Source organism: Lepisosteus oculatus, chromosome 25, assembly GCF_040954835.1.
Source record: "Lepisosteus oculatus isolate fLepOcu1 chromosome 25, fLepOcu1.hap2, whole genome shotgun sequence".
Lineage (NCBI taxonomy): Eukaryota > Metazoa > Chordata > Actinopteri > Semionotiformes > Lepisosteidae > Lepisosteus > Lepisosteus oculatus.
In genome coordinates, this window is record NC_090720.1 from 6,120,444 (window position 1) to 6,356,639 (window position 236,196).

General features: G+C 44.1%; 10 protein-coding genes and 1 long non-coding RNA gene across 29 annotated transcripts; 5 read left to right on the plus strand and 6 right to left on the minus strand.

Annotated features, from left to right (window-relative positions):
• Window positions 1-477: 477 nt before the first annotated feature.
• On the minus strand, window positions 478-40,186 carry LOC107075592 (tumor necrosis factor receptor superfamily member 21). Of its 3 annotated transcripts, none has more exons than XM_069183700.1 (10): window positions 40,102-40,186; window positions 15,495-15,579; window positions 10,566-10,691; window positions 9,690-9,842; window positions 8,772-8,865; window positions 6,637-6,992; window positions 5,092-5,292; window positions 4,309-4,328; window positions 3,410-3,638; window positions 478-2,154 (listed from the first exon to the last, which is right to left on the minus strand). In XM_069183700.1, the coding sequence occupies exons 1-10, from the start codon at window positions 40,111-40,113 to the stop codon at window positions 1,898-1,900; spliced, it is 1,533 nt and encodes a 510-aa protein (XP_069039801.1). In that variant the 5' UTR covers window positions 40,114-40,186; the 3' UTR covers window positions 478-1,897. The 3 variants fall into 3 exon arrangements, with proteins under 3 accessions (XP_069039801.1, XP_015192792.2, XP_015192793.2); XM_015337306.2 differs by lacking the exon at window positions 40,102-40,186 and adding an exon at window positions 26,157-27,034; XM_015337307.2 differs by lacking the exon at window positions 40,102-40,186 and adding an exon at window positions 17,098-17,561.
• miip (migration and invasion inhibitory protein) lies at window positions 31,648-57,794 on the minus strand. 4 transcript variants are annotated; one of them, XM_015337312.2, is made up of 11 exons: window positions 57,746-57,794; window positions 56,106-56,404; window positions 54,487-54,718; window positions 53,766-53,995; window positions 51,104-51,206; window positions 49,635-49,746; window positions 48,347-48,420; window positions 46,854-46,980; window positions 43,443-43,539; window positions 42,698-42,823; window positions 31,648-40,338 (listed from the first exon to the last, which is right to left on the minus strand). In XM_015337312.2, exons 2-11 carry the CDS (start codon window positions 56,382-56,384, stop codon window positions 40,189-40,191), a joined length of 1,530 nt encoding a protein of 509 aa, XP_015192798.2. In that variant the 5' UTR covers window positions 56,385-56,404; window positions 57,746-57,794; the 3' UTR covers window positions 31,648-40,188. The 4 variants fall into 4 exon arrangements, with proteins under 4 accessions (XP_015192798.2, XP_015192797.2, XP_015192796.2 ...); XM_015337311.2 differs by having other exon boundaries at window positions 57,597-57,784; XM_015337310.2 differs by lacking the exon at window positions 57,746-57,794 and adding an exon at window positions 57,479-57,542.
• Window positions 57,795-61,983: 4,189 nt separating this feature from the next.
• Window positions 61,984-76,295, plus strand: ttc34 (tetratricopeptide repeat domain 34). Its single transcript, XM_015336919.2, has 7 exons — window positions 61,984-63,832; window positions 64,473-64,695; window positions 66,118-66,310; window positions 68,279-68,445; window positions 70,449-70,722; window positions 71,037-71,251; window positions 73,412-76,295. Exons 1-7 carry the CDS (start codon window positions 62,079-62,081, stop codon window positions 73,946-73,948), a joined length of 3,363 nt encoding a protein of 1,120 aa, XP_015192405.2. The 5' UTR covers window positions 61,984-62,078; the 3' UTR covers window positions 73,949-76,295.
• A 6,497-nt stretch (window positions 76,296-82,792) lies between these two features.
• mmel1 (membrane metallo-endopeptidase-like 1) lies at window positions 82,793-125,569 on the plus strand. Of its 7 annotated transcripts, none has more exons than XM_015337114.2 (23): window positions 82,793-83,097; window positions 94,818-94,984; window positions 100,516-100,575; window positions 101,397-101,558; window positions 101,769-101,849; window positions 101,987-102,082; window positions 102,907-103,025; window positions 103,620-103,685; window positions 104,575-104,709; window positions 105,317-105,406; window positions 105,976-106,112; window positions 106,667-106,760; window positions 107,623-107,751; window positions 108,021-108,119; window positions 108,347-108,430; window positions 108,715-108,818; window positions 109,985-110,043; window positions 110,956-111,075; window positions 111,776-111,909; window positions 112,551-112,616; window positions 112,810-112,905; window positions 116,634-116,710; window positions 117,643-125,569. In XM_015337114.2, exons 2-23 carry the CDS (start codon window positions 94,828-94,830, stop codon window positions 117,740-117,742), a joined length of 2,265 nt encoding a protein of 754 aa, XP_015192600.1. In that variant the 5' UTR covers window positions 82,793-83,097; window positions 94,818-94,827; the 3' UTR covers window positions 117,743-125,569. The 7 variants fall into 7 exon arrangements, with proteins under 7 accessions (XP_015192600.1, XP_015192602.1, XP_015192603.1 ...); XM_015337116.2 differs by lacking the exon at window positions 82,793-83,097 and adding an exon at window positions 93,374-93,546; XM_015337117.2 differs by lacking the exon at window positions 82,793-83,097 and adding an exon at window positions 93,599-93,689.
• A 960-nt stretch (window positions 125,570-126,529) lies between these two features.
• prxl2b (peroxiredoxin like 2B) lies at window positions 126,530-139,193 on the minus strand. The gene is made up of 7 exons (XM_006641944.3): window positions 139,019-139,193; window positions 137,888-138,092; window positions 135,839-135,890; window positions 135,014-135,077; window positions 134,076-134,151; window positions 132,482-132,600; window positions 126,530-127,434 (listed from the first exon to the last, which is right to left on the minus strand). The coding sequence occupies exons 1-7, from the start codon at window positions 139,079-139,081 to the stop codon at window positions 127,408-127,410; spliced, it is 606 nt and encodes a 201-aa protein (XP_006642007.1). The 5' UTR covers window positions 139,082-139,193; the 3' UTR covers window positions 126,530-127,407.
• A 2,061-nt stretch (window positions 139,194-141,254) lies between these two features.
• slc45a1 (solute carrier family 45 member 1) lies at window positions 141,255-150,915 on the plus strand. 5 transcript variants are annotated; one of them, XM_069183705.1, is made up of 9 exons: window positions 141,255-141,364; window positions 143,031-143,432; window positions 143,802-143,894; window positions 144,701-144,925; window positions 145,698-146,464; window positions 147,355-147,508; window positions 147,598-147,774; window positions 149,219-149,424; window positions 150,245-150,915. In XM_069183705.1, the coding sequence occupies exons 2-9, from the start codon at window positions 143,033-143,035 to the stop codon at window positions 150,515-150,517; spliced, it is 2,295 nt and encodes a 764-aa protein (XP_069039806.1). In that variant the 5' UTR covers window positions 141,255-141,364; window positions 143,031-143,032; the 3' UTR covers window positions 150,518-150,915. The 5 variants fall into 5 exon arrangements, with proteins under 5 accessions (XP_069039806.1, XP_069039805.1, XP_069039808.1 ...); XM_069183704.1 differs by lacking the exon at window positions 141,255-141,364 and adding an exon at window positions 141,378-141,608; XM_069183706.1 differs by lacking the exon at window positions 141,255-141,364 and adding an exon at window positions 141,760-142,474 and having other exon boundaries at window positions 147,598-147,735.
• Window positions 150,916-155,345: 4,430 nt separating this feature from the next.
• LOC102682611 (prothymosin alpha) lies at window positions 155,346-159,200 on the minus strand. The gene is made up of 5 exons (XM_006641943.3): window positions 159,008-159,200; window positions 157,334-157,420; window positions 156,855-156,918; window positions 156,484-156,575; window positions 155,346-156,370 (listed from the first exon to the last, which is right to left on the minus strand). Exons 1-5 carry the CDS (start codon window positions 159,056-159,058, stop codon window positions 156,302-156,304), a joined length of 363 nt encoding a protein of 120 aa, XP_006642006.1. The 5' UTR covers window positions 159,059-159,200; the 3' UTR covers window positions 155,346-156,301.
• Window positions 159,201-164,545: 5,345 nt separating this feature from the next.
• On the plus strand, window positions 164,546-190,111 carry LOC102682744 (oxidoreductase P35). Of its 3 annotated transcripts, none has more exons than XM_069183708.1 (14): window positions 164,546-164,922; window positions 167,904-168,105; window positions 169,915-169,999; window positions 170,740-170,813; window positions 171,382-171,441; window positions 172,273-172,380; window positions 176,660-176,716; window positions 176,974-177,104; window positions 177,575-177,686; window positions 177,895-177,987; window positions 179,335-179,469; window positions 180,088-180,189; window positions 187,737-187,901; window positions 188,251-190,111. In XM_069183708.1, exons 2-14 carry the CDS (start codon window positions 168,013-168,015, stop codon window positions 188,374-188,376), a joined length of 1,341 nt encoding a protein of 446 aa, XP_069039809.1. In that variant the 5' UTR covers window positions 164,546-164,922; window positions 167,904-168,012; the 3' UTR covers window positions 188,377-190,111. The 3 variants fall into 3 exon arrangements, with proteins under 3 accessions (XP_069039809.1, XP_069039810.1, XP_069039811.1); XM_069183709.1 differs by having other exon boundaries at window positions 167,913-168,105; XM_069183710.1 differs by having other exon boundaries at window positions 164,550-164,922; window positions 177,575-177,629.
• Window positions 189,677-200,016, minus strand: odad1 (outer dynein arm docking complex subunit 1). Of its 2 annotated transcripts, none has more exons than XM_015337014.2 (15): window positions 199,868-200,016; window positions 197,773-197,857; window positions 197,247-197,343; window positions 196,385-196,574; window positions 195,751-195,876; window positions 195,293-195,406; window positions 194,698-194,765; window positions 194,218-194,405; window positions 193,834-193,965; window positions 193,563-193,645; window positions 192,608-192,776; window positions 192,149-192,312; window positions 191,522-191,625; window positions 191,172-191,262; window positions 189,677-191,001 (listed from the first exon to the last, which is right to left on the minus strand). In XM_015337014.2, exons 2-15 carry the CDS (start codon window positions 197,837-197,839, stop codon window positions 190,897-190,899), a joined length of 1,698 nt encoding a protein of 565 aa, XP_015192500.2. In that variant the 5' UTR covers window positions 197,840-197,857; window positions 199,868-200,016; the 3' UTR covers window positions 189,677-190,896. The 2 variants fall into 2 exon arrangements, with proteins under 2 accessions (XP_015192500.2, XP_015192499.2); XM_015337013.2 differs by having other exon boundaries at window positions 197,247-197,346.
• On the plus strand, window positions 194,328-204,415 carry LOC107075557 (uncharacterized). The gene is made up of 4 exons (XR_001477064.2): window positions 194,328-194,416; window positions 195,260-195,398; window positions 195,772-195,910; window positions 203,868-204,415. It is a non-coding gene; the product is annotated as an uncharacterized lncRNA (long non-coding RNA).
• tas1r3 (taste receptor, type 1, member 3) lies at window positions 200,833-208,237 on the minus strand. Its single transcript, XM_006642030.3, has 8 exons — window positions 207,968-208,237; window positions 207,331-207,631; window positions 206,645-207,001; window positions 205,723-206,160; window positions 204,409-204,612; window positions 202,981-203,101; window positions 201,856-202,226; window positions 200,833-201,481 (listed from the first exon to the last, which is right to left on the minus strand). Exons 1-8 carry the CDS (start codon window positions 208,168-208,170, stop codon window positions 200,912-200,914), a joined length of 2,565 nt encoding a protein of 854 aa, XP_006642093.2. The 5' UTR covers window positions 208,171-208,237; the 3' UTR covers window positions 200,833-200,911.
• Between the last annotated feature and the right edge of the window lie 27,959 nt (window positions 208,238-236,196).

Genomic DNA, 236,196 nt, shown 5'->3' on the forward strand with positions numbered 1-236,196 from the left:
ATACAGACCTGGTCTTGTACTAACAACACGATTACTCATAAGTAAAATAGTATCACCCTCGATATAAGGTGAGGACTCAGGACTTATAGAGGTAAATAGTAATGGCATTCAGTCCAGTCTTCTGAGGTTTTTGATCTAGGATGAGAGCCCCAACATTATTCAGAGCATCAACCACAAAACCAGAGAAAGGCTCATGCATCGAAAGGTGTTATATTCCTATTAGCAAACACTTTAAGCCATCAAAGCATCAAGGCACCAAATACTGTAGATATCTCTGTCCTCCATCAGACATTTCCTAGCTTAATGAGCTTTTTAATTCACCTGCAGAATATTAATAGAGCTGAGATCATAGCTTTGATACTGCCTGTGTTAACTTCATGAGCTTTTCCAGTCCAAATTTGATCATGGCAGGCAGCAAATGATAGCTTGTCCAAAACATGACAGCTCAAACCCCAAACTACAGAACAGTGCTGTACATAGAGAACAGATATGACTTTAATTTGGACAACAGCTGGTGGATTCATGGTCTTGTTTTCCTTTTGTCTGGTCACAGAATTGCTACATTTGGGCAAAGAGTCCTTGTGCATCCTGCTCCCAGTTAGTCAACATCTTCTGCTCCCTGTACTGCAGCCTGTTCTGCTCATGTGTCATCCAGAGTGCTATATCCTCCTTATGTTTCTCTAGTATCAAAAACAGTTGTTGTCCTGTCACACATAGCGTAATCCACCGGGATATACTGAAGCGGTCCTATGGCTGTCTTTCATTTTTCTCATTCAGGCAATCAGACAGGAGCCTAAATGAAAACAAGCAGAGAGTCTTTGATGTAAGAGTCAAACAGACGTCCCTGTCCGTACTTCCATTTGAGTTGATGTATTCATGCATCACATCTTCCCATTTTAATGTTTTGAGTACTGTCATTACTGGAGATGGACTTATGGGGCTAATATATCACATAGACGCACTTCAATGAGTTCAATTTTGACACAGCTCTTATATGTATTAGATGTACATTTTGTCTCATATTTTTGGAGGTAACTCAGATCTAAAACATGCTTTTTCATTGTGGTTTAATGAATTACCTCTGCTTACTAGAGGCCTCTCAGAATTACCAGTAATATAGACAGAAGTCCTTAAATTGTTATTATAGCCGTATTACAGTTCAGATGGAGCTCATCCCAGTAATCAGTATGTAGACAGAGATCTCATACTTGAATACAGTGTTGGAAACTTTTTAGCCCAATCCTGTCTCCACTTTCAAGGGAACCTTATAATTCTACAAGAGTTGAGACACAGAAGATGTCATGAAGTCCTTAATAACCATTTAAGAGGATCAAACAAGTTCCTAATGAGAAAAATATCATTTACTCCATCAAAGCTTATTGTCTCCTCCAAATCCATGTCACACAAGCACAGCTTGGGCAGGAGAAAAGCCCGTCCAATCCACGTAATCTACGACGAGATGTTCTCTTTGTTCCCCTTTGCGCCTTAGCTAAGAACAGTAATCCATGTTCACCTGCTGCTTCTGCAACGATCCCGTCCAGAGAGTGCAGTCTAGCAAAAGAGAAATCCAGCCGGACTTTCTTCAGCTCATCTCCTCATGGAAGATTCCAGCGGGCACTAGCAGTGTGTGCCCTGCTATAGGATTTGAGATGGAGGGGGAGAGGGGGATATAGAGGGGAAGGATTTGTTTCATTCTGTTTTCACATTTTTCCTTTTTACGGTGCCTCTCTCATCCTTACTGTTTCTTTCTCTTTGAATATAAAGCGGAGTGCCTTGTTCAGTGGCGCCATCTCCTTCTGATTCCTCTGTACCTTGATCGAGGTTCCTCCATCCATTCACTCCATTTCCCTGTCCCTTCGCCCCTCCACCCACCAGGCTCTCTGCCTGTCTGTCTCCCTCACTTGCTGGTAGCTGGAACAGGGAAGCACAGGTCCTTGGGCTCCTCTTCTTGCACGCACACCCTGGAACTGACGGGGTCTCTGGCCCGGATCGCCTCGTTCTCGGGGTTCTTTATGGATTCCTGCTGGGGGAAGCTGATAAGGGCTTCTCCAGCTGCCGGCTCTCCGACTTCCGTCCTCTTCTCCTCTATCTCATCCCTCCATTCTGTCTTTGCTCCCAGAATCACTGTTCCTGGAGAGATGATGTAGATTGATCCTGGCGGGTACACACAGAACATAGTTAGACACACAAGCATTTTAGTAATACTAAAACAAACATGCACAACCAAGGTCCTACAACAGATCTCTCATGCACAATTCTGTGTTAAATCGGGATCTCCGATTTCTGTTTTGGTACTTCTTAGAAACTCATCAATATGCTGTACAAGTATGGATAAAATATATTGAGAAAATATGTGGAATGCAAAGATCTATACCACAATATACTGTAGATGGTCCTGAGAGATTTAGAATGCTGAATTCAATAACTTGGTCACACATAATTATGTTCTTAGTTTCCTTTCATCAGGATCCCCTATCTGTTGGGGTTGGAAGAGTTAACCGCCTTTCCTCAGGTGGGCACAGAGTTGTAGTCCCAGAACTTGCTGAGCACCTAAGAGTTCACAGCATTGCAAAAAGTGATGTATCCCTTCCCTTGCAGGAGTACTAAGCAGTGGGCGGTCACTCTTCCCACAATAAAGTGCAACGACCTGGCACTTAGTATTCCTGCAGGGAAGAGCGACTGCCTGACCCCTAGTCCTCTCTCACTGAGGAGTGACCACCTGACCCCTAGTCCTCTCTCACTGAGGAGCGACTGCCTGACCCCTAGTCCTCTCTCACTGAGGAGTGACCACCTGACCCCTAGTCCTCTCTCACTGAGGAGTGACCACCTGACCCCTAGTCCTCTCCTACTGAGGAGCGACTGCCCAATGCTTAGACCTGCCATAGATAAGAGCAACAACATGACATTTAACCTTCACACAAAGAAGAGCAATTGCCCGAAACTTAATCTTCCCACAGAGAAGAGCGTTCGCCTGATGTTTAGCCCTCCCGCAGTGATAAGTGAGTATCTGACACTTAGCCCTCCCACAGGGGGCTTTGATTCTTAGCCTGCAACTCCAAAAGGGACAGCTTTCTGCCCTCAGACCCCACCTGGAGGTCACTGTAAACTCTCTGGAAACCTGGCAACTCTACAGTGACTGCAACCTGGCTGAGAGACCATGCATAAACCAGAATTCTCCCCAAGACGTCCTCTGAAACAGGAAAGGTTTTATCACAATCTCCAAATTGGAATTTCACCTGATTATCAAAAGAATACAGTTGGAGTTCTGTTGACATCGCTGAACATTGACGAACATTCAGAGTTGTAGTCTATAAATCATTGGCAAGCAGATTTTTTTAAAGTTCCTCCCCGTCTAAGTCTCCATCACTGCACAAAAGTGCCTTGAGTTCATTTCCAAGCTTGTACCCACCTACGGCATTGTTCACGCTGTCTCCTCCCCTGTTGCGGTCGACGATAACTTGCTGGGTGCCGCCGGAGCCTCCCTCCCCCAGCTCTGCCAAGGGGCAGCCCCCTGGCCTCTCGCTGGTCACGGGCCTCTCTGCTTCCACACGTGGGCCTCTCTCTGGGGGCAGCTGATGGTGCGGCCCCAGAATCGGATGCTTCTCCCCTCTCTCCACCTCCTGGTCTCGATGTGCGCCCTGCATAGCAGACCAACCAAAAGTTCCTAAGACTCCTGGACCAATCGCCAAACCTTCAACATGCTCTCAGATCTCAGAGGATTTTGAAATGGAAGCCCCTTCCTACTTCTCACTGATGGAAGATTCTGTGTATCCCAGTGGCACTGAAATCCATGTGCAGGATTGCAATAAAGAAAAATGAAAAAACACGTTGAACACCCTTGCTTGCTTTAAGTGTTTTGAGAGTCTATAAATGTACTGTATATAAAGGTACTGTATGAAATCCCTACAGTCCATCCACTCTTGACAATCTCAAACAAGTACAACTTTATCACAGTTGTTTTTTGAGGTGACAAGTAACACTGTTTGTCGCGGCAGACTGAGGACACCTTGGTCTACTCAAACCTTCCTAACACCTGCAGGTGTGTGCTCAGTTGTGTACAAATGTTTGGTGGAATGAAGTCAGGTAGTGACAGTCCAGTGTCTGAATTATAGGACATACTGGACTAAGAAGCCTTCTCACTGGATGTATTATTCCGTTGTGGATAAACTGATTTATGTTTTATTGTGTTCGTTTTGCCTACACGTGTTACTCACTTTCATTTCAAGTTTCATTTTAGTTGTCTCATGCAACACATAGTATCATCAGTTTACTTCTGTTTTTTAATTTAAAGGGAGGGAAGGTACTTACATAGCTGATAAACTGCAGTCCTATAAGAAAAAACAGAATAAAAAAACAGTTACATTGTTCACATTTGTACTGAACATAACTAAAGCAACATGGATTGATACTAAATGGCCCAGGCTCTACATAACTGACATATATCATATATAGCATATATAGCATACGTATACTGTATATGTTACTAAAGTGTTATTCTTTGTAGTGTGCTGTTTTTTTATTTTATTTTCTGTTTTGTTTAAATTGCATGCAATTCTGATTAATACTTCAGCTAGAAATTTGACTGTGATCCTTTGTGTCCATTCAGCAGAGAAACCAATCTTTAGATCTCATGGCCTACGTATGTCTGAGTCTCTGTGTATGTGAGATTATTTATGTCAATCTGTGCACCTCTGTCTCAGCTCCTCTAGTAATTCTTCGTGGCATCAGCACAGGAAACACTGTCCTGTACCTGGACATACTTGTACATATCTTGTTGTAGGAGGTAAGCGGAAGGTTATAATTGGAAACAATCCAATTAAGTATTAAGTACAATCAGAAATGGCCATTGCCATTAATGCCTCTGTGAGGGAATCTACATTCCTGACTGCTCTGTATTGCTGAGATGTCCCCTGGGACATTTGACGGTGTGGCTACCCTTGATTCACCTGAGCCAAAATGGCTGCCTTCTGAGGAAGGCTCCTAGGGACATCTCAGCCGTACAGCCCAGTTAGACATGCAGAATCCCTGACATGTTTATTAGTCAAATGCTTTGTGTCTGGCATTCTGACTGTCCACCGCTTGTAGACTCACCTGTCCGCCACTTGAGTAGGCTCTTCAGGGATCGTCTCCTGTTACACACGACACAAAGTAGGATGGCAAGAACAAGCAGCAGGGCCAGGAACACCAGCGATATCAGACCCAGGAACTGGGCCCCTTGCTGGGACTTGGCAGGAGTGGAAGACACTAGGGAAGGTGCAGACAGCCGAGGGAGAGACACGGGGCTCTTGGGAACTGAGGGACAGTGGGGACAGGGAGGGGTGGTTGAACAAGAGTGGGGAGAGAGCAGGGAGAGGAGGTTTTTTGGAAGGATGAAAGACGAAACCAAATGGTGAAGGAGAGGTAAGACAGAAAGAAGCAGGGGATGGGAGAGAAAGTGATAAACAAGAGGGTTGGAGAGAAAACAAAAAAAACAAACATGAAAAACAGCACAAGATTCCTGTAAATCTTTTGAATGAGAAGACATCATTTGGTTAGAAATAGATAGATAATACTTTATTAATCCCGTAGGGAAATTGATATGTGGTTATTATTTGGTTACTAATAGCTAAGTTATCCCAAAAACCCATACAGTTCTACCTTGAAGGATACTGAAGTCTTGGTGTCGGTAGCCTCTCTGGCTGGATTTGTTTCAGTCAGCCATGACTTTTAATTTTAAAATCTTATTTTCATCCCTAAATGCAGCTTCTGTTTCTCTTTTGTTTGTGCTACGCCCCCGTTCGGATAATTAGCTTGTTGAAGCTGACAATGCAGCCCCTCAGATGGATCGATTTGATTTACCTGTTTTGTGAGATTTTCAAAAACCCTGGTAATCATCCTTATTTCAGCGTTAAAGAGATTCAGTGCATTTTTACCCATCTGTTTCTGACTTTCTTTTGAGACCAGAACTTCTTTAGTCAGGAGGTTAACTATCCGGCCCTATTTGATTTTCTGGTGACCTCTAGTGCACGAAAGTGGTATTGCATGCTGGATTTGTTTTCTAAAGAAAAGTACCTGCAATAACAAGGACAGGAGCACTTTCGCCCAGAGAGAGCACAACAGGGACATGGGTAGTCTCTCTCACTTATGCTTTGCATTTCCACCTGAGCTCAAAAGACTAAACAGGGCCAGTACTTTGGGTAATTAGCAGAGGCAAACATATTTTAGTGGCCTGTAGGAATTTTAAAAATATTTTAAGTGGCTGAGCTTCCTTAGGCTTTAACCATTTAAATAGAAATGAAGCCTCTGAGAAACAAGTTCTTTTTACAGGCTTTTATGAAGTATTCCTTTCTGTGCATACCAGGCAGAACCAGCCCCTTTCTCTCACAATACTTTCCTAAACTGCAGCTACACAACCTTCCTCTCACTCCAGAAAACATCCACCAAAGACCAGCCCCCAACACACTAATGAAAATACTAGCCCATTTAACTTTTAAAACGGACTCTCTACCAAGTTTAGCAAGTTGCCAAGTTTTAGTTGAGCTCTACATATTAAAAAGAGAACTCCAAGCACATCTACAGTATCAATCGCACTAGACCCTGTTAGCCTGCATAACAGTCTATTATTTGTGGAAATTGCTGCATTTCGGCAAAACATACCTGTGCTGGAGAGCTGTAATTTGGTTTGCACAGTTGATTCAGTATCAATATCCTCGGATTTTGTAGGTACAGTGGATTCCGCAGGTTCAGTGGGGTGTGGGTGTATTCCTACAGTGTAAGGAGTAAAGCTGTGGTCTTCTGGGATCTCTTGACGCCCGATCCTTAAAGTTATCGCGAGTCTCCTGGCAGCCGCGGTGACAACACGCGAGTGCTGTGTCGTGGGGGCTCCTCTGCCTCTTGAGAGGAATGACTTGGTGCCCCCCCCTGGGGTGGCAGCGGAGGAGAGGCGGGGGGTGCAGACCGAGTCGTGAGTCTTGTTGCCCTCTTGCAAAACCGCCCTTCCGAGACTGGAACAACTGCAACAGGTACAAGGACAGTAACAGCGACGTTTCTCAAAAGACCACGCGGCATCTCTGCGGACTCGACTAATCAAGAAACCAAAGTAAGTCCATCTGATTATTCCAATTTCCTTGTCCCTGGCGGGGGTGTAGGGAAAACATTCTTCCCTGGATTAGGGATGTCATACAGTTCCTTTGCTGGGGGAAAGCAGAGCAAACAGCTGGGATGGATTAGAGCAGGTCAATAAGTGGTACCCTGAGAGTCAAGAAGTCGTTCTTTCTTCGTGCTTGGTGTGCACATTGGCCGAGAGATTTCATTTTAATGTTGCACTTAAGTCTGGGCTGGAGATTCAGTGGATACTGCAGGCACTGGTCCGTTTGCATAAAAAGCAGGAACGAGACCTTCCCTTCCCCACAAGCAGTGCTGATGACGAGATATTCTTATTGAAGGAGTTCTTTTGAACTCTGCTTCAAGATGAAAGGAATTGTCGCAGAATTACGCTGCTGGAGCAGCACTGAGACCTACACTACTTCGCATGCTACATGTAAAGTGCTGCTTTTGTAAGTGAATTTCATAAATAGAAAGCTACAATTTTTGATGGTCTAAAGTATTCCATGTTACAAATGATTAACCTTTGTTTTGTAATAGAATGATTATTTGGAAAGTGTGTGTACAGATAGGTGTTATAGTACAATTAAATTAACAACTGCTCAAATACATATACATATAAATCATTTAAAGAGGACTAAATGGTTCTCCTGCTTATGTGTAAGTACCTTGCTTTGAGATCAGCTGCGTCAGTCCTTATTCTCTGGACTCCCTGGACTAAGGTCCAGGCTCCACACACATACTGTACGCTGATAGAGTGTTCCTGTGTGCAGCTCTGCTGTGGAGCTCTCTGCCCAAGTCCTTAAGAGGCTGACCTTTCAACATTTTAAAACTCTCTTAAAGACCTGCTTTTCCTCTATAGCTCTTAAGGCATTATTTACTTTTACTCTTGTTTTTTACTGGGTACATTTACTGGAATAATTGTGTTGTTTGAAAAATGCTTAAAAACCCTTGTTGTCACTTTTAACCCTCTGCTGCCACCTGAAGTTGATGTTAGGAATGTCAGAAGGATGTCTACGTGCGTTTGTTACGGTAATCTATTTTATTTCTAACTTCCATCAAGGAACTGATTTCAATACCATCTTCCAAAACAGTAACATAAGAAACTTTGCAAAGCTGATGCTGAGAACCTTTGAGCATAAGAGTATTGTCACACTTAAAGTAAAGCAGGTAGCTGCATCAGCATGAGTAGGGTGCAAAGAAACAAGAAAATAGAAGAAAAGAAACAACATTTCGGCCGTAGAGCCTTCTTCACGCCTGCAGAAGGCTCCACAGCTGAAACCTTGTGTTTTTCTTCTTGTTTCAGCTTGGATTAAACCTTTACTTGTCCCTTTGTCACACTCTAGCATAAGAAAGCTCTGTTATGTCCATATTTATTCATTTCCACACTGCTGGTTTGCCAACAAGGAGAGAAGTTGTCTCTCGTTAACAAATCTTTGCATTTCATCTAATGTTGCCCAACTGTGTGGGATCTTCTGAGACATTAATATTGCACAATGTGTCTGTAATCACTGAAAAAGCTAAATCGAACCTGCGAAATGTCATTGTTCTTCATTATGCTCCTCAATACTGATTGCTGTGCTCTTGTTGGAATGTCTCCTAAAAGCTCCATCCTCATTAATCATCCATTACTAACAACAGTCAACGCAACAAAAGCATCGTGATCTGCAGGGTACGGCTGTACTCACTTAGTGTGCTGTAGACAGCGCTGCTCTGCAGACAGGATGTTAGAATATGTGCCAGCTGGACAGGGCATGCACTCTGTGTCGATCGTGGCACCTCCTGAAAGACAGAGGCCAGCCTCGCCGTAATTTCCCAGCATTAAACTTTAAACCGACCTGGTGTAGCAGGATCGCAGAGCGGGAGGGAGAAGGTCAGTTAGCTTTTTGGCTGTTTTCTGGCGGCGTGTCCAGTGCAAATTGCTTCTGGGCCAGGGGTCAAGAGAGGGAAGAATCCAAGCACGGTATCTGAGAGCTTTCTGGAAGAGGGCGTTATTCTTGCTTTCCAGTGCAGGGCTCAAGGTGGTAGTGTAAACTGCTGTTTATGGTTGGGCACTGAGATGTACTGTGGGGCAGGAGGAGTTCAATGACACCACAGCACCAAGCCCAGAGGTGATCTAGGGGGCATTGGAGAGGTAAGGGGTTTGTGCTGCTGGACACTCACCACCAGCAAGCAATGGGATGACAAACATCCCGTCCATCTATTTTCTTACCACTTCACCCCATTCAGGGCCACGGGGGAGCCAGGGAACTATCCCAGCAAGCACTGGGCGCAAGGCGACACACCCTGGATGGGATGCCAGTCCATCGCAGGGCACAGTCAGACACAGACCCACATACACTCACACTCACACCAATATTCCCAGAAGCCAAGTGACCTACCAGCATGGCATTGGACTGTGGGAGAATACCACAGGGACAACATCCAACATACAAACGCCATGCAGACAGCACCCCAGGCGTTGAACCCAGGGCCCCAGTGCTGCCCAGAATGACAAACAAATCTTACAAAATACCGTTTCAAAACTGGGTTGAGAGTGAGGAGTAGGATATACGAAATGGAAACAAAAATGGAACCAGGGAAGGACAAAGATGGGTAATTCTTACCTTCTTGACTAACACCCTCGCCGGGAGGGCATTTCGAGTGCTGTTGGCACTTCCTGCAGGTATCCTGAGCTGTCACCTTGCAGAAATAGCCCTTCTTACACTTGCACACGCGGTTTGTTAGCATGGCACACTCCTGCACCTGCACCTGGTCAGCTGCATGCAGACAAACAAGCTCATTACAGCCACAGCCCTGCAACAGCACTGCCGGCCTCCTCTGGCAGACATCCAGATGGGACAAAATACGATCTGGCTCACTTGCAGGGAAAATACAAATATTATGTCTACAAATGGCTACTAGGACATTTATGGGATTGGGATTTCTCGTGGGCAAAAATGAGCAGTACGTTTTTGCATTCCATCCAACTATTAACCGTAACTGCCTTATTGCGTTTAAATGTGTCATTTCGGGTTACATTTTATATCAACAAAAGATAGTTGCTAAATCAAAAAGCACAGCATTGAATAACGTTGCTCATCTACCCCGCAGAGAAATTATTCTTACAGTGTATACAACTATTATTCTATATCATGGTTCTTATTTATGTTGTTGCTATTTGTAGGTAGTTATAAAACATGACTGTTTAGTTTTTGTTAATATAAAACTCACCCTAAAAAGCCTGAAAGGGTTTTCAGCGAAGTAATAACACTGTTCAGCTGTTCACACAGTCTGATCATGGGCAGGGATAGCAGACAGCCGGGCAGTGTTAGAAATGTACAGTACTGCTCGCTAGTCGATCACCAGTTTTCACCTCAGCAAAGGCATCGTACTGAATTGATACACTGATTCCTTTCAGATCCTGCAGCTCTGAAATCCCATCCTGTCGGTCCCCTTCCTCTCAAGCCAGAGCTTGACATGGTTTCAGGGCCGGTTCTCACCTTGGCAAGGACTGTTGCACGTCGAGCATGTGGGCACCCCACGCTTGGTCATCCAGTATGTGTTGGCAGGACAGGGAGCGCAGTCTTGGGCCCTCCTGGCACAGTAGTTATTCCTGGGGGTGAGGCCTGGGCACAGCGAAGAGGGGAGTTAGGAAAGGAGGGCGACTCACCCAGAGGAAGACGGTGTCTCCCGGGGTATCAGCTGCTGTGATCCATCCTAGAGGTACCCCACATGTTTTCACAGAGGCAAAAGCCAGTCGGAGCTTTAGAGGGAGCCCCACACCAGCTGGTGTTCCCTCTTTCCGAGCCTGAACTGGAGCCTTTGCGAGCTTGTTTTCTAGTCAAAAGCTGGTGATCTCGAGGCACTGGTGAAATCCAGTAGTGAAAGGCAGACCTCTGACGTGGTTAGGAGCTGGAAATTAACAGTTCAAGCGTATCCTGTTATTGAAGTGAAGGAAGGCGCTGCTCGTGAAACTGGGACTCAGCTGGAACAAACCGCTGCAGGTGCTGGGGACCCCTCGTGTAGGAGACCGAGCTGCCATGCTAATGGCCGAGCTTTGTCAGGAATCCAATAATCAGCTCTTTTGTATCATGTTTCATACTAGTTTTTTCTATTATAATAAAGAGTTAACATGTGATTTGTATGTTTCTCCAGCCACCTACTCATACTGTATGTATTTTTAGAATTCTTTTGTGTAGTAGTGATAAACTGGCTTTGCACGTCTAGTTTAAAATAGCATTAGGAAATACAGAAGTGCTTCAGCAGCTGCGTTTTGTGTTGACTGCACGCTTGAATGGCTTTCTGTTTTGCATGGGCACTTTCCCATGAGATCTCCCCCGCTAGCGTTTTGCCCTCCTCAGATTGACAAAACTAAAACACATCTCTCTGTGAATACAACCGCGATCTACAATTCCCCTCTGGTTATAACACTCGTGGGAATCTCCAGATCCAGATCAGTTTCCTCTTTGGAACAGGGCTCAGCTTCAGCGTTGTCATTCCAGGATTGGGCACCAGGTGGCAGCACACAGCGACTCACTGTTCACCACATGAACTCCATTCAAAAGGTCAGCCAAAAACTACTTCTGTTTCTTTGGGGCTTTAATTATGTAACTTCTACTGTGTGTTTCTAAGAATGAATCTGTCCCTGCCAAGTAAGAACACTTACAGCTATAATAAGATGTATTATCCTTATATACATCTTCTAAGAACTGTATTTCAGTTCTGTTTCAGAGTACAAGCCTTAGTACTTGGCTTTTGAAGACAACAAAAATTTCCAGCACTGACAAACAGATGTTTGCATTTACATATGTAGCTGGCTGAAAATGGTAGTTACAACAAAATGAATGTTTGTCCTTGAGTCAATAGCTACCAGCATCTTTTGAAATGTCTTTAACCATGGGTTCAGCCCATTTGTTTATTTTGCAGAGTGTGGTTTGGGGTGTGACTCAGCTTCAAACTTAGGAAAACCTGACACACTGACTCCCCATGACTTCTGAGGAATTCTGTACAGTGGGAGAGGGGCACGAAGCCTTGACATCTGGAGACACATGGAGAAGACTAATAATACTGTAAGTGGCGTCAAGAAAGTTAGCATCAATGACTCAGTACTCCTTAGTCCTGGGCTCAGTTCTTCCTTGAGGTATCACTAGCATTGGAATCTGCATCGCTCCCATGTATGTTTTCTCCCACCAAGGCAATCGTCTGGGTGAAGTTTTGAGCTCTATGGTCCTGGGTTCGAGCCTCCTTCGGGTTACTAGCCGACTGTGACTAGCGTTCCCCAAGCAGCAGTGTGTAATTGGCCAGGCGCCAGAGAATGTGGGGTGGCGTCAGCCAGCCAGGATTCTGAGTGCCAGTGACTCCTGTGGCCTCCTGGGAATTTGTTGCTGTCGGTGAGGGACGCGCCTCTCCTTCTGTCACCACTGAGCCTCCGGTGTAGGGCTGTGTTACCTGTGATTTGGTAGCAAGAGGCAATAGGAGGAGTCTGTCTGCACTTTCTCAATCTTCCATGTGTGCAGTCATGGGTTAGTAGCAGCAAGCCAAAATGAGAAAAACTCAATTGCTGATTCCTATTCAAATAGACTATTGTAATAAGTAGGGTGGCTTGGTGGTGCAGTCATTAGCACTGCTCTCTCAACTCCCTGAGTTCAATTCAGGATCTGGGGTGCTATCTGTGTTGAGTGTGTATGTTCTCCTCGTGTTCGTTTAGTCCACTTCCACGTGCTGCATTTTCCTCCAAGCTAAACCACTTGGCTTTTGAAAACAACAGCAATTTCCAGTACTGGGAATTAACCTCCCACAGTCCAAAGACATACTGGCAGGTTAATAGGCTTTTGGGTGTGAGTGTGCACGGGTTTGCGTCTGTGTATCCCATCCAGGGTGTATCCTGTGTATCCCATCCTTTGCTTGCTGAGATAGGCTCCTGCAACCTTAAATTGGATGAAGAGGTTAGAAAATGGATGGATGGATTATATTTTTCAATTATAACAATGCTCGATTCAAAATGATATCTTACCACAGGGTTTGGTGGTGTGTTTGTGTGTAGGGGCTTCTCATCGGTATAACCAGTCCTTGTTATGTTACTACTGAGAAATAGAACCAAACAAACGCAATGGTTCTCCAGTTATCATTGGCTTTTCTGGTATTGTGTTGCTGGAGGAGAGTCACAGATCGCCCTCGAGCTGGTTGCAAACAAAGAACCAGTGTTTTGTGAAGGTGTAGCTCCCTATTGCTCACAGTTTACTAGTGGACTCAAGACTCATGAGTAATTCATCATAGCTCAAAACATGGAGAAACCCTTAGTTAAAAGTCCAGTGTGCCTTTTCTGCTTTTGTGGGTATTTTAATACATCCTTTTAAAACATACACCCTTTCCCTGGTTCTCCTTAGATGAATAGAAGTGGTAAGTACCTTTTTTGATCGCAAACGAGGACGTGGTATAGAAATCTGAAAAAATAAAGGAGAGGGAGCAAGAGAGGGAAGTAACGGAGGAGACTCGTGAGTGAGCATGACAGCTACATCAGAAAATACCCATCAATCCCCGTGTATGAGTCGCTTATCAGCTGCATAGGTCAGGTCACAGGATTAATATGGTGTTAAAAGTCAATAGAGCAGGGAATGAGAATGACAAACAGTTTAAAAGAGACTGACACTCGAATGGTATGCGACTGCAAACACCACCGGGTTTTTCCAGAAGCACTCGGATTTACAGGGGAACAGATCGTGTCTACAGGAGGTACCCACAGTTTCCTGTCGTAGGCACACACCTTATGGCTGATAATGAGAGGTTTTTTTTTCTGTGTTTAAGATCTACCAACTCCCTCTTTTTGTTCCAAAACAGATTTTTTTTTTTTCGATTGTCAGTTACAGTTTTTTTGTTGTTTTTTTTCTGGGTCTCAGGTTCAGGCTGTGTCTGCCTTCAATAAGGATGCATCAGTTCAGTTGCATGGACTCTGTATGGACTAAGATGCAAAACCGAAACAAACATGCTTTTTCAGACTGCCAGCAACAATGACACTTTCACAGATTAGAAAAGGATGCGAATAATACCTATCTATAATATCTTAGTGATCTTATAATGTTTAAGCCTACATATGACTTATACTTTTCTATAGAATTGAATGCCCTCATTAACCTCTTTTATATGCACAACTTGGAAAGCAATCTGTTTCACTGTTTGCAAATCTTTGTATTCAGCCTTGTACCTATTTACAAAGTTTAACTTCAAAAGCAAGAGACGAATCCCCTCTTCAATTCTATAACCCATTCCTATTGTAAGTTTTTTAATTGGTAAAAGCAAGAAAGTTTATTAGTTATAGCAGAGGCAGCATAATGCTGTTTAATTTTGTTAAAACCTATTGTAACATGGTCCGCGTGCTTTCAGTTCATAAGCTGGACATGTGACTGGGAGGTTGTGGATTCAAATGTCAGGTAGGACATTGCTGCTTTATCCTTCAGCAAAAGCACTGTACTCGGATTGGAACAGCAAATCCCGCCGCATAAACAGGTCACAAAATGTAGAGTGTGTATGTCAAAAGAAAAACAGGGAATTGTACCCCTGAAAGTGACTTTGTATCAGTCAAACAAGTTCATAAAACAATTTGGACTCACCTGAAAATCCACAATTCTTCAAAAAAACTACTGCTACCATGCGCAAATTTAAAGAAACAAAGAATGCATGAATTTAGGCCCTGGAGTGTTGTGCATGGGATCTCACAGTCTGGAGAACTTATCCTGCCATGTTAAAGAGGACAACGTTTGCAGCCCAAACTGGGTACCTTTGTCTTACTTAGCGGAGAGCGTTCTGCGGTTTTTCTGTTACAAGCATTTGCATCTCAGGAGCAGACCTGAAACGCTGGAGGTATTTTTTTGTCAGTATTTTTCGACTTTGGCAAATGGAACATTTCCCTTGGGGCCTATCTGGGGAATGCCCCTCCTTTCGTTATGCTTCATGCACCTGAGGGTTTGTAGGTCAGACAGAACCTGGGCCCCAGGCTGCACAGATCGCATCCTCTGTGCACCGAGATCTCTGTCTTCTGTCCTTATCTCCATTCGCCATCTCCCTCTGTCATGACTGCATCGATGGTGGATGTTAAAAAGAAGATTAAATTCTAAGCATTTGACTTGTTCGTCCTTCCCTTGGATGCAGGCACAGTCTAGGAGATTTTATCTTACATTAAATCAGCCCAGTGCAGATCCTTGAAATTCACGTTATTTTGGAAAGGGGTACCGTTACATTTTCTGAGCTGTTTCTTATTTCCTGTGTAATCCACTCTGAAGCACAGTTGGCGATGGGCTTTCGTTGTGCTGTTTTGTGACTCAACAAGCCCTTTGGCACTAGAATCACTGCGACAGTGGTTACTGCAAAAGAATTGAGAGAGGCTTTACAACAATGAAAGACCATGAAAAGAATAAATGGGTGAAGGAACTTACCCCTCTCACACATCAAGCAGCAAGCTTTCCCCTGGTTGTCGTAGTAGTGAGTCGAATTGTTACAGGCTGAAGTCCCTGAATTGATCTGCGAGCAGAGAGAGGGGGTGGGTGGATCGTGAGAGAAGAGATCAGACAGGGGGGAGGTCGCAAAAGGCACGGATAGGAGAAAAGAAGGAGAGAGAGAGACACGTAAAATTAATACAGAATTGTTTTTTTTATGACCATTCTCCTTTTTATCCCTGTGGGAAGAATGGATGTTAAAGACAAATGTCTATGGACTACCTGACAGCATGGACAAACTTTGGTTAGCCGAATTAATTAAATGACAGATGTCCGATCATCAATAAGTCCCTTAGGTGGATTGGAAGGGGCCGTTCTCTGCAGAAAAAGCACAGGACATGGATCAATAGCCTGGCTGTCAGCGTCTATCGTTTTTAAAGTCAAGCGACAAACAAATGTTTAGAAGAACTGCAATGCTACACGATCTGGACCGAGTTAAACGCTAGGACTTCCCTTCTGCAGAAAGAAATCACCACCTGTGATGCAGAGGACAGAGAAGGTTAAGTAATTGTTGAAAAGCTTAGGTTATGAATTTAACTCTACATTAGAAAAACATTATGTTCGAAGGATAGTGCATTTTTAAAAACAAACAGAAAAATAAACTTCTTCCTGCTCCACACTGCACTGTACACTGTACCACCTGTGTGGTTCAGAAGGAGGGAAGCGCTTTTCTGTGTAAAGGCTGAGGAAATATGGACATGACTGCTGTCAGTGAAAGCAGGAGAAAGGATTTAGTGAGATGGGGCAGACACAGAAGAGCCACTTGGCAAACAGCTGGTCTCATTAAATATGGGTATGAATGAGTAATTGTTTAGTAGGGTTGCATTTAATTGTAAAAAAAAACATTTTCAGTCTTTAGTCATCCCACATTGATAAGACCTTCGTTAGAATTTTGCGTGTGAAGGTTAAAATGTTCTGAGAACCCTTTCATTACAAAAACACCAGCCAGAGTTCTGAGAACTGATGTAACAGAAGAGTCAGTTGGGGCAGTTTGACCAAGTCAGGAGATCACAAGTTTGACTTATCTTTCTTATCAAATGAGAACATTGGGTCACAGCAGGACTTATTTAGCTGGCCCCTGTGACACATATCTTTGACAGAGGTTGCACCCAACATCCCTGATGTCACTCCATGAAATGAAGCACACACCAACTCCACCCCTCAGCCTCCACCCTTCCTTGAGCCCTGGAAGCTCTGAACAACGAATTCGACATCTTTCGCCCTCTGATCAGATTCTGCATTGTGAGCACGCACATCCCCATTGAGCTGATAACAGTTGGGAAATTCTTCTCCTAGTCAGTTCATGTGTTTTTTTTCAGTTAACTGTGGGAAGAGGTGTGAATAAAGACTGTGAGGCTTTCACGCTTTAATGGTGCAAATGCACTTGTTAACTTGTTCATTTCTCATTCCTGCATCTGCATTATTTGCATGCATGCAACCTCCCTTTAGCATCAGGCCTCAGTCTCGTTTTCCAGTACAGTATCATTTGTCCTGATATAGGTGCTCTCTTTCCATTTCGGTATGCAAATGTGAACTACTTAACACTTTCCACTCTCGCAGAGGTCGGCTGAGATGGCACGTAGCTGTCCCTGGCTTCGGATCAGACTGAGTTCCCTGCCCTGACAGAGCCCACTGAGGGCTTCGACAAGAACTTCAGAGGGGGAGGGAGTTGAAATTCTGCATGGGAACCCAAAAAAAACCCACTTAAGGCACTGTAGACGGAAAGATAAATCGATGTTTACTTGTTGCAGAACATTTCACGCTTCGTTGCATGTGCTGTTCATTCGGGTCAAATTCATTCCTGCTGTACTGGCACATTCTGTACTGCCTGTGAGCTCACGACTGCAGAGCTGCGCGCTTGTGAGCAAACTTTCTGAAAGCTGAATGAGAACGGCGGCCAGTGGAGAAGCAGCCAAGTTTGATCCGGTCCCTCACAGACCGGCTGCACAGGGAAATCTCTGAAGGCACACCTCAGCTCCTTGAAAAGCATGAGCAATCCAAGGCAGGGTACAGAAAGAACAGCCAGGAATGCCTGCACGCCTGTCTTTTTCTTCTTCTGAACGAAGGCAAGGATGAATAAATGAAGACACAATGGAGTGAGGAAGACAGAATTGCATTCAAATGTTAAGTTGAAGTGCACCGAAATAAAGACTTTGAATGAAACGTGCTGATGTGGGTTGACTGCTGCTTTGCAATCAATGTTTTACTAGACAACCACAAGTGAGGGCTAACCTTCCCCCCCTCGAACACACTACTGTATTCTTTTCATGTGTGAAGAAACGGAAGCTCTTGGCCAGAGGTGGGATTCTTCTGCTGCCCTGCAGCATATCTGAGACTGTCAGCAAGGGGAGGCACCCTTCCTGTCTGAAACTACCACGATTACTACTTCTGATCTCAAACCAAACACTCATTAATGATTCAGAGGCACCTCTTGCACAACACTGTTGCTTCTGTTCAAGAAAAGGCGAGCACGCGTGTCAAGAAAAACCTGTATTCATTTATGGAAAAAAAAAACCCACAGTGATATTTGCGTAAGCCATTATAAATACTAATAGCATGTTACACCCTAGAAGCCTGTATATGAAGTCTTCTCGGAAGAAGAGGGCTGAGGGCTGGTACAGTAGAGAAGCAGCGACACTTGTGAAACGCCTATTTTACCTTCACTTCTGGACTCACAGCAATGCCCCCTGTACCTGCATGGGGAGAAAGGATGTACACCAGTGGTCCAGCAATGGCAAGCCATTCAGCCATTCAGCATTTGACAGGCAACAGGCTCCACAGAGATGTAGACAATGTTCAGCACCAATGAGAGCAGAGCAGTTTCGCTTGACGGCATCTGCAGGGGTTGCTGTTGAACTGGGAGGCAGGAGACTCCTGCTAGACTAATCCCATCCCTTCACCCAGGGATTCGGATGGAGCTACTTGAGGAATCCTGGTCACAGCCAGCTAGTGATGTGACCCAGGTTCAAACCCGCAACATCTAGATAATAGAGCCCAGACTGCACACAGGGTGTGTCTTCACCGGTTGATCTTCCTGGTTACTTGGTCACAAAAGATTGCATGGGATCCCTGGTGTTCTGGTTCTCTATATTTCCCACTGAAATCAATCGGACACTTAAAATGACTTTATCTGCTGTTTAGTATCTGCAAAAGGAAACTAAGAATTGTTTTCATTTAGATTTTCATTTTAATTAATTACTAATCTTACAGAGAAAAGGTCTCATTCATCACTCATTGAATCAACCCTGCTAGTACTGGCAAGAGGAAATTCCTCAGAACATAGTGATTCCAAAGGAGTGTGTGACAATTACTGTAAGGGATTTCCCTGTAAATACAGGCACGTTCTTACAGTACACAGTTCTTATCAGGAGTCCATTTTGTAGGGTCTGTTCCTGATTTTTGTCAATTTGCTAGGACTGCACTGAAGATGTGGGAAACTTCATGTGACACCGCTTGTCTTTTTCCCTAGGGTCATACACTGTACCTCATTGGAAAAAAAGCTCGTTCAGCCACCTCTGTAAGCAATCATGAAATTATTTTCAGTTCAGAGAAACAGAAGGATAAACAGCCTGTAATGGATCAGCTCGTTTCTCACTTTAATAAGTAGAAAGTGAAATGAGTTGGTAAGCAGTTTCCCCCTGACAGAACAATGCTGTGTTATGAAGAAAATAGAAATGAACAGTAAATCCAAACCCATCTATTGTAAGCTGTGACTGCAGTTTATTTTCTCCTCTCACACACACAAAAGGAAGCCTATTATTAATGATAGCAGCTGGGCAAAACGAGCTTCCTGTTTGTTTGTTTATCTGTGGTTTAGCTCTTGGGTATGTCAGATAATTAGATTGGGCTCCTTGTAAACAGAAACTAGATGATGATATATGCCAGTAAAAGCAGCAGGACTTTACTGGAACAGCAGTGCTGTCTCACACCCTGTGCCACAGAGCAGTGAGTGCATCTAACACTGGAGAGCACTGGAGAGCACAGACAATACGTTTATCAAAAAAGACAATAGACAATTAATGATCAAAAACAGACTGCAAATTTATGAGACTTGCTGTATAATTACAGTATTACGGTATATACTACACCACCTGTACCTGTTTTAACAGTATGTGTACAGTGTCTTGTTTCAACTAATGAAACACCCTTCTACTCTTTGTCCTCTTTGTCCTAGAGAAAGAAGGGTCTATTAAGAATAGTGTCTTTACAGTTCTCTTTAGCAGGATGGTAGTTGAGATGCAGATTCCTAATGCTTGAATCTGTTTCAAAGCATGATTTCAGGGACTTTTTTACATGTGCACTGCCTTGACAACCTGGATTAGGAGCCAAGACCCCCCTTTCCCAGCCCATACAAAACCTTTTAATGGCTTTCTGAGAATACATTTGCACCAGGATGTTTTGACAGCCTCGGTCAACTTACTATATTATATATACATGAGGTTTACATTTACTTGGTGGTGTTGCGTTGGTTGTCGACTCATATCCCTTTCTCAACATTTGCCACGCCTCATGTAGTCTACAGGGGAACCTCCAGTTAAAACAAATATTTTAAACATCCACACACAGGAATGGTGGCCTTGAGTGAAGATCGGTGCAAAGAACATTGATTCGGTTATGAGATAAACAGGGCTTGAAAACGCCTCCTTAGTCCAGCAATTCCAAGTCTCCTGCTCAAGTATTAGCTAGCGCTATCTCTGCAAAGCGTCGGAAATCACATAAGATAGTGCACATTAAAGATGAGGAGATGTCTAGCTCAGGTGTGCTGTTCTATAACAGATAAGGATATAGAGGCTTACAGTGGAGGATGAAGCTTTTGAGATGAGATAGTTATCTTAAGTGTATTGGCAAACTGTCTGGCTTCAGCAATATACATTACAGTTGTATTTCTAGATACTTCTGCCAGAGAAAGACAAATTCTCTGATTGATCAGCATGGCTAATAGTGTACAGTATTGCTGATCACTAGGTATCAAAGTATGCAGTCTCAGGCAGGGCGGGCAGCTTGTTTCCTTGTTGAGGTTCCATTTGATCTTAAGTTACCTAAAACATACTGAAATAATGATAACCAGAGAACACAAGTGGAAATTTCATGGAAGTGTATTTAAAACTGAGAACAGGAGACACTTCTTTGAATATACTGTGTATAGGGAATAATATAAGGGAATAAACAGGAAACAAACACCCAGCCATGTTGCTGAAGTTTCTTTCAAGAGATAAATGGATGAGTTTCTCTGATGAATTAGCAAATGGCTTCTTCTCATTTGTAATCATTCGTATGTTTTCCTGATCATCTGATGGTCAAACCCACAAGCTGGGTGTAGCCATCGTCTGGCAGAAAATGGGCATACAAAGTGGCTAGTGAATACATTCTACAAACCTTGACATCCTGATATCAATAATTAGCATGGGAGACTGTGTAACCTGCTCCTTTTCTTGAAATTCACACACCAAGAGTCATTGATTTTGCACCAGTTTCTATTTTTTCTTCATCCATTATGTAAAGTCTATTGCTATATCTGATTTGTACATATTTTTTAAAATATAAAAAAAATAACTATCACAAGATACAATACCTTTTTTCTAGAGAGATGTACACATCCATTGACCTTTTGTTATCTCCTGCATGAATTCTACATGCTCAGCTTTGTATGTCTGCTTTAGGTTGCTCAAGAGGCACACCATGAATTTATATGAGAAATATTTAATCTGCGTACTTTGGCATTAGTACTAAGTAACATGCTTAGTACTGCCATTCTAAATAGAGAAAGCATGAAAAGCTCTTTTGTACGTAGGCTACCTTGGTTTAACTCAATCCTCACCTAAGATTTAAATCAAGCCCTTCGCTCATGTAATTAATTTCCTTTGAAGTGGCATATTTATGTAGGAATGTAAATAGTAATAATTTCTTTATTTATTATGCAGTTAATCGCTTTTCAAAGTGGACATTCACAAAATTCTTCACTTAACATGCCTTGCCAATTATACAAAATGAAAGAGCAAGCCAAGCATAATTTATTTGTGTCTTAAACTGTTTATATTCATAAAGATATTCCACATAAATACACAAATCCTACATTCTAATGCACACACATAGGTAGTATGGAGAGTCATTAATTGAAGAGTGATCTAAGTTTGCCCATATGCGAATGTACTCAAGGGGTACAGTATAGCCTAAACCAACCAGGAGCAGTCCCAGAAGGAAGTGGAGATCTCTCTGTTTGAGAGTTGCACATGGAAAACAAACACAGTACTGTATTTGTATCAGATTATACATTCGTAATAGAGATAGGACTTAAAATAAAGTTATGAAAAACTGCTTATTGAAAGATTGTCTTTAGAGTTTTGTGAGTTTCCAGTTCTCCCATGAATTTATAAGTTCAAAGGCCTGGATCCAGTGGGCCTGACTCAGTACATTTTCTCAGAAAAAAATGAGTTGCTATAAATTGTATTAAAAAAAAACTAAGCAGAAATGACTTTTTTTATCTCAAGTCAAATTTCCTGGCAAAGGAAAAATATTATGCAAAATAAATACCTAAAGCTCAAAATATAACGATGCTGACATTTATTCCAAGAACAGCTTTCTTCCCATCTGAGCAACACCAATCCCCAAAGTCAGGCACTAAATTCCCAAATCTAGCATTTAATGCCAGGAAATCAATCTAACTCAATAAAGCTCTTTTTCTTCCATAGTTATTAGATTTGTTTTTAATTTTAAACCCTGGAAGGACTGGGCCTCAACAACCCACAACAGCAAAAGAAAAGACTATTTCAAAGATCTTCCACACCTTTGGGTACCACAAATAGCCCACAAATATCCTCTACAAAGCAATATTGAATGACTGCCAAAAATCACTAGTGCAGTGCAGCACAGTGTGAAACAAGCATTCTAGACTTTTTCAGCAGGACTACTTTGGAATGAAACATCTAATACTGCCATAAAATAGGGAGAAACATATACTGGAAATCTGGAAAGAGACAAGACTGTGCATGAACATATTTAAAGAAGAGACCGCAGCCTTATAATCAACAGGTGTGCCTTCTCATTTGTTTAAACTGAGTTTAAAACTACCTGTGGAAAAAGAAAGCAATGTAAGACAACTACTAAACTCCATCTGATTTACAAAAAGCTTACTTGACAGTGTTACAAACATCTGATTCTTAAAACCTACATCCTGGACAAATTCCTCCATAAAAAAAGTATTTACCAAATACCTTAACTGTAGGCTGCAAGGTTTTTCTCATCACAATTACTGTTCATTTACAGCCAAGACATGTTTGAGCCAACACCTGGCACTACAGCTAGGAACAAAACTGAGAGAGAGATGACAAAAGCAAGCTAATAAAATAGTTTCCGAACTATAGACTGCTTAATTTCACTTGGACACTTGGATACCCTTGATGACAAACACAAGAAGTTGGGACTTCAGTCCTGGACGTTTTATAAACTACCCACAATCCATCATTATTCATGGGCCACAGACAGTTTATCTTGAAGGAGGGCAGCTGTTGGCCCTGGGACCCCTAGAGAGTTCTTATCTCTCCCTGGGTTTTCCTCTGGTCATATTTTTTTTTACTGCTAGAGAAATCTGTAAAGGGCTGAGGAGGAAAATATTGCAAAGAGTGTGATACCAAATAAAATGACCACTCATCTTCAAATACTATAATTAGACAGCAGAACAAGATGCTCTGACCATCTAAAGATAAGATTGCTTTGGACTGGTGTTCTATTACACATGGTGTGGATTGACTCAGACCTTTCTGTAACTATTGTATGTGGCTGGCCATAATGGAATCACCCTATAACAGATAAAGCCAGTGGACTCTCTTCTGAGTGGCTAAAAAGGCAATGTTGATGAGGAGCAAAAGGACATCTAGAGTAAAATTGCATGAGTCCACTCGATGTGCTTGAGCACTTGTGAATTTCTCTTTCTTGTCTTGCCACTCATCTCAGTATTTCGACCTCCTACAGAGTTTCACAACACAGTTTTAATCAGATTTATTGTTTTCTGCTTTTATTTTGCAGGGAGGGGGAAGTACAAGACAACATTTATGGTACACATGTTGTAAAAAATAATATGAAAATTGCGCCTTCTTCATTTTCATTTTCTTGTTCTTTTCCCTTCTGGTCTTAGCAGTGAATGTGCCCTGGAGGTTCTCTGTTCAATTATGAAATTACTTTTGAGGTGTTTTCTTTTGCTGCCTTTAGGTTGGGAAGACTGGCAATTCTTCTCTGTGAAAAGGAGTGTGCATTTTGTTTCTTTAATATGTATCCATCTGTACAGGCTTATCTAGGTGATTAATATGCAAGAATCAGAGAATGTCTGCCAAAATAAAAAAATATGAATACTTTGAATTAAACTGGCTTGTGGAACACACGGATCGCCTGTAGCACTTACTGTTGCTAATGGAGCGTTATTGGAATCTGTCCTATGCACAGATTACCACTGGATCCTACAGAAAAAAGTCATTCTGGAGCATCTCATTGTATCAGGTAGAAGCTGTGGTTCCTTAAAGCCTCATTAAGTGACATTAAGTGGCTGAAATCGCATCCCCCCTCCACTGAGACTTGGGACATATTTTGTTGTAGCTTGTAAATCATTCCAACAAACGCGAACGTGAGAACCAGGACTCGTGAACGACCGGCTTTTAGCTGCAAGGAATATGTGTCCGCGCCTGCAGCGCACTTAGGAGTTCCTGGTTTGTGAAATCACACTGTGACGTCTGATAGTTCCCATAGTCCCCTTGCTCCCACTCCGCCTCATTCTGCGCCAGCTGTCAGGGTGGGGGGCTTTGTTGGCTTTGAATGTCCAGAAAGTACATGAATTGTGGTGCCGTGACTCACTGTGAGCTGGAATACCTCCCTGCTGACACTAGCCATGCAGATCTTCAACTGGATTTAATAGGCAGTGTCCTGCTACACAAATATGCCATCTTTTACTATGCATCAAGAACCACCTGTGGTGCAGAGGTTAGCATTGCTTCCTCACAGTGCTGGGGCCCTAGGGTGCCATCTTGCCTGGAGTTTGTACTGTATGTTCCCCCTGCGTTCAGGTAGGTTTCCTCCGGGTGCTCCAGTTTCCTCCCACAGTCCAAAGACATGCTGGTGGGTTAACTGACTTCTGGGAGAACTGGCCCTGGTGTGAGTGTGTCTCCGTGTCTATATGTGCCCTGTGATGGACAAGCGTCCCATCCAGGGTGTGTCCTGGCTTGCACCTGTTGCTTTGTGGGATAGGCTGCCCTGCAACCCTGAACTGGATGAAGCAGTTTGAAAAGGAATGAATGGATGAATGAACCTCCTGACAGGCTCAGGCGTGAACTGTCCTATACCTTCTTACAGCGTGCAATAATGTGAATTTCAAGAACAAGGTCAAATTGGGGCTGTATGGAAACTTAACTTTAATCCTCTGTGTGATTTTGAAAAAAAAATCAGTTTACCAATACTCTAATTACATAATTCCTCTCAATGAAGAAGCACATCTTGACTCAGAGCGCTCCTCATTGATTTCCCACAGTCTATAACTTAATCCGTTAAGTTAACGGTATGAATCCGGATGGTCATGATGCAAAGTAATAGCGACCTTGTTTATTATAACCGACGGCTTGTTTACGGGACCATAATGACTCAAGAGGTAAGGAAAAAGATAAAAACAGAGATAGGGTCAATTCTGATTTCTGTCATGGAGTGGCAGGGAAAAATACTTAGCATTCGAGCATATTTTAAACTAAAATACCGTCGGTATATTTTCACAGTCATTAATTCCCTACCTCAGGCGACCAGCTTGTCACTGCCAGTCGATCTGCTTAGGGGAAATTTGCAAAAAAAACCACCACTATCACCAGAATGCATACACATATGTATCCTGATAAAGGTAATAACGTTTTTGTCATGAAAGGAAGTCATAACGAAAAGACGCACAAAACTTCCTTAAGTGCTGCTAAAATTAGAATTAAAAAAACTTCCAAAGCTCTTACGATTTGAACACCTTACTAACAGCTACAAGACTCCGACCAGACTCATGTTGCACTACAACGAAATGCACTGACATCGTTTCACAGGATAGTGTTGTGTTCAGCCGATCACCTGTGTATAGTCCTTATGTGAATCACAGAAGCGAAACATCGCGCCAGGAACATCGCGCAGGTTTAACAGGAAATACTCCGCACACAAGCCGAAAATTTCCAGATGAATTTACCCCGTTGCCTTACAGTAATTAAAGGCTTCTGGCGTTACAATAACGCGATGCAGAACACAAACGCTGCAACAGGATGGCTAAAACAGCAAAGAATTCAGTCTCTCCGACCTGTCGCAGAATCATTTCTGAAATGTCAATCTGCACACCGAGGTAACAGAAACGAATTGCAAACTTTTTTTTAATTGAAAGTTAACAGACCCGAAGCTGCTGTCCACCTCTAAATCACAACGGAGTCATGCAATTCACGCTCGTCCCAAATCAACATTGTTTTCAGACGAAACTCATTTGCTTTTCAAATTGAAACTGCAACACATCGTTAACGCTCAAGGAGAGCAGGTGTGCCATTCATTGATAACTCGTTCAAGGCAGGTCGGCGCAAGCTACGCGCCAGGTCAAACACAGTGACTTACCACGCTGAGCAGACTGGAGAACGGCAGGACGATTATCAGAGGTAGTGGGAAAGAGCGGCGGGAGCCCATGGCGATCTAGACAAATCAGAAATCAGTCCAAACAGGCGCGTAATATGCTTTCATTAGCATATATCCAGACGGATTATTTTTCCTTAAAATGAAATATTTTCATTTATTTAAGTGCACTTAAAATCCTTCGGCCGTAGGTTTCAGTCATATTTAATAGTATGCAAAAGCCCTAATTACATCTACAAAAAGTTCTCAAGTGTGGTCCTCAGCGAGTCAGGCGAGCTGTCTGTTAAACATCCCGGCCATAGAGCTTATTTGTATTGTGCCGCGTGGGCGGTACAAGATGACTGATCAATGAAAGATGGGGACCAGTATTAAGCCCTGCTCAGGAAAAAGTCACATCGGCAAAACTTTTCAGGTATCACGGGGACTTCGGGGAACTTTGGACATCGCTACGGGGAGAGAAGGAGATGGAGAGTACGGTGTCTTACGCGCTTTTGAGATAGTGTACCTGGTCCTTTTGTGCGTTAATGGACATGTGCAACTGACGAAATTCTGAAACCATCGATCGATACCGAAGCAAAAAAAAAATCGTCATTCTCGGCATCATCTGATGCACAATCACTAATAATGGAAAAAATGAAACTTACATTCCATAATTATGGAACATCTTTAAACCATGCATTAAGTTTTGCGGCGCAGAGAGCACCCGGAGATAACATTAGCGAACACGTAGGAGAGAACATGCAAACTTCACACAGACAGAATCAGTCAGTGACAGCGCTACATAGTTAGGAAAAAGAAAAGGTTAGTTAATAGAGAGATGTAGTTTTAGATATAAATACGTAAAAGAAGTAGAAGCATCAAGGCCTGTTACTTTTTTTACGTGGACATAGGGATCGAAACCCTTTTATCGAAAACTTAAAGCAGTGGACATACACAGAATCCTTTATTTAGCCCGATAATTCAATTAAGAAATCGCATGTACAGTGACGAACAGGAAAGCTCAGCAATTTATACAACAGAGCATGTACCTATTGATCTAGAAAAAGAGCATTTATCAATAGTGATTTCTACCTCGTACCGTCCCGACAGCGATTTAAACTCTAGACCCGAAAGTTCAAAACCACAACCTTTGCCAAAAAGCGTAGAGGTTTCAGCAAACTGTTAAGTACAGAGCGTAGCAGAGCTCTGGTCACTGGAGAATCGGGTGCGTGCATGTGACAGCTAACTTTCACACGAATAACAGCACTACTGTGCGGTCGCAGGTCTGTAATGAAAAGTACCATACAGCCTCTCATCCTTAAACTATATCTTACATTCCGTAAGCGATCCTGACGTCCCAAATTTGAGCTGGTCGCAAGAGGCGGATTACTAATGATGGATGGAAATTCCGTCAATAAAACGGATCACTGCGAGTCAGCCCGTGCATATAAAGTACTTATTTTTGGTATGTTCTGGCGCAAAATTATTTTCAAAGTACCTTTCAAAGAAAATAATTCACGAAGCGTTTTACATGCCCCTTCCTCCATCAGAAGAGAAAATAAGTCAGAGACGGTATAAAGTGAAGCTAATTTAAGAATTCCTATGCGAGCGTGAGATGTCATTTTTGCAGGTTCGTTTATCTTGAGTTGCGCAGCTGTGACACATTACAAGTACCACCAGATGCATCGATATTGATAAACTACACCTCCCAGCATGTACTGCTGGGAATTTTACATTCTTTTGAGCACTCTGGGAAACGTATTTTTCATGCGCATCATACAACGCTTTCAGCAAATGTATCTGCAGGTGAAGTCGAACTTACGGCCGCAGTATGAGGCTGGGAGCATGTGGGCGTTATAGTCGTACTTTTATTCAGAAAGAGGTTACGATTTTTGTCAGAGACCAGGAGGAATTTCCCGGAGTCTGGTGTATTATTATTATTAAAGCGAAGTAATTTCGATCGACTGTTGTTAGTGCATCGTGTTTTGTTTTCAGTGTTCAGTCTCACATTCATACTTGAAAAAGCTATATGTATATCATAAAATGAATATGAAAGTCACGCTTTGCTTAAAGAATGATAGTTCAAAAATCACAATGCGAGTTTATTAATTTAAGGAGTTTCTTAACATTCTTGTAATAGGCGTATTTTTAGTTTTCTCCTACTTACTGTACAGCTAAAAAATGCTAAACAACGAAAGCGTGTTAAAGCCTTTGTTTATATACCTTTTGAAATAAAAGTTCGGTTTAAAATAACACCGCCGCGGCGACGACGACAGCTAATAATGATCGTGATAATTTTGAAGGAAAACGTGTTCTTTTGAATGTTATGGTGAGGTCGATAAAACTTTAGAATTCCCCGTAAGTCTATATGTCAACTCGCCCACGCTCCCCGGCACTGAGTCTGAAAGCGCATCCTGCAGAAGAGCAGGTAAGGTGTGTACAGAAGGCAAGTCGTTAAGTGAGTAGTGAGTGACGGAAGTCTGAAGACAGGCAGCCCATGGATAGAGAAGTACTGAAGCCAGGCATGCGAATCTATCCTGGCCATTTGCGCACGACTCGAACTGTCTTGTGCTGTGATGCAACACGGTAAAAATGAGGCACAAATGAAAGCAAGCGGAATAAAAGTAACACTTTGTAATGCCTTCGGTGTTATCTGTTGCTTAAAGTCATCGCTCCGTACAAAATGGAACTAGAAGTATATAATGGACAACATACTGTAACGCAACGGGGGCTCAGGCGGGCGCCCTTGCCGCATTAGGTCGGCCCCCCCACCGTCGGGGGCTCGAACCCGGGACTCCCGCGTCACTCAGCAGCGACCCAGCCCGGTGAACCAAAGAGAGATCTCTGCACAGCCCAGTAGCTGTAGTCCTGCTATCACAGGGAAGGGCGGTGACGTCACCTGCTCTGGTACGCCTGCTCTTACACAGTGCCTGTCGGCCGTAAGCGTTACAATACCATTAAATAATCTGCTTTTTCATGGATGTTCAGCAACCATTTTTCTGCTATCTCTGACAGACAGGAGTTTATGCAGAGGAATCTTCAATATTATCAATCTTGGACTTTTATAGTAAAATTATCATTAGCAAAGCTGGTCTAGATTTTAAAATGAGGATACAACCTGCTGTTGTTTTAACTGGATTGTAACAACTGGACAGAAACTTTGAAGACGGGCGGAAGGTATAACTTTGATTACCTGCTTTTCAGATAAATCTGACTGAGAAAAAAAAACATTCTGCACCCAGAAAACATCAAACACCTCGCTGAAATGTTGGCCTTGCTCAGGCACACAAATGGAGAAGTGAAAAGACTATCAAACAGCAAACACAATATCATTCATTCACACGTTACTGTGTTCCAAGATGCAAAACCACAAGTTCAAAAAAAGTTTATATTTTTTAGCCCAAAGCAAAAAAACGAATCAGTCAAGATTCCAGGAATTATGTCGGTATAGAAGCAGGGACCACCCCTCTTGATGGTGTTCACATGTGTTAATGACCTATGGGCAGAAACAAAATCCCTTGAGGTTTTAATATTGACCACAACACATGAGATCTTTCATTCAAAAGAAGTGAAAGAAATGGGGCATTCAAGTATTTGAATACATTTCAAAAGGCTTTTTACTTTAAAAATTGTTTACTTTGTTTACCAATACAAAGCTTACAGGAATGACTTGTTTACCAATACAAAGCTTACAGGAATGACTGAAGCGCACAGAATTCCACACAAGATACAGATCACTAGGAATCCCACAGAGACAAGTTAACATACAGCTTCACAGAAACCCGCAGTCTTACTGTACAAGATGCCATAGCACAAAATGTCCCCAATTACACTTTCCTTTTTTCTGTAATTAGCAAGGGGGAAAACGGCGGCTAGAATGAGAAATACTGTATTCTAAGAATCCTGCTAATATACAGGAAATACATTTTCAGGACACTTGAGTGTCTTTGACCTCGGTGCAAATCAAACCTGTCTAGGCTTGTTTACCCACCGAAGAGATTTACAGCACCAAGGAGTGAAATTAAATACAAAATTGAAACTATTTATTTTCACCATACACATTTTTGGCCAAACTGAGATGAGATCAATGTATTAATGGCATTTCATCCCAAAACTCTTTACCAAAAGGAGTGGAGGGTACCCCACAGGGTTACCCCTTTAAAATGGCACTGCACACATGGGCAGGTGCAGAAATGAAACCAGTTTAATTGATGATCGGGATGGGATAATGGGACAATTGCTGGAGGACAGACTGAGCCAACCTGTAGTGCAATTTAGCCAAGACACTAGATCCACAGGGCCTTGATATCATCCAAAGGACAGCTTTTGTCTTCCAGCACAATTTCCCTAATCACCATACCTGGCAATGGTTTGGAAATTCTGACCCAGGAGGCAGAGTTCAAACGTCTCGTACAAGAGAAACCCAATTTTCCCTTTAGCAGTATTGCCAAACTCCCGAAGGACTCCAGTGTTCTGTGGTATTCCTCCCAACTGAACTGTTAGTCTGGCTCATTGAGCTCTTACATTGATCTGTATGCTGGCATTAGAAACCAGCAAGAGGGGGTTGTACAAGCAGTTCAATTGGTAAAGGTGCTCACCTGGGCACAGGTAGGCCCTAGGATTCAGGTGTACTGGGCTGAGTGTAGGATGGAATCAGCCAGAGATGTTTTAGTCCAGTGATACCCATGTGGTGTCAGCAGGCTCAGGGGTATGTGTATCAGAGGCACTTGTCTGCACTTTCTCATTCTTCTCTTTATGACGTCGCAGAACCCATAGATGAGTCATGACAAACAGTTTTTTTGCTATATAATCAGAATTAAACGATAGACAGAGGCTGGGTGTCGGTTCTCCTCACACTTACTGTAGCTTCTTTTTTAATCCCTTGGTTGAATGTGATCTATGAGCCCATGCAGCACAGGGAATGTTTGTTTGCGTTTGACAGTATCATCCCTGCCTGTGTCGGCACATCATTAATAGACAAACATTACAAGGTGCCTAGAAAGCCAGAGGGAAACAACAATTTTAAACCACGTTGAAATGTAGTTCTGCTCAATATACCTCTAGAAAAGGAGGCACATAAAAAAATATTATTTATGAGACTAAGTCCAAGTGAAAAAAGTTGATCAATCAATGAGCTCAATCAGCATAATTGATCAAAAGCTCAGCTGGAATGCAAACCAAAGGACAAAGTAATGTGTTAAAAAGTAGTAAAATGTTGTATTTCCTATATGCAAATGCCATACTGTACACAGTACGATTTTGCCCTTTAAATTACATCAATAGCATTTCAGTCAGTGACATCTGAAATACAAAAAGTCATAAGTGAGAGAATAAAACTGTATTATCTATTGATGTGCACGTCTAATGAAAGTGAAATTTGCACCACAGCTGCTTTTTATATTAGGAGGGGAGTGGGGTGCTCGTGGGTAAACTGTGGTGAGATAAAATCTCAAATGAAGAATTAAACCCAAGCTCTTGACACTTAATGATACCATCATTTCAGTAAAAAAGAGATTTACTAGAGATTTATTGTTACACAGGACAGCCCTTGCACTTTTCAATTATGGGGTGTAATTGAGGAACGTCATGCTTGCTAAGGGGATCTCTCAGTTCTCTGAATTTGATTTGCATTGACGGTGCATATTTAACAGTGTGTACAGACAGATACAGGCACTTGTCATAAGCTCTCTGCTATTCAGCATTCATTCACCCGACAACCTTCTTGTAGCAATTGTAGGTTAGCTGTGATCGATCACTGGAAAATCTTTCCAGTAAAACTATTTCCCAGGACCCTGTTGTGCGTTTTTATGCCACAGATGCAATCCCACTGCCTGGTTCAGTGATACTGCATCACACATGTGCAGGCTTGGTATTGCCTGGCTGGAGGTGAAGAGCAGCCATCCAAAGCATACCAGGAGGCATTAAAAACAGAGAGCTGTGGGTTCTCATATTCACTCGGCGCACTGGTGATGCCTCTCAGTATATTAACCAGCCTGATAAGTTGTTATTGGCACAGACAGTCCAAGGATACAAAGGAGTTTGAGTCATGAATACGAAACGTGAGTGTGATGAAAACTTCACAGGCTGATTTATATCTTGAAAGAGAGGAAGATGCAGGTGGGAGGGAGGGGGTCTGGGAAGCAGATAAGTGAGAAATCAGATTTATTCACGTGCTGACCCATAATCTTTATAGCACGTGTATATAGGGTATACTACAGTAGAACCTAGCAGAACCTTATTCATTATAAAGTGCTTACAGACCTTGTAAAACATGAGTTTTTTTCATTTAAAATTGATGAAATTTGTGAATGGCCATTTACATGACTTGCCTTCACTGTTCAAGCAATACCAATTAATTTAAGCTGCTGTGTCCCAGCTTTAATTATAATTAATTATTTTAATACTTACCAGTGCGCCATGTGAGGAGAAGAAAGACTTCCTTGGCCATACCTTTAAAGGATGTCACAAATAAACTTGGTTGGTGGTCGGGACACTGTTGGCGGTCTTTGGTTAATGTGATAAGACAATGAAGAATCATTCATCACCGTGCATTTATCACTGGTCCTGAACTGGGACGGCATTAAACTGATCATGCCAATATGTGTTGTATGTGCAAAATACATCTCTGGACATCTCTGAAAACCCACTGAAGTTGTTTTTTGGCTTGACAATCCATTCTGTACTGCTCTTTTTGCTATTTAATGGGCCCTAAATTCAAAACTTTTACATATTTGAATCCCCACCGTTTCTACATAAGAAGTGACAATGGTTTGAATACTGTACCCAATGTGTTCAAGCTAGGAAGCTAGACAAGCTACTTTCGTGGTACATTCCAGAGTGGAATTCCCTATTTACATTTTTCACAATCAGTGAGAGTATTACTCTTTTCAGGCACATCTTCATAAAACAATACAATAATTCTACGGCATCAGATTTCTCAGAAATATGTATTACATCAAAGCAGCAATGCTTTGCATACTCAGAAACTATCAAAACATACAACCAGTATACAGTACATAAACATTATATACCAGACATCTACCCACACATACTGTTTTCACACCACTCCTACAGGAACCCATACAACTACACAAGAATGCTGTAGATGTACTCTCCCCACAATGACACCGAGCTCATATTCTGTAATTACACATTATCCCATTGTTTCTACACATAATCCACTAGTTGCACTTACCCATAAACCATTTACTATTGCAAACAACCTTTATTGTGAGCTCATTCATGTACAACACATTCATGTACAACCTAGCACTGCAATAATGGCTACAAAATAGCAGTTGTCATTGCTATGTGCAAGCATTGAGTTCTGGACTTTTCATAAAAGAGCTGTGAGCTGAGCTCCATGCATGCACAGCTGTTGCTTCTTTTAGCACACAGCCATCCTCTGGATCATCGAGGAGACCCATCAGTACTGGGTCCTTTCTGGGACTTTTAGCAAATATGAATATTAATATATCATCCCTTGTTCAAGAATTAGTGACATAAATCTAGTGTGCTGATATAGTCCATGGCACTTTCAGTTGGTTGCTTAGATAAGAGCACAAAAATGAATAGAAACAACAGGAGGCCATTTGATCCACCATGCAAGTAGGTGATTAATTACAATCAGGGTCCGTCATTTCCTGATAGATATGGGTAGGCAATTACATCCTGATACTCACCACTCCTAATGTGGTCCATTCTAAATCCTAAATGCACCGCACCCACTAACATGATTATTGTTCAAGAAAGTGCAAAGACCTGTTGATGATGCCTATTTGGCAAAACATGAGTAAGTTTTGGGGTGGATGGCTGGAGGTATAAGACATATTAAACACCATTTAATATTAGACACCATTCAGGTATTTCACAATCTTGCAAGCTGGGGCAAACAATCAGCAATTCAGAATGTATACATGTGAAAGAAAATTAACACTCCTTTTCTGCGATATCATATTCACACCAAATAGAGCCTTAAAAAAATCAAAGGTGGGTTTTCTGCATTTCCCCACTTCAAACACTTATTCTACAAAAAGAATAGCAAGAAAATGACGTCAGAAAGAGAAACCACATTGGACGAGTTGGTTAATTCACTACCAGAAATGACAAATTAGATCATGTCACTGTTCAAGAGAAGCTGTGGTCTTTGTGAAAGAATATGTGGGTACATTCCAAATTCTTTGCTTTTTAATGAAGTTGCATTAAAAAAGGCTTCTACCAACGTAACAAAAAAAATTAAAATCTTTGCCTCAGTCACTCATAGCATTAAGTCATCTAACCCATGAAACTCTCAAATCCTCTCAATCCAGATTAATGATAATGATGTCAAATTAAAAAGTACACACAAAGTGATAAAACAGAAAACACAAAGTGGAAAACCTGATTGGGGTTGATCAGTCTCATCATGCTAAGAGCTGAGGACAACTAAACTGCACACCCTCACTCAGCTACAGGATACATGCCGCATGCCTGCAAGCAGTGAATTCATATCAGTTACCTGTACTAAGCAAGACACCAAATCATTATTGTGGCTTTGTAGACCTCTTCCTTCCAACTCCATAAAGCTGCATCCAGTTATAGAGTGATCTCATGAGGCTCTCTTTAATACTCGAGATTTGAGATAACCATCAGATGCCCAGTCACTTCAGCTCTGTATTTGGATACTGGTGTAAATAACCCTAAACAAATTTTAAGTATATGAGGCTACTACTCTATATCTATGTATTAGATAAAAAGGGACAGGTAAGGGAATTTGCAGTACTACGAACCAGATCTTGGTGCATAGCGAATATAGCTTAGACGTATATGAAACATCAGAATGAGCATCGATTAGGTCTCAAATGTACAAACAGTTGATACAAAATAAAACAGCTGATAAATCTGAGACAAAAAGGTTAATGACAACTAAGCATCTTGCTCTGGCCTTGTACAGTATCTTCTCTGTTAGCATGTCTTCTGAGTAAAACTGAACACTCTGTTACGCAGTTCAGGGTACTGCACTCAGTTAAAAGATAAATTAGATACGAAGGAAATTTAACAATGTGGACAAAATAAGTAACATTTTCTCATATTCATTTCCAACCTTCCATGTAAATGTATCTATATGGTTTTTGTGTGGATAATTTTTTTCTTTATCTTGTAATGAGCAATGGCTTCTGATGAATCTACTTTACCAGTCCTTTCAACAGGTCAGCAATGACTCTAGTATATGAACTGGATATGAATGGATCACATGGCATTTGCTGTGCTATAATGGAGCAGTTGATATCATTGAGGGCTACTGTACTTCTGAACTTAAAATAAACCAATTAATTCATACACTGCCAGTCTGATGACTGTGACTATAATTGCTCACATACTCCTTGTGAGCCTGTTAAAGATCATGTTCAGTAGGTGTGACCCATCCTATTCAAATGATCTAGCATGTGGTCACGTATCCCAAGACTCCTTGTAATGCAGTTACAGACCCTTTCCTCAGTTGGCTCTCCTATAACAAAATACACCTCTGATATAAGCCAGCTCATGGGAAGCAAGACTCTGGTGCAATGCTGAAGGGACAAAAAAATACTACCAACAGCATGCACAATTCAGGCCACAAGAAGCAAATGAAAGATTACGATTCTTATGATAAGACCACTGAATAGCCCTGTATCTCAATGAGCATCTGTCAATATATTATATGCATCTAAAACATGTTAAATGTTAATGCATATCTCTTTAAAAAAAAACAAAAATACACAAGTAATGTACATAAAATTACTTGCTACAAAAAGGCCCATTTTATCAGCCACTATTACATACTTTTCTGCTTGATAGAGCAAGATGTTAAATTACCACTATCCTTCATTGCATAAACCCTTTATGTGGCTCTCCATCACAGTAGTAATGGCATCACAGCTTTTATCTTGTCAGACATCCTAGATGGCGTGGAGCAGAGCCACGTTCCTCACTTAAACCACAGGGCAAGGATGTTACAAACACGTCAGCCCAGCGCTACAATTGTACATGCCCAAACATTTTGTGTGGAACAACTAATTATAGTGGTGTAAATATTGCATCAAAAAATGTGCATTATATGGAGTAAGTCGATCAAGGGGCCGACTGCTGAGTGAATGTCATATCCTGAGTAAGTAGAAAGCCATGTAAATACACAGCTTCAGGGAATGGAGAGTTATGTTTCAAATGCAGCTACAGAGCTGTTCAGATCAAAACTGATTAAATAAATACAGAAAAATCTGCTCCCCAACCCCGAAAACAAAAGCTGTTTTTTAAAAAAAAAAACAATTGTTTCAGTCATTCTAATAGAAACACTCTTTTTTATATTTGGCAGACAAATTACTTAAGGTGTCACAGAAACCTAGCAGAGACAAAAACAAGTTCGAATCAAAACACACAAACAGAAAACACAGAATTGAAACATCAGAGATACAGTGATGTATATGCCTTGGACTTTCCCGGCAATTGTCTTGCAAGAAAAATAAAGTCTTATTTTGTCAGTAGTTTTTGTAACCTCCAGTCACTTTATGCCCTTTTTCCAAAAGATTCAGATTTACAGTTGAATACTAAAAGGTTTAACAGATTTTGGGAGGCACAAGTCCTACTGGTATGATGTAATCATTATGCGCTCTTTTGGGATTGATGAGGTCAGCCTTCTGAGACTTTGACATCACCCTGTACACCCATAAAGTCTATATAATACTCAGGCACAGTAACAGACAGGTAGGTGTTCAGAGCTCATTGGAAAATATTAAGACCACATTTTCCAAAAACGTCTTTATTATTTGCATGTAATATGCTTAGTCACTGCCTAAGGTGCAAGCCTCTCCTTATATGATCATATGACAAGTACTGAATTCCTCAGTTCCAATATCCATTATTCTATCATTCTGTCTACGATTTTGCATTGGATGTCAGTGTTTCAAAGTTCAGATGGCCATTCTGACAATACAAAACATACCACGTACACAATTGAGAGAGGAGCAATAGTCCAGTGCTCTGAGCTATGATTGATCGGTGGGTGTTCGCCTGTGTCGGTCATTCAAAAACTACAATGCTTTATGCATATGGTACAATTTAGGAGTTAAATATAAAATTTACTTGTGCACAAGTATTTGGACTTTGTGGACATTCTTTACAGAACAGAAATGTAAGCTGCAATTACAATTTTTTAAATTGATATTTTCAATCAGACTTGAAGTGCTAGAAGACATTTATATGTGAAATAATTTAAATGTCTACAAAAACTGCAAAGAAAAATTAAAATCGAAAATATGTGGATATGTGGTGTCAGCATTATGTTATGAGGCTGGAGTAAAACACAATCCAATCTTGGAGGCTGCTTCAGTCTGCTAAAGATCTAAGAGTCTAGTGGCAATTCAACTTTTAGAAAGCCATTGACTCAAAGTACAAAGTCAAATCTACACTGGAGTAGCTGAACAAGAAGTAAGTGAATGTTCTCAAGTAGCCTAATTAATGCCTGACTTGAATAGGATACACCTGTGGCAATCTGGAAAATTGCTGTCCGTTAATGATACCTAACCAACTTAACAGAACCTAAGCATGTTCGCAAAGAAGACCAGGCAAAAACTATACTATCCCATTATTTAGAGGTGGTAGAGACTTAGACACTCGCAGATGTAATTGCTGCCAAAGATGCGTGCATCAAATATTAACTTATGGTTAATGCATTTGCAACCCACATACTGTATTTTAGTTTTTTATTTTTCTATGCAGCTTTTGGTGACATTTATCTGTTGACCCATAATGGTGTTCAGTTTGAACATTTAAGTTTTGATGGAAAAATCAACTGTAGATAATGCAAATACATAATTTATAATTCAACACAATGGAACATTATTTTAAGGGAGTATCTACTTTTGCAAATACAAATGCACTGTAAATACAAATAATACTGGACTACTGGAGCTCCTTTCCTGATAAAAAAGCAAACCACTAATTAATTTGTAAATACCGCAATATAGTAGCACCAAAATAATCCTTTATGTTATGCGGCTGCTTAACTAGATTGCTTCCTGATCATTTAGAAGGTGAACAGCCTAAAAAGTGCAAAAGGGAACAGGAAGTCTGTTCTCAGGTCTGAGATAGCACTTTTACATCAGGTGGTGATAAAGCGAAGGAACTTGTCAAATTTGTATGATTGTTAGTACCATGATCAATTTTAAGCAAACAAATCAGTATTTACCATACCATAATCAAGCACTAGACAATACCTTAATCAAATGTGACTGGATTTGTTTAAGGAGAATCCCTACTGTACAGTGTAGGTGTCAAACTAAATATCATGGATGCCTGAAGAAAGATTATCTTAAGCATTTGAAAACTCTCCAGAAGACAGTTTCCCGAAAACGTACATTGTTCCAAGCATAATAATTTAATGCTTCCGAAGCTATAGCATCAGTGGCTTGACCTAAAAGGATTTCTAATCGAAACATAAAAACAAGGCCAAATCCAAAGTGCTAATTTCCTGGTAATGGTTATAACAGGCCGGCTTCAGAAATGACTTTGCTCATAGTGAAACAGCAAGGCCAGTCATTCTCAGAGCGTCAGACTGAAAGATTATCTTCATGTTAAAGAAACAGCACTGCCGTTATGACCAAGAATGCTCAAATGAGTTTGCATATTAGCTGGTGCAGTACTTCATTTATCAGAAACTCAAAAGCAGTTATGTAAAGACTAACATGCACAAGAGAGAGAGCACAGCACGCTGTGAACTTTATGATTCTCATTACCACTCCATAACTTTCCTGGTCAGAATGAATTGATAAATACCTTCTTTTCATTTATAGCCGACATGATGCATGCATATACATGATGCAGATCTTGATGCATTGTTATAAAGACTGCCTATAAAGAGCATGTCCAATACGAAACAAAAATAGGTCCTTTTAAGGTTCTTATATTCTTAGACTTTCTTTATGCTTTACACTCATTAGACAAAGACATAAAAATGTGATGTATTTCAGGTTTAATTGAAATACATCAAGAGTATCTTGCTGAATAGACTCATCATCAATGTGTAGCAGTACTAGTGTCAGCTACTTTGGATACTGAAAATGTATCCACATTTCAAATCTTTCTGAACGCAGGCTTCAGTATCCTTTATTAAATTCTCAATTAAATAATTCCTCTTAAGAAGAGATAAGGTCAATGTTTGATATACACACACAGATTTGCCCATGAGGACATCTTCTCATAACGAACAACAGGACATTTCAGAAAGCACTGACATCACTGGCAAGCACCAGAGAATTTATAGTGTGTTTGTGGGGCATAAAATCTAGTAGATACTGGCAATGGTTGTGCCTGACTAATTTCATAAATGACAATTGATTTTAAATATTTAATTTTTTTCCTGCCAGAAAAGGAAGAGATACCTGTCCAAACAATGCTCACCCTAGCCTGGCAGGCCACTGCATGGGGATTTCCTCACACCAGTAGCTCATAAGCCCCAGATTCAAACTCATTATGTCTGGATCATAAAGCTAAATTTTTCCTTCAAAGAAACAGCTTTGCTGTCTGAGCCACTCCGAAACTCCCACAAACTCCCACTGCATGGTTGTATGGAATGTTCTGCCCTGCCCTGAGGTGCTTACAGTAAGCATACGGTCATTAACTACTGCAATAAATAACTGGCAGGTAGTATACAGTCATTTAACAAAATATATTAAAAGTTCAAATTCAGTACTGATTTATTCTTCTTAATACAATAATTCTCTATGGCGTTCTCAATGTTATCATTGCAGTCCGTGTTTATTATTAAAATAACTCAGGCACAGCTTGCCACTGTAGTCTCTAGAAACACAGCGATGGACTTGGCAGATAAGAAAATTAAACAAAATTCGACTTCATCATCCACCCGTTTCCAAGAGGAGACTGAATAATATCAGGAGTAAAGAATGATAATTACATACATCTACTACTTTTTAAAAACCTGATGGGGCATGACAGCGTTTCTCCTATCTCTGAGGATATGGAAGCCATGCAGCCTGGTCAGTTGAGGTGGGTCTGTGTGATGAGGTCAGAACACAGGGTAGGAAGGACTGGGCCCTTTGCTCTGGGTGAAGGCCTGGTTCTGATTCAGACACATGAAGTGGTAACGGGCCAAGCGGGACAGATGGAGCAGCTCGTCCGAGCGCTGGCACCCAGTCACTCTTGACATCAAGAACTCCTGAAAAAACATAGACAAAGGTCAGCCTGGCCTGAAAGATGCAGTCAGTGATCACGTCACAGTGCACCTGTCTTGCACTGCATTGCACATACAATGCAAGATGGCTCATCACACAACCATGGCAGATCCAGATGAGGAGACAGAGAGAGCTGATAAGTTACTAGAAGCATGGTGATTTTGCTTTGCTATTTCAAAACAGACACTAGGATTTCCTTACAGCAAACTCCATTACCAATGAAGAAATGGTATAATTAGATTATATACAGATTGTCTTTTCCAAAGTCCCATGGGTTTTTCTCACTGAGAGGTTGAGGCACATCTGAAGAGCATACCTGCAGGCCCTTATTCTTTATGACTCAGTACAGACGTTGTTTCCATAAAGGCAGATAATTACAAATTGAGCAAATATTGAGCAGAGCAGATGTAAAACTCAGCGAATGAACGAAGACTGAACAATGCTCTCATTCTTTTGTGTTTACAAGGTAGAGGAAGATGGCACAGTGCAGAAAGAAGTCAGAGTACAGTAGGGCCCGTAAGATGCCGTCTTGGGTTTCGGTAAAAGGCCATGGAAATATCTTACATACATTTTTGTTTTGTTTTTTTTATTCTGAAACTTCGAAGCGAATTGCTTCGATGACATTTTCACCTTCCACCAATGTAACCAGACTGATACTATCTCTACTTTGCTGTCAAAAATGTCGTAAGCAGAGGAAAGGTTATGGAACACTGAAAGGCCACTGAACTCAACCATCAGCCTAGGGCTGCATTACATGCTCTACAGATGTCTGTGGACAGATGCCAATGATCGCTTTACTCATTATTTATTTATTTTTGAGTAATTCATGCTTTATCCCGCTGATTTTCCACGGATTCCTAAAAACATCTGAAAATGGAGACAGCTCACAAGAGGCTTCTCAGGAGTGCACAAAAAGTACCGTAAAATGTTTAATCAGGTTAAACTGCTAGCTGAAAAAATAACGTTATAGCGTTGTAAAATGTTTCTTGCTCCCCAGCACACAATTCCTAGTTTCATATTTCACCTCTCCACTGTGACCTACAGAAGATCTAAAATGATCACTTTTAGTTACTTTTGAAGGAGTGGAAATTGAAGAACCAGAATGGCAGACTGCCTAGTACCATTGGTTACCAGGTCATTATGGACCCCTGTAGTACAATGAGAACTGGCATGTAAATGCAAATTAATGTTCGCTAATTTACGTCAACACTACCGTTAACCGTTGTAACTGCAGTGCTTACCAACTGCACATAGCTTCGAGTTTTGCCTAATGAGAAAAAATAAACTGCAACTGCCAGCAGTACTGTGCCATGGAGATCTTAACGATATTAGCTGGAAAGAAAGTAATGTTTCTAATATTATGTCTATCTTGTTTTACACATTGATACTGTAGGTTTTTCAATCTTCAATTAGTGGGAAATTTTTTTTTGTGAATTCTCATGTTCCAGGGATCATGCCTGCCACATTTGGATTTTGCTGGTTAAAGTCCCCCCCCCCCAACATAAGTTGTTTTAGCCACATTCTGACTAAAGTTCAAGCAATACTTTGAAAAAACAAAATGGCTTGGATTGTGGATGACACAGGCCACATGCCAACTAGCCGTTTTTAATCCAGAGGATCTTGTTTTCTACCTGTGTACACTATTCTCTGAATCTGTATACGTTTCACGAGATGTTACCTGCAAACTTCAATAAACAGTGCTTGTCCAAAAGCAGTTTGAAATTTCGCAAGACGGGCATTTGTGACACAGTATTATTTTATAGTAAGGAGAGAACGAGGGGCACAAAGTGTTATGAGTTCTACTAACAGTTTCTATAGGCATATCATGTTTTTATTATACATATATCCTTCTTAAACATGCAAATCAGTAAATTTCAATAACTTAGGTGATGATTGGGAAGGATTTAAAAATATCAGTCAGGCATCACAATTGCCATCTTTCAATGGATTTCCCAAATCCTCTTTTGTGCCATTCTTGACATTTTTTCACTTTTATAAATGATGTAGTGTCCTAGCAAAACATATTATATGGAACTGCGGAAGGAATGGCACCTTGGAAGCTACCACAGGCTTTGAATGAATTCCCAAAACTATCAATTTCTAAAATAGTCTCGAGAAGGATAGTGCACCTTAAAGTATTTAGTGCTACTGTCAGTCACAAATTAGCCAACAGCAGAACAACAGACTCACAATCTAACAATGCTGCTTACTTAAGTGCACAATGGCTTAAACACCAAGTTTGTGAAAAGGGCACCTACACCCTCCTCCGATTCCTCCCATGACTTAACTTGCTTGCAATTCCAGATGCTACACAATGTTGTGCTACGTTAACAGGATACCAACCTTGACAGGGGGCTTTGTTAAAGGGTTGTCTGCAGATGCTGCTGTGTCAAGAGAGCTCCGCAGGTCCAGACCGTTCACCTTTTCAGCTGCAGGAAGCGCCGTGCTGGACCAGCCAGCTAGACAGTGCTGCAAAAAAATGAACGTGGGGACACCATCACCCAAGATGCTTTTCTGATGAGCGCAGCTCTACCCCTACTCACAGCTCAGTGGCTCATGGGCGCCTCCAACATCAGAGCCACACAATGCCTCCTCTAATAAGAGATTTCAGTGCTATCCTGGTTCCAGATGGGAGGCAGCACTTTCTGTGGCAGCCTCCTTGCCAGATGAACCCTCTAAGGTTTTCATACACTCCAAAAATGGAGGTTAAGATTATGAGAGCTTTTTGTCAGTGATTCAAAGAAACTTTACTCTCGGGTGTCAGCAGATAATTCCAGGTATTAGCCGTCGTAGCTTCAGTTACTGTAAGGAAAAGGAAATAGGTGGAGATACTCTGGAAAGAAGGAAATGAGAAAAAATATATCATGCTTTGAAAATTGCCTGATTCCCCAAGTCAACAGTTACTATTGATGAAGTTCAAAGCGTTTGAATGAAGCACTTAGGATGTGGCACAGTAATTGTGCAAATATAAGGTCAATAGTGAAACTGTGCAGCAAGGTTTACGAATGAGTTTACGGTCGGTAATGCACTTGAAAAACAAAGCCAGTGGACACAAGCTCATCCCTCCTGTTTCTTATTTTATACTCACAGAGGGAAGCCCCAGACTGTCAGAGGGGTCAAAGCTGCAGCGCCGATGAGCTTTGTACCGGTATGCTGGGAGCAGTGAGGAGCGAGGGAGGCTGACCCTACAGAGAGAGCAATTACAGAAGGTCATATGAGGACACTGAGGGGAAGAATAAAGACTCACTTAAGTTGACTCAGGAGACACATTTGATTTCAAAGTATAAGACAATAGACAATAATGAAAATGAATGAATCTCTTAAAACATGTACACGCAACCAGACACCATGTCCTGAAAATGACCCCCTTTCCTGAAACTGTCAATGCCTTCAGTAGAGGATTTAAATAAACAAGGAACCACTTACCGTCATTAGTTGATTTTCACCCACACAAAAGAGTCATTCAACAGAAAACACAACAAGCTTTTGAAATCAGCAAACTATTTTTAGCATTTCTTATGAAATCTTGCTAATTTGGGGTGGTGGAAACAGAACTGTAAATGTGCAAGAGCCAGTATTAGTGTAAATAACCTTTACCTGCAGTTTCAATCATCATGGTTGTAGGGAAAAGAGCACTAGTGTGGTGACTCCAGGAGACCATACAAATAAGACATCCACAAAAACGTACTCACCTGAATCCCAAATCCCATGTTGTCGTCACATGATTTATTGCCAGCAGAGAAGGCAGGTGGAAAAAGGAGAGGGGCCAATTAGCAAGACAAGAATCAATACTGGGACATTTCACATGAACACAAATCCCCAACCTGTGTAAATATTGATGCAGTCCATTGTAAGAACTGTAATTGTCATGTTTCTTCTGTCTCTGAAAACTTGAAACTTACTTTAAATTGACTGTACTTTTAATGTTTCACTTCTTTTAATGATTAGATTAAACAATTCCTGTCTGTTTTGCTACTTAAAATTTAAATTTCTATCATCTAATTTTAAAATCTCTTTCTAACATATTGTCTTTATTAAATGCTTTGAGCCGCTTTTAGCAACAAAGGGTGCTATATAAACAAAGTATTTTCATATTACACATTCTTATCAAGTTGGATTTGGTTTCAGTTATTTAATTGAAAAAGTGTAACACTTTTTTTTGGAGGTTGAAGTGAGAGTTTACGTCTTGGTTTTACCGAGTTTACACTAAGCTCCAAGAAACTGAAACAATGCATCTTTTTTGTGGAGAGAAAATAGTATTTGTGAAAGTGCAAGATTGTTACCATGTAACTTGTAGGAGAGAAAACATTTAAAGCTTGTTTTTGTCTCTGCTATCTTACATTGTATAATATTGTACAAATGAAGGATGTGAAGCACTTTTCTAGTATTTGGTATAGATTTAAGCAGGTTTTTCAACAATATTATGTTGATCTCAGTATAATATACATTGTGAATATTTCTCTACCTTTCAGATGCTTTAGAACTTGAGGTTCTGGGAAGCATAGTCAGAAAACAGCTAATTTATTTGCTACATAAGTTTCATAAGGTTTTTGCTCCTCCAGACACCTACTTTTATTTTTTTTAAGCATTCCTGGGAAGGAAAGGGTTACTGAAAATGTAGTCATATGATTCATGTAACCAGAACATTCTTCTCAAATGATTTTGACTTTCCCGACTTTTTTCCCCCCAAGGAAAGTCTTAAAAACTTATATTTATTCATATATAAAGTGGCTACCAAATTTAATTATGCCCCCCCAAGGAAATGTAACTAACAGCTGATCTAGCATGAAAACCCAGGTGTTCATTCAGTAGTTTCTGACAGAAATAAATCAGAAGCTCAAGGCTTTTTCTATTTATACATACAATATTGAAAGTCACACATCTGCCAAAACTGTTGTATATATTGCTAAACTCATGACATTCAATATCACCCATGCCACAGCAGTCAGTATTGATTTTTTTTGTACAGACTATAGTTTGTACTAAATCCAACTTGATATGTGTAACATGAAAATGTACTTTATTTATATACAGTATTACCTCTGTTTATAAAAGCAGTATAAACAGTTCATCCCATAAATCATCTACTAGGCACCTTGATTGATTATCACAAACTGCAGGTTCTCTTACTCTTTTGGTCATTATGTTTGATGCATACCTCTTTATTATCGTACTGTAAAGTCCATATGTGACTATGTTTAAGTTTCATGACAGAATGCTGCAGGACTTAGTAAAAATATCCAGATAAACTTTGTAATCTGTTCATCTGTTCTAACTAAGATGCCAGGATCAGAGGATACAAATGAACTCTAAAGCAGAATGGATCCTTTTCCATTCTTCACAAAATAGTTTTCAACATCATACATTTCTGTGCTCATTGTATGCCAGTTGAGAATTCCAGAAGCTCAAACTGTGATTTACCCAACCAAATTTTTGTGGACTTGGAAGTCAAATAATTGCTGCTCAGATTTAAACAGTGGTCTTGGAAACAACGTATCCTGATGATGCCAGAGTGTTTTTGTTAAATATTCTCAACTGTTGCCATTGAGTGTAAGTTGGCCTGTCAAACTACTTTTCCAACCAAACTTTAGGTAAAACTTCCATATCTCTCTTTCCTGGTGGAGAAGCCACCACCAAATTAGCCTTGACCGTCTTCATGAGAGAGCCACAGTAAAAACTGGTATGTCTTATGGATGTAGTCTGTCACTGCAGTTGTTTTAGTCACCCTTTTAGATGAGATCTTGAAACAATTCTCTGATCTCCAGAGCTTCTGTATTCAATCTCCTGTAAAACCCAGTAGCAATCAAGGTGACTTGTAGAAGATCCTATGAGCACTGTAAAACTACCAGTTAAGGATTAAATTCACAGCATTTCATTTCAATGTATTTACAAGGTAATTGAACACTCAGGAACAAATCCATAAATCTTTTAGGTTGCTTTAATTTTACAACCTGTTTTCCAAAACCAAAAAATACCCCTAGATTTAGAAATGAGGATTCTGGAAGATTTGTGTCATTTCCCCAACCTTTTTTTTTTCCGTCTTAGTCGTACCTTTGTCCAAACACATGCATACAATAATTGGAGCAATATTCAAAAATCCAGCTTTAAAACTGAAACAGCCTGGTTTGTTGTTGCATTAGTAATCATGAGCCTCTGTGTGTACACAGATAACATGTGGTTTAACAGCCATTTATTTTACAGAGGTCAACCATTAAAGACCTAAAACTAAAAGGATACATATTTTAAGTGCAGTTTTTACTTCACCCCATAATGAACTGTACTGGCTTCAGAGGAAACCATTTGTCTCTCAGCACATCTACTTAGCGAATTTTCATCTAGCTGTAGACTGTATAATACATATAGTCACATAAACATTGACCAATCTTACTGCAAATCCCAAAACCAATATTTGATGGCAACTGTGTAGAAAAAAAGAAACCGTAATCCAAGGACAGGTTTTGACATTAAACAGTTAAACTGAGAGGGAGGGTGAACATACCTGATGAAAGCTGGCTCTGGAATAGTGTGCGGGCCCTGGGATCTGGGCTTCCTGCACACTGGACAGGCAGCCTGGGGTTCCAGCGCAACAGGGAACAGGCGGCTGTTGATTCGGTAGCAGTGCACACCTGGATGAGAGAGTGAGGCACTTTAAAGCCCATCAGCGAGCCATATCACAGCTAACTTGACCATATTCAGACATGCACAATCCAACTAGCTACTTTTTTGGGAATGCTCAGCTGACGTATAGCTCCAGTTAAATAACTGAAACATTTGATGATGACATCATGCCTAGCAAAGGAAGGAGTGTGGTGATTACAAATGATGAGGTTATGACTGGGGGAGGGGGGGGGTTTAAAATGGGATGCTTTAGGTCCTCTCATTCTCCACCCTGGGTGACTTGTCACTGCTCTGTTGAGAGTTCTAGCCTCCCTGTTGGGACTTCTCTTGAACAAAAAATGCTGCAATCCATTCCCTTTGATTTTTTAAATAAAATCAAAATCGTGTTGGTACACGATTAAGTAATTAGTAATAATAAGTAAACTTATTGTTTTTTTATGAAAGACCATGTTGTATTACCTCAGAAACGTGTGAATACAGCACACAGAGAAAATCGTTTTCCCATTGTAAGTACTTTTATTTTTTTTATTTTATCATATATACTTGATGTAATGTACGCAATTTTCCCAACACAGGACTGCATTACTGTGCAGTGCTTTTCTCCCCATCCAAACTCAGATTTTTTGTTGGGCCTTTGTAAAACATTAATAATTTCACAGTGATTAATACACTTGCTCTTGGACCTGCTGACAGTCTTTTATGACATTTTCAGAAATTATATTTCCGTACTATGCTAGCACATTATGAGAACTGCAGAGTGGTTAAAGTCTCCACAAATACAGTAAGATTATGTGCATAGCAGAAATGAGGTGATGCATATCCCCATAACCAGAACGCATATAATCTCAAAAGCTCCTCAATGGAGATTTTAAACTATGTTTTGTTTTAGTGATGACGTGCAACTTTAACAAAGTTATTAGAGAAAATCCAAAAGACAATCTTTTGTTTTCAGTACTGGGAAGTATTTCTTTCTTATGCACTAGTTTTACAGAACCAAGATATCTGCTAATGTGATTGGCTACTTTCGAATGTTGTCAAGTTTCCCATGTTTCTATTGCTGCTTTAAGATTTTTCATGCTCCCACAGAAATGTTAGTTTCTGGTAAGGATAACAGGTTCACAGATACTGCTTAGTGCAACACATTGGTAATGTCAGGTGCAGAAGGATCTTGGAATTGCAATGCCCATAGCTTGGTCTTGCCCAGAAATCAGGGTTACAATGTGGTTTGCTTTCACAATAAAGCCAGGACAATCCTGCAGTGCCTTGGAAAAGTGTATGACGCATAAAACTACAATGTGGCCTGAAGTGAACTTCAGCTTTACTCGCGGATTCAACTCCCTGTGACGCACACATACACCGGCCGAGAGCTCATACACTGGTGCGTGTCCTGGGCATACTCCAGGTCCTGCTCTTGTCTGGCTGGGGAGGAAACCTCTGTGTCTTCTGTTCTGTGAACACACAATCACACAGACAGGGGTGCCATTTCAACGCATGTCACCTCAGTGGAAACTGATTCCCCCCACATGTGTCATTCTTCTCAGTTTTCACAGGACAACCCCACGGCTAAGGAATAAAATATTCCTTATAGACAGCTCACATACAGTCATAGAGAAATAGCCTTTTAAAGCTCCATACCATGCCCTTGTTTTAACAGAAATGCTTTGCTTGCTTGACTGTTAACAGAAGTAGTGCTTTTTCTTAAAATATATATATAGGGAAGAAGATAAGAAGTTCTGGTCTGAACCAATTTAAAAACACAGTTTCCCCATAACCCACTACCCACACCTTCCCCCAGCTCAACTCTTTTAAACTCTCGTTTTACATCCCCAGTAGTTACCAATTTAAAAGATCTTGGTTTTACTCAGATTCCAGACACAGGAAGTGAATCATTAGGCATCTGACATGACGAAAACTGCAAGGTATGTCAGCTAATTCCCAAGACCATGAATGTGTGATAATGCACCAATAAAATAAAACTGTAATGTGAGACTATAATACACCCAGGGTCTATATTTAAGGAATCCGCATATCAATGTACCCCTTCCTAAATCACGCCTTACCACATGTAAATTGAAGTGTGTTCTGTCAGTCAAGGCAAAGAGCTGAACGAAAATATATATAGTCTCAAAGAAAATGCTATAGCATACGCAAACACTTTCTTTGTGTTACTATACAGGTATTCTAATTGATTTTCAACTCACCATCAAATTTGTGACATTTCATATGATGCACCTAAGCCAGGTCTATTTTCCATACAGTCTCTACAGAGAGATTAAATGTATTAAATTTAATGTATTAAAACCTTTTACTTGGAAAAAGCCCCAGGCAAGAATGCTTAATGTTTTAGTAATATTTATAATTTAACTTGTAATTTTCTTCGCATAAAGTTGGGCTGATAAATATGGGAGTTGTATTTCGAGATAAATCCTAAATTCATTAGAATTCCAAATGTTGCAAGATCTTGTTCAGACAAATTTCAGAAAGACAAAACCAGAAGGTAAAACTAGGAGTTTAGCCAAGTTACCGGGCTATTGCTCAGTGGTGACTATGCTTGACGTATCCAACAGCTCAATTACTTCGAGTTTATTTGGCCTTGGCTAACAAAAAATACTAGCCTCTATTCAGTCATTTGTCAGAGAGTACAAATAAAAAGTGTTCTTACTCCATGTACAGGCTGTGAACACAATCATCCCTGTTGACCTGGCGGAAGGTCCTGAGTTCAGCAAAATACTGTTCGGAGCGCTCTGTCAGGGAACTCTCTGCATCCAGGAGACCTGGAGGACAAGAAGGTATCATGGTGTTAAGAAAGCTGTAATTAACCTATATAACCTCTCGTGCAGGGCTTCCCAGTTCTGGTGACCCCAGTGCCTGTTGGTTTCATACCAGTGTACAATCCTGTTACATAACAGACCCCTTAATAGAATAAATTGTTTCATTTATCAGTTTTCAGTTACTATATTGTTTTCAGCTCTTAAATGGCTAGAGATTTAAAGTGAACTTCAAGTGTGCATAACACAAAAGATGCACCTTTTCAGTGACTGAAAATTAGTCTAAATGCCTAAATATTTAGTTTAAGTATTAAACTGGAATAACAGCCCACAGGCACTGAAGCCAAGAAAGTAGGATCCAGAATTGGGAAATCCAGCTCTGTTGTTCTCTACCATAGCCATCACAACAGGTGTTTCAAATCACAACAAAGAAAGTTAAGGATGTACAAAGCTATCCTAGATGTATGGACCTATGTATAAATTAATCTATGCAATTAGCATAACAATCAGGCTTTTAGATAAGTTGAAAGTTTAGTTAAGGCTAGAATGTATTTTTGCAAATTATCACAATTTCCATGTGATTTCTGGTGTTTATTCCTCCCTTGGTTTTTAACATACAAGTGAACCATTTCTTTGAACGGTTATGCATGAAAAGTTTTTAAAGAGACTAGGAAAAGAAATAGTGTTTCAATGCCACACCACAAGTATGTAAAAATGGACAAAAAAAGACATGGTATTCTTCTTTCCCTGTAAAAAGAAAAGTGATTCAAATGTACTTCCCAGAATAGTGGAACATCACCACAATATTTAATTCAAGAAAGAATCCAGCTGGAATCAAACCAGCCAGCACCGAAGTCACCAGGGCAGGAATTGGAAAGCCCTGCTCTAGTGTTTTCTAGCATAGATATCAACACTGGTCTTCCAAGTTACAAAGTTACAACAAATAAATGTAATGATTTACAAAGCTATCCTAGATATATGGACCTACATAATCAGCAGAACAATCAAGCTTTGAAATACGTTCAAAAACTAGCTAATGGCATATTCTTTCAGCTACAAGTCTTTCTGCCAACAGTTCTATTTTCCTCACAATAACCCGCCTCTTTCCTTCAAGTGTTGTTTTTGACGTACCGCTTCTGACTTTTCAAAGAAGGAAGAGAAGTATATTATTTCAGTGCCACACCACAAATCTCTCACTGTAAAAATAAACATGATACAAATGTACATTTCAGAATAGTGGCACATACAGTAACACAAGTCACAAAAAATATGGAAAATGAAATTCTATGTCATTCAAATTCATAGAACACCCACTTAAAGATCTGCTAATTTACCACCTAAGCTATTAAGAAGAACTTCTTACCAGCTATCCAGTCATAACCCAGCAGTGGTTGCATGGACAAGCCTTCAGTGCTCAAAGTGTGCTCTTCATCCACTGAATGGAATGTCACATGACCGCCTTCCTTCTATAATGACAACAAAGACCACATATTGACCAGAGCAATATAGTGATTTGCGCTCTACTGTTTTGCTTTTTCCACTAGTGTGCTGTACTAGTACTTTGCGAAAGTCATAATGCCATTTCACAGAGCTTATTGGACATTTTTTTTTTAATGTCAGCGGTATTTTGTGTGTTTCAGAATTATTTGTCACTTTTGAAACACAAAATTTAACAAAAGACTGAACGTTGTGTGGCATTTTAGATCTTAAGTATTTCTTAAGGTGTTTTTTTTAGCACTACTGCATTGAACTGCTAATGTCAGATATCTTTCCATGGACACAGCAAAATTAAAGCATTACTGAAACTGACAACACAGACGTTCAGATCATTGCTGAAGTGTATTCCAGTCACACACGAAGTAGAAGAGCCAATATTGCAAGTGCAGTATTATTTTATGACTCTTTATAAAGCATGTGCAATTTGTTACTTTCATCATCGTTATATTGACCTTTTGCCGTTATTATTATTTTTTCTTAGAAATATTGTGATAATGTTTTCCACATGTTTTATGTGGAATGTGTTGAACATCACACTGCTTGCTCCTTAAATTGCCTCCTTGGGGATAAACAAAATATTCTGAATTGAACTGAGGACTTTCTTACCCAAAGTTAACAGCACTAACAGTTCTGCCTCCGGTGAAGTGTGCCTACAGTGAATATTAAAAGTCTACAATCCTTTATTGAAATTGCTGGTGTTTGTGATGTAAAGCCAGAAATCAAGATGAATCATGCCAGACATTTTTCCATCTTTAATGTGACCTTGCAACCAACAAAATTGTGTTGTAGGTTTTATTAATTTAAATTATTTTTCCTAATTATTATCTATTTGTTTTTGTCTTGAATTTCGCTAGTTGCAAGGTCATTAAAGATGGAAAAATGTCTGTCATGATTTATCTTGATTTCCAGCTTTACATCACAAAAAAACCTGTAATTTCAATAAGGGTGTGTAGACTTTTTATATCCACTGTAAGTGTTAACATGATTGTTATCTGGAACAGAATTTACATTTTTTGCTTAGAGATAAAATAAATCCAATAAAGAAATAAAATAAATGACCTTTACGTGAAATAGTATAGAACGGGATAGTCCCTTGATAACACGAACAGATAGGTTGATTTTGCGATATCCTTTCAGATAGCTGCAGTTATCTTGTTCAGAATTACTGAAAAGACACCTGTGGTCACATAAAGACGTTATGCTTCATTATCAGACGTTTAATATACATCAGGAGTTGGAATCTAGAAATCAATTAAAAAAATTTTTGAGGTTTGACTAACAAGGACCTATAAAATTGGCATTTGGTTTTTGTTTAGAAATGTGTGATAAAAAAATAACAGAAAGGTGAAGACTGCACATGCATACCCCTTTAAAGTACTAGCACATCTGCAAACCAGCAGTTATTTTTAAAATGTGTGCCAGTAACTGGGCAGCTGGATCTGGGGGGGTCAGATAAGGGGGTCAAGCCACCACAGGATACAAAAAAAGGCTGCATTTCTCACGATGACATCAGGAGACTGGCATCACCTGAGCGAAGGATTCAGTGAGTGAACACTCCTGAAGGACTGAGAGACGAGTCAGACCCTCTTTGTCAGGTGTGGTAGTGAGAACTTAAGAGAACAAACCTGGAATGGGGACAATTCCTGCAGCAATCCCAGAGAGGGACTGAGTAATGACAGCCAGTTTTGAGGGAGAGACAGAACAGGGTTGTCTGAGTGTGGTTAATTGCAAAGGCTCTAGGATAAGGTACATGGTTATAGAGAGCAGGGAAAGATCAAGCAAACTCAATTGCTGATGTGTCAGCCAGCTGGTAAACAGAAGATGGGTCGTTTTAACCTAAACGGGATTGAGAGGGTAGTATTTTCCACTGCTACACACTTTCTAACAAACGGGATGTTATGCATACACTTATACAGCCAAAAACAGGGTTTGGTACAGCAGGGTTGTTCTGCACACCACCTGACTTCTCATATAAAGGGATAGTTTTATGTGCAGGTTCCCCCTACAATGCTACCAACAAAAGGGGATCTTTATGCTTTACAAAACATTCCATTAACAGTAAGTCCGATTTGCACTGAAGTTCCAATAGATTTAATAATGCAAGACCTACTGAACCTACTGTGGGTAATACTCTAAGCGCAAAAAAGTTTATACTAAGTAAACTGGAATGTTTCTTGAATTTGTCTGCCAAGGCCTGAATCTGCTGACAATTTCTACAGTCTTCCTAACATTCTCTCACTGGTGAAATAGTGCCATCTAGCCACCCACCAACCTTAGATTCACTGACACCAGTTCCATAGTACAGTAGTCGATTAGAGCAATTTTTTGTGCTTGCAACAGATTTTCTCAAAAGACAACTATAACAATGAAAAGAAGTATTAAATGCTATGCAAACATGTTGCGTTCCATATGTATGCCCTTATGCATGTACAGCACTATATACCTCCATTACCGGTTAACCATCTCTGCTTCAGCCTCTCTCTCATCCTCCTCTGTCTATCTCTCTCTCTCCCTGCTTTTCCTCTTACCCGGGGTCTCTCCTGGTGTGGTGTAAGTAGAATGGGTTTGGGTCTCTTGGCATCCTGCTTGAGAGCTGCTCTGTGGCGGTCATTGCCCTGATCCAGCAAGTGTTTGGTATACAGCACTGGCTCCAGGTGAGATCTCTGTCCCAAGTGGGTTCCCTGTCTCCACTTGGAGACCCTCTCACAGGACGGGGTGGACGTCTTACAAAAGTTATCGGACACGGAAGCTGCCTCTTCTGTGTATTGGGTGGGAGAAGCCACAATTAATTCCCATTTCACAGTGGAAGATATCTGTAATATTATCTGTGACATACATCAACTGAAAAGACACAGTGTTTCAGAAAGTTAAAAAAAACATCCTCCCCATGAAAGTGTTCAAGTATTTAGAATCTTTCAGTGTTGTGACGTTCCATCTACACTTTACATAACATCTACATAACCTACTCAAAATGTATATTTGCTTTGAGCAAAACAAGCAACTTTTAACATGTTTCTCAACCCACCAAAGAACACCCTGCTAGTGCTTTATCATGATGATTAATTAAGTCAAACACGGTATACCTTCTTTCACATGAACGTTATCTGTTATCTTTATTGCTCAATTTCAGCCTGAGCTCCCCACTGCAGAATAAGATGGCACAGGGAGATATGTCTCTTGATAACGAATACAATTTTAAAGTTGAAAGGAAAACACCTCCAAATGAGGTGACAACCCTGAGGCTCTTACCTTGAAGGTGTGCAGTGGGCTTGGCTTGGGATTCGTCAGCTCTAACAAGGACAGCATCAGCCCTATCTGTCCCATATAGCAGCTCCCTGTTCTGAGTTCTGGGCCTGCACAGCGCTGCACGGGCTTGGCCTAGCTGGCCAGCAGTGAGGGTCACCATAGGCACAGCAGGACTTGTGTGTACTGTAGGTTTCATGGCCTGTGTCTGAGCGTCCTTTGAGGAAGCATGACCTTCCTGTAAGAAAGCACTCCGGTAAACTGCTCAAACTTTAATGCCATAAATAGCACATAATACTAGACAATACAAAGACCACAAGGAACAAATCAGAAAACACATATTTGGAATATTTATATAGTATAATAAATATTTAATGAAGGACAGCATATCCTGCTTTCATGTCATGTCTTCTCAGACATGTTTTCTGAAAGTTCCACAAGCAGACTGAAAACAAGAAACTCACTTAGGCTTTCATTAAACAATCCTAACTTATCAAAGAAGAAGGTTTTGTTTTCGTTCATCTGTACATTGGAAAACCAGTCAAAAATGTTTCACGCTGATAGGTGAAACATCTGTAATTACAAAACCCTATCAACTGGCTCACATCAATACTCTAACAAACACGCAAACGTATTGTTTTATTTAAATTAGACTAGTTTAAATACAAAACGCATGTAGAAATTAAAAACCAGCTTTATAGAAAACCTGCCTAAGGAACTACATGTACATATGAGGTGTTCCAAAGAAACGAAGTAGAGCTGAGCATTATGGGTACATCTCTGGACTCATAAGTGGTTTCATTGCGGGTTCAAGCCCCTGTTGCAGGGCTTAACTGCTCCGGTTTACCCAGCTGAATGAAAGGGAATTAGCATTTCTGGGGTAGGCACTGTGATGGACCAGTGTCCCATTCAGAGCCAGAGGTTGCTTGAGGCTTAGACAACAGGACGAGCTCTGACCCAAGGACCAGTTTGCGCTGCTTTTTTACTTGCATGGAAATGTAGTGTTTGCAAATTATGCTTATATAGTTCCATTTCAATTCCATGACAATACTGAAAATGTCACAATGGACTTTAAAATCATCCATCTATTCATCTTCTAACTTCTTTATCCAAGACAGGGCTGCAGAGGCCTGTCTCAGCAAGCAAAGGGAACAAGGCAGGATACATCCTGGATGGGATGCCAGTGCATCAGAAATCTCATTGTCCCATACAGTTTCTGGTGAATTTATCTGACTGTTTCCGTCCTTCGAAAAAATGAAGATGCCTCTTGCAATCCCCAAAGCAAGCACAAAGGTCAAGCGTGTTCTGTACCAAACTGTTACTAAATACCGAGGGAAGAAAACCCAAACTATCTCAATGCCGGCAAATGAAGAGAGAAAAAAAAATAACTTACCAACTAAATTTAATGTAATGAGTTCTGGGGGTTTTTAAAGTTGTAGTTTTGAAGGTAAAAAATATTTTTTTAAACCATACCAGGGACAGTGGTATTATATGTGAACTGTGATTTGTTTCATATTTTAAACAGAGAAAACAAAACCTCACAGTAATCTTAGGTAAAGTCACAATCCTAAAAGCAAAGTGAGCTTGGAATGAACTTCGGACAGAAAAAAAGCAAACCCTGTTACCTTCTTCAAACTGTAACCACTGTAGTCTGCTGCTGTGCTAACCAGGTTGTCTGTGCCTTCTGGTCCGGTTGAGTTCTCCAATGTTGCTATGGGAACACTCGCAGTCCTGGCTGTGGCTGGGGCCTTAACCTTGGGCCCTGACTGCGTGATCTCCGTTGCTGTGGAAACCTGAGCGTCCCTACATCTCAGCCCCTTCAGTCTCTCCCCTCTCTCCCTCAGCTTCTGCAACAGGTCTTTGTTTTGAAGCCGCAGCGCCTCCAACTGCCCAAATGAGGACATTGCACTTTTGGAGGCACGATCTGTCCGCAGAGAAAAATGGAAGAAAAAAAAACCCACAAATTAACTCGTTTCCGTTTTTATCCATTTGAAGAATTTTTGGCGCATTTATTATTGAATAAAGAGCAGTTTTGTTCAGTTGTAAGGGGCCATGCAATTTACTGCACATCTGCACCTACTGGCTGGGCTGCCAGTATAACTGTCAAGACTGTCAGACAAGAAGTGAACATAATGTAAAGAAGGATCACTATGTCATGTCTAAAAAAACCTTAGTACAGTAGATATTCGTATTTTAATGTACATAAATGCTATTAATAAATACAGGCTTTCGGATTGATTTTCGAAAGCCTGTATTCACGTTTAAAAGGAAAAAGTGACACACTGTCTATGTTTGGGGATTTTTCTCCTGCTCTGAATGCAATGGTCGTTAAGGTCCTGTGAGTCATAAAACGTCGTACGAGGCACGTGAAATGACGAATGGCCGTATTATCGTAAAACCAGGAAAGCGACATCTAGCATTTTATGGTTATTACCCATTCGGGAGGGGGGACTTTGCCTTATTGCTTAACAGAAACTAACCGGGAAGGGGGGAAAATGTGAAACTGTTTTTCATTTTTTTTAAATCGAATTGTATTCCTTTTGTAATTTGCTTCTTACTTCCTTTTTGATTTAATGCTGTCTGACCGTGATCACCGCGATGTTGACTTGACAATTCAAAAGTCCCCAATCTTTACTCATGAGGGAAAATCCATCGAAAAATGACCAAGAGGTTTATTTAACGCAGGGGAATTTTAAGAGAAATATCGGGTGACTCTGTTTACTATCATTAAACTGTACCGTTTTCGGTATCCCGGAAGCAACATTAATATTAAACTTATTTAAGAAAGTTAACGACTTCCAGAAAAAAAAACAAAATACAGGTGACAACTGTATAAAATAAACACATAAGTGCCCGAGGGGTTTCACATCATTCTTTCATACCAGGATCGATGCTAATCATGCTGTGACACCGTGCGCGGCTAATATATCAGTTTAATGGCACTTTAACTACGCTACAAAGTAACAGACTTCGATAATAATTGATGGCTGGTACTTACCATTCGTGTGAATTTGTTTTTGCAAATACATGTAACACCGCACTTAAGGTTTTGCTAGCTGTAACCATAGAAACCCTAAGCGTGAGCTTCTGTTTAATCTTGGCATTTCGGTTCTTACCTTCCAACACCCAAATTCTTCTGTAAATCCGCCAGAATAAGAGTGTATTTGCTTATCTTTTCTTGACTCGCAACACAGTCCTACGTTTCTATAGTCTCTTTAAGATTTCTCCTTTTCATATATTCGCAAACGAAGGTTTACTTTTTTACCTCCATTACAGTTTGGACACCTTCCGGCTCTGTCGATTGGTTAGCTAATCGCTACCCAGAATGCACCAACACAACCCTCCTGGCCTTCATTTAAAGGGCCACTTAAAGAAAAGTGATTCCCTGATCTGTATGTTGGTTTGCAGACATTCTCAGCAAAGGGAACGTGCCTTGTCACTAACGTTAACCAGATTAGTGTAGCAGGAACCGAGCAAGGGGTCTGTCGATTCTTCCAAAGTCAGGGACTGCTCTGTGCCTCTCAGCACTGACGAGGGCTGTCCACACCTTTTCAGAGAATGAAGATTGTCGAAACAGCCCATCAAATGTCGAACCTTCCCTGACTAAAACTTCCCCGAGGAGCTAATACAGTTTCCTTTTTAGTATAGTACAAGCCTGCCAAGTGTTCAGTCTAAGAGTTTCATGGTGTAGGGCAGAAAAAGGCCTTCAACCAACACGTCCTAATGTGGACATTGCTGTTTGAATTCTCCTGGCCCTGCAAATTGAGATTGCACAGTTCCAGTCCCATGGGGCTGAGGTTTCTGCACGTTTTCATTCCACTCTTCCACCTCTTCTCATGATGACCTAAAAGAGATGATCGTTAGCTTACGTGTCACAGGTCAAATGGGTAACAAAGAAAGGACTGAGAATGTGACAAACTAAATTTTATTTAAATAGATGTGACCTGGGCCAGCCTATTGTATATTATAACACCTGAAGAAGGCTCCACGGCCGAAACGTTGTGTTTTCTTTCTTCTCTTTTCAGCTTGGAATAAACTTATTACTTGTTCCTTTGCAGTCTACACATGCTGACGCAACTACCCACCTGAACTATTGTACATTACGGTTTTAATGTCATGAAGGAATGGTGTTGTATTAAACACAGCAAACACGTTCAATTATAGCCAGTATGCATTCTGTTTTAAGCAATGAAAATGGGTTCACACAAATTAAACGATACAGAATGATCAATTTTAACCATTAAAAACATCTTGTCAAGTATTTAGCAATACAGACATGTTACAGAAGCCATTCAGAGGGCAAAGTGCTGATATACAAGGTATGCCTTCTTAAGCTTCAGCAATTAACTTTCTTAACCTCCAAGCTGATTAATGGAATTAATTCACCGTTTCTGTGCAGCAGAGGACTAAAGGCTAATTCCGCAAGGCTGTAGTACTAGCCTACTAAGAAGTAGAATAATCACAAGTATGATAACTAACCATTGACACAGGGAGCAGACCCTTCTCACACCAATACAAACAAATCTTAATTAACATCAAAGGATAGGACAACACTGCAAAACCTACTTAACTGGTGTCTCAAGTATAGCCAAATGTTCACAGTACAGCCGTTCAGCAGGAAGGCCCATGCTGGGAGCACATTTAGCTGCTGTATATTCAAAACAGTTAAAAATAATTAATTGTTCTGCCTATAAGCTATGGAAATGTGTCACAGGGTGTTTCATTGACACAGTGTGCCTACAGTATCTTTCTAACCACCATTGCCCTTGTTAGGGTGTGGAAAGCTGTGAAAGCCCTACAGTGGAGTTAGAAATATGTTTCTAGATACTGCTGATGTGTCAAAATGTAAATTAACCTTCAGTAAAATAGCCAGGCCCTGGAACATGTATGATGCATGAATGAATACATGGTTATATTGCTCATGATGGCAATTACAGGCCCAGAAACTCATTATAAATACAAGATCAGTATCAGGACTATTACGTATTTTTGATAAATTGCCTTTTTTGGACCATTTTTGTTTTTAATAATGGATCTATCCAGTAGGTTAGCCCTCTGGTACACTCAACTGCTGCTGAAGTTTAGCATCACCACAGAATGTATTAATTTTATCTTTTTTATCCATTAAAATGAATGAAGCTGAGTTAATGAGAACATGAGAACAATGGGATTTATTATGAAGGAGCTAAAAATCACACTTTCCTTAGAATAATGTTGTTTTGGTGTGTGGGAGAGGTATAAGGTAATGTAAATAAATTATAGTTGAACTTGTTTAATTTAAGGGACAGCTAAGCACATTTAAAGAGGGCTTTCCAATCCTTGTCCCAAAGTGTTTATTGTTGCTCCGGCAACCCGGCACATGTAGTTACAGTGAAGCTGATCCGCCTCTTTCCTCTTTTAAAGAGATCAAGTTAAAATGAAACGTGTAGTTCATGTGTCTTTCTCGGAATGTTCAAATCTTGAGAGTCTTTTCGATGTCTACATGCAAAACGCCGGCATGAAATAAAAGAAGAAGAGAAAACTAAGCGTCTTATGATTGCTTCTCTTTGGAAAAAAAGGTAAATTTTGAATTTTAAACATTTGTTTCGCGGTGCTTGTACTATGCAGTCTTAAATTACTGCAACAATGGAAACGCTGTATTAAGTTACGACGTACAGTGTAAGTGTGGACAATTCTGATGACAAGTTAAATAAGAAAAGGGCACAAGCTATTCGAAAACAATTGCTGTAACTGTAACAAGAAAGACTAGTAAGAAAATGCGGGTGCATACGATACATTAAAACACATTAAACTGCATTAATATTAATTTTGTAGTTGCATTATTAATTATTTTATTAATAATTAATTTGCAATTCAACAAGGTACAGTAAGGATTAATAAAAATCCGCTCCACACACCATGAACTATAGCTATTAAGAATGCAAAGTGAAATCCGCTTTCAGACAGGACAAATAATTTTCCTTTTCTCTTCAGATTTCTCAGAATTGTACCGATGCTCCTTAGAAGCGATTTATTTTTGGAAAGTTCCTAGTGCGCTGGCAGCTGCCATTTTTCCTCTTTCCCTCGTCTTTCAAATCAGCTTTCAGCTTTTGGACGTCTTGCGTGTTTTTACATTGCTCGTTAACAAAAAATCAAATGGAATTCCCCCCCAAAGACCTATGTATGAATTTTCAACAATTCTGAAATGTGTCTCAATTCGGCTACCATTATTATTATGTTTTTAAAAAGCCCCCTGTAATATGCGACTGTGCACGGCTACAGGTGAGAAGTGAACTAGGTGACCTGCGGATTTAAGGCGGCTGTCACCTCGATGACTGTGTTGTCACAGGCTATATTTCCATAGACTGCGTTTAAATATTGCTGCAGCCAAATCCCAGACGCCACTAGACAACAAAACCAAAACCAATAATTGGGTGTAAAAGCGCTTTCTTTGTTAATGTAGTTTGTGTCACGACTGACGCAACTAAACCTTGAGCCGTCTTGGAAAACGAGATAAAATTTCAAGAACTAAGAAAACAGTTACTCAGCTATGGAAAAGTGTATTTGGAATAGTTCTGAAACGACACAGAAAATCCAAGATATAGATTTGTATGGTGTTTTACGATTTCTGGTGTGTATTGTAGGAGTCAGAATTATAGTAGTCGGCTTTATTTATATCAGTTTGTGTATCTCCTAGTCACTAATAACAACTAACATTTCATTGGCAGAACGGGACACCCGACCCCCACCAGTTCAATCTAGACTGCGTCCTTTACGGTAATTTGTCTTGATACCTCTCAGTGCAAAAAAAAGACTTACAAAAGCGTCGTTCAGCGTGCCAGCTCACATTCATTTTTTACTCTCAGGAATGAGCCTAGCTCGAGGTGGTCGGATGCGATAATTTTTATCTCCGAGCCGAGCAGTACGGAGAAAGTCAGACGCGCACTGTGCGCGATTACCATGCTGCAAGCCAGGCACCTCTAATTTGCATTGACTCAGCGCTTGTCCGGCTTGATTAGTTTAACCAGTTTTCACTGGTTTGTTGTATTAGATGTCAGTGTATGATGGTACAATGCAATTGTGTTTGTGCTGTCCACATAGCGCTCAAATCGTCACGTTCCTGGGAGCTAGATACGCAAGGAGCTAGATGTTGGACATTTTCAGATCCATTCAAAGGATCTTAAGAGCGTAGCAGATCCCATCAAGGGTGGAAAACGTAGTAAGTAAGGTAAAGGTTTATTCCGTGCTGAAAAGAAAAGAGACACAATGTTTGGGCTGCAGAGCCTTCTTGGGGTCAGTAGTATCAGAAAGAGGAGAGTAAGTCATCAGTCAGGGTCTGTCAGACAAACAGGTCCTTTTTGTTTTGGATGTACTATTCCAATTCAGCGATACAAACATTGTGACTGTCATAGTTTAAACAGCTTTTTAAGCATATTACAGTTTGAAGCGAGATATGGAATTATGGAGGTAAAAAATATCCTTGTGATGGACGTTCTCGTGTTTTTGGTCCACTCTCAGGGCCTTTGAGAGCTGTGTGAGCCCCCCGTCCTGCATTCTGACCAGCGGGCCCCTCCCTGGTGTGTGAGCTGCGCCCAGGACAGAAGACGCCCGAGCCCAATATGGCCACCGCCCCCAGGGAGGCGGCGGACGGCGCTGCAGAGCTGTGCAAGGAAGGGGATAAGCTCCTAGGAGAGGGAGAGCTTAGGAGGGCCACTGCTCTGTACACGTCAGCGTTCGGCTGCCACGCCGGGACCACCGTCTCCCACGTGCGTGGCCTGGGGGGGGCCACGTTGGCGGGGGTCGTTTCCACTTTGGAAGCCCGGCTGGAAGAACCGGGAGAAGCTCAGCACCCCGGGGAGAGCCCTGGCCCCAACAAAGGCCTGGCGGCTGTGTTCCTGTCCACGCTGGTCCCCAACAACCTCGCCGCTAGCCTCTACAAGATGGAGTCGCTCCTGCTGGCCGCCGGCCGGGGCGCCGACGAAGTGGCGGCGCGCTGCTCGGCCCTGCTGGAGGGGAAACAAGACCCCTGTCCGCTGGGTTCCGCGCGCCTGGCCCTGGAGCTGACGCGCGCCCTGGCCAGCCTCCTCTCGGAGCCTCGCGGGGCCCGTGGGCCGAAGCTCTACCTGCAGGCTTTCCACGCAAACGAGGCCGAGGCCGCCAGGCTCATCAGGAGCAGGCAGGCCCAGCTCCTGCCCAGAATTGTCGATGCCTTCCTGGAGAGACTATCTCTACAGACACTGGGGGACGAGACAGAGGCTGAACAGGAAGGGGGAACCGAAGCTCTCCACCCAGAAGAAGCTTCCAAATACCTCCACTTCTTATCAGCCATCGCCCCCGGCGACACACGTGTGCAGGAGCTCCAGGCCGTGGCCCTGCTCCAAGCTGGCAGCTTCGATGAGAGTGCACAGGCTTACTCCCTGGCTCTGGGGGAGACAGACTTGCAGGCAGAGGCCCGCGCCGGCACGGAAAAGACAGCTGCGCACTGGCTGCTGCCTGAAAGAAGAGCCTGTCTCCTGGTGGGCCGAGCAGCCGCCCTCTTTTCTGCGGGAGGCCGGGCAGCGGAGATGTGCTGGGACCTCAGCGAGGCCTTTGGGACTCACCCTGCCACTGCCAGGCTGCAATTCCAGCAGCTGTTCTCGGACCGTGGGGCGGAGGCTTCTGCCTGCTCTCAGCTCAGGCAGCAGGCAGAGAGGGGGCTTTGTGAGTACAGGGAGGCCGTATTAGGGCGGCCTGATCTGCGCTCCTCCAAAGGGGTGGAGTTGCTGGATCCTGTCATCGCAGGGCTGCAGGCCCTGTGCCACCTGGAGCCAGGAGGGGGCAGCAGAGAGCTGCGCGTGAGGCTGGCAGACTGCCTCCTCCTCCGAGGGCAGTTCCGGGAGGCCCTGTCCATCTGCAGCCAGCTTGCGGCAGTCGCCCCAGCCCAGCAGAGCTACCAAAACACAGTACAGGTGCTGCAAGGGTTTGCGCGCTTTCTGTCAGGCGACCAGCAGGGTGCGCTGGAGGACTTCCAGGCGGTGATTGAGCACAGCGCCCCACACCCCTCCAGCTGTGTGCGGGCACTCTGTGGCCGGGGGCTGCTGCGCATGCTGGCCGACTCCCACTACTTGGCGGCCCTGGACTACATGACAGCAAGCCGGCTGCACCCTCAAGAGACGGCCCTGACTGTGCGCTGCCTCATCCCTTGGAACCTGCGGGGGCTGCTGTTCACCGTGCTGCTGGAGCAGGGGAGGGCCATGCTGGAGGGAGCTGGCAGGGGCAGCAGCCAGGGCGGACGGAGCCCCTCGCCCATCCCCGAGCAGCAGCAGCAGCAGCAAAGAGATCAGTCCCCGTCTAGACTGCCTGAGCGGGATTGCTGCTCCTCACACAAGGAAGGGTACGCCCCTCACTGCCCTCGCTCTTTGGATTCTAATGCTGCGCTTCTATGTTCTCCCTGTGAGAGGACTTGTGCCGGCTGTGAGCTCTAGGTTTTGGGAAGACAGCTGTTGCGTGTCTGCTTGGCTGCTGCATGTCTCTGTGGGTCTGGATGTGTATGCACAGCCATCCCAAGAGCCTGTATTTTGTGTGCGTACACCAGGATCACTTAAAGCAGCGGTTCCCAATCCTGGATCTGGTGCCCCCCGTACCTGCTGGTTTTCATTCCAGCCCACCTTCATGAGATCAGTGAAGCCTTACTGGAACATTTGCGTTTTGTTTCCAGTCCCAAGCTTGGGATTTTATTTCACTTTCAAAATACAGTGATTAATGCTCCAACATGTTGGAGCTGGGAACAAACACTTCCAATTCATCTTCTTCTTTCTCTTCCACTTCTCTTTTCATTCCTTTTTCCTTCTCGTCAATGGAGGGTTTGATTGTGGGCCTGAGCAGCAGCTGTGTGCCTCACCAGGACCAGGACTGGGAACTGCTGCTCCACAGCCTTGATCTGTGAAGGTGTTTGGGCCTGTCTGCCGTCTTACCTGTGCGACGCCCCCACCCCCACCCCGCTCCTGGATCTCACGGGCTTCTGTGTTGCTCAGGACCCCCGCGGGGGTGCAGGCGCTGGCAGCCCTGCTGATGGAGCTGGAGCCGGGCAGCGCCGCGCCGCGGATCCTGGCAGCCGACGCCCTCTACAGGCTGGGGCGGGCGGAGGAGGCCTACCGCTTGCTCCTGTCCCTCGGCCACCCGTCTCCCCGCTCGCCCGTTCTCGCCCGCCTCGCCCTGCTCCAGCTGCACCGGGGCTTCCTGTACGATGCCAACCAGGTACGGGAGCACCTCACCCAGAATGGCAGCGGCTGGCAGGTCACGGGTGGAAGCCCGGCTGCTTTTGTTGGCTGTTGACTGGCGACTAAATGCAATCCAGCACCTCGGTTTGCCTACTGCACTGCTGCAATGCAAGCAGGTGCGAGCCCAGGGTTGGTGTTAAACCTGTGCTGTTAAACTGGTTTGGATTTCTCCCAGGACCAATGAGGAAAATATTGGTAGTTCACAGTTGCAGATCTACTCCCACCCATGATGAGATATGGCCATCCCTTGCAAGATTGCGGTAAAACTATAGAAATGGCGGTCGTGCTAGGGGTTGTTGTGATAAAGAGAAGGGTTTACCAATCTGATTGAAAGAGAATGTCAGGAAATGTTCCCTATACACAGAGCAAGCAGAGTCTCTGTTAGTCTGCCTCCCCTGGAAGGGGTATGAATAAAACTAGCTTGATCAGGGATCTGTGGAAACTGCTGGATTTTAAAAAAGGAGGTGGATTTCCCTCTAGAGAACGCAAAACAAAGTGGATGAACTGTCATCTATACAATCACCAGCTGGGGGCAATATTTGCCAAGATTTTACATATTTAACTGGGTGGCTTAGCTTTTTAGCTTTTCTCCCAATAGCCCACACCTACAGCAGTACTGAGACTGCAAATTATGGCTAAAACCATCCAGGTAGTGTAGATTGCCAACAATTTTAGTTGTTTTTGTGAGCTGACAGTTAAGTTTCTACTGTAAATAGAGTTGATCGCTCTGTGTTGAACTAGCAATGGAACATTTCAGTGGTTTGACTGGTCTGATGCTTGTGCTGAATGTCACATGGATGGTTTTAGGGATCTGCTGCACATTGTAATACAATCAGTCAGACACACGAAATTTTGTATGAAAGGGGGGAAATTAACATAGAAAAAGAGAGAAGAAGATACAGACACTGTCGCAGAGGAGATAGAGAATGAGACTGAGAGAGACAGGACATGGCCTGACCTGAGTACTGTCTTAGATTACAGTCACTGTTTGATTAATGTTCTCTACTGTCGGCTTTATCTGTTGTTGTGAAAGAGCTAATTGCTTTCAATTGCAAAGTGGATTTAATGAGCTACTAATGGGCTTCTTGCCACATCTTGTCAGAGAGAAAATAAATGAAAATTAGATAACCTCAGGGCAGCTTCTTAAATAACCACTTGAATGCTGAAATGAGCAAGGCCATGCTCTTCCGTAGTGAGTCAAATCACTGACACTGACTCCTGCACTGGATCGAGCTTTTATTTTATCAGCAGAGCTGTATCGGGATGGACTCTTATCCTTCAGTGGAGAGAGTTTCCCCATTGAGCTCGATTAAAGTTCTGTATGGGGCTTGACGTCTCTGCAGGTCTGCTCCACTGTACCTTCCCTCTCTGTCTGCTCCTATCATTTCCCTCTGCCCAGCTGCTGAAGAAGCTGACCCAATGTGGTGACACCAGCTGCTTACTCCCCCTGCTGGCAGTGGCAGGAACAGCAGACCGGGCACTGTTACAGGAGCAATGCCACACTGCTGCCATGCGCATCCTGGAGGGCCCCAAAGCAGACCTCAGCATCCGGGAGGCAGTGTCCTACCTCACCATCTCCATCATCGCCTCCGGTAGGCACAGTCACAGCACCCTGAGCTGAAGGAACAGACTCTCGAACCTGAAACACGCACTGGTGCTTTCAAACATGAGCAAGGGGTTTGTGGTGCATGCACAGATAACCAGTAAGACACATGCAGCCCACTTTCCAGTAAGGCTCTCTGGAGCTCACAGCATGCCCAATGACAAATGTCAGGCATGTCAGAGGAGAACACACACAGAGCGAATAGTGATTCTCAACTGAGGAGGTATTACATTTGAAACATAATTGGCAATATTGAATTTTATATAGATATTATTATTGTTGCTAGACGCTGTTAATCAAATATTCGTAATTCCTGTCACCAGCGTGAGTCCTGATCCACCTGATGTGCATTATCCAATCAAGTTTCTTCTTTTTTCTCCCCTTTGAAGCTTGAAGCTTCAATTCCACCTCAAGGCATCGTTAAAATAGTAGTGCTAGAGGGGTTAGAGACCTAGTGGAATTGATGTGAATCGTATGACCAAACCACAGAGCCCAATTCAAACACTTAGTGGACGACCACAGACATCCTGCTGACACTGCCTAAGTTGAGGTCTGGCGCAGACCCCAGAACATCTGTGTTAAAGCAAAAGATAGGAGGCCGCTACAATGGAGGGACTGTGACTTCCTCTACTGAGAGACACAAAATAGGGAAATCAATCTAAATTCAATACATTGCAAACAGAATTAGAACCATCTGTGGTACTTTGATAGTGAACTACTTGTCAAGCTGCCTAAACAGTTAACATACTGTAACTGTCCAGAGAACCTTACCACAGTGTAAATTGATGTTTTAAATGTTTTATTTTGGCCTCCCTTGTACAGTATATGCTAGAATTCCCCACTGTTTTTTTCTTTGGAAAAGGAAGTATCCATAGTTACTTCTCTTTTTGTTTTTCTGAACTGTCTTTTTACTGGGATGAGTGAGTGTCTTATGATTGACTGCCTAAAGTTAAGGTTGTTTATTTGGATCTTGAGTAACACGAGGAAGTGTGAAGAGAATTGAAGACAAATCTCCTTTCACAGTCTTTCCAAAAACCTTTTTTTTTCCACAGCGCATTTATTTATCCAGAAAGTAAATCAGCTCAAATTGCTTTACAGTTCCTGGAATTTCTGTTCTCATTATTTCTTTTTTTTTAATTGAAAAACGGAGCAGAATATATATATATATGTGCAGAACAGCTAAAAGCTCAGGAATAAATCAGTGCTTAATGTTTGCTTAGACAATTACACAAAACGCCCTGTCTCTGTAATGCTGGAGTAATAAACATGTTCTGTGGGAGTGTTTTTTAACCTAGCTCAGTGTGCATTATCCATTGCTATCAGAGTAGAATACGTGCCTATTGCTATTTTTGTTTTGAATGCATGAGGATCTGGAAGTAAATGTTAGGGGTTTGACTGCTATGGAGTGATATGTATACGTGTGCTACTAGGGCAAGAGTTTGAGAAAAAGTGAACTCGTATTGAGCTCTGAAGTTCTGCTCTTTCTGTTACTCAGTGTATGACCTGACCTCCTAACCATGAATGGACAGGCATTCATAGAGAACATTGTGCTCAGAGCCTGAGGTTTTCTTGGTAGCACTCTTGAGGTTACAAGTGATAACACATGACTCAGGAGCAGCACTGTCAAATGTGCCCAACTGTACACAAGCTTCTGTCAGACTTTTCCACCCTCAGGCCTGTTTCCCCACCTGCAAGTCAACGTTTTGATGCTGCCAGCACTTCTTTCAAAGTCATCAATGCATTGCATTATACATAAAGCTTAACCATCTTCTAGATTTCTAATATATATAATATTTAAGCAAGCAGTGTATGAGAGTTTATATGAGCATAGATTGCAAAACTAAATGACTTAATGTTTGTTGGATGAAGACCCTGGTATGTTAATATTGACAAACCCTGCACTAAGACCTGTTGTCATTCCTCTTATGTTTTTGGCGTTATTGCTCACTGAGGGCAGGCGGTGTGGCTGAGGACTCCCTCTTGGCACGGGCACGATGCTATGCCCTCCTGGGTCAGCGCAAGACTGCCATCTTTGACTTCAACGCCATCCTCAAGGAGCGGTCTGAGCATGTGCAGGCCCTGTGTGGGCGGGGCTTCACCTACCTCACCCTGAACCAGCAGAAGGTGACACACCTCCTCCCAAAAACACCGGAACTGGAAACCACAGGGAAACATGATTAATGGGGCTCTAATAGACAAAGAGATTAGTTGAAGCCAGTGCTGAAAAAGGCACTGGAGCGGCAGGGTGGACAGAGAGAGAGAGAGAGAGTCGAATGGGAGAATATTATTGAAAGGGAGTGTCAGCACTGATAAAGTGCCTCTGTGGTTCCATTCTCCTTCCCGCTGTGCTGATAGTACAGGGATGTCATTAAGATAAGGCAGATTAGGGTCTGTTCTCCAGCACAGGCTCAATACACGCATGGGGATACAGTAGAGTGCTGACACCTGCTGAATGTTCACTTCAGAGGACCAGGATAGGGACTGAGGGAGTGGGGGAGAGGGGCAGAGGTGTGTGTATCTGGCATGCCAGGGGATGCTGCACACAATACACATTGCTCTTTACACTATAGAGGCATACAGCCCTTTCTGTCTGAGAATGGACCAGAGGTGATGACAGAAGCTACAAAAAGAAGTGTATTGACACAGGAGGGCTGGGTGAATTAGACAAAAGACATACAGAGTAAAAGAGAGGTACATAAATGCAGACAAAGATGGAAAAAGAGAGTGTTTGGTGTACGGAGCAGTGGTTAGGCTCTGGGCTCCTGACCAGAGGGATTGTGAGTTTGAGTTACCTCTACAGGTACCCATTGCCCTGTGTAAACTGCCTCACCAGGGATCAGAGTGATCTGAAGGCCAAGCCTGTGATAGACTGGGATCAAATCCAGGGACTTAACGTCTCTTTCATGCTATGGAAAGCAGGAAAAGCTGTGGCCTGATGGGCTACACCAGCACACAAAGACATGCAGAGACAATGACAGATACCTTGTTTCCACAAATTACACTTCCATACTGACTCCGCACTAGTGTGCCTGTACAGTCCTGTATTTATTGGGCATGGTGTATGATATACAAGATGACACCCTAAAATAGAGTATAAATACAGTGTGGAGGAGTGGTTAAGGCTGTGGGCTGACTGCTGTTGTCATCTTATCTTTAGCTAAGTACATTTCCAAATTGCAGCACTAAAATACACTAACAGCATGAATGGGTCTGCTTTGGATAAAAAGGGCATCCAAATAAAGTAATAATAATGCAATACCTATAACTATTATAATAACAGAGTCTCAGGAGCTCTCAAGATGGAGACGCCAGGAACCGTAATTAATTATTTTCAATTTAATTCACCCAGTTTTAAGAGCAATTGTAAATCAGGTGCTTCATATGTGTGTGTTTTGTGCTTCAAAAAGAAAGGAACTTGCTAAATACAGGACCCTCCATCCTCTTCTTCCTGCACATAGCTGTGCTGACAGCAGTAATTACAGGGTAGGGAGAATCACAGCGAAAACAAGCTAACAGCTTGAGGGAAGAGCAGGCAGGACAATAAGGGATAATGAACTTTTAAATGACGCGGCCTGGTACTCAAAACTGCGACACCTGACCAATTGCCATCTAAATAACACACCAGCACATCACCACTGCCTATTTTTAACATGATTGCTATTGTTTGAATGTTTGTGCTCTGTTTTCTCTTGCATGAAAAAGGGAGCTAAGCAGACAGGGCTTTGCTGATCTGTCTATAGAGTCCTCTATCTCTCCAGAAAATGCATTGCTGGGATGTGTGTTTTGAGCTAGGCAACTAAGCCATAGTTAGAGATTTAGGGTGGAGAAGCCAGCCGGAACACCAGCTTGATCAGCTTGGTGCCAAAATGAATAGCAACACTTACCTGTGCCCTGTCTGGCCAAGCATTTATCACCCACATGAGGTTCCTGTGCTCCTAGTTCCACAGCACACCAACAACAGTTCTCAGAGATGATTGGGATAGATGGAGAGATCAGGGGACATTCACCAGTTTTCAGGATGCCCTGTACCTGTACTAAGAGACAGAAGATTATTAAGGTAGAAAATGAATATGGTGGAAATTAATAAAGAGAGCATTCATTTTAGGGGACCCTTCTGTTTGTTCCAGGAGTGCACTCAGGACATACTTGCAGCACTCCAAGTGGACGCTGCAGCTGTCACGCAAGACATCCTGTCTCTGAAAGAGAAGGCCAGTAAGCTCATCTGTGATTGGCTGCACCAGCACTGTAGGACGGGGCTCTCCGAAATCACAGCAGCCAATGCGGTTCCCTGCAGGGAGGAGCTTCTGAAAGAGGCGTTTCTGATTGGAGGAGCCCTGATGAAGATCGACTGCCGAGACCCCAGGTGGCACCTGCTCTATATCGATACTCTACTGGCCAGAGGTGAGAGGAGGGGAGCAACTGGCCCTTGAGCTTGTCTGAGCAGCCCCGTTCCTGCTCTGTGCTGTGGAAGCAGAGAGCAGGTCTTTCTCTTCCCCTGATGGTTACATTTTCTGAGCTGTTGCTCCAGAAGCTGCTTTCAGATTCTCTCTTTGGTGCAACAGGGTAGTATTGGGTCTTTTCAGCCTACTAAGGTGTACCTGCAGCAGTTTCTCTCTCTAGGCTTCAGATGTCATTGTGGTTTTAAATCCTCAAGTCCAGTACAGCAGTACTGGCTGTCCCCTCCGCAGTAATGGTACATGACTTCTCTCTCTCAGGCGCCTTGGAAGCAGCAGGCACGCACCTGCGCCAGATTTTTGGGCAGGAGCCGCGGGAGGCGGTGGCCCAGGCTCGATGGGGGGTGGTAGAGGCGTGGCAGAGGAACGCCATGGGGGCGGCGAGGGGCCTGAGCGAAATCGCGGAGAGAGAGGCCTCGACCCTGAGCTTCCTGCTCACCCTCCTGAGTGCGCAGCACCGGAAACACCTGGCGCAGGTACTGACACAGCCCCGCTCACAGACACCCCGCTTGCTGATGTAGCGGAGCTCGTGTGGTGACGTCAGCGCCCTCACTGCGCATAGCAGGGACCTCAGCTGCCTGGGCTGGGGGAGGTCTCCTTTAGCTCATGCGGTTGGTGCCCTGTTGCGCCCCAGGTGTGGGGGACGGAACGGGTGGCGGGGGGCACGACCCCCCCGTGTGGAACCGCGATGATCACACTTACAGACACAAAACCACACCCACGGGTGCCACAGGCAGAACAGTCAGAGGATTGGACACTGGCAGGTGAACAGCCAAAATTCAGGCATTAGACCAGCAGGATTTTGAGAAAGCACAATAATCTATTACAGGGGACAACATCGGGATTATCAGCCCATAGCTGGATGATCATCATTTTGGCCCTGAGAGTCTGTATGTAGCAAACACAAAGTTACTGTTGTTTCAGTATTCCTAGTTGGAGCCTGTGTGTGGTAATGGGACTGACAGACAGATGCTAAGTATGAGACTGCCTGCAGGTGAGGCACAGTGATGTTTACAGTGGCTGAGCCACAGTAATAATAATAATTATAATTATAATTGCTTACACTTATATAGCGCTTTTCTGGACACTCCACTCAAAGCGCTTTACAGGTAATGGGGACTCCCCTCCACCACCACCAATGTGCAGCATCCACCTGGATGATGTGACGGCAGCCATAGTGCGCCAGAACGCTCCCCACACATCAGATATCAGTGGGGAGGAGAGCAGAGGCTCTGCACAGAGCTCTGTTAAGTAGCACTGTGAAAAAATCCAAACATAACAAAAGCTCCCTGGACAAAGGCTCACCACATGTTTTGGGTTTTCAGATTTCCCTTTTAACTGCTGAAAAGACTGTGGCTTTTTAGGACACGTGAAAAGTGAATTATCATCAACATTTTGACTGGTGGTCTTTGATACACTGCAAAAACATTCCATCGACTTGATGAAAGGATCTCTTTTCTGTGAGACTTTGTGGTCCTGTCATGCTCATTCAAAATCAATTGAATGTTTTTGTGCAGCCCCCCCCCACCACTCCCACCACCCAGAACCACAACAGACACAAAAGACAAACATATGGCAGTTGAAAAGTAAATGGGAATGTGATCTCTGCTGGTTTGGTGAATATCTGTCATCATAAAGATTCAGAAATGAAGGACGTTAGAAATTACTGTTAAAAGGAATTCTGGTGCTTGTGAATTACTCAACTGGCCCACTAGGTTTATCTTAATGGAAAGTTGTGATCTGGATGAAACCATACACTTACAGCTTCATGGGCATCTGCAGTGTTGCAGTGACATCAGTGAGAGATGCACCACTCCTCCTGTCAGTGCTAACTCTCCTGTGGGGCACTGTGGCACTGTGGAGTGGCAATGCCACATAGGGTGGCATAAAATGAGAAATACAAACAATCAAAGAGTTAATGCTGGCTGCAGCTCCACACTCACCACAAGTTGCTCAGTTGCTCCTGGGCATCTGCAAGGCTAGATGGATGAACTGGCCCACCAATATCAAATCCTAATGGTAAAAAGTAACTGTAGGAGAAAATGATCCGAGTGAGTGTGTCTGAGCTGGATTCGCGCACACACAGGACAAGCAGATGAATTAGGCTCAGCCACTTTCGCCTGCTTGCTCCACGATCAGAGGGAGAGAGTGCGAGGTCTGAGCAGTGGTTTGCCCAGCTCCTGCCCTGGTGTGTCCCATTACCCAGAGCTCCATTAGCCTTCACCACTCACTGCCCTCCAGAAGGCTCCTGCTTTCTCTAATTGCTGCCACTCTGTGGTTTCTCCTTTAATAACGTATTATTAAGGCAATTATCCCTGGACATTTAATAGGGATTACACGATGTTATAAGCAGTTTCAGCCTGGAAGAGGAGGGCAGTTTTGACAAAGAGACAGACCACTGATTCTCTGCAGCGTGAGACAGCCTGCTCGGAAATAATGACCACAATATGCATTTTTAGTTGTTTAATTTGTCTTCCTCAGTTTCCATGTCTCGTAGTCATTTGATGCAACAGCAATTTGAAGTTATGGCTTATTTCCACAGTGTAGGTCTCCACACAGCTGATTCCTGTCAGTGCTGTTGTCGCAGTGTTGGCCATGCTGGTACAGAGGTCACTGGGGTTTTCTCTCACTGGCAGGCTGCAGCGGAAGAGGCAGGCTGCGCGTCCGAGCGCGGCCAGTGGGAGCAGGCGCTGGCCCTGCTGACGGTGGCGGTGCGAGCCGGAGGCGAGGCGGCGAACCCCCCCCACCTGCGGCAGCGCGCGGCCTGCCTGGCGCGGCTCGGCCTCCACGAGCGGGCCGTGTCCGACCTCCAGCTGGTCCTGCGGAGCCACGCGGGCCCGGGGCAGGACCCAAGGGCGTGGGCCGGGGATCTGTGCCGACGGGGCCACAGCCTGGCGCTGTCTTCCCGCGAGGAGTCCGCTTTGGAGGACTTTGCCCGGGCTCTGGATCTGCACCGGTCCCAGGCTTTGGCCTGCATCGAGGCCGGGCTGGGCAGGGCTCGGCTGGCTGAAAGCTTCCAGCGGGCTGCGCTGCGACACTTCGGGCAGCAGCGGCTGAGCGAGGCCTGGCGCCTCGTGGACTACGGCCTCAGGGTGGATGAGAGCCACGCCGAGCTGCGCAGGCTGAAGGCCAGGATCAAAAGAGAGGCGGCTGGCTCGTGCATCGTCAACTAGAGACCCTGAGAACGAGGTCAGAAAGTACTGGAATGGGACAGGATATCCAGTTACTGTGCCGTCAAGCAGGACCACCAATAGAGCTTCTGTATTGTGAGCAAGGAAAGGGTGTCCTACACAAATTACTTGATGAAGAATAACCAATTATTACCAAGTGCAATACTCATTCTATCCGTATCAATAGCTGCAAGAGTGCCCACACTGGCGTTGCTTTTTTGCTTTAGTGCATTTTGAAAATATTCCAGTTCGCCAATTCATTTTGCATGAGACAATCCCCACTTTGGGGCCGCCAATTGTTCATCAGCTTGGTTCGTCTCCTTGGACGTGGTATGGGGGGACGACGGCAGTGGCCATTCGTCATACTGTCGTGCATTTTAGAGGCCATTGCAATCTGTCACGCTGCGGGGTCCAGAGGACAGTGCAGGAGGTGCACAGTGATGAAGAGGGGGCTTTGTGGCTCTCACAGACAGCACTGCAAGCCCACTGCTGCTCTTGGGGGCTGTTGCTGACTGTTGAGGATTACCTGCTACAGCAGAGTGAGAAGTGGAACTGGGTATCCCAGCAGTTGGGGTGTTTGTTTTGCAAAATGTGCTGGCTGCCAGGAAAACAACTGAAAAAAAATGTTATAGACATTGGAGATCAGATACAGGTGATGACGACATTTTAGTGGAAAACGCAAAGGAGCACTTGCCCCCTTCCTCCACCATTCAGAAATAAAGAATGGCCTCAGCACCGTCGTGTCGCTCTGCAAATCTGAGCAGCATGGAAGTAAGCACACTTACGGGTGGCCCCCTGGGCAAATGCAGTGTTGTGGACAGACTCTACAAAGTCAGCTTAGAATAAGCAAACTGGGCTTCCTCTAAAACTTTCATGTGGAAAACAGGTTTGTTTTAGTTGAAGAACAGAAATCCATAGGGTTTTCTGGCTGTGTGGATTCTGTCTCTCCAACATGAAGTTTTAAGATGCTGGTTGACCTTAAAGAATACATTTAAAGCAGAATTGCATGGTGTAGTAATCAGGGCAGAGGGAGACGGTATTCTTGTATTTCAAAGGCTGTAACGTCAGTGTGAACACGCTTCTTCAGCATCGTATTTGAAAAGGGTTCAAGCTAAAACTTTTATGTTTTTTTTTTAATTCCCCCCAATTTCCTGATTTGCTGAAAAGCCAGTCAGTGTCCTGAAATGGACAGTTTTCTTGAGGCTCAAACACGGGTTGCAAAGAGAATCCTCATGGTGGTGTGGCGATGGAATCAAAAAATAAAGTGACCCACACAAACTGTTGGGGAAGAAGAACATCCAATGAATATTTATATTGCAGTTTTCATTTCTCTTAGTCTTTGCCCTGACTGGGAGGAAAACCAAAATGATCCAAAAGTTCATTTGTTTTGTATTCATCATCAGTATTTGTAGACGGGGGCAAGAACTAGTGGGAACACACCGTTACAGAATGTATTGTATATTACCTTACACTGCGTTTTTATTACCATCAGAATTTTTCCCTTTGGAATGCAGATCTAATTCATTGGTTTACTTCTAGGTCTCCTGAAAACGCAGTCTCCTGCAAATTAACACTGGTCCAGGAAAGTCTTGCTGAAGCTGTGCCTGGATCATGCTGTGCCTGGACTGTAAGGTCTGGGTCATCTCCTGGAGGGGAGCATGCAAGGCTGGGCGTGTCTTAAAGGGACAGGAAATATTCTGAGTGGAGAGAGGTTGTAAATCGGAAAGACGAGATGGGAGGATGGATGAGGGACGATCACGGGATGGTGACACCTGCACCAGAAAAAGCCAATCATTGTATGACAAAACGCCTTCTCTGGGCTTTCTTAGACTAGAAAGGCATTGTGGGCGATTGTGAACAAGTCGGTCTGTGTTGCTGTCTCACTGCCTATCTGGAAGACTGCCCTTCTTAGACAGATAAAGAGCAGTGGTAGCTAATGGGCAGGGAATGGTAATGCCCATTGGGAATCACTGGGATTAGTTCCCCTGGATAATCTTTCCCTTGGAGAAAATTGAATCTGTAATTGAAGAAACCCTCAATTCACATTAGGTGCTGTGGATATCAACAATGTTGTATAGCCAAGATGGGCATATGAAAGGATGATAAGACGGGAGAAATGGAAGCTTTATGTATTTTTAAATGTTTGGCAGAGTATGGCATGCTGCAGTGATTCAAGAGTTGTTCCCTCAATGTCAGAACAAAGACAGGCTGCAGTGCTGACCCCTCGCCCTCTGTCTCACACACAACACACACACACACCTACCTCTCCAGATGAAAGAAGATTCTAGGGCAAGCTTTTAGCAGGTCTTTGCTAACTCATCTCTCAAAGACAACCTGTTTTCCCCCCAAAACAGACATCTAATGAAAAAGCTTTCAGCTTGTTTTTCATTTGCTAATCAGAAGCACTGAAGCATTCCCTGCCTGGGCAGCCACAATTGCACAGCAATATACCTTGCTCAACTAATAAATCTCTAATTGCTAAATTAGTTCTCCCTGTGCTGGTACACAATTAGCAGAGGTGCTCTCAGAAAACAAACCCCAGGCTTGATCTCTTTCCTTGGCAGAAAGTATGCTACTTGCATCAGACCCAGACAAGAGACAACAAACAGCACAAATTAACTGTTAAGATTAGAGAGCAAGGAAAGGTGAACTGCACGAGGAGTGTGTTCCAATCCTTCACGTCTTCACCAAAGATTTGTTTCTGGAAGACATTGCTGTTCTTTTACTGAAATGACATTCTGGGTCCAGACATAGAACAAAAATTGCTCCTTCTGCACAGCTAAACAGCTAACAGCAGAAATGGACAACTTTAAAAAATAAGAAAAAATAAGAAAAAAGTTCAACTTTGATCCCTTTTGGCAAAACCCCTGAAGAGATATTTGTCTTTGAGGTCGGCCCCTAAACTAACTCTAAAATAAATTGTTGACACCCATCTTTAAGGGTTACAAGAATATAAAAATCAGTGAGGTCAGGTATTCTCAAGAACATGAGCAGTGCTAGCTTAATGCCCTTGCTTCAATGCATTGATTTCTTATGGAGAAAGCCTATTCCAAAAGCACAGGATGCAAGGCAGGACTCTATCTTGGACAGCACACCAGTCCATCGCAGGGCAGTCACACACACAAGCATGCCGGGAATATTCAGAGACACCAACTAACCTGGCCAGCTTGTTCTTGGGAGATATGAGGAAACCAGAGATAACCAAGACAGTGATGGGGAGAGCATACTAAATCCACCCAGGATATACCCTAGTCTGGAATCAAACCCATAATGCAAGAGCAGTGAAGTAAATAAACAGTAAACAGTTCCTCCATCAGAATCTAACTGTTCAGACCAGAACTGAAGAAAAGCCTGTTCAAAACGATGCACTGGTCAGCTCATTCACATTCTCTCCAGCTGTTTGAATTGGTATTCACTCATTGTCTAAGAAGAGACGGCAAAAGTTTGGGAAATGAATTGGAACAGGAATTGCACAATGCAACGTAAAAACAATGAGGAGCTGGTGATAAGCTCAGAGGAACTGATAAGAGGGTGCTGGATGAACGGAGAATTACAAGAAGGGGAAAAGTAGCTGATGTAAGATTGAAAAGATGGTCTCTGTAAAAGTAGAGCATTATCTCCACAAGATGAAATTGATGTTTTCATGAATCAAAATGAATGCAATGCTGTAAAATGCCGCATACATCCCAGTGCAGACAACAGGACAGAGATAGAGGGAGAGATGGGACCGAGTATTGTAGAGCTGATTTTTGGGTTTCTGAAACAATACTAAAATCAAAACTTTCTCCAGAGACCTTGGATAGCTCTGTAATTTTTCTTAGCTTTTGTCCATATGTATTCTAAATGTCCTAAATGACTTTTTTTGTTTAATTATTTGAATGTTGCTCCATAATGTCTTCATAATCCTTTCAAAACTACTATGCAGGATATTATAATCGTGTGCTTATGGGGAAATGCAAATAATGAAATAATGTGTGCACAGGAGGTCCCAGCATTTGCTGTAACATCATTCATAGCACTTGGTACAACACGTGTGACGTTCACTCTATGTCATGTGACAAACAGCTGTATGCATGTTATGTCATTTTGGCATGTGCCGGTGAAGCATTTCAGTATGCATGAGATTAGAATGTCCTGTGTAGCAGTTACAAATGGATTATGAAGACATTACATAGTACCATTGCTGAATGTGAGTTCAGGGCAGTGGAAAGGACTGGAGTCACAGAGAGCCTTGACATACATGTACAGTACAGCTTGAGTCCTGAGCTGTATCCACAAGTGAAGCCAAGCCCTTCCTCCACCTGCAGTTACCTTGTAATCAGAATGACTGGAAACAGTAGCAGAATTGCATAAACTGTGATCCACTAAACCACAATGAGGCAGTGCTAAAGCTGCAACTGTAAAACTTGGACAAAGAAACAACGATTGTCACCATCGGTGTTAGCGTCCGTACATTCGATGACTATGTTCTTGATTTTGATTCAAAATGTCAGTCAGAATGCCATCACAGGTGCAGTGGATTTTCTGGCTGACAGACTGCTTTTCTCTGCCAGTTTTACAGATTATTTTCCCTCTTTGCACCTCGAAGGGCCAGTACATCCCTCTTTGCATTAACTGCTCAGATCCCGTTGAGTTTCGTACCTTTCACAGACATCAGCCCGGAACAGTGCTTTCAGTTTTGTAAGCTCACTGATGGCAGCTTGTGATGCATCACACTGTCTGACTGAAGAACTATTGTGTGCTGTATTTTTTCCTATGAACACATGGATTTTATGATGGTACATTAAGAAGACAGTAAAGGTTTAGTCACACTCAGAGACTAGTCTATCTACTAATAAATTTGGCTGATGTACATCTGTACAGCTGGGTATTCTGCTGGAGTTTCAGTGCTCATGGATATAATAGCAGTGTCTCACCTGGGACTTGAAAAGACAACCTTCCAGTTACAAGTTCAGATCCCTAACTACTGCTGCGCACTACTGCTTTAGTCACACATCAGTCACACTCAGTGTGCTCAAACATTTTTGAGTGTCAGTTGGGACCAGCTACTGTAAGTCAAGTGTTGGTCCAGAATTCCTGCTGTTGACAGAGTAGCATTACTATCATGTAGTCGGATATCAAGAGATCTCAGAAGCTAAGCAGCTTCTGGACTTGGTCTCTCCTGAGATGGAAGACCTGTGAAAAATCGCAGGTTGTGGGTGTAAGTGGTGTTGGTTGACAACCAGATGACCCACTGGACCTGAATTTTCAATAGTACCCCATTACAACAAAAAACAGACACCATGCTGTAGGAGGCACCATCCTTCAGATGAGACATTAAACTGAAATCCTTGCCTACCTCGTTATTAAATATCCCCGGGCACTGTTACTGAAAGTAGAACTGTTAACCCTAGTGATATGACTCAATTCTATTCTGGATGCATGCAATGTGACCTCCCTAAAACGTCTCCTGTAACTCAATTTATACATCAGTTTCTTACTTCTCTCCCAGATCTGCTGTGCAGTGGGTCACCCAGATGGGTGCTGCACCTTAGTGGTGGACGAAGTGGGGTTTCTCGTATATGTAAAATATTTTGGGACACTCTGGAATAAAAATTTCTATATACAGCAATAATCTATTATTAAGAGGAGCATTTACATTCACATGATGTAACTGCAAATGAAATGGCAATCAGTGTACACAGTCGCTCACATTAAATATTTTCTCCCTTGAATGAGAGAAATACACTCACAGTCTGTGAAATCCAGAAAGGCACCAATTGGTTTTATCTACCAGCTGACATAGCAACATGTAAAACAGCCCAAAACACACATACTCCCACATGTTTTAATTCACAAGCCACATCTGATTGAAATAAGATGTACGTAAGTCTCACTTCTTTGCTGGAAATCAGATACGAGCAACAGGGATGAAATATGCAGTTTACCAATCCTCTGAAGTCCAAATTCACGCTTCTCATATGCTGTTTATTGATTTAATTGCGCAATTGGCACTTTGAATGTGAAAAATGTCAAAATGAACAAATGCTGGTGCTTAAATTAGGGGTGGAAATGCACAGCTGTTTCCCATCTCGACAATCCATCGATGATGTTTGGGAGTTCAAGTACTTTCCTTACAGATTGCGACAGGCGAATGAAACAACACCTGATCCTGGGTGCAATACTAACAGACTGGATTTGAAAAATAACCTGAGGCTGTTTTTCAATTTCCCAAAGAAAAATGCACTAACAGCCAGAGATGGGTGAACACACAGTACCAGACACACAGAGGGCATATGATAAGGTGTATTTGGATTTTCAAAAGGCTTTTGATAAAGTTTCTCATTAAAGACTGGCTCTCAAATTAAAGATGGTAAGCATTCAGGAAGATGCATTCGCATTTGGATTGAGCATTTGCTAAGAAATGAAGACATTAAATTGGTTTCTGTAAAACTCACCCTGATGTGAGTGTGTCCTGTCTAGTGTGTATCCTGTTTTGTGCCCATTGCTTGCCCATGACCCTGAATTGGAAGAAGTGGTTAGGAAAATGAACGGATGGATGAAGACATTAAACACAGAACACAGATAAGGGGAAAATGCTCAAGCTGGGTGATGTATTTAGTGGAATACCTCAGGGTTGTGTACTAGGACCACAGCTCTTCCTTATTTATATCAATAATCAAGATATTTGTTACAGTAAGTAAACCTAAGTTAAGTAGACTTAACTAAATTCAATACGATTTAGATAAAATTCAAGACTTGGCAAACACCTTACAGGAGAAATTTAATATAGACAAGTGTTTATTTAGAGCTTTGCATGGAGTTAGCAAAAACATAAGCTATGAAAACTGAGCTGAAACGCTACTTATGAAAACAACTTAGGTGTTAATGTTGACACATCATTAACATCTTCTAGACAACATAGAGAAGCAATTAAAAAGGGACACAAAACTTAAGGATGCATAGTTAAAAGCATAGAATTTAAATCAAGGGATGTTATGCTCAAACAGTATAATACACTAGTAAGGCCTCATATAGAATATCATGTACGATTGTGGTAACCACATTCTAGAAAATAAATTTTGCTGCTTTGGAATCAGTCCAGAGATGAGCAACTAGTTACATTCCAGGGCTTAAGGGAATGTCCTGGAAGACTATTTTAGTCTTGAGCAGTGAAGATAACAAGGGGGCTTAATAAAAGCTTCTGAGGTCCTCAGAGTCACTGACTGTCAACCCAGTGAGCTTCTTTAGAATCAACAATGAAACCCCAAACAGAAGACACAAGTGGAAACTCCATGGCAGTGCATTTAAAATCGCTGATTCCGATACCCTGGTTTCCTTCAAGAAACAGTGGGATGAGACCATACATCAATTAGCTATTAACTACAAATCAGGCTAGATGGCTGAGCTGCCTTCTCTCATTTGTAACCATTCGTATGTTCTTATGGCTGGAGACAGGCCTGACTCATGCTCTCGGCCTGCCACACAAAATCAAGAAACCCCTGGGACTTGATGGTGGGAATCACCCCGCACCCATCTCTCCTGCAGGCTGTGAAGGAGCCTCCAGCAGGAAAAACACGGAACAGCTGCAAAAAGCCCTCACTTTGGCGGGGGGCTTGTCTCTGTGCTGCTCCTTTCCGCTGACACGAGAGTTGCACGGGCTCCTGCCGAACTACAGATCGGGAGGGCTTGAACAGGAAAAAATGTAATTCCTTCCTTTAAAAATAGACCTAGTCAAAGACCAATTAACTTTCACTGGAATGTGATTCCCCCCCTGGGTGTGTGGTCAAACACATTGGCTTCAGTCTCGCTGGAAAAGCCTGCTCTGTGACCAGCACATTCCTTTTGCTATCCCTCTCCAGCTTAATTTCCCCAAACTAGCACACCACACCAAGACAGGGAAATCTGGGAAACAGGAGCTCTATGAAGAGAACAGACGCAGTGCCATTAGAGAGCAGCTTTCACTCATACTCCCCCCTCACACACACACACACACACACACACACACACACACACACACACACAGCCCCCCCAAGACACTAACGATGTTAACGAGCAGCCAGCTCCGGCAGCTCCTCTGCTCTCTAAGAGCTAATTACAGTGGCTAATAAACCTCTTAATGAGCTGTAATACTGCGGCAGAGCAAGGAACAGGCACTGTGCCATCTCAATCTCACACCTGGCTGAGGTTAATGTCTGAGCCAGTCAGCCTGGGTGCTGGCAATTATAAGCGGGCATCGCTTCACTGGGCCGGAGAGAGAGGACAGGGTGGGGGATTTGCAGGGGAGGGTGTGTTGAGGTCTCAAACTACCGTTTACATCTTCAATTACAATGATGGGAATCCGTTCGCTCGTGGCCTCATTATCCTGAGCTTCCAAGTGCTCTTGCTGTTCTCTCACTGTCTCGGTTGCATCTCCTGCGCGTCTCTGTTTCTTAACCCCCTTTGCATTCCCAGTTTCTTTTTGTTCTAACTTCCTCTGGGTTTCCAACCTCATCCCCCTCTTTTTCGTGCCCTCATCAGAAATCGTCCTCTGCCCCCCCCACGCTTTTTGGCTACTCTATCCAAGCTTTTTGCACGGATCCCTCCGTTTTTGTGTGTGTGAGTGCGTGAGGGTGTTTATTCCAGAGCGAGACAGGGGAGGGAAGGGAGAACAAGAAGGAAAGAGGAATCCCAGGGTGGCAGGGATGGCAAACACAGCTTCATTGAACTGCATATCTCCCCCACCCTTCCAACAATCTCCCTCATCCTCCCTACCCTGCCTCAGCACAGCCCTCACTCTCTCAAACAGCAGGCTGCTCGAGACTGCTTATTATCGCACCGGATCTCAGAGCGTGAAAAAAAGATTCAATCTCTTTCTCCTCCTCTCTCTCGGGCTCTCGTCTCCTCTCTCTTCCTCTCTCGCACTCCGTCACTCACGCTACATGCCAGAGCGCAGACGGACACAGTGTTCCCAGTCCCCGCACACAGACACACACGCGCGTGCTCATACACACACAGTCACTTTCAGCCACCACCACCACAACCCCTACCAATGAAAAAATGTAATGGAGGACAGAAGGTGGAGGAACTCCAAGCCAGCAAACCTCAGAGGTGCGTGCTCCTGTACTGAGCTGCACTGACTTGGTGCCTCGGAGAGTCTGGTCTCGGAGAGGACTTCAGCACACAGTAGGCAGGTAAGAGGACTTTGCATTCACTCCAGTAGCTTTCTGGTGCTCCTCCAATGCTTTGTGCATTAAAATGGCAAAGAAAAGCAGATGGCATCTTTGATGGTGCATTCATCTTTCACCTCTCAGACCCATGCAGTTTTCATCTCTCTGTGGATCCCTTTTGCTTTCACGAAGACTGATGACTGATGTTGAATGTTAAAGCGTATCTTCCAAGCATGTGGTGAACTCTGTGAATTCATGTCATGATACTGACGTGTCCTGTTAAAGCAACCCCAGGATATCTTGTTTCTTTTTGTTTTAAACAATATGTCTTTGACAGGCAGTCAAAACTCCGACAAATCATATTTTTAATCGAATTTCGGGATCTGTCAGTCCTGGTCTAGAGTTTCCATGCTGCTCAGTGTTTGTATTTGAAGAAAGAAGTGGTATACATGCCAAGCACAAATCTAGTTGTAACAGGATCTGCAGCACCTACTTTTTAACGTCTGCTCCACAGATCTTATCTGAGTTGGGTCTAAACAGACTTTCTGGATGACAGTGATGTTTGTAAGTTCAAATGAAGGCTTTCTATAAACATACTGTACAACAATGACTCATGTTCTTTATAACAATAACAGTGAACCAATACTTAATCAACTTTGCATGAGCAATAATGATCTTGTCAGAGAATCTATGCTGCCTTCCCTCAGGTTAATGTGTGTCTGCATCAGCTCTCTATTCAGCTTCCTACTTTATTCTGGTTTGTGGAAAAACAAATCTTTGAAAGTCAATTTCTGGTCAATACCAACCTTGCAAAAGTAGAATTCCTGTAAGAGAAAATTCAATTTAAACATTTGGAGAGTAGGTGGTATGGATTGTGTTTTAATGGTAAATTGAGCAATAACCATAGGTTCATGCATTTAGACAACACATAGAGCAAAGAACAACTGTATTTTTAATAGTTTCCAGTGCTGTCGAATACAGTCCTGACTAGTAAAAGTAATACAGTTGTAATAATATATTTAAGTGTAATATGTTTTTTAAAGGACACCTATCTGTGGCATTTGAAACAACAGACATACACTTCTTAGAAAGTGCAGAAAATGTTTAACAGTAGAGCTTTAAATATGTTTTTACCCCCACAGAAATAAGTGCCCAGGGTTCCAATTCTTCGGTACATAAATAGAGGTTAATGAACTCATCTTCAATTCTAGCAGTTTACATTTTGAAAGTCTAGAGGAATCCTTGTGAAACCAGAATGCGGTAGCTAGAATGTAGCTACACAGTTTTTTATTTCAGGCACCTGTGGGTGTTTATAAAGAAGTGATGCCAATGTTTAATAATACAATCAATGATTTCCCTTTCATTTTATCTGTACCCTTGGGGTATGGTTACTTTAGGTAAGAAATACAGTAGTCCATTGCATTGTTTTATCAATAATGTTTTGGATTTTTAATACCTGTATCAACTGCTCTCCTCTGCGCAAGACTAAAACGCTTCTGTCTAGTAGGATGTTCATTTTACACCAAGGGGAATTCTCTTTTTTTCTTCCTGATCTGCTTTGAGGGAAACAATATCCCTTTAATTAATATGGTAACCAGATTTTTGAGTATTATTCAAAATTAGGTCTAAACAGTTTAATTTTGAACATTACTTCCTTAAATTTAATTTCTACAGTTTTTCAATACATACTCCAGCATTTCACATGACCTCTCTATCGCTTTCCCACACAGCCCTGTGGTGGACAAAGATGAATCGATACAAAATCCTAAATCTCTTTCACAGATTGCATTTGATGAAACTTATCTTGTGCTTCTAATGTATGTACAAAGTTTTACATTCTTGAGCAAAAATCATCTTGAGCATTTGGCATCTGTTCTAAATAGATCCACAGGCCAGTCTTTCCATTGCTGATATGCTGCTCTGGTGAAGGAACATAAAGATTTGTCTTCTATATCCGGTTGAAGGCTATTTTTGCAACAGCTGTTATTTTACATTTTGGATCCTTCTGACTGGGAATCTACAATTATTTATCAATTTGTCTCACTGCTACCCATCAGCACAGGAAAACAAAGACTGTGAATGTGCTCCACCATTTAATGAGCTCCACACTGCCTTACAGGAGAGTGAGCCCCAGCTGGAGTGAGAGTGATGTGTCTCACACTGACGGCACTGCACGTCTACAAGCACCCAGTGAGTCCCAGGTGTCACAACGATGCCCAGCCAATTGTGTGCCAACTCTCAACAATTCCCAGGCTTAGACTGCATTGTCTACACTATAGTGCTGAATCAGTACTCCTAGTGAGAGTCTTAAGTGGTTGAGTCATTCAGGAGCCCCAGTAAAGGGACAGATTTTAAACAATTTTACCAACTACATCTAGCTTGTATACATTGTATTCCTGGAAGGAAATGCTCATTTTATATTTAAGGAGAGTGTCCAAGACTTCTTTTAACCCCATGTTCAGCCTTTGAATTTTCAATTCCCCACTCGCTTCTTCCTAGTGAGTTAAAGGAGAAAGATGCTCTCTGTTTTCAGTGCATGATCAGATCTCATATGAGCCTAGACTGTGAACTGTAGCATTTTCTTGGCAAGCTGAGTACAGACCAGCCTTTCACCAAAAGCAGGGCATAGATTCATATTTCGAACCCAGTCAATCAAGGTCACTTCGCACCCAGGAAAGCAGACCTTGGCTCAGGTGACCTGTGCTTGGGTCCTCCTTTGACCTGCTCAGCTGATGGCAGGTCCAGGCCAGGCGTTCCCACACGATCGTCACTTTCCAAATCCAAATGAAGCGCTGAGACCAGTGTAACCCTTCCCAGTGGTCTTGAGTCAAGCATGACAACGAGAATCTGGCACTTCTTGTGGGCCTGAGTTTCTGCTTTGGGCAAGCTGCCCATTTAATTAATTTACAACAAACCTGGCAGTTTTCCGACAGTGAAGAACAGGAAGAGCTGAAGTTCAGGCTTGGAGAAGATAGGTACTGAGATCCTATTTCTGCATCCTGACCACGGCGCCCAGCGCCTTCCACAGTTTACATCTCCCCAATCTAATTAAGATGGTTAAATTATTTTTTAATGAATTATTTCACTATTTTTGTTGTTCTGTGTTTTGTCTTCCAGCGGCCCCTGAAAAAGGTCTATAGTTATTAAGTAAACACAAACTGGGTTAGTCTTGCAAATCAATGTCCCAGCAGAGTAAATATCAATGTTTCTTTTTAGCGTTCTGACATTACTGACACTGATGTAATCCCATGGCCTGTCTGTCTGCACTGACATGATAAGCCATCAATGCTATTGACTCGTCAAACGATAAGATCGTTAAATATAGTTAAGCCACTCTTGGCTTGTACAATCTGTGCAATCTGTGCAATACGGGTGAGAGCTCCACTTCAGGGGTGAATGTAGCAAGCCCTTTCACATATGCTTTGGGATCCTTTGGGGATAAAAAGTGTTAAATAAATGCAAAAGCATTTTCCCTAAGCTATACTCCCTGGGTGGTCCATACATTTGCTACATGTAGAGCAGAATATCTTGGGCTTACCTGTAGAGGAATGGCTGGAAGTGTAGAGGGGTCATAGGGGTCTGTCTGCGTGTGGGTAGATAGGACATTGCTCTTGGCCAAGACACCACTAACCATTCCCAACTGGGTGGAGATGGACAATAAAAAAGTAAATGATGATTCAGATTTTTAAAAATAAGAGAAAACAATTCAAAATAAACAGCCTTGCTAAAGTCATAACTATGCAAAGGCTGAGACATCCACAGTTCCCCTGTGCCATTAAAACTAGCCATCTCTCGGGACTTTGCAGAAGAACAGGGATTTGTACCTCAATGTAATGAACAACCAGCAAGTGAGAAATGACATATCTGTAGTTCCTGAGCACTGCAAAGGAGATACTTGCTGTGTTCAGTGAGGTGTTAGTACATGCTTAGCATTTAATCAGTTGTACAGTGAAATGCTGCTTTCATTTTGTACTATTTGGATCTGCTTCAAAACTACATTATATATGATTTAGAGTTTTGCTATTGCAATATGCTCTCAGATTTGGAAATCCTTTATCCCATACATTCCAGTCCATTGCTGGGGTGTCTCTGGGAGTAGGGAGGACTATGCAATAGTGGGTCTCCACTGCTCTCTGGCCAAGCCATCATTGTGTTTAATGCACTGATCCCAGAGTTCATATTTGCTGCGTAGAAACCATCTGCCCTGAAATTGCTCCTTTCAAAGGGCATGGAGTGAGGCCCAACGAGGCAGATCAGTTCCACAATGTCTGTCCCAGGACTGGGGTGGATTTCTGCTTACATCGGGAGTGCAGCCCAGATTATCACCTCCTCCAGGCTTTTAAACCTCCTGGGTCTGAGGATTAACCTAACGATGACTAAATGTGCAAACTCCCAGCAATGCTTCATGTTTAAACATGCCATGGGGTCTTTATATTTAATGTAGTTTCTGTGCCTTTTCTATCAAATCTGTATTTGAGATGTCAGCCCCTCTCCGCTCAGGCGCCACCTGTTCCCAAGCGTTGTCCCCCCTGTTCACTCACTCCAGCTACTTTGGAGAGAAATAAACAAGCCAGACACCAAATGTGAGCTCCGTGCTGTTGGCTCTAATGGCATTCTCATTAGCCCTACCTGATGAATGTGCGCAGACACACATCTGCTGGCGGTGTGATGGATGCGTCTCGCCTGACTGCTGCTGCTGGAAGGGAGTGATTTGCTCCGACTGATCCTGTAAAGTCGCTGCGGCACATCCATAAAAAGTCCCCCAGTTTTCTCAGGCACGTTCAGTATCAGACTACTGTCACCTCCGCATACATCAGCTCCATCGCGGCTTTGCAAGGCTGCTAGCTTTTCTACAGCTTTTCACGGCTATGGCCAGCGACACTCCTTGCAAAGCCGGAATCAATGCAGTCAAACTCATCACAGCAATGTAAGAGCTTTTTTTAAATGGAGTATCCTGAAATCAGTAGATGTATGATGTCAGGATGTCAGCATGATAAGTACAGGAGAGAGCTCACATGAGTTTGATTCCCTTATCCTCCTTTTCAGACTCTAATTTCAATTTAACTGAGTTTCAATAACCACAGTTTTAAGCACAGCAGACTGGAGACAGGTGAATGTTTTCTTTTCAAATGGCCATCGTTTCTGCATCAAAATCCTGGGCAGTAACCAGAATTATCAAATGATCAAAATACTGACTTTCACTGAGTATTTAACTGAATATTATTGTTTAGTTATTGGAAACTGCTTGGTTTTACTTTGTAATGAAAACATGTTCCAATTGGAATAATGACTCATTTCTGTAGAACAACATTAATTTCTTATTTAATTCCTTACACTTGTAACTGCTTTTCTGGACACTCCCCTTCATCACCACCTGGATGATGCACCACACATCAGCTCTCAGTGGGGGGGAGAACAGAGTAATTAAAGCAATTCACAGATGGGGATTATTAGGAGGTCATGATTAGTAAAGGCCATCCCAGGGCACCAGGACAACACTTCTACTCTTTCCAAAGAATGCCCCTGACCATGGAAGATAAGGACCTTGGTTTTAGCTCTCTTCTGAAAGACCTCACTTTTTTACACAATAGTGTCCCTGTCATTATATTGGAGCATTAGGACCCACAGGTGAGCACTCCCTACCAGCCCCACTAACACCTCTCCCAGCATCAACGCTAGCTTTCCCAGGAGTCTCCCGTCCAGGTACTGGCCAGGCTCACACCTGCTTAGCCTCAGTGCGTTGCCAGTTGTGAGTTGCAGGTTGATATAGCTGCTGCCTACAGCTTTATCACAGCTACAACAGAATGCAAGACTGAAAACCTAACTTTTCGTTACCAGGCTGGTGGAAGAGAACCATTGCAAAACGATATTAATTCAGAAGTTATCCTGAATAAATACAGTAACAACACCCACAATTCACAGTTTCAAGTCTGTTCGGCGAGAGATTAGCCTTCTGCCTCCCAGATCTGAGAGACCTTCCTGGTGATTTGAACACGCTGACAGAATAATCAAAAACCGAAGTCAGCTAATCTAATCTAATACAGTTTAGAAGAAGGCATATGATTGTGCTAATGCATTTTTTCCTCCGGTAATATGATTTCAAATGATCAAAATATCCTTTCTCATTTAAATGCTGTGGAAATTCTAACTTCCCAAATTAGGAATTACTACAGGATAAAATGTAAAATATGTATGGAAATGTATATGATTGTGTATGCTGCTGTCTCCAATCAACTCTAACAGTATTCCTGCAGTTCATCACAGACATGTTATAGAGAAGTAGCATGGGACAGGATGGATATGGAATCAGGGGAGACTACAATGGGACCTAATTCAAATATTCAGTATCCAGAAAAGCCAATGACATTCTTCAGAACTGAGAGTAAAATATAAACCCCAAGGCATAAGTGGAAACTGCTAGGCAGAGAAACAGCAAAACTGAGTGAGAATAGAAGTCACTTTACACAAAGGGATGTGGAAGTATGATGCAAACTGGTTTCTTTGAATAAATGATTATACAAACTACGATCAGCTAGGTACTAAAAACTCGACAGGCGAGATGAGCATATGCATATTTTTCAACACTAATATGAAAATCAGCATTCCCATTTCTTCCTTCTCTTGTCAGTCTTAAAGGAATCTAAACTGAAAAAAGGGTATTTTGTTTTAAATGTATCAGCTTCTTTATTAGAAATATTGTTTCTGGGAGAGTATATAACAGTTATCCTATGAACATTGATCTCTGTGTCAATCTTATACCAGTTGCATTAATTACCTTTAGATGTATGAGTTTTAAAGCACTAGATTATTTACTAATGATCATAAACGTGAGTGCACGACATACATTCTTCCGTTTATGGCACTCAAGCTTCAGTAATCAACACCTTCACATTGGCATTTAAAACTGGGAGCACCTCCCTCTACCGGTGACACTGTGTTATAGCAACTTTATATGAATTTGGGACATTATAATAGCACCCGTAGAAGTCACGTATCCAGTTAGAAACAGTATATATTGTTACTGATTGGAAGGCTTTCATTGTAGTGGTCACTGTACGGGGGGGATCACTGTTGTATAGTCAATGGGTCACTACATCCTGTTCAAACTCGATTTTGTACCTTTTGCGTCACGCGAAAAAAGTTTATATTTCCTGTCGAATGAATTTACTATTGTTTGTTTTTATTATGAGGCGCTATAACTGGTTATTTGCGTTTTTGGTATTATAAAAATATATCAGGCATACTACTTACGAATGTTTTATGCATGCATATAATTTAAAGGTTGAAGCAGTCAGCAGTGCTTGAAAGTGCCGATCGTACCTCTCCCTGACACTGAGATGTTGAACGGATCTATCTACCCATTTTTTATCCGCTTCTTCCAATTCTTCCAAACCAGTACGTCTTTGGACTGTGGAAGCAGACTGCAGCATCCGTATTTTTATTATATCGAAGTTAATACACTTGTGTGAACGTGTGTGTAGGCTGAAACCTACTGTATTTCCTACTTCTCTTCAAAAGCTATTATATATCTATTTCAAATATCTCGTCTAATATAATAGGGATAAGGAAGTGGGTGGAGCAGTGGTTGGCACTGCTGGTTTGATTCACTGTCAGGTGCTAGTCTGTGGGGAGTTTGCATGTTCTTCTTGTGTTGTGGACACTGGTTTGTGCTGACTAGGCTACATTGGCTAATCTGAGCTGGGCATTTCTCCGTGGCCCTGTGACAGACTGGTGTCCTGTCCAGAGATGGGGTGGCAGTGAACGAGCCCTCTGTCCCATCTTGCACCCTACACTTCAAAGGCACACCATATCCCTGCCGTTTATATCTATCTGTCTTCATTGTTATGTTGAGCTCTTGTCACAAATGATGGCCTTGCCGAACTGCACAAAGGTGAGAACAGAAAACAAGGGTGGTGCAAAAATGAAGTCAAATTAGAAAAAGTAAAAAACAATGACACCATTCCCATAAGATAATTGTGCAAATCAAAACTATACATAAGCAAGAGCAGCGCCTATTGCTAACAGTGTACAATACAAGACTGCTCATTTATAAGAGATATACTCACAGTTTTCTAAAAGCAGAACTGTAAAGAGGTGATTTTAATCTTCCTTTAAAAATTCATAAAGATTCCTTTCACAAGAGGGTGGCATCATTCCACAGTCTAGGGGCTTAAAACTGAGGGTCTGTCCACCCCTGTCACCTGTGTCTTTCCTCTGCACCTGTGGGACGCTGAGCAGGCTGGTGTTCTGCGAGACGGACTGGGGACATATGGGCTCAGATTAACAGGGCGTTAATGCTGTGGCAGGAGCAGGGCTCTTAGATTCAGATTTCTCGTGTCTTGTTAAAATTCGGGCAGCCGTCTGGCGCATCAGTATTTGTCTTGAAACAGTACAATGAGAGGTATCAGGGGAAAGAGCAGCACAATACTCAAGCCATGATCTTAAGCGTGCATTAATCTCTCACAGTTTCAGGCACGGAAAACATGTGTTGGATTTTCACAGGCTTTCTCAGATGTCAAAAGACGCTTTAGAGACATTTTTAATATGTTGATCAAAGCTCCTTACTGATAATGGAATGGCTGGATATTTTGGATATTCAGTTAAAAAATATTTTGACAAACTGTTCACATTTTGGCTTCCCTGGTGTGGGTGTGTCGTGTCTGTTTGTGTCCTGTGATGGACTGGCCCAGGAAATACCCTGCCTTGCCTTCTCTGCTTGCTGGGACAGGCTCAGACTCCCATGTGACCCATGCCTGTATTGGCTAAAACTGTTAGAAAGTAGAGGAAGGGCTAGTCTTATTTCTATCCTTATCTACTTCAGTCCTGTATTCTCTCATTCTTGCACCAGATTGATAGATTGTTCTTACTCCTAAACCACACTCAGTGTCCAGTGTGGTCCAGTTTAACGCAGGCACATCCCTCGTTTCTGAAGCCGGCCCCTGTCTCTGAAGCCGAGGGCACGAGCTGGGGCTACAAGCAGACCGGCAAGACGCCAGCCCCATTTCAGGACACAAACACAGAGGTCAGAGTTCAGAGGTCCAGCCAGCATTTCGAGGGGTGAGAGGAAACCTGCGCGCCCCGAGAAAACCCACGCGAACAGGAGCAGAACATACAAACTCCACACAGAAGGCACCCTAGACCAGAACCCAAGAGCTGTGAGCCTACTAACCACCAGCACAGGGCAGGAATAATGGGGGCTATTCCATCTGTTAAACAGGGGAGAGCACACAGTCAGAGCCGGATTTTGGTGTTTGTAGGCCCTATAGGCACTTTCACTGAATGACATCAATTGACATGATGCACTTTAAACGATTCTAATGCTAAACCACGTGATTGATGGAGCGAGTCCAGCGGCCATCACTTCGATACTTCTGGTTTCTAGAACAGCCGCTAGATAGGGCGCATGAATAGGAATCAAATTATTGATTTGGAGCACCGACAGTCGATCGCAAGCATGCCGTTTCAGCTAGGTTTCCGTTAGTCACTCCTGTTTCCCTCCTTCGTAGGCCCCCAAAATTTCGTAGGCCCTAGGCACCGTGCCTGCAGTGGCTAATGGGAAATCCGGCCCTGCACAAAGCAACAGGATGAGAAGGCGATGCGGATTCCCTGCCGGTAGATTGGACTCCCGCAAGGCTACAGTCGAGCTGTGGGCAGGCTGGGACGCAGGAATTAACGCAGCTGGGCGATCGAACTGCTGGATTGTCTGTCTCCTGCAGTTTCTCCTGGCATCTAACTGTGGTGTATTAATGCACCGTTATCGGCAGTTGCTTATATTCAAATATAGTAATTAAACAAACTGCAGATTGTTTTGGTAAAATAAAGGAAGGCTTCATGTTTTAAACTTCCACGGTTCCAGCACGTGACTGCGCAGGAAATTCTAAAAAAAAAACCTGTTTTCCAAAACTCACCCCCCCACTGCGAACAGTTAAAAACTGCTGAAAAGTTGAAAACAAATCACTGAGATGTGAAATCCTCCAGCCCTCACCTTATCATTAATATTCGGAATAAAACGGAAAATGCAATCTTATTACATAATAGCAATTATTCTATCTTATTCCTCCTTGCAGTGGCATTTTAAGACGACGGGGTATGTAGTTACCATTCGTTTACCCTATATAAAGAACACCGGTATTTCATAAAATATTAAACGGAACAAGATCAAATCTCCTTTATTATAACAACATTCTGATTGACCTGCGCAAAAATGACCGTCGGTTAATGATCTTGACATTTAGATAGACGATTCTACATTCCACGCTGCCAAGAGAAGCCTTTTCTACTTTACATGCATATTAAAAACTAAGAAGGCGGCACGCAATCCCATGTTGCCAATTACAGATCTGAAGGGGTTTTGTAGCCTATTTCCAGCGATTTCTAAAAAACACGCAGACCGGGGAAATACCGTGAACTTGGCAGCCTGCCCTCCTTTCGCTGATTGAACATACCTTAAGCCTGGAACAACGAGCGGCAGAGGTAAGAACTGAACGCCAAACTATTGTTAACACGGAAAAGCGCACGGGCAGTCTGCATCTACCCCTGTACATCTGCAGTCCTCGGCCACACCGCGCGTGAAAGCAGCGGTGTTGCTGTGACTACGGCGCGCGTGGCTTATCCAGGTAGCAACCGCAGCATCTGCTCAGCCGTCCCGAGAGCCTCGGATCCGCGTTGCGCCGCGATTAGAGCCGGTTTTAAGTTCCTGCCGGCAGCCTGTCAAATCGGCAAAGCTTGGGGTGGTTTCGGGGTGTGTGTGTTTTTTTCTACGTAGTCAACGGGGTCTTGTTTCGCCTATGGAATTCAGACTTGAAGGCAACGAATGTGATCATCCCCAAAGCCTTCGCAGAGCTGAACTTTGGTCTCATCCCTGTTCCCCCCCTTAATTCACGCGGTTTCCCCGAATTGCCATGAAACGCGGATACTGTTTTTCGGTGGGAAGGGGCTGTAGTACGCAGCAGTCGTTCTGTGTAAGGAACTGAAGTTAAGTGCGAATGAGATCGCCCTGCATTTTGCGTTTTGCGCACGATAGAACAGGACAAGCTGCCGCAAGAGAGAGGCGAGGAGAGCTCTCGTTGCGCCTTGATATCTCATCACCGATCAGGGGACCAGGGAGCCTTGCTCTGACCTCTTATTTATTCCCAATGCATTTATTGAGTTGAATGGAAATGGTGGAGGGGGACGCACTTTAGCAATTGGGAGGCAACCCGTTGGCAGCGGGTAAGCCCCGGAGGTACGGATCCCGTGGCGATGTGTTTGAGGAGCCGAGCACCCCACCGCTGCCCGGCGCCCAGCCCAGACACGCACTCCTGTCACGCCGCGCTCAGTGGGACAAACTAGGTGACACTGCAGCCACAAGTGCCCCTCGCCGGAGATGACAGAGGAACCGACTGCTAACACGCCCACGGGAGTGGAGCAAGCAGATAAATATGTGTAATCATTTTTTCAGCCCTGTCTTTAAAATCAATTAAGTTGTCGGTGTGTCTCCTTCGCAGTTGCTTGCCTGTTTCTCTTCTCAGACTGGTTTGAGCTATTTAGTTATGCTAATAAGATCCCTTTACCAGCGTCTGCGCGTTGCTGTGCTTCTTAAAACCAGCTGTTTACCTCGCGAAAACCAGCACGCCGGCTAGTTCGTCGTACCTGTGCGGTATTCTCTCGCTCTCCTTTCCGACTTGTAAAACTCTCTCTCTCACACACACACACACTCGCTCCGTCCTTCACCCCCAACGATTCTTCTCTTTTATTTTTCTTAGAGTGACAATAATGGGTAAATCGGAAAGCCAGATGGACATTGTAGAAAAATCGAGCAAAGCGGGCAAGCGGCGCTGGAGCGTGGCGGAGATCGGACTGACGGTGCTGCTGTTGCTGGTCAGTTGCGCGCTGGCCGGCCTGGCGGTGCTCTACACCTCGGCCATGAAAGGTAAGTTTGGGGGGGCACCCCACCCTCTTGCCCGCGCACCCCTAAAAACCCCTCTCTCGGAGGTCAGTTCAAGAAGACGCGAATCCTACTGCTCTGCGTTAGGCTGGGATAAGGGAAATAATGGCTGGAGTAGACTACCAGCCGAACTGTTCATATTATAAATAATTATTACTGAAATTAGAATATTTTAAATTATTTCGTTTAGCTATATAACCACTTATTCTCATTGTTGACAACAAAAATAGTTTTTTTTACGTTTTTTTCGTAGCCTAACAGCTTGCCTTAAAGTTTCTAAGATCGGAGTTTAGCCAATATACAGCGAAGAAGCATTTAGGCTAATATTGATATCGACGAATTAAGAAATCGTATGTCTCGGTTGATGGTTTCGAATGGAGGTTTCCTTTTGGTTTTACTGCAGAATATTAGTGGACGCAGAGATCTGTTAACATACCGTATATAGATCTGAATATAATATATGAAAACGTTATGTTCTACCACTTAAATAATTCATTATTTTCAAAGGAACAGCTGCCGGGAGCTGTCAACGTTCATTACAGATAAAAAGAAAAAGACTATTATTTTTACAGTAAAAGTAGTATAAGGTTATTTTCCAATGTTGCAGATTTCAAGGTGGGCTATATGCAGGATGAATGCAGGTGTTTGACCCTCTGTAAAAACACTCATTTACACAGAATTACGCATATAACCTTTATACCCGCCGAGGCCTAGTCTGCAGTTATTTACACCGGAATTAGAAAAGTTTATTTCTCCCATAGCTACATCATAAATAAGTCAAGGAGCGGGCGCAACGACTGACAACATGTTTGACGGTTATAATGCAACATGACATTGTTGGAATGCATTTTTACATTTTAATTCAGAATTCAATATAGTCATCTAAAACACAAGGTATTTTTCCACACAAAAAAGTAGAGACACGCAGGGAGCTATTGGTAAGCAAGCTGTGGACATTTTTTATGACTTGTATTTTGAATAACATTTTTTAGAATCCGAAATCTGTGATACCAAAGATGCATCTGTAGGGCCTTTTTCAACCAATATAGAGTGACTTTGCACAGATAAGAGCTTCGCTGAACGTTAGAAAGGGATCATTAGTTTTCTAATGATGGAAAAAGAACGGAAAAGAATTTAAAGCAATCACAATTGTTGCTGTTGGTAATCCAGATTGCAGACGAATTTTTTGGATAAAGCAAAAACCGTTTCGCACAGAAACGCCTCCCTTTTTGTATGTGTAAAATAACCTCAAGTCCTCTAAATTGTGAGTCTGGCTTCACTGACTTCGCTGAAAGCTGAAAAGTAGTGGGACACGAGTCCCTGGGTAAAGCGCTCACCTCTCTCACCCCTGAGGTCGCTGTTAACCGCACAGCACTGATCCACCAGCACTCGGCACAAACGATAAATGAGCGACTCTTCTTGCGCACCCACGCATCCTGACTGCCAAGTTACGGAAAAAGCTTAGATACATCAAGACTATGTTTTTTCTAAGCTCATTTTTTTCCCCAAATTTCTTGTATCAATTGTTCAACTGACTGTCCCAAAGAGCAAGCGGTTTTAACTAGCATAGATACGTTACCTATTCATGCTCACAAGATTATGCCTTCATACAGCTGTAGACGAGACGTAGTGTAAAAAAACAAGAAAGTGGCAGCTTGGCATATGGCTACGACAGGCGACCGAATTCCCTTTCCTGGAAAGACTTGCTGTTTCTCCCGACCTCCTATCAAAGATAATCTTTTTTTTATCTTTTTTTGTTACCACTCTGCACACAAACCGTTCACAGCCGTGACCGTAGAAGTGAATTGACGCAATCTGGAGTGGATACTACCGATGGCGGGTATCCTCTTGGGTGCTTATCTGCTCGGTGTTAAATATACTGTGCTCGAAGGAGCTGGGATTGGAGTTAAGGGAGTGTTAGCTTTGGAAAAGTTAACCAAATTTTCGTTCCTGGGTTATGTCGGCGTTCGGTTGTCAAAATATACGCACCCAGCAATTCAACTGAATTCAAAGACTTCATTGGTATATGACGGTCCCTATAGTTAAGGGCCACCAAGAATCCTGCTAGTATCTGTGTGAAGTGACTTGTAGTATTCCTTGTATTATGCATTCTCTTCGTAGCCAACTCTTCTACCTCTGCCTACTAGGGGAAAAAAAGAAATTGCAAGAACAGCGAGATTCCAAACCCAGAAAACTGATAACTTTTAAAAATAAAATGCTACGCTGAATCAAATTAGGTCTTGCGGATAGCCCACGACTTGATCTACGTTGGTTGATGTCGTTCCAGGTTCATTTTGTATTTCGTCTTTACACTCTGTTTAGTTCTATCAAAGTCAGGATTTGTGTGCGGCACACGCAATTAAAAATGATTACACGGACAAACGATTGGACGCTGGCCAGGTGCGGTCAGGTTTTCCGTGGAAAGTCGAGGTCCAGATCTTGGAGTTGTTCAGAAGGATTCAGTTTAGATCAAAGAGTAGGGATCTGCAGTTTTAATTTGGGGGGAAACCGAAGTGAAAAAGATGCAGCAAGACTGGGATGTCAGAGGCTGTTAAAAGTAAGCAGCTAGGATAATTTATTCCCGTGTTTTAAATCCTGCTGTTAAAAGGTCCATTCGTAAATCCTATTGGACAAAATTGCTCATTTCTCCACCTATGCGCTGGCTCGGCAGGGGAGGAGAGTGGAAGAGTGAGTGCGGGAGAATGGCGAGGTTTAACAGCCGATTCTCACCGCAATCCCCGCCGAGCGCCTAATCCCGTCCCGCGGCGCGCCTCAGTGCGCCCCTGGCCGCTGGAAGGAGGTTTGTTAAATTGTCAAGCGGTCAGACGTGAAATTAACAGCCGATGACAGGCCGTTTCAACCGGCAGGGGGGCTGTTTCTTAGTGAAAGACATTTTGTAAGGGGGTTTCTGGTTTGTTTCACCGTCACATTATTTTTAACACCTCTAATAAGAGTTTGAAGTCAGAACACTTTTCTTAGGCGCGTTTTAGGGGAATGGAAAAATTATGTGAGACTATTCAACACTCGCTGTCCTTTCCAAATATAACTTTCCGTTTTCTTTATAGGGAAAAGGCTATTATTATTAAACTAACTATTCGAGTAAGCCATTGGTTTCCTGCTTCTCACAGGAAAGGTGTATTTTGTTATTTTGTGTCTTAACGTGTTTCCATTGTTTGCTGTACAATATGGGGGCACATTTTGCACTGAAAGGGTAAACAAAAGTTGTGGAATTGGTCAGCCTGTGGGGCGACAGCTACAGGTCCATCAGTATTTCTAAATTAGAGATGATTAAATAATATTTTCCCAGCCCAAACACACACTGCTTCACCTCCGACCACTGTCTCGTTCGCTCACTCCTTATCGCTGAAACGAACTCCACCCGTTTCGTGCTCCATATTATGGGAAGTTACCGTAAGACTCGAAAGAAAAGATAACAGACAGCATTGTTTGTTATGCTTTTTATCCCAGCTTTTTCTGACCGTAATTAAAGCAAGAAAATGTACATATTTATTTAGCCTGACAGCGAAATGATCGACAGGGATTTTTTTTTCGTGACTTTTTGGGTTCGGGTTGTTGGGAGTATTCCCTGCCTTGAGTAAGAGCTCACCTCTCCCTTCTGCCCCATTCAGACAGATCACATTTAAAAAAGAAACTACTGCTTTTCGGGGTGGCTTTTTGGGGGGCGTAGCAAAGTGATCTCCACAAACATTGCATTGAGAAACCAAAACGTGTTTCACAGGAAAGAAGACCCACCAGAAGCTAAATGAGAGAAGATTAGCTGGTCCCCCGGGCAGGCTGGGTGTGGCCACTCTGCTGCTGATCACGGGTCAGCTCCATCAATCCATTTTCTAACCACTTCATCCAGTCCAGGGTCCCGGGGGAGTCGAAGCCTATCTAGGCAAGCAATGGGCACAGGGCAGGATACACCCCTGGGAAGGATGCCAGTCCATCACAAGGCACACAGCCACACACACGTTACGCCGCGGCGCAGAGCTGAAAAGACTCACGGCTGTAGGGCAAGCTGAGGAGTCTACAAGCTTGCTACACGGAGGCGAGATCTGGGGGAGGGGCTGAGCAAACAGACAGACAGACAGACAGAAGGCGGACGACACAGGGACCGTGCCCTGCAGAAGAGAACAGGGACGACGCAGTGCAGCTGAGCAGAGGGGACTGGAGACCCAGGACTGGTTGGTTGCTGTGAGGGCATAGGGAAAAGGGGACAGACCTGGGATCTGGTGGCTGTGATCTCGGGGTTGAGTCGATAGCCTGAATTGGCTAGGATACCTCTGATGCTGACAGGCTGGTTCGTGCTAAGAGCACTTCCCCACCCAGTAGGAAACTCAATGACAGAGCACCGAACCATGGGCGGAGCAGTAACCTGGAGCTGATAAGATAATTATTACCTTAATTACCTGTTAAGTGGGGGCAGATGGCATGAGCAGCTGCTCCGAATGAGTTTTCAGGGCACCAGGCGTTTTACTCCAAGTGCGGACACAGTCCGTTGCCGTGGAGACCAAGGGCTGGGAGCTGAACAGCACACGCTCCCACCAGGGCCAATTTTCCCAGAAGCCAATGAACCTACCAGTCTGTCTTTGGACTGTGGGAAGACACCGGAGCACCTGGAGGCTATCCAAGCAAACACACACAGCACCGCCGGTCGAGTAATTGAACCCAGGACCCTAGTGCTGTAATACTGCCCTAGGCAGTACTGCTTACCACTGTGCCAACCTGGGTCAGCTCCATTTCTTTCAAATTCCTGATTTCAACTGCTGCTTCATCATCACCACAACTATCAACTGTACTGCAAAGCCCTGACACGGAGCTGACACAACCAATTCAAACTAAGTGCACATAAAGTAAGTCTTTCTCAACACAGTGCAAAAAAGGATCATGGCTGCCTGTGATTTAGAGGCAGTACTGACTGAGTTAGCACCCTAGGCTAGTTTCTAATATCTCCGGCTGTGTTTTCAATTAGGTTACACTAGTTTGCCAAATGAAAGCAAGATTTTCAGGCCTTGAAATCTTTTCCTTTTGGTCAAAGCCATCCGATCCGTTTTAAGTGACAACTGCAGGCTGTGTGTGTTTCGCCGGTCATCTGTGACTGTGACTGTGCTGACTGGCACAAGCTTGAGGGAGAAAACTCAGTTTGGTAACAGAAGAATCGCAATACCAGTAAAGCACCGCGATTTGCTTTGACTCTTGTTTATAAATACAGGCTGTCAGATGAGAATGATCAACCATGTCCTCACGCAAGGAACAATCACATGTACTAATGTTTCGCAAATCTGTTCATCTTATAAACAGCAAATTGTTGCAATCCCAAAAGGGGAGCAACAACATTCCAGAGGAACTCTAAATGAGAAGCAGGGACACAGACGACAGTTACTATAATTGTGAGTTTTTCTTACTCTTTGGAATCATGTGGTTTTTGCCTCTTCAGAACTGTGCATTTTCTGCCCCTTTAGAACGGTGTGGTATGTGTCTCTTCAAGATTGTGCATGTTTTTGTCCCTTCAGAGCCCGCCTACCGAGCCAGTGTCAACAATGTGTGCACCACGCCAGGCTGTGTCACTGCAGGTAGGTGCCCGTCTCACCAATAGAAGAGCTCAGCCTTTGTAGTCTAATCACCTGGCCTCCAGGTATGCACAGATATACTTCATGCAGACAGATGGGTAGAAATAAAAACATTCTACCTACAGAGATCCTCTTCAGTGTTCCTGCAAAGTGTTTTGCGTCTCTGTTGGTTTCTGTTACTGGGAAGAAATGTCTACACGACCACCCTTAGAAAACCACAGTCCTGACTGTTGTTCCATTCTTCCTTCTTTTCTGAATTGCCTGACCAGCCCAAACAGTGCCCTTTTCTCCTCTGGCGTGTTCCCACTGCTTCTCTGTACTTCCTCCCTAGATGGGATGCCAGTCCTTCACAGGGCAGGCACAACAGGACCAATTTTCCCAGAAGTCAAATAACCTACCCGAATGTTTTCTGACTGTGGGAGGAAACTGGAGCCCCATAGGAATCCCACGCAAAAATGGGGGCAACATAGAAGCACCACACACATAGCACCCCAGGAATTGAACACAGGGCCCCAGCATTACAAGGCACAATCATTGTACCACCATGTTGCCCACTTTCCTGTAATTGCAGCTGGGTATTTTACGGCCTTTGCCATAAACTGCCAATACCTGCACTACGGCCTATACCTGCCCTACAGTCATTTCTGTTTTGGGGAGAGCTGCACATCTAATTATTTCAGCCTAAGTCTCTGCTCGGTCACTGTGTCACTTTTCAAAGACAGCGTAACCTGAGAGTAAGTCAACAGAAATGGGGCAACTGATGTGTCAAGGGGCTTATTCACCCCTGTATCTCTCTCACCCTCCCCTTCTTCTCTCTGTTTCAGCGGCCCGGCTCATCCAGAACATGGACCCCCGGGTGGAGCCATGCCAGAACTTTTACCAGTATGCCTGTGGGGGCTGGCTTGAGCGACATGTCATCCCAGAGACCAGCTCCCGCTACAGTGTCTTTGACATCCTGAGAGATGAGCTAGAGATCATCCTGAAGGGTGAGCACCGAGGAGGGTTTCGATTTGTGTCTTCTTCATCACTGCACACAGGAAAGGAAAACCAACCTTCCCTTTTTTCTTATTTTGTGGATTAAGTAGGTTAAGAATTTGATGTGCCTGCGATACATTATCTGTCTGTGAAGTTATATGAGGAGGCAGCATTGCTTATACAATCCAATGATTCTCGTTTGGTTTGTTTCTCCCTGACAGGTGTTCTGGAGACTGCAAATGAACAGGACAGGGAGGCCTTCCAGAAAGCCAAGACTCTGTACATCTCCTGCATGAACGAAAGTGAGTCTCTGCATAGTGGCAGCCCAATGCATGGAAACAAATACACTGGCATACTTACAGCTTACCAGTTTCTTTGCACTGCTGACAATTGGAGAACGTGGATTTGGCTGATGGCTTTCCTGTGCTGTCCCCTGCAGGTCTAATAGAGAAGAGAGACTCCCAGCCCCTGATGAAGCTCATTGATGTCATTGGAGGATGGCCTGTTGCATCAGAGGACTGGGATAGCATGATAGGTAGACACAATTTAAAAACATGTGGTTTTCTGGAAGAGGAGCACACACAGGGGACTTGATTTACTGTAGTGGGCAACATGCCCAGTCTAATTCATTTCTTTCGGAGTGGGCAGTTTGCCCACAGCAGAAAATAAAAGAAAATCCAGTGTCTGAATCTAATCAGTAAAAGCTCTACAGACTGACACTCTAAGCATCTGGTCAATATTTATCAACGACATTCAAGGACAAATTAAGCGGGGTGATTGATTTGCAGCTTGTACATCATTATCACAATTTACAGCAACTCATCGCCTTCACCCAGTTAAAGGAGCCTTGGTTGACCGAACACTCTTGGGGAAGGAGGGAGTTCTTCTGTCCAGGTCGAATGGTGCTAGTTATCTAGTTAGCTCTTGATTGCCAAATTCTGCATCCTCTGCTCCTGAATGTCAGTTGGCATGTACCCTTCATTTTAGAGATATACTGTAATTACCAGCATAGTACACACTGTTTATGAATTTAATACAGATGTCCCATCTTGATTGTGCAAGATGTGTGTGCTAAATGCCTTTTTGTGCTGGTGTGGAAGAGAAGGGAACAAGAGAACGGTTATACCGTTATATATGGCTATTATTGCCATATATATTATATATTATAATTATTATATTATTATGGCATATATATATATATGAGAGGACTCCTTTCAGTTGCCAGAAGGTTTTTGACCAAGGATCTTGTCCTGTCATGTAATGCAGGATCCCAGACTGATTCTGCAATATTAGCATCGTCAGGCATCAGTGTATCTATATTGGGTACCGGTGTATCAATCTCTCTGTCCACCCTCACAGAGGACAAGTGGAGTTTGGAGGATATCCTGGCCACCCTCAACTCCCACTTCCATAAGAAGGTGCTGGTGGACCTGTTTGTGTGGACGGATGACCGCGACTCCAGTCGTCACATAATCTATGTAAGGACGACCCTTTCAGCTTGGCCACCTGACACTGTCCCAACCGGGTTACCGTCAGGCAGCCAGTCCAGAAAGATGTTTTTCAGTGCATGAACGAATGTTCCACGAATTTTCATATTTCCATCTCTGAGCCCATCACAGGCACTCACATCACAGGTGGGCAGACCACATACAGAGCTGTACAAGAAGTAAGTCGAAGCAGCCAAAAAATTTCAGAAAATGACCTGAAGCTCCAAAAAGATATAGAAGGTGTACCTGATTCCAAGGGTTAGGAAAGACGGAGGACATCTTCCTTTTACTTCTCAGAAAACAGGCCCAGACTAGATCGTTGACTTCCAAGCACACATCCATCACAGAGTCCACCTGTGCTGACATAGGGAGTGTAGTAGCGGGGTGCAGATTTTCAATACCCCTAACCAGAAGGATGAAAAAAATCATTGGACAGAACATTATTCATATTTTTTCTAAAAGTTTGACCACCAAGTTCTTTTTTCACATCAGAATACTAAACTAAACGTATTACTTTTGAACCGAGTATGCATTACAGGTTCTCTGAAGAAGAAGCCTAACTATGTTTTTCTCCTGTATTCCCAGATCGACCAGCCTGGATTAGGAATGCCATCCCGGGACTACTACTTCAATGATGGGAACTACAAACGGGTAATTTCCTCTCGAGACAATAACAGGGAATCTTTTTTAGTTTATCTTGTAAGCTGCAATGGAAAATTTTTAAAAACAATCTTCATAAACAACTCTTTCTGACCTACATAATGTTCCTCGAGTGTACCACATTCTGTCCCATATTAACATTTCTGGGGATTTCGTGCTTTTATACCCATTGCTGTACGTCACGCATTCATGATCTGGGAGTACATTAACCTGGTTCTGCGCCTCAGACTGCCCAAATTCAACATTAAGTGTTGTTTTTTTTCCCCTGGCACTATACAGATCACTGGATCACGTGAATCATGACCTGAAAAAAGAGTAAAGTAAACACAAGAGCTCATGGTTTGGTGCGTTTCATGTGCTTTAAGTTTTATACAGTACAGTATTTACTACACATACAATAAAGAGCCTGTGCATATATGATGAAAAGGTAAAACACAAGAACACTTTGACTGTGTTGATTGCAATTGCTAAAATGTCATAAGATCCATAAAGGATATACAGGATATTGTATATGTAGATGTATCATATAACAGTGTGTTTATGGGTGGGAAAAAAAAACATAATTAATGTTATAATGGGTACTCCGCAATAACAGACTTTGACTAACCTCTCTGTTAGCCCATTAAACCAAGGATTGACTGTTCTCTGCTGTCAATGATGGAGATGGAGACTCCCCACTGCCTGAATTCTAAGTCTGTCCCATCAAAATCTCTTGTGTTAACCAGCTCGTTAGCAGTGTCAACAAGTCAAGAATGAAAAGCCTGGTTTGTGCGACAGTCTCGCAAAGGGTGGCGCCAGTGTTGCTCTTCCGGGCAGGCGAGGAAGAGGAGCGGTGAGCAGCAGCGCCAGGCCCACCTGAGCGTGCGCTCTTCTTCGGCAGGTGCGGGAGGCCTACCTGGAGTTCATGGTGTCGATCGCGCGCATGGCCCGGGAGGACAGGAACCTGACGCGGGACGAGGAGCAGGTCTGGGAGGAAATGAGGGGCGTGATGGAGCTGGAGACGGACATCGCCAACGTGAGTCCGCGCCCTCGACGCCCAGGGCGGGAAAGCTATCTCGAGCCGCGACACGCCCAGTTCAGCGCAGGCCAGCCCACAACATTGCTCATTCTGTCACTCGAGTGACTGATTCTTACTGCTACCATCCAATAAGAGGGCATAAACACATTCATGATCTCATTTAGTCCTTACCTTTTTGATTCTGGAATAGTTTTATAAAACATGTTTATATCTGGATCAAGCTACCCAGCCATGAATATCCTGGCTTCTTTAAGACACACCTGGATAAGATCCTTGCCTCATTTAACTACAAGCAATCAAAAGGAGTTAGATGGATGGAATGGCCTCATCTCATTTGTTACTTTACTTTTTATGTTTTAAACTACACGTCTAAGCCTTTTAACAATTCGTCTAGAAAAAAAAACTGAAATAAAGTGATCAAACTGAACTTTCAATCCTTCAGGAGCAAGCAAACCATTGTAGACTTTCACAAGTCCCTTTTTACCACGCTGGAGCTGTTTCTTGTGCTGAAAGCTCTTAATATAGCCAAGGTGAGGCCTGCAGACAAAATTCTGATGCTATTGGTAGTGATGTGCGGTGTCGACTGCCCTCTCTGTGCCCACAGGCCACCTCCCCTGTAGAGGAGCGGCACGATGTTACCCTGCTCTACCACAAGATGGCGCTGAGGGAGGTGCAGGAGCAGTTCGGTCTGAATGTGAGTTTGCTTCCAGCATATGGTGGGCATTGTGGTCCACCTTTGAACCTGAAACAGAGATAGAAAGCAACAGTGAAAGAGGATGTCCGGGCTGGAAATTCGATCTGACTCAATTATCATAATGAATATATTTTTTGAAACCATTGCCAATTGTGTCAGAATTAGGAGCACCTGCTTGAACTGGGAATCGTAGTGTGTAGTGCCCTCCTAGATATTTTCTAACAACAAAACAGAGCTCACAGTCCACTGCTACTACTAATATGTTTTTTTAGTACTCGTGTTACACTTGACAGGAAAAAAATACTTTGACAAACAAGAAATATAATGGAGTTCATGTTTGATTGCGACAGAATTTAATGTACTTGAATACTTTGGTTTATAGTGTATCACATACTGCTAAAACCAGCAGTGTTGAGACTGTTATTTTAAGTGGTAGATATACTTACAAAAACTAGCTAACATATTACACAATATAAATATAAACAATATTGCATCTGGCTCCTTCGGAAAGGCCACAGGGCTTCGTTCTCAGATCCTTACAGTTTCTTTCTCTGTGGTCTGCTGTGCAGGGCTTTAACTGGACAAGGTTCGTGCAGGGGGTGCTGTCCAGTGTCAATATTGAGGTGCAACCCCAGGAGGAGGTGGTGGTCTATGGCGCCCCCTACTTACAGAAACTAAAAGATGTCCTCGCCAAACACTCCACCAGGTGAGAGGAAGGAAGGGCCAGAAATTAAGATGAATCTGTTGAGCTGGGCTCAAGAGCGGATTGCAAGCCCACGCGAACATGAATGTTTGTATCGGAATGAGTTGTACTGCTCTCCAAACATAAATAGCAAGTTACCTGCAGTGAGCTTCACCAGAAAACAGGGCACTGCATGTTATACTGGGACTGTAGAGCTATACAGTTAGTTAACCTGCAAGTGTGCTGTTTTCCAGGCTTGTTTAACATAGTAGGAAATCCTATAGACTATCACCATCCTTATTTTAAATTAAACCCAAACAGCCAAGCCACAAAATTGCTTTGATTTCCTTATTTCTTTGAACAGTCCTTGCTGTCTACAGATGGTCCTTAAAGGCTTACCAAAAATCCCCCAAAATCCTTTTCAAACTAAAGGAAGTGTATGGATGCATGTTAAAAGCAAAAGCATTTGTTAGTGTCAAACAAATTCCGAAGGTTTTTGCACCCCTCTAACCTACCGTGTGAATAATAGTCAAGCATGTTTCTGTGAGGCCTCTCCCTGTGTCTGCTCTCTCCACCAGGACACTGCAGAACTACCTGACCTGGCAGCTCGTCATGGAGAGAGTCAGCAGCCTGAGTCGCCGTTTTAAGGACGCCAGAGCACACTACAGGAAGGCAAGACTGACCCCCATCCAATCAGCACGCAAGGAGCAGGGAATGGGCTTTGATACAACATGCACAGCACACACTCCAGCAGAGGCAGAGAAGGGCGTTTTGTACCCTGTCTGCTCAGGTGTACACCACAGCCAACTAAGTTAAACAAGGACCTTTAATCCATTTAGCTTAGCATGATGACGCATTTTCAGTTGGCAAATCTACTTCAGTGAATTAGAGGGGAACTGCAGTCCCAATTTCACAGAACGGTTATTCAATTTCAGTGACAAAATAAATTAATTGACCGCTATCTCAAAATTTTACAAATTCCAAATAAGCACAAAATTGTGATCTTTGTCAAAGTAATGTATAGTCTCCATCTTTATGCAAATCACTGGGCTCGTCACGAGAGTGAGAATTCACTTGACTTGCGACGTGAAGCAGCCCTTCCCGCTCACTAGTTCCTGTAATGACTAATATAATGCGATGTACTGTACAGTACGAGCGAATAACTACAGGTTGTGCAACAGACATTTCTCCGCAGAAATGTGGCAACGTGATCTGAATTAACAAGTAAGTTGTATTTGTAGCAAAACCATCTATAAATCGAGAGCAATATTTCTACTGGATTAAAAGAGATGTATTCACAAGCCTGCTTGTTTACAATGTCATAGGGCGCTTCATGCCTTCCATCGCAGAATATGGTGCTCCGCATACCTGGAAATTTAATAAATTGGAGGTTTTACAAATTACTGTGTGAATTTTACTTTCCCTGTGGTTTAGAATGCACTCATCAATGCATCACTTCTTGTGCCCAGTCGTGTGGTGCTTGCCTTGCCCACCAAGGATCGCACTCGCTCAGGGTCTGTGTCTGTGTGGCCAGGCGCTGTACGGGACCACAGTGGAGGAGGCGCGCTGGCGGGACTGTGTGCGCTACGTGCAGAGCAACATGGAGAACGCCGTGGGCGCTCTGTACGTCAGGGAGACCTTCGCCGGAGAGAGCAAACGCATGGTGAGAAGCCAGATTATCGATATCCACGTGATCCGCTGTAAACTGATCCATAAAAATGACCACTGAGCTTTCTGCATTTCTAGTGTATATTCTCAGGGCCCCCATTAAATTGCAACAGGTTACATTATAAACGAGATCACTCTTTGACCATATGTACTCTGCCATGCAGACTCATTGTGGGCCTCGGTGGGCCTGGCGGTGGAGCACATCAGCGTCGCTATTTGAAGCAGCTGTGTGTCTTTGTGTGTGTGTGTGTGTCCTGCCATCAGGTCAGGGAGCTGATCAGTAAGATCCAGGAGGCCTTTGTGGAGACACTGGAGGAGCTGCGCTGGATGGACGAGCAATCCAAGCAGAAGGCTAGAGACAAGGTCAGGGGTCAGATGCACTGTCGTCCACCGCACGCTGCCACCACCACCACCACGACTGTACACTGGCCACAGCAACCAGCAGCTAAAGATGAAAACAGAAATGTTGTGCTGTTTCATTGTAGGACAAAAGTCACCCGTCCGTGAGGGGTGATTAGTGATAAACGTATGCAGCTCTTAATGTGATCTGAGGAGGTGTCTGGGTACCGAGCTGCTGCTCTGTTTTGCAGGCCATGGCCATTAAGGAGCAGATCGGCTATCCTGACCACATCCTGGAGGAGAAAAACCTCAAGCTGGATCAGGAATACGCACATGTGAGGAAGGGGGAGAAGGTCAGGGGAGGTGGGGGGGGGGGGCTTTTTTAGTGTTCACTGCTCTTGAAGCTCCCTCGTCAAGCTCATGCTTGTAGAAATGCCGATTTCCACCTAACGAATATAAGGCCGATTCCAAAACGGAAAAAGTTTTACCCGAACCCTAACAGGAAGGTTAAAGGGATGCCACAAATGAACACGCTGTGTGTTAGTTCTGTGCTGCGACGCGTGCTCCTGCCGTGACCCCGTGACCCCAGCGGCTCCACGCCCCTCCCTCTTCCCTGCAGCTGAACTTCAGCGAGGAGAACTACTTTGAGAACATCCTGGAGAACTTGCACGCAGGGGCGCAGAAGAGCCTGAGGAAGCTCAGGGAGCGAGTTGACCCAGACCTGTGAGTAACACCCAGCAACGGGTGTCTTCCTGCGGTAAGAGACGGGTTGTAGCTTTTTTTCAGAGCTGGTTTGAGGCAAATCTGCTGCTAACTGGTGCAGCTGTTAAAGACTTCACTTCTGCTGAAGCAGAAAGAGGAAAAGGCACAGCAGAAGACAGCATTAGTGAAAAAAAGATTACACAACCCAGAGAATAAAATGATGTGAAAATATGAGCTACTTCTCTAATGCAGTTCCCCTAGATGTTAGTTATGAAGAATATTGTACTAAGTTTATCCAAGTGAGGGTGCCAGACACCCTGCAATACCAGGATCTCTTTCAAAGAACACAATGCAGTGTCTGCCAATGTGGAAGTGGCACATTGCTGAGCTCTGCTGAGCTAGTTTGGCAGATCAGTCTACTGGGACGTGACCGCATTGTTCCAGTCCATCTATCTCCACCTAGAGAGATCACGTCTCCATTGGCAATGACTGCAGTCCACCAGAGCCGTAAAGACAACCTAACATTATTAGGGGTCCTGCAATGTATCGGCACTGATAAGAAAGTATGCTCTGCCCTCGAGGTATGAACAATTGAGATGTTCATAAGTATATGCACTGATTCCCATAAGAAATGATTTTTGTCTAGTAGAATAGCAAGCAGCAAAGTGATACTGACTAGTGTCGGGATGGCTCAAGGCTATTGGAGACAATGAGTCACTCAGTGTACTTTGGGTTTGTTTATATGAACATCTAACTGTTGCTTTGTGATTCTGGGGTTTATTTGGAGTGTTAATAACTCGTAAAAATGGCTGAGCAGTGGAGGAGTGACAACAACAGGCAATAACCTTTGCGGCGAAAATGAAGAGCACTTTCAGTCAAAATGTTTCGACTTCAGAACAGCCTGAGGTATGAACAAGTCTCTGGAACATAACACGCTCGTAAGACAAGGACTAAGTGTGCAGCAAATTAAAAGCGGATGCATTCCCAGAAACCTATGTTTTCCTGTCGATGGTGATCAGCTTATTAATGTTCAGCTGGGAGAGGGAAAGATCAAAACATTTTTGGAGGAATGAAAAAAAATTTCCTTTGGGCATAGCACATGAGAAGATAACAGATTAAGGGCAGTGGGCAGCCTTCCAGTGAAAGAGCTCTCAATTGTGCTCAGCTGTTTTCCATTCTTTTTGCAGGTGGATTATTGGGGCAGCAGTTGTCAATGCCTTTTACTCCCCCAACAGAAACCAGATAGGTGAGCATTCTGGACAGGGGATGTGACAAAACACCATCGGTAACAAGCCAGCCAGAAACCTCGGTGTGCTTCTGTACGTGACTTTACGACTTGTGACTTGAGAAGAGTTTGGAGGGAATGTACCTAGTGCAGACTTCTCACCCTAGCACACTCTCATTCCCATACAGAACATGGTCTACTTCCCCCATCAACTGTCACCAGCTGACTGTCAGCCCCTCAGTCATTACTCCCCTTGGGTCTCTCTTAGTCTCCTACCTTAGTCTTCTCTGATTTCTCCTTCACTTTGTCCTCTCTTACCGCAATTAATTTCCTCCTTTCCTGGCAATCGGCTGTCAGATTGGTTGTCTTCTTTAAAAAAGATACTTTCACAAGGGACTCTGAGTGGCTCAGCCTGTAAAGGCACTTGTTCCACATGCAGGGTGAGTTGTTTAAGACTGTGAGGCATGAACACAATTGGCAGTGTGGCCCCAGGGTAAGAGCCAGCCAGCAGCTCCTGCAGGCTTGCAGTGCCCCTGGTGAGGGACAAGCGGCCACTGGCCTGTGAGGGACTGGGGAGTTTGCAGCATGGTCTTTTCTGTCCCTCTTAGTCTTCCTGTGGAGCACAGGGTCACTGCTAAGAGCCCAGATGTACAGAAACAATTAGCGGTTTCAGATGGGGTAGGTCTCAAATGACAACCACAAAAAAAAAATGCGCCCAGAAATGTACATAAGACATCCCTGTGACATAAGACATTTTCCCCTAACCCTACAGTTGCGTATCTGCTCTTGGACAGACAGAAATATATGATAGTACTTAGGACTACAAGTGAAATGCACTGAACATTGACAATTAAGGCCATTTGCATTACTGAAACCTTCATCATCTTCACTCAGCTTGTTTTTGTTTGCTAACCTTTGCCTCTACCCTCTCAGTTTTCCCCGCCGGGATCCTACAGCCCCCCTTCTTCAGCCAGCAGCAGCCCCAGGCTCTGAATTTCGGTGGGATCGGCATGGTGATCGGGCACGAGATCACGCACGGCTTTGATGACAACGGTACGTGTGAGCGCGCACGCACACACACGCGAACACGCCCAGCATCGCCCCCTGATCTCTCCAGATGCTTCTCTCTTCCTGACCTCTGCACTCGTCCCTTTCCAATCGGTTCGCTCAGCCTGCGCAGAGGAGGCCAGCGGACAGCGTAGTCCATCTAACGTCACTGCCATCGAGCAGAGCACGACCGACATGGAGCCATAGGAAACATCAAAGTCCACTGAATTAAAGTTCAGATCACAGCATAAGCCAGTCAGTAAAGCAGTCCAGGTTGTACTGTGATTAGCTCTCACAAGATAGCAAACACATAGTAAAAAAGTAAAAAGTAAAAAGCAGGCATTCACAGTGAACTAAAGGCTGAGAAAGAGAGTACCTTGCGAGTACCTGGACGTTAAGGCACATTCACACTCATGTTGAGAATCTCTACCCTGAAAATATCAGCGTTTTTTCTCTCCACATCCGACAAACTCTTCTCTACATACTCCCTTGTCCAATCTTTTCCTCCTCCATCACCCTCCAAATGAGAACTTGCCTGTCATACTGTATAAACAGGCAGGTTGCAATAGAACAAGAACTTCAAGCTCCAGGATGAGGTCAACACCGGTCAATACAGGAGGCGCCTTAATTAAGGGTTGGAACATAATTCATCTTCCCTGATTAGAAAATGAGATGCTGTCCTTCTGCTGTGTCTCTTCCAAAACAGGGAGGAATTTCGACAAGGACGGGAACATGTTTGATTGGTGGAGCAATTATTCGGCCATGCACTTTAAGGAGCAGTCCCAGTGCATGGTGTACCAGTATGGAAACTTCACCTGGAAACTGGCAGGCGGGCAGAATGTGAGTCAGGCGGCTTGAACAGGGGACTAACGGGAAATCCTGGGGTGTTGTTCTGGGCACTCTGATTGATGAACATACTCAGCACTGCATCTTGAGCGCCATCTGCAGGCAGCTCAGAGATGTAGTGTTCACTCACAGCTCTCAAAAGTTCCTTTCTGTCTGCCCTTCATGAATGTACTCCTCACAAAAAAACAAAACTTCACACACACCGAATCTGGCTACAGTTATACTACTGGTTACTACAGGTCTGCAGTCAAGCCAAAGACATTTTGACCTGCATAGCTTTCTTTAGTCCTGTACCGAAATTTAAAAATACATCTATTTTTTTCCCCAATTTATTTCCTAAAAACAGACACATCTCATAGAACCAGCTGAAAGCCGAGTCTGAGGTGATGCATGTATGTGCTGTGTATTCTTTTAACCAACTTTAAGCTAAGAATGGGAGAAGGTGGGACACTGGGAGCTTTCACAAGCGTCACAGCCAGTGCCAGCACCTCGGGCATCTTTTTGCCAGGGGGCAGCAAGTTAAAAACAGACCAAGGGCGGAGTCAGAGCAAGAGGCATTGGCAGCGTGTCTCTCACGTTTGGGGGCCTGTGCCTGTGCCTGTGTGCCGGTGACAGAACGTATTTTGTGTTGGCAGGTCAGTGGGATCAGCACACTTGGAGAGAACATCGCAGACAATGGAGGTGTCCGGCAAGCCTATAAGGTAATTTCTCTAATTGCCATCACTAAGGCTAATAGCGATAATGATGGCTCTAGTGCTAACATAAATCGGCCCTGGTTAATTTTAATCTTATATCATTCTAGTGCTTTTCGTGTTTTCCCCATCTTTGAATGTATTGTGTGTCCATTGTCTGCCCTGTCTACACATCCATCACCTGTGTCCATCTGCCCGGCAGGCATACCTGAAGTGGGTGGAGAGAGAAGGGGAGGAGCCCCGTCTCCCTGGCCTGGATCTTGACCACAAGCAGCTTTTCTTCCTCAACTTCGCACAGGTGAGAGAGAAGGAGGGGGCAGGGAACACAGAGACAGTGAAGATGCTGCTTCACTCACCAGGCGCTGAAATGCGCGGCGACTGAAATGACGGCAGGCTAGAAACACAAGGCCAAAAGCAGGAGAGAGCTTGCTAATCCTCCCACATCAAGAGAAAGCACTGACATTTCCAACAGCTTTGCCTTTTTTAGAGAGAATGACGAGCGCCACACTGGCTGAAATCTCAACAGCCGTGTTTTGGTGTGGAACGTGCAAATGCTTAGCTGTCGTTTGATACCGAAAGAGGAGAAGAAAAGGAGCAAGAGAAGAGGCTGATGGGGGAACTGGGCAAGAATGTTCCGAGTTCCCAGAGGAGCACAAAACAGGAGAGAGAGAGACAGGAGGAGCAGACGCAGATATGGGGATGGAAAGACCAGCAGTACACTAGTGAGAGCCAACAACCGGGGAGAGAGGGAGAAAAGGCGGCACAGAGCAGTGAAGAGGGAGAAGTGAAATTTGGAGAAGAAATATGGAAGTTAAAAAACGTTTCTGTATGACAGAAAAGAGGCCTGGCTCAATTCACTCTTAGCACAGGTTGAGAATCGAGCAGAGATTGACCGATGTCGTGGGTTCAAGCCTGGGTCGTGTCACTAGCTGAGCATTGCAAGACGTAGGGTTCAGATCAGATGGTCGGGGTTTCTGACTTGCTGAGTATCTGCGGGTTAGCAGTGAGGTCAGTGAGGGATGCATGTCTCCTCCAGTCAGTGCAAACTCTCCTGTCAGGCACTGTGAAGCTAGCAGCATGTTTAAAAGATAAGAGGCTCTGAGGGGTTGATGGGTAGGAGCGTGTCTTCCTTTCTTCTCCATACTGCACAGGACTCGAAGATGTAAAAAATGACAAATCCAAATTGGTTGGGCATAACAATTGTTAAAAACACACCAATGTAGTCCACTAAGTCTTTCTTTCATAGTGAAAATGGCCTGAGTGACTCCAAACAGGATTCTGTTACTGACTCTAGGGCATTTCCCAGCCATATACTACACACCAATCAAGGAGAGAAGTCCATTAAGCCAAAACTCAAGGGGTGTGAGGAACCCCCCTGCTTTTGGGGGTGCTGAGGCCTGACTTGACCTGACTTGACCATAACTGCCTCATTAAACACAATGCAGGCCATTACACTCACAACATTGAAGCTGCTTCGCAGGCGATGTGGAAAAGGGGAAGATTTCAGTCTGTAAGGTAGCAAGTTCTGGATTACAGCTGTGGTCCTGCTGGCACAATTCTTCTGCAAAGTGGTCACTACGCAAACGTCTGTTTCTTCATGGTCTCCAAGGCCTTAGTATCTTCCACTCATTACACACAACCTAGAAATGGCCCTAAGAACCTCACTGACCTCCAGCTCTCCTTGCAGATGTTTTCATCTGGAGCCTGTGTAACATGAGGGTAAAAAACTTAAAACTAAAGTAGCTGAATGTACAGTACATACCAAAGTCCTATAATTAAAAACACCCTCTGGAAGCTGCCTTTATACCAGATGTATTGTGGTACATATTGTAAATGCCTCCAGTGTTAGCCACAGAGGCACTGACGCAAGAGAGTTGTATTTTCATTTAAAAGCGCTTCTTTTCACTGTCAGAATTAAAACAGATTAAAACAGTTAATCAGCTGAGGCACAGAGTGCCGCTTAAAAAACAGTCACGAGGAAAACACACACAAGTTCCAGGATACAAGGACCCCCAGGGGTCTTTGTAGACTGCGTCAGTGCCTGTGCCAAAAATACTAAAAACCACAGCAGAAAAACAAATAAGCGGCAGATAAATATCAGATGATTTTAATACCACTCTGTTTACCACAGATGGAGAGAGTTCGCTGGGACGTGTCACTGGACAAATCAGACCACACTTTCACTCTGTAAACGCTGCAACAAGAGGAGGTCTCCACCAGCAAAGCAAAATGTGGCTTCATGTTGACACATGACATTTTATTAGTATTTTAAATATTCATCCATTTTCGAAAGTGCTCAATTTGCAATGAAAGTTTTTTAAACAGATGTGCGAGTGTTAGAAGCAATACTTGTGACAATAAACCCACTACACGTTCATAGTAGTTATTTTGATAAACTAGTTTACTATATGTATATTAATGGTACAGTAGAAGCTTGTGTAAGACAATAATTTAAGAGCAAAGAACAAAAAAAAGACTATATTTAGCCTCGTTCAAATGAGACCTTTCGGTTTTTATGATGTCACTTGTGGCATGCAAATTATGTCTTGCCATCCTCCAATCAGCATGCACGCCAAACCATATTGACCAATAGTAGTGCACCGCAGAGACACTGACAAACATCTCCTGAATGTGGTGGTGCTTCTTGTATCTCTGAAGCACACTAAACAAGCTGCATTGTAAATTAACAAAGAAATCAAACCAAAAAAGAATTTCTTTCATAACTGAAGCGTCAGGCCAAGAGACGCCCAAGGTTATGAACTTCTGCTCTTCAAAAAACCCAGATGCTACAAGAACAAGCAAGGTTATTGACTGAATACAAAGCACTCATGAGCACTGCACACCCATCAGCAGGAACAGAAAAGACACTAACATGAATGAAGGCACAAATGTGTGAAAAAAGCAGATTTGATTCTTCTCCAAGATTCCCATCTCAAGGTTCTCAGGATAGAGTGTGGTGTGGTTTCTCTGGACACAATTTATCTCACTCCCTCCAAACCCCACCATCCATATTGCCTGCAAATCAGCAATCTGCTGCAAGCCACATCAGCTGCGATCAAAGATCATGTGGTGACTTCACTGTCCAAGGAGTTCAGGAGGGGAATTAGTACTGTAGTGCAAGGACTTAGAACCCAATGGCTGTACCAGTGTAGCATACTTGACTCACAAGATTGATGACTGTGGCCAGGGTTGGTCCAGCACAATTGGAGCTTGGTGTACAATTGGAAAAGGTGCATCCAGAATAGGGAGGTGTTAGTGGGGCCAGCAGGGGGTGCTCACCCTGCGGCCCATGTGGGTCCTAATGCCCCAGTATAGTGACGGGGACACTATACTGTAAACAGGGGCATCCTTCGGATGAGACGTAAAACTGGGGCCCTGACTCTCTGTGGTCATTAAAAATCCCAGGGCGTTCCTCGAAAAGATTAGGGTGTAACCCTGGCGTCCTGGCCAAATTTCCCATTGGCCCTTACCAATCATGGCCCCCTAATAATCCCCATCTATGAATTGGCTTCATTACTCTGCTCTCCTCCCCACTGATAGCTGATGTGAGGTGAGCGTTCTGGCACACTATGGCTGCTGTAGCATCATCCAAGTGGGGATGCACATTGGTGGTGGTGGATGGGAGTCCCCATTACCTGTAAAGTGCTTTGAGTGGAGTGTCCAGAAAAGCGCTATATAAGTATAAGCAATTATTACTGTATGAAATGGGGATTGAATGTTACAAATGAAGAAATTTCCTGGGACAATATAAATTTGAGTTCATAATCCTCAAATGACACAATAGGCACTTGGATTTAAATCTCATCCTGTTTAATATCCTGTTCAAGGTAACAAAGTGTGAAAGCAGCAGAGTCAGTCATGATTTAAACCAGCAATTGTGTGCAAAACAAACTTTTTTATTATCAACTGGACCATCATAATTTTTACCTGCCTGGCTTTTTCATCAATGTATTACCAAAATGCAGGAGGATGTGGGCTTTTTTACAGTTGCGTGCAGTTAAAACTCTTATTCTCTTTTGTCCTCAGGTATGGTGCGGCTCATACAGGCCTGAATACGCAAGTCAGTCCATCAAGACAGACTCACACAGCCCCCTAGAGTACAGGTAAGTTACTATACTTGACAATGGGTGTTTTAACCCTTTTGGTAGGTCTGTCTAACTCCAGTCCTCCCATGAGCACACACCTGCTTTTAAAACTACATGCTTTCTTTTAAAATGCAATACCCAATCAGTCCAGTTTTAGGAAAACATTGCTCTCCAAGTACAGGACTTTTTTTACTTGAGACAGAATTATTCTAAATATTGTTGTTGTGATTGTTGCACACTGCATACATATACATTCTAGAAAAAGTATATTGTCAAGACTGGTCTCGTTTAACAACTTTCAAAAATAAATACACTCCTTTCCAGATCTATCCCCATGTACACTGGCTCTGGCTCTTAAACAGGCTTTGAATTGGTGATCAGCATCACCTGGAAACAGTGTTTAAGAGGCTGACTAGGCAAAACACTCCAGAAGCTGTAATGCCAAACGTAAAGCATCTTGATTTATTCTGGATAATTACAGCATTTTGGTGTATTTAAGTGGGAATTAAGGAGAATTACCCCAAAAGCAGGTTAAAATAGTAAAAAAAATCAATACTGAAAACACATTTTTTCCTTAACTATAAGTAAAGGAAGGATTCTTCACACAAATCCTTCAGAAACCAGATGGCCATGGGTCAGAACAAACAGGTTTCTGTCTTAGTTTACTTTTCTAGCAGTACAATATGTACTGACGGTATTCTGATGCCCTGGAGTTACAGATACAAAATGACCCTAGAGGGTAATCAAAGCTCAGGTAGGGCTTTAATAAAAGGAAAAAACGTTCCCGAAGAACCTCTCCTGCCTATTACAGTAGTCCCCCTGGCCTTCTCCCTTCTGGTTTCTCTGTCTCCCTCTCTCCATTCCACTTCCCACACTTTGCGAGTGTAATTTATTCCTACCTCCATCTTGTAGCGGTCACCTCGCCTCTCTCTCTCTCTCTCCCTCCACAGAGTGATGGGCTCTCTCCAGAATTTCGGGGCGTTCTCAGAGGCGTTCCACTGTCAAAAGGGCAGTCCCATGGACCCTGAGGTCAAATGCCGAGTCTGGTAGCTGGGGGGGTCTTTTCTCTGGGTGCCTCAGGCTATTGCTTACCGACTGGGGCGACAATCTCGTGCCTGACCATACAGTTTGTGTCCCGCCTGCTCATCAGAGTGGCGGCTTCGATGCAGTCTGACTGATTGTCATAACAGGAAACAGGTACAGAAATGCAGGAGCGATCTACAATTACTTAGGATATATACTAGTAGTTGCAGTAAAACTAAACAACCTAAAATCTTGCCGTTTGGTGCAATATACAGTAGATGAGATATATGAAGCCCATGCATACACAAAAATGTACTTGCCTATCTTGTATTTGGAGTCATTGTGCAAGGCTACTTAAGGCTGCTGTTGTTTTGGTTTGCCAGAATTATAACACATTTTTTACACTCATATCAACCAGAAACACTCAATATAGGATGCCTAACAAGTACAGACTAACACCCTTCAAAATATTTCATTTGACAGCATCTCTTAGTCTGTGGTAAGATCCTGGAAAGGAGCTCTCCGAAGGTGATGGAAAGGGGTGTGGTGGGGAGGATTATTGGTGTTGCACAATGCTTTGATCCCCATTGGCAAAGCTCTGTGCGACACTTCCATAATCCCCCATAGCCTCATTTTCTCTAGTTCTGCCCGCAGCCCAGGGAAAAAAAATCAATGTCCTACAATGTTTAGTTAATCAGCACTGCAAACAAAAATCCTGATCGGAACAAAGAAAAAGCTTAAATAAACATTAGGGATTTCCAATGGATACGCACTACAGGATATGAAACAATTAGGAAAAGCATTTGATTTAAAAAACAGGCCTGGAAAGGACTCTGGGTTTTTCCAGATGGTTGTTTAGTACCCAGTGTGTAGCATATAGGATAATAAGAGTGATTGCTGGCTGCATCGAATGCAAGACGCAAGACTGAAAGACTGTTGAATTATTTTCTGCTTTTTAAAACTCAAATTTAACCAGGTGGCTTGTAGTGCTGTCACTGCCTTTTCTGACAAAGTCAAGTATGCCAAGAAACGTACACCTGAAACTACAGTACTGTTATAGATACAGAATAATATATTGTAGCATTACATTTTAATTAATTCCAGAGTGTCCTTTATAAATTATCACTGGTATTTTATTTTTTGATTCATTTTATATGGAGTTATTTACAGAGCGCGGCTAACAAGAAAAACACAATTTTACTTCCTGTCTAAATCCCATTTTCCCCAGAGCTAGATTGAGGATTGTATTATTCTAGTAGTGTTTCCTCAGTAACCAGGTACTGTGTTTCATTCTGTTTTAAGAGAGGACGTCTGCATTGATTGTCTTTAAGATACATTTATACCCATTGCAAATCAGGCAGGTCTACTGATCAGTTCCAGTCCCGGAGGGTCACTGTGTTCAGCTCTTAATGACCTAAATGATCTTATTACTCGCTTATTTGGACTAATTTAACAGTTTTTCCCAGCTGTACAGGCTTGGCTGCTTTAAAGAAACCTAGACAGCCTGCAGACTCACTAACCCTCCAGAACCAAAATTAGAAACCTCTGGTCTAGCATTACAAAACGTTAATTTACTCCAAATTCAAGCAGCCAAAGATGCTTCGCCGTGTTTTAAACACTGTGAAGAATAAGCCACAGTGCTCTGCTTTTTTCTTTTCAACTAGCATAGTCTTGCATTTTAAATGTATCTGTATATAAAGTAAGAAAAAACTGTGGCATCTACTTATGTACTAAATACTTAAATTGTAACTAAGATAGAGTGCTAAGGGCTTCTCAATATTAATATCAAATGTATTATGATTATTACTTCATAGCATTATGGATAAATTCACATACTGTATATGAAAAAGTATTAAACTAAGTCTGGAGGGGTTGTCAGTGCATTGGAGACATTTCCTTCCAGAGCCTTCTGCTGTGTATGTTTTGATGAGCCATTCTGTTCTAGATATGCTGTAAGGATACCAATCCTAGGATTGCACTGTGTTCCTCGTGGCTTGCTTTGTGCCAATTTCCGAATGTCAGTTCCGAATCTCTGTCTCTTCTCTGTCATTCTTCTGAACTGCCTGTCCTTATCCCTGCTGAAGTGCTATTCGAACTGACAACCAAGTGTCACAATGGGAAGCAAATGAAAGAGGTTTCCTTCCGTAATCATATTTCCAAGCTATTATGGTCACAAAAAAAAAACATTCAGGCAATTTTTTAAAGGAACGTATTTCCACAAGCCCTAATATATTCCAAAGGCATACTGGCTCATTGCTTTTAAATGCCAAGTGTTCAGCTGACATGCAACACGCAGACCCATGGGATCTGAAGGATGTTGATGGGCCTTTTATCAGCCACTCAACACTCTTTATTATGTAGGCCTGGATTGTGTAAGGCTCTGAATATTTAAAAAACAGCGCTATTTATATATTTTGCAAAGCACATATTTTCAGAAGAGGTGCATTTTCTCCTCAAAGCTTCCCATTAATTAAAAGGGTGAAAGACCCACATTTTCTGTCAGCATTATCAGACTTGGCTGCTTTGTGTGACTCGACATTGCTCTGGTCCCTTCAGGGCCGCCAGGCCAATTCCCACTTCTGTCTGTCTCCAACTGTATGTGGAAACTGCCCCATGCAAGTTGAAGGCCTGACCTCCCCAGCCTCTGTCGCAGAATATGAAAACTGTCTGTCCAGCCATCTGGACACCTCTATGGCAAGAGCCAACCTTTTTCCAACCGGATGAATACAAATGAAAAAAATAACATTATATGTACAGTATATACAATAATAAGATGTGCAGCACATTTGTAACTCCAAAGTAATTATGCTTTTCATCTTTAAAATGGCAGCTCAGACTTTGGCTGATAGCTTTAGTTTTTCCTTCGATGCGTGTTAAATTGCTTTTGATCTTTTGGTCACTGGTTAAGTCAGAGGTGTCCAGTACCGGCCTTGGAGAGCTGGTGTTTTTTTAGTGTATTTGGAATGGACTTAACTGGACCAATTAATTGTTTAATTAGAGGAACTCAGCATGCTTCCAGATCTCTACTCACTGATCATCTAAGTTTACGAATGAAACTGCAAAGACTATGGCTCTCCTGCACCAAGACTGGGATATTCCAAATCAGTAATGTGTTTTACTAAGCTCCCCACAGAATCTGATGGTGATTGCTATCAGACTGGGCTCGAACAGCAGTACTTAGGCAGTGCAATTTCAGAACGGGCTGCCAGCTCTCAGTTCTCATCCCACCTGACAAAACAAGACTGGCTGTCAGCACGGGAAGGAAGTCTCACTAAAAATAACCGGCAATCGTGTAATCAGAACAGCGTGTTTACAGAGACGCGTCCCTCTCCTCACTCGATAAACCCCGCAGGGTCCTTCCGGAGTTTACACTGCGCTGAATTAAACGATCTCTCTCTGCACCAGCCGCCTAGGCGTTCAGCACCTGGTCACGGCTAGACGGCTCCGCTGTCCCAATTCCGTGGCCTAACCTCACAGAAAATCTTACGGGCGGTGCTGTTTCACAGCAGCCGAGCAGTACCGGCTCAGTCAGCTCTGTACACGACAAGTGTCTTTGGAGTCTGAGACAGCCTTTTCGCCGTTTCTTTTCCGCAGCAGTTGGTAGCTGACCGTGTACTTTTTAGGGGGGGGGGATTCTGTAATAAAACCAATGATCCCACTGAACGCAGCTTCATACACTTCACATCCTCAGCCCAGCACAGACAGCAAACACCTAGTCTACAGTTCCTCCCATATGGAGCAGGATCACCACTGTAGCATCTCATCACCAGGAAGGTAAAACTAGCCAGTCTCACGACAGTCTAGTCCCAGCTAATCTAGCCTATTTGTGGCTGAACAATCCACTGCCTGGTGAATCCTGCTGCACAATGATAGACAGCATGTTCACTCCACAAGATTCATGACTGACGTTTGGGTTTGGATCAAAGACGTTAGGCCTCCAAAGGCCTCCCTCCCCCCAACACAGCAGTAAACGCCTGGAGTTCAGTTTAATGTTCTGTAGCTGCTGCTGCCCTGTTCCCACTCCCACGACCCGACTGCAGCGTGGTGTCAGAAGTGTGCTCTTTTGACAGCAGCACCCATCTGCTGCTTTGAGTACAGCAGGTTTACACAGCTCTACTGCTCCAGCTGCGAAAACCTGGACAACACTGAGGCAAAGCATTTGAAACATTTCTTTGGCTTCTGAAATACTTCTGACCATAAGTCAACAGCATTCCATTTTGTTTGGCAAAGAGGAAGCCCCAACTGTTTATCCTTACATGTCTGTAATAATTCATTAACATCTCAAACCAGGTTCTTATATTTCAGCAAGACTCAGTTCCTTTACATGTAAGGTTATGGATGTGACCATAAGAAGTAAATTACTGGATGATCTGATTGACAATGTGATCATAGAGGGTGGTCAGCATGGATTTAGGAGAGATAGGTTTTACTTAAATTTCATAGAATTCTCCTAACAAGTAATGGTAACAATGATAAAGCATATGGCCTCTTCAGATTTTCAGAAGGCTTTTAATAAAGGCCGCCATTAAAGGTTCATTCTTGAATTGCAGGTGGTAGGCATTAAAGAGAGATGGTGTATTTGAATTGTGAACAGAAAACAGAGAAATGGCTGAATGCTCAAATTGGGGAGATGAAATTAATGATATATCAGAGGAACTTTTATTAGGCCCACCACAGTCTACATTCTGATATAGTTATTGAGATAGTCAAGCTTGCAGATGGTACTAAACTAGGAGGATTAGCAAGCATGATAGAAGCAGCATAAAAAATTCAAGATTTTGAGAAAATGTGAGACTGGGCGGACAAGCGGTAGGAGACATTTAATTTAGACGCCTGCAGAACATTACGCGGAATTAAAAAAAATAATAATTAAGAATTAATTGCAATTATACAGCGCTTGTTTAACTTACAGCAGCACCTTTTATTTCCTGAGAGGCCTTCCATCCCAGGCCTGACCTGGTCTAGCCTTGCTGAGCTTGTGAGAGCAGATCTGAGCAGATCAGGGCAGGCAGTCGAGATACTGCTGTCATTGGGAGCAATATTACCACCCTGAGAAACACTGAGCCTGAAGAGCTTACCAATGAATAAGTCTTGGGTGGTTAAGCAGTTTCAAGAAATCAATATAAGGATATACAGATAAAAGTATCAGACAAAAGACAAAAGCATAGTTATTTCATTCTAATGCACTTCTGATTAAAATAACAGAATTTCACAGGAGCACTGCATTTCTTTGACTGTATAGACATTATGTATTTGACAGTATAGCAAATTGGTTTCATATAATGATCTATATGAGCAGAAACGGCCAGGTGTTTTTAGCATATAAGAGTCCAGTCAATTCTACTCTAGTCAGCTGACTTTTTTTTACACTCTTTGCCGTTCCAGTCTCAGAACCTCTGCAGCTAACCTTTTAACTATGTTTATTGCTTTTTATTCAGTCTCTAGATCAGGGGCTGCGATCTCGGTACAGAAACTGCAAACTGCAGAAAGGCTCAGGCCTTGGTAATAGACTGTTATCTCTCCTTGCAGCGACTTCAGCTCACTGAATGTATAGACCTGCATACACACTCTCTCCTTTCACATCCTTTATTTGTTTTTTTTCCTTCTCACTCTTCCTGCTGCTTTATCTGTCCCTGAGGCTCATGCAGGGCATTGCTGTTTTGTACTAGTAGCCTGACTAGTTGCTCTGGAGAACAATAAGGCATTATGGGGAGTAAATAACCTTGTTTTGTTCAGGGCAGCATAGCCTCAACCAGAAGGAACTGAAATCATGACAAGTCTTTAAAAGCATTACAGAAAACACAGTGATCATGTTTAGACAATAAGCCAAAAACTTGATGCAAATGTCGCGATGTACTTTTAAAAACACCATGGAAGGTACTACCATTAGCTAAGCTATTTTAATACTGTATGTCTTACGTTTAGCTGAGGTGATGCTAAGTTTCGTGCATGCTGCCCTGTCCCTAAAGCGCAAACAAAGTAAATCTTGTGGGATCTGTTTTATGTACATCAGCGATTTTCCGCAACCAACAGCATTGAACGACAGAAGTTCTAAATGAAAGGGAGAAACGTGTTTTAACCTGGCTTTGTGGCCGTGGGCGAACCATTTGGACATGAGGGTTGATCTTCATAGCTCCAGCCCAGTCCGATCTCCAGAACAGCTGCACGTCTGAGCAGAGCCTGTTTTCTCTACACCTTCTCTTTCCCTCCAGTTGAGGTCTTAACGACCTGTACAGTAAACATGAATGTGAATACTTTGTACTGACTAATAATGACAGTGTTATCTCTGGGCAGAGATTCCTCTGAGGCGCTCAGTAATGCTAAAGGAGAGTCAGGGGCTGTGATGCTGTTTCCTGTGTCCAGGAGGCAGTGTGGCCCAGCCAAGGCGGGCTCAGTCTGGTGTTTACACTGCCTTTGTTCCAGCTCCTCTTAATTATGAACATGTCCTTCGGCACCAGGGTCAGTCGGCTAAGGCGATGGTCAAGACATGTTTTCTTGTCTGTGTGCTCCCGGATGGCACAGGGCTGCGCGACCTCAGCCAATATATCCGCCGTATCCACGCCTCAGCTCTGCAGTTCAGGGTTCGAGAGCAGGTTAAACTGGAGGGCGATCTGCCACTCCCCCTTCACCGCATGACAGCTGACAACCCCTGCCCCCACTCCCATCCGTTAAAGGGGAACTGCAACGCTATTATATTTCTGGGTTAGGAAAATCAGCATTGATGAGTGCACTTCAATCACAATAAAAGTAATCAATCTACATCACAAATTAGATGAAATTTGCAGATATGCACAGTGCCATGTTCTGTAATTCAGAACGAGGCAACAAAATTTCTGGTGGTGATGTGGCCCCATTACAATTTTAACAAGCAGGGTTGTGAATACATCTCTTTTAATCCAATAAAAAATATTCTCATTTCCGACACAATTTTGCAGATAAATGGAACTTACTTCTTAACTCTGCATGCAGATCACGTCGAACAACTTTCTGTGGTGAAATATTTGCTGCACAACCTGTACTTAAGTTGCTCATACAATCACATTACAGTGACTAGTGAGCACGAAGGGCTGCATCACATCGCAAGTCGTGAGAACTCTCGCTTTTCCCTTACGCTTTGCGGCCACATGGTATCTCACAACACTCTCACAAAGTTCACGATTCTGTCCTTTATTCAAAATTTGCACAATTTTTTCTATAATGCCAATGAATTCATTTTGTCGTCAAGGTTTAATAACCAGTCTGGGAAATTCGGACTGCAGCTCCCCTTTCATGACCAACGAATGCATTGGCTTTTTTTTTTTAAGCAAAAGAGTTAAGAGGCAGTAAACTAAGCCAAAAATAATTAAAATAAGTAAAATTCCAAACAAAAGGGGAGTCTGGTCAAAACCAAGGCCCTCTGGGACAGCAGCCACAGTTCTTGCCACTGTTGTTTACTTGGCCCTCTGATCCCACTTCAGGAGACCGAGAACAGGGAGACACAGCAGCGACTTGTGATCGAGAGACATCCCCTTGAGCCCGGGGAAGCAGCCTTCCACGAAATTGCCTTCTTGTAATAAAAAGAGAGCTTGAGCGAGTCAGAAATTCCTTTTATTATTACTCAACGCCTCCAGGAGCTCTGCCCATGGACTGTTTACAAGAAAACAACAAAAAAATGGATTTCTCTTTTCTTACGACTCTGTGCCATTGTGATAATCATATAATTAGAAGACTCGTTATCAATTTCTGGTTTCTATTAGGTAGTTTTTAATGAGATTATGTAAAAACTGCTTTGACAAATCAGCTTTTGCTATTTAACCGCTGTGTACCATGTGCTCTGCGATTAAAGACAAACAACTCCATCCATTAAAAACAGAATGATCTGGCTTGCGTTTCTCTTCTGTGGTTTGCGTGTAGTGACTCTATGGGAGCTTTCAAGGACATTCAACACACTGATTGTTATTCACAGAGCAACACAAGAGCATCTGTGTGTGGAAGTGGGTCTCCATGTTCCAGCCAGCATGCAAAAAATGCACTTGTATGCATGGGACCAAGAGTGGTGTACATTTATTTGACTTGTCATTTATTGAACTTTGTACACAAAAACCTGTGCTCTTACTCCAGAACACATTTCTCTCACAAAGGATGTAATTAACTGCAGATGCATTATGTACTGTCGTCTTCCTAGATAGACAAGCATGATAAAAGTATTTTAGAAGGATATTAAGTCATTACTCTGTACAAGGGGTGTCTCATCCTGGTCCTGGCTGGCGTGTCTGCAGGTTGCTCTAAGTCTCTTTAAAGCAGCAGCACCTGAAGAGCTGCATGAAGCTCATAAATCCAATTAAGCCCAGTAGTTTGAGGGATTTATCTTATTCAGGGCTGAACTGGAAAGACAGCAAAGACATCAGCCATCTGGGGCCATGCTTGGCCATCCCTGCACTCCATATATTTCATGAACATCACCAATAACACTTCCTCAAAGTGTCACAAAAATTGTGCTTACTCGTCTTCTCTAACATTTTTAAAGAGCATGTCCCCAATGAACTGCATAGAGTATTGGTAGGGGCTGTTCATTTTTATCTTCCAAATGCACACATCCCATCATACTAGTAGTTGCTAGATCAAAAGGGGTAAAGTACCTGATTTAAAGTGATAACAGCATTGTCTACAGCAGGATCCCAAGCCTGCAACCTTCCAATACAGACTGTGGAGGCCTCCTTACTACTCTTCTGCAAACATGGAATACATCATATTGAAATCTTCTCAAAATTTAGCCTGATGAAGCATCGTTCATGTACATTATCAGTAACGCATTGAAATTCAAATACACAGTAGTCAAAAGTTCTAACTGTTTTAATAAGATGACATATGCAAGCTTAACATGTACAAGTTTATAAAACATAAAAATAATTTCATAATCCTTCTCAGTAAGATCAGCCTGTACCAAATAATTCCAGACCTTTCCTAGGTAAGCACTATAAAGGTTAGGCAGAAGTCTGTTTCACCCAATGGCATCTGAAACAATACATGAGATTTAAAACACTGAAACACTCTGAGAGGGACATATGCGCCGCCTGTCACCAGACCTCTGGTATTTGACTACGCAAGACCTCAGGAAGTGCAAAGAACAGTTTTTGGGGGTGCATCAAAAAGGACCACTCCTCACAAGAAAATAAAGTGGCTTGTGAGGATTATAGCTGGTGACTTAAGTGTATGAATTCTGCAATCTATCAAGTTGTTCAGTCCCAGAGAGTGAAAGCAGGACATCTGTATACCATCCCTTTGAGCTGTATCTATATGAATCCAGAAGACACCTTTACAGAAATGTACTAGACCCCCAACCTTATCATTAACTGAATCTGTTACTCAAAAACATCTTTTATTTATATTTGCCCTGTATTTCTCAGACCTACATCAAAACAGAAGCAAATGAGGTTCATGCACATGGAAAAAGTGGTAATAAGTTAATTCTTTTAACAACTCAATTAGGGTGTCACTTAAGTTCAACATAATTGTAATAAACAATTAAACGGATAAACCCAAAAGTGACTGTAAAATCATGAACACCACTAACTCAAAGGCCGTGTTGTCAGGGGGGAGTACAGACCCTTCCTTCCAACCGAGATGAGGGCTGCCCAGCCTTGCAGTGCTTCCAAGGAAAACTCCGGAATGTGGCGTCCGCTTCCCAGAGTCCTTTGGACTTCCCAGCGACTTTATCTCGTGCACACCTCGTCGTTGCACTGGAAGGACATGATTCAAACAGAACACACACAAAAAAATGAAAACCGGGTGAAATCAGAATCACAAAATTGGTTTTGAACACCTCTGATTACTCCTGTTTTGTGCGGTGAGGATTGAAAATAACTGCCCTTGCCAGTCCCTCGTACCTAATTGATCGTTCTCGCCCCACGGCGTTTCCTGGGTCTCTGCCAATAACCCAACACTGCCTCCTAGCCACCCGTCTGTAACTGCTACTCAACACCAGTTCTCTGTGCTCCCAGGTCCCCCAAGCCAGCCTTGCCTCCCCCTCTCTCCCTGGAAGGGGAGATAACGAGCTCATTAAGCCGGGTGTGTTTCTGCTCGGCTGGTTGGCCTCCGCAGGTCTGACAGCCCAATTACACGCTCCCCGCAGAGCAGCGTGCGCCGTCGCCCTTAAACGGCGATTTCGAGGATGTCAGGACTAATCCTCGCTCCCCTGCTCCGTCAGGGAACAGCGGGTCTTTGATCAGGTGTGACTGCCCACAGACAGCGGGAGACGAGAGAGGGGATTTGAGGACAACCAGGGCGGAGGGAGGGCAGGCAGCGCGCTTCTCTGGGATTCCTCCCGAGGGCGCTGCGACTGGAAAGGAGGGAGAAATGTAAAAGCCCTGGCAGGGAAACACCTGTGAGGGAGAGGGGACAAAGAGGGGGACGCACATTTTTAACTAATCTGCAGGCTGTTTAAATTTAAAAACCATTGAGAGTGCAATGTGTGTGTGTGGGGGGGCATCCATTTAGTTTGCATTTGAATAGTTACAAAAGAGGAGTATTGCTCCATTTGTTCCCAAAAGGCAGATAACCGTTTTGTATTTATACTGTCCCAGACTCCTTCTTGGAATCGCTGTCTGGTTAATGGTGGAAAACTGGGATTGTGAAATAAGAGCCCCACACAATGCAAAAGAAACCCAAGCTATGTTTAATGTCTTCGGGCCCGCCCTTACAAATGAGCTGGTTTAAAGACGGATCCCACTAAAGTCAGGTGAAAATAAAATGAACACATGAGCAAGTGACAGTCCCATCTGCGCTGGGCTGGCTCAGATTGGAGGGGGTAAGTGTGTGTGTGGCGGGGGGGGTGGGGTGGGACTGAGCAGCATGCAGTCTATCCTGTTGAAATATCTGCCGACAAAATAATGAGCACAGTGGAGCAGCTCTGCAGATCTGGACATGTCCTTCCTTCCTGAGGGAAAAAGAGAACAACAGTCCCCCCCCGATCTCAAAGGCCCCATCATTGTTGGCGAAGCCTGGTGACTGAGGCAGATCCGTCAGGGAGAAGTTTATGATTTCCACCCCAGATCCACACCTCCGATAACAGCTGCTTGAGCGACACCTTGTTTACAGAGCGGCTGGGCACTGGCTGGGCCTGCGCTCTGGAGGGTGGGGGGGGCGGGCGGGCAGAGGCAGCTACCGATGGTGTGTGTGTGTGTGGAGGGGTCGCTGTGTGTTATTATTCGAGTTCCCTTGCCACCTATTTTAATTGTGACTAAAATTACCTGCTGGCCACTTCAAAAATTACCCCAAGGGAGGGGGTGGAGCTGCTAAGGAGACCTGCTGTCTTTGCAAACAAAAAAAAAGGAAGTCAAACTGATCAAATTGTCCGAAAATGCTTGGCGAGAGCCGGCACGATAACTCCGATATGATCGAGTTTTCATCCCGGCAGACAGGCTGAATTGCTGCGACGCACACAAATTCAAAAACTGAAGTTTTTCCACCAAAAACCACCTTTCTTACACAAGAGAGCGCAATGTAAGAGCCTCGCAGCCAGCAAGGTGTAGACAAGCCTGACTGACAGACAGGGCATCAATAACGTTCTCTACGAGTCAATCTACAACAGAGCACAAAAGCCATGTTTAAAACATTCTCCCAAAATGCCAACTAACTTTATACCGAGGCTGCCTTGTCGTTTATATAAGACAGATTCCACCCAACAGATTTCTTCATAATCGACAGCAAAAATATGAACCTGAGGACATAAGTGGAGACAAAGGAAAAGTGTGCTTAAGACTGAGAACAGGGAACACGCCTTTACCAAAGGCTGCAGATTATCCATGACTGGATAAGACCCTCTGATCCATGATCTTCTGGCAACCAAACAAGCTCGATCAAACAGACTCCTCTTCTTGGTATCTTTTCAATCTTATTATGGTCCTATAACATGTGTTAAAGATGCTGCTTGGCATCCGCCATGATTCAGAAGTACAATTTAGTTCTCTCTTAAGCTGCAGGAAGCAACTGAACAGAGCAGCTCTTGCAGAGGCCTGAACTCCAGAGAGGAACACATCTCAACTCCAGCTCCCTTTAGAATTTAACTATTTTCTCTTGGATTATTTTTCTTGGAAGAGCCTCTCAGAGACACACAATTGTGTCACCGTGAAGTTTATGGGTCAAACCCCACCCCACCCACCCAAACAAAACATCCAAAACAGCCCAGCAGGACTGAAAGCACGTCTGCACTGTGCTGTACATTCTGCTTTCTGACGTATCCGAGAGTACCGAACTGGAGAATATGAAAAGGTCACCAAAAAAAAAACTTAATGTTAAAAATACACCAGAGGAAGAAGGAAATTAGCAAATTCTACAGAAACCCTAATAAATTAAGCCTGCTTGTTTCCTGCAGGAGGGTGTAGAGAATCAGACTTTGGCAGAGAGGTAGACAGCGAGGTGCCAGCGACATAACCTCACTGTTCCCAGACTGCTATGACAGGGGCAGTGAATTTTCGTAAGTGCTTACCTATCCCAGTTATTTAGATTTTGCAAATGGATGTTCTTCTCAGGTTTCTAGAAAGCCAAAATTGTTTTTTTTTTGTATCCCTGCCCTGAGCAAACTCGCAACAATGTTAACTGCCGCAATCCATGACAGCTTCCATTGAACAGTGCTTTGATCAGCACCAGAAACCTGACTAACACCAAGGTACTATAATATAACCTGAAACGACAACTAGCAGGTTCTGATCATCCATTTTCTAACCAATTCAAGGTCTCAGGGGAGCACGAGCCCATTCTGGCCAGCAACGGGCCAAAGTAGGGGATACACCTTGTACGGGACGTCAGTCCATCGCAGGGCATACTGACGCAAACACACTCACACCAGGGCCAGTTTTCCCAGAAGCCAAATACCCTGCCAGTATATTTTGGGACTGTGCGAGGAAACGGGAGCACACGCAGGAAACTCAAAAAAACACAGGGAGAACACACAAACTCCACGCAGGTCTGGAATTGAACCCAGGGCCCCAGCGCTGTGAGGCAGCAATACCGCTGAGCCACAGGACTGCCCAAGTGTGGGTCCTGCTTTCAATTAACAGTTGAATACTTAAGGGGATGGCTGGAGCACAATTCGACAAAGACGTACATCAGAAGTGCGTTAAGTTACTTTGCTCTGTTCTCTAGCATGGGAAACATCAGAGCCGTAATTAACCTAGAACCCTCAGTGCCTGTTGGAAGATGTTTTCTGCCAGATTTTCTCCCCTTTTAAATTAATCGAGTTATTCCTCGTTTCCGTCATCCGTGTTAAGACAAAGAAGTTACAGTTGTTGTATCCAGCGTGGGGTCAGGTGTACAAGTAGCACAGCGATAACTTTGACTTCTGCGAACAAACGCCCCATTCAGGACAGCCGACCAACCCCACGTGCAGCTGGATGGAAGAGGAAAGAAAGTGGGGAATTCAAGACTGGATGAGCTTTAAAGGACGCAGTTTTACAAGCAGCTGCGTGCCACAGGGGGTTACCATGTGAGTCAGCTACAGCACAGTCACTGTGTCTATACTATGTGAAGTTAATCTGTTGTCCAAGTCCCAGCTGTAAATTCTATTCACAAAGATGAGTAACTTTAACCCCCCTTAAAGTTGTTTCACACGTTTTTCTAGAATGGGCACAATGATCTTAACCATTTTCAAAGCAGTGCCCTCGGCACCAAGTCACAGAACCTATGAATCCAATACAATATCTGACGAAGGACTACAGATTTGTTTTTCCTGTGTAGAGTTTGGAATTACTGAGATTATTCAACCTTGACAGTATTGAGTTAGCACTGACTCTGATAATCCTGATTTTTTTTTTTGTGATTTTGCACACTGTTCCCAACACTGTGCCTGTGACATGATTGGTATATTCTTGCATCCTGAAAGAAAATCCTTCAAACACAGTCAGCGACACCCATCCTGGACACATCATTTACAGCAGGAACGGTCACAATGGTCGCATTCCAATCGGAATGGTCGATTATAATCCAGGAGACACACTGTCCTGCACATTTCCTATTCATCTGTATGCCCCCAGCTTTTAAAAAACGTGTGGGGGGAGGGAAAAAAACACAGCCAATCAATATGAATAATTAGTTCAAAATTAGGAAATGGAGCACACATGTGAGACTGAAAATCAGAAACACACTGTGGTACTTGAGGACCAGTCAATGGAGAATCAATCAAGGCACTCAGAAGATTACTCCAGAAGAAGGCAGGTTACTCCAGCGATTAATTCTTGTGCTTAGCTGGATTGTTAAATTAGATTTTTTTGTAAATCTTTAATTGTCTGATGTTCAACCCATGAGAAATGAAGAACAAGAGAAGCTGATGGACTTGGTGTGTTTGATCCACCTGCCACTTCATGCTCTCCTTGCAAAATTTAACTTCTTCATGTCGCTTTTAAAACACAAGCATGGTACAGGACCATGGTACCCAATCCCGGTCCTCTCACACAGCTCCTGGTATTCAATTCCTCCCACCTTCATCAGATCAGTGAAGCTCTACCTGATCTTAAAAGTTGCTTCAACTGAATATTTGCGTATTCACATGTGTAAGAGCTGAGAACAAACAGCTCAAATTGATCTCATTATTATTAAGTCAACAAAGGGTTTGATTGTGTAACGGAGGGCTCGGCGGGCACAAACTCCAGCTGGTGTATAGGTCACCAGGACCGGGAATGGGCACCACTGCTATAGGAGATAATCTGCCTGTAGGAATTATTCACCACCACCTCAACCAACTTCTTGTTTCCCAAATAAATTAGTGTGGGCAGCTCTGTCTGTCTCACTCACCTGTGGTCTCTGGCCAGGCTGCACGCTGGCCTTGATGCCCAGTGTCTGGACAATGGTCTCCAGGGGCACGTAATCTCCTGGGGAGTCCTGGACAAAGTGCAGCAGAACTTTCTCTCCACCTGAGGCAGTGCAACAAGCAATAAAGTTAGCAATTCACCCTAAAAGGAAGTGTCCCTAATTAGATGATAAAATTCATACCCAGACAAGAATTTTAAAACAGAAAGACAAATTTAACCCATTCTGCAAAATAAATTGTCTTTCAATCGCAGAGTTATGATGTCTGCTGTTACTATGCTTTACCTTCATATTTGCACAGTTTTTAAAAAGCAGCAAAAGTTTTCCTTTTCTCACTTAAACCAGTGTCCGAAATGTAAGATTACAAAGGGCAGAGCTCATCTCAACAGTTCAGGATGAAACTGGACAATCCTGATACACTGCTGCCCTCTGGTGTTTGCGTTACGATGGTGACCACAATAGCTCAACCAGGTCTGAGCAGCACAGATGCAAACGTAAGCCTTTCCTTAACTCTAAAAGGACACTTCAGAGGACAGCTGTCCTCCAAATTGCCTGCAAGAGCACCCCCTGTATCCTGGCTGAGTTCCGCTCCGGGCTTGCACAATCTAGCCTCCTTCAATTCCCCCCTTCATTGAGTTTGTGAAGTAAGTTACTTCTCCTGATCAGTTACACAGTGAGGCTGTGGGTGCAGAAAGGCTGCCCAGTATCACAAAGTGCAGTGGGTGAGAGCTAGCCCAGAGCCTACAGAGTGGCACGAGAGACATGTGATACAGTTCACCGCCTCTTGCGCTGCGTGCTGTTCACTATTGCGAGTGCCATGACTTTTGGTAAGAATGTTTGTGGTTTAACTTCATCATGGACCCTAGAGGTGTTCAGAAAATGAAAACTGTGAGGGTGTGCGTAATTACACAAAAAGCAAGTGTTGTGGTTACTGCACAGTACAGTAACGTACTTAGGTATCATTAATGATGTCTGACCAGGTAAGCAGCGTTTCTTATTACTAAGAACACAAACCAGAGTATGAATCTTAGTTATGATTGCTGTTTTTTGTTAATTTGTGGTGAATAAAGTAAAAGTAGGGGTGACAATTTTGGGGTATGAAAGGGATTGCAATTGTTCCCCATAAGAAATAATGGAAATAGGTTTTTCGTTTTACAAATTTTCACTATACAAAAGGGTTCTTGGGAACGAATTAAAAAGCAGTACGGGTGTATAAACGCAATTTATTATTATTAAAAGTTCAAGAAGGTAGCTGTGTCAGCACGTGCAGGCTGCAAAGGATCAGGTAAAGGTTTATTCCATGCTGACAGGAAAAAGAAAAGAGATGCAACATCTTGGCTGTGGAGCTGTGCTCAGGTGAGCCTTCACACCTGAAGAAGACTCCACAGCTGAAACATTGCGTCTTTTTTTTAGCATTTATTAGTTGTGAATCATAATACACAGAACCATGTGATGCCTTACTTTAATTGAGCTACACTGTCACCACTCAACCGTGGACCGATCAGCTCCTGGTTACCTGGCCCCTGTGCCAGACTGAACTCACACAGAACTCTACAGGTGGCAGGACTTTTTACTTTACCTTTTCCTACGATGAGCATGCCTCCACTCTGTAAGAGATCGCCGCTGAAGTTCCCTTGGATCCCCTGGGCATTCGCCTGGAAAGGAAGCACAGTACTGCTCCTATAACACCCAGCGAGGTCAGTGTGGAATACTCTCTGCACCCCTCAAACCACCAGCAAGAGCAGTGCTTTCTGTTCTATTCAGGAAAAGCAGGCCTGGATTAGCCCCTGGGGAACACACACTCACTGCAGAACAGAGCTCTATGCAGCACCTGTTTTGTTTTAATTTGCACTTTCCATAGTAATACGAACCTTCTGCAACAGCAAAGTGCACGGCTGTTTGGGGTTTTTATAGGCCTCCTCTAAACAGTGTGAGATGACACACCATCACACATCCAGTACACATAACATTTTCATATGTGACATCATAGTCAATTACTGTTTGGACAAAGTGAAAAACAGAACTCTGGGACCTCTGAAAACCCTGAAAAGTGCACCATGTTGCTGATCAAAAGAAGCTTGCATTGCATTGATTTTAAATGCTCCAGGGATACCTTCTGCAAAACCCCATGAGCACCAAGTATTTGACATGTTACTCATTAGGGCAGTGAGCTGTAAAATCAGCAGTCAGGGACTGACCTGCGAACCACTGTCTCTCAGCTGACTCAAGACACCCAGCCTGCACAGCCCAGGCAAGACTCACACCTACTACACCAAAAGGCCAGGCCCCTTGTCAAGGGACACTTGAGGGCTCTGGGGAGATCCGGCATGAGAACTGACTGACACTTCCAGAATGCAAAACCAGCATTTTAAAAATCCGATACCCGTTACAATGAATACATGCACAGAGACAGCTGTTTAGCATTCAATCTGAATTTGAGCCGATGCCTAATTGGCACCTTTCTTCAATTGGAAGCAGACCCTCTGCGATCAGCGATACCAGGCTTGTCCGAGTTACCTTGGTGACGACGTCGCGCACCTTCTTCCCCAAAGCCGCGGGCACCACGCTCAAAGCCGAGTACCTGTGAGCAAGACAGAAGCGTGGAGCTCGCTTGTTACCGTGTGCGCGAATTCATTCTATAGGCCTGCAACTGCTGAACGGCACAAACGTCATTTCATCTCTGGGTGTTGTTTTGTCTATGCTTTTTACATAGCGCATCAAAGAGGCAAAAAGAGAAATGCACATGAAACCGACGAACAGTACAACTAGTTTACACGCTCAAAGCTAGAGAGAAAGGAAGAAAGGACGGTCTTCGTGTGGATTTTAAAACGCCGACAGTGGCAGAGTCTCAAATGATTTTCGACGGGGAGCTCCAGTGAGGTGGTTCTGCACACAAGAAGCCTGGTTTCTGGCAGATGAGGAACAGGACCACACACTTCAGATCACCTGAAGCTAATATTCTAAAGCATCTATGAGTAACGGACTTCCTTGGAAAAGCTTTTACTGTATTCGAAATACACGGGGTTTCTAAAGGCACAGGAATGCACCGAGCACCAGAATGTGATGTAATATCAGCACGTGGCATGGACACTGTATTCCATCTCACAAAACACACCCTGCTTTCTCCTCCTACAGTATTTCTGGCAAGGTGCTGCAGAATTTCAGTGCAAATCCAGGATGCAATCCGGTCACGGTTTTGGTTATTAGTACGAAATTAGACGAAGGTTTAAAATGACTGGACAGTAATTACTTTCCTGCTGACCTGATGTGTTCAGACAAAAATGGGCTTCCTTCTCTCCCTGTCCATTTTGCTGTTTGAAAAGAAAAGGTCAGTGGACTCACCTTTTGAAGCCTAAGTCCTTGTAGCACTGCTTCTTTTCATCAATGTACAGGTCTAGACAGACAGGAGTCAAAGAGCTGCATGTTAGAAATTTCTGAAGGACACAATACGTAGTCCCCAGCTCTCACACCAAACTCAATTTCAAAACCATCACTTTAAGGTGAAAGGGGGTATTCTGCTGTACAAGGTGTCATCTGTCAGAGGAGATATGGCACTATAGATTCTATGACAGTCTTTGTTCAACTAGGGGTATTAACCCCAATGTCCTGGCTGAATCCCACTTTGGTCTGCATAAAATCCCCCTGCAATTGAACTGGCATAGCAATTTCTCTCTTCTCTCTCCAATGGGCTGTGAAACATGAATACTGGCCCAAAATGTCTGCTGTGCATCACCCAGGTGAATCCTGTCTCAGTTGTGGATAAAGCAGCCCCCCCCCACCTATATATGAAGCACTCTTGGAAATCTGTGGACGAAAAGGCACCATTTAATTGCAGGGCATTATTATTTAATACCATCATCATCATCATCACAAAGAGGTATGACAAAGATTGATATGATATTAAAACAATATTGACTAAGTTTAAATATTATCTGAAACTCAAATTTAAACTTAACAGCTTATTTGTGCTTCTTTTTTTACTTTAAGTACCAGAACCTCATGGGCAGGCAGCAATGCAGTGGAGTATCTAGTTGCTGTGCAGTGCACACAACTCATACTGGAATTTCTCCTGGGTGTGTTTATAGCAGCAAACGCATTCAGTTGTGTTGGAACAATATTCATACTTGACATATATACATATATACACTATAGTGTAAAAAGGCGCCATCCTTCGGATGAGATGTCAAACCGAGGTCCTGACTTTCTGTGGTCATTAAAAATCCCAGGGTGTTTCTCGAAAAGAGTAGGGGTGTAACCCCAGCGTCCTGGCCAAATTTCCCATTGGCCCTTACCAATCATGGCCTCCTAATAATCCCCATCTATAAACTGGCTTAATAATTGCTTACATTTATATAGCGCTTTTCTGGACACTCCACTCAAAGCACTTTACAGGTAATGAGGATCCCCTCCACCACCACCAATGTGCAGCCCCACCTGGATGATGCGACGGCAGCCATAGTGCGCCAGAACGCTCCCCACACATCAGCGATCAGTGGGGAGGAGAGCAGAGTAATGAAGCCAATTCATAGATGGGGATTATTAGGAGGCCATGATTGGTAAGGGCCAATGGGAAATTTGGCCAGGACGCCGGGGTTACACCCCTACTCTTTTCGAATAACACCCTGGGATTTTTAATGACCACAGAGAGTCAGGACCTCGGTTTTATGTCTCATCCGAAGGACGGCGCTTATTTACAGTTTAGTGTCCCCATCACTATACTGGGGCATTAGGACCCACATGGACCACGGGGTGAGCGCCCCCTGCTGGCCCAATTAACACTTCTTTTTTTTTTTCCATATACAGTTAAGCAGAACCCACCCTCTCTCCCTTATTGTGAAAGAGGTTACACAAGGCATGTTGTAATCACATAGCAACTGGAAGAGTTTAAAATATTCCATTGGATCTATGACTAAAGAATTTCTCTGGACAAGCTTTTACTGCATTAGAAATTTCTAGTTTTTAGAGTTTCTAAAGGCCTAGGAATGCACCGAGCACCAGAGTGTGCTGCAATACCATCATGTGATATGGACACTGCACGGCTATGAGCAGTGCCCCAGTGGAGCCTGTTGAAGGTGCACATGTCAAATTATGTCATCACTCTCCTCCTAGCAAAAAAGTCACGCAATGTTTTTCACTAAAGGTTTTTCTTCCATTGTGCGATGTTAAGTGCAGACTGCAAATTGATTTTTTGTCTATGCACGCATCTAAAGTGTGCCATACAGAACAGCAGTGCTAATGGAGTGCTTGAGGTCACAGACGACTTTTCTGGATCCTTTTCATATATTAAGTTGTTCTCGGACTGATGAAAAAGACAAGTAAGTCCCTATAAGTCTAGAGTTTGGTTGTTTTGTGCATGATATGTTTTATATGTTTTCTGGCCGGGGGTCTCACCTCCCTTGAAGAAGCCTCCCTCCTTGAACTCCTGGAGTCCCGTCTCCTCGGGCCCGATGCCCACCAGAGCCACCTGGTTCTGACTCAGGTCCTCCTTCAGCTTGCTGATCTCCGCCGCCGTCCAGCGGCAAATCTGACAGCCGAACCGCCGCAGGAAAAACAGCACGACGGCCTGGTCCTGCCACAGGGCCTGCAGCTCCACCATCTGGGAGAGGATGACAGACCAACCACTGACCCACAGCTTGAGCTGTCACTGCGACAGTGGACTGCCGATCGGGGCTCGTAGCTAACTGGGGTTTACTCTCCACCGTCAAAGCCCACTGGCAAGCTTCGTGAGAGACATTTCTGTTACACGACACCCGGGTGAGATCCAGCACTTTTACGTTGGGCTTTGTTTGGTGTGGGAGCAGAACCCACACCGACAACAACCTGTGTGTTGTGACAACAATTAAAACGCATCTTTGCCTATTTTTCCCCACATTCAAACTGTGCAATGCACACTGGATGACAATGCAACAGCCACTTCGCTTTACATTACAGGCCTACTGTCTAACATATCCAAACATTAAAAAGCATAACAATGACATATAAATGTTATTCTGTATGTGACTGTCTGGATACCTTAGGATACTTTAAAACCACCCGTTTTGTATCGACGTAAAATATAAGCATGTTTTGAATAATTTAATAAGCTCATTGGTTCTGTCAAACCAGATATAGCGACTAACTGTGGTCGTTGAGAACTAAGGGTATTAGGATTTTCATTTCAGGCGATTTATATACTTAATGAACCAATCAAATGCTTCGACAGTCAAAAGATATTGATCCAAGTGGTTAGAAACCGGTAATGTAAGGGTGACGCATTACACGCCACTAGATTGTGGCTCTCCGGGCAATTGTCAGTCACCCAGCGTTATACAATGACTGTATTTTAGTTTAGCTGTTTAAATATGACTAACTCGGGAGAATTTACATGACTTTCATGCGACTAAAGTTAATTAGAGTGAAGGTGGCGATAATTTGTTGCTCTGAAAACACAAAACACTAATTTCAATGATGGAACAACTCATTTACTCTATATCACGTAAACAATCACTTGAATACTGCAAGATTAAAGATATTTGTACAAACCTCTCCCGTTGCCGCATTCTTCAACAGGTTTACTCCGATTTTAGCCAGGTCCAGACCGCTCATTTTGTCTTTTTCAAAAAATAACCGTGTACAATTTCCTTATTGCAAGTTCACAACTCCAAACATTGCACTTTGCTTAATCAAACCCTCGTGCCTTCCAAGCAGCCCCTGAGCACTAACCACGCCCCCTTCCTATACCACAGTCCAATCAGCATTCACAAGTCGATCTGTTCTGGCCACTCACGACGCGACGTAAGGGCACTGATTCCATATTAGGGAGTATGAGGGCGTGTCGTGTTGCATAAATCTAGACTAGGAGTTGCGTAAAATGTGAGGGTGTGGCCACGAGGAGTGAGGGTGAAAGGTTGATTTGTGCTCTTGAGCGAACATAGAGCAAGGAAAGAATTGTGACACTGTAGTCATACATACATTGTGACGTACTCAGTACGAATCACTACATGGTCTTGTCCGTATTTCTTGTGCTTTCATTATTTCGCGAAATGCTTTATCTGGGGCAATTCGGATTTTAAAAAGTGTACTGTAACGGTGCAAACGTTAGGTAAAATGCCGTAGTTCACAGTACACTGGAAAGTCCTTGTTGTAAAAATATTACACAAAAAAAAAGATCAAAGTTTGTTTTTCTTAGAAGGTAGTGCAAAGTAACACTTTACTGCTGGTGTCAGTTTATTTGGGCTTCTCAACCCTGGTCTTCAGAACCCTTGTATCTGTGGGATTACATTTTTTTATGAGCATTCAATTCATTAATCCATCAAATCCAGGATGGACGGTTTAACTCAACTATTCTGTTTTTATGAAGAACAGAACCTGCAATCTACATTTTCCTGGCACTTGAAAGTAGTAATGGAATCCTAATGGGAAGAACTGTTAATTCAGTATAAGGATCCAATGACAGAAGTAAAGAAGAAAGAACCGCCAAACACAGGCCTATGATTTAACCCAGCTGTGGACAAAATATTCAGAACTCCAAGTTAGACGAAAGACGGATTTTATCACCTCCCAGGCCAGGGCAGAACCCAGATCTCAGGTCTGTGTGACACCAGTGAAACCGAAAAAATGTGCAGCTTAGTCTCACAGACCCTCACCAGAACCTCCATTGTAGAGGGATGGGATGGTGTTTTTGTCAAACTTGCATTAAACTTGCACATCTTAAGGTATTAGTGGAGAAAAGTTCAATTATACTGGAGTACTAAAATATCTCGGAAATCACTACAGTTAATGTGCAAGCTTGTGAAACTGACGTCTCAGCAATGCACCTGTTAAGTGTGAGATTATATTTTGTGTTCTTTAAAACTCTGAGACTCCTAGGTCGGTTGTCAGACCTGTATTTTTTTTTATTAATAAAAATTAATCATAATTCCTTATACTTATATACTGATTTTCTGGACACATCATTCGAAGTGCTTTACAGGTAACTGGGACTCACTTCCACCACCACCAGTGTGTAGCAACGGCAGCCATAGTGCACCAGTACGCTCCCCACACACCAGCTCTCAGTGGACAGGAGAACAGAGTGATGAAGCCAGTTCATAGATGGGGACTATTAGGAGGTCGTGACTGGCAAAGGCCAGGGGGAAATTTGGCCAGGACGCTGGGGTAACACCACTACTCTTGTTGAGAAACACTGTCGTATTTTTAATGACCACAGAGAGTCAGGATCTCAGTTTTACATCTCATCCGAAGGACGGTGCCCTTTTACAGTATAGTGTCCCCGTCACTATACTGGGGCATTAGGACACACGCAGACCACAGTGTGAGCGCCCCCTAGTGGCCTCACTAACACCTCTTCTGGCAGTAACCTTAACTTTCCCAGGAGTTCACCTTATTACCAACAAGCTCTTTAAGGGAGCACCAGAAGATACAGCCACTGGTATTTTACATTACGTGAAAATGACTAAGGTAGTAGATATTACAATATATAATATGGATTTCTATAAGAACACATATTCCAGGATTAAACTTCAAATTACATCTGGTCTTATTCAATCAATCAAAATCTTGCCTAATATTTTAAGATATCTCTGTATATTGCGAAATTGGACAACCACAAATGTTGCAATAAGCTGTTTTTTTTAGGTAAATATTGAACATTAATTAGTGATGACATTATTTAATCGAATGAATTTCTCAGAAATCCATTCATTTACCGATTTCATCGCCTGAATTCCGGTTGCTATGGTTACGAGAGGAGAAGCAGCCGAGCTCATCTAACGGCGGGAGCGCGCATCGGGAAAGCGAAAGGCTCGGAGCGCGTAACACAGCTCCAGTGGTGCTGATGCGGCATCTGTAAGAGGGCGCTGGGAAGACTGGGGGAGAGGCAGAAAGGATGTAAGGAACAAGTCAGAGAAAAAATGAGGAAGGGAGGGAGTGACGTCGCCATAGAGACAGGGAGACGGGGCAGGGAGAGAGAGGGGGAGAGGATGAGGAAAGCTGAGACAACTGCATCAAAGACATAGGGAGAAATTAAAAAAATACATAAACATTAGAGAAGAGCAGGTACCTAAAATGAGATATTTGTCAATTGAAACAAAGAGTATGCTGTAGTTAAAGACCTGAACCCCAGAAAAAAAAGGTAATCTTCTTTCATTCGTGTTTAATTTGCACGCTTTGTCCCGGTGAGGAACAGAGCAATATATTCGTCTGCATAATCTTCACTTTGCAATACAAAGTGACAGTTCACAGAGCTTTCCACGGCCTGCACAAGAACAGGGCTCGGATCTGTAGACACACCAGATCCTGGGCGGTCCTCAGCTTGCCTGGCATGCGTCCGCGTATACTAAATACCTTGTAGATTGTAGCACAGTGTTACGGCGATAACCGCGGCTTCAAATTTCGTGGAATTTCCGTTCTTTCTCTTTCTCTCCATTGTAGTTTTATAATAAAGCGAATACTGAAGCATCCGGTCTAAAATGAAGTACGGCTACGGCGCCGTTATGGAACAGACGTGAGCTGCTGATACATTGTGAACTGCTGCTCTCAGCTGATGTGAGCACATGGGATTTTGCGCGCCGGCAAGTGAGCGGTAGATACTGCCTTCTGCATCCCAACGCGAGGGGACCTACAGTATACCAGCCAAATCACCTCCACCCAGAAGCGTCTCTGCTTCTTTGTTTCCCAGGCTGCACGCTTAGCCCGCCCTGCGCTGTCCGGGGAATCCGGAGTAGCCTCCCCCGTGCAGTGGTGCCGATCTCCTCGCTCTCCCGGTCCAAAAAAAAAAAAAAATCTGCAGTTTCATCGTGATGGCTCGTGTCTCAGCCGGACGCCGCCGCAGCGTTTCCGGCCCCGAGCGAGCACGAATTGGCGGAATCCAGGAGATGCAGGGGTCGTACATTACCAGTAGTATGCTGTTAAAAATGATTCATTTGGGCTTTAGATTGTAACGTATGGTAAGGGCATTAGACTTGCAAGCAGCAAACAAGTGCTCGTCTCTGGCATAAGGTAAAAACGGTTTTCCATAATAATAATAATCTGCGCGTCCATTGCAATTACTGGTGTAATTAGGAGTGTGAACTGTAATCGCTAGGAGATGGTTTAGCGTGAAGTAGTAATTGATGGTCTCTTATACGGTCTTTAACGTCCTTGCGTGCTCTGTTTTGTATTGTTTTATATATACATACATATTTGTGTGTTTTAATGAATGCAGCTGATGCTGCTCCGCACCTGTCAAAATGCTGGTCCCATCTCCTGACTCAGCAGCTCTCACGAACGGCGCCTTCCGCTGTGACAGCAAGACGGACACATGCCGTGACGGGAGTATATCTGCCGACAGTGCTGGGATTCAGAACGTGGGTCTCACAGGGCACAAATACAGCAGATCAACGACCGTCCTGATCTGGACTTGGCATTCTGTTTTAAATCCGACTAGCCCGATTGTTATGAATGAATGTAGCTGATGGCAGACCAAGCCAACATAATATGACCAGCAGAAAATGATTCAGACTAAAGATATTGTGCCGTTCATTCATAAGGGCTGTCATCTCCTGTCTGTGTGCAGCTATGATGTCGTCCCCTGGGGCGGGCACACCGAGCGATGCCCTCCTGCCCAGTCCGGGGGGCCCCTGCGGAGCAGCTTGGGGCCCCTCTGGCTTCCCATCATCCACCACCCGCCACCTCAGCCACCGCGCCAACAACTTCAAGCGCCACCCCAAAAGGCGGAAGCTGATCCGGCCCTCGCCCCCTCCGCCCCCCAACACCCCCTGCCCCCTGGGGCAGCTGGACCTCAGTGAGCTGCCCCCGCCGCGGCGCACCTTCCCGGAGCTGCTCTTCAACGGCTGCATCCTGTTCGGCATCGAGTTCAGCTACGCCATGGAGACGGCCTACGTCACCCCCGTGCTGCTGCAGATGGGCCTGCCCGACCAGTTCTACAGCCTGGTGTGGTTCATCAGCCCCATACTGGGTAACGCTGTGCCCCTGCTACTGAGAGAGAGTGGGAGGGCCCTGACGAGATGTACCCACACACTCAAAGTGCAGTGCAAACTGATGAACACCTAGAACGGGCCCACACTCTTTAAGAGCATGAAGAGGGGATTTCTCAACATAGCATTTTAAGACTTTTCATCTTTATTAAATATTTGCTGTTCTTGTTCTAAAAATCCTGCACTGCATGGGGTAATCAACTGTGTCAGTGATCGCTGCGGAAGTGTTTTTGTGTTCTTTTGCTGTATGTCTGTGTTGGCAACTTCATTTCCTCCTTAGGGATTATTAAGGTGTGCGGTTTTGTTAAAGGGTCAAAGCGTGATTCGCTGTGTATCTCCGGTTTCCCCAGGATTCCTGGTCCAGCCGATCCTGGGTGCGTGGAGTGACCGCTGTACTTCCTGCTTCGGCCGACGCCGGCCCTTCATCCTGGTGCTGGCCATCGGTAAGGACACGCCCTTACTGCGATCTCGCGGTGCGGCTGATCAGCCAGTGGTCACGTGACCAGCTGCGGTCCTGTGACAGAATGAGCTAACTTGGCACAGGACCATTCTCAGATTTTGTTTGTGGCCTAATTTTATAGCTTAAAACATATTGGAGCTGTCGAGGCAAATGCGTCTGCACTGGTCGACATGGTATCCAACATGTATGTCCTGGAGCAGCGTGTCACCAAGTCCTTATCTTTGCTTACTGCACTGGAGTGAGTTCACCCGTGTTTGTGTCTGTCTGCCCTGTGATGGCCTGGCGTCGCATCCAAAGTGTTCCCTGCCTTGTGCCCGTTGCTTACTGGCTCCCTTGTGACCCTGAATTGGAAAAAGCCATTAGAAAATGGGTGGATGGAGTTTAGTCTCAGATAACACAGTGTCTTAATGCATAGTCCCAAGCCAGCAGTGAAACCAGACTTGACATCTCTATAGGCAGGCTTGTTAGTTCATGCCATCAAAAGCCCCAAACCACTTGCCAAGCAGGTAGCTTCCTCCCTTCTGATTCCCATAGTGATCATAGGCTACTTGGAGATGATAACTTCTCAGCAGAAGTAATCTAAAAGCTGAATATGTATATTTCCAGGACGTGATTCTGTTATGATGATTGCTCAGTGAGTGTGTGGGGTCTGTGATTTCTGTCCTCTCCCCTTTTCTGTTTTTGACTCAAAACTCTGGAGAGTTATGTTGCCTGCGGAAAATTTCATCCTCTATATTGATTGCTCCTATGATCCCGTAGTAACCAGCCTGATCGTCTTCCCGATTCCAGGGGCGCTGTTTGGCCTGACGCTGGTGCTCAACGGCCGGGACATCGGGACAGCGCTGGCCGACACTGCGGCCAATCACAAGTGGGGGATCGTGCTGACCGTGTGCGGCGTGGTCCTGATGGACTTCAGCGCCGACTCGGCGGACAACCCCAGCCACGCGTACATGATGGACGTGTGCAGCCCGGAGGATCAGGATCGCGGCCTCAACATCCACGCGCTGCTGGCAGGTCAGGACGCACGGCCCCTCGTCCCCGGATTTCAGAGTCTGCCCCTGTAACCATTCCAGCCCTGATGCGCCTCTGCTCCACACACGCAAGGACAAGGTCCCTTGTTCCTGCGCTGTAAGCTGCAAGCAAACACAATTTCAGTCAAACAGCAGCCTGCTGTTTCCTCGCGCTCTCCTCAATAACCAGCTAGAGGCAACACTCTGGTAGATGGGCTCACCAATTTGAAATATTGATCATATTCTCCCGTTTTTATATTACAGTTCCTCGCTTTAGTTAATCTGAGCGCTGTGGTGCCACAGAAAGGGCTCTTTCATTCACGGTCGCTCATGAATTGGTACAGTGGATTTCTTCAGAAATCAAAAGACTCATGACTGGTGCATTGTGGGTTCAAGCACCTGCTGCAGGCTCTTCTGATGCGCCTTCTGTTGGGCGCAGAATTTGACATCAGTTGCTCCGGTTGCCCCAGATGTATTAGTGGGAGCCGGCACTGCCATAGCAAGGGTAATCCCGACCCTAGACCAGCATCCGGTCCAGAGGAAGAGTCACGTGCTGTCTCCTCCGCTGAATGTCACAGAAAGCAGCTCTGGCCTGCTGAGCCACAGCAGCTTGGATATGCGAATTACCTTTCTCCCTGGTAACTAAGCCAAGCTCTTTTGTGTGCCGTATTCCTTTGAAAAGGACAGTGTGTTCCCAGTCATACTGGTTTGTGACCACCGGGTCTTTCGAAGTTCAGTATCCACTGATTCTACCTCTGCTCTGTCCCTCTCGCCAGGGCTCGGCGGCGGCTTTGGCTACGTGGTTGGCGGCATCAACTGGGACCACACGGAGTTCGGGAGGTCACTGGGGGGTCAGCTGAGGGTCATCTACCTCTTCACCAGCATCACCCTTATTGTCGCCACGGCGATGACGCTCACTAGCATCCCGGAGCGGCCCCTGGCCCAGGCACATCCCCTGAAGCGTCCCAGGAACACGCTGAAGAGCCCCAGTCTGCCCCTGCCCCCCTCGCCCCCTGTCCCCCCCGGGCAGGCGCAGGTGGACGATGGAGAGGGGAATGAGGACGTGAGGGCTGCTGGGGAAGAACTCCATAGCTACCAGTGCTATGACCCGAACCCCTGCCAGCCCGACCCCCTGGCTCTGTCTGTCAGCACCCACACGCGACTCTACGCTGGCCTCACCAGCCCCCTCTCGCCTCTCAGCCCACTTACGCCCAAATACGGCAGCTTCATCAGCCGGGACAGCTCCCTCACTGGCATCAACGAGTTCGCCTCCTCTCTCGGGACGTCCTACATCGACAGCGTGCTGATCGACTGCTACACAGGACAGCAGACACCCCAGCCACCTGAGCCCGATGGCTGCACCCACCCTCTCCCAGCGGGGGACACCCCTCCCACTCTTGGATCGGGGGGAGGCCTGCCAAAGGCAGGCAGCTCAGGGATCCTGAAGCGCCCCCAAAGTCTGGCTCTGCTGGACGACACTCTGCCGCCCACGGGCCCTGGGGCAGAGAACGGCCGCAGGAGAACTGTCACCTTCAGGCAGCAGGTCAGTCTGAAAGGGCGGGGAGGAGGAAGGGAGTCTTCCAGCTTGCGCAGATCATAGGAGTTTCTCATCGTTTCATTGTCGGCAGAGGTTGCATGTTTTATCTGAAGTGCATTTTACACTTGGGGTGCACGATCATGACAGCATGGCGGCCACAGGCTCTTGGGTTCAGGTCTAAATTCCGGGTACTTGCCTGAGAGGGGTTTGCATCTTTTCCCGTGTTTTCTGTGAGGAGTTTCCTCAGTTTCCTCCCACCTTCCAAAGACTCTAAGAAGGAGTCACAGTGCTGGGGCCCTGGGTTCAATTCCTGGGGCCCTATCTGCGTGGGGTTTGTATGATCTCCCTGTGTTCGCGTGGGATTCCTTCCACAGTGTGAAGACATACTGGGAGGTTTATCGGCCTCCAGGAAGGGTGGCCCTGGGGTGAGTGTGGGTCTGTCTGTGTCTGTGCACCTGACCTGTGATGGACTGAAGTTTTTTTGGAATTACTGTTAGTTCCTTTATCTCCCATTTTAGCACAATACTTTGCTTTCCACCCTGTTTTAGTTACATGAATGTGGGGTTGCCCTTATTGAACGAGGAGAACTGAAGATGCGTAGGTGTGCTTAGTATCTCTGCATTTGTGAGCACTCTCTTTACCAGGCATGAGCTTTAAATAGGAAGGTGATTCTGCCCATTGCTGCTTTTACAACCAGGCAATCTGTGGTCAGTGTCAGCCAGGTGAGTTTGGATAGCCGTCTAGCGCAGAGCAGTTGAGATTCACTTTGCTGAGCAATAGGAAAAAATCCCATGCTTTCCTCAGTCAAAGCTCAGGTACAGAACTCAAGTTTTCAGAGACCTTATGTCTCGGTCCTGATGTGTTTCTTCCTCTTTGTCCTGTCTGCCCTGCCCCAGGTGGCAAACATCCTCCTGAACGGGGTGCGCTACGACAGCGACCTGAGCAACAGCACCGAGGTCCCAGACACTCAGCTTTCCATGAGGGTGCTGTGCAACGCCATCTACAGGATGCCCCAGCCACTGCGCAGTCTCTGCACCAACCACTTCCTGGGTAAGGGTCACCCTCCCGCACGGGGCTCTGTGTGTGTCTGTGGGGTCGCGCTGGTGTGGGGGGCTCACAGCTGTCCGTCTGTCACTCAGGCTGGCTGTCCTTTGAGGGGATGCTGCTCTTTTACACCGACTTCATGGGGGAGGCAGTGTTCGGGGGTGACCCCAAGGCCCCCCACGACTCAGAGCCCTACCGACTATACAACAGTGGGGTCAGCATGGGCTGCTGGGGTATGTGCATCTATGCCTTCAGTGCTGCCTTCTACTCTGGTAAGACACAGGCATTAACACAATTTACTCCTGTCTTTGTGGGGGAGGGCCATAGGCGCTCATTCTATTTCGTCTTCCTACCCTGTACTACAAAGAAATGGGCTGTAGATCAGTAGACCTGAAGCAATTATGTCACACTTCAGTTTAGTTGTCTGTTGTAGCTGCCTTTAAATATGTTTTATTAATGTTAGAAGTGGTTATTTGTACAGTTAAAAAGCATTGACAACAGCTAGGAATCATGAAGTACCTGTAAGCCTAGAGGCAGGGGTGTGGTTCAGGCAGGGGTCAGGATTAGATTATGCTACTACCATGCAGTCTGCAGCAGAAGCGCGAAGGAACAAGTAGTTGTGAAGTACAGGGCTGAAAACCTGAAAGAAAGAAGGAAAAATGTTTTCGTTCGGCAAGCTTTCGAAACATGTCAGTAGAGGGTGGTCATTATCACAAATCTGTCTTTCTCTGAAAACCTCATCACTATTTTTCATTTAGAAAACATTTAGAAATGCATTTACAGCCACTGATCTTAGTGGTACCCAAATGCTTCTGGCACTGTCACGTTTAAAGGACTTTAAGGCGGATATTGACACTTTCAAACTTAGCAGATGCCACCTGGTGTATGAAAAAAAGTCCTAAATAAAAGTCATTCATGTTGTGGGAATGTACCTATGTCACCTGTACCTATGTCCACCATGTACTGTACTTATATAGGAACATTTTCTCAAAGTTTGTCCACACATTGATTGTAAGCCTTGTGCGTGCATGCACTCACACAGAATAACAGCAAGGCAGCAAGGAGTAAGACACAGTGCTGACACTGTGCTGAAAATATACCACATTGTAGTCATGACGTTTGTACACTCAGCTAGGACATTGTGGTGCCAGCATCCTTCTCTGATGTTGGCACTGTGGCATGGTCTTGCCCACGCTGCACTGTCTGTAAAGCTCTCACTCTCACAGGGAACAGTTTTGAGCAATACAGCCTCTGAAGCGTGGCCAGTCGCTGCCACTACTAATGTAGAATTGCATTCAATTTAAAAAAAATGCTTCCCAGTTACTTGAAGAAAACAAACCGAGGGAGCATTCAAATCTTCAACGACACAGTGACTGATTTTTGCGATGGGTCATGCTCAAGCTAAAAATGATACCTACAGAAAACAAACCCAATTTCAAACCTGAGACAACGGCAGTTACCGTGGTTACCCTCATGCTGCGTGTTTAGCGTCACTGTCTTGGATCCAGACACGGTGACACAGGTGTCGGGGGGAAATGTCCTCGCTGGGGTTTGTCACTCTGTGGCACTGACAGAGTGACAAACAAACAGATCGGCCCGCTACCCGGCCAACTGCAAGTATGCCTTCATCTTTTTAACTGCTAACATTCCTCGTCCTCCTCTCTCTTTCCTTGTTTTTCTCCCGCTCCTGTTCCTCTCTCTCCGCCCGCCCCTCAGCGATCCTGGAGAAGCTGGAGGAGCGTTTTTCCTTGCGCTCCCTCTATTTCTTTGCGTACTTGGCGTTCGGGCTGGGCACCGGTCTCGCCACCCTCTCTACCAACCTGTACGTGGTGCTGTCCCTGTGCGTCACCTACGGCGTCCTCTTCTCCTCGCTGTGCACCCTGCCCTACTCCCTGCTCTGCGAGTACTACCAGAGCCCGCAGGTCAGAGCCGGGCCCGGCATGGGGGGCCTCTTGTGTCTTTGTGGCCTGGCCCTCGTGTTGCTGAGTCAGGGCAGCCAGGACGTTACCAAGAATGTGAGAAAGATTGCCCGAAAGCTGACGAGAGGGCAGGAGGGGGATTCGGCACGTCTTTCCCAGCTGGTTTTGTTAGTTAATTGATACAGCAGTCATACCCAGCTGTTCGGTGAATCTTTCTCCAGGTGCCCACAAGTTGGCTTTGGACTAGGCTCTTCTAGGGCTGGCTTTGTCAATGCTTTCTGGGGCTTTTAAATAGTCCGATTGAGTCCTTTCATAGTCTCGCCTGCCCAAGGCTAAACAAAATCGGTACCTGTCTGCAACCAGTCAGGACCCCATCAGGCAGAGAAGGAACTTTGTTGCTCATCTTTGAAATTATTCTGAAGCCACAATGTACATTTTGCGATGTGGCAACACGCCGTCAATTGTTAGCAAATATGTGTAGGACCAACTGAAAACAATACATCGCCCCAAATAAGGAACAAATCTGCATTTGTGAATATCATTTGTGATGTCCTCTGAAGACTAGTGTATTACAAAGGCAACTGCTTGTAATCGGTTAATTGTCAACCGAGACAAAAGGTTAAGTGTAGGATTTATTTATTCTGCTCATAAGGTTTGATCTACCTTGCCTTAACCCTCAGATTGTGGAACTGTCTGGCTATTTTATCCTACAGTAATACCTGTATGTGTGTAATTTAAGCAGCAGCAGTGTATTTAGCTATACTGGATGTGTGTCTGGTACTGTCTGTTTTGTAACGCTGTGTGTCTGCCTGTGTCGCTCCAGTTCACAGGCTCCACAGAGGACGGGACGCGGCGAGGGATGGGCATGGATATCTCCCTGCTCAGCTGCCAGTACTTCCTGGCTCAGATCCTGGTCTCCGTGGTGATGGGCCCCCTGACCTCGCTGGTGGGTGGGGCGAGGGGTGTGATGTACTTCGCGAGCGCGATGTCGTTCGTCGGCTGCCTTTATTCCTCCCTGTGTGTGGTGTACCACCTGCCCCCCCCGGACAGTGACCCCCCCCACAGCGAGGCACAGCCCTTGCTCATACATATCTAGAGACTTCCCTCCCCACCCCCTCAGGGAAGACTGTGCCTTGCACAGCTTCATTCAGCCATCTTCCTTAGAGCACAGACAGACAGGCCTCACCCTCTCGCGCTCAGTATCGGCCTGTTTCTTCACGGGCTGACAGGAATATATACACCACTGGTTTGTGTGGGAGTCAGACATTCTGATTTGTGTACGCAGACGCATCCTCACAGCCAGGTCTTGTCTGTGTATTCTTTCATGCATGGTTTTTGTGTCTCCCTGTCGGTCCACCCCTGTATGTGTCCAAAGTTCTCATCATGCTTAAAAAGCAATACCGGGGCTGTACTTTTGTATGGGGGGGAGGATGCAAAATGCTGATCTGTTGCTCAGAAATAAAACGAAAGGCCTTGCGGCACATTTGTTCAGCTGTTGCTGACTACTTGGCTGTTACTGTACGGGTTCCAGCTGCTGAAAGAGAAGTACTGTCTCCCTGACAGTGTAGCATGAAGCTGTTTTCTGGAGCCCAATCCACTTTACTCTTGTCTCCCTCACCGACCTCCTTGACCTGGTGGAGAATTCGGCTCTGTTTGTTGATCTGTCTGCCTCCGAAATGTTTCAACTCAGTCCGATTGAAAGAAACCATCTGGATTCCCATTAGCGGCTTTCCGTTCTCCAAGTGTCTCTGAGCATCTGTCTCCCTGCACTGATCACATACACGTCCAAGAACACACAAACACACATGTAGAAAGTTATTTTGGAGATTATCAGGAGGACAGGGGACTGCTTTGAGAGTTGCTAGTGGGTCCAACCACATAGGGCTCGAGCTTTTTTGCAGTCATCACCCAATTCATGGCCTCCGACTGATCCTTAACACCTGAACACCCAGCACATAGCCGGAAGCTTTGGTGGAGACTTCCTTCAGTGTTGAAAAAGCATGCTGTTAAACCTTTTAGGGGGCATTCTGATTGAGAGGCATTCAGTCACAATGCCACAGCAGCTCTCACCATTGACTCCCTTAGCCTAGCACAGATACCAAATGTCTGAACCTGTGAAATTGCATCGGATTGCTTTAGACATTTGTCCAATATCCCTGGGGTGTAAAATAACAGCAGGTCAGGCTGTGAGATGCAGACATGGGCACTTGAAAACTCACCATCTGAGTTGCGAGCTCTCAACAGGAAGGGCTGCCCTCAGAGCACTAAACACTGGTCCTGATCTTGCCCTGTGCCGGTTGTCTTGTCTCTGGCTTCCTGTACACAGTGGAACACTCCTCCCAGGCACTGTTCTCATCGTATCTCACACACTGCTCACACACAAATGCCTTGCTTTAAGGAATGTTTTATTCTGAGCCTCTGGATTGAGCTTCAGATTTTTTCTCTGAACACTGAAAAAGTGGATGGTTATCAGACCTGATTGCGTTAATCAAAAAAAACCTCTTTAGCAGCAGAACTCTCTCAAACATTCCTTAAAAGCTGTCCATGGTAAGCCATTTTTTCTCAATACTTTAAAAACAAATAAAAGCCATTATTTTATTGCGTTTTCTGTTAGTAGTACAGCTAGAAATTATTTATTTTATTATTTATTATTGATATACAAATTATTTACCTTGTTTTGATTTAAATGTATCATTTTCAAATAAAAAATACCAGTGATTAAATAATCTCTGTGTGCATAGATTGTCCTTCAAGACAGAAAGGACGGAGAGGGTGAAGGGGAGGAGAGTGGACATCACAGGGGTTTTAGGGAAAGGAGCTTGTACTGGTCTCCCCAGGTCTGGTCTTCAAGAGCAACACCTCAGGGGGTGCTGCCAATTTGTATTGGTCAATTTAAGTTGTGGAGGTTAAACTAGTCCAATTAACCCTCTTCCAGAGGTCTTTTGCTGTTGATGATTTAAGGAGATTTATTAAACCTGCTGGAATACAGACAAACCTTTGCTCTGAGTTTTAATGGATTGTATTATTAGCTCAAACGGGTGTATTTTATTTTACTTACAGTTGATGTTTTAACACTCTTATTTGGCAATAAGGTCTTTTGAAGCGCTGGGGGGGGGGAGGTTTTTAATTGTCCAGTTAGAGGCCTCCTTGGTGGTTCATGAAAACTGCCCATTCGGAACTCAGACCAAACCCTGTAGTCCAGATGTTAGGAGTCCGAGTCTGCAATCCGTCACTAGATGGCCGAGACCAGGATCTCCAGAGTCTGAATCAAGCCCAGCCAAAACTCCAGAATTGCACAAGTGAGTCAGGTATCTCTGCTTGCTAGTGACTTGGCAGGGCACCTGCAAGCTCTCATGTTACCCGTGAGAACAAGATCACTCACTGCAAGTCTACTGTGAAAGCCTAAAGGGGATCGGTGGTTCTACCACTAACCCCCATGCATTCCTCAGTGCAGGTTGAGCACTACGACAGCTGGAATTCCCCAGTAGAGACACACAAGAAGCCCATTACTTCTGGAGGCAGGGCTGGAGCTAGCTGGCCAGGGCTCTTGCAGTTCGTGGTATAAGAGAGGGCCCTATGACATGACGCTGCCTACACACTGCGAAGACCCTCCTGGCGGTTACTGTGCCGCTCCCGATGTGACAGAGTGTGGAGAGCTTGATGGGTGGGCGTGTCGGAGAAGCCTGCCAGCACTTCCTCTTTCTGTGAAAGGGATGCCATCTCTGGGCGCCGAGACATGAAGACACATCTGCCCCTTCCACATCACACGAGTACAGAAACTAAAAATAATGGTTATTCTACATTTAAAACAAAAACAAACAATTCTCCAGTTAATCACAGTTAGCTCCAGTGACTGGGTGTTTGGATAAAAGGAGCATGAAGAGACTGCATTCCAGAAGCGGGCAGCCCTGACTGAGAAGAATCTTTTATCCACCGAGTTTCAGTTTGAATGGCGTTTTCTCCGGCTGCTTGCAGGCCAAGTCTAGAGTATGGAGCTGTGTTATGGCATCGTACAGTGAGAAACGGAAAGCAAAGAAGCTCTGCACATGTGGTGGACAATTCACACTTAGTACAGTGGTTTCACAAGACTGATTTACCAATCTTCAAATTAAGGAATTGATTAGTTTCGATCCCAGGTATTAGCTTAACCATTCTTAATTATTTCTGAAATGCAGTGTTTGTTTATTTGCATCACAGAAATCTTCCAATCCAGCTGACCGAGGCTTAGAATAGGTCCAATGTGTTTCACTGGCACAAAAAACAGGAGGCTGTGCCTTGTACCCAAGGGTCTGCAGTTTGACTATGGCAACCACTGGGGAAAATGAAAAAAGAAGTATTTGCTGGTCAAAGGTCCCCCTGTGGTGGTCCTTGAGGGTCAGACCAGCATGTTGTTTATTACCTGTGGAAAGGGCTTGAACCTCAATGGCATGCACGACCTCCATTAGCAGCCTTCCTGATGTTCTTAATGTTGCCACAGTTGGACCAATGTGACCCTTTATCAACAGGTCTTAAAATGAGTTTGGAACTGGGATCATGTTAACAGCAATGACTAATGAAACCATCTTTTCAATTAAGAGAACTTGTCATGCTATATTTAAATTATTCAAAGTTTTGTACAAAATGATCTCTAAATTACTGAACCTGCGTAGCCTTGTTCACTGATCACTATTCCACATCAGAAGAAATTGATTACACTGTCACAATACAAGCTGGATTGCATCTTTCTAGATCCAGGGTTGAAGATGCCCGTCTTAAGTCCAATACTAATTGAAAAAAGGTGAGAAGAACCCATAGGACCAGAACTGGGAGATCCTGCTTGTATGCAACTTATTAAAATTTGTTTGTATAAATACAGATAGGATCGAGATGGTTTGGAAACTTGAAGACAACAAAGAGCATGCCCATGTTCTCAACAGCACTGCACTGGCAGTGTTGCTCATAACCTCAGAAACTCCCTTGGGGAAAAAGCTGATAATCTTTGTTCAAAGAATTACTTTGACTTCAACTTTAAAAAGTTCATCTGTAAAGAGAAAAATAAGCCAAATCTGACTACCAGGCTTAGTCATTCATGTAATCAAAACTTCTGTTTTCTCTCAAGGCCCCTGAAAGCCAAACACTGTAGCTGACCTAATATGGAAAGATTCTAAGATGCACAACAGTATTTCACTTTCCTTTCAGAGAGGTTTGTGCACAGCTGCAGTACCAGATCTGTCCTGCAGAGAGCAGTAATCAGCATCTTATTTCTGCTTTCAACTTCATTTGCAGTTAAATTGAATTGCAATTTGAATACAAACACAAAAGCTATTCTGCTTAACCTCTACTACCACCCAGCAAGATTTCCATCCCTAAAAAGCTCCTTTCTGAGCTAAAACCTTTTACCTATTTGCTGGTCTATGTTGTTTACCTCAATTTCTCACTACCAGGAGATCTATAATACTAAGTGTAATTGCACAGCTCACCAGCAGATGGTGGCATTATCAACAGCCAGAACTTATATGCCATATAAATATACCCTCTAGTCGAATCTAATTGGCTGACAATCAAAATGCTAGCAATATCACAAATTCTTCCTACTACAGGAAACTTCTCAACCCTGTTCCTAGAGCTACTCTAGTAATCACAGCAGTTTCATGACAAAAACCATGAACAAATTAAACCCCCAAGACTAGCAGAGCATTTAAACAAATCATAGCTCAAACTGACCATTTCCCCAAACTGCAACTTCATCCTCTACCACCATTTTTTCACCCGTTTCCATTTCCTCAGTGCTAAAAACGTGAATGGTGCAGGTTTTTAAAAACGCCAAGAGGGAACAAAATTGAGAAGCATGGTCTTGAAAGTTTTTATCTTGACCTCAGTCAATAGTTTGGCTACCAAGTCAAATTACTAAAGTTAGCTTTAAAATGACAACTGAACACCAGAAGAAAAAGACAAGACTGATTTATTTATAATTGAGAACCAGAATATACAAAGCAGTGGTCAAGCAACCAAAAAAAAAATACAAATTGAAAAACTTTGCTCAAGGGGACAGACTGTACGAGTTAATGTGGCTGCCTATATAACTTTATGAACCCTCAGGGAACACCACTGCGATATTATTCAAATCAGTCTTACAGACAAGCCGTTGTAAAATTTTAACCTGGGGTTTTTCAGACCACAAAAAAAAATCACAACTTAAAACTGTACACTGAAAAAATACAAAAAGTAGTTCAAAAAATTCATACAGAACAATGACCAAAACTTTCAGATTTAAGAAAGGGGTTAATAAACATTGCAGAATATTTCACCAGGCCATCAGGCTCCTATAAAAAAAAAGCTTGTTAACTTAATACAGTTCCGTAATTTAAAACTAGCCAAAAAAAGGAGCCCCCGCCTCAGTTTTCAGCTGTACCATACATCAGCCAAGGAAATGAAAGGGTGCCAAAAGCAGCAATGGCACTATACCTAACAAATCAGATTCTAATGCTAACAATCGTCTATTATCCCCTGCTTAACTCCAACATCTTTGGTCTTTACTGGGTTCGAGAGGTCACCATAGAGGTCTGAATATTTCCTTACGAAGAAAGGGTACAGCTGCTCAAGTGTGCATCGGCTGGTCAGGTAACAAAGTAGAAAATGTGCTTCATAGCTCAGATGTTTCGTACATATAAAAAAAGCACTCGGATCTTAAAAATGAGCCCTATTTGCAGCAATTAATAGAAACTGGTCATACAAGGACCAATAAATAACATTTTACAAAACAAAAAGTTGTGTAATGTTACAGGAATCCAGTGCGATTACAGTATTTAAAAAAAGTTCTGTAAAATGTACATAAAAAGCACAACCCTCTACTAGGTAAAGTTGACCATGCGGACAGAGCTAATGAGGATGAAGTGAGACTCTAAGCTTTTGCTTCAGCTTCTGTGGAGTCACCGTTTTCTGTCTTCTGCTTTTTTGTTTCAACTTTTTCCTGATGGAACAGAAAAGGTTCAAAGTTAGTTGCCACTTGAGAGCATCACTTTGTTCTTGAGTTAGTAAAAGCCAACTGCAGATCTCGGACATACAGGACCGAAGGAAACTTACCTCTTCCTCAGCTGGGCGCTTCACAGGGTGGCCATCAGCCTCCTCTTCTGCACCCTCTTCTCCCTCTTCATCCTCCTCCCCCTCTCCCTCAGCTAGAAGGAAATTAAAAGCAGATCAACAAGCAGACTCCACACTAACCCAAACTGGGAGTCCACTGGGCCAGTCAGCAGCCAGGTCATTTCATAACCAGATGGAATTGGTCTAGTCCGATACTCCAAAGTAATTTAGTGCATACCTCAGATTCTAATGCTTATTTGAAAATGCAGTTTTGTGCAGTTCACATCCAACAGTAGTGCAAAAGACTCAAAACAAATTCAGTCCATTTCCTCTGCTGGACAATCATATTCCCAGATATCAGGCAGGCAACTTACCTTCTTCATCTTCCTCCTCCTCATCCTCAGGGGTTTCCTCACCATGGTCAGCACCATTTGCCTCCTACAAAAGAGTGAAAATTGTTTATCACGCACTTCTCAAAAACAACCTTCACCTTGGCTGGTTTTACATTAGCACACCCACACTTAAAACTATTCATGCTTTCATCTCACCAGGAAGAATCCGACCAACATTTCTCTCTGCAACAAGTAAAGGAGAATTCCACACTGATGGGAAGGAAGAACACCCCTCAAGCTACCAAGTCTTCCTTGGGCGAGGAAGAAATCCAATCCTTCGGGCTACTGTAAACAGCTTCCACACGAAGTGGGAAGCACACAGAGCACATTCAGCTGCCTGGCTACCTCAACAAAGGGCTGTGAAGGGGGCGGGGAGTTGGCCCAACACCTGCACAGCGAGGGAGCCGAGCGCACACGCAGACAAAGGCCCGGGGGCCACAGGGGAACCGAGCTGCACTCACTGTGCCATTGGCAGGTGCGTCTCCGCTGCCGTTCTCCTTCTCCGTCTTCTCCACCTCCTCCGCCACCTCTTTCTTCTCCTTCAGATCCTGCAGAACAGGGAATTCAATACCGCGGCGTTACTTCCAGCCTCACTCCCCGCCTCCTTGACCGAACACAAACGGGAGTTCACTCTCCAAGTTTGGAAAATATTGAGTAATTGACGCCGCTCCCCTCTCCACCGCCATCCCCGCCTGCTCCTCCCACCCCTCTTTCAGCCAGAATTTATGACCCTCAACAAAAAACCCCATTCAATACGTTACGGAAGGCGGAAAAAAAAGGCCCAGGTCGGAAAACGTCTTGCCCGCAGACCGTGAGCGCCGCGCACCGCTCCCTGGGCCTCAGCCTCCGGAGCAGCTCCCGCACACCGCCGGGGGCTCCGGGGCCGCAGCCGGCGCCTCGGGGGCCCGGCGCGCCAAATTGAGACACTCGGCGCTGGAAATGCGGAATCGCACAGGTGAAGCGGACAGCGGGGCCACACGGCCGCGGAAGAAAGCCGTGGCCCCTGCTGGGCTATTAAAACCGGGGTGGTGGGGAATTCGGGGCCTTCGCTTTATTTGCCAAGTAGCGAAACTGCGGTTTCTCAACGTTTACTCTTAACCCCGAAATTTCATTCAAGTACTCGCTACCGACAGGACTTCACTTTCTGACAATTAATGTTTTCCTCAACCGCCGCACACCAACGGCTTAAAGCCGCCCCAATACCGTTATGAAAAATTCAAACGGTTCGCGAACCAACAGTCGGATTGTTCATGTTCCGCCGAACAAAGGGGCGAGGAGGAGGGGGGGGGAGTTACCAGGCAGGACGCGTGCACGAGTCCCCCCCCCCTCCTCCTCCTCACGAGCACGGCAAGCTGGGCGCGCGGCCGACTAACAGACAAAAGAATCCCAGAGAGAAACGTGGCGCGCGCTCCCCCCATACGCCGTGTGCTGCGAGAGAGGGGAGCAGGAGAAAAAAAAAAACGCGCGCGCTTCCCGCCGTTTCGCTCCCAGCCTCCTCGGGTATAAATACAGCGGCCGCGGTCCTCCAGGGACCAGACCCGGGTCAGGCGAGGTGGAGGGAGACCGAACGACGGAAACGAGACGACGCAGCTCAAGTTTATCGATGAAACCAAACTCGGAACAGGAAACGTCGGCCGTAAAGCTAGGAAAGTCCCCCCCACTCCAGTTTGAAAAGGGAAGCGTAAACGTGGGTTCTTTCGTTTTTTTTAAAAAAAACACCAGAAACCGGGAACAAAAAGCGCTAGTTTCCTCCTACAGTAAACCATCATTCTCACCTCTACGACAGGGTACAGTACCGGCTGTTAATTCCGTCCGCAAACCGTAACCGGAATATTGGAATAAATAAACAAAAGTACATTTAAGAATCTTCTATCAAGACCTAAAACAGGTCTTTAGAGATATAAATATGCATTTTCAATAAACGCAACTTGAGTAGGGCTTTTTTTTTTAAAAAAAAAGGTTTCCATGTAGTTTAACAGCATCTCGCATTTTAGACTAAAACCTATAGCGAGAACCGCGTGGTGCTGAGCAACGTGCACAAGACAAAGAAAACGAAATTAAAGCACATTTGAATAAGACAGAAGCCTTATCTTTTTTTAAAAAAAACCTCTTACTTTAACCCAAATCAAACTTACCTTAGGAGTAACCTCGGTGGTAGTGGTAGTATCAACTGCGGTATCAGCCATTATTAAAAAAATACGAGGAAACCCGAAGGATAACCAAAAAAGAAGTGGTAAATATTTCTTCTGTTGTAATGAAGGTAATGACCCCTTTCGCTGATTCAAAGTCAGAGACCCAGAGGCGAGGAGAGGAGTGAAACAAATCGCTTCAAACCTGAGAGTTAAATAGAATCCTCCTGAGGAGGCAGCCCGAGCTGACACGGGATTGGACGACGAAACCTTTGCAGAATTCTATTGGCTAAGGGACACGTCGATCATCTCTATAGCGTCCCGCTTTTTACGCCCCTCCCCGCGGTGCGTTCAATCGTTTGTTATTGGTTGGGCTCGGAAAACGCCACGCCTCTTGGCCCGGGGAGGGGAGGGGGGGACAAAGCAATTAGCATACGAGGTCTTTCATTGGCTTCTTCACCTGTCGGTCATACCTCGGTAAATCCCACCCACCCCCTAAAAAACAGATACTGTTCTCTTTGTATCTATTGGATATTTAAGATGTCAATAAAGAAATGTATATGTATTTACTATCCTCCCTAATTTACTTTTCGTTGCTCCACAGGTCTGGTTGGAAATCCGAGAGGGATCATTTAAATAGGCAGTTCTTGTCCAGCCCACGCATTACAGCATACACGTTGTATTTTCTGATATTATTTGGCAGGCACTAACGTGTTGAGACTCGGAGAACACATACTGTATTGCTTTACTCTCGGCAATCTTTACAATACACGAGTTTTCTTTTTATTTTTATTTGGAAACTTTTTAAAATGTTTTTGTTAGGCTTTTCGCAACCGTTGTTTATCTGTTAAGTATGAAATGCGTAAGAGAGTAAAAATAAACCACAAGTTGAGCGAGAAATACGAACGTATTACAGAGGCATGCAACCAAAAGTATGCGGTAGAGCCTATGAAATATCCTTCAGAAATCATTATAGTGACACAGTCACAATTAATGCGGTCAGTGGATCTGGGTTTTATTTTTTAAAATGGAAATGGGTTTTGTATTTCTGAAGTTTTTTCGATTTTATTCTTAGCCTCGGGTTGTTCTTTTTCAACATTAGAAGCGTTGCTTTTTCTAAAAACACGAATCCCGTGTCGAAGCTACGCGTTTTATCTCCTTTGTCGCCTATTCTCTCTCTCCTCGTTTTTTCCAGTCTCGACAAGAGAGGTATCAAATTTCAGCGCGCAACCCAGGTTAACTATTTAATAAAGTAACTCCCCCCGCTCTCACAAGATCCGCCGTTGACTCTGTTCATCAAGGGCTTTCCGCCTTCTCGTTATTTTAAGCCGCATTTTGACGTTGAAAAGTTTCCAAGCACTAATTGATCCGGACGTACCGAAGTTAATAGCGCTTTTATTTCAGGTCTCCCTCCTCACAGTCAGGCCCCTGAAGCAGCGTGAACGCGATGAGGACGTAACCCGTTTTTAGCTTTCCAAATTAAATAGGCCCGCCATATTCCTATTCTGTCCCGTTGAACTAATGAATGGTAGGAAGCAGTATGGGTTGGACTGCAAGTACCGTTCACTATACAAAACAGGGCTTTGTATAATCACAAGACGCACCAAAATGCAAAATACCACTGATTTACTTTGCATTTTAATGTTGCAGTCCTTAGTACTGCCAGCAGGCTTTAAAAATGTTTAAGCCTCGGTGCTCAGTTTCTGTTTTGTTCTCTGACCTCTGTAGGACACGTAGACTCCATTTCCTATTTTTCTACTGGATGAGCTCGAGTTGAAGTGATAGAAAGGCTCGTTTTAATTTGATTTGCACTCCTTTAAAAAAAAAGACAGCGCTTCTCCTCCATTTGAGGCTGAGAGCTTTTATTCCCAGGACCTGGGATATGTCTGCTTTCTGCATACCAGGAGCAGAGCCGTGTCCTCCAAAGTGAAACATGACTTTTGTCACAGGCGCATCGGCTTCAGCGCACGAATCCCCAAATATGGCAAAGCCCCTTGGCAAGCTTCGCCTGGACTGTCAAGACGCGAGACAATCCTTCCGTTGAGAATTGGCGAGAACCGTTCGGAGCTGACTTGAGTGGCGCGCCGGGGTTTTTAGAAACGGAAACGGGGAGGAAGGCGTACGAGCTTGGTGCCGGAGGTTAGTCCGAGTATGGACAGAGTCCTCAGGCTTTCTCACTCGGTGTCTCCACAGCAGGGCCCTGCGTGGGTGGGGGGGTCTGAGGGGTCGAGCCCCAAGCTGAGGCAGTCGGATTTGTGTCAGGCAGGAGAGAGAGAGAGAGAAGAGCCGAACAGACCGCTGGCGTGCGGAGGGCAGTTTGTCAGTGGTCTCCATCACGCAGCCCGGCCTACAGGCATCACGAAACTCAAGTAGGGAGCTGCGTCAGCAGGCGTAGGCTGCCAAGGAACAGGCGAGGGTTCATTCTTTGCTGAAAAGAGACGCCACACGTCTCCACGGCTGCGGAGGAGGTGCGAAGAAGGCTCCCCAGCCGAAACGTTGCGTTTCTTCACTCCTCCTTCCAGCGTGGAATAAACCTTTACGTGTTCCTACAGCGATCGTTGCAGCAACAGGGGGAGCAACAGCAGGAAGTCGCACCAGGCCATTCTCATGGTAAGAAGGAGCCACAGCCCCTCAGAGCTGGCTCTTCATTCAGGAGACAAAAAGAAGAAGCACTAAAGACCGGGGCCCTGGCATTCAATACCAGGCAATTTGCCGACTGCCCCCAGATCTCCTACTTTTGTCTCGGCACGCTGTGTCGCCCTCATAGGACGTCAGACGGAGAACAATGCAAGGAGATCTGCAATGATCCTAGCACAGGGGGAAGCTGGGAAGAGAGTCACCATCCAATCCCTCCAAGGAAATCAAGTTGAGTTGACTAGGTGTGTCAGAAAAGCGAGCTATTTCCAGTGGATGAAGAGTATGCTCTTCTGATTTGTCCTCCAGAGGGGTGGCAGCAGACACAAAAGATAAAGTTACAAAGGAGGGAGGGCATGTGGCCCAGCAGGCCCGGCTGGTAGTTCAGGTAGCTTATTGAGCCCAGGTTCTCCCCCAACCATTTCCATAAGGAATTCAACGTATCGGCTTCATCCTCAGGGCTGGGCCACAGCTTGATCCACACCCCCGCCACCTTCTGGGTAAAGACGTGCCTCCTATTGTTACTTTCAAGGGCACTTCCATAAAGTTTCCAATTGTGCCTTCATGTTTCACGAGTCCTCTGGGGGTGATTCTGTGAGTCTGGAATATTTGCCTCAAGTACCTCCTAGTCTTCTGAGTTCAAGACTAAGAAGGTTCACGTTCCTTCGGTCTGTCAGTGCAGGACATTAAACCCCCAGATGCATCTGGTTGCTCTTCTCTGGCCTGATCCCACAGCAGCGATATCTTATTTTTTTGTGACACAGTGACCACAACTGTACACAATTTGACTGTTAGTGTCAGTGTGATAGTCAGTACTTCCCCTTTCTATGACTTCAAATGACTGTTCTCTAGCAGGACCAGCCTCGCTAATCGATCAAGACAAATGTATGAAAGAAAACCCAATGGAGATAAAAAAAAGCCCGTAAACGCTTAGCTATTTTCACTCGAGAACAGGCACTGCTGCAAAAGACACTGGGCAGTGCCTGCCCGGTTTTTCAGTAGAATTGGAAAACAAAGATTTGAAAGGTCAAAGGTGTAAAATGACTAAAGTATAACCCCATGTCAAAGTTCACAATGTGTTAAGAAAGGCATTTTGTACTGAATGCAGCAAAGTCAGGAAATCCAAGCCGTATGACCCATCTCTCTCTGCCAAGAGCCCCTTTCACTTCACAGACTTCAAATTCACAAAATGTGCACTTAAAACTGTATAGATATCTTATTCCTTGACCACAGGATTATCTCTCAACCATATTTAATTGTTTTTATACTGTTTTATTCTAGCACCCACTACTGTTTTTTCAACATCATGAAACGCTACTGTTCCTTCAGTGCTTCTAGCTCGTCTTTCAGGCGGTTCCCTCCCCTGAAATACACCCTGCACTTCCTTGATGACTTGCACCAGAGGCAGGGATCTATGGGCACACGCCATCTGGGAACGATTTTCCAAATTAGAACAGACACAAAGCAAAACAAGGGCAGCTGGATTGAATGTCTTAATTATCAAAGAGTCGGAGGTGGCCCTAGAGGGTACTGCAAAAAGAGAGCTGGGAGATGCGAAGGCAGGCAGACTCACCAAGGGCCTAGAGCCGAGGAACTGGGAGGGAAGTGCACATGGAGGCTCTAGAGCCGAGGAACTAGGAGGGAGGCAGTGCTGGTGGAGGCTCTAGAGCCGAGGAACTGGGAGGGAGGCAGTGCTGGTGGAGGCTCTAGAGCCGAGGAACTGGGAGGGAGGCAGTGCTGGTGGAGGCTCAAGAGCCGAGGAACTGGAAGGGAGGCAGTGCTGGTGGAGGCTCAAGAGCCGAGGAACTGGGAGGGAGGCAGTGCTGGTAGAGGCAATGGAGTCGAGGAACTGGGAGGGAGGCAGTGCTGGTGGAGGCTCTGGAGTCGAGGAACTGGGAGGGAGGCAGTGCTGGTGGAGGCTCAAGAGCCGAGGAACTGGGAGGGAGGCAGTGCTCGTGGAGGCTCTAGAGCCGAGGAACTGGGAGGGAGGCAGTGCTGGTGGAGGCTCTGGAGCCGAGGAACTGGGAGGGAGGCAGTGCTGGTGGAGGCTCTGGAGCCGAGGAACTGGGAGGGAGGCAGTGCTGGTGGAGGCTCAAGAGCCGAGGAACTGGGAGGGAGGCAGTGCTGGTGGAGGCTCTGGAGCTGAGGAACTAGGAGGGAGGCAGTGCTGGTGGAGGCTCAAGAGCCGAGGAACTGGGAGGGAGGCAGTGCTGGTGGAGGCTCAAGAGCCGAGGAACTGGGAGGGAGGCAGTGCTGGTGGAGGCTCAAGAGCCGAGGAACTGGGAGGGAGGCAGTGCTGGTGGAGGCTCAGGAGCCGAGGAACTGGGAGGGAGGCAGTGCTGGTGGAGGCTCAGGAGCCGAGGAACTGGGAGGGAGGCAGTGCTGGTTGTAAGAGCCAGAGGCGGAGAACTGCGCGACAGGCGGCCTCAGAGAAGCGGCAGGAGTGCTGACTGGAAGCCAGACCGTGCGCGCAGTTTCTGTGGGGTCGGAGGAAAGGGAAGGGGCGTTGTGTGCAGGTTCTGTTAGAACCGCGCATAAAGCTTAAAATGTGCTTCTCATTTCTGGTCCTAGAGGGAACATAAGCTTGGTGATTTTACAACGGTTTTTCTAAATAACTTGGATTAGAAACCTGTTTGATTTGTATTATTTAGTAGCAGTAAAGGATAAAAAATATATATTTTTATTAGTGTGTGAGAGGCTAATTAAAATGCACGACCTTAGAAACATGCTGCTGAACCTACATTTTAAAGAGAAGAGGAAGCATTTTCTTTGCCACACCTTCTTCGTTCTTGAATGTGATTCCAACACGTTACGTTACTGTTTGTTTGAAAGATAATATAACAAAAACAATAAACATTTTGAAATAATATGTATTATGTTATGATGTTATTTCAACGGCATGCGCTCCGCATAGATAACATCAACAATCCAAAGTATGAAAACATCTAATGATTAAATATAAATACAGTACACCAAAAAGACTTCAGTGTTGCATTTTTTCTATTGAATTGCTGTGGTGCTGAATTTGGGACAACGGAGCTCTGAAACAACAGAGAATAAAACAAATGCGTGGTCTTGCACCAACACCTCCGCGTCGCGTCCTTCCTCGTTTAGCGCCTTCAGCGAATTCGAAAATAAAACACGGATTTTTTTTCGCCCAGGTCTCGCGCGTCTCAGCCGGGTCTTTAGGCCGCTCGGAGGCCCCGCGCTAAGACAGGCGCCCCGAGCCGAGCTGCAGCGCGCAGAGCAAGGCGAGGAGACGCCGGGGCGGCCGGCAGGACCTGCAGGTAGGGAGAGCGCCGTTCTTCCTGCATCACAGTCCTGCAGCAACGACGGACAGAAAGGCAACGCAGACTTCTCGAATCGGGCGTCGCATTATCACGCATAAGATGAATCGGAGCGAAAACAGACTACTGAGCTGTAGCTCTGTGTGGATTCGTCTCCTGCACTAAACAGAAACCTGGATAAAAGTCACTTCGGGCATTTTTGTTTCCAGAATTCCGCGCGTTATTCTTAAAATGTCATCATTTTTATACATCCGGATTTTACCCAGAATTTCCAGTTTCGTTTAGCTTGTCCTAATTTACCATTCATTTTTGTTTTAATGAAAAGCTACAGTGCATTGTTCCTCAAAATGTGCGATGTTAATTAGGTACAGACGTCAGTGCTAGCGCCCCCACCTGTAACATTGTCAGAGTTTGAGTGCTTTAAAATCATACCGTACAACGCAATGCGTTGAGTTGTGCTGTGTTCTTTAAAACGGTACGATTCACAGAAGCCGAAAATCACATATAAGGCAATGGTTTAAGTGCAACAGTGTATTGGATTAATAATCGTTACAACCGGATCCAAAATGATTTGAGTATATTCACCGTGGTTAACATAGTAATTCTGACGTAAAAATGGGAAAATGTCAAATTAAAAATCCCTTTTAGCGAGTGATAATATCACGAGAAGTCGGTACCATATTTATTAGAGAAGATCTGAACACATTAAGTACCGTATTTCAACTTTGGCGTCCACTCTACCGCTTGAACTAAACGCAAAATGAACCGGAAGACCGAAGGCCAATGTCTGAAGGTTATTCATCCCTGTGATGGGTGTCATCTGACCGAAAACGACTCTTACGACTAATTTAAGGTGTCTTGTTTGCGGAGAGTGTATCAGGAAATGAACACGGAAGGAATAAAATTAGGGGGTGAAAAAACATCATCTATGCCATAAACCTAATTATCGACAATCCAGGAGCGATTTAGATTTCGGCATTTATGTTACGTTTTGTTCTCTTTGAAAAATAAAATTTGCGCACATTTAGAAGAAGGATACGTTTTCGTCTTCGCCGATTTCTATCGTGGAGGTGGCAGTTGTTTCAAACAGGGACATTACGTGGTTTATTATTGTCATGATTATTGCTCCGTTATTGTTATGATACTGTCTCGGAGATCGCCGCTGATCCAGCCCGGCCGCGTGTCTCCTGTGTGAGTCACTCGCGGCCCGCTGACACACAGCGAGGCCACTTCTGAGTCTTTGTTTACTGTCGCTGTGTCATTAGCATATTGTGTTGAGGGCATTGTGTTGCAGATGGGAGCTGAACAAGGCAGCTGTTCCATTCAGATCGACGCCCCCCCGCACCCTGTAATCTCTTTCGCTCCCTGCTCCTACCCCCCCGCAAGACAAAGACGCACACGGACAGACAGTATTCTCTTAACTTTACTTTGCATAAAGATGTACTGCTTTACATATGTGTTATTCTGAGTTCTTTTATCTAACTTTACTTTTTAACTTTTTGATTTCTGCTGTGACACTCTCGATGCCTGGTGTGTGGCCTGTCACATAAAGAATTGCAGAACACACTCGCCCTTTGAACTGGAGTCCCTGTTGCCAGGCCGAGGGCGTCCGAGCCGAGCCCTCTCCTTGGAGTGCCATGTTCTGTTTCTCCCTGCTGTCCCGTCGTAGGCTCCGGTGGAGATGGAGAGGACAAGAGCCGAGAGTTCGGCTGGAGGAATGTCTCGGTCTGGATGTATTCCATGCAAAAACAAAATGAATTGGGGGTATTGCATGTTGCAAAAACGAGTGGACAGAGAGCAAAAAAAGGCATCACTGCAAACATACAATTGCGATCCACATTGCTTTAACAATGACAATTTGAACACAGAGGGAAATTGTAAACCAAAAAAGTAAATTTGGATGAGAACAATTTCTATTTGAAGAGCTCCCATCACCTGTCATTCCTCTCTGCCTACAGAAGGGGGCAGTGTATTCTCATTCTCCTGTATTTGTCTCAGTTCCAACAAGGTGAATGAGGGATACTGTACTTTCCATATTTTCACTAAGAGCCGCTTTGCTGTTTAATGTAATGAGCCTGATATGACAAAGGCTGCTCAGTGCTCACAGATGGCGTGGGCTCCTGTCATGCAGTGTTGCCAGACTGGCTCCATTGTCTTAGCAGCTCCAATGCTGGAACTGGTGGTGTGAAAACTGTGGAATGGAATTTGTTCTGGCGGGCCGGACTGAACTGACGGCGGCAATGGCTGTGCTACAGAGCTGGAGTTTGCAGCCCGGTGGACTGGTTTTTATTTTGCTCTTTTTAAATTTACTGTCTGCTCACATTTCCCCTCGCCCATACCCATAAGTACTTCCTTGTTGTTAGTCTTCTGGCGCATGATTTTCTGTTAGTTTCTTTAGTTATCTCAGGCTCGGTAGTTGTTCCATAACGAACGAGCTGATGCTCCTACAGGGTTATTGTGAGAATCTGAAGGGGGTTAAGTATGTGACTGTTTGCCATTAGCAAGTCAACAAATGGGCTTCAGAGCACTGTGCACACAAAGATACTTCCCCATTGTTTTTTTTTTCCTTTTATGGTATTTGAGAAGCCTGGAGAGAAGTGTTTTTTCCATAGCATTTGCATTGAGTAGAAAATGAGAACTTAGCACCATGCAGCAGTGAATTTAGTAGGCCTTAAATGAAAGAACAGGATCATGTAATTGTTAGTTATTTTAATAGGCTAACACCTTTGTAAAAGATTACAAGATTGCTTTTGTACACCTTTATACAGCTGGGTATTTTACTGTAGCAATTGAATTAACATGTTGCTGTAGGTAAGGGCGTCTAAGCAAATAAATAATACAGAATAACATACTATTTTACACCCCTGCCAGAAGAGAGAGACGTGTACCCTGACTACTACTGCTTAACTAATCTGTAAATGTGATGTTGCCTCTCTTGCTCAAACTTATTCTTTTTATGGCTATTTTCTTTTTTTTCTGAGAAATCTCAGGCTGTCCGATTCTGCACTTCTCAATCCCCTCCTGGCGGGAGTCTGAGCAGGGGATCCACAGAGGAGGCCGCTGGGATTGATCGGCTCTCAACCCGTCGCCATGGCGGCGCGCGTGGACGTGGTCGTCGCCGGCGCGGGGAACCGCGGGGAGATGTACGCGCGCTTCGCCCTCCTGCACCCACAGCGCATGAGGGTAAGACCCCCTCCGCTGACGCCTCGCGCCCGTCCGAGGCAGGCCGTGGCGAAGCACTGAGAAGGCCGAACCTTTCACCTACACTGTGCGTTCAGGAAACCGGGTATGGAGAGCGCTCTTCATGCAGAAAACCGTTGCTGTGAGAAGCAGAGGTTGTATTTTTATCCGCTGTTTGGAAAGGCGCACAAAAACTATTGGAGGAAACCCAAAGCGACAGTTGTGAGCGATCAAAAAGGCTGCAGCCCTGTCAGTTCTACCTGCTGGTCTTCATACTGTACGGGTTTCCGGCTGCAATTCTGAAACCCACGCCGACAGAAGTCGAAGGCTGAAAAAGCTTTCAGGGCAGACTAATGTGCTCTTTCATCTTTCTCACGTCTTTATCTTCTCCCTTTGATTCTAAACTGAGAGCCTGAAAGGGAGTTTGAATCACAGGGGTCTGATAGAGTTACTGTGGCCTAACTCTGCCACTGCTGTCTGGGATCTTCAGCTGGGTTTCTGACTAGGAATCCAGACAAGTGGTGGTCAAATAAATATATTCTAAAAAAAAAAAAAACTTAGGAAGCTAGTCCAAACATTACTCATTCACTGCAACTGGAAAATGAGAGCAAGAAGGAGGAGGGGGGGGGGGGGGTCTTTGTGAAGTCATTTCCTGTTATTTCTTTTTTTTTTTCATTAGCTGCTTTTTTTTTGGTCAGCCTGCTGCCTTGGCTGGTTGCCATGGATACTGGAACCCCTCCAAAAATTGCCCTGTGGTCTCTAGTGGATTTTGTTCTAAGATGAGGGAGGGAAAGAGGAGGGAGAGGGCATGGAGCAGGGAGAGAGGAGAGGGGAAAAGAGTATGGGGAAAGAGTGGAGAGGGCAAGGAGGCGGGAGAGAGACAGGAGAGAGGATAACCATGGCTAAAACACTCTCTCCTGTCAAACACTTGAGCCTCAGTGTTCATTAACGTTGTAAGGGCTATTCAGGAAACGATGCACAGCTGGGAAGAGACATTTCAGCTCTGACATACACAGCAAACATGCACAGGAGTACATTCTGTTTCGCTCATCTGCAGGCATCAGTTTGTAGGTAAATAAGCACAGAATAATTGAGAAATATCTATTGAGAAATAGGACATTATGCAGACACACACATAATGTAGGATCAAGGTTCCACAGTACATTACGTGTCCACAGCTGATACCACGGAGGGTGGGGATACAGGACACATGGACACAGAACCATGAGACTCCAGGAACATGGCTCTGGGTGATCAGAGGAGCCGATGGAATTGCAGTGTCATCCGGACACTGATGCTCAGGCCAGCTCCCCACTGGACAGTCGCCCAGGCTCAGGTACTCCCACTGCTTCACACACCCCGTCAGATTGTCATGCAGGAGCAGAATGGCGCTGAGAAGCTGCATCACGGTCACAGACCGTTTCATAAACAGAACTGAAACTGTGTAACGAGCGCGAGGTTAGAAAACAACAAAACAGCAGAAAAACACTCGCACAGGTGGGGGCTCTAGGAGGGGCTCTTTCTCTGTGGTTTCAGGCTGTTAAAAGTATTTTAGCTACTTCCATTTTGACTTGGTGGTGCAGTGTTGATTGCTGTTGCCTCACGGTGTTTTGCTCTCAGGTGCGATTCCTTTCTGAATTTGTTTCCATGTTAATTGGAGGATCTGAACTGATGGGTGGTTGCAGATTGCTGGAAATCTCAAGCTCTTGCTTCCACCCTGTGGAGGAGTTTTTTGTCCACAGCAGAATTGCGCAGGGTAATGTTCGCTACCGCTTGGAGTTTCTCTTGGCTAGCATGCGGATTGTGTTCCAGGTGGTGGGAGTTGCAGACCCCAATCCATTTGCTCGCGGTAGACTGCAGGAGCAGCACTGTATAGAAGACACAAATGTGTTTGATGGTACGTAAGAACATACAAATGGCTACAAATGAGAGGAGGCCATTTGGTAGTTAGTACTTATCGATCAGCTAATGGATCCAGCCATTTCCTGAAAGAAGCCAGAGTATTAGATTCAACCACAGAGCTGGGTAACTTGTTCCACACTCCCACTACCCCTTGTGTAAAGAAGTGGCTCCTGTTTTCAGTTGTTAAATGCACGTTCACATACCATAAACCTTGCACTGTGACACCATATGCTTTGCCTGTCTAAAGCACCATAAGCATTGATATGGATGTGTTGCCACATTGTTTCATTTCAAAGACGACACAGAAATTTGACTGGTAAAGACGCAGAAAAAAACAGGATCTTGACATGTCAGTGCTTTAAGTAATACAGCTGTATCTGAATGTGGGCCAGCTGGTCTGCCATATTATTGGGTGCAATGAAAGTAAACGAAGCTTCCTCTAGATACTGCCATTGTAGATATTAGAAACTCCTGGAGTGAATACCCTTCAGTTTGTCTGAGAAGTGAACTTGGTGTTGAATCCAAAAACATTTTCTAACAGAAACACATTCAAACACTTTTTCCATATTTTTGCCTTAAAGAAGAAGAATAGCAAATATGGGGCTTACCAACATGAGCTGTCCTTGATGTTTCACAGACCTTGATGTTTCAAGGTTTCATCTGGACATACTGTAGGTCTGCAGGCTACCCCCTGACAGAGTGGTACTTTCTGGGTTTTCTTTTTGTGTGCACCAGACTGGCGCACTGCTGCACAGAGGGAGAAGTTTGCGGACGCAGTGATCATCTCCACCCCTGACAGACTTCACAAGGTGCGTCCAGGAGAGGGGTTCCCATTCACTCAGGCTTTGATGTGAACTGGGCCTTCTCTTCTTCCCTAACATCTTCTTTGTCGCAAGCATTTCAAGCTTTATTGTCCCCTGGACAAAATTTGAAGAATATCCCAGAAGATTCTAAAATTCTGCTCTAAGTCAATATTCAGGGTTCTGTGCCATGTTTGGCAGAACTCTTAGACATAGGTTTAGCTCAAAACGTGTGCACACTCCTCATCTTCTAAAACTAAAAGTGAGGGATCTGCCTTAGTCCTGAACTAAATAGAGATTGAAACTGAACTGGGGCATAGGCTTGACTTGAACTTGCACTGGCTAGATCAGCAGGCAGCAGAGGTTTTATGGTATGCTTGGGTGTCTATCCAGCTGTAAAGTACCCAGTGTTCCAAATTGGCCATGTTTGACTGGCGTTTTCCAGAACCCGAGAGAGGTCTGTGCTGTAAAAATCTGGAAAGAAAAGTCTGGGGAAGAACCTCGGTATGGGCACAGGGGCTGCTCTGCTCGGGCGTTGCTGGAGTCTGTGCTTGTGAAGCTGGGTTGTGTTTTTCAGGACCCTGCTGTGGCCTTCGCTCGGAAGGGCTACCACATCCTCCTGGAGAAGCCCATGGCAGTGAGTGGACCTTTTTATTGTGGCTGAACTCAACAGCTTCTGACATTCTGGATGCCTCACAAATGTGTTAATGCTTAACGCTGTAATATAAGATTATCTACAAATGACAGGAAGCAATGTGGTCCAGCTAGCTTGTTCGGTTGCTGCTAACTGAGTGATCTGAGATCTCATCCAGTTATTTCTTGAAAGAAGTCAGGGTTTTGGGCTCAACAGCATGTTTGGCTAACATGTTGCCGGCTCTCACAACTCTTTGTGTAAATCTGTGCACCTATTTTGAAAGTTCTTAGCCTTTATTCTCCAATTGTTCCCTTGTTTTGCATTTCACTGTTCAGTCTGAATTCCACTGCATGTGCCTTGGAGGGCTTGGAACATTTCAATTCCCTTTATAGCCATTTTTGTTCCAAAACTGAGATTCTTTTAGCCTATCAGTGTAGGACATTCCTTTGAGCTTGAGAATGTATCTCACTGCTCTTCTCTGGACTGATTCCAGAGAAGCAGGATCTTTTAATGTGGTGACCAGAATTGTACACACACAGTATCATAAACATGGTTTTACTTGTGCCTTGTACAGTTTTAGCTTACCTTGATTTAAATTGTACAGTTTTAGCTACACATCCCATCACTGCTTTCCTTCTTTATCGCGTTATCCCCACACTGCCCTGTAAATGGAAAGTCTCTTCTTGTGTCTGCATGCCCAGAGGTGCCTGTCGGGTTTCGTTTGAATCTGTGTGAGTCTCAACATGAATCTGTGATTCACCTCTGGGTGTGTTTCGGCCTGTGGGGTGTATCTGTGCCTCTGCCTGTCTGACCGCCCACCTGTGTGTGTCTCAGGTGACCGCTGCAGACTGCTCGGAGATCGTGTCCACATGCACTCAGAGCGGGGTGATGCTGGCTGTGTGCCATGTACTCAGATACTACCCTGCCGTCCGCAGGATAAAGGTAACCTTCACCCTTCTTCTTGTCTCCATTCCTTCTCCCATCCCTGTCCTGCTGGACACTCTTCCTCTCACTTCTTCTCCTTCATTGTCCACATCCCTTTTCATTGACCTTTCTTGCCCTGTATACTTTATTACAGCCCTTTATCATTTTATTCCTTTCTTTTAGCCTATCCAGAGATTTCCATTCTTATATTACTTAGGCCAGGGAAGGATGGTTTCAGCTGTCTCTACGAACAGGGACATCCCATTGAAATGGAAAACAATTATCTCCACTAATTCAATAATTCTAAGTATAAATGTAATTCTAAAACATTATACTGCAGGGCTACATTCTAATTAGTTAAGTTTAGTTAAACACTTCCACAGGTGAGAGTGCTGTGTGCTGCTCTCAGACGCGTATAAAAGTGCATTTTCATACATTTCTGCTGATTTGGGGTGAAAGGTTCTTGTGGGACCACATGTGCCACAGTTTCCTGTGCTGGGAACCACAAGCCTGGTTCTGCTCTGCAGCAAAAGTAGGCTGCAATCACGTGACCAAAACGAGACTGCAAAATGAGAGGCGGACATTTGATCAAGACCAAATGACACCCGAGAGAGAGCGTCCTGGACCTGGAGGGTTGATATACATGGTAGTTATTGTGGATGCTTCTTGGGAGCCCTCATGGCTTGAAGGACATTTTACCACCTGAATGCTGGCAGGTCTGTGTAATAACACCTGGACCAAGAGGTGGGGAGGGAGGATGTAACTTGACCCCTAGGAATTTCCGAATGGGCAGGAGGGGCGGGGTCAAAGATCAAAGGTCAGGATTAGAGGGGGAAGGTTCACAGTGGCTGAAGAATTGGCGAGGGCACTGTGGGAGCCAAGAATGCTCCTTTCTATTGTTCCGCACCGCAGTGGCCCTCCAGTTTTGAATGGGTTTCCCATGGTCCTCCGCATGGCCATTAGTTCAGTATTACTCACTGCAGTGGAAACATTGTAGGAGATTAGGGGGCCTTCTTTACTGTTAGCTTTGCAAGCTTAATTACAGGTGTGGCTCACTGCCATGGGCCGGTCTTTTACCTTTCCTACAGCCTCCCTGTCACTCTTACATGGGACAGAAAACTGACGCCAGTCAGTACTTTCTGCACAGTACTTTCTCTTTCACTCGCCTCTGATTCTCAGGGTGCTTTCCCACACCCACAGTGTAACAGAGCGCTTCTGGGAAGGTGAGATTTTGCTTTCAGGTGTGACTGTGTCACGGAGCTCTCGACTGTTCCAGTGAAGAGCAGAGGACAGATGATCTATTTTTTTATGAGGCTAGGTGGAGACGGAGATACCTGTAACTCCGAGTGGAGTTGGGTTTGTGTGCGAAAAATTGCTCCTAAGAAGTACAGCTAGATCTCATTCTGCTGCTGCAGATCCTGAGACCGTGTGGATGCCTCTTCTCTCCCCCAGATCTTGTTCAGTTAGTTGAACTTTGCCACGTGTGCTCCACCCATTTCTTTAGTTTTCTTTAGACTTTTGAAGTTTTCAAAATCCATCCATGCCTTTTCTAACTGCAGACACAAATACATACTCACACCAGGGCCAAGAAGCCGAGAAACCTGCCAGCCTTCTTTGGACTGTGGGAGGAAACTGGAGTACAATAATAATAATAATAATAATAATAATTGCTTACACTTATATAGCGCTTTTCTGGACACTCCACTCAAAGCGCTTTACAGGTAATGGGGATCCCCTCCACCACCACCAATGTGCAGCATCCACCTGGATGATGCGACGGCAGCCATAGTGCGCCAGAACGCTCACCACACATCAGCTCTCAGTGGGGAGGACAGCAGAGTAATGTAGCCAATTCATAGAGGGGGATTATTAGGAGGCCATGATTGGTAAGGGCCAATTGGAAATTTGGCCAGGACACCGGGGTTACACCCCTACTCTTTTCGAGAAGCACCCTGGGATTTTTAATGACCACAGAGAGTCAGGACCTCGGTTTTACGTCTCATCCGAAGGACGGCGCCTGTTTACAGTATAGTGTCCCCATCACTATACTGGGGCATTAGGACCCACATGGACCACAGGGTGAGCGCCCCCTGCTGGCCCCACTAACACCTCTTCCAGCAGCAACCTTAGTTTTTCCCAGGAGGTCTCCCATCCAGGTACTGACCAGGCTCACACCTGCTTAGCTTCAGTGGGTTGCCAGTTGTGAGTTGCAGGGTGATATGGCTGCTGGTGCAATACAATACAGTGGGGAAGCATGTGAATGTGGGGAGAACAATCAAACTCCACACAGATAGCACCCCAGGTCCAGAACTGACCCCAGGGTTCTCGTACTGCGAAGAAACAAGACTTCTGCCTTGACTTCTGAATGTGCTGCCCCAGCCAAGGACTCGGTAGACACCACTGCATCACTGTGCCACACTGTTTTAAAGAATGCACAGTCAAATGATTGAATACGTGCCCTTGGCAACCAGAGCTTTAGTGATACTGAGTCCCTACCCCAGAAACTGCATCAGAGCTCCTGGATGTTTCCATGTATGATAGAGGTAGCAGTTTGGATCGCCTGTAAAGTGAAAGTAGTTGCAAGAGGGAAACATGGTTCCAGTAACTGACGCTCAGAAAGACTGCTTGTGGGAGATGGTGTTCTGTAGCAGGTTGGGAAGTCCCTTTAATGACTAAGATGGTTTGAGGGACTTGGGAGCAGATTGCAAATATACAGGCTGAATTTAGCACAAGGCTGGCAGAAGCCACCTCACCCAAGCCACCAGCGGCCAGCGAGGCTATGTCCAGACATCTCGGGGACAGCAGAAGACACCCGAGGGTAGGAGTGGGGATTTCTGGGGGACAGAGAGGAGAGAAATTCAGGTTGAATGCAAGAAAGGAAGAGGGAGAGACAAGGAGTCTTTGGCGGCAACAAGGAAGTTGAGACTAGAAGGCGGGATGGACGCAGAGACAGGGCCGCGGGAGAAGGGGACGTTGAGAGTACGGATAAGCACTGGAGAGAGAGAGAGGGATGGAGGGAATATATTCAGAGCATTACTTTCTGTAACTTGAGACATTTCCAAAGTGCTATTCTTGGTGATGTTTCCTGAAACCCCCTACACCTCCTCCCTGGAGAGAGAGTGAGAGACACACAGGGGGAGAGCGAGCAGAGCTGACAGCTTTCTTCTTTCACGCTTGCGCATTGTCTCCCCTCTTCACCCTCCCCCCCCCCCTGCTGCTCTCCTATGGAAATTTCCAGTAACTCTTGCAGCCAAAGTGCTTCTCAGCATTGCCAGCGTCTGCCTGCCCTTGAGTGGCTCCTGTCTGGTTGCTTCTGCAAAGCAGCCCTCTCTCATTGGCTCGAAGTCTAAGAGAACTCACTCCACTTACCTCCTATTGGTCCCCAGGCTGCCCTCTCTCACCTGCATGGCTTCTGATTGGCTGTCAGTCTCCCTGCTCGGCCACAGACAGTCTCTGATTGGTTTTTGCACTGGAGGGAATTTTAAGATGAGCAAAGAGGCCTGTCATATGTCTCAGATTCCTTGTAAAAGCAGAGGTTGGAGAATTTAACCCTTTTGCCAGTGTTCTCTGTTGTAAATAGGTTATCCGAACAGCGTCAAGTGTGTGCCAGACTACAATAGTAACATTGGTCATTGCCTTTTTTTACCTTTTTGATGTAACAAGCATAGGAAATCTGTCCTGTTTTGATGTGGACAAAGAACTGAAAAAAAATACATTCTGAAGAATTCTTGTCAGCTGAAGCATTTTGTCGTTTTATTTCCATGCTGCTACATCAGAAAACTGCAAATGTGAACAGTTAATAAGGATGCATTCTTCAAAGGCTTATGAGATGTATTTTAAATTGATATACAATGAAGGTGTAGCTTGGTATTCATACCAGTAGTTGTTTTCCTGTCATGACCTTATGCCTCTCCATTTGTATGTAGTCAAAGATCAGAGAAACAGCAATGAATCTGCTTATTTCATTATTAGTTTTCTTTACTAGCATTTCCTCTTTTGCATGTTCATTTGGAAGGCCCCAGATGAGAGACACTACTGCACTACACTGCTTCCCTGGTTCTGTTTGTAGTTCTGTTGGCTGTGCAGTGTATTCACATACAATACAATACATACAAACAGAGTAGGATTCCTCTGCCGGCCGTGGGATACGAACCGGCAACCTTCCAGCCACAGATGCAGATCCATAGCCACAGAGCCACCGCTCCGCCCAATGAGGTTCCTCGTTGGCTTATCCCAGTAGCTGCAGAATGATTGGCAGAGGGGGGGCATGCCTGACAGTGCCTCTGTGTCTTTGCAGGAGCTGATAGACAGCAACGTGATTGGTGACATCATCCACATCCAGCACCTGGAGCCGGTGAGTGGCGGTGAAACTGCCTCATTGTAACACGCTCCTGTAGGAGTATTCCACACCTGTAATATTCCAGGCCTCTTTAATGCATCTGCACCTGAAGGGCTTGGGATAGTTCTTAACTGAGCTAGTTAAGACAAACACGGGACTGATTTAGGTCACTGGGAGCTGAGCCCAAATGAGTACCTGCAGGTGCAGCCAGCCCCCTTGATCAAAAGCGTCGCTGCACATATGACACGTATGTCTCTGCCGCTCCTCTCCAGGTGGGGTTCTATCACTTTGCCCACTCGTTTGTCCGGGGGAACTGGCGGAATGAGGCGGAGAGCTCCTTCTCCCTGTTGGCCAAATCCTGCCATGACCTCGACCTTATCCACTACTGGGCAGGAGGTCGCAGGTAAGACCGCTGGACGCCGGTGTGCGATGGTGCTTCCCCACTGCGGTCTGATTGTCTGCTTGAAGCGATCTTCAGAAGCAGGATCAAATATGGAATGAAAGGAGCAGTGGGCTCAAGGAACCTAGAGTGGCCTCTTCTGGGATTGGGCTGATAGACGTGGGATGGTGGCAAAACCTCAGAGGAGGGTATACTGCTTCACTGGGACATTCTGATGTGCCGTTTCACATTACCGGTCTCTATAGCCCTCTTAGTGACCTCATGTGTGCATATGTAAGTGCTACCAATCTCCTTCTCTGGGGAGAGCGGGTGGGAGGGTACTGGTACTGGTACTGGTACTGGTACTGGTACTGGTACTGGTACTGGAAGTCTACTGGCCCCGTCACCCATGAGGCAGAGCTGAGGCCCGGTAGGAAGGCAGATAGTGCACGCCAAGGTGTGCTCGAGCTGAACGTGTGTTTTCCTTCTGCCAGGTGCATGAAAGTGTCATCATTTGGATCCCTGAGCCACTTTACCAAGGACAACCAGGTGCGTCCTGTGCATGTGCATCTCAGACAGAACTCATTAGGGACCTGGAAACAGAAGGTGGGGATGGCGCAGGGCTGTTATACGATGTTAGTAGATCTCGGTGGTGTAATCTTTCCCTTGGGGGGGTTTTGTTTTTGCGTGGCTTGTAACCTTCGGGCTTTCAAAGGCACATTGTGTCTGAGACAGCAGGGCTCAGCCTGTGCCATGTTTATGGGTGAGATCAGTTACCCCACGGTCTGTGTTTATGGTGCCTTTTTGTCCTCAGCCTCCCGGAGCAACAGAGCGCTGCTTGGACTGTCCTGTAGAGGGCTCCTGTCCGTATTCAGCACTCAGGATCTACCTGGACAGAGTCAAACAGGTCAGTCAGACATTGACACACTTGTTTCTCGCCCAGCTGCACTGGCGCAGACAGGTCGGAATTAGTCTGGATCTTAGAGCTCGGTCTCTGCTCGGGGTTGGAACTGTCGTGCTGCCCATTTTTCTTATAGCGCTTTATTCTGATCGCAGGTATGGCTGTCGGCCAGTGACAGCAGCACTGCTGGCTCTGTGCTGCAGGAACAGTCGCAGGGCTGCATGTCTCTCCCCGTGAAGTTTCTCTCCCTGCTGAAGAAGTCTGGGTTGTAATGGGAACTTGGCAGTGTAGCACTGAGCTCCGATTTTGAAAGACTCAAGGCAGTGCAGTTTAGGGCAGTGAGTGCTGCCCGTGAGCAAGTTCGCAGAAGAGTGTTGCAACACGTGGAAACATGTTTCAAACAAATGTGAAGGAAGAGGCATGTTTTTTCACATTGTTATCCCGCAGCACGAACAGGGTAGTGACAGCAGGGTGGTCTCTCAGTGAATTCGCCTCTCAAACACATGGAGGTTTTCTGAACTCCACATGCCGTCTCCTGCCTGTTAACCAGCTCCTCATTAAGCTTCTGTGCCCTCAAGCTCTCCCTTCTTCCGATTTCCCTGAAATTTAACTTGAAACTGGACTTCCAAGAAGGGATTCCGGAGCCGCGCACATTTTTGTTGAAACAATTTTAAATCTTCAGAAGAGGTCGGACAGATGCACACGGATCAACTCGGATCAGATTACAGAATTGTCAGCAGCCCTGGCCATGGAAAAATAACCTTTCCTGGGTTTGTCAGCGGACTACTCAATGAGCAGGATTCCGCTAATGGGCCTTGCCTGTCCCGAGTCTGCTACGTTCATTCCCCATGGACTCCAGTCGCGCGGAATTGGTCGGACCTCCTGAATGGATGTTATGCTCCTGAAACATTGCAGTTGTCAAGATAAAGGCAACATGAAAATCTCTTCCAGTTGCGGTAGTGAAAGCAATTATAAAATGCCTCATTCGTAAGGGATTACTTAAATTTGGGGTTCAAATAAATAAACAAGCGCTCAGTTGCAACAAAACCCCGCAGAGAATGGGGGTCACAAGGGCCTAGATTGGGGAACCCAGCAGTAAAAAGCTAGAATAAAGTCTGCCATCATACTGGCAAATACGGGGATCTGCATACCCCTCTCCAGGGAGCTGTTTCCACCAGGGTGCCGACACAAACATCCTGTTTCCACCACAGTTCTCCCAGCTCGGTGGCTGCAGAAGAGGCGTCATCAGGAATGATAACACTGTGGCTGGCTGTTAAGGTCTTTGTGAGACAAACCTGACAATAGAAGGCCCCTTTGCTCGTCTCATTCGTTTTGTTATGCTCTCTCTCCCAGGGTGCGGTGGGCTGGCCCGTATCGGTGGTGTGCCAGAGCACCGTCCCCGACATCGAGTCAGTGACCGAGGCCCTGCGGACTGGTCCGTACGGCCGCTGCGTCTACCAATGTGACAACGACGTCTGCACCAATCAGGTGAGAGGCGCTCCCTGCTCGAGCCCATCAAATCGTGTCGTTACAGGTCAGGGAGCAACGGATGCACTTTTGTGACACTGAGCTGATTGTGTTTTAGCCATCGAGAAGATCCCCCCCCTCTGCCTTCCCTGAAACACACGCGTCGGTGCGAACAGAAAAGTTGAGTTTTAGAGCCAGCCGAGTGTCTGTTGTAGCTGCGTGTTTGTGAGCAGAGAGTTTCAGTTCTCGTCTCTGGCGGTGCCGGTGCGCGGGGCTGACCTGACCTGACCTGACCTGACCTGACCTGGGGCGGAGTGGTGGCTCTGTGGCTCAGGATCTGCGCCTGTGACTGGAAGGTTGCCGGTTCAAATCCCGCGGCCGGCAGAGGAATCCTACTCCGTTGGGCCCCTGAGCAAGGCCCTTAACCCCAACTGCTCCAGGGGCGCCGTACAATGGCTGACCCTGTGCTCTGACCCCAGGCTTCTCTCCCTGTCTGTGTGTCTGTGTCTCCATAGAGAAAAGCTGGGGTATGCGAAAAGACAAATTCCTAATGCAAGAAATTGTATAGGGCTGATAAAGAAACATTATTACATTATTATTATTATTACATTATTACCTTTCCCTGTGACTGCCTCTCAGGTTGTCAACATGGAGTTCGAAGAAGGCCTCACCGCTGCTTTCTCCATGGTGGCTTTTACAGAGAAATTAGGCCAACGCAGGACTACCATCTACGGGAGCAAGGTAAGACTCCCTCGCTGACTGCTGAGAGGGTGCTCTCGTGCCCCGGCCACCACCATGAGCGGTGGATCAAAGGATCTTGTCCCGATGCGGATTTTTGACGTTTGAAATCGCTGTTTTTGTGAAATACCCACATATTCCGGTCCTGCCGACCTGTCCTTTGACGCGCCGCAGGGCGAGCGAGCGCCGGCTGCCGGAGAGACGTGGCGCCCAGCTGGCGGCTCTGCAGGCCGGCCCTGGCCCGACAGCGCTCTGCCGGTCCATTCCGTCACCTGGCGTCGGACCAGCAGCAACATGGAAACAGGGAGCTTTTCAGTGCCCGTGCGTCCAAAACCGTTCATTCGATCACAGAACGGGACGGTTTAGGGGACGCTATGCATCCCATATTGCTAGCTTGGTTACCGGGGCTCATCTGTACAAGATCGAGATCTAGCAAGATTGCGGTGAATTTGTTCCGCAGGGTGGCTGGGTGGTTTCCTCACTTACGCACAGCTCCCTGTGTAAAGAAGTACATCCTGTGGAAAACTGTAATAAGGCGACAAACTTGTCCTTGTGCTTCTCTGACTGGAATATGTTTATGGACTGTGGTGGACTAATAAAACCAGCCGCGGCCTGGATGATGCCATTTGAGGCGGATTTCATTAGCCAGGGCTGCCGAGCAGTGAACGCTGCCCTCCAGTGGCGAAATCCTAGAACCGCACTTTACCTCGTTCAGTCAGTTAAGCTTATTAATAATAATAATAATAATAATTGCTTTCACTTATATAGCGCTTTTCTGGACACTCCACTCAAAGCGCTTTACAGGTAATGGGGACTCCCCTCCACCACCACCAGTGTGCATCCACCTGGATGATGCGACGGCAGCCATAGTGCGCCAGAACGCTCCCCACACATCAGCTATCAGTGGGGAGGAGAGCAGAGTAAAGAAGCCAATTTATAGAGGGGGATTGTTAGGAGGCCATGATTGATAAAGGCCGATGGGAAATTTGGCCAGGACGCCGGGGTACACCCCTACTCTTTTCGAGAAGCGCCCTGGGATTTTTAATGACCACAGAGAGTCAGGACCTCGGTTTTACGTCTCATCCGAAGGACGGATTCTTATTGCGTTACATTCTTCAAAAGAGTTTCTCAGAAATTGTTGTTATTAAAATGTCTTTGATAAAAAGTATAAAAAAGTGAAGATAAGTAAGATACAATTAACACAAACAGCAGCAGGGAAGAAGACAACATGGGTTAGTTAACTAAGGTCCACAGGACTGGTTATTTGTGTGGCCTTACACATCTGCTGTTTCCTTTCAGGAATGACAACTCTTTAATATAATATTTTTTTTTAAATGGAAACACTTATATTTTATGGAAAGAGTAGAGGTTAATTCTATACTGAAAAGTGAAGAGAACATTTTTTGGTTATGTAGCCTCTGCAGAAATGTGGAGGAGAGATGGGTTGTCACAGAAATATGTTATAATCGTCACCCTACACACCTGAAGACGGCTTATTCTTAGTTTTATTTTTCAGTGTGGAGTTAACCTCTGCTTGTTCCCTTGCAGCTCTCCAGTCTACCCTCTTCATATTCTATTCTTTTTTTAGTATTTCCCTAATTCAAAAGATGTATTAATTTTATAAACTTTTTTTCATTTGCATTATGTGGAATCTCAGATTTTTGCAAAACAAAAACTAAATCTACCAGCCCCCCATGTGTAGCCAGAAAGAAGTGCAGCAGAGATGTTTTGCTGTGTTCCTGTGGCAAAAATAAGGAGATGGTTTAGGCAGGAACACAACAGCCTGCCTGGAATGTGTGGGTTTCACAGGTATCTGCAGAACAGCCCTCCTCCCCTCTTGACTGATACCTGTTTGAAAGTAAACACCGCCGGCTCATTGGCTGGATGAGGCCTGGCCTTTGTAGGAGCAGGGTTGCCTAGTAACAAGCCTGGAGAAAGGGCCAAGGGGGTGGAGGTGCTGGGTGGAGGCTGGAGTTCAGAGCAGGAGAGACAGGCAAAGCAGAACAGGAAAGCACCAGGCTCGGTGCCTAAATAAACACACTGGGCCATTAAACCGAAGTAAGAGAGAGGGAGAAGAAATGAAACACGGGAGAAATGTGTTAAAGAAAAGAAACAAACCTGTCACAGTGCGTTTGACCACTACTTTGAACAAAAGGATCCAAACAGAAACACTTTTCACTTACTAGCCTTTTTCACTTTTGTACAGATTTCAGTCACTGGGTAGTTAAAACTCCCAATAAGACCAAAAAAAGGCTTTGGGTATGGTGAGTTTTCTTAATGTTTAGATGGTCTCAAATCATCCATAGGGTCAATTAAGATTTTCTGCTACCAACTTAAAATCTCAAATTTAAAAAGAAACTCTTTTGAACTCAGTTGTACTGTAGTGTGAATATTGTCAGTCACCACTCACATTAAAAGGTTAATGTTTGCAAAAAAACTGCAAAAAGAGCTGGCATTCCTGAATCAATGAGGAGTTTGGATCACGGAGGAGCCCAGATTCCACAGGCACAGCGCTGGCAGGGCAGCAGGACTGTGGTGGGCTCTAGGTCGCAGTGCTGCTCCTGGGCCGGAACTCATTTCCAGGTGGACAGCCTAGCGCAGGCATGAGACATGAGGAACTGCCCATTTTCACTGGAAGTGAGCGATTTTCCCAGAAGTTTCTTTTAATACAACCTCAGGACTTGTGGTTAGGCAATGAAAAATGAATTCTCAGTATAATGTGATAACTGTTTGCGAATTAGGTCCTTTTTCTGACATTAAACAGTGACCTAAGCTTTTTGACACCATATTTAGTCAAACTGGGAGAGGGGCAGATCTTTGTACTCTGTTCCGCTCTGATGTATCAGCATGGGGAGATATGGTGAAAAATGCTTGTATTTTATTAATATAATTAACTTTACTGAAGTCCTGCTTAATTTCAGCTACACAGTTAGCTGTCAGAGACTTTAAACACACTGCAAAGGGCTCAGATCTTTCGGTTGTGGACAGGTTTAGAACAGCAATCTAATGAAAACATTTCTAAATGAACAGGTAGGTGTTTTATTACATTGTATCTAAAATATATGGATTAAAAAAACTGGAGGCACATTCGTTTGTATTTTGTTATTGCCGGCAATGTGCTGCAAATCATACAGTCGAATGTTAGTGTGCTTCCCAGGAGAAAGAAACACAGCTCTGAACTTGCATTTCTTTTCTGATCCTAGAATTTTTTATTAAAAAAAAAACATAATGTGTACAGCATATACACATATATACATTGTATTAAAATTGTACCAAAGCTTTGGAAAATAAATCAGCAGCCCATTCAAGTGCATTTAAAGCAGAACCAGAGGTATATCTTAGCCCAAAGAGTTGTGTGAGTGTGGAACAAGCTACACAGCCATATTGCCAAAGCTGACACCTTGACTTCTTTCAAAAAACAGCTGGATAAGATCCTCAGATCATTTAGCTACTATCAGCCTGAATGTCCTTTTCTCATTTGTAACATTCTTATGTTGACCCCTCATTTACAGTAGAGCTTCAGTTTCTCTGAGGGAAAACAACATTGAATATAGGCATACGTACTGTATATGAGCATATTGTCTTGTGATTTGTAACACTGGCTTCAGAATCCAGTCGGTAGTTGTTTCTGCCTTGTCTGGGCTTGCTTTCTGCTTTGATACATCTTATGAAGGTCAGTCTTTGAACACTGCAGAATTTGTCAATCAGTAGCAGTGAACTAAAACTTACTCATCTGTTTTTGAAGTAAATAATGTTTAAAGTAGTTTCAAACAGAAATGAAAAAGAAGGTAAAACTGGCGCCACTGAAGCTTTTTAGTTGAGATTTTTGTTGAGCTAAGTTGATCTTACGAAACTCAAACTGTTACTTCAGAACGAATTCCTGAAAACAGGGTGTAGTGTCGCAGGAGGCAGACATACAGAATGAAGCCCGTTCTCCTCATTACTTTCTCTGGCTGTCTTGGCTTGCTGGAGCTTTCCTGAATATCTGAGTGATAAAGGCGCAAAGGAGGAGTAACACACAGAGAGAGAGGAAAAGAGTGGGAGAGCTAGAGAGACTGCGAGAAAGGGGAAAGGTTACACATGAGAAAAAATATTATGGAGAATTCCAGCTACTCCCAAAGGCCGGTTTATACTTTGTTTCAAATATTGTGTGTTGTTGCCTGCTAAAAGTCCTGTTTGATAGGGATAGATCTGGCAATAAAGTCTATTTGAATTTGAGAGGAGAGAATGAGGTAGCAAGATCAGAAGAGAGAGAGTAGGGGGAGGGAAGGAGAGAGAGAGACCAAGGAGACAGGAGAGAGAAAGACAGCGACTGTAATTGAGCCCCACAGTGGTAAGAGAGGGAGCGAGAGATTGGTTGGAAAGAGGCAAGTCATTACCAGCACAGGATGCTGACCGGAGGGAGGGGAGATTGAGAGATGGAGAGAGAGAGAGCAAACAAACGAACAGGATATGGGCCAGAGTGGTGGGGTTAGATAAGAGACAATGTGTGTGGAGCGTTTGTGTGTGTCAGCAGCATGCATGAGGTATCTCTGTTTGTGAGTGAAGGTGTGTGCATGCCAGTGTTTGAATGAGAGTTTTGTGTGTCTGTGTATGTGCATGCAGTGTATGTGCAGGGTTAAGGAGTGAGAGTGAGAAAGTTCAGATAATCATGCTGGTGAGACCTAACTTAATGATGTAAATGTCTTTTCTTTATGCTGTATACACTGCATGTCTTACGTATTCGGATTAGGTACAAGGGCACCAGTGGTGGATGTAAGATATTTTACAAAGGCAAAGCAGTGCACATGCGCAAGTGACAACTGCTGGCTGTGTGCAGCACCATTTCACTCTGAAACTCACAGCTGGCTACTCACAGAAGCTCAGCAGGTGTGAGCCTGGCCAGTATCTGGATGGGAGACTCCTGGAAAAGCTAAGGTTGCTGCTGGAGAAGGTGTTAGTGGGACCAGTAGGGGGCGCTCACCCTGTGGCCTGCATTGGTCCTAATGTCCCAGTATAGTGATGGGGACACTACATTGTGAAAAAGACACGGTCCTTCGGTTGAAAGTGAAACCGAGGTCCCTGCCTCCACACACTTGGGAGATTGAGAAAGTGCAGGTAGACTCCTCCTATTGCCTATTGCTAACACATCACAGGTAACACAGCCCTACACCGGAGGCTCAGTGGTGACAGGAGGAGAGGCGCGTCCCTCACCGACAGCAACACATGCCTGCAAACACCCAGGAGGCCACAGGAGTCACTGGCACTCAGAGTCACTCGGCACTCGGCCAATGACACACTGCTGCTTGGGGAACGCCAGTCACAGTGGGCTAGTACCCCAAAGGAGGCTCGAACCCAGGTCCGCAGAGCTCGACCTACACTGTAGTCGAGCCACGATACTGTTCTACCTGTCCCCATTAGTGGGGGACACTTGACGTTCCCGGCACCGACACTCTTTGTTCCTGTCCTCTCTGGGACTGGACAGGGCCTCCCTGATGTGCGTCGTCGTGTGGGTCGTGTTGAATTGTGACTGCCGCGGCTGTTCTCTTGTGACACGAACCCAGCGACGAAACGCCAGGGGGAGAAGGGGGTGAGAAAGAAGGAAGAGGGGCAGACCGCATGCTGGGGTCCCGAGGCAGAGCTCAGGCCTGGCAGGAGCTGTGGGAGGCAGAGGGAGAGCCCTGAGGGACAGAGGCAGGCTCAGAGATGGGACTTGAATCAGAAAGAGGGGGAGCTTGCAGAGAAAGAGAGGGTGAGTAGGGGGTGGAGAGGAGAGATTAATAGGAGAAAGAGATCAGAGGAAGGTTGTCTCTGGGTGGGTTTAAGTGAAGGGGACTGGCTCTCTCCTGTCTGCTCAAAGGTGATTGGTGCGGCTAGTCTCAGCGGTTGACCGAGAGCCGTTGTCATGCCAACAGTAGGAAATGAGATTCCGGTCTGATTAAAGGGAGTGCTTCTATGGCAACAGAGAGTGCCGTGTGCACTGGGAGAGTGGGTTGAGAGATGGAGGAGGTGGTGGTGGTGGTGGGGGTGAAATAAGGGTCGAATTTCAAAGGCAACCTGCCCCCTCCTTCTCCCTCCCTCTGTCTCCCCCTCCCCCTTCTGTTTCACAGTCCGGGCATGGGATCACTCAGCAAAGCTCGCTTCAGAAAAGATTAACTTGTGCAAATAAATTAAAGCCATAAATGACAGACATGGACTGCTACAGTTTCACTTCCCTGTGCTGAATCTCCTCTGTCTCTGGTGCTGCAGCGTTAGACCACAGACCAGAGGAAACAATTATGGAGGCTAGATGGGCTGTTTGCATGTATGGCCATGTTTCTGTCTGCACGACTGCATCTCTATGTGTCTGTGTGTGGATATTTGCATTCTTGACTGTTGATTTCCAGTTTTCACTCCCGTGCTTAACCTTAGAAGATCAAATTTAAATCTGCCTTCTCTTAACGACAATACATTTGAAATCAAACATTTTGCGCATAGCTGAACTTAAAATCTGGTGGATCACTTTAGTACAGCTGTGAAACCCGTAAAACATATAAGAAAATCTTGTGAGGTAATATTTCTGACTCCTAAACAACTTATGAGGTTCAGTTTTCCAGTACAATATACCTACAACTCAGCTTGCATGGTATAACACAAGTCAAGTAACACAGTAGTATCGAGAGAAACCACTGCTTTTAAGTAGATTCTGAATGGTTCCACCTGGTCCTGAGTTATTTTTGCCACTCTGTTGATTCATCAGTTTTGTCTGTGTTCCAGGCAAACGCAGGCTGACTTGCTTAGTTGGATTAACCTCTGAGAACTGAGCACAGGCTAAGCTGTGTCTGTGAGACAAAAAAAGCCGGGCAGTTCTGTGGTTGCGCTGGGCACAAGTCTGAGAGTCAGAAGTTTAGTTGGACTCTTTTTTTAGTTATCCTTTGTTTCGACGCTGTTTCCCTGTCTACAGTTTCTTTTTAAATCAGATGTATTGTTCCTGCATGATCTAAATCTGGTGTTTGAATAGGTAGGTTAAAATAGCTTTGTGTGTATAAACATGTAAATATAGACTCGCACAGCCGCCACCAAACAATAGCTGCTTACAGAGCTGTCCCCCAGCCCTGCCAGGCTGTGTAAACTGCTGCCTGGCTCGCTTTCTGTTTTAATGGAGATGACTGAATGTGGAATTTAACATTTTTCGGTTTTTAACCAGAGGCATAATTTTGCAAAGCAGAAATGGCACTAGGACCTTTTGAGATTTTTACAGCTGACATCTGGTTGGCTTGAGACCTGCTAAAGGCAGCCAATGTGATCACAGGCAACGATGAGATCAGATTATTCTGGAGGCAAAACCCAGTCTGTTAGATGGAAAAAAAACACAATATATTAACTGTAGGTTAATGTATAACAGTCAATTAAATAACTGTCTAAGCTACTGTAAGCTCTATTCATCAGAAGCTGGAATAATAATTATTTGCTCTGAGGGAACTTTTCAGGTCAAAAGTTTCCGACAGATACAGATACTGTATTTCTTTTTTTCTCTTTCCGGAGAAGCTCAGGGGTGAGGAATAAATTGAGGTGCCGCTGTGTTCCTGCAGGGGGAGCTCCATTGTGAAGACGGCTCTCTGGTCCGAGTCTTTGATTTCCTGAGTCGGCGAACCACTGAGCACAAAGTCGACATCGGAGCACTGGAGGACCTTGGCTTGTGGGGTCATGGGGGAGCTGACTACCACCTCATAGACGGCTTCATCTCCGCTGTGGCTGTAAGTACCAGGCACAATCGCCGTGCCGCTGAGAGAGAAGCACTCCCAGCTGTGGCAGGCTCACTGCCATAACGAGCCATGGTCATTCATCGAACACATCGGACTGCAGAGTGCTTGAGGCCTGCATTGCGGTCGTAGAACGAAATAATATAGCGCCTTTACAACACCAAAGCAATACAGCAGGGAAATCCCACTGTCCAGCACAGGGACAATCCCAAAGAGAGTTATAAAGTAAAGCTTAATGCTGGTGTGGTGAAATATAGTCAGTACAATGTCAATGCAGTCAAGTGCATACGCAGTAGCACTAGCTCTGTAGTCCGCAGTGTGTCCTGTCTGTGTTTGTGTGCAGAGTGGCGACACTTCCCTGATCCTGACCGGCCCAGAGGAGACCCTGGCCAGTCACAGACTGGTGTTCGAGGCAGAGCGTGCACGCAGGGAGGGCCGAGTCGTCTTCTGTGGATCGGACCAGGACTAGGAGAACAGCCCTGGACTGTCCCAAAGTACTGTGAGCCGCAGAGGAAGAGCTGGCAGTACAAGGGCTGTAGGGACACCCTAGGGAGCTGTCTGTAGAGGTATGATGCCTCATGCCCATCTGCCTGCTAGAAGACAGTCCTTCAAGACAACTGGAGCTGTAAATCCATCTTTTATATCCCAAAGTGAGCAGTTACCAACACAGGGGTTACTCCTCTGGACCTCATAAAGCTGATTATAATGGAAACATAACTATTTACAAGCAAACAAACCGAAAATAACTGTAGCACATGAACTTGCCTATATCCTCCTACAGCTGTAGGCCAGAGAGGAAGTAAAAACACTTCTTATTATTCAGTTATTTAAACTCCCGCTGTCCTCCCACCATCTAAACTATTCATTTAACATTTAAAAAATACTGACAGGACTAATTGCTTGCATGTAATTATAGAGGTATACTCACAACAATATATAATATTAAAACATGTAGGCTTTAATTAATGTACTCATATCCCTAATTAGTAGTAATTTAAATTCATACTTCAATAATAAAAAAGTGTTTCCAGTGTTTAATATAATGCATATTCCTATTCTAATATTTCGAGGAAGACTGAGACATTTGCATCCACATACTGTATACCTACTTAACTTGAAGTCTGCTGACAAGCATTCTGCATTCATCCCAGCCGGTGTTTAGCTGGACTCTATTTTTTAAATTCACTCACAGTGACGACTTTTTCTCCCATTGTGTTTTGAACACTAAGAGAAAAAGATATTACTTTATGGAAACGGGCATTAGCTTATGGAACACACTACTATTGATCCTCAGGTAACTTCCTTGAACAAGAGCAGAGGGATGATAGCATATTGTTTTCATCACTGCTAGAGGCTGGAGGAAAGGAGGTGTCAGAAATGTTTAGAAAGAACTTCATGTCACAATATTTTCAAGTCCAAGCCACACTTTTGTTACAACTTCAATACAATGCAGAAATGTTTTATTTTTTCACAGAGAAAAAAAAACATCCATATGTTCTATATATTTAGCATGGGTGTTTATAAGGGATTTAAAAAAAATCAAACTATTGCATGGTTGAATGGGATCAATGATGTCATTCATTGTACAATCACAGAACTATTTTAATGAACTTTTTAAAAAATCATTGAGCTCTTCTAGATTTTGTTGTTTCTCCTCAAGTATAATATAATAATATATAATATTATTTCAGTAAGTTTCACTTCATAGGACCAAGAAAGATTTATGAAATTAAAAGATACTTTGAATTTTAAAAACAAGACGGGCAATGTTTGCGTTTTAATTTTTAATATCTGTCACATGTTTTTACATAGATAACAGAAGTGTAACAGTCTTAAGGCAGAATACAGAATACTTGAACCTGATTAGGCACTGACTACATGTTACAACAAGCGCACGGTAATTACATACTCATATAGCTCAACTTTTATGTGACATTCCAGTCCTCTGTTTTTACTGTACGCACTGTATATAAAATATGTGGAATCTTTCAGATTTAATGCTGTTAATTAAAAAAATTAAATGACAAATTTCATGTGTAGTGATGGAGGCTGTACAGATGGATGCAGGCATGGTGATAAAGGTTATTGAGTTCTTTTGGCAGAGTACAGTACCACAACCATTGTGTTTTCTTGACATTGATTTGTAACTAATTGCTCCTTTTTCATAGCTCAAATTCTAAATAATATAAAGCATTTTAAAAATATTTCTGTGCTTGACTCTATTTTATGATTTGGTCCAGGATGTCTTTGCCTTTATTCTGTCCGTGAGATCAGATAGGCTGCAGGTCTATCCGGACTGAAGGCACAGCTGAAGCTCTGCTGCCCTCTACTGCTAGAGAGCTGTAACATCTAGACAGCAAGCAAGTGTCGGTCACAACAAATTTCTTTTTTTTTTGCTCGACGTATTACTAAATGTCTTTTAATGTGTATTTAATTTAATTTAGTGGTGGTGAAATTGGTCAGGGAGAATGAGGAATTACTCCATCCCTAGGTAAACAAGGGGCTGTTCCAATCACCATGTGAGTTACTCCTTTAACACTGCCGGCAGAAGTTCACAGCTGTGCCACACTGCCTGACCTCTGAATTCTGACAATGACCATGCTTGTTTAAAGGCTGTGATCTGTTTAGGGCTAAAAATTGACCAATTTCACACCCACCAGTTCTTACCTACAGGTTTGATGGTTGTGCTGTAATGTTTTTCATTGCTATCACAATTTTGAGACGAAGAAAAGGTATTGGTATTTTTGGAAGCATGTTTGGGAGCCTTGGTGGAGATTATGATAGAAGACAGGTTGTTCGTACATTAAGGTTTTTCTGAGAATCAGGATTGGCATATGAATCCAAGCACTGGAGACAGAAGAGTTTCCCTGTGTGTAAGGGGTGTAACAGTCTGGGCTGGTCATGAGGCATCATAGCATAGTAGATCACAACATGTGTGGATCTAATGCGTGAAGAGATGCTGAAAGACATGCTGCTTCCCACTTCAGCTTTAGGCCTCTTGAGAGCGCCTCTTTGTGGTGGAGGCCACATTTATTTTGGAGGCTTTGACCTCCTTTCCTCCTTCAGGGCGACTGGCTTTCTCCTTCTGGAGTACCTGGGGCAAAACACAGCACAGCTCACTGACCGCGGTATAAAAGGGTACATCTCACAGACCTAATGTGGTAAAAATCACAACACATCTCACTGGCTAACTTGGGTGAGACAGTGCTGAGTGTGCTGGTGTTGAACTATAGGCAGCGTGCTGTTGAGAGTAATCTCACTCACCCCTTTCATTATTCTCTGGCGCAGCTCTGCCCGGGTCAGTGGTCGTTCCTCCTCATCTGTGAGTAGTGACTCTTCTGTGTCATAGTCCTCCCTGGCTCGCACAGAGAAATAGCATTACATGCAATCAAGAGCAGTTTTGCATACATTGCTGAGGTATGCACATATCCACATATACAGTAACAACAGCTTCAGACTTTCTTTATAGATGAGATCAGAGCCTTGGACACATTACACACTGAGGTGAAAGATCCTCGTGAAAACAGACAGGATATATTCACACAAGTCACATTCATCCTGACACTGTCCAGCGTTTCTGAGCCTGAATGGATTAGATGGGGATAGGTACATACCCAGTGGAGGGTGGCTGGATGGACAGGTTCTGGAAGGGAAGTTCTGGGCTCTGACCTAACAGGACACGAGCAACTTCTTTGGGGTCATAATCTTTTTCGTAGTCCTGTAGCAGAGGAGGCAGTAATGAAACAAATTATACAGCATATATGTTTGCAGACAAAGAGTAAAGGTGATCTGCATATTTCACTCCCTGCAATATGTGTGTACAAGTCTGGTCGATGTCAGTCTGTAATTTTTTGGATGCTCGTTTGTGTTGTACCTTTGTTTGTATTCAATTCTGTGTGTGTGTTTGATCTATCTGTGTGGGTTTGCTTATGAGATGTCAACAGGAACTTGTAATTAGTGAGGAATTTCACTGTCAGTGTATCTGTGCTTGTGTGTATGTTAGCATTTTGCGCCACTTTTCTATGTACAATTTATAGCAAGGATTGCCCAATCTGTACTGTGGGGTGTGGAATCCAAATCCAGAAGGTTTCTAATCTAACTTTGTTTAGTTTAACACTTCTTGCAGATGAGGGGATGAAGAGCTGTTTATAGTTTAAGACAAAATGGAAAGCCTGCTAGATTCAGGATCGTGATAGCCACAGATGGTGAAACCTTCAATGGAGTGCTTGGGGCCTGGTTACCTTAGAACTGAGGTATGACTGGACAGTCAGCAACTCATTGGCTTTCTGCTCCACTAGTCCCAGGTATGTCATGATGTTGGTGTCTCTGATCCCAGCAGAGGATCCCAGCATGTCCTCAATCACTGAGCGATCACAGTCGATTTTACTGAATACAGCACCAATTCCTACAGCACAGCAAAAAATACAGTGAGACACTTAAGGCACTTTTACATACTAAAACATCACATGATAACACAGAAGCTTAACAGTTTCTGAAAGAAACATCCATTCAATACAAGTCCTGACCCATTCCCTTCTAATATCTTCCTAATATTGTAATATCAGTTGGTCCCTGTCTCATAGTATCCCGTCTCATACCCCTGGTTCTCGGTAGAGTTTAAAGTGATTTTATCTTTTTAACCACTCTGAATTATCTCAGTTCCTTTATAGAGAGCACTGTGACTGAACAGCCATTGCTACCTGTCTTGAGCTGGTCCAGGATCTTGCTGACTTCTGTGGCTCGGAGTTCATAGCCCTGTGCTTGCCCTTCTGCATTTTGTTGTTGCTGCTCAATGTCCTGCAGAAGTGCTTTGTGCTCCTGCTCCAAACGCAGACCCAAGGAACGGAACTGCGCCATTTCCTGCTGGATCTGACAGACAGCACATCCCTCACACATAGGGCAAACCCAGCCACAGTGCGCTACTGCACATTTATGTGAATGGCATTGTTAAACTAAAGCAAAATCAGAGTCTAGTGCATATTGATCATATTAAACTTGTCCTAACACATCTGAGTACAGGTTAAATTATTTATTTAAGTAAATATCAATAGTAACAGACATATGCTGGTTATGATGTGAAGGCAATAGATTATTGATAAAATAATGACATTTAAGGATGGGCTGCTTATTTGAGAGTGAGTCTTACATGCACTTATGCTGCATACAAAGCATTAAGATTCAACATCACACAAGAGACTAGATCCATACTTGAAACAATAAGCAGAAGAGTGGATAAGACTGACATTTAGTAAAAAAAACATAGTTATAGGAAGATTGCAAAAGTCCCAGAATGATTTTGGATTTTGAGTTCAGCTCTATGGTGTTCCTGTCTGAAGAGGAGTGACAGTCTGGCCAGGAAGCCTAGGAAGTCTGAACCCCCCAACCCCCCATGACCCCCAAGAGATGCTGCATAAGTGGTACTGAATCAGGTGGAAGAGGACGTTACTGCAATGAATCCTGGGACAGATTGGCCTAGACTCTATCTTGCTCTCAAAGATTTGATTCAAGCTCCAGTTATGAAGGAGGGCTTGAAGGAAAAACAAACTGAGGATGCTGACAATCTACACACACTATGCAAAGGTTTTAACTGTTCTGTTTTCTGTTGCCTAGTCCAGGGTGGGCTTGGTAAAGGGAAGGAGCTTTCCTGCAGCTCACCTGTTTGATTTGGTCCTGCAGCATCTCTGCTTCATTGTTCTGTTCGTTTACGTAATTGAAGAGAGCGAAGTTCCGATCTTCAACTACACGTACAGACAGATGGTACAGATGGTTAAAAATCATAAAAAGCATTACTAAGAAAACTGGCATGAGCTTTTATTTACCTGACAAATTTCAAACAAGTGCAAGGAGCAGCATTTGTCCGTTTATCTGGATTTTGCCTCTGAGAAAGTCCAAAAACCCTCTCCAGTCGTGACGTGTATACACTCACCCTCGATGAATCTCTTCACCAGTACTTCCAGGTCCTTCTCCCCGGTTACATTGTAGATCTTGTGGAAAGCTTCCTCCAGGGATTCTGCAGTGTCCTGTCCTGAATCAGCCTTCCTGCGCTCTTTCTCTTCCGCTGTGGACACAGAGATTCCCCCTCCTCGATTAATTCTGTGTACCATCCCAGCACCAGCATGCTGCTGTGCATGGACAGTACCTCTCCCATTCTGGCATGTCTGGTGTCCTGTTTACAAGCCTGAGCTGGCTGTGCCGTGGGTTTGTGTATCTGTGTGCTGTTGTCAGTGTTTCAGTACCATTCACAGTGTTTCTCTGTGTGCAGCACCCTCCCCTTTCAGTGACTAAGACGGGTTGTGCAGGCGTGTCTGACCCTGCCTGCGGCTGGGGTCCTGGCCCTCCTCTTGGCCGTTCCTCTCGTGGCTCTTGGTGTTCATGAACTCCTTAAGCCGGCGCTCGTGTGCGATGACTCTCTCCAGCTCCTTCATCTCGGCGGTGTACTGGGCCAGATCTTTCACTGCCTTCTCCTTCAAGAGCACCATCTTGGACTGGGCCTCCACCCTGACAAACAGGTTCACTGTCAGTTTGTACTGCTCAGCCCGACACCCTTTGCACCTTCACCTGCACATAGCCAGAGGTTCAGCGTACAGTATTCATCCTGATCCAACACTGTACACGTCCAGTGTGTGGTCAACACTGAATTTCTTCTACATTAATGGATTCATAGGGTTAGCTTTCATTCTGTATATACTAGGACACATATCAATTAATTGCAGAGCAACTCTAGAATATAAAGCAGTATTCTGCCCTCTGGGTGCAGTACGAGATCAGTATTGTAAATGGTATTTTTTACCTGGCATCATAAGCTGCAGTGGAGGTGTCAATCATAGCCCCGATCTCCTTGCGGATCTCATTGAGCTCCTGAAAGAGACAGCACAGCAGCAGTGAGACCTGCGCTAACACCGGCACCTAACTCATCCCTGCCTCTCAGCATTTCCTTTTTGTATACATGCAACCTTCACATACAACACTTTGCATAAAAGATTACAACTCACAAAATAGCTTTTTAACAGTCTAGTGCTGGAATTTGTAAATTTGTAACTTTAATTCTGCCACCTTCAAATCAAAGCAGTAGATGATCAGTATTTAAAAAAATAAAATGAATTCATTTCATAGCAGGAGAATTGTCTGTTTCAATGTAAATATTTTCTACTGACTCAGTCCTTAAAACCATATTCCATTAGGGCTGACAACGAGTTGAAAAACTTGAGGAAATAAGCTACTATGCTAAGCCTGTTTTTAGTTCAAATAAAATGGGGGGTGGGCATTGGGTATTCTTCAAAAAGGGACATATGATCTAAAGGAAAGTCATTTGACGTTCTAATCCTTGTTGTTGTTTTTCCCAATTGTTCCAGATTCAGTAGAGGGTAGCCAGGGTATTGCTGTACCTTGTCCAGTCTGCGGTACAGCTGCTGGAATCTGGCTTTCTCCACTCGCAGTGTGTCCAGCTCCTCTCGCAAATGGCCGTTCTTGGTCAGCTGCTCGTTAAACCGGGTAAGAGCCTGCAGGAATAGTCATGCAGCCTGTTTCATAGCTTCTAGCTGTTCAAACTGTTATTTAAAGGAAAATGAAACTTTGACCCAGACTGCAGCAAATGCAATGTAACCTTCACTCAGCAGTGCAGGAAAATCCATGTTGGTATCTGAAAAACTCAAGAAGTACTGTCGCAACATCAGGCAGACCTGTCAGAATTCTCCAGCTACTCGTTCTTTCAGGGCACGATTTGGCATTGTCTTGGGACCCTGAATTGTGAGAGGAATGGCTACTTGGCATATATACCACTGCTTAAAGAAACCAGCTGCCCCGAGTGCTGGAGGTGGCTGGAATGGGCCTTCAAGTCGCTCACCCGGTCCAGTTTGTTTTCCAGGGTTCGGCAGGCTTTCAGGGTGTGCAGGGGCTGAGGTCTCTGGGCCTGGGTCGCACTGGGCCCTCCTCTTCTCTGACTTCCCAGCTTGCGCTCCAGCTGGAGGATCTGTCACCCGTGGAAACGTATGACAAGTACAATGGTGAGTTTGCCCAAAATCTACTCTGCTGCTCTGGTCTGATATCGTGATGCATCAGTGTTGTACTATTGACTGCCATTCGCCAGTGCAGTACTGTTCTCTTTCAGTATGCAAATAACATGTACCACTACTACGTGACTGTACTGTTGGTGTTGTAATATGCCTTTAATGTGCAGTCCTGAACTCTGTGAGGCCTACTGTTCTTTGATTCCTTTCATGTGTTGTATGGTAAGGGTTTATAGCTCCAGTCCTCAAGTCTGTAATGCCTTCTGACTTCATTCCACCCCACCTATTCAATGACTTATTGTGCTAATTCTTATTTACTTCAATGGGTGTGTTTTACCCTTTTCCCAGCCCTTGTGTAACTGATGATTTAAAGTGTAAATCTTGCGGGACGAAAGCACTCAGGACCCACAGTCTGCTGTTCAGTGGTGTCCTGAGTGACACGTCTGTGCAGCGCCATTATTGCGGGGGTACCTCTTGATCCAGCTGCGCGAGTGTGTGTTTCTCCCTGGCCAGCTGCTCCTCCAGCTCGTCGTGCTTCCCCAGCTTCTTGCGCAGGCCCTGTGTGATCTCCTCGTCTCGCTGGCGGTTCACACGGCTCTCGGACACCTGTAGGCTTCTCTGCAGCTCCTCGTGCTCCTGCTGCAGCTTCTCCATTTCTGCCCTGAGTGCCCAGAGCAGCACACCGTATTGTCATGATATGACTGTAGGCTATTTATTGTGTTAGTTGAACATGTATGATTTATACCTGTTTTTTTTTTTCAATGTATATTCAAAGCTGCTAAGAGTGTGGAATGCATAGGAATAGTGCAAGGAAGTTTATCAGGGAAAGAAAGTAGCATTAGACGCTGTTCTGGAGCCTTTTGAGCACAGTGCATATTCATCTGTGCAACACTAAATTACTTTTCTGTTACAAACCTTTTTATCCTATGTTGAGGAGCTTACCCACAGTTGGTTAGCACAGAAATAATAAATAAATAGGACTGCAAAGCACAAGGTCTAAACGCAGGGTTTGCAGGAGGTGCAACAAGTAGGAAAAGAAAATTCAAGAACACCATGCCATAAAGCCTACTTTTTTGTTACTGCAGTGAAAACAGAGATTAAATCGGCCGTAAAGATTTCAGTCTTATTGATATTAGTATTGAACAGAGCGGTCTGCATGATTAACTTCTGAACTTGAATACTGATTGTTTTATGGAGGTCTTTCCAAAAAACAAAAGTGCAAAATGACCTGGTAATAAAACACTATAGAATAGAATAGACTAATAGAACATGGGGCTGAGCGTAAGGCTGTGCACTGGGAGTGTGTGAAGGGGACAAGCCCTGAGGCACTTACAGCTGCCTTCGGATTAAGTCCTGGGACTCGATGCCGTAAGCCTGCCGGTCTCCCTCCATGATGCGGAACTGTCTCTGCAGTTTGGCCAGCTCTGTCTCTGCTGCAACACATCCACAAGCACACTGACCCACCTGCTCGGCCTTCTCACCCACAGCACGTTACGGTTCATGTTTCAGGCACTTCTACCACAGAAAGCAGAAGAAATGTTTTGCGGGATGGTTTTGCTTTAAAGTTGCTTTTCCAAGAATTCCCAATACCATAACATGAAAGAGGCTCACATTCAGCCTTTCCAAATATAGTGCATTTTTAGGGCGGTGGTCTAACTAAAATATTTGGTTTTAATTTTAGGACCCAGAGCTGTGAGGCAAGAGTGTTTTCCACCATGCAATCATTGTATTTTAGTACAAAATGAAAAATGTTGTGTGCCATGTACAGTTTAATGTCATGGTGTATATTGCAGTCATGTAGGCCCTTGAACTATAAGCAATTTTGTCAAACCAAGAAGCACTGCAGGCACAACTCATACCGATCCCATCGATGTCCATCTCACTGCTGTCCGAGTGTATACTGGCAGCTGATCGTCCCCGAGGCATGGTCTTCTCCTCTTCTTCCTGTAGAGGGAGACAGAGAGGCAGTGGCAGAGGGAGGGTGGAGGGATGAAGAGAGCACCATTTGAAAAGGACAGAGGAGCAGAGAAAAGATCAAAGAAAGATCACATCGCAGTTCACAATGGGATATCAGTTTACTACATAATACTTTCTCCAGACACATCCCTGTTTTCTTAAGGAAATCAGCTACTATATACAATATATTCATGTAATGTCTCACAATCAAATTGAATTACATGACCATGTATATAATAGTAATAATTCCTTACACTTGCATAGCACTTTTCTGGACACTCCACTCAAAGCGCTTTACAGGTAATGGGGATCCCCTCCACCACCACCAGTGTGCATCAACCTGGATGATGCAACGGCAGCCATAGTGCGCCAGAACACTCACCACACACCAGCTCTCAGTGGGGAGGAGAACAGAGTAATAAAGCCAATTCATAGATGGGGATTATTAGGAGGCCATGACTGGTAAGGGCCAATGGGAAATTTGACCAGGACGTTGGGGTTACACCCCTACTCTTTTCGAGAAATGCCCTGGGATTTTTAATGACCAGAGACCTCGATCAAGACCTCGGTTTTACATCTCATCCGAAGGACGGCGCTTTTTTACAGTATAGTGTACACATCATTATACTGGAAATTTGGACCCACACAGACCGCAGGGTGAGCGCCCCCTGCTGGCCCCACTAACACCTCTTCCAGCAGCAACCTTAGTTTTTCCCAGGAGGTCTCCTATCCAGGTACTGACCAGGCTCACACCTGCTTACCTTCAGTGGGTTGCCAGTTGTGAGTTGCAGGGTGACATGCCTGCTGGCTGCTGTATATACATAACTTATGATATATTCTTATTTTCTAGTTGCTCTATAGTGATCTTTAAACTTTGAAGCATGTACTGTTAAAGTCACATAAATAAAATATCAGCTGTAGTACCGGAGTCAAACGATAGAGAGCAATGTGCCCCAAACTTTAGCCAGGGTGCAGTGAGTTCAAATTTTTGTAACCAAAGGGTAGAAAGAGGAACCTTGTTTATTACGAAACGTTTTTTACGTTCTCGGTCTCTCGTGATAACTTTTTTATTGTCCGATTTCATTCTTAGAAAAACACCTCATAACAACAATAACATGTTCTTCACGTTACCGTCTCTGTGCAAACCTCTTGGTTTCTCTTGGTCTTGCAGTAGTACATATGGACAGAGGTGTACTACATGCATGGTGCGTGTCATCTTTAACACCCGAAAATTTCAGTCATGCTAAGAACGTCAGTATAAAATAGCTGAATTTATCATACCATTTCATAATCGATTTGTACTTCAAGTTGAGCACCAGAACTATTAAACCTGCAGACATGAGCCAATAAACAATGTGGGCTGATGATAAGGTTCTTTGCTGAGCTGAACATATATTGGAAAGTATACCATGTTTGTTTTTAAGTATTCCTATCGGTGCTCAATTGGGATCTTTTTGATTGATGTATCAATACAGCCTTGTTTGTTTAAAAGCAATCAGTTTTATCAATGGCTTTCACGGTCTATTATTAAGAACTGACTACTCTAAACAAACCAGTATCTGGAATCAGTTTAATGTTCACAATACAGATAAGGAACAAAACAATACTTCAGAGATGACAAATGCAATGCTAATACACAACACAAGTCGCCTGTATATATCACTACAAGATAACATTTACTTAGAAATATAGGCTTGTTCATTATAATTGCAATTAATTTTCAAACTGTATATTTAGATGCAAGGTGATACTATGACGAGTCAGGTACTGTATTTTCCATGCGGAAGTTTAACTTTAAAATTCTCATTGCAGTGCAGTGAATATCAATCTGCATATTTAATATCTGAAGCCGAACTGCTCATTTGTCAATTTACGACAGCATAAATAATTTGCAGCATTACAAAAAGCCTGCATTTATAGATTCAGTGAGGCCGTCGGTGTTCCCGTGCAATTTAATGCCATCAACAACGGAAAGAAAACCAGTAATGTATTTATTACCTGTCTGTGGTAAATGAAAGTTATATTGCTTCCCGTGGAGTGCAGTTGCTTTTTTATTATGATTTTTATCGGGACCACTATCTAATTTACAGCGGTGCTGTCGTCCTGTTCCTCTTGCCTGCACTTCCAAGTTGTTAGCAACCGTCTCCAGGAAGAGATGCTGAGCCAGTCTGTAGCTGGCGGTCGGCCAGTTATGGCCGCTGTGTTACAATTTGGGGAAGAGTTTACACACGCGTTAAACCTGTTTTTACGTAAAGGACATTTGACGCAGTGAAGCGAAAGACTGATACACATTTCTTTATTCGTTTATCCTTTATTCCATAATAGTATATAACTGTGAATGAACGAGAGACCTCCTGTACGATATGCAGTATGCTGGCAGTTGCTGCAAAATTTCTCGCTTTCACAAATAGTTCTAGCATTACTTTCAAGTCGTTGAGAGTGCGAAAAAAATAAATCTTAGATCTGAGATGTTTCGTGTTAAATTGTTTTTACTCATGGGCCATTTGTCAGTGATCTGTTGAAAGTTAAGTTTTTTCACGTTCATACACTTGCCATACAGTTCACGTTTAAAACTTAAATCTCTTATGTTTCTGGGTACATTGAATATCAGTTTTGAGTTTTTGAGACCTCTCCGGTTGCATCAGCAAAATCTATTTAACAAAACTCAAACATCCGACAATGAAATAATAAAATATGCATATGATAAACAATGTTATGGAGCCAGAAAAACAGCTAATACTGCTGTGAATGTAATAAGAATGAAGAAAGAGGTTTATTCATTACAAACCAGGATAAACTGAGATTGTGAATGCCCTGAAGTGAAGCATTAATCACAGAATAACAGCAGACTACAAACTGTATAAAACTACAAATAAATATAATTGTTTATATTTTATACATGAGAAGAATATCTTTTAAGAAAGAAATATAAATGAACAGTTCTTCGGGCAAACTGTTAGGGCAGGACAATGATATGCAATGTCAGTGCTGTTTACCCAGGAGTGACAGCAGAAAGGACCAGTGCAAGTGGTGTGAGGAGATCTACTGCTCCTGGCCATCCTGGGGTGGGGGGGCACCTTCAAGGTAGGTGCGGAAGTAGTCCACGGTATTGAGTTCAGGGTGAGTCAGCAGCAAGTGGCATTTTGGGAAAAAATAAGCCGCCACCAGACCCAGATTACTGAGCAGGATTGCGGCCATCTGCGCCAGAGATTTGTTCATCTCCCCCAGGCCCGTGTAGATAGGGATGAAGACCACCCACACCACACAGTAGGCCAGGGTTGAGAAAGTGATGTCCCGGGCCAGGTTGTACTGCTTGGCGGGCTTCTGGGCCATGAAGGTGCACATGAAGGAGATGAGAGCTAGCAGGCCGTTGAAGCCGTACATCAGGCCGAAGCCCACCATGGGCTCCACTTCGCAGCGCAGGAAGGTCTCCACGAAAGTTATCCTCATCCTGGACACGTACTCGCTCAGAGGCCTCCCCTCCTGCACAAACCAGCCGCACAGCCCTGCCTGCACACTGCACAGCGTCAGGACCACCATCCAACTGCCCGGCCCACGCAAAGAGTCCAGCCGAGAAGGGGTCACCCCCGGAAACTCTGTCACATAGATCACCTACAGGGGGAGAAGGGAGGGGGTGGCACAATGAGGGTGGCTTGCAGCTTAATAACAGCATCGACGATGATGCAGGACACTAACTGGACTATATCATTCCTCATTTTATTCGATTACATGACACCACATATGATATTAGATGGCTATTTATTATACAGTATTGTGCTTGCATGTCAACATTGGCTACTCTGATTGCCCAGTAATGTATAAAGTGAATCCTTCCATTGTGCTTTATTTGGCTTTGTTAAATAAGGATGTCAACCACCTTGGCACATCCTGGAAAGAAAGGAGTTGACTCCAGGTGTTCACAGAGTTAGGTTTAAGATGCTCAGGCCAGGTTAGCCCCGCAGTGTTTGCGGGTGTCTGTGCCTTACCTGTAGTGAGATGGCTAGGATGATAGAAAGAGCCACAGCAGGGAAGAAAGCATTGAAGGGCTGCTGCAGGCGGCACACTGCATCACCCGGCTTGCCCAGGAACAGGGACAGGCTGGCGCAGCCTCCTGTCAAGCTGAGCAGGGCCACCCCGCAGAGAGGTCCCCCCGAAGCCTGCACCAGGGGGGTCCCCCGGTGTCGCAGGAACAGCACGCCCACTGCCGCCTGGCCCGCCAGGACGAGCACCGCTCCCAGTATCAGCCCTAGAGACTCATACTGATTCCATTTCAGGTAGTGATAGGTGGGGTCTGTGCACCTGGTGCTCCTCAGGGTAGACCACTGGCGGTCAGGGCAGTCCGTGCACTGGAAGTCCTCTGTCAGCAGAACGAGATGGACAGAGAGGAGTGGAAGGGCAAGGGTGTGATGGAAAGAGGAAATGGAGATGGGGTTTAGAGAACACAAGAGTAAAAGGAGTGAGCTAGCTATATAATTCCTTGCAATGACATATTGCTTTTCATTCCAAAGGATGACAAAACACTTTACATATAGGTGGCGACCCTATTCATCCACCACTGAAGTGCAGAATCCATGTGGGGGACACTCATCCGCCATTCTGGTGCAGCATACAGTAGGTAATACAGCAGATACAGCAGGTATGCTTGCAGATACCTCGGCTATTTTCTAGACACAGCTGGATGAGATCATTGGTTTAGCAATGATCAATTAGCTACTAAGTTACCCAAACTGGAAGAACCAAATGGCCCCCTCTCTTTTGCAACCTTTCTTACATTGTTATGATAAGTAACAAATTACTTTCTTGTGATTTCTAGAGTGTTGCAAAAGCTCCTTTATGTTATCATGGTGGATTTAGGGGGTGAGGTTAATCTTAACTCAGTATGACTGTTACCTTCATTAAGAGGATCTAACTCAGTATGATCCTCACCCCTTTATTTACAGATTTGTAAAGATATGTTTTGTTGTTCTCCTTCAGGAAGTGTTTATTATGCGTTTTAAGGAGGCCGTGTTGACTTCTGCACAGTAACAGATTACTGGGAGGCCAAGAGAGGGGGATAGTGTCTACCTACTGTATTATCTTTCAAAACAATCCATGTAAACCACTGGACATACCGGTGTTGTTCTGGAAGGTGCCCTCCTTGCAGTCGATGCAGTCGAAGCAGCAGGAGTGGAAGCCCTTCACCCTGCGTACCTGTCCGGCTGTGCAGTTTGGGGAGCAGGTGGAGTTGGGGACCTGCAGACAAGCCCCAGGGACGAGAAGGGAAAGGGCAGGGGTCACACTGGCTGCCACCAAGGCATCTGTAGTCACAATGTCGGAGTAATCAATCGCATTAAAATTAATCTCTGATAGCAGTTACTTCAACATAGAAATGGAAATGACAGGGATAAAGTTATGTTACCCAGTGTTACTGCAACAGCTACTGTAGTTCCACTAGTTGTAATTCATATATTTTTGATAGTAATGCACTCAAGTGACAATGAGTGGTAATAGAAGGCCATTATTAAAGGTAACTCAATTTCTGAGGAAGCAAACATCAATAGCTGAATAACAACAATGGTAAAGGAAATAATACACAGATTAAGATCTTCAACAAATATAAAATATCCATAGGGGTAACTGATAAGAGAACGTGCTCAAGATGATCTGATGGTTGGCACTCTCGGGAGTTGTTAAACAGAAGTTTGGAAAAGGGTCAAATTATAATCTCGTACTTCTTAAATATTGGCTGCCTTCAACTCTGTGCTCCTCTCCCACCTCCCCAGCTGCACCCTTACAGGATCTCCTTAGAGACCTTTGGCCAGGATTGTTGTGGCTTCATTCAGTGGAGGTTTTTATGCACATGAAATGTTTTCTGAATAAACCCTCTAGTATTGCCCTGGGGATCCACAGTGGTCCTCATTCCCCAGACTGGTAAGCTGTGCTTGTTACAGGCCAGCCGGTGTCAATTGATCCTCATTATTCAATCTCCTCTTCCTTCACTTTTTAAACCCTCCATTAGGAATCTATCCACCTCCTGAGCTTGCATCGTCCTCAAACCTCTGACCACCGACACGAAGACCCTTCTAACCTTGGACCTCTCGGCTACTCCTTTTCATCTCGCCCCTTTTGGATTTGTGTGCCTTGTTGTTTTCTCCACCCGCATTTGACCTCGCCTGGAACTACTGACCACTCTGCTGCCTCGCTCTTCTCGGACTCGTTAGCCATCGGACTCTCTTAGAGACCCGCTCGGGGTTCATAACAACTCGTTCGTAATAGTGCTTGAAAAACACGCTCTCTCATCTCATCTGGGGAGTAGCAATACGTGGTCAGAGCTGTTTTGCAGCTCGTCGATACAAATGCACAACAGCAATGCAGGGGTGAAAAAATCCACAGCATGACTGACAAAATCGTTTCGCTTAAACAAAGCCTTTGTTGTTTTGTCTCTTTTACAAATCCACAATAAGCTCAACAGGATGAAATGAAAAGCCCCTGGATTTAGTATTTGTCGTCAAGCATGCATTTGTTATATCTCACTGGGAGTGACTTGTTCTGGATGCTACCTGTGAATTTTCTGTGTGCCAGTGGATCAGGCTCCTGTTCAACACCAGCTTGCCCTCATAGGTGCCGATGTTCTGGAAGCGCAACACATCTCTATCCCAGCGCCACGTCAAGACCTCATACCCAATACTGGGGTTCCCATTGACATCAAACGTGACCTTTGTGTTGTTGATGGTGAAGGACACGTTCTTCAGCACCTCCAGCACCTGTGAGGAGAGAGAGAGTACGTACAGATATTTACAGGACACGTGGCCGGTTGAAACACCTGCAGTATGAAAATCTTTGACCCAGCAATGAAGTCTGGTAAGCATGGAAAATGGGTCAGAACTGGGTGTCATGGACCATAAACCAGAAGGATTGGCTCAAGGTGAGCTTCACGCATGTCCACAGCTTGCATGCATAGAAGGACATTATATGCAGTCGCTAAAAATGTGAAGTGTGTTCAGTCTCCCGTAGTCCCATTTGTGGGGTCACTGTCTTTCATGGCTCCATACTGAGTGGTTTTCACAAAAGAGTTGTCTAAAAAGGTCAGCTTTCAGCTTCTTTATTTATTAGCACAGTTTTCACATGTCTGTGAAGCTCTGGTTACCCCTGGAGGACTGTGTGTGCTTACAGGTTTATTTGGCAATGGTAGACTTCGACAGCACAGCTCAGGAATTCTCCTTTTGCCACGGTAACCTAGAGATTCACAACTCATACTGTCTTCTGTCTTCTGTAGGGCTTGATCAAGTGTGACTAGTCTTACAATTCACTCACTTATTGAGTAAGGTTTTTTTTTTGTTAGGAATGTAAGTTTTATGCCACAGCTGTATAAAAATAAAACCTGAATAAAGCAACGGTGTTACACAGAACATTAGGACAGGCAACAATCATAGCTCTTAATATTAGCTAGGGAAATGATTTGCTGCATGTGGCGTGCTAATTGGTTGGAGATACTAGAATATACCACTGTTTTCCTCTTTCAACTAGTCATTGTTTCCAAATTCAGGCCGTACTTCCAAGTAATTCCAGTAATTTTGTCAATGACAACTAATGGCTTCCATGTGCCCCTGTGAACTGGTAAAATGTTTAGCAGGATGCAGATTTCCAGCACAGAACTCCACCAAATTTGACATCTCGTTAATGACTCATTCTTGAAAAAGACCCATTCTTACCTTTAATAACACAATGATCATCAGCATTTTAAATCTTCTCTATTGATCTGTTAGTGTGATTCAGGCAGATCTTTTCGATCTGTAGGTATGGGCAGTATGAGATCATACGTATAAGGGCTCTGCAGAATGTGCTGTTTCGGAACAGGCTTCTTGATCATGTACCTGCCAGAAAAAGAACTCTGCATCCTTCCTGCGGCAGAGCGTGGCGCTGCAGCCGAGCAGCTGGTGCAGGGCGTGGGCCACGCTGTAGACAGAGGAGTACACACTGAAGGCGGTGCGCTGCAGCTGGGGCTCCCTGATCATGGTCATGTTGGCCTGGGAGAGGTTCCAGCAGTCCGGACAGGGCTCTGGGAGGGGGAATTCGGTCTCTGTCGCACTGGGGGAGGTCGGGGGATCCAGGGAATTCTCCTGCAGCCTTTCCTGCTCCAGAAGGGTGAAGAGCTGCTGGGCGTAGATCTCGAAGTGACTCAGCTGGGTGTTCTTGTTGCTGAAGACCAACAACGTGCCCACTGTTTGGATGCCAGGTAGGGTGGTTATGTCTTCGCTTAGAGCCCACGCAGTGCTGCCAATCCACACAGCTTTCATCTTCTTTTGGATCACCTGTGGGAACATCCCATTTTAACTGTAGCAGCCTTTTTCCAGAAGACCAGGATTACGAAGGGCCATACGCTAATAAACGTGGACAGATAATACCAGGGTATTATTGTTACACAGAAGCAATGTGGTGTGGAAAAAGCTTTTAACAGAAGTCCCTATGACCAAGTGTCACTTCGACTTTTTTAACCCTTAAGTCTTCCTTTTATCTTTGCCAAGAAAGAAAGAAAATGCTTGGCAGTTGATCCTTATTTTCTTTTGATATTTCGTAAGTCCTAGCACAGGGCCTTGGCAGAGCTATGTGAAGTCTCAGCAGAACTGGGTAACAGACTCCGCTGCTGACAGTTACTGAAATAACTAAGGATTAGCAGGAAAAAAAGACTTGCAATGGAAGAGCTGCCGCTGATGTAAAGCGAAACCCTGGCTATAAGCCAGACCTGTTTTCTTTCAATCTGGGCTGTTCTTGCACAGCGCTGGGTGTGTCTCTCACCTGAGAAAACAGTGCCTTGGTTGCTACGGTCAGAGTAAAGAGCACCACCACGCCTGCTTTGGTCTGGTTGATGCGATTCAGGATGTCGTCCACAGCCTCCCGGGGGTCACTGTAGATGGGAATCAGGGCCTCATAGGCGATGCAGATGGCCTGCTGGGCGGCCAGCATGGAGAACTGCAGAACGCCCTGTTTGCCGTATTCGTCCTCGCTGCCCACCACCGCTATCCAGTTCCAGCCGAACTCCAGCACCAGGTGCACCATGGCCTCGGCCTGCAGCTTATCGCTGGGCACGGTGCGCAGGAACGAGGGGAAGAGCATCTTGTCGCTGAATTTCTCACTCGTGGCTCCGTAACTGATCTGGGAATCAAGTGACACACAACATCCATCACAATTACACTCTCATTCGCTGTGACTCTGTGGCGCTGGGGAGTGTGAGGTGAAAGCCTGTGATGATTTAGTTCCAGTAGGGAGCTGCGTCAGTAACTCCTGGCCTAGGTTCTCCCCTGCTTTATCAGCTGCTGACTTTCCTCTCTTCCTCACACCCGAGGAAGCCTCTAAAGCCGGAACATTGTGTTTCTTTTCTGCTCTTTTCAGCGTGGAATAAACCTTTACTTGTCCCCGTGATGATGTAACTGGTTTCTGGGTTTCTCTGGGACATTTCCGTGGTGCCCTGTTGCCACGGTTACCTGCGGCATCAGGAAGAAGCTGAAGAGTTTGCCGGTAATGGAGACCATTTCGGAGGTCGAGGGCCCGATGACGGCCAGCACGCGTGTGCTGTAGCCGGTGTAGTTGCACAGCACGCGGATCCCCCTGGAGTGCTTTTCGCTGAGGAACAGCATGGTTGGCCGCATGATGACCGACGCCTGCTTGCACGAGTCATACACCTCAAACCCTAGCCTGGTGCCTGGGAGCAGGTCAGGAGTGTTGTTGATCTCATCCACGGCAAACTTCATCACCAGCGCCCGGCTCAGACCGTATGTGTTTAACCTGGGAAGAGCAGTAGCAAGAACTGTTGGAACACACACGGACCCCTATCACAGAGTCACTGTGGCGCACACTGCACGGTTGCAACACACACATGGCAAGTACAACAGCTGAGACACCTATAATTCATAGCGATGGCAAATTAGAATCAGTGATAAGTGTTTTCAGTGTGTGTTGTGGCATTAGTGTAGCTGTTAGCAGTAGAATCCTAACTGGTTAAAGAAGAAAGACAGGTTTTAGGGTTGAGGTTGGGGTTGAGGTTGGAGATGGGACAGGGCTGACCGCTTGAATATAAAGATATTAAGGACAGACATTGACAGCAGCTCAGAGACTTTTTACCTGTCACAGTACACATCGTCAGGCTGGCTCCTCTCACTCAGGTTGCTGGTCAGTTCGTGGATGGGAAACAGTCCCCCGAGGATAATGTCCCCCGGCGATCTGAACAGGTCTGTGGAAATATTCTTCAACCAGTGAAGAGGGTCCGCAGTGGGGCTGGTCCAGAGGACAGAGGGCAGGAACAGCATCCTCAACATGACCTCCATTCTCCTGCACTGCGCAGACCAGCACAGAGGGGGAATGGGGCTGAGAAGCACAAATCAGGAAGGCACAGGAGGTAGGAGAAAAAAAATGAAAGGAGAAAAAGAGGGTTTGAAGGAATGATACAAGTTAAAAAGATACTAATAGATACAAGTCCTTGCTGCTGGCAGAACCAAACAATGACAGACAGGCAATGCCAGTAGAGAGAAACTGGCAGAGTATCTGGTACAACAAGCAGTACAGACAGATGCACCTCCAGAATCTGTGCAAAGCTGATTGGGTCCTTTGAGAAGACCACCCCAGAATCCAGTCCTCAGCGTGCAGTCCGTCTCTTCTGCGGAGAGGTACAGTTTACAGAGTGCCTTTCTCTCCAGTGCAAGAGAGAGAGAAGGTAGCTCTTATTGTAACATGATAGTCAAATCATTGTCCCTTGAGGACATTAGAGTTTACAGGGAGCCTTTTGCACACAGAGCGAGATATGGAAATGAGGCATGTCATAATGACAACAGTTGTCCCTATGTGGCCCCATCTCCTTTGTGGTCATCCTCTTATTTTGCATGTTGTGTGTTGTATTGTTTCTGGAATTTTCAAGGCATTGGTGTCGGGGCAGAAGTGCTACAGAAGTCCCTTTTGTAAAACAAAACCAGTGATTTAAGAATGAGGACATTCTGTGAGGTATTCAAATAATTGTCTGTGCTGCACACTGGGTTGTCAGTCAGTGTGTTTTCCTGTAAATAAAATAGCTCATAAGAGACATGGTAACAAATGGTTTTAATGAATAGAACACAAGCCGCGTGTTATCAAGGTGCTGACCCATGAAATTACTGTATGTTAAAATTAATTGAAACAGGTTAAGCTGCACAGATTTTTACTCCATATACTTATTAAAACTAATAAACTCTAAATAAAGTTTAATAAGCAAAAAGCATACAGTGCGTAGAGTGTGTGTGTAATGGGAGCCGGTCCAGGCTCCCGTGAAGTGTAGTTCAGGACCCCATGCAGACGGTATAATCCAGAAGTAAGTGGAGTAAGACAACGGGGAGGAGACGACGAGGAACTGGGCACGTTGCCCATATACCAGAAAGGGCAATGAAACTTGTGAGCTGCACTTACCATCGGGGATACCGTGTGTGTGTGTGTGTGTGTGTGTGTGTGTGTGTGTGTGTGTGTGTGTGTGTGTGTGTGTGGTGTAATAAAGTCTCAGAGTGTTTCAAAGGCAGTAATATAATACAAGAAGAACAAAGCCTAGATAGATGTCCAGTAGGGTGGTCAGTCAGGCTTCGGACTGTCTCTCTTTTTTCTCGAGACTGCCTTTATACCCTTTTTAACGAAAAACCAGTACAAAAATAAATAAAAAAACAGAGCCACACCTGTATTATCCATGCATAGAACTGTTGAATTTGAAAAAAGAGAAAATTATCATATTGTTGAAGTTTGTGTGTTTTCTTTTATTTTATTGGATGAGACTGAGATCAAAGAGAACAGAAAAGTTGTGGTCAATCGCTGGAGCAGTTTGGGAAACATATTTTTATGGTGGAAAAGAAAGGAGGTGTTTGGATCAATTTGTTTTAACTTGCATTGACACCAGCTCGGATTTCAGGCAAATTCTGGTGCTGGTTTGCATCTTGAGAGCTTCTCTCTGGATCTGTTAAAATAAAGGTGGAATTCAAATTGCTTTCACATCTACCATTCAAATCTAGGTCTACATCCTCATGAGAAATTGCCTGTGACAGAACCTTTAATGATGCTGCAGCCTGGGCTCTTGTATTTTCTCTCTACAGGTGTCATAGTTGTGTTCCTGACATTCTGAACTATAGTAAGAGGCATTAAACGCACAAGAAACTGATAGCACTGCTCCAGTGCTGGTTGCACCTTTAGTGTCTTTCAGTATGCATAAATGTTTCATACTGGTATTTTTGCATATGCATCAGTTGATCGACAGTTCTGGTTGTTAGAGAGTTTAGTGTATGTTTATGTTATATATTAATGGAGATTGAGGGTATGACACATCCAATAGTTTGAATATGCTCAGAAAATAAATTGCAATTAGGGTAGGCAGTTAATGTTTTAATCAGATATTACCCTCATATTTAGTGTACTGCATTTAGCTCACACTCGTGTCTGTTCTTGAGCAGTTAAATACCTGGGTGTTTCACCAACATTTGTATGAAGTATTTTGCTCTAGGCAATAGTATTAATAATTATAATAATGCATTACACTTATATAGCACTTTTCTGGACACTGTACTCAAACTGAACACTTTACAAGTACATGGGTCCCCCCTGGAATCAGGATTGAACCTCATGAGCATCCAGTTACAAGACTGAACCTTAAACAATACCTCACGCCACTGTCTCTCTCTACCTTAATCAATACCCCCGGCCAAACTGCATTGTTCATTTTGAGTCAGAACCAATAGATGTGTCTGCCGTGTGGAAGGAACAACAAATGATTGACTTTTCCTGAGGGCCAAGTGCAGTGAATGACCTGTCTTCAGGGGTTGTAACATGTTTATTGTTAGGAGCAGATCTTTCCACTTCCATCTTTATTCTCTCCCACAAAAACAAATTACCCCTGAAGATAGAGGGAAAAAAAAACTTAGGCACGGTGAACACCATTATTAGATGTGAACAAATGCTGAAATGCCTGACACTGTCAGTTTGAGGCTTGAAAAATGAAAAGCAGATGTCATCTATTAACTGAGTATGATTGTGAGTGATTCGCAGCAAACGGGGAAGAGATCTGGACAAAGGATTCAGGTCCATGCAGAGCACTTAAATGCTATATGACTCCAACCTTTTCATTCACCCCCTGGGGTTTTCTGCATCCCAAGTGTTTCCATAAAGAATCCTTCACCAAAGTAATCTTGCTTTTAAAAAACAGACAGACCTGTATTTACTAAAAGACATGACCAATAATATATTCTCTCCTGAGCCATGTATAGCCTTTTGACTCCTCCCAGCACTGAGACCTCAACTGAAGCTTGTTGAGCCCAGACCAGACAGATCTGAAAAGAAAATGCAAAGCATGAATGTTTTTACTGATGCAACAGCTTCGGAAAATAATAGATTCCCAGATTCTGTTGACTGGCAATCAGGCTTGCATGTTGGGGGAAAGCAAAAATGTGTCAAGATGTTGGTTTTCTCATTGGCACATCTATCTCCACGTTAACTGCATCGGGTGACTCCCTGAGAACTAGAATAGATACTGTAGATATTACTTCCCGTAGAAAATCCACCCCTTCCCTGAAGTGGGACACACCAACACTCAAAACTAGACCAGGGCAAGGGCTGTAAAACAACAGAGCCGATAAGAAGATGAAAAAGTCTGATAAAGTTTGATTCCTAACACACATCAAGGATTTGTGGTCAGCATGGTGGGGTGGTGATTAGCAAGGCTGCCTCATTACTCTCTGGGTTCTGGGTTCTATTCTAGGTTTGATGCAGGTGCTGTAGTTTCTCCTTAGCTTCCAAAGACGTAGATTGATTGGTTTTTCTAAATTGTCCCTGTATGTGTGGATCTGTGTGACCTGCAATGGACTGGCATCTTGTTCTGGTAGTCCCATCTGGCACCCTGTATCTGCTGGGCTTACAGCTCTCTTAAGGATGAACCAGTTGTGTTTCAGTGCACATTGCTATGATCTGTAAAAAATGTGAAGGATTGGGCAGAGTGGTGTGTCAGGGGTAAGCCAAGCAGGGCAGGTATACAATGGCAGGGGGGAGATTTATTCTTTAGTAGTTTATCAGGGGCGAGGAACTATCAAAGACTGGTTTAACCAGGTGACGCTCACTTCCATACCATTGCTGTATTCAAATATCGTCCTCGCTTCAGCTGCAGGTTGTGTCTCTCTCCCTCTTTTAATTTTCATTGCATTTCCCTGCAACAGCCACAGTCACTGCTCAGCACGATCCCAGGACCTCAGGGAAATATATTGAAATGAACTCCAAGGCAGGACACTCCACCCCTGCTTATATTAAAAAAGACCCTGTGCAATTTTCATGGCTCTACAGACACAGCACTGATTGCAGGGCAAACATAACACTTGTTAGAAGCCTCGCCTTTTCTTCAGTTTCTTCAGTTATTTCAGTGTTGCCTGTACTAAGTTGAGCTACACTATACTGAAAGAAACTACCAGTATAAATGTACCATGTATCGCTTTATAGCACAGATTTCACGAGGTTATTATAACGATGATTGCAGCAGGTGTATAGATTTTCATTGAACCAATAATACATTTATTATATTGGTTATAATATGTCATCAACAAGGTCAATCAATCAATACAAGCTGAGCATCTGCCATACAAGCCTAACACCAGGGTGCAGATACTGTTTTGTGGAATTCGTTTTGATGAGCCTGGATGATCACATCTCTGTTCACTGGTCTCTGAGCTCAAGATGCCACATGTCATTCAGGCTCATCCCACAGATGTTCTGTGGAGCTCAGGTCTGATGAGTGGGGCATCCATGCTTTAACTGAGAATTTGCGGTGTCTTGAATATTGTTGTGTCAGGATGAGATCACAGGAAGGGCAGTAAGTGAGGTCCCAGTTCTTAATCCAAGTACCTCTGTGTAGTCAGACGGTCATCAATTACTGCAATTACTACATTCCGGGTTCTAACCAGGAATATTATACATGAATGGTAATGTGTTGATCTTGGCAAGGTGTCATGACTTGTGATTTCCAAGGTCATAGTCTATCATTGGTGGACTGTGTTTGGGTATTATGTCTTGCCAGGCTAGATATTACTGGGTATCAATATCCCAGAAGATAAGTCATGATATGATGATAACACCAAATAAATTTGATCAATATCAAAAACATGCACAGTAGATGCTATCGTTCTATTTATCATGTATGTGTAGAGGGATACATTTAAGTTGAAGCTCGGTTTATGTATATTGTGTGCTTTTATTCATTTTTTGACCTGGTGAATGTGTTTGTGATGAATTTTAGTCAATACGTAGGTGTCTTTGAAAGTGTTTTCTATAATACAATTTATTGTTTTTAACATGTCTTTGCTCTGTGCAATGCTATTATTTCGATATTGGAGGCCTGTGTAAATAGTTGCTGTCTGTTTTAGAGGACATCACTACTGGGTCTGTTTCATTAAGTCTCTGTAATAAATATAATAATTTCCTGGGCTAAAAAGCAATTCATCTCAACAAGATTTCTTGCCTGAATACCAGCAGACAATCCTGGTTCTGGTCTTGGGCTGGTGTGTCTGCAGGTGTTCTTCAACTCCTCCCAGCAGCATCACCTAAAGAGTTAGGAGAAGATGTTGAATTGCCAATAATGAGCTGATTGAGGTTGTTAAGAGCTGAACTGGAATAAAACCTGCAGACTCACTGGCCCTCCAGGACCAGCATTGCCCATTCTTGCTTAATTACTGGTTTCTACATTGCCTGATTAGCGCTAATCCTGGACTGTCTTATTCTGATTAGTGCAAGCTGGTGTAGGACTCTATAGCCCCATTATCAGCAGGTAAGGATTATACTGATGAATGGATTCCCAGCCCCCTAATCCTGAGGATCAAGAAAGTGGAAGCATGGTATTCACTTGCCAAACATCTAGTACAAAGATGACCAGTTTCCTATCATTCCCAAGATGAAGGGATTGAGAGAGCCAAATTGTTTTTAAAAGGTGAATACTTTTTTCTTGATTCAGTTCATACAGCACAGAATAACCTAAATGTTCTCTTGCTGAGGTGTTTCATGCACTGGGCTCTTGTGACCCTGGTGTCTGCTGGTATTTGTTCCAACATAAATCTTGATTATTTATTTAAATGACTTCTCATCATCTATTAATTAGGCCAGTTTTCAGTTCTGGAGCTGATGTCAAATCTGTTTATAAATATTCATAAGTAACAGGTATTCTTCACTTATCAACATTGATCACTTATCAATGAAAACTGCAACAACTCTTTTGTTCATGTAACCTGTTAATGGCTGCAATGTGTTTAGTAGCTGAACATGGGAGGCCCACACTGTACCCTTTTGATATATAAGCAGAAACATCAAATCTGCGTGTTTCTGTTTGCAAAACATCTATAATTTAGGAAATTAGGAAATTGACAATGGTTTTGTCAGGACAGGACAATGTGTGGTAATCTCTTGGTTATTTTACGTCTTGGGCAGCATCCACTAGCTAAGATTGTAGTTTATGGATGTATCATTTTTTATGATGCCACCAGGAGGATGGTGGTGCTGTTAGTTTAATAAGGGGACATCTGCTTGTTGTTTTAAAATATACATTTGAAATTAATAGTAAAAAACATGTACTTACGACAAGCTAACAAAATGAATCTGTACAGAGACCACATGAGTGTTAATAGACACAGGAAAAGAGAAAGCTCATGGCAGCGGGCCAGTCTATGCCAGTTTCCCAGTCTGAGCTGTCACTGGACCTGATATTCCAGTGAGGCTGTGGATTGGTGTTTGGGTGAGTCCTGCAGTGTGGGACAGGCTAGCAGCTGGCAGCGCTGACAGAGCAGTGATGCAGAGAGTGGTAAAACAGGTATTCTTCACTTATCAACAGTAACATCTTGACACAGGCTGCTGTTGTTGACAATCAATGGCTTCATACACTTCACACTCTTGACATATGCAAATCTTGTGAGAAATTGCTCTCGCATGACTTGACTGAGGACATTTTCAAAACTGTACTGCAGCAGAACAGAAACTCCTTATTCTTTCTCAGGTCAATAATAGCTCTGGTTAGATTTGGATCTTTAAACAAAACCACATTATGTACAAATAGGTAGGACATTTTGCCCTAGAGCACCTAAAATTTAAAAATGTTACCATTGGTTATTCCTGTCTTAAGGCAATAAAAATGTTTGCCTAGGGTAAAATGAACCAAAAGTATCCTTTTTTTAAAACGCCTCTTAACCCTTCAATAAGAATGCATTTCCTCCAGGGACAGTATTGAAAGGGCTCTTGCTCCTTGCTTGGAAACGAATGCTTGCGTCTGTGGAGTGTTTAGTACTGAAGAAGTCCTGTGTGTTTCCAGTTGGTTTCGTTCTCCAGTGAGGAGGAATTCGATTTTCCATGATGTCCAGAGATGTTAGCGTTACTGCTTCACGATGCTGTGGCCCTGGGTTCAGTGCTGGACCTGCATGGAGTTTGTATGCTCACATAGAGAGAAACACACAGTCCAAAAACATATGTGCAGCTTAATTAGCTTCTGGAATAATATGTCCTAGGGGTCAGTGTGTGAATCTGTGTCTATGTGTGCCCTAGGATCGACTGGTGTCCCATAGAGATTGTACCTTCCCTTGTGCCCATTGCTTGCTGGGATAAGCTCCAGCTTCTCCACGACCCTGAATTGGAGGAAGCAATTAGAAAACGGATGGTATTCTGGATTTGGTCAGAATTGAATTGCACATAATAAAAAATGAGCTCCAGCCCAGTCTGGAACAAATTGGACCAAGGTGGTTACTGTCAGAAATGTCTCATTGCCTCGGATGGTGGAACACATCAGGCACAGTATGTAATGCCATACCTGTTTGTATGCTGTTACGAATGCAAAACTGTGACTAATTTGTTGTTTCCAGGATGAGCAGAAGGTGAAACGTTGTGATGTAAAATTGGATGAGAAATGCTTTTGTATCATGATGGCTTTTTTTTACATCTTTGTATTAAACCTGTTTTTGACTGCTTAACAGAATGACTGTATGCATGCATTGGAATATATGTGTGGTAGTTAACAAATACACGGCATACAGCCAGCCCTTGTAAATATGAATTATTTATGCGTATGTTAAAACATTTTTAATTCAACGAAAGATGGATTATCCCAGAAGACTGAAATAATTGGATATATTCACCTTAAATGACACTTAATGGTGTGTTGAAAGTCAGTGCTGTTTATCATGTGTCCTGAAGTCTTTTTGGCAGTACTAACCGGACATCAGTTCCCTGAAGTATGGTTCTAATCAGCCTGATCTCTGGTGTTTGCTAATGATTCCCATAAAAACACGATAAGACTCTTGCTAATGGGTGACTCTTATCAGTTTGTCTTTATGTACTTAGATGATTAGTGTCACAGCAATCTTCTGGAACTCTGTGTTGCAACTTAAAAACAGCTTCCTTATATATATAGGTTGTTTACTGTAAAACATCATCATTATTGGCACATATGAAAGTGTTGGCACAGCACAGTTAGCAAGTGTTGTCAAGATTTTGTCTGCAAGTGTTGTCAGTGTGGACATTAGCACTAGATCTCATGGACAATTAAACCAAACTGAAATCATAATGCAACTCAGAAAAAGATAGATGAGTGTATTGAGAAGGGATTTTGCTGGGTTTGTGATAAAACAATGACTTGACTTTTTTGGCACTCATGAGATAGGTGCAGCATTAATCTGAGAATGGACTGGGCTCAGAAGTATTGTAATGCTAAAGCTATTTTAAGGCTTCCAATGTGTTGTTCCAAGGGAAATCTTGGACAAGCCCAGTGCACAGCTGACCATGGTTATTTTTCAGAAAGTTAGTTTAGGCTGATTTCTTTCTGGATTGGGCCAGGATATAGTGTGCACTAGACCTCTGATTAACATCTTGCCTCTAGCTGGAATCTTTTTTTTAATGTCAAATTCCTTCTTCCAGTTTTCTTTCTTCCAGCAGGAAGAAAATTATTTCTTCCTGCTTCTCTTACCTGATTTACTCCCTTTAAGGAACACATCAATACAACGTATCAGTCTTCAGCTGAGATAGGAATCTCCCATCCAAAATGTTTCTTTATCGCTTACCTGCAGGTAAACCCATGCACAAACAGATTTGCTACAGAATGCTTGCAAAGGATGGTGCTGACCTAGCCATTTCTTAACCCTTCATTAGTTTTCAACAATGTTTGGTGGTGGGTCATAACTCCATCAGAAAATGCCAGAACTGCATTAAGGCAAAACCGCCAGCAGCCATATCACCCTGTATCTCACAAGTGACAACCCACTGAAGCTCAGCAGGTGTGAGCCTGCCCAGACCTCCTGGGAACAACTAAGGTTGCTAGGGAAGTGGTGTTAGTGGGGCCAGCAGGGGGTGCTATACTGTACAATTGTCCAGACCTTTGGATAAAACATAAAACTAAGGTCCCGACTTTCTGTAGTCATCAATAATCCCAGGGTGTTTCTTGAAAAGTGTAGGGGTGTAGGTTACCGGCAGCCTGGCCGAATATCTCCCTGGCTTTTACCAATCATGGCATCCTTATTAATCTAGAAGTTGCTTCATTACTCTGTTCTCCTCCCCACTGATAGCTGATGTGTGGTGAGCGTACTGGCGCATCATCCAGGTGGATGTGGCACATTGGCTGTGGTGGAGGGGAGACCCCATTACCTGCAAGCGCTTTGAGCTGAGTGTCCAGAAAACCGCTATATAAGTGTAAGGAATTATTATTAAATCAGGACACTGTCACAAGAAGTGATTATTCATTACAATTTAGGACTCATTTGTATCTTCTAGACTAAATGTTAATCACTCCCTTTTATCATCCTGTGATTGCTGATGCACCTTGTACACATCCCATTTTCATGTCTCTTGTAACACAAGCCATTTTCAAACCTTTCATGGTGGAGAACAATTAGAGGTACTTAGTCTCCACAACATCTGAGTTCAAGCACTAGGTGGCAGTGGTGACCATTCCAAACATTTTCTTCAAGAACAGAATGGGTATTTCTGGGTTTGTCAAATTAGCTGTCCACTATAATAATAATAATAGCTTACACTTATATAGCGCTTTTCTGGACACTCCACTCAAAGCGCTTTACAGGTAATGGGGACTCCCCTCCACCACCACCAGTGTGCAGCCCCACCTGGATGATGAGAAGGCCAGAACACTCAACACACATCACCTATTAGTTGGGAGGAGAACAGAGTAATGAAGCCAATTCATAGACAGGGATTATTAGGAGGCCATGAATGGTAAAGGCCAATGGGAAGTTTGGCCAGGACGCCGGGGTAACACCCCTACTCTTTTCGAGAAACACCCTGGGATTTTCAATGACCACAAAGAGTTAGGACCTCGGTTTTACATCTCATCCGAAGGACAGCGCCTGTTTTACAGTATAGTGTCCCCGTCACTATACTGGGGCATTAAGATCCACATAGACTGCAGGGTGAGCGCCCCCTGCTGGCCCCACTAACACCTCTTCCAGCAGCAACCTTAGTTTTTCCCAGGAGGTCTCCATCCAGGTACTGACCAGGCTCACACCTGCTGAGCTTCAGTGAGTTGCCAGTTGTGAGTTGCAGACTGATATGGCTGCTGGCCGCTATAGATAAAGGTGAAGAAGATAGTCCACAATTGTGAATTAGAGAAGAAGCATCTTAATACATAAGCTTCTAAATTCATTAAAATTAATACAGTGTACTGTAGCCGGGACTTTGTAATCAGTGGGGTCAAATCTAAATGCAGAACTTCTATGGACAACAGAGTGTACCTGTTTCCAGAAAAAAAGGCTTGGAAGAGTTAATTGAAATATTCCTCACTGTTGTAGTTTTTAACTTCTAGAAACACTGCCAGAATGGTACAAGGTACTGTATGTTTATTATATTGTCAAAAAAAACCTCTGCAGTTTTTTAGAACAGTGGTCTGCGGTCTGTTATGATATTCTATTCTACTATATACTTTAATAATAAATTTATGAACACAAATGTTTCCTGCTGCCTTTGTGCAATTTATAAAATGAAGACTATTAAATTACTATTAAAAATATGATTGATCCTGGCTACTCCAATAAGTAACACAGGGAAACCCAGCAAAAATTGATCAGGCTTTTTTGTTTTGCTCTGGTTCTTTAAATAAACCACAGTGCCATGGCTTTTATAATATCACTATAAAGATATCTGAAAAAATGGCACAGTGACATAACAGAAGCAAAACTGCTGTCTCACAGGTGCAACGTCTTGGGTTTGATTCCAGCTTCAGTTGTTCGTCTGTCCGTGTGGAGTTTGCATGCTCTCCCTCGGCTGGCATATGTTTTGTCTGGTGCACCCACCTTCCAGAGACATGTGGACTAGATCTGATTTGGCTCTTGAATGTCCTCCTGTTTGCAGCCATGGACTAGAGTGGTATCCTCTCCAAGTGGAGCACAGCTGTGGGATAGGGTCTGGATTACAGGAGTTCCAACCGGGATAAGATGGATGGATAAACTGTGTAAAAATAAAGTCCTGAGTCCTTAAAGTGAAATATCTCCATATTTCCCCTGACTAAAAGATTGAAATATAAGCTCCTCATTCTCCTTTTCTTAACCGTTCTAGTGAAGAAATTGGCCATTCCAATGTCTTTCTTGTGTGTCTTTTCTTAATAAAGCCTTCATCCCCGTCTTCATAAAGTTACCCAGAAATCCTGCATGGGGCTCAAAGAAGCTCTTCTTGACAATAAACAAGATCTCCCCCTTTTCAGTGTGCTTTTGAAATGTCTTTTCTGTAGTTATCATAGTTTAAGAAATTGAAAAGCCTTAACTTCCTGCTCTTTCCTATTTCCAGACCTGACTTTGTGAGTGTTTGTTTTGAATGCAGAGGCTTGATATCATGTGATACTCCATTCTTTCTTTATCCCAGGACTGTGGGACTAAGTACTTTCATTATTTCAAGGCCCTTTTTTTAGGGAAATACAATTCGTTTTTTTTTCTCCTTTTTGCCTGAGAGTTTCTCGAGCAGGTCTGGCTCCCCATCAGCCCCACACTAATCTTCATCATTGACCAGAGGAACACTGAGCCCATTGTCAACACGCTGGCCAGATAAGCCTGCAGCCGCTAACAAATTATTAACTTGCCTCTTGAGAAGGGGGAAAGGCAGACCTCTGTGGAATACTAAGAGTCCCCATCTGGCTGCAGACGTTTTGCGATCTGTCTTCTTCACCCCCTCCCCATCTCTAAAAGGTGCAGATAGATCAGAACAGCAGTGAAATACAGACAGAACAGTACAGCACTCTGAACCTCCCACGTCAAAGCCAGTCCACTCACAATCCACTTTCTACAACCCCAAAAATAATACTTTAGACCTATTCTGAAAGCACTCATTTTCAGGGATTTATAGGGCTGCTTGCATTTTGTCCCTTGCAGATCAAATGGTTCAACTCCTGAATGCAGACTTTTACTCATTGCATCAGTAGAAACCAACACTTGAACTCTGGTCTTCTTTGTCCAATCAGCATGCATGATCTGCACCAGCAGAGTGAAGTGGCAGCCCAGTGCCTCACTGTACCCTTATCTCCAGTTTGCACACTACGACCCTTCCAAAAGTGTTAACACTCACTTCTCCCTTCCAGATTCACTTTGGCCTTCTGCAGACCAACCTGTTCTTCTGGTTCAGTGTGTGTCTGAGTGTACTCATCTGCACAGGCTCATTGTTTGATAACACAGAGGCAAGACCCAGGCATATGCTGTATCCCAAGAAAAAGAGAGTTATTTCTGTGACAATAAAGACATAAGATAGTGCAACATGAATCCATGACTCTCTTGGCTGACCTGGCTCTCTTTGTCAAGTGTGCCATTTGCCATGTGTCTGGCCTGGAACGGGATTGAATTCAGGCTGTGTCATTCTGCACATCTTGGCTGAGTATCCCTCAAGAAATGCAAGCCAGACTCGGGCTACCTTTTGTGTGAATTAGGATGTGAAATGTAGAGACTTTCTTTGCCAGCCTCTGTCTTGGATGTCGTGATTTTGCCAGCATGTGTTGACCTAAGGCTGAGCAAAGTAAGACCCAGTTTAAAATAGAAATAGATTCAAGCCTCAGTTACGTGATACGACAATGAAATGCAGCTTGCAAACTTTCTTAGTCTGTTCCAAGTTATTGTCTTCTGAGTGATTGACATAAAACACGTTGGACATGCAGCTCAGAAGTAAACTTTGAAGCAATGGTTTAAAAAGTAGGAACGTGCTCCTCTTAGTTGTTCAATACGTTACAGGTAGGCAGGCAATTTCCATATCAGAGCCACACACAGCTCCTCATTGCTTTCTATGGCGTTAAGTTGATGAGAGAGCATCTGACTCACCCTCCCTAGATGGGATGCTGGTCCCCACTCACAGCCGGGTGGCCTGGAGGAGCAGGAGTTAAGTACATCACTCGTGGTAGTACAGCACTGTCTGCAGCAGGGACCTGAACCTGCAATCCCTCAGTTATCAATACATCATAAGTGGTATAAAATAAAACAACAAATAAATAAAAATTAACCACTTTCTTAGAAGCTCAACATTATGTAGGAATAATAACAAGTTAATATCCCGGAACTAATTATTTTGCATTGCACACTGATTAACCTGTGAGGTCAAAATAAGGTTATGCCTTTTTGTTTATTGTTCACAATTAACCTAGACACAGGTCAGTGGTGAGTGGGACCTCGTTATGATTTGAATGCATGCCCCGTTGGTGTTTTTAACTGAGGGTGGACTAACAGAGTGCAAAAATTGGCCCCATGATTTTGAGGAGTAATGATATCTGGAGGTCACTTCCTGAAGGTGACCCCTTCATACTGATGTGCAATGGGATCACGCACTTCCTTGCTCAGCTCAGTAACCTGGCGCAGGATGCTAAAACGGCATTAGAGAAATAGGACACTCATTGTTTTCCAGGTCTTCATGTTGTGTGGGTGGCCATACTGGAGAGTAGTGGAAAAAGCTCATGTCTAAATTCCAATCAAGGCATTGTGCAATGAGCCAGGGTGCAGAAGGCAAGCCTATGCTCTCTTTTAAATCCAAAAATGAGATGAGGTGAAGATGATCACGGGGGGTGCCTTTACCCTTGGGGTTCATGACCATGAGCGCATACTCGCGGGAAGAGAACAGGAGCTTCTGTTCCCGGCACTATCCTCCTGCTCTGTTTGCTGTGTCCACAGTGTGTGGGAGTGTGCAGGTTATCACTGTTGTGCAAACAGCAATCCTGGGAAGTGCTGTTCTGCCGAACTGTCCCCCCTGTTCTTGAACTCTGCATTGTGCAAGCCTTTGTTTTTCTCACTGGCTCCCAAATGGAGAAACAAATGTGAAGCATTCACCTCAGCTCCCCTATTACATGCTGCACTGTACATGTGAAACAAATCTTCTGTTGACCTGTGGCTCAGAACGGCTGATGATATGGTCTTATGATGTGTCATGCAATAGTAACAGTGACTGGGAGAATATAGATACATACTTCCTTCATACCTGGTTTCCTTCGTGTAATTTAAATGATGCAAACTATACTAGGCAGTTAACAATAAATGTGTCCTGTTCTGTGCAGAGCTGTCAGGCGTCTCCATTCTCAAATGCTGAGGTTTTAGTGATGCTGGGAATGCGTCAGTCTCAGCACCTAATTACAACCTTATTTGCTATTGGAACATGCTGTTCTCCTGCAGGCATGAGAGACTCCCTCTAGCTGCTGCAGTTAAAGACAGAGGTCTTTAGCTTGAAGGGAGTTTAGTTCATTATTCATTTTTTTATAAAAATATCAAGCTGCCCACCTTGGTCCATGTTTGTTGCGGAAGGCATATGCTGATTTCCTTCTTTGGAAAATATGTGTGGTTTTCTCTGGAAGTCATTGTTGTCATACTAGCTTTCCTAAGAACGATCAACTTGTAGCGGTGTAATTAATCAAAGTTTATCTACAGATTTATAAAGGAGAACAGTCACCCCTAATAACATTAGTGTAAAGACAAATACATTAATTTTTTGTTTTAATTTTCTAGTGAAGATTCCTGTCTCATTAAATAAATACCCCCTGGTGTAACACAACTTTCCATTTCATTATCTAAAAACATGAACCACATTTTTCTTTTTACTTGCTACTTGTGCTGTTTTTAGTGTGAAAAGATTATGCTTACATTCAGAATATGAGAAGGGACTGCTGATTTCTGGAAATTTCTTTCCATGCTTCATACTTAAATGTCTCTGTATTAAGAGTTTATTACTGGAGTTTTATTACTCTTGAATTGTTTTTATTTTATTAAACGAAGTTGGGGCCTGAGAACCTCCATCATACAGAAATAATAGTCATTAGCTCAGAAAATATCTACGTATTTCAGTAAATCATTACGCCAGCTTACAATTACTATGCTGAAATAGACCTATTGTTGTCAAAGTTGCCCCAGGCTGAAATGTGCTAAGCTTTTCCTGAAAATAATTAAAATGCACGGGGGAAAATCTAGTGATCTTATTGTATTGGTTTTTTGTAACCTAGCTATCTTCGAAAATTATAAGACGGAGTTTTGTTGGTGTTTGTAAATAGAAAAGCAATGTTTTAAATGGGCCATTAGCTTCAATGAATCTATTTGAAAGCTGTATGCAACAACTTGGTTGAGATGTTAAGGAGGACAGATGCACTGCTCTAAGACTTTTCAGCTAATAAGAACAACTCCCTGTACTAATGTTTGCACTCCCAACTTAAATAGAAGGTACTTTAAATTTTAATTGTCCCTCCTTAGGACTGAAGTGTCAGTGTTCCGAATGTCCAGGGTTAGATGGGTCCTATCAGAAAATACAGGAGTTCGTCTTCCCAAGGGGGAGCCGGAGAATTTGAGGGAACAGTATAATGCTGCTATGGGATAGAACCTGCTGAGGCTTGGATGAGAGGATGATGGGTGTTTGATGTGCGACACAACGGGTCAGGGATTTTAATGAAGAAAATCACCTGACAAAAGAGCTGAGAAGCAGCGCGAGGTGCTCGAGTAGCCTACAGCCCTCTGATTGGCTCGGACTTTGCCAGGCTTTGCCAAGATGCGTCCAGAGACCTGCAGCTTCCTCCCTCAGCCCAGCTGATGGCGCCACCCTTGATTCTGGGAATGCCAGCACTTCTGAATGCATGCCTTTATTGGACCGCATAAGTCAACTGAAAACGAATTTACAGTAACAAACTGGACACCCAGTATAGCACAACATAATATCACACATCATTTTCTGGATCGGTTTGACTTAATCAAGGATGCAACAGCAGAGTCTTGTGGCTTGAATAGTCTAGAGTCCAGAGCCCTAACCTCTTCTCCTCACTGGGATTTGTTCAAATAACCTGTATCCTGATTTACTCCTCCGGAGGCTTTTTTCAGTCCTCCCATTAATTTCTGCTCTTTCGTACATTGCTTTGTTATTCTGTAAGTCATCAGCCACGTGTTGTGCTTCCTCTTAACCAGCTGCAGAGCTGACAAGAGCACAGGCTGTAACTTGCAGGGCACAGAAGTGGTTACCTGGATTATGTCATGGTAGTTACAGCCATGGCGACCTGACCCCAGCTGTCAGTGGGCGGTAAAGACAGGTTAAAGCTCTGGTTTCCTGAGGGGAGAGGGCAAGGAGGCTGCACCTGGGCCCTGTGGGGACAGACAGGCCGGCTCGCATTAGGCTGGTGGGCTGAGACAACCAGCTTTCTTTCTCTCTGACCCCTACTTGAGTCAGCCTGGCGCAGACTGTGGAGCTTAATCAATACAGCTCATAATTGCTAAGACAAACCTGCCTGCCTTCTGACTCATTTAATTGCTCAGATAGAAGTTAGCCTCTGTTTAAAGAAAGAAAGAAGAATCTATTTTTGAAACAACTTGGTATGCCCGACACATGTGGTACACACTCTTCGATCCTGGCTTAGGTTGTTTTCTCAACTGCGCATCACTTATTTTAGTCTCTCTGCTGTAAGTCTCTGGCCAAGTGGCTAATAATAAAAATATTTCTGAATCATCGAAACAGAGGAAACTAATAAATGGGGAAGTATTTCAGTGCCACGTCACAGTGGAGGACAAAGGTTTTAAGTGCTCACATCTCTGGCAGAAAGGCTTCATATAATGATCAGTGCATATTTCCATTGTATAAACGTATAGACGTCTTTTCAGATGCTATTTGTGCTAAAATGTGCTGAAGTTCAATAGCATGACAGACAACAGGATACACAACAAATAAAGAACGTGTCTGACAGCTATCTGGTGAGGGCAGGACCTTGGAAGTAAACCTGTGTTGTCTGAATTCCAATCAGCAGGACTTCGGCAGCAAATGTGAAATAAGCAAACAGCTCTCACCGATCATAGCCCTTGGTCCAGCTGAGGCCCAAGAAGTGACAGGAATCACCCATGTGTGTGTAGTGAGCCTAGGATTTGCCATTTTGTTTTGGCCCACTCTGTCCAGTATCTGTCTGTTGAGTGCGTTCGGTCCTAGTGCACAGAAAGCATCCTGTGTGCCCATAGCTGTCACGGATGTCGGGAGGGACGAACCGTGGAGAGGCAGGAGAGCGGGAAAAGACCCATATGCGTAGCGGCGGAACGGGGGGTCAGCCCGGGCTCAGCAGTTCAGGAGTCGTATAGCACCCAATGCCCTCAGGCAGCGAACGTGGGGCGACCTGGATGCTTGGCGGGTCTCAGGACATCCGAAGATCAATGCTGAGCGAAGGAGAATCAGTGACCCGGAAATATATAGCCCCAGAGAGAGAGACACCGGAAGGACAGCAAAGCACAGGAAACTAGGGACAGGACAGGGTAGGAAAGCCCTCTGGCAGTAGAGGGTGTGACAATAGAAACCTCATGCTGGCTTTTTGACCACCGTTTCAGAACTATTCTCCCCACCTGCCCTCCAAGAATGATGATTTCTGCTACATCAAAAGGCCAGCCTCTGCTGTCTTGAACTCAGCACGCACTGGATGTATTACCTTAGCAGCCTCATGTTTCAAGGAGAAACCTCTTAAAATCCATTTCATACTGTAGGCGAGCTTCATCACATATGTAAAATGTAAAGAGTAAAGCATAGTGCGATTCTTATATATTGTATCATGAAAGAAAAATACAACTATAAAACATTTTTGTTGTTCTTATACAATTGTCATTTTAACCTTTACTAGTGAGGCCATACCTAGTGTTGCAAGGTTCACAAATGCAGGAGAACAAACTGTGTTGCAACAGCAAGGGTTAATTTTTTTTCTCTTTTTCCCCTACCTTTTGCACAGCTTTTTAATTAGGAAAACACAAGCTGCAGCTGGCTGCGAGTTCCATGACCGCGCTTATTTTTAGCAGCCGTAGCCTGAAGGCACAGGTGTGGGTGAGAGAGGAAGCGGAGTCATTTCGAAGGGCTGGGAGAGGGATCAAGAGATAGAGGGAGAGAGAGGTGGGGCAGGAGTGGGAGCCTGCTGGAGAGAGAGAGGGAAGAATTAGGTAGTTGCTCCTGTGGTGTGATAAGTTGCATGGGCGTTTGTGCCCACAATGAATCACACGGCACTGGCTCTGCTCACTATAAATGGGGAACTCAAGCGTGGCGCCAGTGAGTAGCACCAGTGGTTATGCCAAAGGAACAGTCACCAGGTGTGCAAGTGAGTGCACAGATGTGGTGATTTTTTTTTTTCATGCCTCTCCTACCACCAACACCCCTCCTGGTCCAAATTTCCGGCTCTGATTCAACCCTGGTGCTTAGCTGTAGAGAAAGGGAAGAGGAACGGAAATGTTATTGAGAACTAAGTTGATGTTTAGGGAATTTAATGATTTAATGGTGCTTGCTCACCTTGCAGAATCAGTGCCTTTCAGACCATAAGCTTCTACTTCTACCCAAATTAGCGAAGGAAGGAGGACAGATAGAGCCTCCTAAATCTCTAACACTGCAAGCACATTGTGCATGGTAGGCCACTAGGCTAACATGTATTATAGCCATTTTAATTCTAGAGTATCACCTCTAGTTACAAAGACAGCCATAGACTAATGATTGATCAAATAGCTTGGAACTAGGTTGATAATCAAGTTGGTCGTTTTTAGCTAATACCTAAAATAGAGTGGTGAACATTCATTGGTAGACATTTCAAACTCTTTTTTTGTCTGATAACATGCTCATTAACCAAACCCAAAGGTTTGCAGTATTAACCTGTACTAATCTTCTATGAACTATTAAAATTCAAGATGTGATACTTAAGGATGATTCAGAGGAAAACATTTTATTTCAATGCTACCATGAAAGACATTTCATTGGAGCAGCTAGGATTAAGCCAATTATAATGCCCAGTTTCTGAAACCAAGACTTGTCTTTCTTTTGCAAATATCGAACAATTTGTAATTTACCCTGCAGGTCCAGCCTGTTTTCATTCACGCAGTTCCTCTGGAATGGCAGTGACAGCTCAGTCACCCGGCATTTTTGTAACGCCTAGAAGACAGCTCAGTGTGAATAATCAAATCGCCACTTTGCATTATGTTGTATGACCTCAATATCCGCTTCCTCAGGTGCACTGACTTTCTCAAATATGGTAACGGCGGCACGTCAGCACTCATGTTCAGGGGAGGAAATGAAAGGTGAATTTTTTTCGTTCTTCATTAGCGGAAAGAAGTTTGTGTCAGTGACTGGGCAGAAATGAAAGTTTTTAGAAAACGCGAGGCCATTAGCTCATCTTCTGTTTTGTGGAAATCAAATCGCACAGTTACACAAAAACCAGGATTCGTTTTTTGTTTTTTGGTGGTGGTGTCCCTCAAAAGGCTGAAAGGCCGTGTGAAGAAAAATGATCTCTTTTCCGCTAATGTCACACGTGTCATGGTGAGAAGCTGTCCACAGGTCCCTCACTTAAATGAGTGAGAATTGCAGGTGAACATGCAACCTGCATTTATCCAACCCGTGTGCTGATCCCGCGGCTCAGTGCCATGATGGGCCATTCAACCCTTAGGAATCTCTCCTAATCTCTGCGGACGATTGCACCATTCCCATGAACTGCTTTGAATTTTCATTTCCTGAGAGTGTACTGTTTCATCATGGTTATGTTCTTGTTCTCCCATTTGAGATGCTGCGTGTGGAAGCTCACAGAGGATGCACTGATTTTAGGTGGGGCCCCGATTAAAGAGACACACACACGTCTGAAGTCATACTGTTGTTTATTTAAAGGGAACTATATACAATACTGGTTTTATATCTGTCACTGCAACAGACGCAGGTAAAATTTTGTCTGAGGCGGAGATGCTTGCCTTTAGCCCGGAAGGCATGCTTGACAGCCAAGTGGCTGAAATCCTCAAGCGCCTTGAGGCTGTAATGTCAAGTGAGCAGCTTGGGCTGTGGTAGTGTAGCCGGTGTGGCAGCGCTACACCTTGTCCAGTCCAAAAGCTTGTAATGCAGCCAAGTGGCTGAAGTCTTCTGCACTGTAACTGTAATGGCAAGATAGCAGCTTATGCAGTGATAAAGTACAGGTAGATGGTGCAGTAGCAGTGCAGCCAGTTTTCAGACCAAAGGATTGTAATATAGCCAAATGGTGTGATTAGTGTTGTATCAGCTTACACCTTAGCAGAGGCAGCTATGATGACCCTGTGTTACTCTTGTCCTGGCTTCTTCTCCCATGCATCTCTGTCTCTTTCTGGATCAGTTCTCAAATTATGTGTGCTGGAGCAGGGTGCACAGGTGATCCCTACTATAGTGAATGCAGGTGTCTAGCATTTGAGAGCTGCATGTCTCGTCAGCTATCTTGGGCAGAGGCCTGAGACAAAGTAAAGCTCCTTGTCGGCTCTGCCCCTTGAGGCATCACATTTTCGTAAATTTTATACATTGTAAGTACAGACTAACATTAGGTGCTGTAGAACAGTACAGTAAATGAACCCCTACAGAACCACTTTTATTATCCGAAAAGGCTAAATCCTTCTTGACAAAATGTGAGGCACTGTTATAGTCCTTGTTTCCTGTTTTTGCAAAGCGCATGGATTTGAGTGTGAATTTGAGATTGCTTGGGTTATGTTCTGAATATTACATGTGCCTTTTCCTATTAAAAATTATTCCATAACACAGATTCCAGTGACATGGAGTGGATGCATGCATGGACGATAGCTCACACTCGAGATTCAATGACAGTCCGTTTCACCACACAAACCAGAAGAGCAGTGGGAGAGCATTTCAGTGGGCTGATCAGCACTTATAGCAATTACTCACCCTGACAAACAATTAACTTCACTAGAAATGGCCAACCTCAATCCCCAGTGGTAGCAACTGTGATCTAAATTAACTGCTTGTCAAGTTTAGGAAATTTACCACAACCCTGGTGAGATGCAGCCAAAAAAAGTCTTTAAACATTGAAAGGCAGGGATAAGACATTGAGAAATAGTGACCTGATCTGACTGCTGATTCATAGTCAGCCTCCACGCATATCATAACTCACCAATCTACTGATCTGTCAGGGAGAGAAATGGAATAAACTTGGTACAGGCAGTCAAATAGCTTCTTTTAACTGTTTCTACACTATCACTGCAGAAATCTATCAATAGATCTTAAGGTAGAAGAAAGCTTTAAAAGGGAAATGAGATTGGGGTTTCTCCATTATGTGTGTGCGATATAAATGCAGCATGCTGTATGCAGGTTTTTGATCAACTGGTGCATATTTCTTCAATCCATTGTATTCTGGTGTGCAAGACACTTTTGATTCTGTTAGACTATCACTATGAACAATGTATTCATTAGTGTGCAACAGGACACAAAAACAGTCAAAGTCCGTAGCTTTGTCTTTATTGTAGGTGGGTGTCAGCAAATTCTGGATTAAGGTATTGTAAGGTATCTATGCTATGGACATGGGGGGCCCCATCCAGACAGCAACTGGGTTAAAAAAGAACACCCCCCTCTGCTTTGGTCCTGACAGACAGGCACAGAACACCAGAGCAGATGCTTTGGGCCATGTTCATGAAACATTTACCACCAGCCTGAGTAAAAACTACTTTCTCCCTCATAGCTAGGAAGGGCATTGACACTGTCATGTTTTACATAAACCTTTACTGGGGTGCTAGTTTAAGGATGCCCATAGGCAGTGCAAATGTTCCCTCTTGGATTTTGCGGTGCTTGGAATGGTTTGTTTCTCCCTTGTTTGATGAAGTGCCACTGGTGCTAGTGCAGCAGAGAAAGCTCTATGAATGTGGCCTTGTGTGGCAGTGCTGCAGGAGCTCCTTGAAGGGGAGAGTGTGAAGAGCCCTGTCTCCTCCCGGCGCCCTCTCCGTCTGCGCAGGCGGCAGTGTCACACCACTTCCTCTCCGCGCTCTCTGACCCGGGCCTCCTCAGCGTGGGGCTGATTGCTCTGGCGGTCTGTCTCTGTTCTGTTCTGTTTTAGCCCAAAAACTCGGAAAAGGGCCCTAAAGCATGGAATGACGCTTTTCTCATTCGCGTCGATTGTTCAAACAGACAAAACAAATAAGCCTGCAATCCTGTCGCAGTTATTTGAATTAAACCACTGGATTATCCACAATAAGTCTCTAGGGCAGGCTGAATGAAAAAACAACAACATTAATGGTCACACATAGAGCATGTTACATGGTATGTTTGTATTTTAAGAAGGCTTTTGATAACCTTAATTCGCAAATTCCTTATTAGATTAATTTTCAAACTGCAGGCAGTAGACATTGAAGTCTGTGTTCTTGTATTAAGAACTGATTAATGATTGGTGCCATGTAATTAATGAAGTACCACAAGGACTGGTATTAGGACCGCCGATCTCCATTATTTACTGTACATGAATGATTTCGATTTTGGGATATTCTTCAGCTTTGCAGATGATGCCAAAATCGGAGGGTTCAGAAAAACTGTAGAAACCACAAGGGGCGAATCAGAAACCAATTCAGATAGAATTAAGCCAAACTGGGCAAATGTAAGTATGTTTCCTGATGGTAAAAATGTTGGTAGCATGAGCCAAACTAAAGCTTAAAACCCTAAAAGCCATTAATTCTTTTCCACTTTAAAGATCCAGCAGTGAGGCTTTGTTTACATGATAGTTTGAAAAGGAATAAGGAAGCAAATTAAAGAGAAATGTCAGAGTGTGAGTAACCCCTTAGACCTGGAGCCTGCACTAGTGTTCTTATGATTAGTTTCAAATATCATTATAGTGCTTTGTCTTCCGTGTCCCTAACCCTTAATCTGCACTTAATGCACAAGCTCAGCCCACACCTCAATAGAGACACAAGAGCCTTTGGTGTTCCATTCTTTTCTGAGCGCAAACACTGCAACCTGATGGCAGGTAATTTCCCCTTGCCGAAATGGAAAAAAAACGCACTGACTGACAGCTCCATCCTTTCATCAGCAGCGAAGCAGAATGGCACCTAATTGACGCAGGAGTCAGAGCCTTCTCCCTGAAAGCTGTGAAAAAATGTACAAAAATCAACGGCGTAATATGAAGTCATATAAATAATGTGAGTCAGAGGAGGTGGCAGACTGCCCAGCGCTTGGGCTCTTGGCTGCTCAGAGTGGAGCCCTGTCAGGGCTCTTGTCAGTTTATTGCCTCTGAGAGGCCTTCTCGGAATAGGAGCAATTTACTGCCTCCTAGGAAGTGATGAGTCGTGTGGAAAACTTGCAGGAAGCCCCTTCGCTGGAGTGCTTCCCTGGGATTGGGTTACAGCCGCTGTGCCTGTGGCCTGTTTAGTCACACGTCCGGACAAGCGCAGACGAAAGCCAGAAAGTACAGATGCGACCCACTCCATTCCTCCCTGCTTCTGCCACCCTGCCTGCTTTCGGGTTTTCCTGGGGGCAGCCCTACCCCTCACCCGGCCTTTTCTTGTTTCAGGTTTTGCTGTCCTGAAGTAGCCCCTGTTGAGATTTCTGCTGAGACAGCCTGTGTACTGCGCCATGAGATGATTCCAGCAGATCCTCGCAGGATAGGGTGTCTTTCCTCATGGTCAGGATGATCGCAGAGCATGTCAGCAAACGTACAAATTGAATTATTCTGGCAGGCCAAGCGTCTAAAAAAAGGGCCTTCTCAGAACTCATTGCCAGGAAGTGAGGGGGGAAGTCGGTGCTACACAGGGTTGTGAGGCCCATCGGTGAGGTTCTGTGAATAGAATTCTGCAGGACAGTACAAAGTGCATCCCACACCACCCACTGCATCTCCTATCACACTCCAGGGACTGCTACACAGAATGCAGTCTTGAACAAGATCACCAGCAATGCGGAAAGCAGCGTTTAAACATTATGAAGTAAAAAATGTGGTTATCTAAATGAACCTTTGTGAGTTTTCTTTACTTTCCACTGAAAACAGTGCTGAAGGAAAGTCATCAATACTTTATAGCTCCTCTAACTAGAAACATCCAGTTATGTACAGTATTTGATGGATATCAAAGGCAAGAATCGTATATATGCTACTGAATCAAATAATTCTATTTCTCTTGGTCAAAGACAACGACCTTTTTTAAGGAACTTAAAAGGCCTGCTGTCTGGAATCTGATGAAAAGGCTGCGATCCTGATTCATACTCCGATGTCAATGTACAGACCAGTGAAACTTTATGAAGAGTAAACGCGTACTATTTTTGTCATATTTGTTTTTGTGAAACCACCGAAAGATGATGATAAACTCAAGACGAAAAAGTGATTTGATATTTGAAAGGCGCTCCTTCAGTCTGACTGAGATGCGGCCTGCTGCGTTGTGTTATCCGAGGACATAGAGACCTTATTGTGTGCCAGCCTCGTGGAGTTCCTGATGGTGGCTGTGCCAAGCTTAATTGCTGGAGCTGAGCAGAGGTGTCTATTACAATAAAAGAAGACTAGGTCCAACAAAGGCAGTCAGTGTGGGGTTGCCTGAGATAAAAACACGAAAGCTCATCTTTCGTGTAATACAGAAGCTTCTGTTGATATAGGGCTTTTCTATTGCAAGGTATTACTACCAAGTATTGAGAATTTGCAATGATAGCAATGACTTGCATACTTCAAGCGCTCTTCCTGCTATGTTTAAGTCAAGTGAATCAGAATTGACTCCACTTTTGTTAACTATCACTATACATTCCAAAAAGAAAGTATGGATGTAAGTATGTAGAAAAAGAAAACACCTTTTTTGAGTTCAGCTTCTTTTAGAATTTATCCTTTTATGATGGAACTGTTAGAACTGCTAGAACCAATGGCAGACAAAGTTATTAGACAAAGGTACCTGTTTTTAAATAATTTAGTGCAGCGGTCATCGCCACAGTAAAGTGTAATGAATGCGGGGTTGGGGGGGCCAGTTGTGTGGAGGACAGCCCGAAGAGGCGAAGGATAGGAGGAGGAGGAGGAAGGGAAGTGTGGAAAGAGGAGAGGGAAGATATTGTGTCTGAGTGAGCACGTGTGGAGGAGGGGGGAGGAGGAGGGTAACATTAGTGGTTGACTCCTGTGGAATGTGGCTGCTGACTCAGTTTGGCTTCTCTGTCAGTCTCTCATTCATGCATTCATACCAGGGTCTCATTCACACTCGTGCTGCTGTCTAGGGAGCTCTTGTATTGCCTAACCTAGACTTTCTGGAAAGAACCTCCGAATTTCATGGAAAAGAGACAGGTGGTGATCGTGGAGTGGGGATGAATGATAGCTTCCTCAGGTATGCCTATCACGAAGCCTCAGGGCTCCCTCATTTCATAACTGCATCAGATAATGATCGGCTGGATAGAATACCCGGCCTCTTCTTGTTCTTTCAACTCCTAAAGGTGTGAGGTCAATCAGCGCTTGAAAAAAGGAGCAATCGTTAAAAATGAGCTGTTCTGAAAAGGGAATGTAATGATGCCACTCACCGAGGAAAATTTTCCTATTCCTTCAACATTATTTAATGATTTATATTTCTTTAACATTAAATTATCTCTGTCCCTTCTTCTGCAGTGCTAGAGTGTCACGCCCTGCTTGCTTTTCAGCGTGATTGCAAACGCCTTCACCCCACGGGCACAGACAGACGTGCTGGGCTTCACTTCTCTTTGTCTTTATGGATGTGCTCCTCTGTAGTCCCTGCCAGATAGAGCTGTAATCCTGTGACCATTTTCCCCCTTACTCACCTGCATGCAGATGTTGAGACTCACTCTGCATCAAGATGTTAAGCTTTGTGTACCTTGTACTTGCAGAAATGCATTGCAGTGCTGCACATTCCAGAACAATTTTTTTATGCATTCCTTTATTCCGTGTATTTTTAAAACCGCAGTAAGCAATAAATGCCTGAAATGACTGTTTAATTATCAGCATAAATGCCCAAAGCATAACGTCACCAATGGAAAGTCAAGTTACACCTCTGAGTGGGAAGTATAATTGGCACATGATTATAGACTTCAGAAAGTTCAAATACAAGTTACATGTGGTCTCAGGATTTAATGGGTAAGCTTGACTATTCCTGCATATGCAGTTGAAATCTCTTTAAAGTCCAAACTGGGCCCTTTTTTCTTGTTGCAAGCTGAAGTTGGAATATCATCACCGTGTATGAGAAAGCAAAATAACTATGGCTCAGGTCATTTGACTGTTAGCATTCACAATGTATTCAGAAAAGAGGCAAGCTCTGGGTGATACAAACTCTAAAACAGTACCAGCCTGTAAAAAAGGAGCCGTAGTCAATGCCTTGGAACTCGCATTCAGCTGTTCTGAGCTGAAATACCTGTGCTGTTCTTCATGTTGCTGACTACTGTAGTCACGTGTCTGTCTCAGTCCTGTACACTGGGTTTGGTAGACAATACCAGCCAATGAGAGGTCATGGTATTTTCCCATGCCTTGTGCACATTCAGGCCATCCAATCACAGTTCTCCTGAAGAAACGGCAGGTGTATCTTAACTATGGGGACTTGGCAGCACTTCACACTAGAGGCTCCGTGACTATAACTTACGCAATGCACCAAGATCTTTCAAGACCTGACCACACATAATGTTTGAATGCTGGATCAGATACATTATGGGATTATTAATTATTATTTTTGTTGCTATTATGTCTTAAACAGTTTGTACTTGTTCTAAGGCTGTTCAGATATTAACACGCACCACATACCCTGCACCCTACTTAAGTATACTCCTGTGGTAATTCTGGACTTTTACCATAGGTTTTTTTTTTACTCTATTACAATTCTCATGGCAAATTGTACTTTATTACAAATAAGCATCAAAGGTAACTACTTTATTTTTTCATTTTCTAAAAACATAGAAATATATACATTATGGAAAGTAATACATGTTTTTGGTGTCATTCTGAATGAATGGTCATGCATGACTGTGACACACTCAACTTTGCACTTGATAAGGACTAGATCACCTCATTAGTGAGGGAATAGGTGTCGATGATGAGGTGATTTAACCTATTGAAAGACAAGCTTAGTGAAAATGGTGAAAATAAGGAAAGAAAAACAGCAAAAAAACAAAATAAGCACCCAGAAAATAAGTGTGTTGTAAGGTTTGTGGAGTGTTTCAGTCTCAATTAACTTTGGCTTAACCCGCTTGGCTGAGGGCTGACCTCCTGGCCAGTGGACGAGGAGGCTGGGACCCCCCTGCAGAGTGAGGAGTGACCAAGGGGCAGCTGCAGAGATGGAGATGAGATGGAGATGCAAAAGACTTATGTGAAGGAAAGAAGGTGATTTAAAGTGTTTCAGGTGAGGAAATGACATCAGGAGTGGTTGCAAATTACCGACAGCTGAGTCTGATTGAATTTAGAACATTGTCATCCCTCATAAGTTTTAATTATATACTTCATTTATCAAGAGAACAATGTTTTTGTTCCACTGATGTGTTGGAGGCTTAACTAAATTATATCAGGTAGACTTGTTAGTCAAGCCTAGTCTTTTGTGTGTAGACCACCCTGATGGACGTCAATGAATGAAAGTCCACTTGTAGCGATTGATCTGACTGCACAATGCTGTACTGACCAAGCTTAGCGACTGGCTTGGCTGTCCTTCCTGTGAGCTTCATCCTGATGGGATAACACTCCAGCACCGCAACACACATCCTCATGCTGAAACAATGAGTGACACTGGCATTCTTGAGAGAAGAGACTCTGACAAGTATCACATGAATGTCCTGCTCACCAGAGTATTGACTATTCCATTGAATATTTGTGGGATGAGCTCGGATGGCATGTGGCATCTAATGTTCAGAGATGAGTAAACATTCACATGATTGCCCAGGCTTAATGAGAAGGACAGAAATCCAGAAAACTGCATCTGCAAAACACGTGTCACAGATGTACCAACTGTGTTGCATCTACACACTGTAGACGCCCTGTTGATTTACCTTGTTGATAAGAAACTTATCTATGTCATTTCTGTTCATGTAATTTCAATGCATTTCGTAAAAAGAATTTCTCATGTTGCTGATGTGAATTTTGCAGTTGAGGTTAAATATTTCTTTTGTCACAATATAATAAAAATGCAACAACAGCAAAGAGAAAGTATTGTAAAAAGCAGAATAACTTTATAGGAAAGATG

What these genes read in the sequence shown, in the direction of transcription:
- odad1 (XM_015337013.2), bottom strand. Translation starts at nt 197,839, where the DNA reads ATGCCTCGGGGACGATCAGCTGCCAGTATACACTCGGACAGCAGTGAG. An exon ending in TCGCGCAGCTGGATCAAGAG is followed by an intron (nt 195,877 to 196,384) that starts GTACCCCCGCAA and finishes CACGGGTGACAG; the next exon opens with ATCCTCCAGCTGGAGCGCAA. An exon ending in GGACCCCAGCCGCAGGCAGG is followed by an intron (nt 193,966 to 194,217) that starts GTCAGACACGCC and finishes CTGTGTCCACAG; the next exon opens with CGGAAGAGAAAGAGCGCAGG.
- ttc34 (XM_015336919.2), top strand. Translation starts at nt 62,079, where the DNA reads ATGGCCACCGCCCCCAGGGAGGCGGCGGACGGCGCTGCAGAGCTGTGC. An exon ending in TGCTCCTCACACAAGGAAGG is followed by an intron (nt 63,833 to 64,472) that starts GTACGCCCCTCA and finishes TGTGTTGCTCAG; the next exon opens with GACCCCCGCGGGGGTGCAGG. An exon ending in ACCGGAAACACCTGGCGCAG is followed by an intron (nt 71,252 to 73,411) that starts GTACTGACACAG and finishes TCTCACTGGCAG; the next exon opens with GCTGCAGCGGAAGAGGCAGG.
- LOC102682744 (XM_069183708.1), top strand. Translation starts at nt 168,013, where the DNA reads ATGGCGGCGCGCGTGGACGTGGTCGTCGCCGGCGCGGGGAACCGCGGG. An exon ending in TCCTGGAGAAGCCCATGGCA is followed by an intron (nt 171,442 to 172,272) that starts GTGAGTGGACCT and finishes TGTGTGTCTCAG; the next exon opens with GTGACCGCTGCAGACTGCTC. An exon ending in CTACCATCTACGGGAGCAAG is followed by an intron (nt 180,190 to 187,736) that starts GTAAGACTCCCT and finishes GTGTTCCTGCAG; the next exon opens with GGGGAGCTCCATTGTGAAGA.
- LOC102682611 (XM_006641943.3), bottom strand. Translation starts at nt 159,058, where the DNA reads ATGGCTGATACCGCAGTTGATACTACCACTACCACCGAGGTTACTCCT. An exon ending in ACGCACCTGCCAATGGCACA is followed by an intron (nt 156,919 to 157,333) that starts GTGAGTGCAGCT and finishes ACTCTTTTGTAG; the next exon opens with GAGGCAAATGGTGCTGACCA. An exon ending in AGCGCCCAGCTGAGGAAGAG is followed by an intron (nt 156,371 to 156,483) that starts GTAAGTTTCCTT and finishes CTGTTCCATCAG; the next exon opens with GAAAAAGTTGAAACAAAAAA.
- mmel1 (XM_006641946.3), top strand. Translation starts at nt 94,439, where the DNA reads ATGACAGAGGAACCGACTGCTAACACGCCCACGGGAGTGGAGCAAGCA. An exon ending in CCGGAGAGAGCAAACGCATG is followed by an intron (nt 107,752 to 108,020) that starts GTGAGAAGCCAG and finishes TCCTGCCATCAG; the next exon opens with GTCAGGGAGCTGATCAGTAA. An exon ending in AGCAGAAGGCTAGAGACAAG is followed by an intron (nt 108,120 to 108,346) that starts GTCAGGGGTCAG and finishes TCTGTTTTGCAG; the next exon opens with GCCATGGCCATTAAGGAGCA.
- slc45a1 (XM_069183705.1), top strand. Translation starts at nt 143,033, where the DNA reads ATGATGTCGTCCCCTGGGGCGGGCACACCGAGCGATGCCCTCCTGCCC. An exon ending in CATCCTGGTGCTGGCCATCG is followed by an intron (nt 143,895 to 144,700) that starts GTAAGGACACGC and finishes TCCCGATTCCAG; the next exon opens with GGGCGCTGTTTGGCCTGACG. An exon ending in CAGTGCTGCCTTCTACTCTG is followed by an intron (nt 147,775 to 149,218) that starts GTAAGACACAGG and finishes CCCGCCCCTCAG; the next exon opens with CGATCCTGGAGAAGCTGGAG.
- tas1r3 (XM_006642030.3), bottom strand. Translation starts at nt 208,170, where the DNA reads ATGGAGGTCATGTTGAGGATGCTGTTCCTGCCCTCTGTCCTCTGGACC. An exon ending in CCAAGGCACTGTTTTCTCAG is followed by an intron (nt 206,161 to 206,644) that starts GTGAGAGACACA and finishes ATGTTCCCACAG; the next exon opens with GTGATCCAAAAGAAGATGAA. An exon ending in TCCTAGCCATCTCACTACAG is followed by an intron (nt 201,482 to 201,855) that starts GTAAGGCACAGA and finishes CTCCCCCTGTAG; the next exon opens with GTGATCTATGTGACAGAGTT.
- prxl2b (XM_006641944.3), bottom strand. Translation starts at nt 139,081, where the DNA reads ATGAGCGGTCTGGACCTGGCTAAAATCGGAGTAAACCTGTTGAAGAAT. An exon ending in GGGAGGCTTCTTCAAGGGAG is followed by an intron (nt 135,891 to 137,887) that starts GTGAGACCCCCG and finishes CTGTCTGTCTAG; the next exon opens with ACCTGTACATTGATGAAAAG. An exon ending in CATGCTCATCGTAGGAAAAG is followed by an intron (nt 132,601 to 134,075) that starts GTAAAGTAAAAA and finishes GCACTGCCTCAG; the next exon opens with GTGGAGAGAAAGTTCTGCTG.
- LOC107075592 (XM_015337306.2), bottom strand. Translation starts at nt 26,225, where the DNA reads ATGGGCTCCCGCCGCTCTTTCCCACTACCTCTGATAATCGTCCTGCCG. An exon ending in ATTACAGCTCTCCAGCACAG is followed by an intron (nt 5,293 to 6,636) that starts GTATGTTTTGCC and finishes ACTGTCCCTCAG; the next exon opens with TTCCCAAGAGCCCCGTGTCT. An exon ending in CAGCGTGAACAATGCCGTAG is followed by an intron (nt 2,155 to 3,409) that starts GTGGGTACAAGC and finishes TGTACCCGCCAG; the next exon opens with GATCAATCTACATCATCTCT.
- miip (XM_015337310.2), bottom strand. Translation starts at nt 57,509, where the DNA reads ATGTATTTGCAAAAACAAATTCACACGAATG. An exon ending in AAAACAAATTCACACGAATG is followed by an intron (nt 56,405 to 57,478) that starts GTAAGTACCAGC and finishes CTCTGCGGACAG; the next exon opens with ATCGTGCCTCCAAAAGTGCA. An exon ending in TGCCCAGGACACGCACCAGT is followed by an intron (nt 46,981 to 48,346) that starts GTATGAGCTCTC and finishes TCTCTCATCCAG; the next exon opens with GTGTGCACTGCTACCGAATC.